The sequence below is a fragment of the Lineus longissimus genome, chromosome 8 (assembly GCF_910592395.1).
Source record: "Lineus longissimus chromosome 8, tnLinLong1.2, whole genome shotgun sequence".
In the NCBI taxonomy this organism is placed as follows: Eukaryota; Metazoa; Nemertea; class Pilidiophora; order Heteronemertea; family Lineidae; genus Lineus; species Lineus longissimus.
In genome coordinates this window covers 16833857-17122214 of record NC_088315.1, presented here as the reverse complement: position 1 = coordinate 17122214, position 288358 = coordinate 16833857, and the positions used below count along the sequence as shown (strand labels likewise).

Sequence of the window (288358 nt, the reverse complement as noted above, 5' to 3'; positions counted from 1 at the left end):
TACGATGGCAGGCTCTGGAGCCACTGCAGTGGATTGGCTTTCCCCTCCCTCCCCGCCCTAGTATCCGGATTGCTTTAGAGCCGTGTATGTATCTTCGCGCCATTACATTTTCACACCCCAACACTTAAATGTGAAGATCATACACAAGCCTGGAGACACTTTGGGTATGTGCACATCAGTGATCAAACGTTTCAGTCTTTTTGCACTGCTTTCAGCTTCGCTGTCTAATTCAAATACCTTGACACGTTCTCTATTCAGTTTCTCTTTCACTTTCTCAATTTCTATTCTTAGATCTTCCTTTTCTATTCTTAGATCTTCCTTTTCTATTCTCAGGTCTTCATTTTCGTTCAAATGTTCTTCTACATAGTTAACATGTTCTCTTTTTATATTTCTATGTGTTTCTTCTAGGTTAACATAGTCTCTTGTTAGATTGCTAAGTTCTTCTTCTAGATTATCTATTTTCATATCTTTCTCCCTCTTAACTGCTGCAAGATCATCCCCAGCTTGTTTTAACCCTCTAAGTTCTCTCAAAGCGTTATCTGTAAAACCTAATGCACTTAATTCTTGGTCAGTCGCATCTATCAACTTATCTATGGGTTTAGATGAAGTGTTAACCTCATTAATTACTGTCTGTGTTTCAGTGGTTACATATTGAGTTTCCCTTCTTGTTGAATGACCTTCCATGTTAGGCATTGCAGTTGCCTCTGTTGGCCTTGATTCTGGGCCAGGTTCAATCATACCTTTTAAATAATTAACAGAATTAGTACCAAACTTACTCTTTAAAACTGATTCAGCAAAGAAAGCATCATTCTCTTTAGTTAAAGGAATTAACTTGATAACGGTTCCGTCCTTATTATGATGGTTAAAAAAATTTTTGTTTTCAAATTTGTTAATTATCAAATTAACTTCATAATTTGTTGTCGGATTGTAATAAAGTTTGTTTTCATCGTACACAATGTGTGGTGCAAGATTACTCAATTTGTTCTTGTCATAATTCCATTTTGTTACTCTCAATGCATCTTTACCTAGTTTATTTGCTTTAGTCAATGCTTTATCAAGTTTATCCTCTACTTCAGTGTAATTTAACTCCTTTCCCATCAATTCAGGGACAATACTTCTTGGTCTATCTGGTGTCGAAAACGAAGTTTCATCAGTTAAGTTACTAGTACCTGTGTTGTAAGTTACTCCTTCATCAAATTCTGACATACTTATTGGTGGTTCAGCAGTTCTACTGTTTGCTTCTAAAAACTGATGATCCGGCACCTCATCCATTTGGAGTATTTCTCCTCCTTCATCCATTTACTTTACAGTAATAAGAATTAAACTGCCAACAACAGCATAGAGTAAAAACTTGATTGTTTCATGGGTATCATCAGTCTTATTGGGCACAGCAGTCTTATTGGACAGATCAGGCCTACTGGACACATCAGGTCTACCGGTTGCGTCAGTCTTACTTGTTACAGCAGTCTTTTTAATCTCATCATGTTTAACAGTGCTTAGCTCTTTGGGTGCGGTAGTAGTTGTAGTCTTAACCCTTATCTTCTTAGAAGTTTGACCTTGCATCAATGGAGGAGGGATAGTCTTTTCATTGTTAATGTCATTCTTACCAGGCTTCAAGTGTTTAGTTGCTACCAGAATATCGTTATTGTAATTCTCGATCTTACCGATCTTGAGTATCATGTCAGACCCTATGATGTACAGGCCTGGGGCAATTACATAGTCTAACCGTGTGTGAGTGTCCGACAGTGCTTTCTGGTATCTAACAATTGAGGTAGGGATATCCACATGCTGTTCAATTGAAACACTTAGCAGCTTGATGAATTCCTTATGTGCGTCTAACTCTGTTCCTGGCTGTCCAGTAATCGGGGTTCTAGTGAGGGCCTGTGATCCCAGTATACAGTAAACATATGTTCTGATGGAATCATTCAATCTTTCTATCCCTGTATTCGAGAAACCTGAGGACTTAAGAGTCATGAATTGTTGGTATGTTTGACATGGTTTCTGTGTAATGACATCAAATACATTCTTGTGTCTCCTGACATGATCCTTGATGAAGATATCTGGGTACTTAAAATTAGACATACCAGCGTCCCAATCAGATTTAAACATCGAGGGCATTCTATTCTCGTGAACTTGCATTAAAAAGAAATTGATTTTCGAATTATCGATGTAATAGCCAGGATCAGTTATGTTTGGATTGTAATCCGGTACACTCCAGGAAGTCCATCCGTAATTGTTTGCAAACACTGAAAAATCAAATTCGTCTTTTAAGCCAAACTCACTTAGTAACTCGCCTAGTTTCCTACGGTTTATGTTATTTTTTGATTCGTTGAAATTGCTTTCTCCCAAAATGGGGATATCAAGTTTCTGCTGGAGAGCATGGCCACATCATCACTCCTTGATCCGTTGACCCTTTTTAAGTGGGCTGATGAAAACATAGCAGGGATAAAAATGCTGTATGTTTCAAAGAAGGATATTGCAGCACATGGACTGTTGCTGGAGACAAGGATGACATCAGCTAAAACTGTGGCCGGCACTAGGAGCCATCACAGATTTGTCCCTGTGTCACACTACGAATTAAAGATGTCACGATTATCTGAGGATAGTTCTAGTCTTAGCACCCGTGTGAAAGTTGGGTCAAGTACTGAACGCAGTAGCAATCCAGATCCGAATGATTTGACACCAGGGCAATATGTTGCATCTGTGTTTGATGACAAGTGGTTTGTTGGGTGCATTTTGGCTAGGTCAGATGAATACTGTGATGTAAGAGTTAATTTCATGCATAAACGGAAAGGTTCCAATAGTATTATGTATTGGCCACGTGCCTTGTATGAAGTTGACGTTCCAGTTGTGAATACACTTTGTGTTGTTCCTGATCCAACCCCAACCACAGCGGCTAAACTGTGGTACAGACTGAGTGATGAAACACTTTCAAAGATTGGTCAGTGTTTTAATGAGTTCGTCGAGAGGAATCTGAACTGAACAGGCAAAATGCAAACCTCTTATGCCTAGTTATTTTCCATGCATTTCACATCTAGAAATACTGTAGACACCTGTAAATTAGGGCTTCTAACTTGAATTGTTAGCATCTGGAGTACAGGTTGAGGTTTCTGTGGCTCGCTCTTTATATTCTCTGTCAGGCAGAATGTGTAATCGAACTTATACATACCGGTATGTATATGTAGGTGATTAGTACATGTATATGCACTACGATATACAAGACTCTACAAATGACGTAATATCTCAGAAATAAAGAAAAACACCTAGCCTATTTTTTGATGTGATTAAGTCTATGCAAAAAGACATCTACACCCCAAAAATGAAAAATAAATATTTTGACCCTCATTGACTTCAAAGGGTCTTAAAAAGGGCCTAAAATAAAGGGTTACTGACAGATAATTCCGAAAATATTAATGACAGAAAAATTCTGTTTGCAGATTTAGAATCTGCATGAAAAAATACTCCAGGACACCAATTTGGGATGTTGTAGCGTTTCTAGTTGCGGAGTAATAACGATTTTTGTGTTTTTCAAGGTGGGCGTGGCACTTTCGTTGCCATTGGCAACAAGGGGCCATAACTCCCTTCGTAGTAGGAGTTGGCAAGAAATATTTGGGCTTTTTGAGTTTCACATGGAAGCCTACCTACAGCATAAGTACGCTTAAAATCTGAGTCGGACAGGTGGCACGACTGGTTGAGATGAGATGGAATATGCCACATGCGTTTCCCTATTACTAACCGAGACTTGACAAAATAGCGACATTTTGTTCGAGACACTGTAGTGTATTGCGTATTGATACATCATTATAATAAAGTAGTTCCGGGGTCAGTCGCAACTCGTGTTTTATGTTGGCCAATATTTATCGTCGTCCTAACTTCAGAGGTCGTTACATGGTGTCCTAGAAGTGGGATTCGCAAATCAAGGACATGAAAAGAAAGGCAGAGTATCGGTGAATCAATAGAAGTCAGAAACTCGATTTCCCCTATTGACATTTATGCGTGCCGCCTGATTTTAGTCGAGGCAAGATCAGTGCCCGAGAACATCGTTGTACATTCGTAGTGCATTTGAACATTCACCACAGCAGAATCCAAAATGGCCGTTCAGGGAATACTTCCCCCTAAGTTCATCCCCGCCTCTCACGACATGGGAGTGCTCGCCACTTCATGGAGAGAATACAAGGACGAACTAGATCTATATTTCCTTGCTAGTGGGCAAGGAACAGCAGCACAGAAACAGAAGGTGTCCCTCTTGCTGTATCAAATTGGGAAGCAGTACATGAAAGTGTTTCAAAATGAACTGGTGTTCGAAGCAGACGCTGACAAGGACAAGTACGACAAGGTCTGCTCAGCGTTTGATAAGTACTTTGAACCAAAGAAACTGGTTAAAAGCCACATTACCAAGTTTCAAAAGCGGATGCAGGCCAGCAATGAGACAATTTCAGATTATATCACTGACCTGCGTCGCCTAGCGAAATTGTGTGAATTCGGTGACAAAGAGGACCGAATGATGTCTGTTCAGATTTCTAACGGTGTCAAAGACGAAGTATTAAGGAAGAAGCTGTGGGACAAGGATCTGACGTTGCAGCAAACGATTGAAAAGTGCCAGACATTCGAACTACGTGCTGAAAGTGCAGGGTTGTTTAAAAAGCATAACAACACTGCTGGTGATAAGGAAGTGAACGCAGCCTATCGTGGGCGTGGTGGTAGTCGATCTAGATCACCGGGTCGCGGGTACACAAACTATCCCCGTGGAGGTGCCACTGCGAGTCAACATCATGGACGTGGACGCTCAACCCCAAGAGTAGCTCAGCAACGCGGGTATGGTCGTGGACGTCGCAGCCACAGCCAAAATCAGTATCATGGGTCATGCCAAAAGTGTGGTCGTCAACATGCCCCTAGACAGTGTCCAGCCTATGATCAACAGTGTAGACATTGCCACATGTATGGTCATTTCGAGAGAAAGTGCTTGAAAAAGAACGTGTGTTTCATCGATGGTGAATGTGACTATGATGAAGAACAGTCATGGTCATATGATTATGAGCCCACTGAGGAGATGGACTCCCTCCACATATACTCTATCAAGACTAGATCAACTACTAGAGACAGTGCTGGTGATACTTGGACTGTACTGCTGCATACTCCCTATGAAAATGGACGTGGTGCCATTAGAATGAAAATAGATACACAGGCTCATTGCAACACCATGTCCAAAACCTCTTTTGACAGAATGCAACAGCATGGTCACCTGCAGCTCAAGTCCACAGCATCTACCATCACTGCCTTTGGTAACACCACTGTAGTGCCTGTTGGCAAAACAACATTTGATGTCATCATGAAGGGTGAAACACACTCAATTGAGTGTGAGGTTGTACCTGGTAATGTGCCAAATCTTCTTGGTGCAAAGGATAGTGAAAGGTTAGGCCTAGTGAAGCGTGTATTCCATGTCAGAGACCAGCCATTGTTTGATGACAAATTCCTCAAGCGCATTTCAAATGTTGAGAAAGTACCAGAACCTATCTTGAAGGTACTTAGGGACTTTCCAGACGGGTTTCCTGATGAAAGGGTTGGCAAGCTACCTGGTGAGTTTCATCTGTCCATTGATCCAGAGTACAAAGATGGTCCAGTGTCATATGGTAGTAGACCTATACCAGCAGCTCTGAGAGATATGACCAAGAAACAAATAGATTTCCTAGAGAGTAATGACATTATTTCCAAGGTACCACCCGGTGTCCCAACACCCTGGTGTAGTCAACTGCATGTAGTGCATAAGAAGGATGGCAAGTCAGTACGCGTCTGTATAGATCCAAAGTTCTTGAATAAGGCTTAGCTCAGAGAGACCCATCCTATTAGAACACTTGAAGATGTACTCACTCAGGTTCAGGGTAGCAAGTACTTTTCAGTACTTGATGCTAATCAAGGTTTCTTCCAGCTACAGTTGGACTATGAGAGTCAACTGCTTACTTGCTTCTCTACCCCTTGCGGGCGCTACATGTACAAACGTCTTCCTATGGGTGTCAAGTCTGCTCCAGAGATATACCAGCGGGCTATAGAAGAAATGTTCGCTGGGATGGAAAACTTCGCCAATATCTTCGATGATATTTTGTTGCACACAGGTGACATTGAGCACCATTGTAGAGTACTGAGGAAAACACTAGAGACAGCACGTGAAAACGACTTGACGTTCAGGTTGAGTAAGTGCATGTTCGCGCAGCCAGAGGTAGATTACACTGGTCATGTTTTGACTGATGAAGGTGTGACTGTGTCGCCAGAGAAGGTTCGAGCCATTGTTGAACTTCCTGAGCCTACTTGTAAAGAAGAAGTGCGTACATTGTTAGGAATGGCCACATACTTGTCCAAGTATATTCCTAACTTCTCTGATGTGACAAGTGACTTGAGAGAGGTTGTCAAAAAGAGACAAGATGGCAAAGGGTCTGAAGAGCCATTTCACTTTGATGAGCCACAGCGACAAGCTTTTAAGAAGCTCAAAGCGGCTTTGATACAAGCCCCGGTCATGAGTTACTACTCCAAGACTGAGCCGATAGTGGTTTCTTGCGATGCCTCGTTGGGGGGCCTCGGTGCGGTCTTGATGCAACATGACCACCCTATAGCATATGCATCTAAAACCCTGACTCAGACTGAACGAGCATATGCACAGATTGAAAAAGAGCTTCTGGCCATAGTGTTTGCTTGTAGGACATTTCACCACCTACTGTATGGCAGAAATGACATCACAGTAGAGACAGACCATTTGCCTCTTGTCCACATCATTGAGAAACCCTTGGGACAAGTTCCCTTGAGATTACAGAAGATGTTGTTGAAATTGCAACCATACAGTTTCAAACTGATAGGAAAGTCAGGGAAAGATATTCCTGTTGCTGATTGTCTGAGCCGAGCTCCATTGAAAGATTGTCACTACAGAGGCCTAGTTGATGACATGCATGACTACCAAGTCTGTGCTATGGAGATTCCTACTGTACATGCTTTCTCTGATTCCAAACTGAAGTTGTTGAAGACAAATACTGAGAATGATGCTGAGTTGCAGAAGTTGCGAAACCAGGTTGTCAAAGGTTGGCCTGATGACAGAGCCAAGGTAGAAAATGTTCTGAAGCCATACTGGGACTATAGGGCAGAGATCACTGTGTATGATGGTATCCTCTCAAAGGAGAGCGAGTCATTGTACCCAAGCAGATGCATAAGGACATGGTAGAGTTGATACATAGTTCGCATCAAGGGATTGTCAAATCAAAACAGCTGGCTAGAGACGTTCTGTTTTGGGTTGGAATGAACAAGCAGATTGAAGAAGCTGTAAGCAAATGTCCATTGTGCCAAGCCAGTAGAAGTCAACAGCAGAAAGAGCCTATGATGAGCACTCCTGTGCCAACTCTACCATGGCAGTCTGTTTCATCAGACTTGTTTGTACAAGATGATGATTTCTATCTTGTGACTGTAGATCACTATTCTGAGTATTTTGAAGTGGATGAACTGAAACCTGATCATAGTGCACCTGTTGTCATATCCAAACTGAAAAGAGTCTTTGCCACCCATGGCATCCCCAGGACTTTGTATTCTGATCCTGGCTCGGAGTACACTAGTCGTGATATGAAAGATTTCAGTACCCAGTGGGGGTTTGAAATCAAGGCATTCAGTGCTAAGAATCCACAGGCAAATGGCCTAGCAGAAAAGTCAGTTCAGATTGCTAAAAACATGCTGAAGAAGTGTAGGCAAGATGGCACAGATTTTCAGTTGGCTATGTTGGACTATAGGAACACCCCTAGAGACAATGTCTTGAGTTCCCCTGTACAAAGGTGTATGGGACGAAGGACACAGACTAGATTGCCTACAAATCCGTCACTGCTGAAGCCTAAATTGTTGTCCCCAAAGCAAGTGACTGGCAGGTTGCAAGAATGTAAAGCCAGAAACAAGGTACACTATGACAAGCATGTGAAACTACTTCCAAACTTGACTAGAAATAATACTGTGAGGTACAGAACTGGTAAAACCTGGACACCAGCCAAATTTGTGTCTGAGGCTGATGGTCCAAGGTCATACAAGTTGGTCACACCCTCTGGCAAGACCATAGTTAGAAACAGGAGACACATTCTGAGAACGAGAGAATCTGGAATCTATGAGCCCATGAGGCGCCATCTGTTGATGAATGAGGAAACTGAGCTTGCTACTCAGCCCAGGCCACCAGAAACTCCTGCTATTGCAGCTCCAAGGCCTGTTGCTTCTGGTCCTCCAGGTTCAGCTCCAGTCAGGTCAGTTCCTACTCCTGCTTCTAAACCTCCATAACAGTTGAGAACAGGAAGAGTCTCAAGTGCTCCAAACCACCTGAAAGACTATGTCAAGTAAATGTGTACTTGTGTAGAGTGTTGTGCTAACTAGACTGGTTCATGTTGGTATAAGTTTTGAGTCTTCTACTCAATAGTGGTATTGGAAAACTGAGTAATCTGGAATAGTGTGGAAACTAGAGAAACTTACAAAACGCAAAATCAGTAATTTTCTAAATTTTTTTATCACATTTGGTGTTTTTTTTCCCTTCTAAATTTGTTACTTTGTTGTAGTTAAAGTGACTTATTCTTGAATCTACTTTCAGACCTTTGAATCCTCTAATGGTCTTATCTTTATTCCATCTTCATGTATCATTGTTATTGTATGTCTTCTAACTTTTTCTTCTTTTTCGAAGAAAGGGAGATGTAGTGTATTGCGTATTGATACATCATTATAATAAAGTAATTCCGGGGTCAGTCGCAACTCGTGTCTTATGTTGGCCATTATTTATCGTCGTCCTAACTTCAGAGGTCGTTACAGACACACACACACACACACCAGGACAATGTTTTTTGTATTCAGGTTGGTATTTTGAACAGACTTAAAACATCTTCATACAGTTCAGGAAAAATATTGATTATAAATGAAAATATTACAAATTGTAGAAAATCGTATATTTGTGTACCTCTCTTTGCGAGTTGGTTATCACCCTATCGATGAGGTTTCAACGACAACATTTTATGAAAAGTTTTGGGATCTTGTGCATGACGAAACTTTTGGGCAGTCAATGATAATTATGAAATACCTTTTTGTGGACATTCACCGAATATATGTTTTTACATTCAGCGTACTGTATCATAAATTTCCTCATAGACGTTGCCGTTTATGTGTAATATCGAGCGGAAGTGGAGCTACTTTCTACAATCACATGCATGAGTGTCGACCTCAACTCATCAAATAATCGAACAACATTCTTCGCTTTATTCTATGCTTTATGTTTCGGGTTTGAGAACTCCAGGAAAAAATCCAACCACAACCTTTTCTTCCTAGAGCCTTTATACTTCAGGCTTGAAATACGTTTGATGATTGGCTTTTTCGTGTAACTGGTCAATCAAAGAAAATCGAAAGCCCCCACTTCATTATTTTAAAGGATTGACTCAAAATGTAGTGCAGGTATCACTGATTGAAAAAGTGACGACTTCAGCTAACTATGCCCTTTAATTGCCTCACTGCAAATTAATACACAGTCCACAACTAACTGTCATAAAGAAATGACGAAAACCATCCCTTTTTGATAATAACTTCAGAAATTCGATGACAGTTTTCTCAAAATATATTTGAGAGAAATTTCCGAAAATGATGTTTCACCTGAAAATAAGATTGCTGTCTGGCTGCCTTTCTCCATCGAGAAGTTCTGAAATCGTGTAATTTTTAAATTTTCAAGTTCCTGTTCAAAATGTGTGGAAAGTTAGCGGAGAACTCCCCATTTCCACAAAGATTCATTTTGCTAAAACATGTGGATAGACGTTGCAAGGTAAAAAGAATAAAAAGTATCAATTTGTCTAAAAATGTTGCCTACCTTATTGTACGCGCCCATGGTAATTCTAATCTACTTCCGCTCGTGACCTAAGGACCTAAAAATATACCGCGTGTCTTTTGATGTACGTCTTAATCACCGAGTAAGTTCGCAAACAAAACGGCCGAAAATAATCAAACTCCGTCCCTTCGTACTGCCTGCGTTGCAAAGACCTTTTCCTTCTCCCGTTGTTTCGAACGATCTACCAGTTCGGAGGACAAGCAACAATCCACCAGTTTGCCAAATAATATGTTGCTTACACGTGGTTTCTCACACTTCCGGTTTTTTACACCAGCGTTGAAATATTTATAACCGCCCGGGGAGTGACGCGGCATTGACGACAAAACTTATACCGACGCGCGTGACTAGTGATGCCATCTACAAATACTTGGTGGAAGCATTGCAGCTCCTCGGCAATGTTGGTACCCGATCATCTTATATGGGTGAGGCTAGATCAAGAGTGAGTCAATGAGGTGTCATGGCGGCATATGCTAAATTTAGAAAAGAACATGGCTCAGTGTCAGATGGTCATGACCGGCGTACATAAGCTGTGCTGTGCATCGTGTTCACAGTACAGTGCCTTGGTGTGTTGTGTAAACGGAAATATAGTACCTCGAATCGATATACACTCCAGTCTCGCAAGATCCATGACCTCTTGCATACTTTACGGTCATTGCGGTGAGAAATGTGTTTTAAAACTCTTACACAGGCTTTTGTATCGACCCGTTCAATCGCTTAAAATAACAGCGACAAAAAACAAACATGTTCTGCTGATTAAGTTTGGTGTTTAATTGGAATAATGTAACACAATCTTAGAAAGCTCATGGAAGTATTTATATGCAGGGACGTATCGACCACACCCGTGTCGTGTGGCTGCGCCATGCCAACCTAGACAATGAAAACAACATGGAAGCACTCCCAAATTCGCGACTAAAACAAAATCTGAAAAGAAACGTTTTTACCAGAACAATTGCGAGTCTACTTTGCTGGGAGTATAAGGTAGAAAGAACATCATGTTGAGAGTAATATGTAAGCAAATATTTGAGATGCCAGTGGCTAAATACACAAATATTTAACGAACTAAAGCTTTCTTTCAGCTCAACTCAGTTGACGTTACCTTTTGCTGGCTAAGTTCAATAAATCTGCTTAACAAGCTAAAAGACAGATAATGCCTTCCCCAAAATGCATATTCTATGCATCTGGCAAAGAAACGGTCTTCATGAGTTCGGCGTTGGCGGGAGGAGTGACAAAGCGACCGACCACCAGCACCGGAGAATCGATCATGTCTCGGGCCTCTACACACGGCGATTAGGGTATAATGACATATCGACTGCTGAACGTTTTGATCTTGAAAGGCTTGTTATTATCACATTCTTCCTTTATGTCATATTTCATATGACAGCTTGATCCTCTGAAGGTAAATTCCTCGCACGTCTTGGAGTTTCCCCGCTCGCTTTCTCGGCTAATGTGTCCGCATTCAAGTCGTGAACGAGCAAGTTTGATTGTCACCAACTCGGTCAATGTATCACGTAGTCTGCGTTTGGCGAAAATAATGTTTAAGGCTGCTTGAGCTATAGGCCGGGAAGAAAGAAAATAAGAAAAGTTTGAATGATCGCAGAAACGTGATATTGCGTAATGTCATATTGAATTTGAGGCACATTTTTTTTCAGAAGCTGCTGCTGTCGTTTTGAGTTATAAGAAGTTATTGGATGGATTCAGGCCTTGCCCAATACTTGGTATATTGTCACTAAACAAAGTCCGCTCGCACCTCGAACTAAATTCTTATTGTTCTGCTGTCTAAGCAAAGGGTTATCAGGGCAAATATTGATAACATCGCGATCGACCCCCACGAAACAGCTTTCATTGAGATCGATAAGCCTAAACCGGCAAATGCAAATTAACGTATGAGCTTAATGGTGTCCTGCGGATGCTCTTACCATTGCTTGCCCAGTACATGCTCTCGATATGACGAGGACTCAGCGTATAAGAAAACACTCTCAACATTGACAGCGATCCTACGAAATACATGTCGTTTCCTGCCGCGTTGCTCCCCAGTGTTATCGGATGTGAGTGTCCCACATACACAGCATGAGTAGCGATCGTGCCTTCCTTTTTCCCGTTGACAAAAATCCGGAAAATATTGCTCTGACAATCCGCTGTAACTGCTAAAAATATCCAATCTTTACTTCCGAAACTGATGGGGTGGATAGTGACGTGTTTTGTCACAGGGCTAGTTCCTCCTCGCGCAGCAACTATGCAATTTCGATTCCATTTCACTCCTATCTGAGTTTCTCTCAGCCAGACCGCAAAAAAGGAACACTTATGTAAACAATCGAAAATATACGCCGTTTGGTCTGGGCATCGTACACTAAAGAATATCGTAAAGGAGATTTTCGTCAACGGGTCGATGTGTATGGGCGGCATTCCAACCCAGTGTTTGCGTTCGAAAAGTGAGAGGACAGTGCCAAACCGTGAAGACCTAATGTATTCGGCTCCACGTTTTATACTTGAATGTCAAAGATGATAAAAAGATTAATACGCATCAGTGCTGATTGATATGAAACAGGAAAATAGAGAGGGTGACACTTTTTTCATGATTTGCTATTTTTTGGTCCGGAGGCCCGATATAATTAAGCTTTCGGCGGTACCTTTGCCTTAATCATAGGTATGCGAAGGCTGGGAGAAAATGCTTTATCAATATACGTATTTATGGTATTACAATTCAATGAAATAAGGTAAATGCGCATACAGTCGAGCAGATGATAATCCAAACGGCGGCAGGGAAAGCCCTTCACCTCGTTAGATTTTGTTTTCTTCCAAACAGGCCAAACTACGTCCGTCCTCCTTTCGAAATATCGAACTCTAGTTATTTAAGACGTCATTCCGCCCCTGCTTGAATTGGCCACCATTATTTCCAAATGTGCAGGATGATCTCTCTACGGAGGCTTTACTCGGGTCCAGTTGGGATTGAAATCGGAAAAGCGTAATACATGTGATTCAATCATTTTCTTCGTTTTTCCATTGATGTGTTACCAAGGATAGGAGCCACTTCTCCAAAATGGATGGTGACTGGGCAGCCGACCCATTGCTGATAATGCTCTTAATAATGCCATTGGTCCTTTAACGTTACAAATTTAGAACAAGCCTACTACACTTAATTACACATACCTGATTCTTTTATCAGTGCCGTCAAGTCGGTAAATAAAGGCTGAAAAATATCTAAAATGGGCGTCTCCCCGATGCTTGCATTAGAGACAAACTCCCCCCCCCCCCCCGGAATTGGCGGTTTTCATTTGTCAAGCCAAAAGTCACATGACAAGTACACGTTAATATATTCCCATGTGACGTTTGACGTTACAAATCACAAATCGCGTGGTGATTGGTTGATTTGAAAATATGGCAGGCACGAGGCTATCACATATGTATACGTCATTTAATATTTTAGGAGTCCCGTATCACTATTATGGATCTTAATTGACCCCTTGGCGGTCCCGTTTGGGCACCTTGTTTTGTTATTTTAATTCGACTATATGTTTTATTGTTTTCATTTCTGTTGTTATATCCTCTGAATAGTATTGTACATGTATGGGATTGGTGCTCAATAAAGCTTTAAATTGAAATTGAAAATTGAATCACTGTCGAAAAAACAGTGCTGGCCTCGCCGATCCACCCTCCAGGCAGCTATTATCAGAATAGCTCCGCTTACGGGTATTACATTTCAAAATACACTACGAAGGTGTGCTTCCGTCTGCGCAGTTACTCAATTGTGGTCAACTGTATTTAGAGGGTAGGCACAGTGTCAGTGTGTGGTGTAAACTGCGTGTGGGGGTCTGAAATTGTTGGTTTCACTTTGAAATACTTTTCGATGTCAAGATATTGAAACTGCTAAAACGAAAGGTGGCTACTGGAATAAATGTAGTATAGATCTTCAGTAAACAAATTGTACATTTATTTATAGTTATTTATTAATATAAAACACAGTGCATGCCCAGGCAGCAGAATTCCGATGAGATTCGAAAAACATTATCAGGACCTATTTTAATTACACGCAAAATGCACAATCTTTACAAGGTTCTTGCAAGAGTATTTATCATGTTAATAGTTAAGATCAAAGCAGAATTATACGCTAATTCACCCACACCTCGTAGTTAAAAAGAATCAAGGCCAGCCCAGTACGGTCTATTGCCTTTAAACAATGCCCGCTCGCACCTCGACCTAAATTACCATTATTTTACTGTCTTATCAACGGGTTACCATGGAAATTCTTGATAACATCGACCCCACAAAACAGCTGTAATGGTAGTCGATAGACCTCGTCCAGCTGCAGCAAAAATGCCTTCTTCGAGAGACTCCATCAGTAAAGTTTGGAATTGCCTGTCACTTGTGCTCGGAGAAATCTAATTAGCAGGTCAACCATCCTCAATTAATTGTATCAAGGCACCCAGTACTAGCTGTTTTAGATGTCTCATCCTCCAACTTTGCATTAGTTTATCAAAAAATGCACCTGAATGACCCGTTTCTGTATTATGTCTGCGGGCTTCTACATCACTCATGGCACCCTTTATAATAATTCAGGATTACATTGCAATTAACTTTTTAATTTAGATTGGTTAAGATCTTCTAAGATTTGATTCAGTTTTTTGAAAAAATTTTGGTGACGTCATAATTTAACGTCAATTAAGGCTCGATATAGTCATTGGACGTCATTGGGGTTAATTTATGATATTTCAGACTTGATATTATGACTCGCAGAGGTCATTTTTCTATCTGAGTTTGTGTAATACATTTATAGGGTGAAAAATCAATAATAAAAGTGTTATGAGGCTTCAAAGGCATGTTTGCGGCCATTTTGAATTCATGCAAATTAGGCCCTTTCCTTAGCCAAAAAATCTGAGAATTTTAGGTATGTTGGAAGAGGATAATCCCACAAACAAAATGATACAAAGAAAGGTTTGTAGTTCTGGGTTAGACCACATTTTGACTAGACTATGTGGTACTGTGTTATACTGTGAGAATACTGGAAAATATTGCCACATGATAACAAATGGTTACCAATGTTCCGGATCATTTGATACACTGCATTGTACTGACTCATGATACTTGAAGTATCCTACCAATAAATCTCATTCTATATCATAACATGCCCTATATTCTGAAATATATTGTGTCATACAAGTCATGATTTCAACCCATTTCGTGCAGTGCAAATCGGCAGGTGCAACTAAACGTAGTGTACACGAAACTGAAATGTACATGCAGAAGCATGTGAAACTGAACAACATGATCGGTAATAACTTTAGGAATCTAAACGCGATTTTCACCCTGGGTGCGTATTTACGTGCCACATGCTATAACTCACTGGAAGAATTAAGATGTCTTTTATTCTCATCAACATTGGCGGGGACGATTAAACTGTTAGAAACCCCACAGCAGAAAATAAAGTACATGTATCTAGAAGTACTTAGACCAGTCATGCTATATCATTAACACGCCTTTTATTTGACTCATGAGGATAAGATTAGTGGCAAATCAGTGGTAACATTGTCCAAGACTAACGAGCTGATACGGCTGATATTTAGAGTGGCCTAATTTATGACTCACACAACGTAGTGAGTGTAATGGTTACGTATGAATATAAAGTGTAAACAAAATTCATATATCCATCATGTCCATCGAATCTGAAAAAAATTGTGCAGACCCATGACAGTTCCGGTTCCGGTACAGTTTGTTGCATTCCATACGGGCCGCGCTTGCCGATCCTGCTTTCACGACGCACCGCAACCACAGTTACCATGATTCCCATTGTTTCCTTCCTCGTGACGCAATTATTTCATGACGTCATGAGCCATTGACCATTCACGCAAGTAGATTTATTCACACCGGCGCCACTGTAGTGCGGGTGTGGGATATCATGATTTTAAAAATCGTCTGCTAGGACATATGTACAGGACAACGTCGGCGGAGACAGATGTGACATTTTATTGCAGACCAAAGCAAACGTCCTCTTCTTCTCGATTTACGTACTTTACTTCAAAAAAGTCAGTTTTAACACTACTGCACAATTATAGAGTGGTCTTAAAGTTCCATTTGGATAGAGATTTGACGGACTGATTTGGCAATTCATTCCAACCATGCAACTGTTTCAGAAATGAGAAAAAGCTCCTGGGTGTCATGACATGCATTCAATTATTATTTCACCACAAAGAGCTGCTTCTTTCAGCAAATATGAGACAGCTACCGGGGCGGGGACTATTTCTTTATGGGGCCTTATTGTTCAGCGTCTCCAAGGAATTCTATTTTTAGAGTCCAATGGGGGGGGGGGGGGTTGGGGGGGCCTTCCCCCCAATGTACTGACTAAAACCTGTCACTTTCAGAGAACGGGGAGGGGGTTTGGGGGACTCATCCCCCAATGTACTGGCTATATATATCAGAAGGACGGGGGTTTGGGGGCTCCCCCATGTCAAACAGTTGTGTGAGTTCACTAGAGATTGCTCTTTACATATTAGTTGTTGCATTGTCCTTGTCTCTTTTATTGGTGACGCCCAACTGCTCGATCAGGTTTTTGAATGATTGATCAAGGAGGCAAGAGCAAAAATTATGACCATATATTATAGTATTGCCAAAATCCTCTTGATGCATTAAACTTACTATGACGATAAAGTGCATTTTAAATACGTTGCACAGTTCCGGCTGTTTTTATCCTTCGGCCACGGCTAGATTGGAATATGACAAATAACAGATTGAAATAACAACAAGAAGACTAGCAAAATGAGGCCGGCAGTAAAAGTCGTTTGTATAGCAAGAACTGTCTGGTGGGCTACTTTACCAAATAAAAGGTAATTTCTTGCAGTTTTCTGGTTGAACACGCAGAACACGAAGAATTCACCCTATTTCATTGAAGATGGCCAGAAAAAACACTAAAAACGCCGGGTGTCCGTCGTACGTCAGGGTCACTTAGGATATCAGTCATTGTGATAGAAAATCAGAGCAAAGTAAATTCTGATGTACAGCGTAAATCGAGTGAAGTCTTTTCGTTAGCCAGAGCAGACAACCGATCAGAGAGCTATACTTGTAACGCATTGCTCTCAGAGATCAGAGGACTTGGTCGAAGTATTGCATCAAAGCGATATATTGTAATTACGATTTTGAAATGATTACAATGTCTTAAATGCTTTGAATATCGAGTCTTCGTCAAAACGTGAAACAGATCAATGCCTTGCTTGAATCGATTGTTACTTTGGTTGGAAACAGTTCATATAATAAAAAATATACAGGGTGGATCACTAAAAAGGTAATCCTGAAACAAACGTGTTGGAAAAATTAGATTTATGCATGTCAATTTCTAGACAATGGTGTTCAATCCGTGGGCGCATGGGTGATACATATGAAGACATCAATGGAGAGGGTCTAGCTCCTACTTGATTATACATGCAAAGAAATATCCATGGCATTAATATGTATCACATAAAAGCTGTTTGTTTCAGGGTACCTTTTTATTGATCCACCCTGTATTTTCAATTAGATACAGCGTTTACCAAAGAATCATTTATAAGGGACATGAAAATTGATAATTTCCCATCAAAATGCATGGCTGGATTTTGATGAGGGGTGGATTTGAAGTCTAAAAGGTGAACAGTGATTCCAAGGTTGGTGTTCGGTTCGGCCACAAAGTTTCGTAGTCGGGAACAAATTAGTGGTGAATTTTTCCACTTCGTATCGGCTTCCAAACAAACTGGTTTTCGCTCTTTTTTACGTGGTCTATCAATAACCCTAATAGATGTAACTGCAATGTTATGACCCTTGATTTCAGTGCGGAGGCGAACAGAAAGGGTGGATGTTACAGAGTGGCCCAGAAAACCTTTTCCTTGCACAATATAATTCTATTGTGTATGCATTGTGCGAGGGAAAGTTTTCTGGGCCACCCTGTAGACTGGGCTGTTCATTACCTTCTCACGAGCACAATAATCATAATTTTCACAATTTGACACACGTGAATCATCTCAAAAACAAACAATTATCACGTTGTCACTCTAGAGAGAAGCAACAAATTCAGTCACGTTACAATATTTTGCTTTAGTCCTATTTCAACTATTTTTTGGAGCAACAGAACATGTGATGTATATCTTGCCGGTAAAAAGGCAGTGTCAAGCAATAGATAATGAAGTTTAAACTGAAATTACACAGACTGATAACGCTAACAAATTCCGCAGCTTTTACCAGTAGATTCATAAAGTGTGGCGTCGATATTGAGTTTGTCTTAATAACGTAGAGTAACCAAAGAAAAGCACTTGGTGTCATTAGTACGATGTATGTTGTGGAAACGACCAAGAGATTCCACAAAACCTTCGTATCGGATGTTCCCTTATGCGATGGCATTGCTTGGGACGTTGAACGTTTACGCGAACCCTTGAAAATTCCGACGAGAATGGCGATGTTTGCCGCAATAATGACGTGCATGGTAAATAGAAATACAAACCCCAATCTACCTCTGTTAGAACTAATTGCATTGTGGCGCCACCTATACAGTGACATATTGTCATGCCGTAATCGAAATAAATAATCAGTAAAATTGCCCGGTGGTGACTTGTAATGACTGATGTGACGAACAGTACTGCGATGACAGTTAAACGTTTACGTGATGTGATGATAACGTGGAGATTCGCATGATGTCAACTGGCGTATGGTCAACAATGAATTTCAGTCCATGCTGGGGCCAAACTGAGATCATATTCCTCAAAAAATATGCCAAATCCGAGATAGCCAAGCAGCTTAAATTCAGTACTGCGTTCCTTGACGCGCAACCTGTGTAAACTGAACAATAAACAATGATCACGTCGTCACTCTAGAGAGAAACAACAAATACAGTCACGTAACAATATTATGCTTTAGTCTCATTTCAACTATTTTTTGGAGCAACAGAACATGTGATGTATATCTTCCCGGTAAAAAGGTAGTGTCAAGCCATAAATAATGAAGTTTAAACTGAAATTACACAGACTGATAACGCTACCAAATCCCGCAGCTTTTACCAGTAGATTCATAAATTGTGGCGTCGAGTTTGAATTTGCCAAAATAACGTAGAGTAACCAAAGAAAAGCACTTGGTGTCATTAGAACGATGTATGTTGTGGAAACGACCAAGAGATTCAACAAAACCTTCGTATCGGATGTTCCCTTTTGCGATGGCATTGCTTGGGACGTTGAACGTTTTCGCGAACCTTTGAAAATTCCGACGAGAATGGCGATGTTTGCCACAATAATGACGAGGCATGGTATATAGAAATACAAACCCCAATCCACCTGTGTCATAACATAACATAACATAACATAACATAACATAATTTATTTCTCTCCAAAAAACCCTTTCGGGTATAAGAGGTTACATGATTTAACATTTACATATGGTGGACCAAGCTGATGAATTCTTTACAAAAACTATGAATATTGTCTAAGTTTACCCGGGAACATTTAGTCATAATGCGATGGAAAAATTCATGATAAAAAACCTGAGGTAATTCTTTTAAGTTTGGAAACAACCTTACTCGCATGTGACGGAAATACGGACACGTAATAAAATAATGAAGTTCGTCTCTTACACAAACCTGGTCACAAAGACCACAAATATTTTCTGCAGTTTCATTTCTATACATTCTGGTTACTGTTTCTGGGAATTTTATAGATCCAGTACGAAATTTACAAATACTGACCGTTTGATATAATGGTAATTTTTTAACATAGGGCTCCATATTCAGGTTTTGTTTAAACATTCTATAAATTATACATCTGAAATCGTTATTTACCTCGTTTCTCCATAGTTGTTCACACTGGTCTCTCATTATCTGTTCAACTACAATTTTCAGTTCTCGTAGGGACAACACCTCGGGAGTATACCAAATTTGAGTGAGGCCACAGCCGTCTAGAACAGTTTTCACACTTTTACACCAGCCTTGGTTTAAATAACCCTTGTCTAAATGCTCCCTAGTTATGTTATAAAAGATATAAGCCCATTTATCTGTTTTTCCAATTCTGAGTCTGTTCCAAAAAGATAACATTCGCACGGCTATGTGAATCTTCAAAGAGTGTCGCCCAAGTTCTCCCATTACCATTACTGTAGGAGTTCTTAACGGTAATCGTAGCAAATATTTGCAAAATTTAACTTGTACACGGTCCAGCAACTCGGTGTTTTGGTTACCCCACACCTCACTACCGTATAGCAAAACTGGTGTGACTACTTTGTCAAATATGTCTAGACTCAATTCGACCGTAAGAGAAAGTCTTCTACACGCTCTCAGTACACCAAACATGGCTTTCATACCTTTATTATATCTATCTTTTATTGCCCTCGCAAAATTTCCATTATATGAGAATGTTACGCCTAAGTATGTGAAATGGTCTACCAACTCGACCCTACCCCCATTATATCTAAATTCCGGTATATTTACTCTAAGCTTTCCCCGAGAAAAAATCATTGCCTTGGTTTTCTTAATATTTACGATCAGATGCCACTCCTCACAGTAATCGTGCAATAAGTTCAGGGCGTTTTGTAACTCGTTAGGATCATCTGCCATAAGAATCATATCGTCCGCATACAATAATATTGCCAGCTTCAAAAAAATCTCCAAGTTGTCTAAAAACTCACATCGGCTATTGATATGTAAATCAGAAGGACCATTAAAACCATGGTCGTTCAAAAAAATTTCAAAATCGTTTAGATATAACGCAAATAAGAGTGGCGACATATTTTCGCCCTGCCTAACCCCTATGGAACACGGAAAATAATCTGATCTATTATTGTTAATCTGAACACACGATTTCGCTTTATCATACATATTTACCATGACATTCAATATTTTACCGTTTATACCATTTCCAATAAGTTTACGCCAAAGTCCTAACCTCCATATTTTATCGAAAGCTTGTTTGAAATCAATAAATACCACATATAAGCGTTTGCCCTTACTCAAATACAAATCAATCAAACACTTCAGAACAAAAACATTGTCCATGGTAGAGTAACCTGATCTGAAACCTGTTTGTTCTTCACCTAATACCTCGTGTAAATTCACATACTCGTCTAACCTGCTATTTAAAATAGCTGTGAACAATTTACCTAAACAGCTTAATAAAGTAATACCTCTGTAATTCTCACCCTTTGTTCTATCACCCTTTTTCTTATAGATTGGTTTTATAATGCCATTAATCCAATTTGTCGGTATGCATCCACTGTCCAAAATTCTGTTAAACAAATTATAATAAAAATCTATTAAATACTCCCCGGTGTTAATGATAAGTTCGTTTGTAATACCGTCAACTCCACTGGCCTTTCTCCGCTTCAATTTTCTTATTTGGGTCAAAATTTCCCCCCTCTCTATCTGCCTATTCAACACTTCATCTCCCCTGTTTATCTGCTCAGTAGTCATCTCGAAACTTTCGTCGGCCACATTCCCAGCATTTAATTCTTTAAAATGATTTTGTAAAGTGTCGAGCATATTATCAGGTATTCTATCTTGTTCATTTCCCCTAACATTCAACATCTTCCAAAATTTGTGAGACTCGTGGTCTTTCAACTGTTTCAGATCCTCTATTCTACTCAGATTATACCTATGTAAACTGGTCTTTAGTAACTTCTTGTACTGTTTTCTCTTGTTTTTCATTTGGGTCCTATTTGCATGCGACTTAACATTTCTAAAACGCTTCCGGGCACGATTAAAAGCACTTTTCTGTAATCTGCACTCTTCATTATACCAAGGTTTCCTTTTTAAAATGTCAGGTCTATGTCTCCTATTATTCCCTTTTACACCGAATGTTTCAACAGCACTACCAATCAGTACTGACTGATATTTTTCTAGCACATTGTCAATCTGATCAACAGTTAAATCACCAGTACCAACATCCTGGGTCCATTTGGTTATTTCGTCTATCACCCTCCTGTCTAAATGTTGCATAAAGACATCCTTTTTTTCATCACACCATGGTTTTGGAACGACTTCATCACTTTCTATAGCTAAATTTTGCTCATTCCTATAATCGCCACACCAATTACAAACCAAACTTACAGGGCAATGCTTATCAGAAAACATACCGTTAAAATCGCCGACAAAAAAATCTTGTACAAAACTAAATAAATCAGTTGTGAGGAGAAAATAATCTATGACTGAACAATCAGCGCAGGTGGTTTTTCCTACACCTTCATCTTGACCAGAACGACCATTCACTATGTTGATACCCAGACCCGAACAAAGTTCGAGTAACCTATTTCCATAATTGCAAACTCTCTTCACGTCCTGTGACACACGATCTGACAGTGCAAACTCTTCACGTGACAGATCAGTTTCCAAAACAAAGTCCGGGCTTTCGCCCGTGTGGGCATTAAAATCACCCCCTATGCAAAAATAACAATCATACCTGGCGTTCAGATCAACAATGTCACTTTCTAACTTATCAAATAAATCTATGCTTGAATACCTCGAGTTTTCCGGCGGAATATATACGACATCACATAATAGATCTTTATCTAGGGATAGACACTTTTTATCAATTTTACACCACAGAATATGTTGATGTTCACTATTCACAGCTTCACAAAATTCTGTTAACTCATTTTTCACAAAAAGAGCAATTCCCCCAGATGGGTGAGCCGAACACACTTGTCTATTTTTTGCAAACATTTTAAAACCTGGTACCGAAATTTCATCAACATCATTAAGCTTAGTCTCGGTAATAAACAAAAATTGAAAGTCACTTACATACTCCTCAAAATCCTCAGCGATAAGTTTCGATTTTAATCCACATACAATAAGATTTAACAGTTTAAAAAAGTCACGTTCCCGCTGTACTGGTGCTATATCATGCACCTCAGCGTCTCCCTAATGTTCCATGACAGTAGTCTGTTCACGTCCATAGTCACGAATGGGCCTCCCTTCCAACACGTGTTGTGGGTCCTCGCACGGTTTGCCGTCAATATACAGTTTGTCACGATTAATCCAAGCCTTTTTCCCCATATTCTTTGCTTTCTTCACGAATGGTCTTAGTTTCTTTCTCCTCTCTTCGATCAATCTAGGGTATTGCTCGTTGATATATATGTTTGTGCCCTTTAACTTAGGCGCTGCACGCTGTATCCTCCTTCGGTCATCACGGTTCACCAACTTTGCCACTATTGCTCTCGGTCGCTCAGAAGGTTTCCTTGGTCTCCCTATTCGATGAGCCCTTTGTATATCAATTTCGTTTCTCGGTATTTCAAGCCTTTCTTCGATAATTTTAAGCAGCACTTCCTTTGAGTCCTCGGTATCGGTTTGGCCGTCCGGGACACCATCGAAAAGTAAGTTATCCATCATCGAGCGACATTGAACATCCAAAACCTGCTCCTGTAGTGAACCAATCGTGTCATACAATTTGCGATTTTCTACTTCCAATACATCAACCTTCCGCCCAATATCGTCACACTTTTTCGAGGTAGAACTGACATCGGCCTTCAAAGTAGTGATTTCGTTCTCGATCCACTGTACACTGCGTTCTATTGTATCCAGCTTGTTCAATTTGGTGTACATGTCTGCTATTACCTCAGGAAGGGACAATTGCCTTCCGCCCACAAACACACCCTGCACTTGTGTACTGGTAGCCTGCGTCGAGCCTTGCTGTGCTTTATCACCATGTACTTGGCCCTGTACGCCGGTAACATTTTGGCCACGTTGTTTCGAACTAGCAACTTGAGACACTGGTACTGACTTGCCTGCTGTATTAGCACGATTTCTTTTGACCGGTGGTTGCTCCTTAGACGCCATACTTTTCGTGTTCGCGACATAGGGTGATGAAGACGGGTATCAACGACTTAATTTCTTAAAAAGGACGACACGTTCTTCAATCCCCTAACTTGATCCATCGCCATATCTTATTTTTTCAGAACCAATTGCATTGTGGCGCCACCTATATAGTTACATATTTTCATGCCGTAATCGAAATTAATATTTAGTGAAATTAATATTGGCCGATGGAGACTTGTAATGACTGATGTGACGAACAGTACTGCGATGACAGTTACATGTTTACGTGATGTGATGTGGACTCTTTTTAATGGACACCAAACAAGTATTACACGCTCTATCGAGTAGGCCGCAATAAGCCATGAAGACATGCATCCAGCTATCAAGAGGAGGTAATTAGACAATTTGCAGGAGAACGTGGAGATTCTCATGATGTCAACTGGCGTGTAGTTAACAATGAATTGCAGTCCTTGCTGGGGCCACACTAAGATCATATTCCCCAATAAATATGCCGAATCCGAGATAGCCAAGCAGCTTAAATACTGTACGCTGGCATCTCGCCTCTTCCTACAGCGTACGAACACAGTGAGAGAGAGTCCGTTACCGAAAAGTCCTAGAAAAACGATGATAATCGTGACGTAGCTTTGAGCGAATTCTAGTAGTTGGTCCACCAGAGTAAGTGACTTTCTTTGATAAATGTCCGTGTTGTGGACGCTATTGGTGTTTGAAGACATCCTCATGTTTTTTATCCAATATTTTGGTTCATGTTGTGATATTTCAAAGTGCTGATAAATCATTTACACTTAAAAACCAGTTGTCTACTGAATTGGGCTTCTGTTTTTTCGCGCTGCATTTCTAGGCTATATTGTGAACAATGAAATATTAAGCGTACTGCCAAAGAACGATATTTGTCGCTGGAACCTGCAGCAATCACGGAACGGAACAAAAAAGATGTTAGTTCGCGGGTAAAATCCTTGGCCATTGTATCAGTAAGACCACACAAGGGTAGTAGCCTGTGCCTAAAAAGACTCGTAGTTGTTTCCGCTTGGGCCAACAGACTAACGCCTCCAACCAAATATCAACTAACAACTAAATTGCCTACAGTGATGTTAGCTGTTGACCAGTAGTAGTAGACGTAGCTGTTGAATTAACTCTTTAATGTGACTCTGTCAGCTGAATGATGTTCGAACTTGGATGAAATTATTTTCAGAGACGCTAAATAAAACCAAATGACTTTTCAGCGTATGAGACCGAAATAACTTGTTTTATTCTTTGCTGTTTTGATTGTGATGAACATACATGACATTAATCAAACCAAGTCAATAAAAATGAGGGTGTTTGTAGTGGGTATTGGAAAACTATGGATTACAAAACTATGGGTTGGACTAGGAAACACTAGACTGACAGTCATCGCTCTCCACATTTGTGCTGCCAACATTATTATTTCCAAGTGGGAATTGGGAGCTCAGAGCGTGTGCTTATGTTGGTAGCTGGGGAGTGGGTCCTTGGGTAAGGCACTTGGCATGCAGAAGGGTCACTAAGTGTGAGGTGTAGTTCCTTGGGCAAGGCACTTGGCAGAAAAGTTAACGAAATGTGCGATGTTGGTCGGTCTTTGGCTGGACAAGGGACAAGAATGTACTTGTATGTTAAAAGTTATAAAAGAACTTGGGGGGGGGGGGCAAATTGGCAGCTATATTGGATTTTGGCATTACGAAATCATTTCTCAGGCACACTCGATTGTGCTATTAAGGGGGTCCGTATCTTTGTTCACAGAGTTCTTGTTCCCCTAATTGTAAGGGTAGTGTTCTGCATGTATATGTTGCACCCAGCTAGTTACGTGGTCACTCGGTTACTAGAATGTCTTCAAATGATGCACAACGAACGTGTGGCTAGTTCAATCATGCAGCACCTGCCATTCTGATTGGATCCCCTTTGGAGGGAGATTCTGCAACCTTTTCTGGCTCCATGATACTCCTGTTTCAATAATATTGAGAACCGATGGGGTATTGGGAAATGAGCTTGGACAGGGCACCAGTTCATTAGTTCCAGGCGGCGGAGAGTGATGACTGCAGTCCAGACTTTTCCTGTCCAATGCAAAGTTTTCCAATACCTGTTTATAGTGCCAGTATCCACTAAAGTGATCAGTGACACTTTATACCGAGCAAAGAGATTCAAATTCAGTGCGTTCCTTGATGCGCAACCTGTGTGAACTGTTTGACACTGGCGAAATGTGATCTGACCTGCCGACACATGGTGGCCGACAACACCGAATTTTGCCTGTGCAACATACGTCGATCATCTTAACAACAAACAATGATCACGTTGTCGCTCTAGAGAGAAACAGCAAATTCTGTCACGTTACAATATTATGCTTTAGTCCCATTTCAACTATTTCTTGGAGCAACAGAACATGCGATGTATATCTTGCCGGTAAAAAGGCAGTGTCAAGCCATAGATAATGAAGTTTAAACTGAAATTACACATACCGATAATGTCACCAAATCCCGCAGCTTTTACCAGTAGATTCATAAATTGTGGCGTCGAGTTTGAGTTTGCCAAAATAACGTAGAGTAACCAAAGAAAAGCACTTGGTGTCATTAGTACGATGTATGTTGTGGAAACGACCAAGAGATTCCACAAAACCTTCGTATCGAATGTTCCCTTATGCGATGGCAGTGCTTGGGACGTTGAACGTTTACGCGAACCCTTGAAAATTCCGACGAGAATGGCGATGTTTTCCACAACAATGACGATGCATGGTATATAGAAATACAAACCCCAATCCACCTGTGACAGAACTAATTGCATTGTGGCGCCACCTATGTAGTGACATATTTTCATGCCGTAATCGAAATAGATATTCAGTAAAATTGGCCGGTGGAGACTTGTAATGACTGATGTGACGAACAGTACTGCGATGACAGTTACACGTTTACGTGATGCGATGTGGAGTCTTTTTAATAGACACCAAACAACTATTAGACGCTCTTATGAGTAGGCCGCAATTAGCCATGAAGACATGCATCCAGCTATCAGGAAGAGGTAATTAGATAATTTGCATGAGAACGTGGAAATTCTCATGATGTCAACTGGCGTGTAGTCAACAAAGAATTGCAGTCCCTGCTGGGGCCACAGCCTAAGTCATCTGTATACAAGATGTCATGAAAAGAATGGTCCTCGAAGGTCAGGACGAAGAAGGTACACACTAGGCTTATAGAACAAAAAACAAAACGGCGATCGTTGTGGGGGGTGGGGGTGGGGGGGGGGGGGGGGGAGTTATCTTTGCACCGAATATTAAACGGTGAAACCGTCATAAGTTTGAAGTTAAGGTTTGGGGTTTAGGGTTATGTTTTGGCACTAGGCTATTTCGGTCCCATACGCTGAAAAGTCATTTAGTTTTACTTAGCGTCTCTAAAAATAATTTCGAACATCTTTCAGCTGACGGAGTTACATGGAAGAGGCAGGTCAACAGCTACTTCTACTACGTATATATACAACTGGTCAACAGCTAAAATCACTGTAGGCAATTTAGTTGTTAGTTGATATTTGGTTGGAGGCGTTAGTCTATAAGCTCGTGCGTATACAACTTCGAGTCTTTTTATGTACGGGCTACTATCCACCCTTGTGTGCGTGGTCTTACCGTTCCTTTTCCAGTTTAGACGCAAGATACAACTGACCAAGGGATACCAGCTGATTAGCATCTTTTTTGTTCAACACCGTGATAACTGTTGCAGGTTCTAGGTCGCTTGTTGGCAGGTCGCTTGATATTCTATTGCTCACAATAACTATCAGCACATTGGAATATCACAACACGAACAAAAATCTGAGGATGTCTTCAAACACTGATAGCATCCACGTCACGGAAATTTATCCAAGAAAATCTCTTACCCTGCTGGACCAAGCACTAGAATTCGCTCAAAGCTACGTCACGATTATCATCGTTTTTCTAGGACTTTTTGGTAACGGACTCTCTCTCACTGTGTGTGTACGCTGTAGGAAGAGGCGAGATGCCAGCGTACAGTATTTAAGCTGCTTTGCTATCTCAGATTCGGCATATTTATTGGGGAATATGATATTCGTGTGGCCCCAGCAGGGACTGCAATTCATTGTTGACTACACGCCAGTTGACCTCATGAGATTCTCCACGTTCTCATGCAAATTATCTTATTACCTCCTATTGATAGCTGGATGCATGTCTTCATGGCTTATTGCGGCATACTCGATAGAGCGTGTAATAGTTGTTTGGTGCCCATTAAAAAGAGTCCACATCACATCACGTAAACGTGTAACTGTCATCGCAGTACTGTTCGTCACATCAGTCATTACAAGTCTCCATCGGGCAATTTTACTGAATATTTATTTCGATTACGGCATGACAATGTGTCACTACATAGGTGGCGCCACAATGCAATTAGTTCTGTCACAGGTAGATTGGGGTTTGTATTTCTATTTACCATGCATCGTCATTATTGCGGCAAACATCGCCATTCTCGTCGGAATTTTCAAAGGTTCGCGATAACGTTCAACGTCCCAAGCAATGCCATCGCATAAGGGAACATCTGATACGAAGGTTTTGTGGAATCTCTTGGTCGTTTCCACAACATACACCGTTCTAATGACGCCATGTGCTTTTCTTTGGTTACTCTACGTTATTATGGCAAACTCAAACTCGACGTCACAATTTATGAATCTGCTGGTAAAAGCTGCGGGATTTGGTAGCGTTATCAGCTTGTGTAATTTCAGCTCAAACTTCATTATCTATGGCTTGACACTGCCTTTTTACCGGGAAGATATGCATCACATGTTGCTGTTGCTCAAAAAAATAGTTGAAATGGGACTAAAGCATAATATTGTAACGTGACTGAATTTGTTGTTTCTCTCTAGAGTGACGACGTGATAATTGTTTGTTTTTTAAGATGATTCACGTATGTCAAATTGTGAAAATTATGATTATTGTGCTCGTTAGTAGTTAATGAACAGCCCAGTCTACAAGGTGACCCAGAAACATTTTCATACAATGGATACACAATAGAATTCTTTTGTGCAAGGGAAAGGTTTTATTGGCCACTCCGTAACATCCACCCTTTCTGTTCGTTTCCGAACTGAAATCACGGATCACACTATTACAGTTACGTCTAATAGGGTCGTTGATAGACCACGTAAAAAAAGCGAAAACCAATTTGTTTGGATGCTGATACGAAGTGGAAAAATTCACCACTAATTTGTTCCCGACTACGAAACTTCGTGTCCGAACCTGTGACAAAGTGCATCAAGGTTATCGGTACATCCGGGCAAGAATTATAACAAAAGCTGGTTAAAATAAACTGAGTGATTATTTACAAAAATAAACATATGTAACGAATATTAAACCCAAGAAAAATAGTTCAAAGAAGCACGTTACTACTATTTCTAGCGACAGTCCAAAAATTCTTATAGAGATAAGTTCAGTGTTCAGCAAAAGGAATCTTACTCACGGCAATGTTCAACGTTCAGTAGATATCAAAGGGACAGTTCCGGTGGGGGTATGAACAACGAATTATTAGAAAAACGGGATGACATTCGGCCGGCCGATCCTCGACGAGACACAGTGCAGGAATTGGGTCGCTTCGACCCCGTATGCCCTCAGGCAGGAAGATATAGAAAAGGATATCAACGGAAGCAACGCCAGGAACAGTTTCTGACCACGTCCACGACAGTGGTCTAGCCGCGTTTCACGACGACTCGTACGGCACCAACACCATGAACGGTACACTGCAGTCTTGCAGTCACAGCGGCACCAACGCCAGGATATCAGTCGGAGCTCTTTCCGTAAAACAGGTCCTGCACGGTCCTCGGTGACTTCCAAAGTGCCTGCCTCTGCTCACACACCCCACATTAGCTCATATCCCAAAACATTTCATAGCAGGGAGTTCCCAGCACAAATCACAACAGGCCTAGTTGAATCCTTATTCCTCCTGAATCGCCCAACAATGTTCCTACATGTACCAGAGAGTCAACTTTCAAAAGCACAATTTTATAATTTTTATAGGAAAGTCCATTACTGATGTAATAAGCACATAATTCATATTGCCATAAAAACTCTTAACTTCAACCAGCTTACCAATATAGGCCTACCTTAAAATGGGCTACAGGGTGTCCAAAAAGAAAAGAAAAGAGAGTTCCCAGCACAAATCACAACAGGCCTAGTCGAATCCTTATTCCTCCTGAATCACCTAACAATGTTCCTACATGTACCAACTTCTAAAGCACAATTTCCACAGAACCGAACACCAACCTTGGAATCAGTGTTCACCTTTTAGACTTCAAATCCACCCCTCATCAAAATCCAGCCATGCATTTTAATGGGAAATCATCAATTTCCATCTCCCTTACAAATGATTCTATGGTAAACACTGTATCTCATTGAGAATACAGGGTGGATCAATAAAAAGGTAACCTGAAACAAACAGCTTTTATGTGATAAGTATTGATGCCATGGATATTTCGTTGCATGTATGATAAAGTAGGAGCTAAACCCTTTCAATTTATGTCTACATATGTATCACCCATGCGCCCACGGACTGCACACCATTGTCTAGAAAATGACATGCATAAATCTAATTTTTCCAACCTGTTTGTTTCAGGATTACCTTTTTAGTGATCCACCCTGTATATTCTTCATTATATGAACTGTTTCCAACCAAAATAACAATCGATTCAAGGAAGGTATTACTTGTTTCACGTTTTGACAAAGACTCGATATTCCAAGCATTTTAGTCATTGTAATCATTTCAAAAATAAGTAATTCAATAAGTACAATACATCGCCTTGATGCAATACTTCGACCAGGTCGTCTCTGAGAGCAATGCGTTACAATTATAGCTCTCTGATCGGTTGTCTGCTCTTGCCCTAATTCAGGAGATGTGATGTTTTGATTGGCGGATTTAATAATCACCATAATTCGAGTTTACAGCAAGCAATAATTCTGATCTTTCACGACTTTTAACTCTGAAGCTAGCCGCATCTGTGTCTCTGATATCCTTTGTGTTAGCCAAGAACAACGAACCTACTTCTCTCCAACTACGCTGTACATCAAAATTTACTTTGCTCTGCTTTCCTATCACAATGACTGATATCCTAAGTGACCCTGACGTACGACGGACACCCGACGTTTTTAGTGTATTTTGTGGCCATCTTCAATGAGATTGGGTGAATTCTTCGTGTTCTGCGTGTTCAACCAGAAAACTGCAAGAAATTACCTTTTATTTGGTAAAGTAGCCCACCAGACAGTTCTTGCTATACAAACGACTTCTACTGCCGGCCTCATTTTGCTAGTCTTCTTGTTGTTATTTCAATCTGTTATTTGTTATATTCCAATCTAGCCGTGGCCGAAGGATAAAAACAGCCGGAACTGTGCAACGTATTTAAAATGCACTTTATCGTCATAGTAAGTTTAATGCATCAAGAGGATTATGGCAATACTATAATATATGGTCATAATTTTTGCTCTTGCCTCCTTGATCAATCATTCAAAAACCTGATCGAGCAGTTGGGCGTCACCAATGAAAGAGACAAGGACAATGCAACAACTATAAATTAGGCCACTCTAAATATCAGCCGTATCAGCTCGTTAGTCTTGGACAATGTTACCACTGATTTGCCACTAATCTTATCCTCATGAGTCAAATAAAAGGCGTGTTAATAATACAGCATGACTGGTCTAAGTACTTCTAGATACATGTACTTTATTTTCTGCTGTCGGGTTTTTAACAGTTTAATTGTCCCCGCCAATGTTGATGAGAATAAAAGACATCTTAATTCTTCCAGTGAGTAATAGCATGTGGCACGTAAATACGCACCCAGGGTGAAAATCGCGTTTAGATTCCTAAAGTTATTACCGATCATTTTGATCAGTTTCACATGCTTCTGCATGTACATTTCAGTTTCGTGTACACTACGTTTAGTTGCACCTGCCGATTTGCGCACTGCACGAAATGAGTTGAAATGATGACTTGTATGACACAATATATTTCCGAATATAGGGCATGTTATGAGATAGAATGAGATATGTTGGTAGGATACTTCAAGTATCATGAGTCAGTACAATGCAGTGTATCAAATGATCCGGAACATGGGCAACCATTTGTGACCCGTCACAGCAAAACCAGGCGCATGTCGCTCTGAGCTTGGCAGCTTGAGACGGACTGTTTGATCAATTCTCTATTGTCTGCCTTTTGTGAAATATGAGCACATCAATTTCTTCCATTATCTCCTGGTGTCACTTTGGCTCATCTTCTGTGCGACATGCGCCTGGTTTTGCTGTGACCGGTCACATTTGTTATCATGTGGCAATATTTTCCAGTATTCTCACAGTATAACACAGTACCACATAGTCTAGTCAAAATATGGTCCAACCCAGAACTATAAACCTTTCTTTGTATCATTTTGTTTTGTGGGACTATCCTCTTCCAACATACCTAAAATTCTCTGATTTTTTGGCTGGGGAAAGGGCCTAATTTGCATGAATTCAAAATGGCCGCAAACATGCCTTTGAAGCCTCATAACACTTTTATTATTGATTTTTCACCCTATAAATGTATTACACACACTCAGATAGAAAAATGACCTCTGCGAGTCATAATATCTAGTCTGAAATATCATGAATTAACCCCAATGACGTCCAATGACTATATCGAGCCTTAATTGACGTTAAATTATGACGTCACCATAAATTTCTCAAAAAACTGACTCAAATCTTAGAAGATCTTAACCAATCTAAATTAAAAAGTTTATTGCAATGTAATCCTGAATTCTTATGAAGGTGCCATGAGTGATTTAGAAGCCCGCAGACATAATACAGATGCATTTTTGATAAACTAATGCAAAGTTGAAGGATGAGACATCTAAAATAGCTAGTACTGGGTGCCTTGATACAATTATGTGAGGATGGTTGACCTGCTAATTAGATTTCTCCGAGCACAAGTGACAGACAATTCCAAACTTTACTGATGGAGTCTCTCGAAGAAGGCATTTTTACTGCAGCCGGACTAGGTCTATCGACCACCATTACAGCTGTTTTGTGGGGTCGATGATATCAAGAATTTCCATGGTAACCCGTTGATCATGATAAGACAGTAAAATAATGGTAATTTAGGTCGAGGTGCGAGCGAGCCATGTTTAAAGGCAATAGACCGTACTGGGCTGGCCATGATTCTTTTTAACTACGAGGTGTGGGTGAATTAGCGTATAATTCTGCTTTGATCTTAACTATTAACATGATAAATACTCTTGCAAGAACCTTGTAAAGATTGTGCATTTTGCGTGTAATTAAAATAGGTCCTGAGAATCTCTTCGAATCTCATCGGAATTCTGCAACCTGGGCATTCACTGTGTTTTATATTACAAAACTATAAATAAGTGTACAATTTGTTTACTGAAGATCTATACTACATTTATTCCAGAAGCCACCTTTCGTTTGAGCAGTTTCAATATCTTGACATCGAAAAGTATTTCAAAGTGAAACCAACAATTTCAGACCCCCACACGCAGTTTACACCACACACTGACACTGTGCCTACCCTCTAAATACAGTTTACTACAATTGAGTAACTGCGCAGACGGAAACGCACCTTGGTAGTGTATTTTGCAATGTAATACCCGGGCCAGGACCAAAAACTCCCACTGAATGTCACTTTCATTGACTTTAGGAAGGCCTTTGACTCCATCAACAGGACTGCTATGTTTGCCATCCTGCGCAGCTATGAAATCCCGAAGAAGTTAGTGGACGCCATAAAGGTCCTGTACACAGACTCCCAAAGCGCTGTAACAGTCAATGGTGGCATCTCGGAAACCTTTGGTGTCACGACCGGAGTGCTCCAGGGTGATGTTCTTGCTCCATTCCTATTCATCATCTTGGTAGACTACCTGCTGCAAAAGGCCACCTTAGGTGGTGACAGTGGAGTTGTAACTCATCCCCGCGCTTCTAGGCGATATCCTGCAAGGCGGCTCAATGATCTGGACTTCGCAGATGATATCGCACTCTTGGAGTCTATTACACCACACGCACAGCATCAGATCGACAGAACGACGGACAGTGCCAAAGACATCGGATTGATGATAAACGTCCCAAAAACAGAGTATATGACACGCCACTGCGATACAAGTACACCACTAAAAGTATATGGAGAACCCATACAGCATGTGACTGACTTCAAGTATCTGGGCTCCATGATGGACTCAAGTGCAGCTGACCTGAAGAGAAGAAAAGCCCTCGCCTGGTCTGCCTTCTGGAAGCTCGAGAAACTCTGGAGAAGTCAAACCATATCGATCAGTACAAAAGTGCGCATCTTCACTACCACCTGCCTCACCGTACTGTTATACGGATGTGAGTCCTGGGTGATTACCAAACACATGGAAAACAACATCAACACGTTTGCAACATCATGCTACAGGATCATGTTACAAATCAAGCGGACCGACCATGTATCAAGTACAACAGTGTACTCACTGGTGAAGTGCACCCCCCTAATACATTGTGTGCACCTCCACCAATTGACGTTCCTGGGACACATTTTACGGATGCCAAGCAATGAGCCAGCTAGATTGTATGCACTATACCAACCGACGCATGGCAGGAGACGCCCTAGCCGCCAGCGAATGCCTTATCTGACGTATATCAAATCTCTCATAGGACCGCTGGAACCAAAACAAATTGAGGAATTGGCCCAGGATAGGGTTGGTTGGAGGAAGCTTGTGGCCGCCTGCTGCGCAGTCGATCGATGATGATGATGAATACCCGTAAGCGGAGCCATTCTGATAATAGCTGCCTGGAGGGTGGATCGGCGATGCCAGCATTGTTTTTGCGACAGCGATTCACTTTTCAATTTCAATTACAAAGCTTAATTGAGCACCAATCCAATACATGTACAATATTATTCACAGGATATAACAACAGAAATGAAAACAATAAAACATATAGTCGAATTAAAATAACAAAACAAGTGCCCAAAAAGGACCGCCAAGGGGTCAATTAAGACCTATAATAGTGATACGGGACTCCTAAAATATTAAATGACGTATACATATGTGATAGCCTCGTGCATGCCATATTTTCAAATCAACCAATCACCACGCGATTTGTGATTTGTAACGTCAAACGTCACATGGGAATTATTAACGTGTACTTGTCATGTGACCTTTGGCTTGACAAATGAAAACCGCCAATTCCGGGGGGGGGGCAGTTCGTCTCTAATGCAAGCATCGGGGAGACGCCCATTTTAGATATTTTTCAGCATTTATTTACCGACTTGACGGCACTGATAAAAGAATCAGGTATGTGTAATTAAGTGTAGTAGGCTAGTCATTTGTTCCAAATTTGTAACATTAAAGGACCAATGGCATTATTAAGGGCATTATCAGCAATGGATCGGCTGCCCAGTCACCATCCATTTTGGAGAAGTGGCTCCTATCATATATAAGAATGGAAAAATGAAGAAAATGACTGAATCACATGCATTACGCTTTTCCGATTTCAATACCAACTGGACCTACGTAAAGCCTCTGTAGAGAGATCATTCTGCACATTTGGAAATAATGGTGGCCAATTCAAGCAGGGGTGGAATGACGTCTGAAATAACTAGAGTTCGATATTTCGAAAGGAGGACGGACGTAGTTTGGCATGTTTGGAAGAAAACAAAATCTGTCGAGGTGAAGGGCTTTCCCCGCCGTCGTTTGGATTATCATCTGCTCGACTGCATGCGGATTTACCTTATTTCATTGAATTGTAATAACATAAATACGTATATTGATAAAGCATTTTCTCCCAGCCTTCGCATACCTATGATTAAGGCAAAGGTACCGCCGAAAGCTTAATCATATCGGGCCTCCGGAACAAAAAATAGCAAATGATGAAAAAAGTGTCACCCTCTCTATTTTCCTGTTTCATATCAATCAGAACTGATGCGTATTAAAATCGTTTTTATCATCTTTGACATTCAAGTATAAAACGTGGAGCCGAATACATTAGGTCTTTTCGGTTTGGAACTGTCCTTTCACTTTTCGAACGCAAGCACTCGGTTGGAATGCCGCCCATAGACACAGACCCGTTGACGCAAATCGCCTTTACGATATTCTTTCGTGTACGATGCCCAGACCAAAAGGCGTATATTTTCGATTGTTTACATAAGTGTTCCTTTTTTGCGGTCTGGCTGAGACAAACTCAGATAGGAGTGAAATGGAATCGAAATTGCATAGTAGCGCGAGGAGGCTCAAGCCCTGTGACAAAACACGTCACTATCCACCCCATCAGTTTCGGAAGTAAGGATTGGATATTTTTATCAGTTACAGCGGATCGTCAGAGCAATATTTTCCGAATTTTTGTCAACGGGAAAAAGGAAAGCACGATCGCTAGTTATGCTAGGTATCAGAGACACTCATATCCAATAACACTGGGGAGCAACGCGGCAGGAAACGGCGGGTATTTCGTAGGATCGATGTCAATGTTGAGAGTGTTTTCTTATACGCTGAGTCCTTGTCATATCAAGAGCATGTACCGGGCAAGCAATGGTAAGAGCACCCGCAGGAAATCATTAAGCTTATATACGTTTATTTGCACTTGCCGGTTTAGGCTTATCGATCTCAATGAAAGCTGTTTCGTGGGGGTCGATCGCGATGTTATCAAATTTGCCCTGAGAACCCTTTGATTAGACAGCAGAACAATAGGAATTTAGGTCGAGGTGCGAGCGGGATTTGTTTAATGACACTTGTCCAAGTATTGGGCAAGGGCTGAATACAATCAATCACTTCGACAGCAGCATTGGGTATTGCAAATGTGCCTCCAAATTCATTAGGACATACGCAATATCACGATTCTGCGATCATTCAAACTTTTCTTATATTCTTTCTTCCCGGCCTACCTCAAGCAGCCTTAAACATTATTTTCACCAAACGCAGACTACGAGATACATTGACCGAGTTAGTGACAATCAAACTTGCTCGTTCACGACTTGAATGCGGACACATCAGCCGAGAAAGCGACCGGGGAAACTCCAAGACGTGCGAGGAATTTACCTTCAGATTATCAAGCTGTCATATGAAATATGACGTAAAGGAAAAATGTGATAATAACAAGCCTTTCAAGATCAAAACGTTCAGCAGTCGATATGTCATCATACCCTAATCGCCGTGTGCAGAGGCCCGAGACAAGGTCGATTGTCCGGTGCTGGTTGTTGGTCGCTTTGTCACTCCTCCCGCCAACGCCGAACTCATGAAGACCGTTTCTTTGCCAGATGCATAGAATATGTATTTTGCGGAAGGCATTATCTGTCTTTTAGCTTGTTAACCAGATTTATTGACCTTAGCCAGCAAAAGGTAATGTCAACTGAGCTTAACTGAAAGAACGCCTCAGTTCGTTAAATATTTGTGTATTTAGCCACTGCCATCTCAAATATTTGCTTACATATTACTCACAACATAATGTTCTCTCTACCTTTTACTCCCAGCAAAGTAAACTCGCAATTGTTCTGGTAAAAAAGTTTCTTTTCAGATTTTGTTTTAGTCGCGATTTTGGGAGTGCTTCCATGTTGTTTCCATTGTCTAGATTGGCATTGCGCAGCAACACGACACGGGTGTGGTCGATACGTTCTTGCATATAAATAGATCCATGAGCTTTCTAAGATTGTGTTACATTATTCTAATTAAACACCTAACTTAATCAGCAGAACATGTTTTTTTGTTGTCGCTGTCATTTTAAGCGATTGAAAGGCAAAAGCATGTGTTAGAGTTTTAAAACGGGATCTGGAACATTTTTGTCGCCGTGATGACCGTAAAGTATGCAAGAGGTCATGGATCTTGCGAGACTGGAGAATATATCGCAATACGACATGAATGGTCGTTTCATTTTCCCTGCTGCCATACCAGGTGTTTTAACGTGATAACCTGTGCCGAGTCGTAAAATGGTAAAGTTTTCACAAGAGTCGTAAAACGGTAAAGTTTTCACTTTTCTCAGAAATAATTGTAAATAATGATTCGAGGTACTATATTTCCGTTTACACAACATACCCAGGCACTGTACTGTGCACACGATGCACAGCACAGCTTATGTATGCCGGTCATGACCATCTGACACTGAGCCATGTTCTTTTCTAAATTTAGCATATGCCGCCATGACACCTCATTGACTCACTCTTGATCTAGCCTCATCCATATAAGATGATCGGGTACCAACATTGCCGAGGAGCTGCAATGCTTCCACCAAGTATTTGTAGATGGCATCACTAGTCACGCGCGTCGGTATAAGTTTTGTCGTCAATGCCGCGTCACTCCCCGGGCGGTTATAAATATTTGAACGCTGGTGAAAAAACCCGGAAGTGTGAGAAACCACGTGTAAGCAACATATTATTTGACAGCAAACTGGTGGATTGTTGCTTGTCCTCCGAACTGGTAGATCGTTCGAAACAACGGGAGAAGGAACAGGTCTTTGCAACGCAGGCAGTACGAAGGGACGGAGTTTGATTATTTTCGGCCGTTTTGTTTGCGGACTTACTTGGTGATTGAAACGTACTTCAAAAGACACGCGGTAGATTTTTAGGCCCTTAGGTCACGAGCGGAAGTAGATTAGAATTACCATGGGCGTGTACGATAAGGTAGGCAACATTTTTAGACAAATTGATACTTTTTATTATTTTACCTTGCAACGTCTATCCACATGTTTTAGCAAAATGAATCTTTGTGGAAATGGGAACTTCTCCGATAACTTTCCACACATTTGAACAGGAACTCAAAAATTTAAAAAATACACGATTTCAGAACTTCTTGATGGTGAAAGGCAGCCAGGCAGCAATCTAATTTTCAGGTGAAACATCATTTTCTGAAATTTCTCTCAAATATATTTTGAGAAAACTGTCATCGAATTTCTGAAGTCATTATCAAAAAGGAATCGTTTTCGTCATTTCTTTATGACAGTTAGTTGTGAACTGAGTATTAATTTGCAGTGAGGCAATTAAAGGGCATAGTTAGCTGAAGTCGTCACTTTTTCAATCAGTGATACCTGCACTGTATTTTGAGTCAATCCTTGAAGTCAAGTAGGGGCTTTCGATTTTCTTTGATTGACCAGAAACACGAGAATGCCACTCATCAAACGTATTTCAAGCCTGAAGTGTAAAGACTCTAGGAAGAAAAGGTTGTGATTGGATTTTTTCATGGAGTTCTCAAGCCCGAAACATAAAGCATTGAATAAATCGAAGAATGTTGTTCGCTTATTTGATGAGTTGAGATCGACACTCATGCATGTGATTCTAGAAAGTAGCTCCACTTCCGCTCGATATTACACATAAACGGCAACGTCTAAGAGGAAATTTATGACACAGTACGCTGAATGTAAAACATCTATTCGGTGAATGTCCACAAAAAGGTATTTCATAATTATCATTGACTGCCCAAAAGTTTCGTCATGCACAAGATTCCAAAACTTTTCCTAAAATGTTGTCGTTGAAACCTCATCGATATTGTGATAACCAACTCGCAAAGAGAGGAGGTACACAAATATACGATTTTCTAAAATTTGTAATATTTTTATTTATTATCAATATTTTTCCTGAACTGTATGAAGATGCTTTAATTAAGTCTGTTCGAAATACCAACCTGAATACAAAAAACATTGTCCGGGTGTGTGTGCGTGTGTGTCTTGAACAAAATGTCGCTATTTTGTCAAGTCTCGGTTCGGTTTCATTTATACATTTAAAGTTCTATCATTCAAATCGCCTGCGTATTGTCCGAGTCTTGAAAGACTCTGGCATTTTCTAGATCTGCTGTCCCGATTTTATAGATCAACGTGCAGACTTTGCTTCTATATTCTGTGTAGGCGCTATTAAGCCGATTTTATAATGTCCTAACAACTTTCATCGTTGAATAACCAATAAAATAGAAGAACAACTCGTAACATATTTAACTGTCCCGTAGTCATCCAAGCATTTAAGTCATTGTAATCATTTCAAAATCGTAATTACAATATATCGCTTTGATGCAATACTTCGACCAAGTCCTCTGATCTCTGAGAGCAATGCGTTACAAGTAAAGCTCTCTGATCGGTTGTCTGCTCTTGCTTACGAACCCACTTCACTCGATTTACGCTGTACATCAGAATTTACTTTGCTCTGATTTCCTATCACTGAATGACTGATATCCTAAGTGACCCTGACGTATGACGGACACCCGACGTTTTTAGTGTTTTGGCGGCAATCTTAAATGAAATAGGGTGGATTTTTCGTGTTCTGCGTTTTCAACCCGAAAACTGCAAGAAATTACATTTTATTTGGTAAAGTAACCCACCAGACAGTTATTGCTATACAGACGACTTCTACTGGCGGCCTCATTTTGCTCGGCTTTTTGTTGTTATTTTAATCTGTCATTTGTCATATTCCAATCTAGCCGTGGCCGAAGGATAAAAACAGCCGGAACTGTGCAACGTATTTAAAATGCACCGTATCGTTATAGTAAGGATTATGACAATACTATAATATATAGTCATGATTATTGCTTTTGCCTCATTGATCAATCATTTGTAGCAAAAACCTGATCAAGCGGTTGGGCGTCACCAATAAAATAGACAAGGACAACGTAACAACTATAAATTAGGCGACTCTAAATATCAGCCGTATCAGCTCATTAGTCTAGGACAATGTTACCACTGATTTGCCACTAATCTTATCCTCATGAGCCAAATAAAAGGCGTGTTAATGATACAGCATGACTAGTCTAAGTACTTCTAGATACATGTACTTTATTTTCTGCTGTTGGGTTTCTAACAGTTCAATCGTCCCCGCCAATGTTGATGAGAATAAAAGACATCTTAATTCTTCCAGTGAGTAATAGCATGTGGCACGTAAATACGCACCCAGGGTCAAAATCGCGTTTAGATTCCTAAAGTTATTACCGATCATGTTAATCAGTTTCACATGCGTCTGCATGTACACTTCAGATTCGTGTATATTACGTTCAATTGCATTTGCCGAATGGCAATGCACGGAATGGGTTGAAATGATGACTTGTATGACACAATATATTTCCGAATATAGGGCATGTTATGAGATAGAATGAGATATATTGGTAGGATACTTCAAGTATCATGAGTCGGTGCAATGCACTGTATCAAATGATCCGGAACATTGGTAACCGTTTGTTATTATGTGGCAATATTTTCCAGTATTCTCACAGTATAACACAGTACCACATAGTCTAATCAAAATAAGGTCCAACCGCAAAGTTTTTTTTTGGTATCATTTTTTGCGGTATCATCCTCTTCAATATAGACTCTATCTAAAATTCTCTGTTTTTTGGCTGGGGAAAGGGCCTAAGTTGCATAGATTCAAAATGGCCGCAAACATGCCTTTGAAGCCTCATAACACTTTTATTATTGAGTTTTCACCCTATAAATGTATTACACACACTCACATAGAAACATGGTATCTGCGAGTCATTATATCTAGTCAGAAATATCATCAATTAACCCAATGACGTCCAATGACTATATCAAGCCTTATTTTGCCGTCAAATGATGACGTCACCATAATTTTTTCAAAAAACTGACTCAAATCTTAGAAGAAGCTTAACCAATCTAAATTAAAAAAGTTAATTGCAATATAATTCTGAACTTATTATAAAGGTGCAATGAGCGATGTAAAAGCCCGAAGACATAACACAGAAGCCTTGAGAAGTCTTATGGGGTTACATTTGAAACGGGTCATTCAGGGGCATTGTTTGACAAAGTAATGCGAAGTTGGAGGATGAGTCATCTAAAATAGCTAGTACTGGGTGCCTTGATACAATTATGTGAGGATGGTTGACCTGCTAATTAGATTTCTCCGAGCACAAGTGACAGGCAATTCCAAACTTTACTGATGGAGTCTCTCGAAGAAGACATTTTTACTGCAGCCGGACTAGGTCTATCGACCGCCATTACAGCTGTTTTGTGGGGTCGATGTTATCATGAATTTCCATGGTAACCCGTTGATAAGGCAGTTAAAGGATGGTAATTTAGGTCAAGGTGCGAGCGGGCCTTGATTCTTTTTAACTACGAGGTGTGAGTGAATTAGCGTATAATTCTGCTTTGATCTTAACTATCAACATGATAAATACTCTTGCAAGAACCTTGTAAAGATTGTGCATTTTGCGTGTAATTAAAATAGGTCCTGAGAATCTCTTGGAATCTCATCGGAATTCTGCAACCTAGGCATGCATTGTGTTTTATATTAAATTACTAAAAATAAATGTACAATTTGTTTACTGAAGATCTTTACTACATTTATTCCAGAAGCCACCTTTCGTTTTAGCAGTTTCAATATCTTGACATCGAAAAGTATTTCAAAGTGAAACCAACAATTTCAGACCCCCACAAGCAGTTTACACTACACACTGACACTGTGCCTACCCTCTAAATACAGTTGGCCACAATTGAGCAACTGCGCAGACGGAAGCACACCTTGGTAGTGTATTTTGCAATGTAATGCCCGTAAGCGGAGCTATTCTGATAATAGCTGTCTGGAGGGTGGATCGGCGATGCCAACACTGTTTATGCGACAGTGATAGCCCCGTGCATGCCATATTTTCAAATCAACCAATCACCACGCGCATTCTGATTTGTGACGTCAAACGTCACATAGTAGTATTTGAACGTGTACTTGTCATGTGATTTTTGGCTTGACGAATGAAAACCGCCCATTTCGGGGGGGGGGGGCAGTTTGTCTCTAATCTGGGAGACGCCCATTTTAGATATTTTTCAGCATTTGTTTACCGACTTGACGGCACTGATAAAAGAATCAGGTAAGTGTAATTAAGTGTAGTAGGCTAGTCATTTGTTCCAAGTTTGTAACGTTAAAGGACCAATGGCATTAGTAAGGGCATTATTAGCAATGGGTCGGCTGCCCAGTCACCATCCATTATGGAGAAGTGGCTCCTATCCTTGATAACACATAAATGGCAAAAATGACGAAAATGACAGAATCACATGTATTACGCTTTTCCGATTTCAATCCCAACTGGATCCGAGTAAAGCCTCCGTAGAGAGATCATCCTGCACATTCGGAAATAATGGTGGCCAATTCAAGCAGGGGCAGAATAACGTCTTCAATAACTAGAGTTCGATATTGCGAAAGGAGGACGGACGCAGTTTGGCATGTTTGGAAGAAAACAAAATCTATCGAGGTGAAGGGCTTTCCCTGTCGCCGTTTGGATTATCGTCTGCTCAACGACTGTATGCGCATTTACCTTATTTCATTGAATTGTAATATCATAAATACGTATATTGATAAAGCATTTTCTCCCAGCCTTCTCATACCTATTATGAAGGCAAAGGTACCGCCGAAAGCTTATAAATTGTATCGGGCCTCCGGACCAAAAATGGCAAGTCATGAAAAAAGTGTCACCCTCTCTATTTTCCTGTTTCATATCAATCAGCACGGATGCGTATAAATCTTTTTTATCATCTTTGACATTCAAGTATAAAACGTGGAGCCGAATACATTAGGTCTTCACGTTTTGGCACTGTCCTTTCACTTTTCGAACGCAAACACTGGGTTGGAATGCCGCCAATAGACATCGACCCGTTGACGCAAATCTCCTTTACGATATTCTTTCGTGTCCGATGCCCAGACCAAACAGCGTATATTTTCGATTGTTTACATAAGTGTTCCTTTTTTTCGGTCTGGCTGAGACAAACTCAGATAGGAGTGAAATGGAATCGAAATTGCGGAGTAATTTATAATCCGCATTTAAGAGTGAGAGCTAGCCCTGTAACAAAACACGTCACTATCTACACCATCGATTTCGGAAGTCAACACTGGATATTTTTAGCAGTAACAGAGAAATATTTTCCGGATTTTTGTCAACGGGAAAAAGGAAGGCACGATCGCTACTCATGCTGCGTATGGGGGACAATCATATCCAATAACACTGGGGAGCAACGCGGCAGGAAATGACGGGTATTTCGTAGGATCGATGTCAATGTTGAGAGTGTTTTCTTATATGATTAGTCCTCGTCATATCGAGAGCATGTACCGGGCAAGCAATGGTAAGAACATCCGCAGGAGACCATTATGCTTGTACGTTTATTTGCACTTGTCAGTTTAGGCTTATCGACCTCCATGAGAGCTGTTTCCTGAGGGTCGATCGCGATGTTATCAATATTTGCCCTGATAACCCTTTGATAAGACAGCAGAACAATAGGAATTTAGGTCGAGATGCCAGCGGACTTTGTTTAATGACAATAGACCAAGTATTGGGCAAGGGCTGAATACATTAAATAACTTCTTTTAACACAAAACGACAGCAGCAGCTTCTAAAAGTAAATGTGCCTCAAATTCAATAGGACATTACGCAATATCACGATTCTGCGATCATTCAAACTTTTCTTATTTTCTTTCTTACCGGCCTAGCTCAAGCAGCCTTAAACATTATTTTCGCTAAACGCAGACTACGAGATACATTGACCGAGTTGGTGACAATCAAACTTGCGCGTTCACGACTTGAATGCGAACACATTAGCCGAGAAAGTGAGCGGGAAAACTCCAAGACGTGCGAGGAATTTACTTTCAGAGGATCAAGCTGTAATATGAAATATGACATAAAGGAAGAATGTGATAAAAACGAGCCTTTCAAGATCAAAACGTTCAGCAGTCGATATGTCATTATACCCTAAATGCAGTGCGTGGACGCCCGAGACAAGGTCGATTCTCCGGTGCTGGTGGTCGGTCGCTTTGTCACTCCTCCCGCCAACGCCGAACTCATGAAGACCGTTTCTTTGCCAGATGCATAGAAATGCATTTTGCGGAAGGCATTATCTGTCATTCAACTGAGCTTAAGTTCGTTAAATATTTGGGTATTTAGCCACTGGCATCTCAAATATTTGCTTGCATATTACTCTCAGCATAATGTTCTTTCTACCTCATGCTCCATGCAAAGTAGACTCGCAATTGTTCTGGTAAAAAAACTTTCTTTTCAGATTGTTTTCGTCGCGATTTTGGGAGTGCTTCCATGTTGTTTCCATTGTCTAGGTTGGCATGGCCCAGCAACACGACACGGGTGTGGTCGATGCGTCCCTGCATATAAATAGATCCATGAGCTTTCTAAGATTGTGTTACATTATTCTAATTAAACACCAAACTTAATCAGCAGAACATGTTTGTTTGTTGTCGCTGTCATTTTAAGCGATTGAACGGGACGATACAAACGCCTGTGTTAGAGTTTTAAGTGTATACATTATTTACAGTACAAGTGCTATGTGCTGAGGGGTAGATTTGGCAAAACAATCTTAGCAGGGTGGCACAAGGTAAATACAATATCACATGGCACCTGGCAATTGCGTCTCCTTTCCCGCGGGCACTCTTGATGCCTGCAGAGATTACGTACCATCTCATTATAGCGCGGGAAAGGTTTCAAAGGGGCCTTAAAAAGTGCATATGGTACCTAGTTCAAATTGTCGTCAAATAATTTGAACAGTAAAGTTGTCGACACAATATTAAGCTGCTCTTTAACAGGCAAAGCCTTGACGAGTGTGATTGAGGACATTTCGAACGCGTTTCTTTTCATTTTCCATTTCCACGTGTACTTGGTCATTGTCTCTGAAAGGGTAAATATTAGCTAACTTATTCTATATATCAGCCAGGTGTAGATGTTTGAAATGTCCTAGCATAGAATATCCGAGGAACAAAGGATTCGATTGTGAGCTTTTGAAAGTCGTGAAAGTTTTAGGACCATATACCATAATCCGTCAGAATGCAATCGAGAACCAGCTGCATGTAAATTCACAATAGACAGGTGATTTTCGCCGTGCCTTTATACGAGCCCTGAACCTTTGCCGATCCTCAGTAACGTCAGAGGTCACCAGGATATCGGCCACTCCAAAGAAGACGATTCTAATCGGAAGCTGGAATTTTCGTGACTATGTTCATACCTGTTTTCAGCCCTCCACTCCCAGCGCTCCCTGAAGCTGAGTCTTTCGGACTGCTTTGCCAATGCCGCATAGATCCTCTCCTGGATGTCTGCAAGTGTCTGTTTCGTCTCCCCGATGGTATCCTTAGACGCTTGCAGTTTCTCGCCTGTGTGATCCGAGACCCTCCTAACATTTTTTACCTCGTTTTTCGAGACTTCTATCTCTTTATCGTATTTTGTGAAGGCATCATATAACGTTGTGTTCATCTGAGGAGAAATACGTTACTGGGAGGTCAACACTGTGGCGATTCAACGAATTTTTTTCGTACGCCATTCTGCTCCTGCATGACTTATTGCGTTGACTAATTTTGCAGTGGCTCAGGAAATTAGAAGGGGTAGTGACAGCTTATCATGTAATCACCCGCCACCCTTCTTTATAGATCCGTGTCTTGATCAACTGCGAATGCGACACTTAAAGGGATAACTTGGGCATAATATATGTTGGTTTCTTGCACAAAAATTGCTTCCAGCAGTACCGTGACTTCTCCAAAAAAGGGTTGGAGAATCCATTGAACAGTTATAAACAATTCACTAGGGAACAGGGTATAACAATGGGCTGAAACCCACGAGTCATGTCCAAATCTGACTTGCAACAGTGGCAAAATTCATAATAAGAGATCAGCATTAGTTTGATCCTATAAGTGGCGACGCATGGTGTCAAGCAGGGGCATTATCCTCCTTGCTAGGTAAATCCACGTCCAAGTTGCCCCTTTAATGCGTAACACCTGAACTTCTAAGTTCATTTTTGCTATTGATTCGTAGCGAAACTAAACAAGAAATTAAACAACATGCATGGACAAGGCAAGGAGCAAGAGCCAGCCGTTAGCTTAGAAACCAACGTAAATGTAAGCCAAACGTGTGCGCAGCCAGTCAAGATAGCTAAGATTGCTCCAAGACAAGTTTCTGCACAGGCTAAAGTCTACGTGCATGGATCATTGATGGGCTCATGGATGGGTCTATGATAATTGTCTCTAACCATGTTTTACAACGGTATCCCATCATAGATTCTATACTGATCGCCCGTGGACTATCCGCTGATGGCCCGTGGACTATCCGCTGATGGCCCGTGGATTATCCGCTGATGGCCCGTGGACTATCCGCTGATGGCAGTTCCATCATTAGCCCACTGACGTAGGGTCACATAACATTAACGTATGCAACGAATACAAACTCATTTGGGTAACCATTTTGAAAATTCTGGAAAATATGAATAGTTCACCTTCTTTGATGGCCCGTCAAAAACATTTTATGGATGCCATCCATAGATCAATGATGGACCCATCGTAGGTACGACCGTGGGTTCCATCCATCGGTCTATGATGGGGATTTTCCATCATCTATCCTTGGATCGGCCTATGGATGCAACGTTAATGATTAATACACGTCATAGATCCATGCATGGACACTCTTGCCTGTGTATTTGACGGAATAGCCATTCCGAAACATTCATGAATTTTAACAAATATTTGAGCACTGGCTTATTTAGTACGAACAAATATAATTTGTAAACGAAGAGCCGAAGCAGCCGAAGAAAATTATGCAAACTCCATTACATACCATGTTGGCCATTTTATGTAGCTGTTCTTTCCTCCGCCGCAAAGATTCATCCGAGGCAGTCTTGTCAGCAGCACCTGTGATAACGAAACAATTTGTCATGTTGAACAGTTCAGGAGATCATTTCGCTATAAACGCAATAAACCCAGGGGGAAAGCATCAGCAATGTTATTTCTGTGATGATCTAACACCTCACCTTGATTGACACAAATTGTGATGTAGTTGTGCGGGGAAATACACTCATGCCCCGACCCAACCCATCCTGACGTCTCACAACCTTGAAAGGGTAAAGTCGTGTTACAGTTATAGCCCCGGTGCAATTGTAGCCTCTACAGTGAAGAAAGCAGCTGGCAGTACACGCTATTGCACACAGGGGCTATAACTGTACAGGTGTGCAAGGGATAGTAGTCCTAGGGCTGATAGTCCGTGTAACAATAGCCCGCATTGCTAAATGTTTTGGTTAGGGTTAGCGGTACAATAGATCATGCTGCTTAATTGATCAAATACAATGCTACCGGACTATGACTCCAGGGGGACTATATCCGCTGTCACACCGGGGTTATTATAAATTTTACCACCTTATATAATATTGTATATGGTGTGAAGTAAAATCATCGTAATTTCATGATAATTCTATCCATCAATTCAAGTCAGAGATGGAGATATTGTGTAAGGACACCTATTTTCAAATAATTTTGTATTGTACAACATATCTAACAGACCATTAGAAACGATGTCGGGAATGATGTTCATCTAGATTGATGATTTGGTAAAATGTCACAATCGCAGAAAATATAGTTAATTGTCATTTTTCATTTCACTGCAGTACAGTTCCAGCGCAGAAAAGCTACACGAATAAAATTGATATTTCTACTGCGCCATTCCGTGCTATACCACACGCTCAAGGCGCCAAATGCGCCTCATCTCTTTCGCAAGATAAATCATCAAATTCCCATATCCACCAACTAGAGCGTACGAGCATACTGATACCATTTGTATTGCTTTCACAAGACCATGACGATTCCTCTTTCTTCAAAAAGGCATCACGCAACATGTAGATCCGCTTCCAAAAGTGTTCATTCAGCTCGTAGTCGAACCCCTCCAAGGTTTTCAACTCTCGTATTGCTGTGTACATCTCCAAGTAGATCGTCACAATCAGGTTGAAAAGAACGATGTAGCATACAACCATGAATGACACGAATAAAACACGTTTGACGGTCGTCTCTTCCCCCATTGCCTCTGGGAATTTTATAATTCCTATGGTCAGGCGAACGAGAGTCCAGAGCGAGCGCGGTAATGTCCGGAAACTTGCGGCAGTGGTGTGGACAAGAACGACATAGGCGCTCGCCCCGAAAGCCATCCACATAAAGAACAAGAAAATGAAGGCGGAAAGTATGGTGTGAGCGGATCTTTTCATGATATTTTTGAGCAGTGCGAAGAAATAGTTCAGTGTGAGTGGCTTGAGGACTTGCATGATGCAGATGAATGAGATGATGGCTAAGGATGATGTGTATGCTTCATCAATCTGTAGCATCTTCTCGAAGGAGACGTATTCTCCCACGTTGTTCTTGACGTCTTCAATCGCTCCGATGACGAAGGCAACCCGTATGACGTACAGGATTGCTGATGAAAAGGACGTCAGTATGTTCAAGACCTGAACGTAAGACCACGCGTCTAGCACGTATTGCCTTCCGAAGGCTCTCACCAGGTTAACCTCCACATACACTAAATAGAAGAGGACCAGCACCCATAATATCTGCAAGATGAGGAGAACCAGGTCCCAATTGTCCAGGTACGGGTATGGCCTGAAACTTTCAACAGTCGTTGAGATATATATGCCACCAATGACGGGCATCTCAAACGATATCCTCAAACATGAAAACAAGTTGACATTGGCGTTGTAAATCGTCGCTTCGAGAAACACTGCCCTGGTTAGCCGGTCCATCCAGTTCGTTTCGCTTAACTGGTCGAGGATGAGTTGGGCAGTTTTTGAACTGTCGCCGAACTCTGCAACGTATCCCCCGCCGTCGTAGGTTGAGAATGTTCCGGTGAATGTGATGTCGTTTTTGTGAGCAGGGGTGTGGAGGAATGGTGACTTTGCGACCGGGCGTTGGATTGGGTGTCTCCAGTATGTTAGGAAGTCACCCGCTTCTGCTTCGCCCTGGTCATAGTCGTAGACACACTTCCTGATGATGTTCTCCCATTCACAAAAGACTAAAAGGCAAAGACAATACAACTTATGTCTGTCTTTCTTTAAGACTTGAAATACATGTTGCTGTTTTTAGTCACGACTTGCATTCATATCCCAGTTATTACTTCCAACGTATTACATTGGTAAACGATATCGTGAGAATAGAAGGATAGGCTGTCTACTTTTTTGAAGACAACACCAAATTCATTTGTACATAGGTTTAAACTTTGGGGTTTTTTGCTTCACTGCTAAGATGTTCAGTTACACATCAGAAAATACGTACATTTGTATCGACCCTCATGCATATTAACTGCTGGTACCTACCCTCCTTAACCCTTTTCTGCCTCAGTCTTGCAGGGCCAATCCTCAAACCATCTATGGTATTCATAAACGAACGATCATGCGCGTCCATCGCCTTGCCATTGTAATATGTATCCGGATACAACATGGGTATTGCTGCAGTCTTCAGCCAGTTATAAACATACCCAAAGTCTGCATGGCCATTGACGAAAGCTTCGCCCTAGACAACAAAATAGATGAAGAAAGAATAACAAGAAACAAGAAAGGTTTTATGTTTCAGGTCTGCCCACCACGCGAATTATGTCAAGTTATAGTTTAATACACCAAATAGATCGTAACGAAGTCCTGCTTGAAGATGAAAGCTATTTCTAGGCAGGTCTTGAATAGGAATCAAAACTTTAATTATTGAAACAACATGTTCTTCACATGGCTTAATAATAAAACAATTATCAAACTCGAACCATAAATACAGGAGTGATAAGCAAGCAGCCACTTGTGAACGACACGCGGCGAGATAATTGCTACCCAGTTTCTTAACGCGACCTCTAACGGAGGTTTTCGTTGCGTATTCTGTTTGACAGCAATAACAAGAATAACAGGGAGTGAGTCTTGATGAAGGAAAAAGTTCAAAGACTGGTTCAGCCTAGCTAGTGAGAGCGGGTGTTCATGACACAAAGTAACTTCACGTAAGCATTTTTCTCACCTACCCGTGGTCCAAATGCATTCTTGAACGCCTTGTTTTGGTGGTAAAAATTACTCCCTCTGTTGCTGCTACAGATAATCATCAGGAGAACCAAGTACAGAAACTGGACCCCTGTCTGGCGGGCTATTGTAAACAACTTCTTATCTTTCGCCTGTCGTACTTTCCGCTCTGCGTCGGTCTCGTGGCAGTTGTCAAGTTTTTCTGGCAGGTTTGGCACGGGTGGAACTAAAATGAGAGTGACAGAAAGTATACATACATTTGGAAGTAACTCTTGGGCAAGCCCGGCCTACCAAACAACAACTTGTTAAAAGAGCCGAACTAATTCATACAAAAAAATGTACTAAGCTTTCGAGGGGAGCACATTATCATCACAGATGTATACGCTGTTGCTCCTGGATGCATAGCGCCGGACCTTAGCAATGTGCCCAATGTATTTATTACTCTTGTATTTGCACTCGTGACAATCGCAACCAAACTGACGTTGTGTAGGTACACTCAAAAAAGACATGTGTAAAGGCCACAGAAGCTACGTATACACATTCTGGCTTGCTGTCCAGCGAGTGGCTCTCCAAACAGTACAGAAAATGATGCTGTGATTTCCCCAGCTTCATATATTTACTTCAAAAGCCTTCATTGTCATTCGAATGGGACATAAAACCGAGGTTTCTCGTACTCGGTGTCCTTACCAACAAAACACTCCACCAAGTGAAAAAGATGAGTAGCTTGCTGTTTGAGATAAGGCCATCTTGAGGCAAGGTTTCCATTTTTCATTATGGAGACAGCAAAAACTTCAACGTTTTGGCTGCCACTAATAGCGTCCCAAATGGTCTTTTGCGAGATCTATTTTTTTTGTTGGTCTATTTAGCCCTGGAAGGGCTAAATGCATCCTATATACTTGATCGAACTGGCCAAAACGTAACCAGCTGATCGTTCTGAGGCTTCCGAAAGAGAGAAATGACGTTTTACATAAGAGAGTTGTTCTTCTGTTAGGTTGATACTTACTCTCTACGTTACTTTCGCCATCGGCGACATCCGTCAGTAAGAATTCGTCCTCAACAGACTTATCGTCGGCTTCGGAAGGCAACCGCAGAATACAAGTCATAACGAGGGTGAAACAGAGCATCTATATTGGATAAGACAACAAAGGGATGTTACATAATATAAGAGGTTCAGGACACAAGAACGAGAACAAGCTTGGAAAAATTTTGTACCCGTGATATATAAGGGGCATGGCTCGGAAAATGTGTTTACTTATTTTATGAGCAAATTCATTGAAAATTTCAGTGTAGGACCTACTTTCATTCTCATTCTTAGCGTTCGATTTTTTGTTTATATGTGACGATCTACAGATTTCTCTGGTCTAAACATATTGGTTCTAGATCTGGCATGTCGTCTTTTCCGTCACCTCCATTGGCGATGTCTAGATTGCCCCAAGCATAAGTTATAGTCACAGGTTTTTAACTTTGTCCAACTTTGCTTTTGTTTTTGCTGAGTTTGCCCAACAGGCGGATGCATACTTCATAGCAAGTCCTATCGATCTGATATTCAGCTATCATATTTCATCAGATTTCCAACCGATGCACCCCATAAACTGTCAAACATTATATTAGGAGGTAAACAACCTCAGAAGTGTCAGAAAAGCCCGATTAAGTTCAACCAAAAGAAAAGGTCGCTGCCTTTTACAATTGCTTATGTTACTTCATACATGCAACTGACAACTACTGGCAGTAAAATGCGCCTGCTCACGTTTTGACACCAACGGGAAATTGATACGTCTTTTGCAGCAAAAGACACGAACCACAGCATATTTACCTTGGCAATACTTTCCAGTAAAACAATGTTCTGGGTCACTGAGACGAACAAGGATGAAAGCCACTTTATAGACTTCTCACCTCCCCATTCCAGACTGTAGAAAAATGCGAAGAAAGCCCCACCGAGAATGCACGCAATGGCCAGGAGGTAACCTATAATGTCACACCACCACGGCAGAAGGTTGGGTTTGACAACTGGATGCTTTCTTATAACTTCAACCAGAACTGTATTCCGTTTGTATGGTGTTCTTGAAAATATCTGAACCATTGCCAAGGTCGGCGGAAATATTATCAAACTGGACATAAAGCCGATGAACACACTCCGGAAGGTAATCCGCAGTGGACCTATATGAAGTGCGGAACTACTTCCGGTCGGGCCAGTCTCAAACCACATCGCGTTCGTCAGCATGATGAGAGAAAGTGCTGCAGCGCAGCAACACAAACGCTGGACTCGCGTAAAGCGGCTCTTGTACGGGCGGTGAAATATGGAGAACCATAAGTTCGAGTCGAACATAAATCGTTTGGAGTGGTGACTGAGGAGCTGTGAGACGCCGCTGATGTTGCCAGCATGGGTTACCCGGAGGAGCCGGTTCGTGCGATGGTCGCCTTTGGACTTCGTCAGCCAGTGGTTACATAAGAAGTCGTTGCTGGAATGGAAATTGAGCTTACTTCAGCAATACTGACATTTCTCAGTATACTAGTATATAATGTATGGGTAAGTGGTGTTTCAGGGTTGAAGGGTTTTCCCTCGCTAATTCGTGCAAAAAGATAGATGAAATTGATCGGGTGATTTCGAAAGAATCTACACCGAGGATAGCAAAGACAACATTTTCCTACCTTGTCCCCAGGTACATATCTTCTATGACGATATGTGACAAATGCCAATCTGGATGAGAGCTCTTGTTGTCATGCCAAATAAACACGTACTGGAGCCGACCGAGAGATGTGTCGTGCTTGAGGAGGAAGGAGCTGATCGAACCGCGTTGAAAGTTCTGGTAAAACAGACAAATCAGCCCAGTACAAACATACAATTGTAATCGTATTGTATTTGAATGTATTTAACTTTGCATTATTCCTGTTAAGGGACATGTAGGCTCTATGCCGGACCGAAATAGGTACGGGTGAGAGGATTTGATCTGACTGCGGCTTTGCCCGGCGCATTGCGGTACGCTACTGGCCTTATGATCTGATTGGTGGCGTATTGCGCATTGCCCCGGCGCATTGCGGTACGCTTCTGGCCTTATGATCTGATTGGTGGCGTATTGCGCATTGCCCCGGCGCATTGCAGTACGCTGCTGGCCTTATGATTGGTGGCGTATTGCGCATTGCCCGGCGCATTGCAGTACGCTGCTGGCCTTATGATTGGTGACGTATTCGTGCTGCAGTGGCACATTGCAGTTCATTCCCTGTCTCCTGATTGGTGGGTTCCTGGATATAAACTGCCTCTCCCTTGGCAGCAGGAGTGCCACAAGTTTCGACAAGTTTCCGAGAGTTGAGAGTTCCAGATATATCTAGTATACGTTGTTCTGGAATCAGGATTTGAATAAACGAAGAGTATGAATTATCTCGTGTGGATGTTCTTCACTCGATCTCAGAGTTAGTTTCCCAAAGGCCGTACCCCCCCCCCCCCTCCCCCAGCATAGTCGGGAGTATGGAACCCGATAATACAAGGTACACGTATGTCGGAAGAGAGCAGTTTTTGCTGACTCGGAAATCAGGAACACGAGATGCTCGGAACCGCGTATTGCTCGAAGCAAGAAGTTTTTAGCGAGAACTTGAAATCCAAATTAAAGCAATAAAACTCCTTCAAAATGAAGTAAAATGCCATTTCAAACCTGCGAGGCGGTTTTCTGGAAAACAAAGAACGTACTCAAAGAATCAGACTTTTCCGTGAAATTGAGGACGCAAATGACATAAATTTTCAGAATGCTTTGCCAAGTGACAATCTGAAAACTTTACTTGCGAACTCTGGAATCGCCAGACTTGTTGCCAACCACGTTGAATTAATTTACCGCTTGAGAAATGAAGTTTGAACGCTGGGGACTCGCGTGGGTACCGGCGGGGAGCTTATGGAGTCTTCGAAGTAGTAGAGCTAATTGATAAAATAGCTAATAAATGATGGGTGATATTGCCCACCGAATACTCCTGTAATACTCACGTCTGGACCCGCGCGAGTCTACAGCGCTCTGACTCATTATCTAGAAAGTATTTTGTGAACTACACCTAAATGTCTCATAGGTCTATGAAAGGCCGGCTATGTAAATGTAGGTGACAATAAACAATAATATATATATGTATGATTTATATATATACTCTCTCCCTTGAAGTTTGGCATCACTTCGTTTTGAGAGAGTTCCATAAATGCTTTAGGATTTCAAGTTCTAGTCAAAATGGTGGTGCCTATATTATGGTCAACCCTTAAAGGTGAGATCGGACTTTGCATGATGCAGATGATGACATTCAACCTGGTGGCATTTGGTGGTCAACCTATTAAGTTACCTGTCTGTGTCCATCGCTTAGGAACCGCGGTCCCGTCGCCCCGTTCTCCCCTATCAAGATAATGAAGACATTGGCTGAGGTGCCGGCCTTTGGTCGCGAGGACGTGTAGAGATTCATGCGGTACCAGTACTCGTCCCCTGGATGATTATCAACCAGTGGTGAGCATACCCACTAAAACACAAGCAGTAAAAAAATTGTCTTGAAACTGTAAACCGTTAAATTCTGCAATATGACAGTTTATGAAATTATTTTGGGCGACTACTGGAAGTGCCCCCTCGCTAGCTACACCCATGGAATATAGCCAGTGTGTGTCACTTTAGGGTATACCATAACCCATACATTCCGCCTGAATCAGACAAAACATGACCAAGAACGAGAAATTTTAGAGCAAAATATTGACTACTTCTAAAATATTGACTACTTCTCCCAGCCATTTTAGGCTTGTTTTGGGTGCAGCGGCCTTTTTTTCCTTAAATGGAGTATAGTACTGGTATTTCACTGGGTAACTTACCGCTTCAAAATCCTTCTTGTCCATTCGCCTTGTCCAGATGAGAAGGAGACAAAACATCAGCAGAGTAACTAGAATAACGGCAAGAACAATCGGGCTGTTTCGGATCTTCTCGGAGAAGTTCGGAAAGATTTCGGCGAAGCTGACGGTGTTGGGCGGTACGAATATACCAGCCGTGACCGTCCCGAAGAAATTACTCTTGAACTTGATGTCTCTCGGAGTTGTTTCGGGCAGAACCTGGTAATTAATGAGGTAGGTATATGGTTGGATATAACCTACTCCGTTTGTTCAAACCATTTGAAAAATGATCTTGAATTTTGAAAAAGTTAAAATGTGTAAATACGGACCCAGTGCTGGGAATATAAACTTCAACAGTGCCGTTGTAAACTGTCTTTAATTAAGTCACTAACTAAATGGGGGCATAAGTTAAGTATTTTGAATAACTCGCCACATGTTTGAACATCTAATTTACAGTGATGAGTTAAGGAATTGAACCCGAGGCGGAGGACCTTGGTTGAGTTACCAAGACACTCGAGGGTGGAGCTAAAATACAGTCCAAACCCGAGCCGACAGGCGAGGGTTTGGACGAAATTTTAGCTCCACCCGAGAGTGTCTTGGTAACTCAACCAAGGTCCGAAGCCGAGGGTTCAATTTCTATTCTAAAATACCTCAAACTTAAAAAGATAGGCCACGAAATAACTTGAATATGTGCGAATTTGGCAAATTCCATCCATCGCCTGCCCGGAGCGCCGGTAGCGCCGTTGTTTACATTATGTTACGGCAGCCCGTATAGGAAGTCCGGATCGGCTCGCTCAAGTGACGCTAAAATCCGCGCAAATGGGCTATTTGGAGCGTTTTTCTCAGCAAATATGTGTAGTGCTCATTAAAAAACTTAGGGTGGTTGATGCTTCCTTGGCTGATTTGTGTTTGAAGCAGTGTTTTGAGAGCCTCAAACTTCTGAAGTGAGCTGTGTGCATGGTTCCACATTTTAGTGCAACCCGAGGGAACTTTGGTAGAGCATCTTGGTTGCGTGTCCAAAACACTCCACTCTCAGAACGAGGCTTATGCATTTTCCATTTAAAAGTTGACTTTACGGTACCAAGGTATTTTAGAATGGCCATTCAAGTGTATGTGTAGTGGACGGCTCATACCTGAACCCAATCGGTCACCTCCCACGCGTTTGTCGCCGGGTTCCATACCCTTGGCGCGATGGTGACCATGTGCATGGCGTAACTCGCACCGGTGGCCAGCAAGCCTCTCCGAGACCTTGACATAGACACTGAAAATAGCAAGTAGATCGGAAAATGACGCAAATAAACCACATCCTCCAGAGTTAGTCGAGACATTTGTTCATTGCATTGTACATTACATTTCCCCCCCCCCCTCAATCATGTTAATTACTTCGCAGATAAAAGAATTCAGGCCAAGCCAAATACACTGCACTATTGTCTTTTAACAAAGCCCGCTTGCTCCTTCGACTAAATTCCAATTGTTATACTGTCGCGTCAAAGGGTTATCATGGCAAATCTTGATTATATCGACCCCACAAAACAGCTTTCCTGGGGGTCGATAGGCTTAAACGCCAAGGGCAAAAAACGCCATAAACAACTTGGAAGCTGGTGATTAAAGAGAGATTGTATCACCTTGAGCAACTTTGAAGACAACTTTTAATTCTCCGAGCTGTTTGAAACACGAGTTATAGATGAAGAAGGAATACTCTTGATCCGTCTTCTTCGTCACAATCTGACATCCTTCCTTCACGTGCTCGGACATTATGACGTCAGATATGACGTATTTAAAGTCGTAGTCTACGTCACCCGGCTGGTTATGCATCTGGCCTAAAAGCGTCACCACCAAAGGGAACTCTTTGACGAAGCTGAGGCGGAGGAACTCATGTCGGGTGTTGCAGTTAATGACGTAAAGTTGTCCTCTCTCTGGAATATCGGAAATTAGCACTTGATCGTCTTCCTCATACTTCAGTTTCGATTGAATAGTTCCGATCATTCCCGTGGCGCCACTGAAGATAGAGGGCGATGGCGGACTTCTTGAGCTGTCTTGGACGTCCATTCGAAGAACCGGGATGTTGACATATTCGGAATTTTCGCCATAAAGGTACGGATTTTGGGAGAATGAGACCAACTGAAACAAGATGGCTTGAAAGAGTATCGAAATTTTTTATTTCCCCATGCTCCAGATGGAACGAACATTTTTATGTCGCCAAGGTTAAATTCAGCAACTAGAGCGCCGATGCTTCAGGAGATTCGGGTGGCAATGTATGCCAAGAAGCATACGTAGGCTTTGTTTTGACAACTTAAAAGGGATCGTTTCCTAATTTTAAAGGTTGCCATCAAAATCCCATCAAAATCCATGACAATCGGCTGTGAGCCTTTTTTTGTTTCTTCCTAACGTTCGAAAATACCGACAAAATGTTACCTATATTTCTTGCATGCTTCTTAAAAAGCAGATTCTTAGTAAAAAATCGTAACAACTAAAAGAAAGTTGCAAAATTTGGGACGTCAGTTGCTTTGGGAATTCCGCCTTTACTCACCGAAATACTGATGCCTCCTACAGTCTGTAAACTATCACTGAGTACCACTCCAACTTCCCCAACGTCGATGTTCGCCCCCTCCTGAAGGAACGAGGCGGTACGCTTCCCCGTCTTCATGCCGAACGACTTCGTTTCAACTTCAATAAATTCAGTACTCGTGTCAGCTTTTTGGTTTAATTCCTTCATCATTGTGTTGATTAGTGTATCGACCTGTGTCATCAATTTCTTCGACTGAAACAATTCGAGAAAGGAGTCAGTATATTGCTTATCGCAGCTTTACAACTAATAGTGAAACATGACATACATTTCAGATATGGGGGGGGGGGGATCGAAGTCTTCCCAGTGGACCAAAACCATTATTCGTGTTGTTTTTTGGGGATATATTCATCCTGAGTGATACAAGACATTGTGATTGATATCATATTTGGACGTTTCCAACCTAATGAAAGCCACATGAACATTTGGGGACCGATCTTTCTATAAATCTGCTCCACTTCCGTCTCTCATTAGAAGAGCAGAGAATTTTATCACCTTTAAGAAGCACCTTAAAGGGGGACTATAGGCAGGAACAGAGGGGCTTATTTGTCCATCTTCAGGTGGCTAATATACTCAGTAAGGCCCCTGGGTCATGTCAGATTCAGCACTAAACATATTCCTCATACAAGCATGAATCATTTCGATGTTCTGTAAGATGTGAGAGACCCCTATTGGTGACTTCGTGTAACATTATCTTGCCTGGCTAACTGCTGCCTATATTGTCCCTTGAAGGCACACCTTTTCAAACGAGTCCTAGAGTACCTTTTACACATTTGACTCATTGATTGATTATTGATTGATTGATTCGTATTACCAATTCTTTCTTAGCAACATTTGGTTCGCTGTCCGTCAGATTTTCGGCAGAGGGAATAGTTGTCTGGGGATCGTACAAAGCATCGACTACATTGCCAGGACACTTCGATAAAGCTGTAAATAAGTTAAGATTTGGAAGATTTGGAAGATTTGGAAGATTTGGAAGATTTGGAAGATTTGGAAGATTTGGAAGCTTTAGAAGATTTGGAAGATTTGGATGATTTGGATGATTTGGAAGATTTGGAAGATTTGGAAGATTTGGAAGATTTGGAAGATTTGGAAGATTTGGAAGATTTAGAAGATTTGGAAGATTTGGAAGATTTGGAAGATTTGGAAGATTTGGAAGATTTGGAAGATTTTGAAGATTTGGAAGATTTAGAAGATTTAGAAGATTTGGATGATTTGGAAGATTTGGAAGATTTAGAAGATTTGGAAGATTTGGAAGATTTAGAAGATTTAGAAGATTTGGTAATCCGTACAACCCCACAAACGAGCGATTTTTATTGCAAAAACGGGATTTCTATCGCTGCAACCTGCCGGAGCACTTTGATAAAGAAGTTGAAAATTTGGCAGATTTTGAAAATCATAAAGAGCGAACGGGTGATTCCTATCGCTGCCATCTGCGACAATTATCGCTGTGATGAGTGATAAAGATCGCACTTCTTCAGGTAAAACCGGTAATCGATGGGTTAGATAAATGACAGGTCGCAGCGATTACCGATTCTTGTCGAAGATAACTGTAATGTCCACTGCAAACGGAAATATTTTTCGCGTGCGACCCTGATTACTGGTTGCAGCTATTTAATCGCTTTTTGCGGGGCGCATGAACGATAACAGAAGATTTTTGATGGACCGTGGTGCACGCGGGAATTGGTTACACCACAGACATATTTGTACATATGTTTTTGACAATGGACACCACGGTGGGTAAAGGTATTGGTTTACCTTTGCAACGCAAAAGAAGCAAGACCCTCCCTTCACCATGTTTACGGTGTTTGAGGGGTACAATCGGATAAAAATAACAAATGCTGGCCTTACGCCCCTAAAAATTAACTAATCTTTTGTAGGTTTCTTTTGTGTCGTCATTTCCTCTCCAGATAAGCACGTATTTTTCTAAGGCAAACCGATACGTTTAGCCTACGTGGACACGTGTGTAATTCTGCAAAGGCTTGAAAACTCTAATAACTTGACTTGTGATGACGTCAATCCTGACGGGGATAGGGTTTTCAATTGACCGCTGCATCACTAGATAATCATGCATTGCCTTTATTTGCCCTCTTCGGTTAAAGCATGTCGATCTCCACGACAGGTTTCGTGGGGATCGATGTTATCAAAATTTACCCCGATAACCCTTTGATATGACAGTAGATCAATTGGAATTCAAGCCCAGGTACGAGCGGGATCTGATTAAAGACAATGTACCATGGCATCGGCTAGGCCTGAACTTCTAAATGCGAGGTAAGGGCAAAATGACGTTACTTACCGGTTGACAGATCTGTGACATTTGTCAAGGACAGTCCTGACGTCGGTGTTCCATTTAGTACCCGGATGGAGAGAGAAACACACATTTCCTAAAGAGGGCAACAAGTTGAGTGGGTCAAACACAACAGTAATTGTACGGGTATAGAAGTGACCCACCACACGACTGTCGTGTCGTGTCTGGAAATCATGCAATGGGCAGTCCTTGGAGTACTTGGCCGGTTGTCATTGGTCCCATGTTGTAAGAAAATTTATAGGTTTTTCCTAAATTCGGTACTTGTTGAATATTTTGGTACTGCATCTTTTGTGCCCGTTTGAGAGAGAACTTGCTCTGCCTTTGTCAGCAGATGAGAACAAATTCAATGAAAGATAATGGCCAATAATTTTCCCCCAGTAATGAGTTTTAGATTTCCCCCACTAGAGAGAGTATACAAATTTACCAAAAAAGCATAATATACATGTATTTTGATTTTCTGGAATGATATACATGTACGATATATTGTATTGTAAATGATGCAGGTATAATAGGCTTACCATAGTTTTGTGAGAGAGCTCATCCGTCTCATTAGTAGTCTGCCCAAGTGAGTCACCTATCTTTATAGAATCTGCAAAGTTGTTTGTGTAGTTGTCCTTCTTGAGGTATTCTTGAATACCAATCGTGATCTCCTCACGGACTAACTTACTTTCGTTGTTGGATAACTTGTCCTGATTATACATAATGTGATTATAATAATTTTGATGGCGAATTATATATTACTGTATTGTGCTCATAATCCTCATCTATTTTGAAACGAAAGTGATACTGAAAATGCAACAATAGCGAGGCTTCGCAAATTTTACGAATTCTGAATCCCGAATCCCAAATTATCGGTACATTCAAGCGTAGGAAGAGACTTCAACATATTGGTCCTGGATTCACTCAGTGAAGTTTTTGGCCTTAACTCGGAAAGGTGGCAACCCTCAGAGAGATTGTCGGCCTTGACTCGGAATGGTGGGCAACCCTCAGAGAGGTTGTTGGCTTTGACTCAGAAAGGTGGCAAACCTTAGCGATGTTGGTGGTATTGACTTGGAAAGGTGGCAACCCTCAGAGAGATTGTTGGCCTTGACTCGGAAAGGTGAGCGATCCACAAAAAAGTTCTAACTCCTGAAAATGAGCATACTACTACTCACCGTGCCTTTATCAAGTTTCGTCACCATCTCATTAACCTTTGACTTGACTTCGCCGGCAGATTTCGATTCTGGTATGGTTTTTGCGTCATTCATTAATTCCTTCGCTGCATCGGTTAGGTTTCTCTCTAAAAACGAATGAAACAATTGACAAACAATGAAACAATTTACACACTGTAAATGTAAAGGGAAACTTCACAGTTTATAGTCTTATATCCAGAGCTCTTTGCGCCACCAACTGGCTTCAGGAAGAATGTCAACATTTGTAGCCAGGTTTACACGTACGGTAACAGTTGTAGGCTCCCACAGTATTAGTACTCACCTGAGGGTTTGAAAGTCGACCCATTTCCTATAAAGCCTGGTTTACACGTAAAGATGTAGGCTCCCACAGTATTAGTACTCACCTGAGGGTTTGCAAGTCGACCCATTTCCTATAAATCCTGGTTTACACGTAAAAATGTAGGCTCCAACAGTATTAGTACTCACCTGAGGGTTTGCAAGTCGACCCATTTCCAATGAAGCCTGGTTTACACGTAAAGATGTAGGCTCCAACAGTATTAGTACTCACCTGAGGGTTAGCAAGTCTTCCCATTTCCAATGAAGCCTGGTTTACACGTAAAGATGTAGGCTCCAACAGTATTAGTACTCACCTGAGGGTTTGCAAGTCGACCCATTTCCTATAAATCCTGGTTTACACGTAAAGATGTAGGCTCCCACAGTATTAGTACTCACCTGAGGGTTTGCAAGTCGACCCATTTCCTATAAATCCTGGTTTACACGTAAAGATGTAGGCTCCAACAGTATTAGTACTCACCTGAGGGTTTGCAAGTCGACCCATTTCCAATGAAGCCTGGTTTACACGTAAAGATGTAGGCTCCAACAGTATTAGTACTCACCTGAGGGTTAGCAAGTCTTCCCATTTCCAATGAAGCCTGGTTTACACGTAAAGATGTAGGCTCCAACAGTATTAGTACTCACCTGAGGGTTTGCAAGTCGACCCATTTCCTATAAATCCTGGTTTACACGTAAAGATGTAGGCTCCCACAGTATTAGTACTCACCTGAGGGTTTGAAAGTCGACCCATTTCCTATAAAGCCTGGTTTACACGTAAAGATGTAGGCTCCCACAGTATTAGTACTCACCTGAGGGTTTGCAAGTCGACCCATTTCCTATAAATCCTGGTTTACACGTAAAAATGTAGGCTCCAACAGTATTAGTACTCACCTGAGGGTTTGCAAGTCGACCCATTTCCAATGAAGCCTGGTTTACACGTAAAGATGTAGGCTCCAACAGTATTAGTACTCACCTGAGGGTTAGCAAGTCTTCCCATTTCCAATGAAGCCTGGTTTACACGTAAAGATGTAGGCTCCAACAGTATTAGTACTCACCTGAGGGTTTGCAAGTCGACCCATTTCCTATAAATCCTGGTTTACACGTAAAGATGTAGGCTCCCACAGTATTAGTACTCACCTGAGGGTTTGAAAGTCGACCCATTTCCTATAAATCCTGGTTTACACGTAAAGATGTAGGCTCCAACAGTATTAGTACTCACCTGAGGGTTTGCAAGTCGACCCATTTCCAATGAAGCCTGGTTTACACGTAAAGATGTAGGCTCCAACAATATTAGTACTCACCTGAGGGTTAGCAAGTCTTGATCCCATTTCCAATGAAGCCTGGTTTACACGTAAAGATGTAGGCTCCCACAGTATAAGTACTCACCTGAGGGTTTGCAAGTCGACCCATTTCCTATAAATCCTGGTTTACACGTAAAGATGTAGGCTCCAACAGTATTAGTACTCACCTGAGGGTTTGAAAGTCGACCCATTTCCTATAAATCCTGGTTTACACGTAAAGATGTAGGCTCCAACAGTATTAGTACTCACCTGAGGGTTTGCAAGTCGACCCATTTCCAATGAAGCCTGGTTTACACGTAAAGATGTAGGCTCCAACAATATTAGTACTCACCTGAGGGTTAGCAAGTCTTGATCCCATTTCCAATGAAACCTGGTTTACACGTAAAGATGTAGGCTCCAACAGTATTAGTACTCACTTGAGGGTTTGCAAGTCGACCCATTTCCTATAAATCCTGGTTTACACGTAAAGATGTAGGATCCCACAGTATTAGTACTCACCTGAGGGTTTGCAAGTCGACCCATTTCCAATGAAGCCTGGTTTACACGTAAAGATGTAGGATCCCACAGTATTAGTACTCACCTGAGGGTTTGCAAGTCGACCCATTTCCTATAAATCCTTGTTTACACGTAAAGATGTAGGCTCCAACAGTATTAGTACTCACCTGAGGGTTTGCAAGTCGAACCATTTCCAATGAAGCCTGGTTTACACGTAAAGATGTAGGCTCCAACAGTATTAGTACTCACCTGAGGGTTTGCAAGTCCACCCATTTCCAATGAAGCCTGGTTTACACGTACAGTTGTAGGATCCCACAGTATTATTGCAAAATGCATCGGGGGCGCAGTTGTGTTTCATGGTGGCGTTAGTTGTATTGCACTCGTCTACGTCTAAACATAACTTCCTGGCGTCTGCTCCAGTAAAGCCGGGTTCACAGGCACAAATGTACGAACTAACGGTGTTGGTGCATGTAGCATTTGTTGCTGCAAAGGAGTGGATTTCCATGAGCTCATTTGAGGTTCTTACTTTCTATCAGAAAGTACAATAATTCATAAAGACTAATAATTTCGACCATACTACAGCATATTAACTAGCACTAGGACCCACATTTTGACAATAGGGGGCTTTTGCAAGGTTATTCGTCTTCTATTCAATGGCTATCACTACTATTGGCTGGTTGTTTTGGCTTGATTTTTGTCACAAAATACTCGCTCAAATAGTATAACTCGTTTGGCAGCGATTATTAGGCTAATAATGAAATGGTTTTTTAACGAATTTCTAAAACCCCTCTGAGACAAAGAATGCACATTATCACGCCATAGCAAGGGAATTTAAATGATAAATATTGTATTTTAGCCAAAATGCCCTGCATCTCCTTTATCTTAAGGTGTTCTGAGCTGAATAAGGTATGATTTTGTTCTTCTTGGTAATATCTTTTCAATGAATCAATAACATTTAGTTTCCCGGTTCAGGAAACTTTTATCCACCCTTTTGAGTATTTTTTCTGATTTCTGAAGTTCCAAAGTCTTTATGAATTCTTGGTGCTAGCCTTTACTTTCACGGATGATTATCATGTGCTTTCTAGAAATACTTATGTATGTATGCATGTATATGATTCACGTCCTCCACCTTTTTTATACGATTCTCAACAATTTCTAAAAAAAACTTCACTTTTACATGGTGGATAAGGAAAATGCATCAGTTTTGCTAAATCAAAAAAACATTCGTAAGCAATTTTTTTTTCACGAATCAATGTTATTCGCAATATAAAAAAACAAAGCGCCCACAAATGATTTGGAAAAGAAAGAAAACTCAAATTGTTTTTGCTTGCACCTGAATTTCCTAAACGATGGCCCACAATAACTACTTCTTTTGATCAATTAAACAAAATACATACCACAGCTCCTACGAATTGCACACTCGTCTACATCTGAAATTATTGACAAAAGGCATCAACATAAGATAGACATTATTGTCCATGCGTGGAACTAGGATGGACCGATGGCTCAAAATTCTTGAACAACGAAGTATGGCTCATTCTACAGGGGACTAAATTTGCTTCAACGCCAGGTCTCGGCAACAACTGCCAATCTATTTAACCGAATCAAACCTTATTTATTGAAAACATTATTTAGGGTCTGGGTTTTCATCCAGTGCTTTTGCAATAAGTAAGGTTTCGCTATCCTGTTTTGAGAACCACGATTCACCGAGAATGACAAGTTTTGTGTAAGACGTCATCAGTTTTTGGCCAGGTTTTCCTGTGCTCGAAAGCGGATGCCATAAATCAGGCCGTGGATCCGTGGAAACATGTGAAAAATATCAGGGCGACCCAAAATAGGGGTTAATGAGGTGTGAGCCAAACAAGTAGAGTGACCCAAAGTGTGAATACTAATCAAATTACTCAATTAGGTCACCTCATTAACTTCATTCAACAGAGGCCTTTGATCTTTAATGCCATATTTTGGGAAGCCTTAGTTTTTTTCACCAGTTTTCTCGAAATTCGACCTTTCAGGGAAAAGTCGGACAATGTAGGACTTTTGTCGGAAAAATCGGATGGGAAAATGTTGGAGAAACCGTTAAGAGGTCGGAAAACCTCCGATACTCGTGACAGGGCTGATGAGATCACTATTAACTGTTCAGTGGTACCAATGAGAATTTTTAAAAAAGCCCTGTCATTCCGAAATACTGCCTGGAATGTTAGTTATTTGGTTTGCAAACATCATTTTAGGCTTTTATTATTTATGAATGATATCAACTAACACGATTCAGGTCGCTTTTGAAATAGGAACTCCTTTTCTAGATTCTACGGGGTCGGAAAGATATTCTCTCACAGCCAGTAAACACGGCCCCGAATCGTGTCATATTCTGGCATGTATCACGCAAACGCTATTAAAACAATTTAGAAAAATTGGAACTTTCTAAAATTCACTTATGACATTGAAAATATGAAGGACAAAATGTACACGGACCCTATAGCAGATTCAATTGTGTACTGATCCCGACAGTACTTACCCTCACACTTCGAGTTGTTCCAGGTGTAACCTAGCTGTTTGCATTTACAATTATAGGATCCTAGAGTATTTAAACATTCAGCTTCTGCCCCACACACAGGAAGAGGTTCAATTCCCACTTCGGAGAAATTGCTCGGAGAAACTTGAAACAGAAAAGTAACTTATAAGTAAAAGGCCAACGTTTTCATTTGTTCTGTGCATCGCAGTGCAGTTCACCAGAACGATAAACGAGACTACCGAGTTTCCACAAATCTCGCCAATATGAATAACCAATCACGAACTTATAATTACAGAGGAACTCACGTTCCATTTTGCAGTCAGTTGTATCTGGTGTTATGTGTTACACATGTTAGAAATAAATGCTTTCGTCCAGTTCTGATCGATCTTATAGAAAAACGGACGCTGCGACAATGTAAACTAATTCGTAACGACTCGGCCAGTTCATCACCACGAATTCAAAACTTGCTGCTCTATGAAATTACAGTGGATTAGTGAAAGAGCTTTGGATTCCGAGTGACCCTTTCAAGAGTAACAGACGTTGGTCGGCTTAGAAACCATTGATCATGTGGTCTCTTTCAGGTACAGTGATATGCGCCATAATGCCCCTGATGGGCAAAACGTTTTCATGGAAATACAAAATGCTTGAAATGATGGTTGCGATTGGCTGAATTATGTTCTAAAAAAAACCCACACAATTCCTGTTCAGCGACTGGTTGATTAATGATCAAAAACGGAATTCCTGTACTGTGATTGGCTAATTTATGTTCTAGACCATTATTCCTAGTCAGTGATTGGTGAATTTACGGTCTAGAACAGAATTCCTGTACTCTCATTGGCTGATGTATGTTCTAGACCATTATTCCTAGTCAGTTATTGGTTGATTAACGGCCTAGAACAGCATTCGTGTTCTCCTATTGGTCAAATCATGTTCTAGAACATAAATGATGATGTTCTAGAGCATAAATCGGAATTTATGTCCACTACGGCCTAGGCGAAGGATATGCAACCAAGACGTTACCTGAATTACGTAGTGTCACCGTAGTATTAGGAAGGCGAATTTCACAAGGTTGAACAGGACATTGGAATACGGCTTCATTCTTCATAACTGGGCTTTGCACGGTGATCTGCAAGAATACGACCAAGGTGTGTGAGTTATAACAACGTTCAGGGCCCAGCTGTTCAAAATAAACTAGCTTCGTGCTAACTTAATCTTAGAGTTAAGTTCAACAGACTACACTGATGGATAATATTATGCTAGTGATTTAACTTATTTTGAACAATGGATCCAGGGCCTGGTTGTTCAAAGTTAGGCTTAACGTCAATTTAGGTTGACGCCGCGTCAGTTACAACACTTGTTTTGAGCATCCACGCCCGTATAATTCAATAGGGGGACGGTGAGGGGGGGGGGCTGTCCCATTCATGAGTGTAGTTTGCACGCGTTGTCATGACAACAAACAAACTACTCCATGAAAATGTTCAGCACTATCTGGGCACATGTTTGTTTTGGTGACAAATGACACAGTTTGAAGATTCCTTTTTTCAGAATATTATGATCATTTAATGTAAACAGGATGAACAAGTCTACCAGATTAAACATTTTCTCTTTCTAATTGAACTACATCCGTAAAATGTATGGGTTTTTTTTCTTCTTCAACTCGATCCCTGGCGAACACCATCCTTCATGGCACAGAAGAAGGCAATTTCAGACGCGGCTGACTAAGACGATGTAAAATGATAGACGAGAAGAAAGACCGGAGAGCTAAATCCGCCTTGCAGAGGTGCCACTGGCCGCAAGGCTGCGAGACAGATAGATATATAGAACTGGCAAACTCAGTTGCCGTGTTGCCCTCGGGAATTGGGTTCGCTCTTAATCACTGGTACACTCTAGGAAAGAGAGAAGTATGAGCTTTTGAAAAACCATCAAAGGTTTTTTGGTCAACACGAATACAGTATGTACTTCGCAGAGGTATTTTTCAAGAGCTAAAAACCTATATAAGAGTGTAGTAAATGAAGCTTACTCTAAAAAAAGCGTAGCGGGCAGCATTGTCTAGACTTGGCGATGGCCTCTTTAGCGTAATACTCTGTATATAGCCAAGTGGTGTTGGATGAATAACATGGCCTTGTGATACACTGAAAAGAGAATGTGGATGATAAGCTAGAATACGGATATCGTATTGAAAAGAAGAATGCTTATACAGGTACGATGTATCGCTTCGCTTCAAATTATCAGTCACCAGCAGGAATGTATCATTTGCAAGGGATGCTAATTACTTATTTGCCAAATCGCAAGCTCGAAAAAAACCTAATCTCATAGTAATTTTCAATACGCTACAAAAATAGTGAGCATAGAAGCACACACGCACACGCACACTCACACCCACGTCCAGGCTTTATTGTTTTACGTGGAAAAGTTCTGGACAGGAACATAATGGTGCACTTACATCCTATTTTTAAGCAGATGTGGGATACATCTTTATTTTGGCCGAAAACACTTGAGTGTTTTTCAAAGGTCTTTTTTTAAGAGGAGGACGAGACTTACGCAAAGTTGCTCCACTCTTTCCCTAACGACGTAGTTGTCGTGCTTTCAGTTAGTCCGCTAAGTTGGATGAAAAGCTCCCCGTTTCCTGGTGATTGGCCCTCATTTCTCTCTACGATGATGGTGACAGTGTAGTTAACGCCTATGAAAAAAATGAAATAAAGAAGTGTTTTATCCCGTTTGAAAATCGGCGAGAAGAGATTGTTATTAGGTTTGTTGATTGCAGCTCAGCATTCGAGGTACAATATTGGAGTTAACAACCGAATAACTATGCATTGGAGTTGATCAATCTCCAAGCCTCGCTATTGGTAGCGGTTGCATAGTGATACTAGCGTACTGTTGCTCCGCAGCAGCTATCCTCTCATTGGGAAATTTGGAGTCGTCACTCCGTCAATCAAATCGGAATTGGAATGCTCACGACTTAATCTATAACTCGAAATTGAATCTATATGTGATATCGCCAACAGATGAAATGCAACCACTTTGTTAAAATATTATCTTTTAGTGTTTCTACGACCACAACCATAGGTCCTGAAACGTATGCCTTTGAATAGTAACTATAGGGGGCCGACATCGGTAATGTAATCAAACGATCTTTCCGAGAAATAAGATCATTACGTTCTGTGCCCCTTATACCACGAAGTTTAAAGAATTCGGCCCTGAGCCCAATTCACGGTCTAGTCTTCAAACAAAGCCCCCACGCACAAAGGTCTTAATTCCCACTGCTCCACGGATTGTCCAAAGAGTTATTAGGACAAATCTTGATCGCATCGACTCCAACGATACAACATTCATGGGGATCGATGGCCTATACCGGAATGGGCAAAAAAACCAACTAACTTTTGGCTCATTACGCAAAATTGCTGTGGTTATCTAAACCTTAGGCATTACCGTACTGAACCACATGTAGTCTTGACATACCTGAATTGTTCAGTGTAACCCTAAGATTCGGCCATTTGAGGTTGCAAAAAGGAGCAGGACAAAGAAATGTATCACTACGATCCATGCCTGTGCCATTTACCGTTACCTGAAAAAATAAACATCAAGTTGATGAGCTCGGTTCAAACTATGAGATATGTAAAAATGACGTTGAGTTTTAGAAACTAAGGCTGGGTGCGGCGCACTGGCTCATCATGTACAGCCCCCCCCCCCCCCCCGCAAAAAGGGCGAGGACCGGAAGTCCCCTCTCAAAGTGCTGTGAACAGTAATGTTTGCGCCTATTGGAAATTGCTGAAGAAAAAAAACGATTTTCACGAGTTTTTTCGGCTGATTATGTATGTGTTTTTCGATGAAAACAAATCACGATATTCATTTTTTGCAAATTCATATTAATAATCCCGAAATCCGGGAAAATTCAATCTAAAATCTATTATTATGGTGGCCCATACATGCAACGCATTACGTTTCTGCATTACGTGATTTTTTTGTTGTTTTTTTCTTTAATTAACACACTCGGCTTAAAGAAACTTTCGTCTAGATGAAAAAGTTTCCTTCCGGGTGGAAAATACCTGCATACCCGAGTGCAAAACATATCCACCCTACGGGTGTAAAACATATCTATTTGATATATAACAGATTACGCAATTTTTCCCCTTACCTCGCCGTCAAAAGAATTTAGGCCGAGCCAAACACACCGTTGATTATCCTGATTGACTAAAACCCACTCGTACGAAGGCCTGTATTTTTGTGTTACATGTATCAAAAGGGTTATCAGGGCAAATCGTGATAACATCGGCCCAACAAACAGCTTTCCTGGGGGTAGATAGGCCAGATCCGAGAAGAGCAAATAAACGTAATGAATGTTATAGAAACATATTAAACGAGGTCAATATGAACTAGAAACTTCAAATAACATAATACCGATAGATGATGTTGCCGATACTGATAATAATGACGATGATGCTGATGCTGATGATGATGGTGTTGTAGCTTACCTTGACTAAGTCTAGCCCGTCATCGTTGGTAGTACCCGTGTTTGACTTGAACAGGGTAATATTCTGTATGTAGCCAAGAGCTGTCGAAGTGGTTATAGTACGTTGTGAGACCCTGAAACATATGTAAGAATAATAAAAATGTATTTTTTTAAAGGTTGGGCTTTCATATAATTTAAATAGAGTTCACGTTGTCACTTGTAACGTGTCAGTCGATTCAAGAAAGAACAAGTTATTTCCAAAGAGAGGGCTTTAAACATTTTTTGCAAATTTACGTTAATAATCCCGAAATCTGGGAAAATTCAATATAAAATCTATTATTTTGTTGACCCATGTTCATTCAAGAGTCACTTTAAAACGTCATGCCATTACGCGTCGATGGGCTCTACTTCTGAATAGATGTATAAAACCTCAATCAGAAGAGCTATTTATAGACGGTTGTCTTTGCCCAGCCTCCAACCTATAAACTGAGGCTTGGGGACCGGGGAACAAAAAGTCTAGTAAAATGGACCTACCGCGTGGTGTCCCATTGAGTCCCTAATGACCAAGGGGCAGTGATTTCTTTTAATCCGCCAAGTGTCACAGAAATTTCTGCTCTGCTGCCTGATGTTTTGCCATCATGTATATATAGCGTGACCGTATAGTTCACACCTGTCAAGAAAATGTCTGCTGTAATCATATTAGAGTTATCGTACACGGTGCGTCAAAAAACGCCACAAAATCAATTGATATACGAAGTGAACCTGAGGTCCATACCAGTCCTCTCTAGTCACAGTCGATAAAGCATTCTTTTTCTTCCATTTCAGGTAAAATACTTACTGTAACATTTGTAATAATTCATGTTATTTGAAAACTACCGGCACTATACATGTGTATCTGTATCTCGGCTTCGCGGAAGGTTTATCTGCTCGCACACGGCATGCTGATATGGTGTCGTTTGAGCCAATCATATTGCTCTCAGATTAAAATCTGTCACGTGGTTGAATAAATTATTGAAAATTAGCATGAAGGAATTAATGTATTAAGGCTATGAATTTGTGACTTCAGAAATCCTCGTTAAAATACCATTTCCGTATGAGCCTTATAATGACTACTAATCGAGGAGCAAGCGACAACCCGTCAATAGTAGCGATAGCTATTGAATAGAAGTCGAATTATTTTGCGAAAACCCCGATTTTTAAACTTGGTTTCGAGCGCCAGATAAGATGCCGTAGTACTGCTTCCGAATACTTAGTCTTTATAAATTCTTGATGAACATGTAGTATGACTTACTTGGGTCGCATTCATTGATATCATCGCAAGATATTTCACCGTTACCCTTGAATCCGGCCTGACATGTACAGTAATATGATCCAAAAGTGTTCCAACACGTTGCATTTGCCACACACCGGTGTTTGTGATTGGGATTATTTGTAGTGCATTCATCGACATCTGGTGAGACAATAATACGTTTATGTCAGGGGTGGGGGAGGGGGGGGCAAAATTAAACAAGTGAAAATCCGTCAAAAAAAAGTTTGTACCATTAGGTCAGGTTTTTAGTGAGATTGATTGCGAGAACGCACACGCCCCAACTCTGCTCTCTTCTGCTTCATCGTATCCAGCCCGAACCAGTCGTTACTTGAAAAACTATGCCCGAACCAACACAATATTTTGCCTTGCGATCGTATGTGCTGCGCGATTCATCCACAATCGCGTTCAGGGGAAACTTTTCCCATCTGCCCTCAAGATCAGGGTAGATGGGGGGGGGGGGGGGGGGAGGTTCATGTACCGTTTGGGAAGACGATGTGATCAGCAATGGACACTTGCGCATATCTATTTTCTAGAAATGACAAGGGTTATATAGAGAGAGTACGATCAGGAATCCGGACCAAGAGGTATATACAAATTGGCGGGTGTAAAGGGCTCGTTTGGGCAACAAATGTTCGTTCAGGGATCCTTGCAGGACTGGTCACGCAGGTCATGACTTTGGTATTCATGGTTGCGGTTAATTGGTAGACCTTACACCGTGCATAGTTCTTTAACATACAGTTTGGTGGCGCTGGAGAGCTGTGAAATACGAGAAAACCTGAGTTTTAATTTTTTATTTGAGCTTGATACTCCAGCGTCATCTAACTACAGAATTTATAACTATTCTCTCATAGGTCTGCCAAATAACCCGGGCCGATATTTATTCGTTACCTGCGCAAGTCTTTCCATCTCCAGTGAAACCTGGGTTACACGCACACGTGTACGAGGTTTGGTTGTCGATACATACTCCGTTGATCTTGTCACAATCGTGGAGTCCGTTTAAACACTCTTGATGAGGACCTGGAGATGAAATAATGCCTGTGAGTGCATGATCGAACTGAGCCATCAAGACAATACGTTACCCCCCCCCCCCCCTCCAAATATTCCCTAAAGTGCATTTTTGTGGGCTGCGAAAATGTAACAAACTACAAACTTCCTGTTCTTCTAATAAAAGGCCTAGCTGGGCACATGGCAGGTTTTAAATTTGTGCTAAAATAAAGATGTTTTCTTTCTTTTCAATACGCCTTACTACATTGGTATTTCTTCCCCCTTTTACTTCCCAGCACCTTCCCCTGCCTCCCAATCTCCCAATGAGAGGACTAGCTACCATTTGCTGCCTCAAACTCGCCCCAGTGCCGAAATAAAAAATTTCAGACACTGGAATTGATCAATTGCCGCCATCTTGGATGTCGGCATCCTGAAATTCAGGGTTTTGATAATCGTACGTCATCCACTGCATCACCAGTTTGGACTGAAAATCTTATTCAGGCCGAATTAGTGCCACTTTCTCTCATAAAACGCTTTATTTTAATAATAATCAAGAAAATAATATGAACTTTATAAATAAAATCTGACACTTACTGGTGGGTTTTAAGATAATTGTATCGTAGCGTAGTGTAGCAATATTTTTTTGCAGGCTTAGTGGTGATGCGTAGCGTCATTATAATAAGAAAGATTCTTTCCTGTACTATATCCGCGGTACTGCTTTTCAAGATGGTAGCAAGTTACTAGTTCTAGAGGCGTTGTAAGGAACGAAATCAGCGCCTCTAATGACAAGATTGTTGCTGCCTCTTCCGGTTTAAGAGTAAACGGCGCTACTATCACTAAGCAACCGTTACCAATGGCGATGCTAGGAGATTGCTTACCTCCATTTGTTGTTGCGACGACAATAAAACACAGAATGAGGACCTGAAAAGAAATGTGCATCACCAGAAAAAGAAACTGAAAAAATCCTAAAAACGTGATGAAAAATATGTGCACCATCATGTTGATTGTCCAAAATATTATCCTGTCTATTCCTACCTGATAAGGGGCCTAGCTAGCTCTTTTTTCTGAAGGAGGGGAGGGGGGGGGGGGGAAATGACACCTTTTGACCGAAACGCGCCTTTTCCAGTTTTGGTGACTGGCAAGATCCATTTTGTAAGAGGAGAAGTAACGGCTTTGATTTGGTATATTAAAACAAAAGGTGCTAGTATTGCGGTTTTTTTTACACACCCTGTAGTGCCAAATGAGAGAAAAGTATTCACTCATCATACAAACCTTTACGAGATTCATCGTTATTTCAAGAGCTTGTGTACATCTTCCAATAAGCTGCAACTAACGTGATACATTGATGGAATGAAGCCAAAGCACTACTAAGCATCCAGTGACAAAGCCCTATGTTACTTAGGTTTTAGTCAAATTGTTCTTCTGTTCTCAAGTTCACAGTTGAATTTTGTCACCTGTGCGTCGCCCGATTATACCAGCCGCCATTACATGGTCGTCGTGAACAGGTATTAAAGCCGACGACGGTAAAGTAGGATGTCTTATTCAAAAAATGTGTGAAGCCAAGTTTCCTCCTTATCAAAGTTTAATAAAGTCACCCAACGTTTAGTTGATCGTCCTGAACATATACTTGTCAAAATTGACGATTGCAAAGTAACATTTCCCTGTATCAATCGAATAAGCGGTTGTTCTGAAATTACTCCAAATCATAGCTCACGTGATGGTAGATAACTGCAAAGTAGCACGTCCTCGTCTCAATCGAATAATACCAAAATTCCTCGCTATGTAAGTTGGATAATGTCATCCAGTGTGACAGTCGTCATAACAGGTATTTGCCAATGAAAATAGATATTTGTAAAGTAGCTTTTCCATGTCTCGATTGAATAATTGATTAAACTCAGATTCTTCCCTATCCAAGTTGAATAAAGATATCCAATATCAAGTCGTCCAGAACAGATATTTGCCAAAATTGACGATTGCAAAATAGCATTTCCGTATCTCAATCGAATAAGCGGTTGTTATGAATCCCTATCAAGTGAATAAGGTCATGAACCAACATTACGTATAGTCGTCCTAAACACCTGTTTGCCAATATTAACGACTGCAAAGTAGCTGTTCCAGGTCTCGATTGAATACACTTAACTTCCTCTATATCAAAGCTAGATAAAGTCGTCGAACATTGAATCGTCCTGAACAGATATTTGCCAAAGTTGACGAGAATAAAGTAGCTTTCCCAAGTCTCAATCGTATAAGCGTTTGTTCTGAATCCCTACCAAATTGAATAAAGTCAACCAACATTACAGAGTCGTGCAAAATACCTGTTTGCCAAAATCGACGACTGCAAAGTAACTGTTTCACATCTCTATCGAACCTTGCTATCAACGTTGAATAAAGTCGCCCAACATGCAGACGTCCTGCCGTGAGTAGATAAAGTATTGGCCGGGTCTATTTGGCAAGCCGCTCGTCGAACAGGCATCTTTTTTTGTCCTGTTTGGAGAGCCGCTTGCCAAACAGCACTAAAAAGCCACCCTGTTCGGCCAGCCGGGCTTGCCAAACAGGTAAAAAATCTACCCTGTTTGGCGAGCTGGAGACTTTACTTTAATATTAATGAGTTCGGCTCTCCATTCAGGACAAGAAAAAGTCGCTGTTTGGTAAGCCGGGCTTGCCAAGTAGTCACTTCCTAAAGTATTTGTTAAAATTCACAATTTCAACGTAGCACTCGATCGAATAATCGGTTGTTCTCAGATTCCCCCCGACATCCAAGGATACAGAGCCATCCTAAACAGGCATTTTCCATAACCGACGATTGCGAAATAGCATGTCCGTGTCTGAATCGAATAGGAGATCGTACTGCAACACATGTAACTCCTTATCAAAGTTGAATAAAGCCAACTTACATTACAGACAAATGGAAAGTAGCACTTCCATGTCTCGATCATACCAAATTCATTTCTATCAACACTGATCAATGTTTAATAAAGTCATTCCACATCAGTCGTCTTTAACAAATATATTTGTCAACATTGACGATTTCTTGTCTCAATCGAATAAGCGGTTGTGCAAGAATTTCTCCTAATCAAAATGTAGTTAGCACTTTAATAATTTGATCGACTAAGCGGTTGTATTAAAATCCCTCCCTATCAGAGTTTGACAAAGTCATATATTTGAGGATTATTTATCCCTGCATCAAATGTACTCTAGTCCACCGATATAAGACCGGTTATGAAATTGAATTCGAGCTACAAAGCACATGCTCGTTTGATGAGATTCAATATATATGCATTCAATTTGGTTGCGCAGAAATCAAATAGATTGCAATACCAAACCGGTTGCCCTATCGTCCTTTTACAAACTGGTTCGGTACAGAAGTAGATAATCCTTCAATAGGTGTCGGCCCTAATGTATTCTGGCAAATTATGGTAGGCCTATATGGTTCTGTAAGGGACATAGCAGTCAATAACTCGGAAGTAAAAACGCATTGTAGAGTATTTTCTTCCCCGGACATTCTATCCTAGGACGCTTCAAACTTCTACACGGTTTCTTTCTTCAATTTCGTAGTAAGTAATCATATATTGGTCTTAGATCGATGAAATTAGAGTTGGCCTACACTCTAGTGATGGTTATCTATCATTTATAGTTACATGTATCGGTGCATACCTGCACTTAACCATCTGCTTATTTATAATTAAAATAATTTAAAATAGCCTACATAAGTCCATAATGCATACTTTTATGGACGAATTATGTTTGTGTCATGAATATTGAAATTCATGACGTGAGCTTTCTCATTGGGCTGTGCACAACTCTCGACTGTACCCGCACGTATGGTGAAACTGAGTTTTCGCTATCCCGTTCCGAGAACCATTCCACCCAGGGTGACCCGCTTACATGTCAGTGCAGGACGTCATCAATAATGTTGGGCATCTCTTCTCAATCAACAAACTGTAAAAGACTATGGCGTTCGATCGGTTGACTGGGTTCAAATTTACTGGAGATGGTCGACAGTTTCATCATGATTGTCCACTGTCACTAAGTTGCTTCTTCAAGACTGATGTTGTTCGCATCTTCCGGTGAGACGACGTATGGCATTGTCAACAAACTGCCTCCGTGAATCAGTCAATGGTAGGAAATTGCGTTAAATTGCCCTAAATGTACAATTTTACACCGTGAACTGGCTTGAAACAATGCAAACAGATTTGCAAGCCGAGGGGACATGATGAAAAAGCCAAAAGCGAATTTCAAAACATGAAATCCCGCTCTCATTACTGAATCTCAGTCGCGATGCGAAATCCTTTTTGGATCTATTCATGCTAATTGGAGGATTCAGAACGAATCTGAATCTGAATCTGTTCTTCCAGGTGGCGCAATTCTGCAAAAGTACCTAGGCAACCTCCGGTGCTGGTGCTGGCGAAAACTGGGCATTTAGCCAGTGTGGGAAACCAGTGTTCCGAACTTCCCCGGAATCAAGTGTATTAATTCAAACTAATAATTGCACGGGAGGTGTCAGGGCGCAAATATAACAACTGATGGTTAAGTAGTCTATTTCAATTCCGGGCCTTAAGGCCTTCATACACTACATGACAAAAGTAGAAATCAGGTGCTACAAAAGTGACCTTCGACAAAAGACATTCTGGTGACATTCCACAGAAGTCGAAATTTCTCCACACACTGATAGACATGTGGACGTGCAAAACGCAACTGCGACATATGTTTCCAGGTGACACTCGACAATAGTCAATAATGTAGCGCACATTTGCTACAAAATGATCCCGACAGGCCACAGAAATCACCATTTGCCACAAATATTTTTGTGACTTTCCACAGTTATTGACTGGTCACTACACATTCATGACATTCTACGTCAACAATGACCAAAACTCTTCTACACCAACGTCACACTTAATAACCATGGCAGACACCGAACTGGTCGCATCGGTATGTCTGTCTCTCATTGTCATCTTTCGGCGAAGACGAACCAGACGAATGCGATTTTCTTGATTGCGTCATCTGCTGTTAGCATAAACAACGGCGGGTATTAAAACAGTACAAGCACTCAAGTATAATCAACATGAATGAGATTTACATTTTGCCTCAGAATCTTTGGACTATAGGACTATAGCCTGTGTACCACGCAAAGGGAAGTGGCTCCGCGTGCGATTTGCTCTGTTCTCATTCTAATTTAAACGACCAACATAGATTCATAAGTAGTAGATGAATTGCAATCCAAATCACAGGGTTTACATCCAATGTTCTTGTATTGTCTTCCAAGCAAATAATATTAAACTGGATATTAATATATTTTGTTCATTTATTTCTTGGGTAAACGTGTATTGAAATTGGTCGATGCATATTTACCAACATTACCAATGTGAACTTTGCCGGTGACGTCCAATTCAGTAGCGATTTCGGCTGTCTTTTTCCTCTTTTCCTTCCTATCGTGGTACAGAGGGGACTTGACGTTGAAAAGACATTCTTGCACCCCCCAAAGATCACAAAATCTTGATGTTTTTTCTAAATACCACGTAGCCATCTTCCTGTCCCATGAGCAACAGGTCTCCAAAAATTGAACATATTCAACTCAGCTGTCCACAGCTTTCCACAGGCTTTCCACAGGGGTAAACATGCCCACAAAGGTCACTGAGTGAATACACACTGAATGACTTTTGTAAAAGATGTAACAAAAGTTCCAATCGTATACACATTGCAACATTTTTTTGGAAACAAGCCACGAAATGACTTTTGTCATGCAGTGTATGGAGGCCTAGTTAGGTTTCGAGTCATCTCATGTTCCTGGACGCAAGGGCCCAACGCGCCGCGTAGCGGCAAAAAAGCGAAGCTGGCGAAACATTTATAACGGGTCACCCGCCACTTATTATTGGACTTATAGCGCATTTACGGGGTTGCAACTATTTTGCTTTATAGTGTCACCAGGAAAGAAAAGCATGCGACCTAACGCCGATCTATTTGTATAAAGTGATAATTGGAAGGTATATAGTAGGAAATATCAATAAAATAATCATTCCATGTCGTCTTTTGAGGGCATTTTTGATTGTAAAAAATATATGTGTACGTCACCGTAGTCTCTGCAATGATAATTTTATCAGAGCAGTCTCGCGCAAGTAGAAGTTCTTTACCTATTAGTTCTTCACTTATTAGTCTCAACGTCTGGCGCAAAGCCAGACGTTTTCCATTACGATTTCACTACGATGTTTGACAAGAAGGAGCAGTGCGCGAGATATGCTAATGAGCAGACTTCCCTCGCTTGAGTTTCTGAAGAATGTTCCATATCGCGCCAAGCTCATCACTACTGATTATGACAGGCGTGCAACGGTAGGTATCTGCTCCCCGACTTCCACCCTAATACGGTACAATAAGTTACCATTTGATGGGAATGGGACAATGCCCTCACTGTGTATGGAGTCATAGGGATAAGAAGACATTATTCATTAGTGTTGGTACAAGTGATTTTGCCCAAAAAGCATGCGCATTCAAAAAACAATGCAAGGTTACGGTATCACGTACATGACCATGACGACGTGCAGAAAGTGCACTGGCCAGTGCATACCCTATGGCTATGTACTAGTAAACATGGTAAACATGAACAGCATCATTATTCATCGGCAGTTCATTTTACTCCGCGCTTTTCCTGAAACATATAGCCATGATGATTAGGCCTACCATGTACCATGACCAATAACAGCACTAGATCATGTAGATGTCAACAAGTTCACATGAACCGTATAATCCCGCATGGCGCATGTGGGGCATGCGTCTAAACCAAAGCCCCAAAATCACTTGTTTTGGTCTATTTCACTTGTGTTTCCCCCGTCTCCCAGTCCATAATACATTTACAGTTTACAATCCCCGATCATGGCCCAACAAAAGGTCATCGGTTGACTAAAGGAACACAACTGTTCAATGGATTTATAGTTGAATGCGATCAAACTACGTCTTTTCAATCGTGGATTGTAAATTTAACCCCATGGGCCTAGGGAAGGCCCTATAACAATACTTTCGACACAGTTATTATCTCCGCTGCCTCCACCATGTTACACACAGTGCTCACTGCTGATTCTAAAATGCGCCACCTAGTCAAAACAGGACATATGTTCTTCTAGGAATAGATCTCTTTCCAATATTTCGTCATTCCACTATCGTCATCACCTCATCATACTTTCATTGACATTACAGGCACACATCCACAGAGCACTCTTCAAATCATCTACACAGTGGTTATCCAACTAGGATTATAAAGGTAATTTCTTAGCCCCACACAGTGGGTTTCAGTCTTGATAAAGGGGCACTATTGCTAGCAGCTAGGTAGGCAAGATAAAGTTAGACGAAGTAGCCGATAGGGGTCTCTCACCCCTCAAAGTCCGTCACAACTATTCAAGCTTGTACAAGGAATACATGCAGCGCTGACTCTAACAAGACCCAATGGGAATGTCGCACAGTCATCTGTCAAAAACAAGACCTATGTTGCAGTATGATCTCTTGCCAATATTTAATAATTGCACTATCGTCATCACCTCATCATACTTCATTGACATTACAGGTACACATTGACATAGACCACTGTTGCAGTCAACGACACAGTCGCTATCCAAGTAGCATTTATAGAGGTAATTATCATTATCATACCTCATTAGCATGTGAACCAATCACGTCGCGTCCTTTGCGATCACGTCAAAGCCTCATGGAATAATGTCTTTCACCGTTGAATAATTTTTCATATTCCATGCCTACAACTTCAATTTCTTCATATTCCATGGCTAGAAGTTCAATACTAATATAATATCCAAGATAAAGTTACAGGAAGTAGTCAATAGGGGTCTCTCACCTCTCACTGTATGTCCACACTATTCACGCTTGTACGAGGAATACATTCAATGCTGAATCTAACAACACCCAGGGCCCTTACTCTGTATATTAGTCACTGGAAGATGGCCCATTTCACTCCTTGCTTCTACTTCACCTATAGTCTCATTGCAAACGCCTCAGTTCTATGATATCACATTCACTTTCAGCTGTCATGCAACGCAACAACTGTGCTATCTGCCATCGCACATCAACGAAGAAGTGCAGCCGCCCACATTCCACCTCACGTCTGTCCGACCAGCTGCAATCCTCGAGGACGCCCCACTGTACCACGATTTCACTACGATGTTTGACAAGAAGGAGCAGTGCGCGAGATAGGCAAATGAGCAGACTTCCCTCGCTTGAGTTTCGGAAGAATGTTCCATATCGCGCTAAGCTGACCACTGCTGACCATGACAGGCGTGCATTGGACTGGTACAGGTTGGAACTGAACATTGAATATGCTGGTGGTGACGCTTTCTGATGAGAAGTTGGTCGTGACTGATGCAGTATCCTTGGACTTGTCCACAGCATCGTTCAATCATTGCTCTCTGTGCTGCCTTGATTCTGTACTTACCCAAATACTAAGACCAAATGCCTGTTGACTGTGCTTTAAGAGAGACTAGCGCCATGCCTAGAGATATGACTGACCCTATTGGCAAATTTGTATGATTTTATCTTGCCTACCTAGCTGCTGCCTATAGTCTCCCTTTAACTGCGGAGCACTTCAAAGTCGATAAAATGCCATGTTCCACCTTTTAATGTGTTCAGACCGCCATTTTCAAAATAATCAAGTCAGGACACTGCCTTCTAGTCTCATAATAAATTTTGCTTTCCTCAATAATAACATTTCTTCTTCTTCAATGCTTTCATCATTCCAAACTTCTCCTCCTCTGACTTTTACAGGGGTACAGTCATGGCAATCAAAACCCAAATACTGAGACCAAATGCCTGTTGACTGTGCTTTAAGAGAGACTGGCGCCATGCCTAGTCTCTCTTAAAGCACAGTCAACAGACACCAACCCCCTCAGACTCAGAAACCACAAACGCCCAACCCTTCCTGCTACCTTAATACTTCTGGATAACATATGTGACCCGTCACAGCAAAATCAGGCGCATGTCGCTCTGAGCTTGGCAGGTTGAGAGAGACTGGTTGTTCATTTCTCTATTGTCTGCCTTTTGTGAAATATGAGCACATCAATTTCTTCCATTATCTCCTGGTGTCATTTAGGCTCATCTTCTGTGCGACGTGCGCCTGGTTTTGCTGTGAAGGGTCACATATTTCCTCACATAAACGCCCATCCCATGGCTTATCTGACTGATTCGTGGATTTGGATCCAGAGATACTACTTGGCCTACGATGGATTGATTTCAAGCATCATATATCAGTTTTTTGGCGGTGTGTTCAATTGAGGCAAAGCATCGTATAAACAAGCATGGTCAACAAACGTGGTCTGCTTATTTCAGCCTATCGGACGGAGATTTTAACTGCCGGTTCCCCAAGATTTCAAGATCCGAATGCACACTTTAAGATTTTTAGGAAATTTATCGCGTTTTTAGCAGTAAGGAGCGCTTTTTAACTAGACGCACGATCGAGGAGCTCGGAATTAAAAAAAAAACGAGATGACTCGGAGCCTGGATCGGGCCCGTAAAGCCCGGAGGTCAGGAATTTATATCCCTCCATGATGGGGCGGTGGCTTAGAGAGTTGGCACGGATTCAACGGAAATATACAATTCAAAAGCCAATTCCATGTACTAAGCACATTTATTAATGAATGTTTTGAACATGTGAATGTGAATAACAACTAAATGACACATCAACAAAATATGTATTGAATAGAAAAGCTCATCGAAAAGGCTCAATTGTGTTTGAGAAGCAGATCAACATTTTGCTTGATAAGATGCATCACATCGAAAATTAAATTATTTTTTCATTGCGCCTTGAGACAATACCACCAATGAATATTCATAGGTTGGAGGGTCCAAACCTATCAATTAGACGCGAGTATGTTTTTAACTATCAAGTACATATTTGGAGAGTTATTGAAGAAATATTTGCTGCAGCAAGTCTACAGATATAATTTTGAATTTTGCTAATTCGGCAATTGAGATTTTTCTACCAGTTGGCTGAAAAGAGAGGAAATATCGATGTCTGTCTAATTTGTCGATTGTCAAAAAATTTCCGTGGTCAACTACCAGTTTACTTTTCATCATTTACTTTTCCGACTGTCCGGAACATCATATCAAAATTTCAGATTCACAACCCCACGCAGTATTTGATGCGTCGCGGTCAACCATTGACAATTTAACTGCTAAAAGGCTTGAAAAATCAATGGTGTGGTGTAATAAGGCCACATATAGAACAACTGATGATTTTCACTCAGCTACAGGCGTTGTATATGAAAAGAATGGGCTGTTCCATAAAAGTGAAATTATGACAGAATACTTGAAAAGCTACTTAATACTTGTAACCAATTTAAAAGGATGGACATCACAAGATGATGATGATGCTTGACGGACCCTCTCGTTTCTGCTTCAGTTTTGGTCTAAATTCTAGTTCGCGGTTTTGGCGAGACGACCAATACCTCCAGTTCGGTATCAATTCCTTAAACACAACTGCTTTTTTTGTACGTGCAATCACAATTAATAAGCGTGATAATCTACATAGAGTACATCACAGTAAATTTGATTTAGAGTTGACAGAGTCATACCTCTGTATGTGCACTTGGTAAAACACAAAGTGGTCAGACGAAATATAAACAATTGTGAAATGATTAACCCCAAAAGTCGGTCATCTGTCTGATTAAGTTATTGCCACATGCTCGGATCGACATATTCATGAATAACACAGAGTCGCTGCAGTCACATCATGAAATACTGGATCCAATCACCAATAAGATCCCAAGCCCGACAATACCCGATTTTTACTCCCGCCTCGATGGGTCGCAGCCATCAAAGGGGTGGGGGGTGGGGGGTGGGATAGCTTGTCTTCGTTTCTTCCAATTGGTCTTTAATTGTAATATGAAAAGTTCCGCTGTAGAGTCATGACCAAGGAGGATACCGCGGTGACGTCACGGCTTTTACAAGATGAAGCTGCATATTGTAAACAAACCCGATCCACGGCCAAGGGAAAATCAAGTCATCAAATAAAGTTAGATTTTTCGCATCAAATCAGAGTTATTGGTACTTTTCTGCTATGAAATAAGTCTTCAGACAATAAGTTATCATTTGAATAATGATAAGTGCTGTTTTGATGGGGAAAAATAGGGTTTTTAAAACCAAATAGCCGGGCACCGATCTTCCAAAATTAGGATGGTTTCAAAACAGTCTCCCAGATATGGGGCGATCTCTTCATTATCATAATGGGATTTGGAGGCATGTTTACAGATTTTACACGTTCGAGACCTGCAGGACCTAAAACTCTCATAGATCTCCATAGATCCCCTCTATTTGTCGAGTTAGCGCCCCTGTAAGATCATGCATTTTCGGACACTATAACGAAATCTTCCTGCGGATATCGCGGTTTCGGTGATGATTTAAGGAGAAATTAACTGTTCTTAGAGTTGTATGGGACAGAAATGAGTTCATACTTCATGAATACATGAATATATTATGATATGGGCGGGCTTCTAAGTCAAAACAATTACAAACTCAACTGCATCTCTACCGTGTATCGCGTAGTGCATTGCCTAGAGTATTTCGTAGTGTATTTTAGCGGAGACTTTATTTCCGCACTTTGGCCACGTCAAACGTCTTTTTTATTCGTGGAAGTTAATCTGCTCTGTAAATTTTATTTTACACAGGAAGAATCCATACTAGGTATTGCAATATTTCATGTCTATTGGTGTTTTTGTGTACAGGAGTGCACCAGACAGTGAGCCGTGGAGATGTGTTCAGTGCTGGTGCTGTCAGTAGACTGAATCTGTTTGGCCATAGCGATCAGTAATATGGGTCGTGATCACGTGATGTGACGTCACCATGGTATCCTCCTTGAGTCATGACTAGTCATGACGATTACGTTGTTAACTCTTGAATAGATAGCCCACCCCTTTTATGGCTGCGAAAGGCCTATTATTGTGTTCGGCTGTTTAGATTCTACCCATCGTGGCGGTGGTACAAATCAGGTATTGTCGGATTTGGGATCTTATTGGTGAGTGGATCCAGTAGAATATAAATCACAAAGATCTCTCAGTGGTTCGATTGAATTATAAAGTAATAGGCAGGTTTCGCAAGCCTTTACGAAGTGTTATGAACAACGAAGTGCGAAGTTTGATGCATGACATCGACAAATTGTTGTTGAAATTTTCCCCAATTCCTCGTATCAAGCATAAAAGACGATTTATTAGTGTCGTCCCGTAAATAAATTAGCACAGGACACCATAGACTTCGTACGTCGACGTTCGTTCGGGTCTCGCGAAATCTGGTTAATATGATTGAGTTCTCCTACGGCACCACTGCCTAATGGACATACTAATCACAATTCGTTCAAGCTAACTTTTATACAAACAAGTATGGATTGATCTACATTGTATACTTGATAGAAACCATACAAATTACCACTAACTACAGTATGTACGTATTGGTTCAGTTGTAAAAAAAAGACCGGGTCTATTTGGCAAGCCGCTCGCCGAACAGGCATTTTTTTTGTCCTGTTTGGAGAGCCGCTTGCCAAACAGCACTAAAAAGCCACCCTGTTCGGCCAGCCGGGCTTAATGCCAAACAGGTAAAAAATCTACCCTGTTTGGCGAGCTGGAGACTTTACTTTAATATTAATGAGTTCGGCTCTCCATTCAGGACAAGAAAAAGTCGCTGTTTGGTAAGCCGGGCTTGCCAAATAGTCACTTCCAAAAAAAAAATTAGCTCTAAATTTGGCGCTAGATTTAATTATAGTACTGGTTGTAAACGTTGTTTCTGTGAGCTAGTTCTTGTTGCACATTATCATGTATAACCATACTAATATAGACTAAGCTAGAAGACTGAATTGCTGCTCCTTCTTTAAACACATCTGCTGGTCAGAACCATCACCATCAATACCTTTATTATTATATATTCATCCGGCAAAACCTTTCCAGCTATCGATTTGACTATTTATACTCTCAAGAACAAACAGCTAACTATAATTTTTAAACATTGTTACTTAGTAATAAGCAAGTCAAAATATAACAGAAATAACAATTTACAGTTACAGTACTCTGCAAATGTTTTTAGGACAACCTAAATTCCTCTCATTTCCAATTAACCTTTTTCCCTCCTAAATAATGGAATAATATTGTATTACTTTTGCCCTTGTTTTCTGGGAAGATACAATGTTACCAAGTTTTGCGCAATGTGGAATTAGCGGAACGAGCGGATTCTGGGCTTCAATCACCTGGAAAAGCCAGTATTTGTCGCGATGCTCGTCACCATGCCTGAACTCTGAATACGAAAGGAGGTACGGTAATACAGCGCTGCGCACGGCTACCGGCTGAACTAAACTGTCCCTACATACCAGTTTTCATGCCCTCATTGCGAGTCATGGCTTAACGACTGTAAAAAAACGATTTTTAAATAATCTCTGTGGCGTATCGAACGAATTAAAATGTAATGAATTCATTAAGTTCCATTTTGTATGAAATTATATTACATGTATATTCTGTACAGCATCCGCTCATTCCGCTAATTCGACACGGCCCAAGTTTTGATGAAGGTCGATGCAGTATTGAAATTAGGCGTCTGATGATATTACTATCAGAAAATGACTAGAAACACCAGGCGCCTACATGTAATTACTGCATAATTACTTAAATAGCATCAAGCTTTCATCAAAAATTGATGAAATGAGGCACTATTATTGTATCTTTCTGGAGAACAAGGGCAAACGTACTTCCATATTGTTATAATAATTAGGAAGGAAACAGGTTAATTGGACATGAGAGGAATTTTGGGGTCATCGCAAAAACTTTTCACCGCAGTGTATAATACAAATTAATAACATTCATACTCGATTATGGCTTACTAAGAAAGTAGTTAAAGAGAGGACATACATGTAGTATAGTGTCTACTCAAATGTGTATTATCATTAAAACGAGGCAAGTAATTAAATGCTGTGGATCCTACTCCTCAAAAACCCGCTGCACTCTTTAAATTTATTCGTAAAAACTACTACTTTTGTAGTTCCTGTAGCACCAACTGTGAAATTAGTAAAAACTAATCATTAATTATTTGTTCCAACTAAAAAGGTAGTAAAAATTGCCATTAAAATGGTTACCAATAAACAATGTAGTTAAAACAACTACTTAACTTCACTGTCGGTGCTACGGCAACTGTCAGGGCCCGCTTGTTCAAAAGCACAAAAGTCACGTTATCCCTAACAGTTACGTTAAGTATACTTATAGGACGTTATCTCTTTCAGTTGAACTCATTACAATTTTAAGACTTAACTTCTTCGTCATATAGCTAATGTGATTTTGAACAACTCAGGCCTGATCGAGTAGCAAAAAAATAGTTATTTTTACTATTTTAAGAGTGTGGTGGATTGCAAAACCTGCTCTTACGCTTCTAGAAATAAACGTTTTTTAGCTTTGTAAAAATCTTTAAAGGTTTAAACCTTTTAATCTTTAAATGTTTTTCAGCAAATATGCCCTTCTGTAGAGGTTTTTCAGCGAAAAACTATTGGCAGGATATTTGTGGCAGGCCGCTCTCCGAACAGGCATCATTTTTTGCCCTGTTTGGTGAGCCGATTGCCCAACAGCACTGAAAATCAACCAAGTTTGGCAATCCCGGTGTAAAAGGAATGGACGTCCTAGGAATGCATAACCCAATACAATAGCTGTGTATTGTCAACAAATGTGGTTAATGGTTTGTTAGGGTTAGCTACATAATCTTCAACAAAGGAACTCAGCGACTCTATTCACTTTAACAAAAGGACCGGACTTAAATTCCAGGGGGACTTGCATTTCTTTTACACCGGCTTGCCAAATAGGTAAACTATTCTACCCTGTTTTGTGAGGCGGAGACTTTACAACACATTAGCCAATCGAAGAGCAGACACGTAATATTTGAATAAATATTCGCATAATTAACAGTGGCCGATTTCACGCTCTCGTTTTTTTTTCTTTTCCAAACGCGTGTTCTTGTCATAAAAGGCAGGAGAGGAATATACAAGAGTATGTGATTAACTGATAGGCGTTCTAAATGCATTGGGTACATTGCTAAGGCCTTTCGCTATAACTCCAGTAGTGTTGAACACCGCTTTTCCATTGAATGATAATCAGATCTTCTAGAACTATGAATATTAATGAGTTCGGCTCTCCATTCAGGGCAAAACAAGTCACTTCCAAAACGATTAGAGGTTTTTCAGAATATCTTTTTTTTCAGTTTAAACCTCTTTCAGTTTACCGAAATACCTCTTTGGTGTGCATACATGTATTTGTGTTGCCCGAAAACGTTTAGAGTGTACTTTGCCTTCACTGGGATAGCTTTGCCAACCCTCGAATATCAATCAGAACACAAACACTGATATAATTATATTAAAGAAATTCTGAGAAAATTTCATCTCATCGGAAATACATTTTAATGATGATAAAGAACAGTTTTCGAAATTTGTTCCAAAGTCTGTTCGGTTTAAAAGTACGAATTTTTCACATTTTGCCACTTTTTTACGAGATGTTTTACACAAATTATAGGTCGGCAAAGTTAGCACAATTTTGGCAGAGTAAGCACGATTTTGCCAAGGTTAGCATGTTTTAGGATATAGTGCGTGTCACAACGGTTTCCCATGTTTATAATTGACATTATTGTGAACACGATAACCAACTTGGTGAAATCTGACTTGTGTTGGTGTTATAAAAACCAAAATGGGCCACACGAATTTTATTGAATATAACCCAAACCAAGTGAATGTATTGTTGATTAACCATTATGAGATTTCACCTCAATTTTTTGGCGATTCGCAAATTCTTTTAAAGATTCATCCATTTCTTGACAGGTTGCAAAATTTCTTTTGGCCTTTCTAAAAAATGTTTTGCGCTTGTTATTAGCAAATTGTTGTTATTCGTGAAATTCGCGCAAATAAAACTCCCGTGCAAATTTGGCATTTTGTTAATTTACCTTTGTTAAAGGGTGACTGTAGGCAGTAGCCAGGTAGGCAAGATAAAGTTACACAAAGTTACACAAAGTAGTATAGGGGTCTCTCCAATCTCACCGTGCATCAAAACTATTCAGGCATGTACGAAGAAGATATTAATAACTGAATCATGCGAACTGTGCATATAATTCACCTGAAGACCAGCAATTTGACCCCCTAGCTGAGGCCTATAGTCGCCCTTTAATGTCTACACGTCTTAGCAAATACAATAAAAATGTAAAATATCGTGTTGCTATGGCAATCTTCATTAAGATGGCCTGTTGCTATATGATCTTGATAAAGATGACAATGGCAACACTTCATTCACAACGATATCGTTTAAATAGCATTCCGCGAAGATGACGTCACTGCAGCTGCTGCACTCTATTTCCCTAACGCTGAATTACAGGCACTATCGGACAAACATGCGGTTTCGTAATGGCTTCAGGCTTTCTAACTAGGGCAGTTAGATTCAATCGGGCACATGTCCGAGTGTTGGAAATACTACATAATTGTTCTGAATATTTCTCTCTCTGACTCTATGTATGGTATCATTCATGCTAAAAACAATGTGCCTAGGGTCAAAGATAATTGACTTTGAAATAAGCTCAAATGCGTAGAAATAAGTGTCGATGTCCGACTGTCACGTGACTAAAACGTCATCAATATCTTATGCAAATGACCTTGTGAGCTATAAATAGTAACTTCGCGGGATGCTATTGAGAAATAAGCTTTCAACCATGTAAACCGATTGACTGGAGCAGAAAAGGCAATGAAACTTCATTTTGCACTTCACACGGGGGGATTCCATAGCTTTTGTTGAGATTAAATCAAATGGTTTTGGTGTACAGTGTAAAATTTGAATCGACGAATAGTGTATAAGGCATTCCCTGCATACAATACTATTGCAGCACATTTTTTAATGAAAGCCAAATTAGCTCTTACGGCAATTTATTGAGTCATAGTTAAGGCACCAGCACCGCCGCCGTATCCATAGCCCTTGGGTCCATACAGGCGTCCATAGCAACCTGAAAAAAGGAATATCACAGAATGATGTCAAGTCACGGAATTTACCTCTTGGTTAGAGTAATTAGTTTAATTGTTGCTTTTCATGACTTTCTTCAACGTTACCTGTATGGGGAATCTGTAATAAACGATTCTCGAAAATGACCTCGTGCAATCTTCAATAAAGATTTGTAGATTTCGAAAAACCATTTAAAATAATTTTAAGCGGGCACAAGCATCATACATGTACATCCCAGGCCTCAAGGCACTTATTCTGGGAAATGAAAACCATTGAGGGCTTTTGAGCGTCCGAAAAAAAACCTCGAGTCAAGGGGTTTTTTGATTCCCTTTAAAAAGCCTTTTAATGAGTTTAAGGACATTTAGAAACTTTAAGTGTCAACCGAGTAAAGAGACATTGGTACGAGCAATACAATTCGCTCATCGCGCCTCAGTCGGTTTCAATACATTTCATCGGATACATCAGCAAGTCATACGAAAGATTCTGAATGGCTGCCTATTGCAGGCACTTTTGTCCACATGTTCATCGGGCCGAGTCTAGCTTACTGATCTGCGCTGGACTTATCAACAGGAAATGAGAGGTTCATTTTCACCGCCCGAAAAATGTAAAGTGTAGGCCGAAACGTTGGTACTGTGAAATACACTCTAATTACATTATTTCATTATTACATAGCTGTGGCCTACCGATTTACTTTCTGCCCTACAGTAAAGTTTCCATTATTGAACTCCACTAGGAAAGGCTCATGACGTCAATGAGTCTTTCTCGACTGCTCCTGTCCTACGGCGATATTTCCTAGCGAAACAGGACAATAACAAGATGATCTGCCCAGACCTTTAACACCGTGTTATTGTTAAGAATTGGTCTGATTAACTGACATGATGATTGTAAAGATATCTAATGGTACTCACTTTTACAAAAGACTTCGCCTTCTTTCTCGGCGAAAGTTCCAGCCTCTAACATCTTGTTGCACTCCTTACATTTCAAACAAGATTTATGGTAAACCTATAAACGACAAAACAACAGGAACTTAGACATATGATTGATTGGTTGACAGTTGTATCCATTACGTTATTCTGCCCCCCCCCCCCCCTTCCAGTTACCTCGGACAACAGCTGGAAGAATATAGGCCTTGCCAAATATACGCTTTCTGTCTTTAAACAATGCCCATTCGCACATAGCCTATGCCAAACGTCCCCCTTTTTTACAGTCTTAAATAGTCTTCAGGCCAAATCTTGATAACATTAACCCCAACAAACTCCTTTATGAGTGGTTGACAGACCTAAACTGACAATGCGATAGATTATTGAAATGAATAATCAGATACTTAAATAAAGTCAGAATATTGTTTTTTTGTCTTGATTGAACCAGACTAACTTCTTTCTCGTCCTAATTAGAACAACGAATCGGAGGAGGGGGTACAATGGGGAAACTGATCATGAACAATCGGAAAATTGGGCGTAGGGGCCTACACGTTCTAAATGAACAGTCCCCCATTGACGCAGCAAAAGGGGAAGTCTAGCTTCTTTTTAATTCACCCTCACCTCGCCGGCACCTTGGGCTTTCTCCGCATGGTAAACGCTGTTTCCACATCTGAAACACTTCTCGATCGCGCCACCCCACTTTGGTTTCACCCCGTCGCTGGCAGACGAGTTTTTCACGCCATCTTTCATTGGAGCGCAGAACGTTTCTGCTGAGATGCTGAAAATCAAAATCAATAATTTAATTGTTGTTTTTCTAAAGTATTCTCTGTGACAGTTATTGATTATCGTAACGGTAGTGAATAAGTGAAGACTCTCGCCGCATCAGTTAATACCCTGGCAGGTAAAACAATCTCATTTACGCTAGAAAAGAATGGCAAGGGCTATTTGGTAGCGGAACACACACAAATATCTCAGATTTTGTAGCCAGGGCAGATAATGAAAGCAACTACCAGTCTGGCAAGGACACCAAAATGATTCGACCAGATATCGCCCATTTCGTATGTGCAAAATGCTGTAAATTCTGCCACGTGCGGGCACAGCTGGATCAGCTGGATCAGCTGGATTAGCTTCTTTCATAAACATCTCCGATCTAGCTACGCCTTGGTATATCCATGGCAGAGCCGAATCGGCGAGTTTCAATGTCGAGGTTAAGTTATCGCCCATCTTGGCGACAACTCGCCCCTCGGACCCTTGCTTCCCATGACTAGGCACTCACTCTCTCGAACCGGCAGCCCCTTCCATGGACAGTCCTGCTCCACCCCCACCATACCCATAGCCATGAGGTCCGAAGTCTTTCGCGTAGCAAGTAGCGCAGTAGAGCTCATCATCATGTTCCCTCGCGGTACGAGAATCGACCGCATGGCTGCACTTCACTGTAAGACAAAGAAAGAATTTTAATGACCCAATATAGCCACAGACAATGGTCAACCATAACCGCTTGTGGGTTGGTGCAAAATGTTGAAGCAGTCAAAAATCATTAAAAAACACATTATTCGTTATTTGATTTGAGATGTTTTCCAATAGAAGTTGATCCCTCACTTTCGGTATTGATTGTCTTACCAAGACCACTCGGCTGAGCTAAAGTGTTGGCCAAAACCTTGTCTCCGCCTCGACCTCGGTCAACATTTTAGCTTTACCATTGCGGTTTTGAAGAGAGAACCAATACCTCCAGTACGGCATCAATTCCTTAAGCATATCTGTTGAACCGATTTGAACGAATTTTACAAGGAGCACATGCAAGGTGCACTGATCCTGAGTAAAATGTGCTTCGTAAAAATCTCATCTGCTAAATTTGTGAGACTCACCACAGCAGAGACAACCCTTGTGCCACTTCTTATTCAGGCAATCCACTTTCTCGGCATAGTAGACCGGCTTCTTACACCTCGGGCAATCGTCCTCACTTCCACCGAACTTGGCAGCGTGGGCATTAGGGCTGGATGGCCTATAGTTCCTAGGAGACAGAAGAGAAGAAGACCTTGATACGCATTTAGGATGGCATTGTTTAATGCCACATTTTGGCCAGGCTAGCTAGACTCAGACTGTCAACGTCTAGTTTCGGGGCTAAATGAGGCTTTTGAAAGGTACTGCATATTCCCGGAGATAAGGGGATATACAGCTGGCTACACAAAAAAAATTGCCCCAAAATGTGTGAGCACTATGCACATTGGTTGAGTGCCTCCGGGTATTGGCGTGCGAAAACTATTCGAAGGAGAGAAATCATTTGCTCATGTGATACAGCCGAATTTGTACCAAGATTGCTACCGGTCAGAAACCCTTGAGATACAAGTGGATTGGCAAACTCCGTTTTGCCAATCCACTTGTAAGTGAAATCTCAAAGTGCATCATGTGGACGCATATATTGCCAATGCGTCAATCTTTAATTGCATGTGTTTTCCATTAAGTCTCCGATAGGGCCAGGGAAAGGCCGATTTTATTTTTGTTGTAAAAAAGGGTGAGGTCCAACTGAAACAAAGATAATTTGAGTATGGGGGGGGGGGGGTCTTCTAGAGGTGGTAAAATTAGAAGAAAATTGAATTAAGAGGGGTGCTGCGCTAGCTGGGAGAACTCTGAAGTGAAAAAACTATGGTTTTTCGGGGGCAATTGCTGCGCACGTTAAACAGCGGCCTTCTAGTAGTTCTGCAATATACACCTGGAAATCAGTGGATATTCTGAGTGTAAAGCGTTTATGGTTATTGAAAAAGACACCATCAATTCAATGCTACTTATTTTGATTGGCAATATGTTTTCTTCTTACAATTGGATCAATTTCTTAATATTGCAATAACAAAGTATGACATTTCCTTTTTCAACTATTTCAGAAGATTAGACAAATCTCGCATACACCAGTTGAATTACTTTAATGTCGTGGTAATTATACGTGTGACATCTAAGACAACATCACCATGCTGATGCAATTAATTAACTTAACAAAACTAAGATGTAAATCAACGAAATTGACAACATCACCATGCAACATACTCACACTCTAAATAATATAAATTACCTACGACTTAAAACATGTAAAAAGTTGAAATAGAAATTAGGCTGAAAATGTACATAACTCACATAACCACCGAGTTATAAGTTGGAAAGATAAGTTGGTCATGGTGTGGACCGACATGTCTATGCTCTGTAGAACAAGGTCATGGACCATGTTTCTTTTAGAAAGGATGAAATGAATCTAACGAAAATCACATAATGCAGGTGTAGAAGTTTTAAATGTCCTCGGAAATATTGTCAGAGGGAAAAAGGATTCTATCATGTGCTTTAAATCTCTATACAAGCGGTTGACTGTCTTGGCCTCTACAGAATGACATACCATTATCCGTCGTAAAATTCAACAGGGCTGGACAGATGGAAATTGTCTACTTCTACGCCATCATGCATAATACGAATAAAATGCTGATTAACATGCCTCGAAACAACCCTGATAAAAAGAGTTGTGTTTTTTTTACATGTTAAAAGAAATGTTGCGACAGAGGCTAATAATTTAAAACCATTCGCTGAAACATTTAGAAAACAACATGCCTACTCTGTCCCTTGGCCTTCTCTGTGAAGGGGAATTGGGTCGAGGGGATGTTGTTTTGACGACCCATGGTTATAAAAGAGGACCTTTCCTGAATAGCAAACACAGCCAAATCCTGGTGAAATTCATCGCGCATCTCAAATTCCGCCAAAACACTGCCCTTCCCATTTATTCAACAGCCATATTTGGGGTTGATCAAGGTTGACCGTTGTTCCTTTTGCGGTTTGTTTTAAGACAGGTTAGGCGTACTTCAAAGCGTGGACGTCTCTTTATGTGATTTGCAACCTTATGGGTTACCTAAACTTGCCTTTTATTATAGACACGGTATTTTCCTTTAGAAATAAAACAACAATTGAGTAAGTCCCCTGGCCAATTGGTCATCAGGATTAGATCAGCCAAAGGGCATTTTGAACCATCAGAAGTGCCCCGTCCGCAACAACCTGTCTTTCCTAGAGACGGAGTCCGGGTCGGTGGGGAGCGGATCCAAAACTTGATGGTAAAGATGAAACAGGTCCTACCTTTCTTCATCATCATCACCGTTTTCCCCTTCGTGATTGCCATGGCCATTGTTTGCTCCATCCATCGACAACGTACCAGCGCCACCACCATATCCATAGCCTTTTGGGCCGAATTCCCGCCCATAGCAGGAATGGCAAAACAACTCTTTGTCGTGTTCCCTCACAGTCCGCGAATCTACGGAGTGGTTGCAGATAGCTGGAAGAAAAATAAACTGTCTTTCATCCACTTGAAAAAGCTGAATGAGGTTGGCAATACCAATTCAGGCTGTAATTCAATTACTTTGTGTAGAGCAATTTCATTGGCGACCGTTTATGAGTGTGCGTCTGACGGATTTCCCGCCCTATAGGTCGGCGGTGAAAGGATTGACATTCACGATTCACTGCTGGAGAGCTGGTAAGTCGGCATGACACATGTACATCTCCCTGCAAACGTGAAGGGATACCCAAAACATTTCCTAAGGAATTCGTGCGCAAGAGCCATTTTGATGCAGATTTTTTAATTATATCATATATCATATTATATAGGAAGTGGCTATTTGGTAAGCACATGCTTGCTACTCAGCAATTATTTTTAACTTGGGTGGAAAGTGAAGACCTAATCACAAGGTAGCAAGCAGAATACGCCCCTCTAATGTTTATTAATTGGCATTTTCCACCGACCTTGTGTATTTCTGGACAAAAATACACAAAGTCCTCTCCTTATACTCTTTTAGAGCTATGTTAAAGTCGTCGTACGATCAATAAGTGGAACCTAACTGCAGTTTTGAGCCGACATTCACCGCTTCCACAGCCTCAGTACCCGCCATTGTTTACTCGGTGTGGCGCATAAATTAGGAGAGTCATGAATATTTATATAATTAATGATCCAGTGACAAAAATAACGGACTGCGTAGCAAGCATGTGCTTGCCAAATAACCACTTCCAATAAATATAAATTAGAGGGGCGTATTCTGCTTGCTTCCTTGTGATTAGATCTTCACTTTAGACGGCAAGCATGCTTGCCACCCAAGTTAAAAATAATTACTGCATAGCAAGCATGCTCGCCAAATATCCCTTGCCTACTATATATGCATCTTCTTATATTATCAAACAAACGTTTTGAAGTTTATTTGGAAGAATGTATGTTTTGGATTGTTATCAATACTAAAATCATTATATTGAATTCGAACCACAACCGGTGATGGCTGTCACCTGCTACGATAGATCGATACCAAGATTTCGATGCGACCTCTAGCAGTTATGTGCGGATGCTTTGGGATGTATATACTGTTTTTGACAGACATGTAAGTTATAAACCATTTTCTACATGTATACATGAGCTGACATCCCAATGATTACTGGTTACACTATATTTTACAATCCAGGGCCCGGTTGATCAAAAGCACAAAAGTCACGTTATCCTTTAATAACAGTTACGTTAAGTATCCTTGAGGATGTTAATTATCTCTTTCAGTTAAACGTATTAAAATTTTCACGTTGAGACCTAACGTCTCCGTTAAAGCTAATGTTGTTATGAATAACTCCGCCCTGGCCTGTGAAAACATTAATGCTTTTCTGTTGCCTCTTCAACTTACCACATTTAAGGCAGTGCCTGTGCCACTTTTGATCCAGAAGGTCCATCGCCTCAGCATGGTAGACCTTCTTCTCACATCTGGGACAGATGCTCCCACCTCCTCCAAACATGGAAGCCAGAGGGTTTGGGGTACTGGAAGATTTGGGATTGCTGCAAGACAGAATAGCTTGATAAAGCGTCCTCCCGATATTTATTTCTCCTCCCCATTTTTGTCAATACCTTTATCAGCAATGTATGATGAAATATGATGCCCCTTTTTAAACATCCGATCAACTAAAATATAAAGTAGGTGATTATCCAATACTCTATATAAAACACAGCAGCCCATTTCCCATTGAAAACGTATGTCATGTTTTAAAACCAGAACTACGAGGTCAGTGTCACATTCATAACGTCCGGCTTTTTTCTACTTTATCATCGCTTTGTGAATCCATTCGTGAGGTATCTATCTTTCAGTAGCTGCTACTGAAAAACTTTCTTAATATTGCATTCAAATGATGACGTCCTTCACGGTAGAAAAAGGGTGGAACTTAAGATGCGAAAGTCCAGGATAGACACTAAAGTACATACAAGTACAAACAAAAAAGGGATTTTTCTAAAATTTGTGATTAGAAAAAAAGGATGGTTAGCAATGATGAAATTAAACCGTACCTATCATTTCCTTCGCCACCACCTTCTGTTGACAATATTCCTGCACCAGATCCGAATCCGTAACCCTTTGGACCGAATTCGCGCGCGTGACAGGTAGCACAGAAGAGTTCGCCGGCATGTTCCCGCACAGTGCGCGAATCCACATGATGCCCACAATCAACTTGAAGGAAAGGAAATTGAAGTACATTGATAGTTAACATAACCATTGCTTGTGATTTTAGAGTTAAATGAAGACTCTGATGACTCTACCAACTAATTTTATTCCATCTTTATGACATTTACGAAGGCAAGAGCATTAAGATTCGGTATCATGTGTTATGCTTACCACAGTTAAGGCAATGTTTATGCCACTTTTTATTGAGACATTCAACTTTTTCTGCATGGTACACAGGTTTATTGCATCTCGGACACGTATCGCTTGCACCGCCAAACTTCGCGGCAAGTGGGTTCGGGGCTGTTGAGCGGTGTTGAGCTTTCGGGGACCTGAAGAGACAATGGGTGATCACGTCAAGTCAGTGCAAGTTAGAGTTTCTCCATGTAAAAGGTGCCCAAGTGCTCGTTAGCTGAACATGGCGGCTTATTATAAACAGCGAGATGAGAAATCGCGAAATCGTGAGATGAGTAATCATTATTTTCTGCCACAAGAATTTCTACTTCCCTGCCATGACAATCACCATTTCTAACGCTGCTGTCAACTTCTCCATTCAATGATAGTAGGGCCGACGACAACACAAAGGTTACATGTAACTGCATGTTCATCTTGACCACAAAGGTTTTTGCAACTTATCATGATATACTGTGAGTAAAATACCGTGAGGTTCAGGATGCTGCATGTATCAAGATTATTTTCACTTTATGCCTGGCGGCACAAGTCACCATACACAAGATTGACCGATAACACAGGGCATGCGCCTGGTGAACGTCTGGACATCCCTAAAATAGCGCGGTCTGGCAATCGAAACTAGGCTATAAATAAGGTTAAATTCCACACATCGCACAGCGGAGTCTATTTCAATGGGTCAATCAAAACAAGGATTGCTCCCTACTACAGCCTCGGTCTCATTAATGTTCGTCTTTTCAGATTTCATATCCTGTGGCGCATGGTACATGTACTCTCTGATCACCGAGGTTGGCGTCTCGTGATTTCGCATTCCGCATATTGCGGTTTATAATAAGCCGAACATGGCTTCATACAGTCGGATTCGGGTAAAAACGTAAATCTGTGTTATTTCGGAAGTTTTACGAGATATTTGGAACAAGTTAGCTATTTCTGTAACCGATTTAGAAGACGGGCGAATGAGGCTTGGGTCTCTTTAGCCAGACGTCAACGTTATTCATTTGTCTGGGGACGTCACCTAGTTGTCTGAGGAGGATAACTCAGACTTCTCTCGGTTCCAAGATCACACCGTTAGTGCTCTCTGGGTGGAGCTGCCTCCCCCGACCTTCTCCTCTCAAAGATCTGGACCAAATAACAGCAGTCCAAATTGACTAAATTTCTCAAAAATTTGCTTTCGCCGACAAGAAATTTAAAGATGGCATGAAAAACAAACTATGTCATTATGTCCTGACTTACGTTGATTCCTGTTCTACCGAGAGGACACCACCACCCATACGCTGGCCGTAGCCCTTCGCACCAAACTCTCGACTATGGCAGGAAGCACAGTATAGTTCATCATCGTGGTCCCTGATGGTTCGGGAATTTAACGCATTATTACACGAAACTGAAAGACAGAAGGACTCAATTTCGAATGACGATTATGAAAAACAAAGTATAGTACGACCTCTCTTCAGGAGAGGCTCGGTGATTGACAAGTGCTGTCTTAAATAGAGAAGTGTCCTGATCAGAGAGATCAAAGTGAATGAAAATACGGGTCCAAACCGGTGTCCTTGATGAAGGAGGTTTTATTGGATATATAGGGACGGGAAGACTTTTTCAAGACGCAGGGGTTGCACAAATATGACTATCGTGATACGGGATGGAGGAATAATCTTCGGGAAAAATCAAGCTACATATACAGAACCATCCCGGAGAATCAAAATCCTAAACTACGGGAAATTCGTGCCAAGCCCACTGGTATTGCCGAGTTCCGAGTTCTTTGGTATATTCCTTGCAAAAATGGCCCCCGCATGGCTTACCTAGTTATAATAGTATTTAACTGTTGCGTACATTCGGATCTGGAGATACTTGGCCTGCTATGGACTGATTCAAAGCACCATATCTCTACTTGGGCGGCGTGACGAAGCAAAATATCGTAAAACATGCATTAACATTAAAAAGCGTTACACTTATTGCAGCCCATCGGACGGAACCTTTAATGTGAAACGTCAACGATCTTGTTCCCCCAAGACACCCAGATCCGAATGCATAAGTTAAATCAGAACATTATCGCGTCTTTAGCAGCAAGGGGACGCTGTTTTCCTGGACGCACGATCGAGAGACTCGGAAATCAGGAATACGAGATAAAACCTGGATTTGGCACGTAATGCCCGGAGTTCAGGATTTTGTTTCCCTGGCGTGATCAGAAATGCTTTGGGTTATCTGGCAAATTGCTCATGACAAAGTTATACCTAAAATATATAGTTTATTTATCGTACTCTTGTACATTTTACAGTATTGTGCATTGTGCGCTTACAAGAAAAGGTGCATTGAACAAAACAAGAACGTAAAAACAAAATACATGTATCAAAGTCTATTTATGAAAGAAAAATTCTCATGGATCCTCTGCCGCGGGGGGGGGGGCAAAGGTCAACTTATCATTCGCATGCTAGATGCGTAATAGCATCTGACAGCTCATCTCTATCAAAGAGGTGATAGTCACCCCTGTCTCTTATCAGTATAAGATCCCTGATCACGCTGCCTATGTCATTCGTTTCGATATCACCAAAGCCACAGGAGTATATATAGTTTCTCGAGTATCGAGTCACATTTATAGAGGCAGTATATTCAGAGACCAAACACGACTGGGTAAATGTCGGTCCTATTCCTTTTTAGGGTCTCTCGTTAATTGACAGGCATACAATTAACAAATAAGACATATATACTTACTACACTTAAGGCAATGTTTGTGCCACTTCTTATTGAGACATTCCACTTTTTCTGCATGGTAAACTGCTTTATTGCATCGGGGACACGTATCTGTTGTGCCCTGAAACCTCGCAGCAAGAGGGTTTGGGGAAGTCGCCCCTTTGTGTTTCGGCGACCCTCTGCAATGAACGCAAGAAATTCTAGTGATAAACAAATTTTAACCGTCTGGAATTGCTCACACGATGTCAGTTAGTCATGGTTTGATGCCACGATTCTATAACGCCTAGGTTGCAGTCTGATAGTGTTTTATGTGAAGTATGTTTGATCTCGTTTTGGCCGCATCAGTTTGGTGTCACAACACTAAACCTATTGGGTTTGTACAAAGTATGGAAAGCAGTAAAAAATCAGTTGGGATCACATTTCAACTTTTGAGGTGTTCTATAATAGAAATCGATCCTGTTGATATTGGTTATGCACAAAACACCCCTCAGGTAGAGCTGTCATTTCGCCTGAGACCTCGGCTACAGGCGCATCTATATGATCCACGCCGTCATGGCCTTTGGTGAGACAATCAATACCTCCAGTTCGGTATCAATTCCTTAATGAGTAAAAACACAGACAATGGGCATGTAATCTTGTCGCTGGTAAAACTGAATATCCAACCGATGTCACGATCTTCCTTTCTAAATCTTTTTCTCAAAACTGTTCATCTATCATAGAACGAAGCAACTTGTATAACTCTAACGTACTGTTATGAAATATGTACCACAGGATTGATTTAGCAACTTACTCCGGGAGTCCATCATGTATAGCTGATGTAACGGTGGCGACACTGCATCCCAAACCCTTCGTTCCAAAATCTCGACTATGACATGAAGCACAGTAGAGTTCGCCGTCATGGTCCCGTACTGTCCGCGAGTCTAATGCACGGCCACATGAAACTGAAAAAAAGGAAACGGACTGAAAGTGCGACCCCATTGATAAAAGTGCCAGTCAGACTCACTTTACTTACAGTCCAAAACAATTGTCATCCATACAGTCGTTACAGTTAGGTGGTGCGTCATTGACGCGCTGTGTTGGTCGAGCATAAAATACGCGATAGCTAAATTGCGAGATAAGCGCGTCACTGGGGACCGTGGACCGTGAGGGCGTCGCGTTAATGGTCAGAGTGACAGTTCCCGACCAAGCGGTAGTGGGATCGAATCCCTTCCGAGCCACTCGTTTTATTCTCGTTGGAGTTTGAAGATTAAGTAAGGGTTGAATAAGTACTTTCTTTTCACAATCTCCTAAAATACCATAATATTGCATGTCTTTGACGAATTGCTTTGAGCAAAGGAGTGGCCATGGAATGACGCTATTTATACAGTTTTGAGTTTTAACTTGATGAAAAATTCGTTGATAATTGATATCCAATAATACATGTACCAATGAGGTAGTCTGTCTGACTGTTTTTGCAACAACCCTTGCTTTAAAATGACAACATCATGTTGACGCAACGAAATATTACCAGAGTCTTTCGAACGACTCTTATAATACTAATGCTACTTACGACATTTAACGCATGTTTTGTGCCATTTTTGATTTAGAATATCCTTTTTCTCGGCAAGGTAAACAGCCTTTCCGCAACGTGGGCAGTAATCTGTCGTCCCACCGAACTTCGCCGCTAGAGGGTTAACTTTCTTGTCCTGTTGGTCCTCTTTCCTTTCACTGGAAGCAAATTTTAATGATTATGTGAAAAATCTACGCGCCTTAAATTTCTTAGATTCGCAAAAATGTCTCTGAATTTTTTTCTTCAATAATTATAAATAAGGTAGATTACGGATTTCGATTTTTGCAACAACATTTTTTTTGATGTTTTTATTTTCGAGAATCGAGATAACAAGAATAACACATGCAAAAATTTGGCGGTTAAATCGTTTTTAAGACCGTGCATTTAGTACGTAGGCAAAGGAAATGGCCTTCGAAAATTGTTGGTCTATTTTAGGTACGATTTACGCGTTCGTGCAGTTAAAGGGAGGGAGATTGTTGAAAAGATGATTTGAAAATGTTTATTTCGCCGTAACATGTCTCTAGGTATGAGAGAAGATGTGACGCAATGTTTGCTAGGTCTGGGTCCTCCAAACTATGAATTATCAACAAGATCAATGGTGGTCTTGTAACAGTTTCATCTTTTATCCCTTATGCTAGTGTTCCTCATAAAACCTATCAATACCTCGATAGACATTATCATAACTGACAACAACAAGAAACTGTCCTAAAAACTTACTCCGAGCCCCCATCAGTCGCAGCATGTGCCCCGGTCCCGATACTGCATCCTATGCCCTTCGTTCCAAAGTCTCGACTGTGACAAGATGCACAGTAGAGTTCGCCATCATGGTCCCGTACAGTCCGAGAGTCCAATGCACGGCCACATGAAACTGAAAAAAAGGAAACGGACTGAAAGTCTGTTTATTTCAGTGTGACCCCACTGATGAAAGTGCCATTTAGATTTGGTTGATGGGACTCTATTTACCTCTGTCTGTCTCTAATGCCAGGCACCTGGCGAGAAGGAAGGTTGCACCCTATATTTAACAAGCCATAGGCTGACGAATCGGTTGCATTGGACATGACAGAACGGGCGGGCTATCAGCGTGGCTCGAACCACTGGTACTCTATTTATGATGAGGATGCCTAAAACATGTTCAACAACTCGGCTATTCGGGGGATGTCGGGTAAATTTAATATTATTCGATCCTGAATAAAACTAACTATGGAAAATTTGTAAGATTTTTTTTCACAACAATCTTCTTTAAAAGACGACATAAATTATATTGTCGCAGAAAATACTGATACCGTATGACAAAAATGGGACTAAGATGACTTTAATATTACCAATAAATGTATACTAGATATTACTTACGACATTTCACACATGTTTTGTGCCACTTTTGGTTTAGAATTTCCTTTTTCTCAGCATGGTAAACAGCCTTTCCGCAACGTGGACAATAGTCCGTCGTTCCACCGAACTTCGCCGCTAGAGGGTTAACTTTTTTCTCCTGTACTTCTTCTCTCGGTTCCCTAAAAGAAATGTTGACAATAAAAAAACAAGATCAAAATATTAAAGGTGTATAGGCCGTTGTGTCCATGATAATTGTGTTTTCTTGTGGGTCAATTAAACATAAATGAACATTGAAGACCAGTTAACGTGATGGAGGAGGCCTGCTGGTCATGAAAATCAGCAAAATTTAGTTTAAAAGTTCGGTGTAGATGGCAGTTGTGAGGAAACCTGCAGTCCAGCTGCAACATCGTAACATTATCGCGTTTTCAAATAATGTCATTGTCAAGCTATCTTCTCACCAAACTCGCTGTTGCTCCTGAAATTGGCGTTGGTGCTAAGTCCTTACATTAGCTCCGGACAATTCCAGTAATTCTAACTGGTCCAACTCACCCATCCGGCCCAGTAGTACCACTGAACTGTGCCCCCTTCGGTCCGAATTCCTTCGCATAGCAGTTCTGGCAGAACAGGTCATTATCGTGCTCTCTCGCAGTGCGCGAGTCGACAACGTGTTCACAAAGGGCTGAAAAAAACCTCCGGTACTTTGACACATGTTAACTCACACTGATCCAGTGCTCGGAGTTCTCCACAGTTTCTCAAGGTAGGTGGTACCATTGATACTCAAGAAGTTTTGCCAGTATGCAACACAAGGTAGGGTTCCCCTATAGAAACCCTTTACAAAATTCGAAAGCATGGTATTGGGAGGGTGGTTCTTCCAAGGTAGGGTAGTAAGCTGCCAGGGTTGGGTGAGCCACCCTGAAAATGGCCTTGTGGAGAACACTACATTTCACTAAGTATAAATTGCCAAATTTGAAATTATTCGGCGAACATGCTGAAAAAGCTATAGCGCCAAAATGTTATTTATTCCTTGCCATTAACAACTTTTTGTTCATTGTATTTTCTCGTGCCGCATCTACATCTAGTGCCCTTACTTTACACCAGACGGCGCTAAAAGTCATTTGCATTGATAGTCCATGCAGGCATTGTGCGTTAGAATACGGCAATGTGTGTATCAAATTTCTGATAGCTGCATGTTCAATAATAGAGAATGTGACCGGAGAACGTAGCATCGTACTAAATAGGTTTACTATATATTCCTCGAAAATGCCAAAAATTGCCAGTTTGCTCTGGTGCCGTTACGGCAATGACGTGAGGCTTTTTGTCGGAAACAACCACCAAACAGCGAAATAATGCTAATTTACTGTCAACAGTACCTACCCGTCATTTACTAACAGTTAGCATCAATATTTTGAAACTCGAGGCACGTTCATTCCTCTTTTTGTAACCATGGCAACATAGCACAACTAGAGCACTGTGATGTGCATGATCACACTGTAGAATGAGATGTGACAGAGCTATCATAAATACAGTCCAAATCACAATTGACATCCCTGAAGTGGCGTCAGTTGCGTGCAACTGACGCGGGTGACGCCTGACGCGAAGCAGACGGGTTGTCATCATTTGTGATTTAGACTGTAGCTCGCGATACGACATGGCCAAAGTCCATTTTACCAGAGTCTTTTATTTGAAAGACGCTGATTTTACGAAGAAATGACACTCCAATATTCGGGGTTTTCTTACAGAAGTTGCCGTTGAACAAAATGCTCTTATTCAACTGAACAGTATAGAATATCAACTTTGCCGCAATCGAGCAATATATTAACCAAGAATGAGCCATCTACCATGTCTACAACAATATAATGTGCCGAGCACTTTTCCCCAGCTAGTTTAGGCTATATTTTTTAGTGCAGTGCCATTTTCTCGTGAAATTGACGACATATGATCACCCAAAGAATTACTGGGCCATTTGGCACCGAACGCAAAGCGCCAGCGACGAGCATAAGGAGATTGCGGGTAGATTTCGCAATGTAGGGTGCGTGCTTTATTACTATTCATCATAGGTGTCAGAGTAAGGCATCATCGTCAAGCACTTACAATAGCCTATCCGTGGAAACCATGTCAAGAACTACATGTGTAGTTCGATACGTTTTCCAATACATTTATAACCTTTATGGCTTGCCAAGTTGCTTGTGCACAGCGACTGAGAAGCAATGCGAATGAAGCCTCGGGTAGTTCGTTGTTATGAGACACTTGATCGAGTTTGTTAATGGTGAATTTGATCCATACTTTCGCTTGTTTAGAAAGGAGCGGTCGAGTTTAACTTACCACATCTTAAACAGCTCTTGTGCCAAACTTTGTTCATGCAGTTGACTTTCTCCGCGTGGTAAACAGTCTTTTCGCATCTCGGACACTTCTCACCCCCACCTCCATACATAGCTGACCTCGGGTTTGCAGACGATGATCGCTTTTTTCTAAGAGAGGCAATTTGTTATAAAAGAACACGCAATCTTAATTATCTGAAATTAGAAGTATCGAGAACTGTTCTCTGGATGTGTTGTAATGTACCGTGGATTAAACGTCACGAAGCGCTACTGCCGCTAGAGAAAATGATTTCATCACGTTGTTTGCAAACAATAGATACTTGGACACCTTTGACATTTCTTAACACCTTGCAGATATCTCTGACCTATATAGTTGGCGCTGGAAGCTAACTTGTTAAGGCGGGGCAGTTATTTAATTCACAGGTGGCAGAAAGTGGTCCCTTCTGCCTGCCACCTAGGAGGCAACTGATAAACTAAATATATCCATCTGTCACGAGCATTTGAAATTAATTTCTAGTTAGTGTAAATGTAAATACATGGTTTAGGAGCAACTATTTTTGTTGGAACCTTAGCTTTTAATGAAGTAAGCACCTTTCCTTATCTCGTCAAGAGCATTTTTCCTCTGCCCACAAGATGTTTTTTTAAGATTATAAGAAGTAAAAAACTAAGCACATTTTGAGACTAGACCCACGGCCTAGAGAGAGTTCCTGAAGTAAAATTATGAATCTGGATACATGGAACAATTGTTTGAGGCTGATGAAAACTTCGAACCAAATCCCTTCGCCGGTAGGCTTATCCCCAAAGGTTAACAATTTATTAGCACCTACTCCCCAAAGCTAACCACACCCTTAATCATAAATCCTTAGAACTATGCCCACCACCCTAAAATCAATCAGCGAGAAATTACTACAGTTAATCACATATCAGAACGATAGTCTTACCCAGAGAGGAATTATAGCTTTGGTAGCTAGTGAGAAATTTAAAGTGGTCAGTTGGGTTCAAAAGTGTATTTTTCGCATTTGGCCAAAATCGTGTAATTCTCTGGGGTATTGACAGTCATGGCTTCTATAGACCCACATACATTACATGTGCCATATTCCGCCAGATTACAAGGACCGCACATCTTTTCCGGGGGACATTTTCTACTTCTTCACTGGCTCAGGCTGTTTCCCCTCTCCAATGGCCTTCCTATACAGATAGTTGTTTGTTGTAGAGTCAGGTGTTACATTATAGTGCAATGATTAACAGTTAATGACACGATCTTTGTTTTGTGTCTGCTTAAAACAAGACTAAGCTAAACGATTTGATATCTCCCTGCATCTCTATCTATGTATGCAGATATCTGATTGGAAAATCAATGCCAATGGAATTGATCTGACTTATTGAATCTTTATTGATTTCGAATCTAATTATTTCACAGGTTAACGCTTCTATCCGTGTAGTTCGATTGATTAATTTCTTTGAAATGTTATCAGCGTATAGCTAATCAACACATCCCAGGCCCTTAATACTCTGCTGCACATCGTCACCAAAGGAAGCTATCAGGCAATATATAGTTAGTAGGCTTTTTTTGACTTCGTTACAGTTTTTCTAACTTTTCCTTATTTATCCGACAAAAGACCGATGTTTCTCTGAAAGGTCAGATTTCTGAAACACCTGTGAAAAATGCCAGGGCTTCCCAAAATAGGGCAATAAGGATCAACGGTCTATGTTGAATGGGGTCAACACTTTAAGTGTGAATACCAATTAAGCACATTCAGCCTTACACATAGGCCTTTGACCTTTAGTTCCCTTTTTGGGAAACCCTAGTATTTTTCACAGGTTATCTAGAAATCCGACCTTTCAGTGAAAAGTCGGACAATGTCGGACTTCTGTCGGATAAATCAGGAAAAAAAATAGAGAAATCGTTAAATAGTCGGGAAAAGCATTCCACTAGTGAAGGGGAGGGATTCATGGTCGTCACACCTTCAAGTTCCAGTATTCTCATTAGTGCAAGCCATAGCGGACACATCTTACACATGAGAAAGGACACACTCTCTATTAAGGACGCTATTTTTGGGCCCAGGTACCTTCTTTCCATTTAATTTGACCTCTCTAATCAGGCCATCTCTCTATTAAGGACAGTACTGGTCAGCCCCGAGTCTGTCCCTAATGTAGAGGTTCTACTGTATGAGGTAAGGCTAAATGCATCGTCGTGTAGATCTTGTTCTAAACATGTTTAAGATTAAAATAAAACTCATAAATAGATGCTGTTAGTGTTACACCTCAAATAACCCAATGTCGGATTGACTTAAACTCGAGACAATTATACCCCGGCCATGCAGCACCAATATGCTGCATTCATATCACTGAAGGACATCGCCATCAATAGGTATTACACTCTCAATAGCAAATGGATGGCTGCATGTTGGTCAGCTTACAATGCAACATGCTACACATTCAAAAATTGAAGATATTTGAATGGCCCGAGGCTGAAAAGACTGATGCTGTTACTGTACAGGGATGCTGATGAGGAACATCGGCTGGTTGCAAGATAAATCACAGCACGTACATGTATAACTACAGTTAGAGGACAGCGGCATACGTTCAGTTAAATCGATTATTGGTTGAATTATATAATGACACATAAGACTGAGCCGAAGCAGGGCAGCTACGTCATATGGTCAATACACTTGAATTCACCTTGAAGTGTGTATATTTTTTTAATGTGTCTCTAAAAAAGTAGAGATACATGAATAAAGATTATGATTAGTGTGCCTGTTGTGTAAGACCATAGTCCCACGTTCAAACTGTGGTCAGCAATAGTGGGCCTCCTGAAACGAATTGTGATAAATTTGAAGTCAAACTTTTTCAACGAAAACCAGTCAACACATTTAAATTAGCAGCCATTTCGACTACTCATTAGCTTTGTAACCCATGATCTTTTATTTGGTATTTCATGTATGTGCTAATTAGGCCTACTGATCTTCCTGAGTCCTGAGTACCGTGGCATAACATACCGTTTTCTACAGATGGTTTGCCTTCCACGGCCATCTGGAGCTTATTATGACATATCTTTGGTATTTTGTCTCATCAATTGATGATCAATATCATCTAAAATATCTTTGATTTTGGAAGACGCGAACAGCTTCTGGGAGAATGATTGAATAAGTATGCTTAATGGTCACTTTCATGTCATGGTGAATTCAAGTTGCCTCTGAAAAGGTCACGATAACAAAGTGGCAGTAGGTATCAAAACAAACCATGTATTATAAAGGGCATCGAAAGGCTGTCACAGGATTACATTTTAGCATGTGTTATGTTCAACATGTTTTAGACGAATGCTCCGACATTCGTAATTTGATTGTAGTATCACTATCAGATATCTAAACTAAGCGAATGCAAAAACAACTCCTCATGTTACACAGATATCAAATTTTGAAAACTATTCAGTCTGTTGATGAACAGTTGTTTTTTTTCGTTTTCTTAAAAAAGCTTAATTCCCAAAATTGCAAATGGAAGAGAAGAACTCACCACTTAAAAATTCACTTCGTTTTCTGTATTTTAGCCACTGGCGACCATTTGAATCATTTACTGACAGTCAAATATCCTAAGTTAGTCCAGCAAAATCTACGAGATGCTCTTCTTTAGATCATCAACTGTCATCTGACAATTTCTATTCACAGAGCAGTCAAAAACTAAATAGGGAATTTAGAATTTCAGACCAGGCAGGGAACCATTGAATAGGAGAGCCCGGAAATTTGCTATTGAATTTAACTCTGAATTTAACCCGGAATGAATAGTTGACGGGGTTAAAGTAGGCCATGAACATGGGATAATAACGAAAGCTGATATTAAAAATAAAATGCCCCTGACCCAGTCAAAATACCTCTGGCGTTATTTAAAAAAGCCTTATGATACCTTACCAGAGAATGAAGTACCCGGTATGGAAAACCTGCGTATCTATATTGATAAGAATAAAGTATGGAAAACCGGCCTATACTTATGAGAGGATTAGTTGTGCTGACAAACATAAATCTATAAATTGTGCAGACAACATCCTGATAGGTCACACAAACAAGGTTTACTATAATTTTTACATTGATTTATATATAAATCTAATTTGTATATACATGTACATTTACATACTGTGAAGACAACATTGTTGTATTCACTCCAATCCGAAGGTTTCCATATATTTTGAGGTTACAACATTTGAAGCCAAAAAGTGAAACATTTTCGTAAATATATCGATGAAGTCTCATTTATAGAAATAGGTTGTGTCGACAACAGACCACCTACACAGCATGATCCATAAATAGCGTGATTTTATAGCAGGATCGCTTTTCAAGACTTACGATGTATCCCAAAAGCTTCACGAGCCAATTCAAGGACGATAAAAAACGTTAATCGATGGAAGAAAAGCAATATATTATACACGCATCATTATCTTTACACTACACGATCACATTAGTTGATGTCGGCACATGTGAACACAAGCAATGATAATATACTGGTAAGTATTTAAATATTTCAGCCAGGATTTCAAAAAGGCAGGGCAACTTCGGACACTGCAGGAGCAATTTTCGGCAAAGAAGGGCATTTTTAATCGCGGCAATTTCTGCTTTCAATTGAAAATATGTTTTTGAATAGTTTTATGGTACAGAAGAGATTTTATGGAGCCATGGCCGATCGGCATTTTAAAACACAAATGCCTTTTATTAGGTGTCAGACCACTTCTACTAATCATAAAAACTAAACAAATATTTTTTGTTTCGAAATTATTTTTTGAAATATTTATTCCTTTTGAAAAAAGGGCGACAAAGCGCCGCGCCTGGCAATTCTGCATTAGCTGAAACACAGATTTTCACCATTACCCTCACCCAGGAGAATCAAAATCCTGACGCCGATGTCTAAGCATCTCGTGGTCGTTCCGAGTCCTCCGATACCGTGTATTGGTGAAAACCTGTTGGTTTTTAAGGGGCTGTAGCAAGATTAAAGTGAAGCTTATCGAAACAAAATGTTTTAGTCTCTCCCCAACCCCCTCCCCCATCAGAAACTAAAAAATGATGATTTTTGGCTTCACTTTCCATAGCTCTGTGTTGCACCTCCTTTGACTTTTGGCACTGTGGCACATACTTCAAGGTGGGATCCTAATCTGCTTGAGGGCAAGTGGCTAGAGAGGGGGTTTGAAAGTTCTGGTAGTAACAGGCTACCAGTTTTGAGGGCCAGAAAACGCTTCAGGAAGGGGTCCTGACCCCTCCCTTCCAAATGAAAATTTTTCGTTTCTAATGGCTTCACTATATTTTGCTATTCAGCCTCTAAAATAAAAAGACCAAATTCACATGATTCAGTCATCATTTGGGCATTCGGATCTTGAAAATTATCATCTTGAGCTTGAAACTGAATGGCAAAGTTTCATATGACTTCAAATCAAACCTCCATCCACTTGTGACTGAACTCAGTAACAAAAAAACGCAACTTTCGATTGTGTGTCTTCATTTTCGACCTCGTGCTTAGGCCTAGCAGATGTTTGGAGCCTGAACGCTGTCCGCAGCAGACCCAGATCATCAGTTTAATGTGATATATAATAAGAATGAAAATATGCTGGGAAAGCTGTTTTTGTGAAGGAACGATAAAGAGGCCGAAACACGAGAGGAGACGCTCAGAACCGCGTAAAAAAATAATGGTCAAATGATATGCAAAAACGAATTGGAGAAATTTTTTTTGGACACACCCTGTTGGAGCCAGCTTTCAACAGAGATAATGTCAAGTGCGCCATCATTTGCACATAGCCTAAAGTCAATTTATCACTTTTCTCAGGGCCGACATTTAGTTTACAGGGAAATTAAAATTCTACACATCTTGTGAGAAAATTAAACTAAGGAAACTTGTAACTGAGCCAAAGCACATAGTTTACAGCTCAAACGAATTTGTCAATACATCGGCCTGGAGCTGTATCAGATTAATACACATGTTAATAATGAAACAAACATTATAAACATGCACTCCATTTTAAAACGAACACAGTAGCCGACGAATTTAGATAAAATCAGTATGTATCATATTATAAGCATTTGAATGTTAAACTATAGGGGCCTCCACTCGTTTAGAAACCTAGGCCAAAAGGACTACTCTCTAAACTCATGATCGACGTGACCGAAAAGGGCATCCCTGGTTTGTATATATTGGTCCACAAAGTGTTGGGGTTGGAAGATGACGCCTTCTTCCTTTCATTGGATACCGGCTTTAGTTTAAAACACTCTGAGTCTGAAATTACGTGCTTGCGTTTTCCATGTTGTCAAGTTATGTATACATGTACACTGTACAGTACGTGACGGGACCCGTGACGGGAACGGGACAGGCCGAGAATATGGATCACCACCATTGCCAGGCATTGGGTACCTCAGACAGACGTTTTTTCCGAATCTCAAAAACCAGGCCTAGTGGTTTAGCAAATCACTATAAAACCTCTACCACCATGTCCACGTGGCGGCTGGCGCATTGTGTCGGCCAAAAAATATTCAAAATGCATTTCAAATGCTCAAAAACATATTTTCAAGAGTGAGGTACCGCACCAGTAGGCCTAGGCCTATGTTTAAAATGTAGGAAATTACCACTGTCCATTCCGAACATTGAAAGGGTCCACGTTTGGGTTTCAGCTTTTGGCAACTGACAGCGAGAATGGGCCTAGGCCTACACAGTCTGAGTCTACATCAGTGCTGAGGTCCTAGGTTCTCGGTTCAGGTTTCACTGAGGTCTCCAGTCTCCCCCTACTTTTATCACAAATCGCCCAATATTGTGTCCAGAGAGTTATTGAAATGTCCTACTACCGTTCCGTGGAAGCTCAGCTCTCATCTCAAAATTTTCTATAAACTCATCATTTCCTTTTATAAATAACATATTGGGGTTTTAAAGTTAATACTCACTCAGATTGTCCGCTGTCCGTGCACAAATTGGCGCCGAATCCAAATCCCTTTGGTCCAAATTTCTTCCTATGGCAAGTCTTGCAGTAGAGCTCGTCTTGGTGCTCAGCTACCGTGGTACTGTCCAAAGTTTTGAGGCATTCGGCTGGAGACGGAAAGGACAGAACTTCTTTAGTAAGTTTAACAATCACACGAAAAGGAGAGGAAATATTGTGGAAATCCATGCCAACTATACGTGTCCCCATGCAGTCAACCGATGCAGACCCCGTTGTCAATGCTGAATAAAATGTTATTTCGAAAATGAAATTTCCTGGGGAAAGCGGAAAAACAAAGGCATTGCAGTTCTTACAATGTAGTAATTTGTACTGCCCCACGAACAAGGTAACGTCAGTCTCGACGTAACGTCATTTCCGAGGGATTTAGCGTCACTAATGACGTAGAGACCACACAGGGAAAGAGGAACCGGCGAGTGGCGGCGCCACAATCGATCGTACCTTCTGACGCCATGACGTCATTTTCTGGTCTGTTGACGTCGCATGAGGTCAATCACGGGAAACCATTGCGTACATTTTTGCACAGGATTTTAACAACAGAAAACGTGCCCAATAACTGGCATCGCGCATATTTTCCGCAAAATTATCTTAAGAAACTGATAGCTCAATAGATTTAAAACAGGAAGATGCAAACGTCGCCGAAATCGGTCGAAAATAAGCGATCGTTTTCGGGCTCAGAAATAACATGATAATGCATTGGCAATGGAGAGTTTTGGTATGATCGATTGCAGCGCCACGCGGCGGATAAATCGCGCCGGTTCCTCAATGAAAAGCCATTTATTTTTTGAGCAAAAATCGAAAACAATCAGTCGGGGCAGTTTTTGATATTCCTACATCAGGATGGGTCGGGGGGGGGGGGGGGGGGGGGGTCAAATATATGTTCGCTAAATAACCCTGGAAGGTTTTCAAAAGCTTCTCTTTTTTAAAGATAGTTGGCAAGCACCTGCAATTCAGCAACTATAAAGACAGAAAACAAACGGCTAAGGGCCATTGTGCTCACCGTATAGATAGCTGGTGGATAGGAATTCATCATGGTTAAGAAACATGCTACATGTATAGTATGCATGTTTAGTATATAGGTTAAACCAAAGTCGGTATGACATGTGATGTATATTTGCTTGGAATACCTACCATAAAAGATATCATCGAAAATTAGTCACTAATAAGCGAGATATTGCACTTTTTACCGTTTCTACTTTTGCCTCCTGGTGGCCAAGTCGAGAATCAAATCGAATCAAAATTCGGTTTCCGAAGTAACCTAACGTAGGGAGTCCTGTGTAAAGTTTCAAGTTGATAGCTCTATTGGTTAAGAAACGTGCCACTGTTTTTGAAACAGGATACAGACGACGACGGACGACGATGACTACGGACGACGGACACAGCGGTGTTGTATAGACTCCCCTACGGTGAGCCAAAAACAATGTTGCCTTCTATAAAGTCATTCGTCAAAAAAGAGTAGGACCTATGTGCTTAGTATTTATATATCTGCAAGTTTATTGATGAAAACTGCAGCAATTAATCACACGTTCTCACCAAAATAATGGTTTCACGTGACGTCATCACCTGCCATGTTGGAAGGGCAGACAAAAGAAAGCAAGTCCAAAATTAATGACCATGACAGCATTTGATTCAGTTAAGTCGGGCGAGACAAATCATTGTTCTGCCCCCCCCCCCCCCCCCCCCCCCCCCCGAGAAAACACTCTATAAAGAAATGAGATCCTCCGATTAAAACACGAATTCTATCTGTACATGTATATCCAAGAGAGAAAATTGTAAAATTCACATTCACATGATATCCTCCGTTAGTTATCCCATAACATCCATTCAGTTGAGGTTAGTATCCAGACGCGCAACACTGCGGCCTGAAGAATCCCATCTCCTTTCCATGCATTGCAAACTGGAAATGGTCTCTCGAGACATGCATCGATGACACGAACAATAACAGATTCAGTAACGACAAAGCGCTCGCAAAAGCCATTACTGATACCTTTAGTCTATACATAGATCCAATACACGATATCTGTAATCAATTCTGACGTCACATGAGTACACAAATTGATTTTCCCAGACTCGCACTGGGAGGAGAGGAATGTCACCAACAGGACATCAGTAATGAGGAACCTGCACAACAAAACCTGTCAATAGGGGGCTCTGCAGGCAAGTTGACCATGATTATAATGAGAAAGCCATTTCCCGAGTCAATGATTATTGAATATTTCATCCCTTATTACTCTACATTTAGAAATAGCACCAAAAATGTTTTGTTTTATCGGTCCTTAATTCAATTTCGATGAGATTTAGGGAGAAAATCAACAAAAAGTAATTTTAATGGAAAATGCACTGGGAGTGTACCTTTTAGTACTGGTGCTGCCATCTTGATTTATAGTTCTGCAGGTTCCTCATCGCCAGTTATTGCCCCCGAGGTCTCAACAGAAGCACAGCGACTGACTGGGTAGCGGCGTTCTGTCGAAGTAGCCATATTGTATCATGTCACGTCATAAGCGCCCCGTGAAGGAGTATTTTTGGCGCTGAAACCTGCGATAGTGATCACCGCATGCGACCATTGCGTTATTTGCCTCTTTTCTCGCATACCTGATACACGGTCTGTTGTCTTTAAACAAAGCCTGATCGGCCCTAGCCCTAAATTCACGGCACTGTTTAACTGCCATATCAAAGGATTATGATAACAAATATTGATAACATCGCCCCCCTATAAGCAGCTTTCCTGGGGATCGACAGCCCTAGACCGGCGAAGAGAAAAAACGTAATGTTTAAAGATTCCGCATTGTTATCCTGTCAAACTCAACATATGCCGCCATGTCATGTCATTAAAGCGCCCCTTTAAGGAGCGCTTTCCTTCGCTATGACCTGCATCAATGATCGCCGCATGCGACAGAAATTTCTCGTTTGCCGTAAACATCACTGCAATTAACATTAAACCCAGCAATTACATGTTAATACCCGCAGACGACAGATCTTTTCTCGATATTTTGTCGCACATTGCAGCGATTATAAGGTTGGAGCGACAAAAATCTCTTGTTTGTGATGTGTTTTAGTGAACACGGTCAAAGGAGGCAATTAACAGGCCTCCTAATCCAGGCAACAAGGCGTTGGTACTACATTTTCCCATAATGATACTTTGGTATTTTGCAGTAAAGCCATCTACCACCTCATATCAAATTGAATTGAATTATTTCGTCTCTCCTTGATTCATTGAAAGAGTTAACACGGCGAACCATTTCTTAGCTACAAATTAAATAAAAACTACAGTGACCATGACTTTATTCTTAATCAAAATGCTGTATGCTTTACAAAAAAAATGAATTCACAATCATTCATACAGCTCATGCACTTCTGTGTGCTATACTTTTCATTATGAAAATTGGCCAATTAGTTGTAGTGGAATAACTTCCCTAAATTGGACATAATTACAGCATGTTTTATGGTATATCTTGTGTACCAAGGACATCATATAAGCGAGTGCATAATATCTACAATGTCCAGAAAGTTAACAGATATCTTAAGTCACAAATAGTCAGATTGATATAAAAAAATATATCAAAATTTGAGGGCATCCTTAATGGTGCCAATCCAGCCTGGTCTAGCATGCGCCCCCTGCGAGAGCTATTTTGGTGCATGGTCGATCGCTCCGGTCAATTGAAAACGTAGTTGTATACTATCGAACCTTGCGTCAGAAATTGAATTGGGAGGAGGCTGTGTTTATTATAGCCGACAACCGGAAGCGCAGAAAGAGAATACATTCATGGCAAGTTTTTTTAGTGTCTGAGATAAGCACCGGTCGGAATATCAAATCTGAATTCGCCCCAACTCCTGCATGACCAGTTGATAGGGAGATTTTGCAAAGGCCCCTAAACGGGAACGCGAACGCCTATCCATTGTTTGACTACCTCATAATTGGTCATGCAGGGCCAGAGCGAATTCAGATTTGGTTCCAAGGCTCCTGTGAACGAAATGGCCACGGTATAGCTTGATGGGGTGTTTCACACAAATAGATAGCTGTGCCTAGTGGCCGAATATCCAATATGTAAGGCATCTTACACATAAAATGTACCATAACATCTTTGTAAATAGTTCATATGATAATAGGCATCCGTTCATAACAGGATGTCAGGACTAGTTTACATAGTAAATGAGGGGAAAAACGTCGGAAATGGTTCGTTGAAGAAAATCCATCATACAAAAGTCTCCAATTGTGATGTTTCTGTGGCAAGATAGTGATGATTAAAAAAACAACCAATGCCTAAATTGGAATTAAGACTTTTTACTGAATGCCTTCATTCCGTCTCATCGTATTGTGAAGGACGGATAATACGCACAACGACGGTATAGATCGGCATGATTTAAGACATGTACTTCCTAGTTCACCATTTCTGCTATTCTGGTGCCATAAACCCACTTTAATTTTGCAAACTAAGGCATCTCCATCATCGAAATAGCTGGTTAAAAAGAATAGAATAAAACGATGGTAGTTCGATCCTAATATGATTACAGTTTGTAAAATTGGTACTTACCAAGTTATACAATCTCAGGAACAAAACTTATCGTACTGATACTGGTATAAGGTGTAATCTTAAAATAATTTGTCGGATACATCTTTCTGGAGCTTATCCTTAAGAAAGAGCACTTGCTTAACGAAACGCAAAACAAGAAATCTGTCTTAAAAATAACATATCACCCAGCTCTGAGTTCACACTTCCAAAGCTGTGTGATGATTATCTTTGGGTGCGGCAATCCTCCTCGCCAGTGCTGCTCTCGGTTAGAGATGCCGAGAACTAATACTATTGTCCTCAGTTTGTACGGTATTCCGATTTAAATTTGCATTCAGGCGCATGATCTAAAACTGACTTAGCGTTGTGTTTTTTTAAACCTCATGCAGGGGAGACTGATCTTGACCTACCATAGTCAGGGAGGGGATTATTGAGAGGACCTTGACGAGGCAGATAAGATCACGAGAAGACTGTTATCCTTTTTGGGGAGAGGATGTTGGGCTGACGGCGGAAAGGTAGACGACGGGTATATGCATTCGGAGGGAAGTAAACGGGCTGCGAGTGATTTAAGATTAAACAAATGAAAACAAAAAAAGTGTATACCACCTTTATAGAATAACCAAACATATGATGTTTGTATTTTTAATTTACACCCGAAAACTAGTCAAACTAAATGAATAATCTATACATATACTTACTACATTTGAAGCAAGTAGTATGATAGCTAGCGCCTTTAAGTTTCCGCTCCTCGTTGAAGAATACAGGTTTCTCGCAGACCTCACATAGAGGACCCCCGCCAAACTGCTGCGGCATTACTGGTTAGCAATCTGAAAATATAAAAAAATTTACTTGGTTTTAGCTTATGATCGATCTGTCTGAAATTTGTGACCTCGAACAGCAAACTCTGACCTCTGTGACCTTAAACATGTTGAAAAGCCAAACTCCCGAATGATATCTAGTGCAGCCTTATTAGATGCGCATACCATCATTTCTCTAGCTCAATACCCAACTGTTGCTAAAATGGTAACTCCATTATTTCCAAGATGGCCGCCTGAAATGTAACCCATATAGCCAAAAAAGGAAAATTACACCTGCGTGTAGGCATCTGCTGCTCTGAATACTTTGAATCAATACCACGGTCGGCTGAATAGTCGGAAAAAATTGTACTGTTACATAAGTGGTGAGAACCATGCTGCAGAGTCTGCAAGTAAGAGACATTCAACTTTTGAGAAAAAAGGTCGGTTCTGGGTTATCAACTTCTGATTTTTTATGGAAAAGGGAACGTGGAGTGTGGCCATCTAGAGTACACGGATCAAGCTACATTAATGAGCCTCTACTACATGCACTTAACAAATCTTTGACCAAATTGTCACTCAGTAGATTCGTAGATGCGTAACATCAGGACACCAACATCAGGACATGTTGTTTTCGAATCTCTATCGATTGATTCAAAGTCTTGTACGCCGCCAATGCACCACCACACCAAGTTCCAGCCATCTAACACACGCGGTTACAGAGCGTGCTCCGCTGACGAAAGTATTAAAATAAACTCTTCAAACGTTTAATTGTCAAGTAGACAGTTAAAAACCATTCTACAACATTAAAATGGTTGACTTCCATTAATATTGATGCCGAACCAAATATCTCTTAACAAAAACTATATAAACGGAATGTCTAGTTTTTGGATTTAGCATGCAGAGATCTAGACCAGAGGCAGGCTAAACATTGCAAATGGAATTCACCCTATACATCTCATAAAGTAAAGTGGTACAACTATTGTCCCTGTACAATTATTCAACTTCCTGAACACGATACCGAACAAGTAACAGGCCTTCGCGTTGGCGCAAGTTTCGGGGGCTTTGCGAAAACTTCGTATTATCTCTCTTATAAAACACCAGCAGGCGTTCGGCAGAATATAATCAAAGTAGATGAATCCTTCACTGTAGAACAAGCTGGTAGTGCACACGAATGCCCACAGAGGCTATAATTGTACCGAGACAATAATTGTATCACCTTATCTTACAGGTTTTTGAAGTGTGATACGTTCACTGTTTGCTGTAGTGTTAGTAATCATTGTGCTAATCTATTATCTACAGGTGTGATATCGGTGAAGTACCACACCCATCGAGGCTGTTAGCAATGTGTATGCACTGAAGTCATAATCACCTGTAGAGAATGCTGGCAATGCTGGTTGGTCCTTGAATGATTTTATGGGCTCGATCATGTCGGAAGCTAAAGATAGTGCTCTTTATTTTTTTATAACAATATCGTCATCTTACTCAGTTTCAGGTGCCGTTGAACGTGTCATAGCTATATGGATCTACTCTACCCTCGTCTGTTTATGGGTACCTCATTAAAAATCAGTAGTACCTCCCACATTACTACATGGATTTTGTTTGACAAAGAGGCCCATTTGTGATTGCTGGTTCGCCGGGCTTGGTAAACGTTTGCGGTTTGCGGCGTACCGTGGTTATGAAACAGTATTTAGTCCACGAAAAAGGGGCCATTCGGGAATCCAGGCACACGTGGTTCTATTAAAAGTCAGACTGGAAGTGTGCTTTCATACAGGGTGTGTCAAAAATCATGTACCGCAGTCAACGATAGGTGAGGGAACTGTTTACCGCTCAATTTTGAACCGCGTCACTTCTGCACTTCTTTTGAACAGTCAAAATTGGCACAAGACCGCACAGGAGCGTAGTTAGCGGGGGGGGGGGGGGGGGGGGGGGGTGGCAAATGCCCCTCAAAAGTGTTTTTCATTCAAGTCTTGGCAAGAAAGTGGCAAAAGATTTTCCCCCCGGGCGATAGCTACGTCCCTGCTCTGCAGTTACTCGAAGGCTGAAGTCACAATCCCAGTTGATGAAGGCCTACTCCATAATGTCTATTTCCGCAATGCTCTTCTTTGCACCGCAGACGATCGCCTCATCTTGGATGCTCAGCGGTCGGCAGGACCATGCAGGACCCTTCGGAAGCTACCGAATAAAATTAGGTCTTTAAAGTCCTCTTCATTGTTGAAGAATACTGATGAATTTGACTATAGAGCCCCAAGTTCACAGTACAATGATTCATTATTTCTGGCGCACGCTGTATAAGAAATCGCGAATGATGACAGGGCCAGCGCTTGCCACAAATGCCTTGGTCAGCGCCAGTTGAATGCACATCAATGGCCGAGAATAGTTCCATACCTGAATGACACCGGCAGGGGCTGGGCCTGGAGGCCTACCTGCATAATTTGAAAGTACCCATAAACAGACGAGGGTAGAGTATATATACAACGTAAATCGCGAATAATCTCGTTTCGCGGTCGATAAAAATGGCGAAAATATTTCTATGAGATTGCGCTGGAGAATAAAAAAACACGAAATAAGAATATTCCAAACATGCCAATTTGTAAAAGTAATGGTAGCAAACACAAATCGCGGGCATTTTACTTTCGTGGATGTCGAAAGTAAATGATTTTTTGGAATAACCGCAAGAATTTTCCTAGAAATTAAAAATCATGAAATGTTAATGTTTTCAAAAAATGTTGGCTTTTACAGGGCGTTGTAAAATAGTGCAAATGGTACTTTAACTCCGTTTACAGTATATTCACTTGACAGTCTGCACCATTTCGGTTTTCATACATGTTGGTCGGAGCAAAACGTTTTGAAAACATAACTCTTTCGCCATGTACATCATCTACGTCATGTACATCATGTACATGATGTACAGGCACCATAATGCTTTAATGATTCTCAAAAAAAGGGATGGTGCATACTGCTAACCTTATTCTTTTCAAACAATAAAGGAAGTTTTCAGACCATTGACAATGCAAATGACATCATATAAAAGATAATTAGGCATTGACACATTATATCAGACCGATTTACGGAGCAATTAACAGTTGAAAATTTGCATGTGCTAGATGATGCAAAGACATCAGTAGAAACACATTGCTGTACTGTATACGTATACAGTCTATTCAAGCTTAGCGTGGTGCATCTCGAAGGGAAAGCATCAAATATGGCAATGTCGTGTCACGGCAGCATTTTAATGTACATGTTTATATCCTAATATGCGTATAATATTATAATCAATTGTCAATATTGTCTGAAGTAAGGGTGTGTGATTTTTGACCCACGAATCAGCTTTTTGACCACGACGGGTTCATTTGAGCCCCAAAGTCACGAAAGTAAGCCACTTGGACTGAAACCTCATCATTTTTTTATTCTCAATTTAAGAAAAACTATATATTCTAAATTGAAAATACCTTTCAACTGATATGGTGAAATCACGCATTGATCTCAAACTGAACTATTTTCGTGTGCAATCGCAAGCCGATTGGTTTAATACAAGTGCTTGACCTATCATGGTGCTAAATTGCCCCAAGTGGATCTTGGATTCCATTACAGCCGCCATTTTGAACTGATGCATATTAGTCACCTGGAGATCACTAATTATTTTAACCTTCAGGTCCCTGCTTTTAGCCCCAACCAATTAAAGGGATCGGTAGTGGAATAGTTTCATTGTGGATCATAATGGCCAGAGACCCGAGCTCATAATCATGAGCTTGTGGGTTCGACTCTCGAAATTATCAGTTGTGAGTGCTGTTTGCCTTTGTGTCCTTTGGTAAGGCACTTGACCCTACTTGTTTCTCTTCCACCCAAGGGCAGATCGTCGGCCTGGCAGAGATATCAAAATGTCAATGTCAGTGATGAGCGCTGAGTACATGTAGCTCGGTAATACGTGTATGCTCCCCAGGGAGTAGAGCTCGAATCTCAATATACAGTGCACATGCCAATAGCTGGGGTATGACAAACTGCAGCTGAGAAGACAAGCGCTGTACACAATCTAAAATATTAGTACGTGTTCAAAATTCAAGATTACGATGTTCTTCAACACAGCCAAAATCACAACCCTTCAAAGAATCAATGGTCGCATATAGTCTACAAATTCTACCGTAAGCGTCCGTTGCCAGCATCTCGAGAGCTGGTCATGAATCAGGAGACCTACATCAGCGGCGCTATCGATCCATCCAGTGGAGTCTGGCTGGAGGGATTTAGGACCTTTACATCATTTATGGAAACAGGATGGGATCCATCATACATCTGTATAGTGTCATGTGTGATAAAGATGTGGTGTACGCTGTGCTGTGAAATGGATATCTCAGAAAATCAACTGCAAAGTCAATAACCTATTTTGGTACGATGACACGTTGGCTCTACTACTGGTGCTTTTTGTGCCGACATGTTCTGTCCCTCGAAAGGCAAATTGAATTGCCCGCTTTATTCAATTTAGCTAACTCGTGTCTCACATTTTCTGTATTTTTGACTGATTCTTAATGCACATGTACCATCTTTAACTCTTCAAGAACCACCAAATGGCCATGAGAAAGCTATATTTAAGCGGACAAGAAAAAATTACGCACTGTCAAAGCGTTTGAAACAAGGCCATACAGTCAATATTCAGAACGAGAGTCATTTTCTAAAGCAGCGATAATTTTCAAAGCGATAAGCATATTCTCTGTAGTATTGGCTTCCATTGAACGTGTATTGCATTTGTAATGTACACAAATGTACACGGCAAAAATAGTCGAACAAAATGCTGTAAATGTGGCGATTTACTTAAAGATCTTCGAGTCTGCTGTAATGTAACCCTGTTTAATACGACTAAAGTGAATCTTTATTCCAATTTCAGCCGATTAAATCTGTTTCACATTGTTTAAGGGCCAAAACTAACCTCGCTTCAATTCATCGTCTACAAACCTGATCACAGTCCACAGAGCAATTTTCTTTACGCTATCAAAATAGTGCGCATAAAACCTCTCAAAATCATTTTCTTTCAGGAAGAATTGTTGTCGGACAAAGACTTGTAATGCAATATGACAATCTGTTTTAAAGTTTTGGAATAAAAAAAGCCACAAAAAGTCTTGTAGTTTCGTGGATGAGCGATTTCCGCACATTCAGACTGCAATGGCGGCCAGTTTAAGCAGTGAGAGTTGTACCACTTCATCACACTAATATCACTGCGCAAGGAGTATGGACGGTTAATAAGACATTATTTCAATATCTTTACAACAGGAATATCTTCATGCATTTGCAATGTTGGTGTATCCCTTTTGGTTAATTTTGATTTGAACCGGATATTTTTATCCGCAGCGTAACATGTCACGGCTTGTAGAATGGAAAAGATGAGATTTCAAGGTTAGAGTATTACACTGTATTGATTATGAACGCTATTGATTTTCATTTGCACGAAACATGTTATTGTTTCATTATTCGAAATAAAAAGTGTATATATAAGCCTATACACATTGGAATCAATGCAATTACAAAAAGGCTTTGTCAAAGGGTTATTTCCAGCAGCGCATCTTTTGTGAGAGTAGTGATCCCCACTTGCATTTCGACTCACGCACTCCAGCAACTTGACATTTCTATGTCAACTGTGCCACCACATCCCGCCAAGCAATACGGTCGTGAGCCATCTGTGTCAACACCACTCGTGCAGGCCAAAGCTCTCTGCATCGCGGGCTACAACATTACATCCTTTCAGCGTGCCCAGCATCATCCTCTTCGCCGTTATTATCTGTTTGCCACTTCAACAATATTTTGGGAAGTCATTCTGGATCCATTCGACACAAGCGTCGAAACCAACGTAGTCCTTTTCGCCAACAGCGAGACTGGGTATAGACATGTCCTCGGCCTACTGTATTTGGCGCAATCATTGCGCTTCGTGCAATGAATAGGGGAAACCCCGAAAGCGGTTTCTATGCCTATTCAGAAACACGATGAAATGCACTGGCATGCAATTGGACAACGGGAATGTGGTCTGCTACTTCCGGCCAGGGAGTGCTCATTATTTTGCTAAAACGCTTACATCACTTGCGATACAAGTAACTCTCGCGACGAATGACGTCATAACTTCTTTCCTTATTAAAGAGTGATACAACCACACCCTTGATTACATTACAGAGAGAGTGCCGGAACTGGCCAATAGTGGTTACGTTACACACTGTCGACATGGCGGGAGCGTAGGGACAGCGTGTATAACAGAAGTTGGTCATCGATTTTCAAAGGTGGAATATTTTATCGATTTAAATCTGCTTGTCCATACTAACAATCAATGTGTAGTTATTGACTGAAACAGACGAATGAAAAACAAACAAATGAAAAACCAACTGTAAGAAATATGTTTGCGTCATTAAAACACTAAAAATTATTCCTAGCCGAAGATTCGTATTTTTCAAAATTCTGGGCAAGGATTGCGATAATAATATCGTTTAGAATTAAGCCTCCGGCAGAGGCTACGCGGAGCCTAATGGTATTAGGCTCTCCTTGCTGTGGCAGCTTCGACGTGGTTCTCTCTTCGTCTTTGTTTTCCCGCCCCCCCCCCCCCCCCCCCAGTTTTGGCGTTTGGAATTTACCCGTTTCAGGTTCTTGTGTCAACAGTTGTGGTGAGTTGATCAAATCTTCAAGTGATGAAATTAATTTGAACATCCATTGAAGCATGGTGGATAAAAGATTGCATTGTCCAAACGTTTGAAAAACGGGAAAATTAATATTCATGACGGAGATAAGACTTTATGATATATATAATATATCAATTTCTTTATATAACGTAGGTCTAACATTTCAATATTGCAGTCTGCGGACAAGGTTCTTGTGTGTCATATGTTGGCTGCCTTTTGTGCGTATCGTTGAAGCTGCAATGGCGTAACAACATAACAAATAGATTCTTTAAAGAGCGTATTACGTCTATTTTGACGACGATTAAGGAATTTCAATCATCGTAATCCATGAAAACATCATAATTTGTGGTGTTTTATACACCAACATGTGTTTTAAAAGGCGATTTTAATTACTCATCGCACTATAATATAGGTATACCTCTGTCATATGGGCCGAGTTCGGGCACGATCGAGAGTTGGACGCGAGCGGGTTAATTTGGAATTCCAGAAAGTTAATTTGAAATAAAATTTCAGCATTGAATTAAACCTCGACCTGCTATACATTTGCTAATGTAGTATGTTTTGATGTGTTCCTAGTCGAAATTGAGTGATTCTGTTATTGCATATTTAGCGGTTTAGTATTATAGTAAAGGATTGCATACTGAATTTTCAATTTTTAATACATGCCATGTTCCGCTCTCGTTTGAAGTACTGCTCCTCACTACTCTTTTTGACCCCTGATCACACAATAAAAGCTTTGTGATTAGCTCATGACAGTTTACATACATGCATATTCTATGCTTGATAATATTGATGACTTCACTCGCTATCACATGTCATGAGCATCTGCATTCAATTAGTGATTAACATGATGATTTTAATTTTCCTCTGGTAATCATATGAACAGCAATCTCAGCCGTTTATAGGTTGAATTCTCGCTCTTGGCCTTTTGGTATAATATTGCTGTGATCAAAAATATCAATTTCCCTAACGTGGCCAAAAAACAATAAGCATTAAAATGTTCTATACGACATTTATCAATGGCAAAGATTTACGATTTGTTGCATGATTATTGACTGCAATTAAAAATTGCCATCAGGATTAAACGACAGCCACGTGGAATTCTTTATAGTGGTGCTATCGATAGCAGGTGGCAAAATATCACATTGAAATTAGCGACAAAGAATTTATTTTTGTATGTTCGTGTCAGTTATCTCTGTATCCATGTTTACGATCAGACGTGATATCAAGTTAGAAGTTATTTGGTTGGCTACTCAAAGTGTTTCTCGTGCTATACATGCTGCGTCATCGCCTGAATCAGCTCTGGTATTACATTTTTGCGTGTATGCGTTTACTTTTGCATGGAAGGGATAACTGCATCTATGATAGATTTTGTGAGCAGCTTTGCAAGAATGGAGACAACCCCCTAGTGACCCTTTAAGAAACTCAAAGCTTGAAAATCACGTGAGGGATTGAAGTACTCAACTGTAATGGCGTTGACATTGGCAACGATTTCACTTGAAATAGTATCTGGGGCGAGCTCCAGTTTGTGGTATTGGCCATTCGACAGGTTTAACGTTGATGATAATATAGTTGGAGATCGACATTCTTGGACAGGAATAGCCCGTTTGGTGGACGGTCCCGGCGGCATACAAGATGCCAAAGAATTAACATGTAAGGCGAAAAAGGGTCATTGCCTATCAGTATACCTACGCATGCCCTCCCCTACACTGACCCTTGCATTCCTTGCTTTCTTTCTTTTCAATGATACGCCAAGAATCTATTCAATTGTCGAATTCAGGTTGTGGAAATCAGGCTACATAGCACTTAACATTTGTATGAAGATAACAAAGATAAAGCAGGGTAGAGTTCGATGTGAACTGACTCTGTACAAGGGGGGAGATTCATTCGATTCGAATGGGCATGAAAAACCTGGCGAAAATATCATGTTACAAAAATGTCTCATCAATCAGTGGGTACGGATTCACGTAGGCCTACTTCTAGACCCTTTGGCCCCGTGTCTACATTTCCGATTAGGCAAAACAATAAATATCGTTCAAAACGTGAGACTGGAATATGCTCAACTACTGAAAGACCTCTATTTACGTTTTGGAAGCAGACTACCATTTTGCCATGTGTTCGGAACTCATTACGTTACCAAGGTCTTGGTATCGAATAGGATACTCACTGCAGCCAATATTGCATCCTACTGGCAGTGGATTTCAGGTTGGTTTGAACAATATTGGAGACAAGGATCAGTCACTCCTCCTTGCATATCCCACTACACACGCGGCGCACAGTGGAATTCTAGTCAAAGCTGACATGCATGCATAAAAAAGGACCGCCTTGTTTTAAACGCCCGGCCGCGCAATGCTCAAATTTAGAACGACCATCAGCCATGTTTCAAACGACATCAAATATGATGGACTAAGGGCAGTCCAATGTGGGCTACTGTATTTTCTATAAGAGACAACGGAAGTAATATCGATCAAAACTGATATGAACACCAGTCCACACAATATGTTCAGCAAGATGACTCCCTTGCGTATATTTGCGCGATCACGTTTCCGTGAAAACGGTACAAAAGGCATACTGACACAAAATCATCTTGAGGAAATCAGGGGTTGCTGTAAGTTCGCTTCTAACAGCCACACAAACCCCTGAGACATGTACATTCGCCCACAAATTTTGGTGAAGTGCCAGCACAGTAAGAATTGCGCCCAATCGGAGCATCGCTTGCATTGAATCTCAACGAATTTCAACAACGTTGCAGCAACGAATTCGAAATCGAAACTCGCTTTTTCATTGGCTGCCTCCTTCGGGGTGAACACTGAAATTTACATTCAAAACCTCAAGTCTAAGATTTCTGAGTGCGATTTCCATTCATACAACTCCTCAGAAGTACGGTACTGGACAGTTATTTGGTGACTTAAGAGTGAATGTGAAAGTGAATGTGGCCCCTGTTTCCGTCAAGATGTCACAAAATATGCCATTGTGTCAATCTAGTACATGTACATGTTGGGTGCCACCTCTGCGGTCACAGGCGATTTTACACTCTAATCACTTGGTGTCAGATGCATGTGTTTTATGGTAGTATGTATTGCAGGTGTTTTGATATTGATAAGAGATACAACTGTACATATCAATGTGATGCACGTCCAAAATGACGATCAGCAGTGGAATTCAGTTAGCTTTCTTTCTTTTTTGACACCAACATCTTTTTTCAGGTAGAATATTCATGCGAATGATAGTCCAATTGCCCTTGTCGTTACGCGCTGCACAGACTAGAAATATCCCGAGTTCCTCTGCTTGCGCCGTTCGCTGCATCCTAACCAGACAATGCAGATCATTCATTTCGGTTAAGAGACTAAAAAGCCCCTACTGTCAGTTGATAAGGTTCAATCTGGATCAGATCCAAAAAGCAAGGTACAATTCACAATCAAAAGAAGCGGTTTATTTCATTAAAACTTTCAAATCGCTTGACATCAAATAAGAATACTGCTCGAGTGTGTGATCCGAGTCGCCAGATTTCATGAGTTGATATTCTCCGGCCTTTAATAGCTCGAGACCGCAGGTCGAGAGCTTCCGGGCCGGAAAAATCTGAGGACGAATCGGTATTCGTGTATGTTTGACAAGAAAATGTTTGGCGCACACAAATGAAATGTATTTGAGGTCAATGAGCGTTGTAGATACTAACCTCATCATCGCATCAGGGGGGTCACCCCTCACTATAGGTATACTTGTCCTCATCAAATGATGCTCAAAACTTTTTTAAAGTAGTGCTTTGTAGCAGTAGTATTTTGTTGAAAATTAACATCTCTTTTAGTCACTTTATAATTTTAAAATTTTTTATTAGTTGTCTTGCCATGTTATAAACAGTGTACGTAGTTAATTTAGAAAAAAGTGACAGAAAATATCCACATATAAAATATGTAAGGGGGTCTTAGCCTTTGAAATCGACTGTAGTCTATCTCCTCATACATATCATATGTGATAAAATGATCCACAGATGTGATACTCAGATTATTGCCGACACATATTCCAAGGAGTGTCACTTGAAATATTTATGAACGCCTGGCTGTTGATGACTTTTGGCGTACACATTTGTTTGGCTAGATTGTGACTTAACATATGCGTTCCCCACATTGCTCTACTCAGTTACGTTCATTAAGAGACCACTTCACCTGATGAAGGAATATTTCAGGAGCTAAGCTAGAGACTGCAATGAAATCATAGGCAAAGCAGTGCTACCGGCAGCATGACGTCTGTACAGTCCTGATCATATTAATACCAACATCTTCTTCATTCAATATCTCCCCAACTAGTGCACCAATTCCTATCCGGTTTTCAGGATATTATCAGAAATCTTGTTTTTATTCATACATTATGGCAGGAATGCAAATGCATGAGTATATCAGTTATGTTCTCAGCCAATTAAAAAACCCTTACAAAAAACTTAGAAATTAGAACACTCCCAGCATGCCAATTTGCAAAAATAATGGTAGCAAACAAAATTCGCGAGCATTTCCTTTCGCGGATGTCGCAAGTAAATGATTTTTTGAATAACCGAAATAATTTTCATAGAGAAATTAAAAATCATCAAACTTTTACTTTTTCAAAAAAACTGTAGGCGCTTCGCCAAAATGAACAAGCGGGGTAATTTGGATTTTACGAGACGTTTCGACTCACTTATTACATTTTTGCGGGCGGGGGAGGTGTGAAAATGAACCTTCTCATCTCCTGTTCAGAAGTCCGGCACAGATCAGAAAGCTAGTCTCGGCCTGATGAATATACGGAGAATATGCATGTGGTTCCATTCAAAAACTCGATGTTCGTCTTAATTGCTTTGATACAGACTGAAATAAATACTGGAGAATGATCGAGATAGTTGCTAAAACCTTCCGAGTAACACTTTTTTTCATACATGTAGGAAGGAGCAAACGCTTTCCCCATGTACATGTACTTGTTGAACAGGCACCCTAATGCTTCGAAGATCTCTTAAATCGACTGAGATGGTCCAGACTATTGACAACCTTATTCTTTTCAATCAAAAAAGGAAATAATCAGACCATTAACAATGCAAATGGCATTGCATAAAATATAACAAAGTTTGCATGTGCTTGAGGTTGCATACACAGCAGTAGAAACACATTGATGTACTGTATACGTATACAGTCTATTCAAGCAGTTAGCTTAGCATAATGCATCCCAATCTCGAATGGGAAAGCATCAAATAAGGCAAGGTCACATAAATGTCTGTCACGGGCCTTTTAGTAATTAATCGATCAAGATGCTGCTTTGCCCCTAGTGAGGGCCATCTTGTATTCAAATGCAGCCGCCATTTTGAAATGATACTTACTATTAGTGGAGGTTAAAAAAATTTTCCCGTAATTTTGATTTACTCTCTGGCGTCTGCTTATAGCCCCAAGCAATTAAAGGGATTGGTGGTGGAATATACTATCAATGGGGATCATCATTCAAGAGACCCTACCTCAAAATCACGATGTCGTTGGTTGAACTCTCAAATTAATCAGTAGTGAGTGCTGTTTGCCTTTATGTCCTTTGGTAAGGCACTTGACCCTACTTGTTTCACTTCCACCCAAGGGCAGATCGTCGGCTGGGCAGATATATCAAAATGTCAATGCCAGTGATGAGCGCTGAGTGCATGTAGCTCGGTGATACGTGTATGCTCCCCAGGGAGTAGAGCTCGAATCTTAATATACAGTGCACATGCCAATAGCTGGGGTATGACAAACTGCAGTTGAGAAAACAAGCGCTGTACACAATTTGAAATATCAGTACTGTTCAAAATTCAAGATTACGATGTTCTTCAACACTGCCAATATCACAACCCTTCAAAGAATCAATGGTCGCATATAGTCTACAAATCCTACCGCGAGCGTCCGTTGCCAGCATCTCGAGAGCTGAAGTCATGAATCAGGAGACCTAAATCAGCGCTATTGATCCATCCAGTTGAGTCTGGCCGGAGGGTTGGGACATATACATCATTTATGGAAACAGGATGGGTTCCATCATAAAAATGCATAGTGCAATGTGTGATATAGATGTGGTGTACGCTGTGCTGTGACATGAATATCTCAGAAAATGAACTGCAAGGTCAATAAACTATCTTGGTACGGTAACATGTTGGCTCAACTGCTGGTGCTTTTTATGCCGACAGGTTCTGTCCCTCGAAAGACCAATTGGAATCCCCGCTGTATTCAATTCATCTAACTCGTGCCCCTTATTTTCTCTATTTTTGACTGATTTTAATGCACATGTACCATCATCAACTCTTCAAGAAACACCAAAAGGCAATGAGAAAGCTACTATATATTGAAGTGGAAAACACAAAATGATGCATTGTCAAAGCGTTTGAAACAAGGCCATGCAGTCAATATTCAGGACGAGAATCATTCTCCAAAGCAGCGATAATTTTCAAAGCGATAAGCATATTCTCTCTGCAAGTATTGGCTTCCATTGAACATGTATTGCATTTATAATGTACACAAATGTACACGGCAAGAACACTCGAACAAAATGCTGTAAATGTGGCGATTTACTTAAAGATCTTCGAGTCTGCTGTAATGTAACCCTATTTAATTCTACTATAGTGAATATTTATTCCCATTTTGAGCCGATTAAATCTGTTTAACATTGTTTAAGGGTCAAAACTAACGTCGCTTCAAATCATCATCTGCGCGTAGAAACCTGATCACAGTCCACATAACAATTTTCTTTACGCTATCAAAATAGTGCGCATAAAACCCTCAAAATCACTTTCTTTAGGAAAATTTTTTTCGGACAAAGACTTGTAATGCAATGCGACAATCAGTTTTAAAGTTTTGAAATAAAAAAAGCCACAAAAAGTCTTGTTGTTTCGAGGATGAGCGATTTCAACACATTCATATTTCAATGGCGGCCAATTTCAGCAGCGACCACCTCATCACACTAATATCACTGCGCAAGGAGTATGGACGGTTAATAAGACATTATTTCTGATATTTCAATACCATTACAACTGGAATTAAGTTCATACGCATTTGCAGTTTTGGTATATCCCTTTTGATAAATTTTGATTTAAACTGGATATTTTTATCCGCAACGTAACATGTGACGGCATGTACATGTATTGAAAAGATGGGATTTCAAGGTTAGAGTATTACACTGTATTGATTATGAACGCTATTGAATTTCATTTGCACGAAACATGTTATTGTTTCATTATTCGAAATAAAAAGTGAATATATAAGCCTATACACATTGGAATCAATGCAATTACAAAAAGGCTTTGTCAAAGGGTTATTTCCAGCAGCGCATCTTTTGTGAGAGTAGTGATCCCAACTTGCATTTCGGCTCACGCACTCCAGCAACTTGACATTTCTGTGTCAACTGTGCCACCACATCCCTCCAAGCACTACGGTCGTGAGCCATCTGTGTCAACACCTCTCGTGTAGGCCAAAGCTCTCTGCATCGCGGGCTACAACATCACATCCATTCAGCGTGACCAGCATCATCCTCTTCGCCCTTATTATATTTGCCATTTCAAAAATATTTTGGGAAGTCATTCTGGATCCATTCGACACAAGTGTCCTTTTCGCCAACAGCGAGACTGGGTATAGACATGTTCTTGGCCTACTGTATTTAGCGCAATCATTGCGCTTAGTGCAATGAATGGGGGAAACCCCAAAAGCGGTTTCTATGCCTATTCAGAAACACGATGAAATGCACTGGCATGCAATCGGACAACGGTAATGTGGTCTGCTACTTCCGGCTAGGGAGTGCTCATTATTTTGCTAAAACGTTTACATCACCTGCGATTCAAGTAACTCTCGCGACGAATGACTTCACAACTTCTTTCCTTATTATAGAGTGACACAACCACACCCTTGATTACATTACAGAGAGAGTCCCGGAACTGGCCAATAGTGGTTACGTTACACACTGGCCACATGGCGGGAGCGTAGGGACAGCGTGTATAACAGAAGTTGGTCATCGATTTTCAAAGGTGGAATATTTTATCGATTTAAATCTGCTTGTCGATACTAACAATCAAATTTGTGTAGTTATTGACTGAAACAGACAACCTATATGAAAAACCAACTGTAAGAAAAATGTTTGCGTCATTAAAACACTAAAACTTATTCCGAGCCGAAGATTCGTATTTTTCAAAATTCTGGGCAAGGATTGCGATAATAATATCGTTTAGAATTAAGCCTCCGGCAGAGGCTACGCGGGGCCTAATGGTATTAGGCTATCCTGGCTGTGGCAGCTTCGACGTGGTTCTCTCTTCGTCTTTGTTTTCCCGTCCCCCTCCCCCCAGTTTTGGCGTTTGGATTTTACCCGTTTCAGGTTCTTGTGTCAACAGTTGTGGTGAGTTGATCAAATCTTCAAGTGATGAAATTAATTTGAACATCCATTGAAACATGGTGGATAAAATATTGCATTGTCCAAACGTTTGAAAAACGGGAAAATTAATATTCATGACGGAGATAAGACTTTATGATATATATAATATATCAATTTCTTTATACAACGTTGGTCTAACATTTCAATATTGCAGTCTTCGGACAAGGTTTTTGTCTGTCATATGTTGGCTGCCTTTTGTGCGTATCGTTGAAGCTGCAATGGCGTAACAACATAACAAATAGATTCTTTAAAGAGCGTATTACGTCTATTTTGACGACGATTAAGGAATTTCAATCATCGTAATCCATAAAAACATCATAATTTGTGGTGTTTTATACACCAACATGTGTTTTAAAAGGCGATTTTAATTACTCATCGCACTATAATATACTGTAGTTTCATGAAAATAACACCACTTTGGGATATTCAAGGCCCGACCTCTTCTCTCGAGTCTATTCACCAGAGGTAACCAATGAGTGACTTCGCTGGCCCTTGTGATGGCTCAGCCGAGCTGTCACGGTTACGCTAAACCACGTATTACCGCAGCCCTATTGATTCGAAGTGTTGTGGGCCTACTGGTCGATGAATGCGCATGTGGAATGACGTAAATGGTAAGGCCACTCGCCGACCGTTTATACAGGTTGTCTCATAAAACTGAAGCACCTTTTAGATTGATCCAAATCCCCCAAAACAAAAAAGTCCTTATTGAAACTCTGAAGAAAAATCTACGAATGCTTGCATTAGTAAAGCAAAGTAAGATTCAGGGAATGATGGTAGTCACGAAATTCCGAAGAAGGAGCTCATCCTCTGTTTTTCTACAACCCTCTGTTTTGATTTAGACTCCCTAGGCCTACGTGGGAGAAAAAAGAATCGAAGTTTCTAGGATTTGTGGTTTTATTGAGTAATTCTAGGGCCTCTTAGGTCTATAAATGAAGCCCCACTGAGGGTACCCACATTGCAGACAACCTGTGCGACAATGGATGCTGTAGAGCTGCTGAGAAAACGACGCCGGCGCTACACCGTGACAGAAAAACTTGCTTACCTGAGAGACCAGAAGGAGGCACTGGTGAACGGTACGGTGCGTAGTATGAGAGAGTTCGCCGCCCACTATAACATCCCCTGGGAGACGTTTAGAAGGTGGAATCTCGAGGACCTCGAGCAGAAGCAAGAACAAGGGCATGGCCGGAAGAAGACGGTGAATGAGCCCCGTGATCCGTTATGGCCACAGGTTGAGGACCAGCTTTACCAATGGCTGCAGCAGATGAGAGAGCGTCGCCTCGCAGTCTCCGTTTTCGACATTCAAGATAAGGCGTTGGTAGTGTGGCAAAGCTGGTGGAATGAGTTAGCCCAAGATGTCAGAGAAGGGATTCAGCATTGTCGCCCTCAGCTATGGGATTTCAACGCATCCATAGGCTGGGTGGAGTGCTTGATGAAGAGACGCCACGTGTCCCTACGGAAGGTGACTAAGAATACAACGACCGTCCCCGCTGATGCTGCTGCAAGGATCCAGACCTTCCGAGATGTGGTTACTGGGAGCATCGATCGTCTTGATATACAGATGCGGTTCTTCTTTAACATGGACCAAACCTTTGTCCTGTTTAATATGAGAACCATGTACACGGCCAACACCACGGGGGAGAATGCCATAGACGTCCGATCATCCAGGTCCAATACCAAGCTTGGATACACCGTCACCCTCTGCATCGCAGCCTCTGGAGCAAAGTTGCCGGCGCACATCGTTCTTTTTTATTCCTTCACTGATCACTTCGGACAAGACTGTACATTCAGAGGGATGTTCGGTTTTGTCTCCAGATATGTGACGGACAACTTCTCATTCTTACCAATTTCGCACTGCAAAGTATCTTTGAAAGCCCGAAGGGATGATAAGACCCGAAGACATGCTCCATTACCTCCCTGAGCAGTGCCTCACTTTGAAAGGGCAGGTCAGTCCCTAAAACCAGCAGAAGCCAATATGTCAGTTGGACTTTTTTCATGGACACCCTGGACACTATCAGCCATTAGCACTGGGACACCCTTTGCACTACCAATGACGATTAGTTGAAAATGTTCTGGGACACTCAGTACAATGGCCGAAGGCCCGATCCCATTATCCCATTCATAGGAGACCTACGAATTGGTTTCAACAACCCAAACAATAAGGATTGGACTCGAAACTGAAGTATATTGGATATGAGGCCTGGACAACCCTCTCTGGAATCCCAGCCAATGATCGGCCTTCTCAACAGCTCTGTTCGCCGCCTTATGAGTCAGGGGCGGCGACACCGGCTGTTAACGGCTGTTAATGAAGTGGTGTTATTTTCATGAAACTACAGTAGGTATACCTCTGTCACATGGGCCGAGTTCGGGCACGATCGAGAGTTGGACGCGAGCGGGTCAATTTGGAATTCCAGAAAGTTAATTTAAAATCAAATTTCAGCATTGAATTAAACCTCGACCTGCTATACATTTGCTAATGTAGTATGTTTTGATGTGTTCCTAGTCGAAATTGAGTGATGTTGTTATTGCATATTTAGCAGTTTAGTGTTATAGTAAAGGATTGCATACTGAATTTTCAATTTTTAATACATGCCATGTTCCGCTCTCGTTTGAAGTACTGCTCCTCGATCACTACTCTTTTTGACCCCTGATCACACAATAAAAGCTTTGTGATTAGATCATGACAGTTTACATACATGCATATTCTATGCTTGATAATATTGATGACTTCACTCGCTATCACATGTCATGGTCATCTGCATTCAATTAGTGATTAACGTGATGATTTTAATTTTCCTCTGGTAATCATATGAACAGCAATCTCAGCCGTTTATATAGGTTGAATTCTCGCTCTTGACCTTTTGGTATAATATCGCTGTGATCAAAAATATCAATTTCCCCAACGCGGCCAATAAACAATAAGCATCAAAATGTTCTATACGACATTTATCAATGGCAAAGATTTACGATTTGTTGCATGATTATTGACTGCAATTAAAAATTGTCATCAGGATTAAACGACAGCCATGTGGAATTCTTTATAGTGGTGCTATTGATAGCAGGTGGCAAAATATCACATTGAAATTAGCGACAAAGAATTTATTTTTGTATGTTCGTGTCAGTTATCTCTGTATCCATGTTTACCATTAGACGTGTTATCAACTTAGAAATTATTTGGTTGGCTATACATATTGTTTCTCGTGCTATACATGCTGCGTCATCGCCTGAATCAGCTCTGGTATTACATTTTTGCGTGCATGCGTTTACATTTGCATAGAAGGGATAACTGCATCTGTGACAGATTTTGTGAGCAGCTTTGCAAAAATGGAGACAAGCCCCATTAACGACCCTTTAAGAAACTCCAAGCTTGAAAATCACGTGAGGGATTGAAGTACTCAACTGTAATGGCGTTGACATTGGCAACGATTTCACTTGAAATAGTATCTGGGGCGAGCTCCAGTTTGTGGTGTTGGCCATTCGACAGGTTTAACGTTGATGATAATATAGTTGGAGATCGACATTCTTGGAGAAGAGTAACGCGTTTGGTAGTCGGTCCCGGCGGCATACACGATGCCAAAGAATTAACATGTAAAGGTCATATGGTAATATCCCTACGCATTCCATCCCCTACACTGACCCTTGCATTCCTTGCTTTCTTTCTTTTCAATGATACGCGAAGAATCTATTCGATTGTCGAAGTCAGGTTCAGGAAATCAGGCTACATGGTACTTAACATTTGTATGAAGATAACAAAGAAGAAGCGGGGCAGAGTACGATGTGAATTGACTCTGTACATAGGGAAAGAAGCATTTGATCGGAAAGGGCATGAACATCCTGGGAAAAATATCATGCTACCAAAATGTATCATCAATCAGTGGGTACGGATACACATTTTTCTAGACCGTTTGGCTATGTCTCTACATTTCAGTTTAGGCAAAACGAAAAAGATCGTTCAAAACATGAGACTGACACGTGCACAAAACCCGGACCTCATTTTATCCCTCGGAAGCAGACAGCGACTCTGCCATGTGATCGGACCTCATTACGTAACCAAGCTCTTGTTATCGAATAAGAAACTCACTGCAGCCAATATTGCATCCTACTGGCAGTGGATATCAGGTTCGTTTGAGCAATATATGAGAAAAGGATAAGTTACTCCTCCCTGCATATCCCGCTACACACGTGGAGTGCGTGGTATTATTCTAGTCAAAGCTGACATGCATGCATAGAAAAGGACCGCCTTTTTTAAGCGCCCGGCCACGCAGCGCAATGATCAAATTTAGATCGACCATCGGCCATGTTTCAAACGCTATCGGATATGATGGACTAAGGGCAGTCCACTGCGGGGCTACTGTAAAAAACTTCAATTTAAATGCCATGTTGCATTGTATGTACAGCTGTTTTTACAACTGAGCCAAATTTTGAGGCGATGGTCCTGTTGTGTTCTTTTATCCCCCTATGTGCCGCTAGTATAATACACACACATATGAATTAGTAATGAGTGTTGCCATGATAGAGCTTAGGCCAATCCAGCGGGTGGGTAGTAATATGGAAATTAGCAATAATAGCTCACAGTGTCTAAAAATAGAATCTACTTTGATTAGCTACATTTTGTACTTCTCAACAGTAAGGTTACAAGTAATACATGTGAAAACTTTGTAGTGTGTGCATGTAGTATTCGGTGGAGAAGAGACCCCTTTGGTGCAGGTGTGTCAGTTTATAATTGATCATGACCGTGATCTATCTATCATCCCGTATTCATTTCAGGCCAGGTAACCTTTGAAATGTGATGTTGGTTGGAACAGTGACAGAACACTCCTTTCTATTGTATTGTTAGAACTGTCCAAAGTCTATCGAAACCACCTAAAATATGAAATAAAATTAAGAATGCTACTTGCTAACTTATCAAAGATATACCTGGTGTCAGTAACTAATATTGAATAAATGAAACATTCTTTCAGGTTGACAAATCTTCCTAATTGTGAGAAACAAAAGAATATTTTGATGCCAGGATAGCCAACCAATTCGTTTTTCTCTGCACAAAACCTTATCAATGCGTGGATAAGGGTCATTGCTAAGACAAGCTGGCAATTTGCAAAAAAATCACCTACATGTACATGTATGACAAATCTGTGGCCTTTCCAGGAATTTTATCAGATAATCCTGAAGTATGGTGACTTAACAGCCAGCACGGCCACGAACAGCGAAGAGCTTGGTTAAATGACAAACTATTCATATTACATGATTTTTCCCTTCATCGATGGTTTACAAAGCTTTATGCCCCTTGTATAGCTAATCAGGGCTGAACGGGTGGATGTCGTCCTTGGTGCCGACAAATGGTACCCAGGTTCGAGATCGACTGGACAATAAGCACCCTGGGTGACATTACACTAGACAAACAGCACCGAGCTTCCTCTTCTACACTTTTTCTATATCTCCAAAAGAGGTTGGCCCCACGCTCACCATCATTGCAAGGTATTTGCGGGGTATTCGTCTCAAAGGGGAGAGAATAAATCATCCGAAAGTGCTTTCAAAGACCTATAGGCCCTAACACGTTTTTTTCTGTTTATCTGTTCTTTTTATTTCGCGCACTGCTAATGCCGCAAGTACCACGGTGCGAGATAAAACGAGATTGAAAGTCCCTAAGATCCGTAAGCCAGGCAAAAAGAAGCTGGGTGCTGTTTGTCTAGTGTAATGGCACCCAGGGTGCTTATTGTCCAGTCGAGCTCGAACCTGGGTACCATTTGTCGGCACCCAGGACGACATCCACCCTTTCAGCCTAATTAGGCCTACCAGCAATCTCACAGCAAGTTGGTGGGAGGAGTTATGTGGGTTGGTTTTGTGTTGGTATATATGCAAAGGGACTTGAAATCGTTTCGGACCAGTTCACATGTGTCAGTTTCAGACCAATTGAAAAATACGCTCATTGACCATGGTATTCATCGGTATAAGACCAGGAGATCAAAGAGGGCAGGAATTCGTCTAAGTGGATTACGACCACGAGCCATTCAATCGAAAACAAATCCAGCTAACCTTATCCAAGTTCCAATAATGCCAGAAAGGAAATGTGTCCAGGCAAAGGTAATTCTTTTGAATGCCAGATCAGTACGTAACAAAGCCATTCAAATCAGTGAGCATATTATTGAGCAAGGTGCTGATCTTGCATTTTTCTCTGAGACTTGGCTTCAGGAGCAATTAGACAATTCAATCACTAAGCAGCTGACCCCAGAAGGTTTCTCGTTTATCAATAGCCCACGAATCAAAGGGAGAGGTGGTGGTTTCGGACTCTGTTACCGTGACAGTCTGAAAGTGACACAGAGGAAGTTACCGACACCATTCGTGACGTTTGAATGCTCAAAATCATTGATTCGATCGGACCCTACACCACTGCTTTGTGTCGTGATCTATCGTCCTCCATCTCGTAAACACACGGTCAACAACTTCCTTGATGAATTTGAGCAGTTGGTGACTGAGATATCTGTGGCTAAGGAACGGCTATTGATCCTCGGGGACTTTAATATACATGTAGACAAGGACCTTCCCGAGGTGAGACGGTTTAAGGATATTCTTCACTCTCACAATCTTTCACAACTTGTGACGTCGCCAACCCATAAGCATGGGCACACCCTAGACCTGGTGATAGTCAGGGATGAGGACAGAATTGTGAATGATGTCACGGTTTGCAATCACGAGTTGTCAGACCACTTCACCATTGGAATGGTGCTTAGTCTCTCCAAGGTCAATGTCGAACTTGTGAAGTCTTATCGCAAATACCGATCCGTCAGTCCAAAAGAATTGGGAAGTGAGATCTGTGCAGAATTCGCCAAGTGTAAACCAAGGAATTCAGTGAATGAAACGGCAGAAACATTAAACAACGCAATTGTGTCAACTCTTGATCGAAAGGCACCCCTTAAAACGCAACGTATAACAGCAAGACCCAATAATCCTTGGTTCAGTGAGAACATCGCCATAGCACGGAATCTTCGGAGGCAGCTAGAGAGAAAATGGTTTTCATCCAAACTCGAGATTCACAGACAAATGTTTGTGGCACAACGGGAGTGTGTCGTCAATCTTATTCGAAATGCAAAGAAGGACTATTACGAGGAACGACTTAGCACAGGAAACCTCAAGGAGACATTCAATGTGATTAAAGAGCTCACTAATGATAGTGACTGTCACCTTCCATTGGGCGACCCATCTGTTGTGGCAAACGATTTTGCAACCTTCTTTAGTGAAAAGATCATCAAGATCCGTACGAACCTTGACAATGTGGTGCCAACACATGCACCTTCAGAGATTTTTGAACAAGCTTTCTCAGGAATTCCACTTGACTGTTTCACTCCAGCTACTGAAGACGAAATGAAAAAGATCATTTTGTCCATGGCTACTAAGTCATGCGAAATAGATCCTATCCCCACATGGCTCCTAAAAAAGACCATTGGGGACCTTCTTCCGATTTTAACACTTGTAGTCAATGAATCAATGTCAAGTGGGACTTTCCCAGAATGTTACAAAAAGGCTCGTGTGCGCCCGCTTCTGAAGAAACCCTCTCTAGACCCTGAGGTATCGTCAAATTACCGTCCAGTATCAAACCTTCCTTTCATGTCAAAAGTTGTTGAGAAGGTTGTGTCAAAGAGGCTGTCAGATCACTTTGACACAAACAGGTTGTTTGATCCAATGCAGTCAGCATATCGAGCTAAGCATAGCACAGAAACTGCCTTGCTTAAAGTTCACAACGATATTGTCCATGCCATGGATTCTAACAAAGCTGTTCTGTTTGTGGCACTGGATCTGTCTGCTGCTTTTGACACACTGGACCACCCAATTCTCCTCAAACGTCTTGAGAATAGATTCGGGGTTACCGGATCAGCATTGCAGTGGTTCAAATCTTATCTCACGGGGAGGTCACAAGAGGTGACGGTGAAAGACGCTGTATCAGATAAGGTTCCCTTACTTTTTGGAGTTCCCCAGGGTTCTGTAGTGGGCCCTCTCTTGTTCACTGCATACAACAGTCCTCTTGGCGACATTATCCGATCATTCCTCCTGCCATATATACTGTTTGCTGATGACAGTGGTCTCTACATTATCTTTGATCCAACTAACCCAACCGTGGTGCAAAATGTTATTTCGAGCCTTACACTATGGGTTGAGTCAATTAAGGAATGGATGGTGAGAAACAAACTGAAATTGAATGACAGTAAGACCGAATTTTTCCTTGCATGTGTAAATAACCTACAGAAGTATGTGTCTGATCTGAAATTGAAAATTGGCGATACTGAAATTGAGCTGAGTGATACCATCAAGATTCTTGGTGTAACATTTGACAGAGAAATGTCCATGAAAACGCATGTTAACAATGTATGCCGTGCGGCAAATTTCCATCTCTATCGTATAAGCAAGATAAGATCTTTGCTCAGTAAATCAGCAGCAACAAGTGCAGTGCGGACCTTAGTTGTCTCGCGGTTGGACTACGCAAATAGTCTGCTATATAACATCTCTGAGGCCAATGTGCGTAAGCTTCAACTGGTTCAAAACTCGGCAGCTCGTCTCGTCACTAGGGTGTCCAGAGGGGATCATATCACTCCGGTTCTGTGCGCACTCCACTGGCTTCCTTTGAAAGCAAGGCTCGAGTACAAGGTTAATCTAATGGTCTACAAATGTCTACATGATTACGCACCAAAATATCTCGCAGACTGCTTGGAAGTTTACAAACCCTCACGCTCCCTGCGGTCAAGTACAATGGGTCTGTGTAAGGAAATGCGCACAAACCGGGTGATAGGCTCCTCTGCATTCGCAGTGGCGGGACCAAAGCTATGGAATGAGCTTCCAAATAGTGTTCGTGGCCAGAGTACCCTGGGTCGTTTTAAAACTGCACTAAAAACTCATATTTTTAAGAAATTCTTTTGAATCCTTTGCACGTTTTTTTTTTTTTAGTAATGACTTTTATTCTATCATGTATTAATGTTATGTTTTATTATAAATTGTAAAGCGCTTAGAAGTTTTAACAACGTTAAGCGCTATAAAAATGTTTTTAATAATAATAATAATAAAATTAATCTATGCGCGCTCTATTGGAATATTTTGGAACTTTGTACTCCTCATGACCATCACACTCACTCATGACAGGCAGTTTTGGCTGGGGAGTTCAAGATGGATGCATCGTTAAGAAACTGTTCAGTATGCACTGAATCAGAAGGACGCATAAACACTTCGGAACCGTACTTCGGTGACCACATCTCAGTGTCCTTATGTCAAAATGTCAAATGTCCAGTACCGTGTGTATCAAACAGCCTCGTTTTCGTAAGTCAGGCGCCTGAGATTAAAAAGAAGTTCGTCATTGAAAAAAAAATCACCATGTCCTTTCCCAGCCACCGTATCTGGTGATAGAATTTTTTAATTGATGTTTAAATTGCCCAGTTCGGCTGTAAAAGGAGAGCGTTAGCAGCATTTTGAGACTCTTACCATTATAATCCTCCAAAAACTGCGACCGCCAGGTGGGGGTTGAAAAGTGGAAATTTCATTCAAAATTGAGGAAATCAAAGTTAGAGGTTTTTTGAACTAATCCGTCTTTCCAATAAGAGAGAACGGAAGTAGCATCGATCAAAACTGATATGAATACCAGTCCACATAACATGTTCAGCAAGACGTCGATGCGTGTATACTCGCATGGTGCAAATGGCGTACTGACACAAAATCATCCTGATCGAATAAGGGGTTGCTGTAAGTTCGCTTCTAACCTGCACACAAACTCCTGATACATTCGCCCTCATTTGGCTGAAGTGCAAGCGTAGAAGTTATTGCGCCTAATCGGAGCGTTGCTTTCACTCGAGTCGGAGAATTTCAACAACGTTGTAACAGCGAGACCCAAACTCGCATTTTCATTGGCTGTCTCCTTCGGGGTGCGTACTGCAACCCCGATTCGAAACCCCAATTTTAAGATTTTCTGAGTGCGATTTCCGTTCATGCAATTCCTTAGAAGTACGGTACTGGATCGAGGTTGACAGTTATATTTGGTGACTTAAAGGTGACTGACGTGCATCTCTGTATTTCAACAAATGATGGCTAATGTCTCAGGGGTTTGTAAGAAGCGTCGGAGAAGCGAATATTACACCTGTTTACCTTAAGATGGCACGAAATACGCAATTGTGTCAATCTAGTACATGTACATGTTGGGTGCCACCTCTGCGGTATAAGGTGATTTTACACTCTAATCACTTGGGGTCAGATGCATGAGTTTTATGATAGCAGATATTGCACATGAGGTAGGTTTTGATATTGATAAGAGCTAAAATTGTACATATCAATGTGATGCATGTCCAAAATGACAATCAGCAGTGGAAGTGAGTTAGCTTTCTTTCTTTTTTGACACAAAATATCTTTTTTCAGGGCGAATATTCATGCGAATAAGAGTCCCATTGCCTCTGTCCTCACGCGCACCGACGAGACATATCCCGAGTGCCTCTGCTTGCGCCGTTCGCTGCATCCTAACTAGGTCATGCAGATCATTCATTTCGGTTAAGAAACTAAATAGCCACTACTGCCAATTGATCAAATTCAATCTGGATCAGATCCAAACAGCAAGGTACAATTCACAATCAAAAGAAGCGGTTTATTTCATTAAAACTTTCAAATCGCTTGACATCTAGCTCAGCCTTTGTCATCCCCTCAGATAGTATTCCCCATGTTGATAATTGCACCAGAATTTAGTTTTATTATTCTATGCATTATCGAGTCAAGAGTTAACAGGACGGGAAGCATTTGACATAATGTGTGAGGAAGGAATGACCGTCATTTTTAAGTATGATGATCAAGAAGAGAGCGATTTGGAAATGCGAAAAGACTTAGGTCGATGTTGTTATATGAAAAAAAATGTGTTTGTTTCGTTGAACCTGTCTGCAACCACTGTGCCCATTGTTTTCGAGGACAACTCCTTGCAAAACAAACTTGTTTGGCAATGTGGACTCAACGGTAATAATGTCATGCTTGCGTCCCCAGGTATGTTACCAGGACCACTCATTCATGCAGACATAGACTTTTTTTCGCCAATGATATAGATTTATATATCGTTCATTCATCTATGAAAAAAGACATCCAACGTGAAAGAAATTACGTATGTAAAAAATGTACAGAGAAATTTCACACCATGACGGATGTCGTAATGTCGACACCACCTGCGTTCAAAACCGGCTTTTCAGTTTGCCCTTTCTTCATCATAACCAGATGTAAATTCGTCTCTCCATTGCAAATTTGTTCAATTTTACGGTTATATATTGGATGATTTCAACGCCTATCATAGAACTTTGTACTATGTACTTTGTACACTGTATATTGCAAATGTCGACGAATCTGCTGTCAGTCAAAATGATGAAAGTCAACCAAGCCAGTCAATGCAGCCATGGAAGATGAACTTATCGGGAATTTGGGAATTGGAACCAAGTGATCACCAAACGAATTTTATTTACTCAGAAAAGTGCATATATCCTGCATGCGGCTGCGAAGTCATCCAGTTGAGTTAAACTCTAACATTTGAGTAACACATGGCACACGGGTCCGAGAAGCTTATGATCCTGCACACCTGTTGGCGAGTATTGCGCATTGGTAATTGCCATAGTAAATCGCAAGGGGGTTTTGACAGGAGACCAGGCTCCAACTTGCGCAGGTTGCCTCGCTGATCATGTGCTTTTTGATTCGCAGCAGTAATGGTGGCCTCCAGGTAACTTTTAATGCAGAGACAAGACCACTAATGAATATTCATAGGTTGGAGGGTCGAGGCCTATCAATTGGACGAGTGCATGTTTTTAACTCTCAAGTACATATTTGGAGAGGTATTGAAAAAATATTTGTTGTGGCAAGTCTACAGATATAAGGAAATTATTTGATGAAAAAATTAATTTCGAATTTTGCTAATTGTGTAATAGGGGGCGTGTTTTGATTTTTTTCTGCCAGTTGGCTGAAAAGAGTGGAAATATCAAAGTCTGTCTAATTTGTCGATTATCAAAAAATTTCCGTTGTCAACTACCAGTTTATTTTTCACCATTTACTTGCCCGACTGTCCGGAATAACATAATCTAAATTTCAGATTCACAACCCCACGCAGTATTTGATGCGTCGCTGTCAAACATTGACAATTTAACTGCTAAAAGGCTTAAAAAATCAATTGTGGTCTTGCCTCCATTTACACTACATTTTGAGTCAATTTAGTGAAAAATTCGAATGTGTTCAAATCACTCTAATTCATTTAGAATATTGTATTGCTGATGATTTAAGGTCAAAACAAGCCAAAATAATGAGAAAAAAACTTAATTTGACCCCAATATGAGCCAACCTAACCCCGGTCTAAGTTCGGTTTCATTTTTACAAGTCTTGTTGTGTTGCCATTCATTTTGTAATTTCTTTAAAACCACTTAGGCCTTGATTCTGAAAGTTGTGCCCTATGCAGCAAAGATATTCCTAAATCACATCCTAAACTTTCAGCTTCATAGCTTGCTTATTCTGGCCAGGGCTGGTCTTTGAATTTGGTGCTGTTGGCTGCAAAATCATGACTTTTTGTCGATTTTGTCCTCTTTCGTCGCTTTTGGCACAGTTGTACCACTCTTGGAAATGTTTCTCATTTCTCCAAAAATGTCCAGATATGACTTTCCTTTGTTGGAGAATTGTGGGATGTCATGTACATTAGTTTGAAAAAATTCTCAAAATGTTAACCCCTGAAATGTACCTTCATTGAGACAAGACCACTAATGAATATTCATAGGTTGGAGGGTCGTGGCCTATCAATTAGACGAGTGCATGTTTTTAACTCTCAAGTACATATTTGGAGAGGTATTGAAAAAATATTTGTTGTGGCAAGTCTACAGATGTAAAGAAATTATTTGATGAAAAAATTAATTTCGAATTTTGCTAATTGGGTAATAGGGGGCGTGTTTTGGGTTTTTTCTGCCAGTTGGCTGAAAAGAGTGGAAATATCAAAGTCTGTCTTATTTGTCGATTATCAAAAAATTTCCGTTGTCAACTACCAGTTTATTTTTCACCATTACTTGCCCGACTGTCCGGAATAACATAATCTAAATTTCAGATTCACAACCCCACGCAGAATTTGATGCGTCGCTGTCAAACATTGACAATTTAACTGCTAAAAGGCTTAAAATATCAATTGTGGTCTTGTCTCTGCACACTGAACGTTTCGGTGTTAGCAACTCTCAGTCAGTAACGCCAGATTAACACAGTGTTAATCCGGTATTAGCTCGGTGTTTACCAAGACCATGTTTTTTTTCTGGCAGCAGTTCACATTAAAACTGTACTGGTGTTAACTCTGACACCAGTGTTAACTCAGATATTTGACCTCACCAACTGTATTGATCATGTTGATTACGAACACTATTAAATTAAATTTGCACGAAATATGTTATTGTATCACTATTTTGAATAAAACGTGGATATAAGCCTATAGACATTGGAATCAATGAAATTATAAAAAGGCTTTGTCAAAGGGTAATTTCCAGCAGGGCATATTTAGTGAGAGTGGAAATCCCCACTTGCATTTCGACTCATACATTCCAGCAACTCGACATTTCTCTATCAAAAACTGTGCCACCACATCCCTCCAAGCATTACGGTCGTGAGCCATCTGTGTCAACACCTCTCGTGCAGGCCAACGCTCTCTGCATCGCGGGCTACAACATCAGATCCATTCAGCGCGCCCAGCATCGTCCTCTTCGCCGTTATTATCTGTTTCCCAATTCAACACTATTTTGGGAAGTCATTCTGGATCCATTCGACACACGTGTCGAAACCAACGTTGTCATTTTCTCCAACAGCGAGACTGGGGGTTGACCTGTTCTTGCTGGCTTATTATAAACCGAGAGATAAGCAATCGCGAAATAACGAGATGAGTAATCATTATTTTCTGCCCCAATATTTTCTACTTCACTCGACCATGACAATCACCATTTTCAATGCTGCCGTGAGCTTCTCAATTAAATGCCCGTTGGGTCGAAAACAATGCAAAGGCTACATACAACTGCATGTCCAAACACACGATTGCAGGTTGCCATTTTCGAAAGGTCACATTGAGAATCAACTTCTTTCACTCTGCATTCTTACCGCAGGGGGCCATGACATCCAGCAGTCCGAGCTGATTCAAGATCTTGATAACATACAATGTTGGGATAACTCAGTGGGTTATTTTTCCTTTATCGTATGCAACGTTGGAAAAGCCACACTCGCGAGGATTTCCCTACGTTTTGTCAGTGTTGTGACTTCAGAGCGACATGGATTAATCAGTTAGACGAGTTACTTAGTAATAAATGTGACACAATTAAGGGCACGATCGAGAGGGCGCCCACAGAGAGGTATTTCGTGCGACGAAGGACGTCACATCTTCTTTTCTTGCTCTGGCAGCTTCAACGTGGTTCTCTCTTCGTCTTTGTTTTCCCTTTTTTTCCCAGTTTTGGCATTCGGATTTTTTCCGTTTTAAATTTTGTTTCAGCAGTCGTGGCGAGTTGATCGTATCTTGAAGTGATGAAAATCTATTGAAGCAAGGTGGATATAAAACATGGTATTGTCCTAAAGTTTGAAAAGGTGTGCAAATTAATATTCTTAACGGAGATAAGACTTGTGTACCATAAGACGTTATATCAAGTTAAAACTTATTTGTTTAGTCACAAAAAGTGTTTCTCGTGTAAAAGAAATGCAAATTCCTCGGAATCTAAGTCCGGTCCTTTTGTTAAAGTGAATAGAGTTGCCGAGTTCCTTTGTTGAAGATTATGTAGCTTTCCCTAAACAAACCATTAACCACATTCGTTGACAATACACAGCTATTGTTTGGGGTACTGCAGTCCAAGGACGTCCATTCATTTTACACAGGGTCATCGCCTGAATCGAGTAGTTAGTAAAACATGGCGAATGGCGAATGAAAACGGCGGATGGCTGACGGCGGATGGCGAGTTTTAAAATGCGCGAAAACTACAGTTTCCAATATCCACTCTCAGGGACTCGACCAACCTGCACAGAAGACCTAGAATTGATTTTAAAGTACCAACTGTTACACCAGAGTTCTCACTAGGCACTATTATCTGATGTTCCCGATTTAGTTAAACGGCCCATACAAGGGGGGGGGGGGATGAACAGGCCTGCGTATTTGATACAAAAAGCTGACAGTGTCCGCAAGCGACACACTCACTTTTACACACGCATGCATTTATAAAGAATTCAACGTATTATCAAGTTGTGTGCGAACCTTTGCTTTTTTGCCACTACGCGGTAAGGTGAGATTGGTAAGAGTGGGTTTTGGAAAATGTTATTTTCGCACCTTTGAAAAACTTAGAAAACTCGCCAATAAAAGTCACCAATTCAATCCGCCATCAACCATTTATAATTCGCTATTTGCAATGCTTACTTACTACCTGCCTGAATCAGCCCTAGTTTTACATGTTTTCCTGCATGTGGTTACACTCTATGGAAGTGATAACTGCATCTACGATTCATTTGTGATCAGCTTTGCAAAAAGGAGTTGACCCCCATTAACGACCCTTTAAGAAACTCCAAGCTTGAAAATCACGTGAGAGATTGAAGTACTCAACTGTAATGGCGTTGACATTGGCAACGATTTCACGTGAAATAGCATCTGGGGCGAGCTCCAGTTTGTGGTGTTGGCCGTTCGATAGGTTTAACATTGATGATAATATAGTTGGAGATCGACATTCTTGGAGAGGAGTAACGCGTTTGGCGGTCGGTCCCGGCGGCATACACGATGCCAAAGAGTTAACATGTAAAGGTCAACTGTCAATATACCTACGCATTCCATCCCCTACACTGACCCTTGCATTCCTTGCTTTCTTTCTTTTCAATGATACGCGAAGAATCTTTTCGATTGTCGAATTCAGGGTGAGGAAAACAGCCTACATGGTACTTAACATTTGTATGAAGATAACAAAGAAGAAGAGGGGCAGAGTACGATGTGAATTGACTCTGTACATGAGGAAAGAAGCATTTGATTTGAAAGGGCATGAACATCCTGGCAAAAGTATCATGCTACCAAAATGTATCATCAATCAGTGGGTACGGATACACGTTTTCCTAGACCGTTTGGCTAGGTCTCTACATTTTAGTTTCGGCAAAACGAAAAAGATCGTTCAAAACATGAGACTGGAATTTGCACAAGAAGCGGACCTCAATTTTCGCTTCGGAAGCAAACAGCCACTCTGCAATGTGATCGGAACTCATTACGTAACCAAGCTCTTGTTATCGAATAAGAAACTCACTGCAGCCAATATTGCATCCTTCTGGCAGTGGATATCAGGTTGGTTTGAGCAATATATGAGACAAGGATAAGTTATTCCTCCCTGCATTTCCCACTACACACGTGGAGTGCCGTGGTGTTATTCTAGTCAAAGCTGACATGCATGCATAGAAAAGGACCGCCTTTTTTAAGCGCCCGGCCACGCAGCGCAATGATCAAATTTAGACCGACCATCGGCCATGTTTCAAACGCTATCAGATATGATGGACTAAGGGCAGTCAACTGCGGGGCTACTGTATTTACTATCAGCAAAAGACGGATTAGTTTTAAAAAAACTTTAATTTAAATGCCATGTTGCATTGTATGTACATCTGTTTTTACAACTGAGCCCAATTTTGAGGCGATGGTCCTGTTGTGTTCTTTTATCCCCCTATGTGCCGCTAGTTTAATACAAACACATATGAATTAGTAATGAGTGTTGCCATGGGAGAGCTTAGGCCAATGCAGTGGGTGGGTAGTAATATGGAAATTAGCAATTATAGCTCACAGTGTCTAAAAATAGAATCTACTTTGATTAGCTACATGTTGTACTTCTCAACAGTAAGGTTACAAGTAATACATGTGAAAACTTTGTAGTGTGTGCATGTAGTATTCGGTGGAGAAGAGACCCCTTTGATGCAGGTGTGTCAGTTTATAATTGATCATGACCGTGACCTATCTGTCATCCCGTATTCATTTCAGGCGAGGTAACCTTTGAAATGTGATGTTGGTTGGAACAGTGACAGAACACTCCTTTCTATTGTATTGTTAGAACTGTCCAAAGTCTATCGAAACCACCTAAAATGTGAAATAAAATTAAGAATGCTACTTGCTAACTTATCAAAGATATACCTGGTGTCAGTAACGAATATTGAATAAATGAAACATTCTTTCATGTTGACAAATCTTCCTAATTGTGAGAAACAAAAGAATATTTTGGTGCCAGGAATAAACCAACCTATTGGCTTTTCTCTGCACAAAACCTTATCAATGCGTGAATAAGGGTCATTGCTAAGACAAGCTGGCAATTTGCAAAAAAATCACCTGCATGTACATGTATGACAAATCTGTGGCCTTTCCAGGAATTTTATCAGATAATCCTGTAGTATGGTGACCTAACAGCCAGCACGGCCAAGAACAGCGAAGAGCTTGGTGAAAAGACAAATTATTCATATTACATGATTTTCCCTTCATCGATGGTTTACAAAGCTTTATGCCCCTTGTATAGCTAATTAGAGAATGAGAATGAGACATGTACATTCGCTCACAAATTTGGTGATGTGCCAGCGCAGAAAGAATTGCGCCCATTCGGAGCATCACTTGCCTTGAATCTCAACGAAATTCGAAATCCAAACTCGCATTTTCATTGGCTGCCTCCTTCGGGGTGAGCACTGCAATTTCGATTCAAAGCCCCGATTCTGAGATTTCTGAGTGCGATTTCCATTCATACAAATCCTTAGAAGTACGGTACTGGATCGAGGTTGACAGTTAGATTTAGTGACTTAAGGGTGACTGAATAGCATCTCTGTACTTCACCAAATGATGACTAATGTCTCACGGGTTTGTAGGCAGGGCCGGAGACGTGAATATGGCGCCTGTTTCCCTCAAGATGTCACAAAATACGCCATTGTGTCAATCTAGTACATGTACATTTTGGGTGACACCTCTGCGGTCTCAGGCAACTTTACACTCGAATCGCTTAGGGTCAGATGCATGTGTTTTATAATAGCAGGCATTGCAGATGAGGTATGTTTTGATATTGGTAAGAGATAAAGATGTACTTATCAATGTGATGCATGTCCAAAATGACAATCAGCATGGGAATTGAGTTAGCTTTCTTTCTTTTGTGACACCAATATCTTTTTTCAGGTAGAATATTCATGCGAATGAGAGTCAAATTGCCCTTTTCGTTACGCGCTGCACAGACTAGAAATATATCGAGTTCCTCTGCTTGCGCCGTTCGCTGCATCCTAACCAGACAATGCAGATCATTCATTTCGGTTAAGAGACTAAACAGCCCCTACTGTCAGTTGATAAGGTTCAATCTGGATCAGATCCAAACAGCAAGGTACAATTCACAATCAAAAGAAGCGATTTATTTCATTAAAACTTTCAAATCGTTTGACATCAAATAAGAATACTGCTCTAGTGTGTGGTCTGAGTCGCCAGATTTCACGAGTTGATTTTCTCCGACCTTAGAAAGCTCGAAACCGCAGGTCGAGATTCCGGGGCGAAGAAATCTGGTGACGAGTCGGTATTCGTGTATGTTTGACAAGAAAATGTTTTGGCGCACACAAATGAATTTGAGGACAAAGAACGTTATATACTAGTTTACTAACCTCATCATCGCATCAGGGGGGTCACCCCTCACTATAGGTATACATGTCCTCATTAAATGATGTTCAATTTTTTAAAAGTAGTGCTTTGTAGTAGTAGTATTTTGTTGAAAATTAACAGCTCTATAAGTCACTTTATCATTTGCAAATTTTTTACTAGTTGTCTTGCCATCATATAAACAATGTAGTTAATATAGCAAATAGTGACAGAAAATATCAACATATAAAATATGTAAGGGGGTCTTAGCTTTTGAAATCGACTGTAGTCTATCTCCGCATACATATCATTTGTAATAAAATGATCAACAGACACATGAAAGCCAGTTATCATCGTATGTGATACTCAGTTGCCGACACATATTCTAATTAGGAGTGTCACTTGAAATACAATATAAATGAACACCCGGCTGTTGATGACTTTTGGCACACACATATTTTTACTAGATTGTGACTTAACAGATGGGTTCCCCACATTCCTCTACTAAGTTACATCAATAAGAGATCACTTCACTTGATGAATGAATATTTTAGAAGCTCAGCTGGAGACTGCAAGGAAATCATAGACAAAGCAATGCTACCGGCAGCATGACGTCTGTCCAGTCCTGATCATATTAATATCAGCATCTTCTTCATTCAATATCTTCCCAACAAGTGCACCAATTCCAATCCGGTTGTGAGGATGTTATCAGAAATCATGTTTTCTATTCATACATTATGGCAGGAATACAAAGGCATAAGTATTTCAGTTAGGTAATCAGCCAATTAAAAAACCCTTACAAAAAACTTAGAAATTAGAACACTCCCAGCATGCCAATTTGCAAAAATAATGGTAGCAAACAAAAATCGCGGGCATTTCCTTTCGCGGATGTCGCAAGTAAATGATTTTTTTGAATAACCGAAATAATTTTCATATAGAAATTTAAAATCATCAAACTTTCATTGTTTTAAAAAAACTGTAGGCGATTCGCCAAAATGAACAAGCGGGGTAATTTGGATTTTACGAGACGTTGTAAAATAATGCAAGTGGTACTTTAATTCCGTTTACAGACTCACTCCTAAGTCTGCACCATTTCGATTTTCAGCGAGAATTCGATGCTGATGAAAAAATGCCGCATACATTAGTGACCGTTTGTGTACAAAATAAACTTAGTATCGTCATGTAGTTATATATTGTAAAAACCAGTTCAGCCGACAGATTTAAAGGGAACTTCGTACCACCAACGTTTCGGCTCACTTGTTACATTTTCGTGGGAGGGGGGGGGCTGAAAATGAACCTTCTCATTTCCAGTTCATTAGTCCGGCGCAGATCAGAAAGCTAGTCTCGGCCTGATGAATATGCGGAGAATATGTATGTGGTTTCATTCAAAAACTCGATGTTCGTCATAATTGCTTTGATACAGACTGAAATAAATACTGGAGAATGAGATAGTTGCTAAAACCTTCCGAGTAACACTTTTTTTCATACATGTAGGCATGAGTAAATGTCTTTCCCCATGTACTTGTTGAACAGGCACCCTAATGCTTCGAAGATCTCTAAAATCGACTGAGATGGTCCAGACTACTGTCGACCTTATTCTTTTCAATCAAAAAAGGAAATAATCAGACCATTAACAATGCAAATGGCATTGCATAAAATATAACAAAGCATTCACACCATGTATCATACTGCATTACGGAGCAATTAACAGTTGAAATTTGCATGTGCTTGAGGTTGCATACACAGCAGTAGAAACACATTGATGTACTGTATACGTATACAGTCTATTCAAGCAGTTAGCTTAGCATGATGCATCCCAATCTCGAATGGGAAAGCATCAATTAAGGGAAGGTCACATAATTGTCTGTCACGGGCCTTTTAGTAATTTATCGATCAAGATGCTACTTTGCCCCTAGTGACCGCCATCTTGTATTCAAATGCAGCCGCCATTTTGAACTGATACTTACTATTAGTGGAGATTAAACAATCTTTCCCGTAATTTTGATTTACTCTCTGGCGCCTGCTTATAGCCCCAAGCAATTAAAGGGATTGGTGGTGGAATATACTATCAATGGGGATCATCATTGCGGAGACCCGGACTCAAAATTACGATGTCGTTGGTTGGACTCTCAAAATAATCAGTAGTGAGTGCTGTTTGCTTTTATGTCCTTTGGTAAGGCACTTGACCCTACTTGTTTCTCTTCTACCCAAGGGCATATCGTCGGCCTGGCAGAAATATCAAAATGTCAATGCAAGTGATGAGCGCTGAGTACATGTAGCTCGGTGATACGTGTATGCTCCCCAGGGAGTAGAGCTCGAATATCAATATACAGTGCACATGCCAATAGCTGGGGTATGACAAACTGCAGTTGAGAAGACAAGCGCTGTACACAATTTGTAATATCAGTACGTGTTCAAAATTCAAGATTACGATGTTCTTCAACACTCGGCCAATATCACCCTTCAAAGAATCAATGGTCGCATATAGTCTACAAATTCTACCGCGAGCGTCCGTTGCAAGCATCTCGAGAGCTGGTCATGAATCGGGTGACCTAATTAAATCAGTGCTATCGATCATTCCAGTGGAGTCTGGCTGGAGGGATTTAGGACATATACATCATTTATGGAAACAGGATGGGATCCATCATAAAACTGTGTAGTGTCATGTGTGATAAAGATGTGGTGTACGCTGTGCTGTGACGTGGATATCTCAGAAAATCAACTGCAAGGTGAATGAGCTATTTTGGTACGGTGACATGTTGGCTCTACTGCTGGTGCTTTTTGTGCCGACATGTTCTGTCCCTCGAAAGGCCAATTGAATTGCCCGCTTTATTCAATTTATCTAACTCGTGTCTCACATTTTCTGTATTTTTGACTGATTCTTAATGCACCTGTACCATCTTTAACTATTCAAGAATCACCAAATGGCCATGAGAAACCTATATTGAAGCGGACAAGAAAAAAGTATGCATTGTCAAAGCCTTTGAAACAAGGCCATACAGTCAGTATTCAGGACGAGAATCATTCTTCAAAGCAGCGATAATTTTCAAAGCGATAAGCATATTCTCTCTGCAAGTATTGGCTTCCATTGAACGTGTATTGCATGTGTAATGTACAAAAATGTAGACGGCAAGAATAGTCGAACAAAATGCTGTAAATGTGGCGATTTACTTAAAGATCTTCGAGTCTGCTGTAATGTAACTCTGTTTAATACGACTAAAGTGAATATTTATTCCAATTTCAGCCGATTAAATCTGTTTCACATTGTTTAAGGGCCAAAACTAAACTCGCTTCAAATCATCGTCTACAAACCTGATCACAGTCCACACAGCAATTTTCTTTACGCTATTAAAATAGTGCGCATAAAACCTCTTAATATCACTTTCTTTCAGGAAGAATTTTTGTCGGACAAAGACTTGTAATGTAATATGACAATCTGTTTTGGAATAAAAAGAGCCACAAAAAGTCTTGTAGTTTCGTGGATGAGCGATTTCAGCACATTCAGACTGCATTGGCGGCCAATTTAAGCAGGGAGAGTTGGACAACCTCATCACACTAATATCACTGCGCAAGGAGTATGGACGTTTAATAAGACATTATTTCAATATCTATAGAACAGGAATTATCTTCATCCGCATTTGAAATTTTGGTGTATCCGTTTTGGTTAATTTTGATTTGAACCGGATATTTTTATCCGCAGCGTAACTTGCCACGGCATGTATATGTATGGAAAAGATGAGATTTCAAGGTTAGAGTATTATACTGTATTGATTATGACGCTATTGAATTTCATTTTCACGAAACCTGTTGTTGTTTCATTATTCAGAATAAAAAGTTGATATAAGCTACAGACATTGGAATCAATAAAATTATAAAAAGGCTTTGTCAAAGGGTTATTTCCAGCAGCTCATCTTTTGTGAGAGTGGAAAACCACACTTGCATTTCGACTCACGCACTCCAGCAACTTGACATTTCTATGTCAACTGTGCCACCACATCCCTCAAAGCATTACAGTCGTGAGCCATCTGTGTCAATACATCTCGTGCAGGCCAACGCTCTCTGCATCGCGGGCTACAACATTACATCCTTTCAGCGTGCCCAGCATAATCCTCTTCCCAGTTATTATCTGTTGCCACTTCAACACTATTTTGGGAAGTCATTCTGGATCCATTCGACACAAGAGTCGAAGCCAACGCAGTCCTTTTCGCCAACAGCGAGACTGGGTATTGACATGTCCTTGGCCTACTGTATTTAGAGCAATCATTGCGCTTAGTGCAATGAATGGGGGAAACCCCAAAAGCGGTTTCTATGCCTATTCAGAAATACGATGAAATGCACTGGCATGTAATTGGACAACGGGAATGTGGTCTGCTACTTCCGGCTAGGGAGTGCTCATTATTTTGCTAAATACATTTACATCACCTGCGATACAAGTAACTCGCGACGAATGACGTCACAACTTCTTTCCTTATTATAGAGTGACACAACCACACCCTTGATTACATTACAGAGAGAGACCCGGAACTGGCCAATAGTTGTTACGTTACACACTGGCCACATTGTGGGAGCGTAGGGACAGCGTGTATAACAGAAGTTGGTCAGCGATTTTCAAAGGTGGAATATTTTATCGATTTAAATCTGCTTGTCCATACTAACAATCACATTTGTGTAGTTATTGACTGAAACAGACAACCTATATGACAAACCAACTGTAAAAAAATGTTTGCCTAAATAAAACACTAAAACTTATTCCTAGCCGAAGATTCGTATTTTTCAAAATTCTGGGCAAGGATTGCGATAATAATATCGTTTAGAATTAAGCCTCCGGCAGAGGCTACGCGGGGCCTAATGGTATTAGGCTATCCTTGCTGTGGCAGCTTCGACGTGGTTCTCTCTTCGTCTTTGTTTTCCCGTTCCCCCCGGCCCAGTTTTGGCGCTTGGATTTCACCCGTTTTAGGTTCTTGTGTCAACAGTTGTGGTCAGTTGATCAAATCTTCAAGTAATGAAATTAATTTGAACATCCATTGAAACATGGTGGATAAAACATTGCATTGTCCAAACGTTTGAAAAACGGGAAAATTAATATTCATGACGGAGATAAGACTTTATGATACATATAATAATATATCAATTTCTTTATACAACGTAGGTCTAACATTTCAATATTGCAGTCTGCGGACAATGTTCTTGTATGTCATACGGGAAAATCCCACTTACCTCGGCCTCAACCCGTTCGAAATTTTCTAAGTTTTTTGGACCGGTGCCAGGGTCACAGTGATTTCAATGGAATAGCCATTGTCAATAGTCTTATACATGAACGCAGGGTTAAATGGGCCTTTCTCTAGCACAGGGTATTCTTTCCACGGCGTTTCCCATAAACGATGATTACGACATCGCATCGAGAGGCCTTACACAGAATTTTGTCGCATTCACGGCATTGACTGAGCTTCCGAAAGTTGCGTTCAACAGCTTGAAGACTAAAATTTAAAATGCAAGGTGAGATTCTATTTTTCTTTTTATTCGTCGCCTGGCACTGCACATGTACGTGCATGGCGATGGATGTGGATCCTGCGCCTCCAAGGCGCCGACTCCAGGCCTATTCGTTGGAGCAAAAGATCCGGTATATGGACGAGTACTGGCTGGCTCATCTTGAAGGACACGACCAAGGGCGTACTCCAGCTGACTTTGCCAGGTTTCGTAACATTCGAGTTAATACATTCCGCCACTGGATTCGTAACGAGGATGACATCAGGGGTGCGCATGAAGAATGTCAACGGCGAAGACGGATGAGACGGGACCGTCAATTGGGGAACGGTGAGTATCGACCGCCTTTTTATTGAATCTAACGCTCTAGAATTACAGGGATGTCACTGTCACTGCATATAGGCCTACCAAATTCGGCATCAACTCAGTTTGCAGTGGAACCATACTTTGAGCCGAAGCTGGGTTCGAACCGTATGCGCTCGTAATAGACCACTTGCGAAAGTCAGCCGACAGTTAATTCAATGAAATGGTCCCAAGTCATTGTTTACCTTCGATGTATTGTACTCGCCTTGGCCTAGGCCTAATTTTGCTGGCCAGGTGGCTTATGTGGATGCGTACACAGTATACACCATGGATTGAACTCTGAATTTTGTTGGTTTTTTTTTTGGGGGGGGGGGGGTCGGGTAAGGTGAATGTGAACGGTTTGATAAAATGTGTTGTCCTACAGCATTCATGAATGGTGGTACAGAAGCTCTTAATAACACCTTTTATCATTTCAGGTCTTTGGCCAGAAATGGAAGATTGCACAGTTGAATGGTATCGTGGAAGGAGAGACTTTGGGTTGCCAGTCTCTGCACAAGACTTAAAGGACCAAGCCCATAAGGACTTCCGACGATGGGTGGACAATATCCCTGGAGACGAGAGGGCGCAGTTGGAAATGTCTCGACCTCGGCGCTTTGATTTCAGAGCCACTCCGCACTGGCTTGAACGTTTCATGAAAAGGTAAGGGGAAATGTCAAGAAAATGAACATCAAGCACATCACTGACTGAAATGTGAATAAACAGTGCAATGTTACGTTTTACTTCTACGCATGGGTGTAATTGAAAACAACAACCTCACTGATTCATCATATTCTACCGCGTAGCCATACGTTAACCATTAGTATGACTAGTGATGGACAAATCGATAATCAATGGTATTCATTTTTTTGGGGTACCATTATGCGGCTTCTTCTAGAGCACCTACAACTGCTCCCTCATCCGCATTTCATTTCTTCTTTGAAACTGATCATTTCATATTTCAGACATCGTATCAGCTATAGAAGATGTACAAGGGATTCTAAGAAAATTCCTGAAAACGCTGCTCAGCTGGTAGCCGACTTTCGGGATGTTATTCAACGAAGAGTGGAAGAGAGTAACTATTCTAAACGACGTCTATTTAACATGAACCAGACATTTGTGCGATATGATTTCCCCCCTAATTATTCGATGGATAACACAGGTAACCGCGAAGTCGAAATAAAAACATCGAGAGGAAACCCGAAGGAAAGATGCACAGTCACCCTTTTAATTGCGGCTGATGGGAGCAAAGGCCTAGCTGAAGTGAACTTCCCTCGACTGGTTGAACATGGGGCAGTCGTAGCTGAATTAGGGAACATGCACCGGAAAATGTACGGGTGAGTGTGGCTTGGACTACCATGTCAAATGACGAATGCTTTGTGATTAATATCGTATTCCTTACATGGTGTCCAACGAATATCGTGTAAACAATAGCTGACGCATTATTGTTCACAATTGTAACGACCTAGACCCGCGCTGAGCACATAAACTTGTTTTACTTTCTCCCATTCTTCATCACAAGCGTTGGGTTATACAAAGTTTCAATTTCATTCCAGGTAACTTCAAGTCCAAATGGATGGGCACGAATTGCTTCATTGATTCAATGGACAGAAACTGTACTGGTTGAATTTGTTAATGATGAAGAAACATTCATCCTTATTGGGGATAGATACCCGGCCAACCTAAAAGAACGCTTCCAGGAGGCGGTTGGGGACCTTGGTGGACGTATGGACTATGTGCCAGGGGGTTGTACATCGCTCGTGCAACCCCTTGACCTGACAATCATGTATGCATTTAAATGCAGGTTAAGGGCAATATGGAAAGCCTGGAAAGTGGGCAATACAGAAGAGGATGGGACCTGCCCACCAATTTCCCGTCGAGAGATCCTCCGTATGCTAGGCCTTGCTTGGGGTCGAATTACGGAGGAGTTAGCCTTGCCTGGCAAACGAGCAGATTAGTACAAAATAATGATGTAGAAATAGACATCAATGATCTAGTTGTTGAAGAGAAAGAAGAGGGCGAGGGTCTCGAGTTTTTGCCCCTCTCCGATGTTGATGACTAGTTTAGAGTATTAAATATTCTTTTCTTGCGAACTTGCGTCTTTTTCTGTGTTTTGTCAACGGTACTTGTGTCACAATAATAATTGATAATTGTCCTAAGTCTGTTGATGTTGGCGATTTTAACACAATTCCGTGACATTTGACTCGTGTCATGGGACGTGTGCTCTTAACACCTGTCTAATTCTAACCACGAATATTTAGAGTACACCCTAGACCCTGCCAGCCACATTCATGCAGCCAAGCCGGCAAAAAAGCCTACATGAAATTACATAGTTAGACCGCCTCAGCCAGTGTAAAGAGACATTGAAACTGATGAGTTGGTCGACTGACAATGGCAAACGTCCAATACAGTGTCGTCAAAGTAATGCACGGCAATTGCATGACACAATAGGCCTTCACCGGGTGCGACGGCGATCTTCCAATGACACCAAACCACAATACTCGTATGTAATACCGCGAGCTATTCCATTGAAATCACCTACTCCTGGTACTTGTCTAAAACACTTGGGAATTATCGATCGGGTTGAGGCTGAGGTAATAGGGATTTTCCCGTATGTTGGCTGCCTTTTGTGCGTATCGTAAGCTGCAATGGCGGAGCAACATAACAAATAGATTCTTTAAAGAGCGTATTACGTCTATTTTGACGACGATTAAGGAATTTCAATCATCGTAATCCATGAATACATCATATTTGTGGTGTTTTATACACCAACATGTGTTTTAAATGGCGACTTTAATTACTCATCGCACTATAATATAGGTATACCTCTGTCACATGAGCCGAGTTCGGGCACGATCGAGAGTTGGACGCGAGCGGGTCAATTTGGAATTCCAGAAAGTTAATTTAATATCAAATTTCAGCATTGAATTAAACCTCGACCTGCTATACATTTGCTAATGTAGTATGTTTTGATGTGTTCCTAGTCGAAATTGAGTGATTTTGTTATTGCATATTTAGCAGTTTAGTGTTATAGTAAAGGTTTGCATACTGAATTTTCAATTTTTAATACATGCCATGTTCCGCTCTCGTTTGAAGTACTGCTCCTCACTACTCTTTTTGACCCCTGATCACAAAATAAAAGCTTTATGATTAGCTCATGACAGTTTACATACATGCATATTCTATGCTTGATAATATTGATGACTTCACTCGCTATCACATGTCATGGTCATCTGCATTCAATTAGTGATTAACGTGATGATTTTAATATTCTTCTGGTTATCATCTGAACAGCAATCTCAGCCGTTTATAGGTTGAATTCTCGCTCTTGACCTTTTGGTATAATATTGCTGTGATCAAAAATATCAATTTCCCCAACGTGGCCAAAAAACAATAAGCATTAAAATGTTCTATACGACATTTATCAATGGCAAAGATTTACGATTTGTTCCATGATTATTGACTGCAATTAAAAATTGTCATCAGGATTAAACGACAGCCACGTGGAATTCTTTATAGTGGTGCTATCGAAAGCAGGTGGCAAAATATCACATTGAAATTAGCGACAAAGAATTTATTTTTGTATGTTCGTGTCAGATATCTCTGTATCCATGTTTACCATGAGACGTGTTATCAAGTTAGAAGTTATTTGGTTGGCTACACAAAGTGTTTCTCGTGCTATACATGCTGCGTCATCGCCTGAATCAGCTATGGTATTACATTTTTGCGTATATGCGTTTACATTTGCATGGAAGGGATAACTGCATCTATGATAGATTTTGTGAGCAGCTTTGCAAGAATGGAGACAACCCCCTAGTGACCCTTTAAGAAACTCCAAGCTTGAAAATCACGTGAGGAATTAAAGTACTCAACTGTCATGGCTTTGACATTGGCAACGATTTCACTTGAAATAGTATCTGGGGCGAGCTCCAGTTTGTGGTGTTGGCCGTTCGACAGGTTTAACATTGATGATAATACAGTAGGAGATCGACATTCTTGGACAGGAATATCCCGTTTAGTGGTCGGTTCCGCCGGCATGCACGATGCCAAAGAATTAACATGTAAGGCGAAAAAGGGTCGTAACCTATATATATACCTACACATGCCCTCCCCTACACTGACCCTTGCATTCCTTGCTTTCTTTCTTTTCAATGATACGCCAAGAATCTATTCAATTGTCGAATTCAGGTTGAAGAAATCAGGCTACATAGTACTTAACATTTGTATGAAGATAACAAAGACGAAGCGGGGTAGAGTTCGATGTGAACTGACTCTGTACAAGGGGGGAGATGCATTTGATTCGAATGGACATGTAAAACCCGGCGAAAATATCATGTTACAAAAATGTCTCATCAATCAGTGGGTACGGATTCACGTAGGCCTACTCCTAGAAACTTTGGCCCCGTCTCTACATTTTCGATTTGGCAAAACAATAAATATCGTTCAAAACATGAGACTGAAATATGCTAAACGACTGAACAACCTCGATTTACGTTTCGGAAGCAGACTGCCATTTTGCCATGTGTTCGGAACTCATTACGTGACCAAGGTCTTGGTATCGAATAGGATACTCACTGCAGCCAATATTGCATCATACTGGCAGTGGATTTCAGGTTGGTTTGAACAATAGAGGAGACAAGGATCAGTTATTCCTCCCTGCATATCCCACGACACACGTGGCGCACAGTGAAATTCTAGTCAAAGCTGTCATGCATGCATAAAAAAGGACCGCCTTGTTTTAAACGCCCGGCCGCGCAATGCTCAAATTTAGAACGACCATCAGCCATGTTTCAAACGCCATCAAATATGATGGACTAAGGTCAGTCCAATGTGGGGCTACTGTATTTTCTATAAGAGACAACGGAAGTAATATCGATCAAAACTGATATGAACACCAGTCCACACAACATGTTCACCAAGATGACTCCCTTGCGCATATCTGCGCGATCACGTTTCCGTGAAAACGGTACAAAAAGGCATACTGACACAAAATCATCTTGAGGAAATCAGGGGTTGCTGTAAGTTCGCTTCTAACATGCACACAAACCCCTGAGACATGTGCATTCGCCCACACATTTTGGTGAAGTGCCAGCACAGTAAGAATTGCGCCCAATCGGAGTATCGCTTGCATTGAATCTCAACGAATTTCAACAACGTTGCAGCAACGAATTCGAAATTGAAACTCGCTTTTTCATTGGCTGTCTCCTTCGGGGTGAACACTGAAATTTACATTCAAAACCTCAATTCTAAGATTTCTGAGTGCGATTTCCATTCATACAAATCCTTAGAAGTACGGTACTGGATCGAGGTTGACAGTTATTTGGTGACTTAAGAGTGAATGTGTGAGTGAATGTGGCCCCTGTTTCCCTCAAGATGTCACAAAATATGCCATTGTGTCAATCTAGTACATGTACATGTTGGGTGCCACCTATGCGGTCAAAGGCGATTTTACACTCTAATCACTTGGTGTCAGATGCATGTGTTTTATAATAGTATGTATTGCAGATGTTTTGATATTGATAAGAGATACAACTGTACATATCAATGTGATGCACGTCCAAAATGACAATCAGCAGTGGAATTGAGTTAGCTTTCTTTCCTTTTTGACACCAACATCTTTTTTCAGGTAGAATATTCATGCGAATGAGAGTCAAATTGCCCTTGTCGTTACGCGCTGCACAGACTAGAAATATATCGAGTTCCTCTGCTTGCGCCGTTCGCTGCATCCTAACCAGACAATGCAGATCATTCATTTCGGTTAAGAGACTAAAAAGCCCCTACTGTCAGTTGATCAAGTTCAATTTGGACCAGATCCAAAAAGCAAGGTACAATTCACAATCAAAAGAAGCGGTTTATTTCATTAAAACTTTCAAATCGCTTGACATCAAATAAGATTACTGCTCGAGTGTGTGATCCGAGTCGCCAGATTTCATGAGTTGATATTCTCCGGCCTTAGAAAGCTCGAGACCGCAGGTCGAGAGCTTCCGGGCCGGAAAAATCTGAGGACGAGTCGGTACTCGTGTATGTTTGACAAGAAAATGTTTGGCGCACACAAATGAAATGTATTTGAGGTCAATAAACCTTGTAGATACTAACCTCATCATCGCATCAGGTGGGTCATCCCTCACAATAGGTATACTTGTCCTCATCAAATGATGTTCAAAATAGTATTTTGTTGAAAATTAACATCTCTTTTAGTCACTTTATAATTTTCAAAATATTTATTAGTTGTCTTGCCATGTTATAAACAGTGTACGTAGTTAATTTAGAAAAAAGTGACAGAAAATATCAACATATAAAATATGTAAGGGGGTCTTAGCTTTTGAAATCGACTGTAGTCTATCTCCTCATACATATCATATGTGATAAAATGATCCACAGATGCGACATTCAGATTATTGCCGACACATATTCTAAGGAGTGTCACTTGAAATATTTATGAACGCCTGGATGTTGATGACTTTTGGCGTACACATTTGTTTGGCTAGATTGTGACTTAACAGATGGGTTCCCCACATTGCGCTACTCAGAGACTGCAATGAAATCAGAGGGAAAGCAATGCTACCTGCAGCATGACGTTTGTACAGTCCTGATAGTATTAATATCAACACCTTCTTCATTCATTATCTCCCCAACTAGTGCACCAATTCCAAACCGGTTTTCAGGATATTATCAGAAATCATGTTTTCTATTCATCCATTATGGCAGGAATGCAAACGCATGAGTCTTTCGGTTATGTAATCTGCCAAATAATAAAAACTTATAACAAACTTTTTTATTTCAAAGTTTTTATGAAATATTTTTCGCTAGAATGATAGTACACTAAATTCTAAGAGGAGGTTGCGTTGGAGAATAAAAAATCGGGATGAAATTAGAACATTCTTAACATGCCAATTTGCAAAAATGATGGTAGCAAACAATAATTGCGGGCATTTCCTTTCGCGGATGTCGCAAGTAAATTATGTTTTTGAATCACCGAAATAATTTTCATAGAAATTAAAAATCATCAAACTTTTTTTTTCAAAAACTGTAGGCGATTCGCCGAAATGAACTAGCGGGTTAATTTTGATTTTACGAGACGTTGTGAAATAATGCAAATGGTACTTTAACTCGGTTTACAGACTCACTCATCAGTCTACACAATTTCGATTTTCAGCGAGAATTCGATGCTGATGAAAAAATGCTACATACTTTAGTGACCGTTTGTGTACAAAATAAACTTACACATTAGTATCGTCATGTAGTTGTATATTGTAAAAACCAGTTCAGCCGAGAGATTTAAAGGGAGATTCGTATTGCCAACGTTTCGGCTCACTTGTTACATTTTCGCGGGGGGGGGGGGGGCTAAAAATGAACCTTCTAATTTCCAGTTCATAAGTCCGGCGCAGATCAGAAAGCTAGTCGCGGCCTGATGAATATACGGAGAATATGTATGTGGTTCCATTCAAAAACTCGATGTTCGTCATAATTGCTTTGATACAGACTGAAATAAATACTGGAGAATAAGATAGTTGCTAAAACTTTCCGAGTAACACATTTTTTCATACATGTAGGCATGAGAAAATGTCTTTCCCCATGTACTTGTTGAACAGGTACCCTAATGCTTCGAAGACCTCTAAAATCGACTGAGATGGTCCAGACTACGGTCAACCTTATTCTTTTCTATCAAAAAAGGAAATAATCAGACCATTAACAATGCAAATGGCATTGCATAAAATATAACAAAGCATTCACACCATGTATCATACTGCATTACGGAGCAATTAACAGTTGAAAGTTTGCATGTGCTTGAGGTTGCATACACAGTAGAAACAGATTGATGTACTGTATACGTATACAGTCTATTCAAGCAGTTAGCTTAGCATGATGCATCCCAATCTCAAATGGGAAAGCATCAAATAAGGCAAGGTCACATAACTGTCTGTCACGGGCCTTTTAGTAATATACCGATCAAGATGCTACTTTGCCCCTAGTGACCGCCATCTTGTATTCAAATGCAGCCGCCATTTTGAACTGATACTTACTATTAGTGGAGATTAAACAATTTTTCCCGTAATTTTGATTTACTCTCTGGCGCCTGCTTATAGCCCGAAGCAATAGCATTCCGCGAAGTTACTATTTATAGCTCACAAGGTCATTTACATAAGATTTTGATGACGTTTTAGTCACGTGACAGTCGGACATCGACACTTATTTCTACGCATTTGAGCTTATTTCAAAGTCAATTATCTTTGACCCTGCACTGTTTTTAGCATGAATGATACCATAGAGTCAGAGAGAGAAATATTCAGAACAATTATGTAGTATTTCCAACACTCGGACATGTGCCGGATTGAATCTAACTGCCCTAGTTAGAAAGCCTGAATCCATTACGAAACCGCTTGTTTGTCCGACATTGCCTGTAATTCAGCGATGGGGAAATAGAGGGCAGCAGCTGCAGTGATGTCATCTTCGCGGAATGCTATTAAAGGGATTGGTTGTGGAATGCACTATCAATGGGGATCATCATTGCAAGAGACCCGGACTCAAAATCACAATGTCGTTGGTTGGACTCTCGAGATAATCAGTAGTGAGTGCTGTTTGCCTTTATGTCCTTTGGTAAGGCATTCGACCCTACTTGTTTCTCTTCCACCCAAGGGCATATCGTCGGCCTGGCAGAAATATCAAAATGTCAATGCCAGTCATCAGCGCTGAGTACATGTAGCTTGGTGATACGTGTATGCTCCCCAGGGAGTAGAGCTCGAATCTCAATATACAGTGCACATGCCAATAGCTGGGGTAAAACAAACTGCAGTTGAGAAGACGAGCGCTGTACACAATTTGAAATATCAGTACGTGTTCAAAATTCAAGATTACGATGTTCTTCAACACTGCCAATATCACAACCCTTCATAGAATCAATGGTCGCATATAGCCTACAAATTCTACCGCGAGCGTCCGTTGCCAGCATCTCGAGAGCTGAAGTCATGAATCAGGAGACCTAAATCAGCGCTATTGATCCATCCAGTGGAGTCTGGCAGGAGGGTTGGGACATAAACATCATTTATGGAAACAAGATGGGTTCCATCATAAAAATGCATAGTGTCATGTGTGATATAGATGTGGTGTACGCTGTGCTGTGACATGAATATCTCAGAAAATGAACTGCAAGGTCAATAAACTATATTGGTACGGTAACATGTTGGCTCAACTACTGGTGCTTTTTGTGCCGACATGTTCTGTCCCTCGAAAGGCCTATTGGAATCCCCGCTGTATTCAATTTATCTAACTCGTGCCCCTTATTTTATCTATTTTTGACTGATTTTAATGCACATGTACCATCTTCAACTCTTCAAGAAACACCAAAAGGCCATGAGAAAGCTACTATATATTGAAGTGGACAACACAAAATGATGCATTGTCAAAAGGTTTGAAACAAGGCCATACAGTCAATATTCAAGACGAGAATCATTCTCCAAAGCAGCGATAATTTTCAAAGCGATAAGCATATTCTCTCTGCAAGTATTGGCTTCCATTTAACATGTATTGCATTTGTAATGTACACAAATGTACACGGCAAGAACACTCGAACAAAATGCTGTAAATGTGGCGATTTACTTAAAGATCTTCGAGTCTGCTGTAATGTAACCCTGTTTAATACTACCATAGTGAATATTTATTCCCATTTTGAGCCGATTAAATCTGTTTAACATTGTTTAAGGGCCAAAACTAACGTCGCTTCAAATCATCGACTGCGCGTAGAAACATGATCACAGTCAACATAGCAATCTTCTTTACGCTATCAAAATAGTGCGCATAAAACCCTCAAAATCACTTTTTTTAGGAAGAATTTTTATTGACAAAAATTTGTAATGCAATATGACAATCTGTTTTTAAGTTTTGGAATAAAAAAAAGCCACAGAAAGTCTTGTTGTTTCGAGGATGAGCGATTTCCACACATTCAGATTTCAATGGCGGCCAATTTCAGCAATGAGAGTTGGACCACCTCATCAAACTAATATCACTGCGCAAGGAGTATGGACGGTTAATAAGACATTATTTCTGATATTTCAGTATCATTACAACTGGAATTAAATTCATACGCATTTGCAATTTGGTATATCCCTTTTGGTAAATTTTGATTTGATCTGGATATTTTTATCCGCAACGTAACATGTGACGGCATGTATATGTATGGAAAAGATGAGATTTCGCGGTTAGAATATTACACTGTATTGATTATGAACGCTATTGATTTTCATTTTCACGAAACGTGTTATTGTTGATTTAAGCATATAGACATTGGAATCAATGCAATTATAAAAAGGCTTTGTCAAAGGGTTATTTCCAGCAGCGCATATTTAGTGAGAGTGAAAATCCCCACTTGCATTTCGACTCACACACTCCAGCAACTTGACATTTCTTTGTCAACTGTGCCACCACATCCCTCCAAGTATTACGGTCGTGAGTCACCTGTGTCAACACCTCTCGTGCAGGCCAACGCTCTCTGCATCGTGGACTACAACATCACATCCATTCAGCGTGCCCAGCATCGTCCTCTTCGCCGTTATTATCTGTTTGCCACTTCAACACTATTTTGGGAATTCATTCTGGATCCATTCGTCACAAGTGTCAAAACCAACGAAGTCCTTTTCGACAACAACGAGACTGTCGACTGGGGGATTGACCTGTCCTTGGCTTACTGTATTTAGCGCAATCATTACTCATAGCGAAATGAATGGGGAAAACCCAAAAAGTGGTACATGTATATGTACCTATTTCTATGCCTATTGAAAAACACGATGAAATGCACTTGCATGAAATTGGACAACGGGAACGTCGTCTGCAACTTCCGGTTGGGGAGTGCTCATTAATTGGCTGAATACATTTACCCCACACGATTAACTATGGATAAACGCACGAGGACGGACCTTTAGCTCCGATATTTTCTATCTGTATACAAGCGTTAACGCTTACCAGATAAGAAAAAAAAAACAGAAGTACGGGTACTGTTTGGTCGACGTTTTTGGAGAGGCAGAGTTGGTTTTCGGCGTTGGGTGGATGAGTTCCCGGTATTCCCTTGAAATTGATGAGAAACAGAGTTAAATAAATAAAACTACAGAAAATGCTTTCGATGTATACACCTTTTGATAATAATTTGTGTGTTTGTCAGTTGTAGTTATGATATGTGCTTATTGCAGGGAGTATACGCAGTCTCCAAATAATCACCTCTTTATGGTTGAGTATTTGCTGAGATCTACATTATAGGGCCTAGCTGGGTGCATGGCAACAAGCCAACAATGACATGGAGATTTTCGCGGCGAAAGACTTTCGCAAGAAAAACCTCCTAGCGGAATTCGCAAAAATATTCTTTTTCCGTTTTGCGATAATAAAAGGGCATGATCGAGAGAGCACCCAAGATTTATCTCGCGCGACGAATGACGTCACAACTTCTTTCCTTGCTCTGGCAGTTTCGACGTGGTTCTCTCTTCGTCTCCCCCCCCCCCCCCCCCCAGTTTTGGCGTTTGGATTTTACCCGTTTCAGGTTCTTGTGTCAACAGTCGTGGTGAGTTCATCGTATCTTCAAGTGATGAAAACCTATTGAAGCAAGTTGGATAAAACGTCAAGTATCCTTAAATGACCACTGGCATTATTTAGGGCAATATTACCCAGCGGTCGCCTGCCCAGTCACCTCCTATTCTACATAAGTAGTTTCCATCAACAAATTGCACAAAAAAAGGAAACATTTACAAATCTGACTGAACAGCATTCCGCGAAGATGACGTCACTGCAGCTGCTGCCCTCTATTTCCCCATCGCTGAATTACAGGCAATGTCGGACAAAATGCGGTTTCGTAATGGATTCAGGCTTTCTGACTTGGGCAGTTAGATTCAATCTGGCACATGTCCGAGTGTTGGAAATACTACATAATTGTTCTGAATATTTCTCTCTCTGACTCATGGTATCATTCATGCTAAAAACAATGCAGGGTCAAAGATAATTTACTTTGGAATAAGCTCAAATGCGTAGAAATAAGTGTCGATGTACGCCTGTCACGTGACTAAAACGTCATCAATATCTTATGCAAATGATCTTGTGAGCTATAGATAGTAACTTCGCGGCATGATATTATCGCGCTTTTCAAATGTTGACTCCGATTTGACCCGAATTAACTCTCCACGCATCACATCTTTCCACTTGGAACGATGCACTATACATCGATGCACTTGATTGGGAACAACGTTTACGAAGACTTCGCGTCACATCACGTTATACTGATATAAAAATGCACGGTGACGTGATGACGATCAACACCACGTTATGTAAACGTTGTTCCCAATCAAGTGCATGGATCTATAGCCCGGTCCACACTAGCCAACATGAACCAACAAATGTTGGCCAACATCGTGTTGGGCCTTGTTGCAGAGGCATGTTTGCTATTGTTTGCCAGTGTGGACGGGTCCAAAAACAAGTGAAAACATCAGCCAACTTGTTGGCCAATGTTGGCCTATGTTAGGCCATGCTACTTCTGAACAACATGTTGGTTGGTGTTGGGCAATCAGCAGCCAATCAGGGAACAGATTTGGATCATGTGATGGAGCTACTGGGACAAAATGGCAGCCTCAATGAAAGATAGAGAATGGCATTTCAAGAAATTGAACACTTAATTTCGGAATACGAAGAGCTTCATCCATCCGCAGGAAATTCTTGTGGCTTTTGAAGTCTGACGCCATAACTCTTGAAGGAGGCAGTGATAGGCCCCATGCATGATTTTTCCACAAGTATGGCTTTTGTCAGTTGCGGCGACGACGGGGGTTAATCACAACTGAAAGCTGAAGCACCTAGGCATGCTTTCTTCCTGTGGTTCTCCATTGTTTTAAAGAAAAAATGAAGAGAAATGACTGATTTACCCCTTGACGCCATGGTGCTGATATCGATTTTTCCAACGTCACACTGATGACGCTTCATTACTCCACAACGCCGACGATGAATGGAAAAGACGTTGCGTCGTAAAGCCCGCAGCACACTAGCCGCCAACTTCGGCGACAAGAAGCGTTCAGCTGACGCCTCACGACGCCAAAGTTGGCGGCCAGTGGATCCCGGTCAGAGCACACCTGCCCAGAATCGGCGTCCAGTAGCATCTTTTCCGCCACTTTAGGCTGCCATTTTGAAATCAGGTGACATCAAGACGCAAGCTGATTGGCCATACCATCGCCGCCGACTCCAAGTCAGGCGGCCATCCGTAGCACACCTGGCTTCGTCTTGCGTTCAAACGCGGCGACACGCGTCAAAAATCAAACATGTTAGATATTTGGCGTTTAGTTGCGGCAAGTGGCGTCAAGTCGCGTTCGCCGACGCCATTCGTAGCAGACTAGGGATTTTTCAGGAGTTCAGGACTCTTGCGGCAAAAAACGCCTGTGAAAGCCGAAGTTGGCGGCTAGTGTGCTGCGGGCTTAACAGCGGGGTGACGTGAAAGCGTATCTCGGCGTGCCTGTACTCACGTGGCGAGAAAGGTCTTTCGCACCCGAACTTGCGCGTACTGAAAAAAGCGAATAACGCGTTTTTCTACTATCTGAGAGCTAAAACGAAATTGGAAAAGCATCAAACACGTTCAGTAAGAATAATTTACTGATGAACCAGAAGAAGAACAAACATACTGCAATAAAAATGCGACAATTACTATGACGATATATCTTTCAGTTAAAGGCCATGACTCCAGGTATTTTGCCATTTCCTGCTGTAAGACGATTTCAAAAGTATACAATACAGAAAACCCCATGCAATTTGCTCTATCCATTTTGAGGATATAGCCATTTATGCATGCCATACTTATCGGCGGTGAATATCAGTCCTAAAGTCTCTTCCTTTCACCGCCGATAACTCTCGCCAGGTAATCTGTCGGACGCACCATCATAAACGGATGGCCGATCAAATTGCCCGACACAAAGTAAATAAATGACGGCCTACATTGATAGTGCCAACCTCCGGATCAGGTTTCCCTTCTTCTATACATGATGCACTGTGCATTTGGGTCAGGTAAGCATCCCTGGAACCGTACTCATTTGAACGCCTGGTCTTCAATTATAATGGCTTTCAGTGCGTGTCTCGTGCGACAACCACGAGTGAGTGTAATGTTAGTGTTGTCGCGACACAGTTATAACCACATCTACGATAAATTTGTGGGCAACTTTGCAAAAATGGAGTCGACACCCATTAACGACCCTTTAAGAAACTCCCAGCTTGAAAATCACGTGAGGAATTGAAATACTCAACTGTCATGGCGTTGACATTGGCAACAATTTCACTTGAAATAGTATCTGGGGCGAGCTCTGGTTTGTGGTGTTGGCCGTTCGACAGGTTCAACGTTGATGATAATATAGTTGGAGATCGACATTCTTGGAGAGGAGTAACGCGTTTGGTGGTCGGTCCCGGCGCAATACACGATGCCAAAGAGTTAACATGTAAAGGAAAAAAGGGTCAACTGTCAATATACCTACGCATTCCATCCCCTACACTGACCCTTGCATTCCTTGCTTTCTTTCTTTTCAATGATACGCGAAGAATCTATTCGATTGTCGAGGTCAGGTTGAGGATAGGGGCCTACATGGTACTTAACATTTGTATGAAGATAACAAAGAAGAAGCGGGGCAGAGTACGGTGTGAATTGACTCTGCACATAGCGAAAGATGCATTTAATTTGAAAGGGCATGAAAATCCTGGCAAAAATATCATGCTACCAAAATGTATCATCAATCAGTGGGTACGGATACACGTTTTCCTAGACCGTTTGGCTATGTCTCTACATTTCAGTTTAGGCAAAACGAAAAAGATCGTTCAAAACATGAGACTGACATATGCACAAGACCCGGACCTCAATTTACGCTTCGGAAGCAAACAGCCACTCTGCCATGTGATTGGAACTTATTACGTAACCAAGCTCTTGTTATCGAATAAGAAACTCACTGCAGCCAATATTGCATCCTACTGGCAGTGGATATCAGGTTGGTTTGAGCAATATAGGAGACAAGGATCAGTTATTCCTCCTTGCATATCCCGCTACACACGTGGAGTGCCGTGGTATTATTCCAGCCAAAGCTGACATGCATGCATAGAAAAGGACCGCCTTTTTTAAGCGCCCGGCCGCGCAGCGCAATTATCAAATTTAGATCGACCATCGGCCATTATTTCAAACGCTATCAGATATGATGGACTAAGGGCAGTCCACTGCGGGGCTACTGTATTTACCATCAGCAAAGACGGATTAGTTTTAAAAAAACTTCAATTGAAATGCCATGTTGCATTGTATGTACAGCTGTTTTTACAACTGAGCCCAATTTTGAGGCGATGGTCCTGTTGTGTTCTTTTATCCCCCTATGTGCCGATAGTATAATACACACACATATGAATTAGTAATGAGTGATGCCATGGTAGAGCTTAGGCCAGTGCAGTGGGTGGGTAGTAATATGGAAATTAGCAATTATAGCTCACAGTGTCTAAAAATAGAATCTACTTTGATGAGCTACCTTTTGTACTTCTCAACAGTAAGGTTACAAGTAATACATGTGAAAACTTTGTAGTGTGTGGATGTAGTATTCGGTGGAGAAGAGACCCCTTTGATGCAGGTGTGTCAGTTTATAATTGATCATGACCGTGATCTATCTGTCATCCCGTATTCATTTCAGGCCAGGTAACCTTTGAAATGTGATGATGGTTGGAACAGTGACAGAACATTCCTTTCTATTGTATTGTTAGAACTGTCCAAAGTCTATCGAAACCACCTAAAATGTGAAATAAAATAAAGAATGCTACTTGCTATCTTATCAAAGATATACCTGGTTACAGTAACGAATATTGAATAAATGAAACAGTCTTTCAGGTTGACAAATCTTCCTAATTGTGAGAAACAAAAGAATATTTTGGTGCAAGGAATAAGCCAACCTATTCGCTTTTCTCTGCATAAAACCTTATTAATGCGTGAATAAGGGTCATTGCTAAGACAAGCTGACTTAACAGCCAGCACGGCCACGAACAGCGAATGGCTTGGTGAAATGACAAATTATTCATATTACATGATTTTTCCCTTCATCGATGGTTTACAAAGCTTTATGCCCCATGTATAGCTAATTAGGGCTGAAAGGGTGGATGTCGTAACAGCCAGCACGGCCACGAACAGCAAAGAGCTTGGTGAAATGACAAATTATTCATATTACATGATTTTTCCCTTCATCGATGAATTACAAAGCTTTATGCCCCTTGTATAGCTAATTAGGGCTGAAAGGGTGCATGTCGTCCTTGGTGCCGACAAATGGTACCCAGGTTCGAGAGCGACTGGACAATAAGCACCCTGGGTGCCATTACACTAGACAAACAGCACCGAGCCCTCATTTGGCTGAAGTGCAAGCGTAGAAGTTATTGCGCCTAATCGGAGCGTTGCTTTCACTCGAGTCGGAGAATTTCAACAACGTTGTAACAGCGAGACCCAAACTCGTATTTTCATTGGCTGTCTCCTTCGGGGTGCGTACTGCAACCCCGATTCGAAACCCCAATTTTAAGATTTCTGAGTGCGATTTCCGTTCATGCAATTCCTTAGAAGCACGGTACTGGATCGAGGTTGACAGTTATATTTGGTGACTTAAAGGTGACTGACGTGCATCTCTGTATTTCAACAAATGATGGCTAATGTCTCAGGGGTTTGTAAGAAGCGTGGGAGAAGCGAATATTACACCTGTTTACCTTAAGATGGCACGAAATACGCAATTGTGTCAATCTAGTACATGTACATGTTGGGTGCCACCTCTGCGGTATGAGGTGATTTTACACTCTAATCACTTGGGGTCAGATGCATGAGTTTTATGATAGCAGATATTGCACATGAGGTAGGCTTTGATATTAATAAGAGCTAAAATTGTACATATCAATGTGATGCATGTCCAAAATGACAATCAGCAGTGGAAGTGAGTTAGCTTTCTTTCTTTTTTGACACAAAATATCTTTTTTCAGGGCGAATATTCATGCGAATAAGAGTCCCATTGCCTCTGTCCTCACGCGCACCGACTAGACATATCCCGAGTGCCTCTGCTTGCGCCGTTCGCTGCATCCTAACTAGGCCATGCAGATCATTCATTTCGGTTAAGAAACTAAAGAGCCACTACTGCCAATTGATAAAATTCAATCTGGATCAGATCCAAACAGCAAGGTACAATTCACAATCAAAAGAAGCGGTTTATTTCATTAAAACTTTCAAATCGCTTGACATCTAGCTCAGCCTTTGTCATCCCCTCAGATAGTATTCCCCATGTTGATAATTGCACCAGAATTTAGTTTTATTATTCTATGCATTATCGAGTCAAGAGTTAACAGGACGGGAAGCATTTGACATAATGTGTGAGGAAGGAATGACCGTGATTTTTAAGTATGATGATCAAGAAGAGAGCGATTTGGAAATGCGAAAAGACTTAGGTCGATGTTGTTATATGAAAACAAATGTGTTTGTTTCGTTGAACCTGTCTGCAACCACTGTGCACATCGTTTTCGAGGACAACTCCTTGCAAAACAAACTTGTTTGGCAATGTGGACTCAACGGTAATAATGTCATGCTTGCGTCCCCAGGTATGTTACCAGGACCACTCATTCATGCAGACATAGACTTTTTTTCGCCAATGATATAGATTTATATATCGTTCATTCATCTATGAAAAAAGACATCCAACGTGAAAGAAAGTACGTATGTAAAAAATGTACAGAGAAATTTCACACCATGACGGATGTCGTAATGTCGAAAGCTGGTGTGTCGTAGCCGGCGGACACCACCTGTGTTCAAAACCGGCTTTTCAGTTTGCCCTTTCTTCATCATAACCAGATGTAAATTCGTCTCTCCATTGCAAATTTGTTCAATTTTACGGTTATATATTGGATGATTTCAACGCCTATCATAGAACTTTGTACTATGTACTTTGTACACTGTATATTGCAAATGTCGACGAATCTGCTGTCAGTCAAAATGATGAAAGTCAACCAAGCCAGTCAATGCAGCCATGGAAGATGAACTTATCGGTAATTTGGGAATTCGAACCAAGTGCTCACCAAACGAATTTTATTTACTCAGAAAAGTGCATTTTCCCTGCATGCGGCTGCGAAGTCAACCAGTTGAGTTAAATTCTAACATTTGAGTAACACATGGCACACGGGTCCGAGAAGCTTATGATCATGCACACCTGTTGGCGAGTATTGCGCATTGGTAATTGCCATGGTAAATCGCAAGGGGGTTTTGACAGGAGACCAGGCTCCAACTTGCGCAGGTTGCCTCGCTGATCATGTGCTTTTCGATTCGCAGCAGTAATGGTGGCCTCCAGGTAACTTTTAATGCAGAGACAAGACCACTAATGAATATTCATAGTTTGGAGGGTCGAGGCCTATCAATTAGACGAGTGCATGTTTTTAACTCTAAAGTACATATTTGGAGAGGTATTGAAAAAATATTTGTTGTGGCAAGTCTACAGATATAAAGAAATTATTTGATGAAAAAATTAATTTCGAATTTTGCTAATTGGGTAATAGGGGGCGTGTTTTGGGTTTTTTCTGCCAGTTGGCTGAAAAGAGTGGAAATATCAAAGTCTGTCTAATTTGTCGATTATCAATAAATTTCCGTGGTCAACTACCAGTTTATTTTTCACCATTTACTTGCCCGACTGTCCGGAATAACATAATCTAAATTTCAGATTCTCAACCCCACGCAGTATTTGCTGCGTCGCGGTCAAACATTGACAATTTAACTGCTAAAAGGCTTAAAAAATCAATTGTGGTCTTGTCTCCATTCACACTACATTTTGGGTCAATTTAGTGAAAAATTTGAATGTGCTCAAATCACTCTAATTCATTTAGAATATTGTATTGCTGATGATTTAAGGTCAAAACAAGCCAAAATAATGTGAAAAAAACTTAATTTGACCCCAATATGAGCCAACCTAACCCCGGTCTAAGTTCGGTTTCATTTTTACAAGTCTTGTTGTGTTGCCATTCATTTTGTAATTTCTTTGAAACTACTTAGGCCTTGATTCTGAAAGTTGTGCCCTAAGCAGCAAAGATATTTTTAAATCACATCCTAAATTTTCAGCTCCATAGCTTGCTTATTCTGGCCAGGGCTGGTCTTTGAATTTGGTGCTGTTGGCTGCAAAATCATGACTTTTTGTCGATTTTGTCCTCTTTCGTCGCTTTTGGCACAGTTGTACCACTCTTGGAAATGTCTCTCATTTCTCCAAAAATGTTCAGATATGACTTTCCTTTGTTGGAGAATTGTGGGATGTCATATACATTAGTTTGAAAAAATTCTCAAAATGTTAACCCCTGAAATGTACCTTCATTGAGACAAGACCACTAATGAATATTCATAGGTTGGAGGGTCGAGGCCTATCAATTCGACGAGTGCATGTTTTTAACTCTAAAGTACATATTTGGAGAGGTATTGAAAAAATATTTGTTGTGGCAAGTCTACAGATATAAAGAAATTATTTGATGAAAAAATTAATTTCGAATTTTGCTAATTGGGTAATAGGGGGCGTGTTTTGAATTTTTTCTGCCAGTTGGCTGAAAAGAGTGGAAATATCAAAGTCTGTCTAATTTGTCGATTATCAAAAAAGTTCCGTGGTCAACTACCAGTTTATTTTTCACCATTTACTTGCCCGACTGTCCGGAATAACATAATCTAAATTTCAGATTCACAACCCCACGCAGTATTTGATGCGTCGCGGTCAAACATTGACAATTTAACTGCTAAAAGGCTTAAAAAATCAATTGTGGTCTTGTCTCTGCACACTGTACGTTTCGGTGTTAGCAACTCTCAGTCAGTAACGCCAGATTAACACAGTGTTAATCCGGTATTAGCTCGGTGTTTACCAAGACCATGTTTTTTTTCTGGCAGCAGTTCACATTAAAACTGTACTGGTGTTAACTCTGACACCAGTGTTAACTCAGATATTTGACCTCACCAACTGTATTGATCATGTTGATTACGAACACTATTAAATTAAATTTGCACGAAACATGTTATTGTTTCACTATTTTGAATAAAACGTCGATATAAGCCTATAGACATTGGAATCAATGAAATTATAATAAGGCTTTATCAAAGGGTAATTTCCAGCAGGGCATATTTAGTGAGAGTGGAAATCCCCACTGGCATTACGACTCACACATTCGAGCAACTCGACATTTCTATATCATATAAACTGTGCCACCACATCCCTCCAAGCATTACGGTCGTGAGACATCTGTGTCGACACCTCTCGTGCAGGCCAACGCTCTCTGCATCGCGGGCTACAACGTCATATCCATTCGTCGTGCCCAGCATAATTCCCTTCGCCGTTATTATCTGTTTCCCAATTCAACTATTTTGGGAAGTCATTCTGGACACATTCGACACAAGTGTCGAAACCAACGAAGTCCTTTTCGACAACAGCGAAACTGTCGACTGGGGGATTGACCTGTCCTTGGCTTACGGTATTTAGCTCAATCATTACTCATAGCGAAATGAATGGGGAAAACCCAAAAAGTGGTACATGTATATGTACCTGCGATTTATTTTTTCACACCAGGTGCGGCCATTTTGTTTTCCATATATGGCAAATGCGTCATAATTTATTAATTTATTGATACGAATGAATTGACGTTTTTGGTTTTGGAAATCCCCATTGAGTTCGCACGCCGGTCACCGCACTGAATGACCTACTTTTTGTTTTAGCGCGCGATAATTAGTTCGCTTAGCTCTCGCAAGGATCCCAATTTTTTTCTCGAAAAACGTACATTCTACATGCAATGACGATGCTGCATAAATTATGCCATATATATGGAAAACAAAATGGCCGCACCTGGTGTGAAAAAATAAATCGCTATGTACCTATTTCTATGCCTATTGAAAAACACGATGAAATGCACTTGCATGAAATTGGACAACGGGAACGTGGTCTGCAACTTCCGCTAAGGGAGTGCTCATTAATTGGCTGAATACATTTACCCCACACGATTAACTATGGATAAACGCACGAGAACGGACCTTTAGCTCCGATATTTTCTATTTGTATACTAGAGTTAACGCTTACCCGATAAGAAAAAAACAACAGAAGTACGGGTACTGTTTGGTCGACGTTTTTGGAGAGGCAGAGTTGGTTTTCGGCGTTGGATGGATGAGTTCCCGGTATTCCCTTGAAATTGATGAAAAACAGAAAGTAAATAAATAAAACCACAGAAAATGCTTTCAAAGTATACACCTTTTGATAATAATTTGTGTGTTTGTCAGTTGTAATTATGATACGTGCTAATTGCAGGGAGTATACGCAGTCTCCAAATAATCACCTCTTTATGGTTGAGTATTTGCTGAGATCTACATTATAGGGCCTAGCTGGGTGCATGGCAACAAGCCAACAATGACATGGAAAATTTGCTTTTCAGCAAGAGATTTTCGCGGCAAAATACTTTCGCAAGAAAAACCTCCTAGCGGAATTCGCAAAAATATTCTTTTTCCGTTTTGCGATAATAAAAGGGCATGATCGAGAGAGCACCCAAGATTTATCTCGCGCGACGAATGATGTCACAACTTCTTTCCTTGCTCTGGTAGCTTCGACGTGGTTCTCTCTTCGTCTTTGTTTCCCCCTCCCCCAGTTTTTGCGTTTGGATTTTACCTGTTTCAGGTTCTTGTGTCAACAGTCGTGGTGAGTTCATCGTATCTTCAAGTGATGAAAACCTATTGAAGCAAGTTGGATAAAACGTCAAGTATCCTTAAATGACTACTGGCATTATTTAGGGCAATATTACCCAGCGGTCGTCTGCCCAGTCACCTCCTATTCTATATAAGTAGTTTCCATCAACAAATTGTACAAAAAAAGGAAAAAATCCAAATCCGACGGAATTATCTCGCTTTTCCAATGTTGACACCGATTTGACCCGAGTTAACTCTCCACGCATCACCTCTTTCCACTTGGAACGAGTCACTAGTAAAGCGTTTCCTGGAGCTAAGACCTACCCCTTGACGTCATGGTGCTGATATCGATTTTTCCAACGTCACGCTGACGATGCTTCATTACCCCGCAACTGCGACGATAAATGGAAATGACGTTGCGTCGTAATAGCGGGGTGACGTGAACGCGTATCTCGGCGTGCCTGCACTCACTTGTCGAGAAAGGTCTTTCGCACCCGAACTTAGTCAGTTGGCCGCGGCCCCATTTCCGCGTAATTCTCTCTGCGCTATGACCTCACTGCATATCATTACGAGCTCATTATCGCGTACATTTAGGCGTGAAAAATATGAAGTCGGAAATCGATCCTAAACTTGCCAAAATCTTTCTGAATGACATGTAAACGGAAGATATTATTCTAGATGAAACATTAATTAGTAGTTTCATTATGAAAAAAGTGTAAAAAGTCCTGAGGTTTGCTGTTTACGTGACTTTGAACAGCGGTCGTCGCCCGAAAATTTGCAATTTTTTCACGTAATTTTGTTGAATAAATGCACCTAACTCATCAAAAACATCGCGCGTGCTCAGAAGTAATGACTGATATTTATTGTTATATGTATCTTTGACTGAATAACACGATAGTAAAAATGATTATTTCTGCCGCACGGCTAGAAAATACGTTTAAGTTGCCTCTGATTTTTGTCAGAAAATGTTGCAGCCGGATTTAGGTTCCGACCACACCCGAAGTTGAGCCGAAGAGGCCCGAACACTAGGATCGCCACCATCGCTACAAAACGTGTTCTAGAATACTGATTATGAAAACTTGTCCAATAGCCCATCCTGCCGTCCCATCCCTCCTTTCATGAGACCACCATTGCCCAAATTTAATGACAAAATGATGCAAAGAAGAAACTTAACATTAAAGATAACTAATCCTCTCTTCTGCATCTTGAAACTCTTTAACAGTGAAACGCTAACATTGAAACAAGAACACCAATAACAAACAGACAGTCAATTGTTGAAGGGTGTAAAACACAATGCCAAATTCAAATTCTTGCAAGTGGTGCTGTTGAACTTTTCAAGTGGAAGGAATCAAACTTATTTTCATTCGTGACGTTATTTGCTAATGATTGTTTACACCATTCAACAGCTTGACATGTTCATCAAACCCGATTGACTGGAGAAGTGAAAGTATTAGCTGAAAGATAAAGCAGATTTTTCCTGAATGACAACAGCCTGGATGTACAATTACAACAGTCAAATTGATGACAAACTTCAAGTAAACCAATCACAATCTTGCAGGAAGATGTCCTGTAATAGGTTAAGTTTACACCTTTAACACTGGCATTGGTCATGCTGCTCAAATTACATACTTTATCAGCTTTTTGGTATTATCTTTTACTGATACAGCAACTCTAAAAATGAGATGATGGCAAGTTCTGTGCGCGATGTCTGGCACAAAATAACTCTTGTGGGGGTACTGATGAGGCTATTCCCGGCTTTATAAGCATCATTGATGGCTTGGAAGCCCGTTCAGACCCAGGCCAGGGTCAGGGAAAATAAACTATCCATCCAAAGGTCGTCCAAAATTACCAGACAATGCCTATTATTGAGCCATGTCACCTAGTAGGCCCTGGTGTTTTGGACCGTGAAGATCCACATTGTAATGTGTATATGATTTCTTTTCCTGAACTATGGCAGCCTTTTACAGGCAAATCTGGCAAAAAAGTGCCTAAACATAAGATATATCATTATGAGAAAGTTTATTTTCACATAGGATATACAGAGAAATTTCTGAAGAATCAGCCGGATTGCCCAACAGTAGTAGTAGACATCTCAGTCACCTGGATCTTTTCGGAAGTGAAGCATCATGGCTCATGCTTTACTGTTTGAGCACATCCACACAAATCGATAGTATTCCTGGTCAATATCAATGACGATATGGTGGAACACATGACATACCTCCAGTCTCATAACATAACAATAACATAACACTCACTCAGTCACTGTCGCTCTGACATTTCTGACGACTATTCTACCAGTAGCTTTATCAAAAGGCTCAAAATCATCTGGTCATTTGGCCACAAGTTGTAGAAATTATAGTCAGACTAAGCATATTCATCAACAGAACTCAAACAGGCTACCATCATGCCATTCTCACTTTTAACCACAATTTTTTTGAGACACGCTGTGCATTAAAATATTTTTACAATATCGCGTCGTGCACGCAATTGCCGCGAAAAACGGCTTGATTAACATCACGTGATCCAAAACGTCATAAATATTAATGAGATTTCTTCGAAAAATCACCAAATTAAGTGCCAAAAAAGAAATATTTAGGAAACCGGGTGCTCAAATGTTTTAAAAGATATGAATTCATTTAGGATTGGTCAACCACTTCGCAAAAAATCAATTTACCAAATATCGCCGCAAAGCTGGAAAATATCTTTGAGTGAGGTATGTTCAGCGAAGATTGCGAAAATATCATATTTCGAAAAATTGATCAAACTCGGTTGATTTTGCTTGGAATTTGATGAAATAAACACCAATTTTTTCTTTCAATAACTAACAATTTCGCCATCTTTGATCAATCGCTCTCCCCGAACAGTCGTGCATGCTACAGAGGTTTTAGTCTCTGCCACAAATATGGCGCGAATTAGTATCAAATTTGTACCGATAGGTGACAGTAGCAGCGCAACGCAGAGAGAAACGCTCTTTTGGCGCTGCGAACGGGGGCGCGGCCAACTGACTGAACTTGCGTACTGAAAAAAGCGAATAACGCGTTTTTCTACTATCTGAGAGCTGAAACGAAATTGGAAAAGGTAGTAGATAAAGCTTGGAATCAGTGAAACCATGTAACCAGTGATAAACCTTGGAATAGTTAGTACTAAACCGTGGAATCACTGTGCAAGTTCCGCGTGAAATCGGGCGCGTTCCTTCCACGATTTATACTCTCCCAACTGCCAATCTCGTCCCAGCTGACGTTATTGATTGCAATTTGCCAGTAGTTCCAGAATCAACCTTTTGTGGAGGATGACGTCATCATGAATGCAATGGAAATGTGTTGTTGTCGTTTAAAAATAAACTTATATTCATGACGGGCGGCCATTTGCATGTATCTAATTATTGCTCTTCGATGAAAGCAAAAGTAAGCTTTTGTGATTGTTTTGTATTTCATAAACTAAAATAAAACGTGTTAATTAGAAGAATCATTTGTATATATAATGCTCTGATAAAGCTCAGTAGATATTACAAACATGCACACGGGAATCACTAAAATATGTGTCCGCTTAGAACTGGTTACATCACGAAAATATCTCTACATCCCTCGATGTGTACATGAATATGTACGAAATCGCTCACAGCGAAGGAATTTATTCACATTTTTCATATCCAAACCCGGCTAAATCCTTCGGTAATAAACCTTCATCTACGTTTCTACGGATAAGACTGCCAGCCGGTACTACATGGTGTAGTCAATCTTCTCTGTATCACCCTGTATGATCACACCGCTCCGTAGTTCAAATAGGCCCCGTCGGTGGCGTAGTAAGCGGAGCGCTGATTGGTCCATATTATGGGTGTGTGGTGGGCGTGTCGTGACGTGCATGCCTATATTTGGGAGATCAGTAATGTACACTGGAGGCGAAGTATGACTGGGTTGTTCTAAAATATAGATTATTGAATCGGATATGCGACTGATTTCTAAACTACCTTCAAATTCCGATCTGATCATGTAAAAATAAGCTCCAAATATTGATTTGTAACCACCTTAGGTTCAAATGGCATTATTTCATGTTTTTATGCATTTTTAGGACTGATTCCAAGGTTTATCACTGGTTTCAAGGTTTCACTGGTTCCAAGGGTTATCATCTACCATTGGAAAAGCGTCAAACACGTTCAGAAAAAATAGTTCACTGTTGAACCAGAAGAAGAACAAACATACTGCAATAAAAATGCGACAATTACTCTAAGGACGTTATATCTTACAGCTAAAGACCATGACTCCAGGTATTTTGCCATTTCCTGCTGTAAGACGATTTCAAAAGTGCACCTAACAATTTATACAATACAGAAAACCCCATGCAATTTGCTCTATCGATTTTGAAGATATAGCCATTCATGCATGCCAACTTATCGGCGATGAATATCAGTTCTAAAGTCTCCTCCTTTCACCGCCGATAACTTCCGCCAGGTTATCTGTCGGACGCACCATCATAAATGGGTGGCCAATCAAATTGCCCGACACAAAGTAATTGAATGACGGCCTAAAGTGATAGCGCCAACCTCCGGATCAGGACGTTACCCTTCTTCTATACAACATGCACTGTGCATTTTGGTCAGGTCAGCATCTGTGGAACCGTACTCATTGAACACCTGGACTTCAATTATTATGGCTTTCAGTGCATATTTCGTGCGACAACCACGAGTGAGTGTAATTTTAGTGTTGTCGCGACACAGTGATAACTACATCTACGATAAATTTGGGCGCTGCTTTGCAAAAATGGAGCCGACGCCTTTAAGAAACTGCCAGCTTGAAATCACGTGAGGGACTGAAGTACTCAATTGTAATGGCGTTGACATTGGCAACGATTTCACTTGAAATAGTATCTGGGGCGAGCTCTAGTTTGTGGTGTTGGCCATTCGACAGGTTTAACGTTGATGATAATATAGTTGGAGATCGACATTCTTGGAGAGGAGTAACGCGTTTGGCGGTCGATCCCGGCGGCATACACGATGCTAAAGAGTTAACATGTAAAGGTCAACTGGTAATATGCCTGCCACGCATTCCATCCCCTACACTGACCCTTGCATTCCTTGCTTTCTTTCTTTTCAATGATACGCGAAGAATCTATTCGATTGTCGAAGTCAGGTTCAGGAAATCAGGCTACATGGTACTTAACATTTGTATGAAGATAACAAAGAAGAAGAGGGGCAGAGTACGATGCGAATTGACTCTGTACAAGGGGAAAGAAGCATTTGATCGGAAAGGGCATGAACATCCTGGCAAAAATATCATGCTACCAAAATGTATCATCAATCAGTGGGTACGGATACACGTTTTCCTAGACCGTTCGGCTATGTCGCTACATTTCAGTTTAGGAAAAACGAAAAAGATCGTTCAAAACATGAGACTGACACGTGCACAAAAACCAGACCTCAATTTACGCTTCGGAAGCAAACAGCCACTCTGCCATATGATCGGACCTCATTACGTAACCAAGCTCTTGTTATCGAATAAGAAACTCACTGCAGCCAATATTGCATCCTACTGGCAGTGGATATCAGGTTGGTTTGAGCAGTTTGAGACAAGGATAAGTTACTCCTCCCTGCATTTCCCGCTACACACGTGGAGTGCCGTGGTATTATTCTAGCCAAAGCTGACATGCATGCATAGAAAAGACCGTCTTTTTTAAGCACCCGGCCGCGCAGGGCAATGATCAAATTTAGACCGACCATCGGCCATGTTTCAAACGCTATCAGATATGATGGACTAAGGGCAGTCAACTGCGGGGCTACTGTATTTACTATAAGCAAACACGGATTAGTTAAAAAAAACTTTAATTTAAATGCCATGTTGCATTGTATGTAGAGCTGTTTTTACAACTGAGCTCAATTTTGAGGCGATGGTCCTGTTGTGTTCTTTTACCCCCCTATGTGCCGCTAGTATAATACACACACATATGAATGAGTATTGAGTGTTGCCATGATATAGCTTAGGCCAATCCAGTGGATGGGTAGTAATATGGAAATTAGCAATAATAGCTCACAGTGTTTAAAAATAGAATCTACTTTGATTAGCTACATTTTGTACTTCTCAACAGTAAGGTTACAAGTAATACATGTGAAAACTTTGTAGTGTGTGCATGTGGTATTCGGTAGAGAAGAGACACCTTTGATGCAGGTGTGTCAGTTTATAATTGATCATGACCGTGATCTATCTGTCATCCCGTATTCATTTCAGGCCAGGTAACCTTTGAAATGTCATGTTGGTTGGAACAGTGACAGAACACTCCTTTCTATTGTATTGTTAGAACTGTCCAAAGTCTATCGAAACCACCTAAAATATGAAATAAAATAAAGAATGCTACTTGCTAATTTATCAAAGACATACCTGGTGTCTGTAACGAATATTGAATAAATGAAACAGTCTTTCAGGTTGGCAAATCTTCCTAATTATGAGAAGCAAAAGAATATTTTGGTGCCAGGAATAAGCCAACCTATTGGCTTTTCTCTGCACAAAACCTTATCAATGCGTGAATAAGGGTCATTGCTAAGACAAGCTGGCAATTTGCAAAAAAGCACTTACAGGTACATGTAGATAGTTTATGAGTTAATGGTAATTTCATTTGCAACTTTTTCAGTTTTTCCGATAAGCTTTTTATGTGGTTATGAAAGGAAACAATTTTTGACCCACCTTGCACTGAAGGCCAATGTACAGACATGGGCATAGGCCTGCAAAGTTATATGTTAAAGTATATGACAAATCTGTGGCCTTTCCAGGAATTTTATCAGATAATCCTGAAGTATGGTGACTTAACAGCCAGCATGGCCACGAACAGCGATGTAAGAGCTTGGTGAATGACAAATTATTCATATTACATGTTTTTTCCCTTCATCGATGGTTTACAAAGCGTTATGCCCCTTGTATAGCTAATTAGGCCTACCAGTAATCTCACAGCAAGTTGGTGGGAGGAGTTATGTGGGTTAGTTTTGTGGTATATATGCAAATCAATCTATGCGCGCTCTATTGGAATATTTTGGAACTTTGTACTCCTCATGACCATCACACTCACTCATGACAGGCCGTTTTATGCGAAAAACAGATATGAAAAATGTCTTCTGATTACGGTGGCTGGAAAAGGACATGGTCATTTTTTTATTCAATGACGAAGTTTTTTTTTCATCTCAGGCGCCTTTGTAACTCAGACGCCTGACTTACGAAAACGAGGCTTGGGAGTTCAAGATGGATGCCATCGTTAAGAAACTGTTCAGTCTTGCACTGAATCAGAAGGATGCATAAACACTTCGGAACAGTACTTCGGTGCCCACGTCTCAGTGTCCTTATGTCAAAATGTCAAATGTCCAGTACAGCCTCGTTTTCGTAAGTCAGGCGCCTGAGATTAAAAATAACTTCGTCATTGAAAAAAAAATCACCATGTCCTTTCCCAGCCACCGTATCTGGTGATAGAATTTCTTAATTGATGTTGAAATTGCCCTGTTCGGCTGTAAAGGGAGAGCATTGGCATCATTTTGAGACTCTAATCATTACAATCCTCCGAAAACTGCGACCGCCAGGTATGGGTTGAAAAGTGGCAATTTCATTCAAAAAATGAGGAAATCCAAGTTAGAGGTTTTTTTAACTAATCCGTCTTTCCTATAAGAGAGAACGGAAGTAGCATCGATCAAAACTGATATGAATACCAGTCCACACAACATGTTCGGCAAGACGTCAATGCGTATACTCGCATGGTGCAAATGGCGTACTGACAAAAAATCATCCTGATCGAATCAGGGGTTGCTGTAAGTTCGCTTCGAACCTGCACACAAACCCCTGATACATTCGCTCTCATTTGGCTGAAGCGCAATCGCAGAAGTAGTTGCACCTAATCGCAGCGTCGCTTTCATTCGAGTCTGGGAATTTCAACAACGTTGTAGCAGCGAGACCCAAACTCGCATTTTCAATGGCTGTCTCCTTCGGGGTGGGTACCGCAACCCCGATTCCAATCCCCGATTTTAAGATTTCTGAGTGCGATTTCCATTGATGCAAATACTTAGAAGTACGGTACTGGATCGAGGTTGACAGTTATATTTGGTGACTTGAAGGTGACTGACGTGCATCTCTGTATTTCAACAAATGATGGCTAATGTCTCAGGGGTTTGTAAGAAGCGTCGGAGAAGCGAATATTACACCTGTTTACCTTAAGATGGCACGAAATACGCAATTGTGTCAATCTAGTACATGTACATGTTGGGTGCCACCTCTGCGGTATATGGTGATTTTACACTCTAATCACTTGGGGTCAGATGCATGAGTTTTATGATAGCAGATATTGCACATGAGGTAGGTTTTGATATTGATAAGAGCTAAAATTGTACATATCAATGTGATGCATGTCCAAAATGACAATCAGCAGTGGAAGTGAGTCAGCTTTCTTTCTTTTTTGACACAAAATATCTTTTTTCAGGGCGAATATTCATGCGAATAAGAGTCCCATTGCCTCTGTCCTCACGCGCACCGACTAGACATATCCCGAGTGCCTCTGCTTGCGCCATTCGCTGCATCCTAACTAGGCCATGCAGATCATTCATTTCGGTTAAGAAACTAAATGGCAACTACTGCCAATTGATAAAATTCAATCTGGATCAGATCCAAACAGCAAGGTACAATTCACAATCAAAAGAAGCGGTTTATTTCATTAAAACTTTCAAATCGGTTGACATCTAGCTCAGCCTTTGTCATCCCCTCAGATAGTTTTCCCAATGTTGATAATTGCACCAGAATTTAGTTTTATTATTCTATGCATTATCGAGTCAAGAGTTAACAGGACGGGAAGCATTTGACATAATGTGTGAGGAAGGAATGACCGTGATTTTTAAGTATGATGATCAAAAAGAGAGCGATTTGGAAATGCGAAAAGACTTAGGTCGATGTTGTTATATGAAAAAAAAAGTGTTTGTTTCGTTGAACCTGTCTGCAACCACTGTGCACATCGTTTTCGAAGACAACTCCTTGCAAAAACAAACTTGTTTGGCAATGTGGACTCAACGGTAATAATGTCATGCTTGCATACATGTACGTTCGGCTACGTCACGTTTTTTTTCCGTCCCCAGGTATGTTACCAGGACCACTCATTCATGCAGACATAGACTTTTTTTCGCCAATGATATAGATTTATATATCATTTATTCAGCTACGAAAAAAGACATCCAACGTGAAAAAAATTCGTCTGTAAAAAATGTACAGAGAAATTTCGCACCATGACGGATGTCATAATGTCGAAAGCTGGTGTGTCGTAGCCGGCGGACACCACCTACTTTCAAAACCGACTTTTCAGTTTGCCCTTTCTTCATCATAACCAGATGTAAATTCGTCTCTCCATTGCAAATTTGTTCAATTTTACGGTTATATATTGGATGATTTCAACGCCTATCATAGAACTTTGTCCTATGTACTTTGTACACTGTATATTGCAAATGTCGACGAATCTGCTGTCAGTCAAAATGATGAAAGTCAACCACGCCAGTCAATGCAGCCATGGAAGATGAACTTATCGGGAATTTGGGAATTGGACCCAAGTGCTCACCAAACGAATTTATTCTACTCAGAAAAGTGCATTTTCCCTGCATGCGGCTGCGAAGTCAACCAGTTGAGTTAAACTCTAACATTTCAGTAACACATGGCACATGGTCCGAGAAGCTTATGATCCTGCACACCTGTCGGCGAGTATTGCGCATTGGTAATTGCCATAGTAAATCGCAAGAGGGTTTTGACCGGAGACCAGGCTCCAACTTGCGCCGGTTGCCTCGCTGATCATGTGCTTTTCGATTCGCAGCAGTAATGGTGGCCTCCAGGTAACTTTTAATGCACACTGCACGTTTCGGTGTTAGCAACTCTCAGTCAGTAACGCTAGGTTAACACAGTGTTAATCCGGTATTGGCTCGGTGTTTGCCAAGACCATGTTTTTTTTCTGGCAGCAGTTTACATTAAAACTGTACTGGTGTTAACTCTGACACCAGTGTTAACTCAGATATTTGACCTCACCAACTGTATTGATCATGTTGATTACGAACACTATTAAATTAAATTTGCACGAAACATGTTATTGTTTCACTATTTTGAATAAAACGTGGATATAAGCCTATAGACATTGGAATCAATGAAATTATAAAAAGGCTTTGTCAAAGGGTAATATCCAGCAGGGCATATTTAGTAAGAGTGGAAATCCCCACTTGCATTTCGTCTCACACATTCCAGCAACTCGACATTTCTATATCATATCAACTGTGCCACCACATCCCTCCAAGCATTACGGTCGTGAGCCATCTGTGTAATCACCACTCGTGCAGGCCAACGCTCTCTGCATCGCGGGCTACAAAATCACATCCATTCAGCGTGTCCAGCATCATGCTTTTGGCCGTTATTATCTGTTTCCCAATTCAACACTATTTTGGGAAGTCATTCTGGATCCATTCGACACACGTGTCGAAACCAACGTTGTCATTTTCGCAAACAGCGAGACTGGGGAATGACCTGTTCTTGCTGGCTTATTATAAACCGCGAGATGAGCAATCGCGAAATAGCGAGATGAGTAATCATTATTTTCTGCGCCAATATTTTCTACTTCACTCGATCATGACAATCACCATTTTCAATGCTGCCGTGAGCTTCTCAATTAAATGCCCGTTGGGTCGAAGACAATGCAAAGGCTACATGCAACTGTATGTCCAAACACACGATTGCAGGTTGCAATTTTCGAAAAGAACACATTGAAAATCAACTTCTTTCACTCTGCATTCTTACCGCAGGGGCCATGACACCAAGCAGTCCGAGCTGATGCAAGATCTTGATAACATACAATGTTGGGATAACTCATTGGGTTATTTTTCCTTTATCGTATGCAACGTTGGTTCAGCCACACTCGCGAGGATTTCCAACGTTTTGTCAGTGTTGTGACTTCAGAGTGACATGGATTAATCATTTGAGTCGAGTTACTTAGTAATAAAAGTGACACAGGTACGGGCACGATCGAGAGGGCACCCAAAGAGGTATTTCGTGCGACGAATGACGTCACATCTTCTTTTCTTGCTCTGGCAGCTTCAACGTGGTTCTCTCTTCGTCTTTGTTTTCCCTTTTTCCCCAATTTTGGCATTTGGATTTTACCCAGTTCTCAATATTTTTGTGTCAGCAGTCGTGGTGAGTTGATCGTATCTTGAAGTGATGTAAATCTATTGAAGCAAGGTAGGTTTAAAACATGGCATTGTCCAAAAGTTTGAAAAGGCGTGAAAATTAGTATTCATGACGGGTATAAGACTTGTGTACCATAAGACGCTAAATCAAGTTAAAACTTATTTGTTTGGTCACAAAACATGTTTCTCGTGCTGTACAGGCCGGTGTAAAAGAACTGCAAGCCCCCCCCCCCCCCCCCCCCACCCAGAACCTAAGTTCGGTCTTTTTGTTAAAGTGAATAGAGTTGCCGAGTTCCTTTGTTGAAGATTATATAGCTAACCCTAACCAAGCCATTAACCACATTCGTTGACAATACGCAGCTATTGTATGGGTTCCTGGGCCCGTATTCATAAAGCTAAAGTCAAAGTGGGGCACCTAAAATGCATCTTAAGTTTAGGTGGGGCACTTACTTAAAATAAGTCATATTCATAAATATGCTTAAGTCAGGTGGCCAACTCAAGTCGAATCTTAGATTTGAGACACCTCCGGGGCAGTCTTAACTCTAAGTGGACTGGTTCTTTCAGTTCATTTTGAGCACGGCGCTCATCGGAGATGAGTTTGTTGATGTTGGCTTGGCAAAATGAAATTGCACATAGGCGTGCAATTCGCAGGGAAAGGGTTTTTCGTGATCGCCTCCATCCACAGGACTTCTAAAACGACTTATAATTACTAGCATAATACCCGTGGCGCGGGTTGTTTTAGGGTGTTGGCTTACTGTGGGGTCGGGGCAATTTGGGTGAAATGAAATTATATGTCTGGGGGTTGTGATGTTGTCTTGATTTTGATATGCGTAAAATAGGTCGATGTGTGATGTGGAGCACTCCGCGCCGACCCAAGTGTTTACAAATCGAACATGATGATTTGGGGGGATGATTTTCCTCCAAATTACTTACACTAAACGCGTTTTTGGCCAAAACGACCGGACAAATCAAACTCCACCACTCTTCAAAGTGGTCTCGACTTATTTTGACGAACTATTTCGCGAATGGTGAAGAGTTGGCGTGTGTTCGGTTGTTGGTCAAATAGGACCTGAGTTAATTATTTTGTTACAACATGTATGGTGCTGGCTTGTGGTGGACGCCATCAAGAGACTTGTTTACAAACACAGTTTATTTTAGGTCCATGCACTTACCTTCTTACGTAAGTGCATAGGTTCATTTTTCTATCAGTTTTCTTATACTCGCCCCATTCGTATACACAGCTGTGGTGTGAGAAGACCGGGAGGACGTTTGCTCCTGTGTTTTTATTCGTGTTCAAGGATCCGAACTTTGAGTATTTCTATTACGTTCTTTCCACGACTGATGGAAAGAAAGATTTACTGTGTGTCTCGAGCTTTGACAATTCTTTTATTCGTAACTATGCATAGAGCCAAGCACGTGTGTGCATAGACCATACACTTGGCTACATTTCGTAGCACTGCTTACATCGTTCGTAACAAGTGTCTGTGGCGGCCGCAAGGAGCACCTTTACATGTAACCTTTATACGCAACGTTTTACGTGGATATACGTCGGATATCTGTACTTCCTGTTTGCGCAATCGTGACTTGTCTTTTGTCACTCACTTCCGGTACCGGGCTTGCACTTTTTCTGTGACGTCATCGACATGTACATGACTGTGTTTCTACGTTCTACGAGTACATAACTGTGTTTCTACGAGTTTGAGCTTCTTTGGATATGTGTTTCTCAACCAGATTGACTGACTGATGTGTTTGTGCAAGTGTCATTCATAGCAGAGAGCTCTACATTGTCCATATAGACCATTACCTAAGTCGCTTATGTAAATAAAGTGTGTTTGTGTATTTGTGTAAAACAGCTTCAGGGTTTGTGTTTCTTCTGGTAATTTAGTAGTGTTTTTCATGTAGCTATGGTACAGCGTGTTACGAACTTAGTACAACAAATGCCGCGAGCATAGTGGGTGGCAGCACCAGACGGAGGAAATAGTTCGCCTATGGTTTGTTGACACCCTCCGCACGGACTCCACTCGTTCCGGAACACTCACTTACTTGTTAATCTGCAGTGGTTAGCCTGTTTTTATCGCAGTAAAGAAATGTTAATCGGGATTTTATATTATATTTTATATTTGCCCCGGGTATTCATATAGGGAGCTGTGCGCTACTTTTACCCAGAGCTTGGGTCGGGTGAGGCGCTTTTGTTATGATGAGACGTGTATCACGTGATGAATTCTCATACGGTACTTAGAAAAATTAAGAGCGATTAACAACGTAAGGTGAAAACGTACGACCAAATTAAAGGGGGAAAATTGCGGAAATGGATGAATGCTTTAAACATATAGTGGCCCCAATACTTTCCCGGCTTATTTTTGTATAATCCCACACTTTTGATTTAACAGATGGCCCCATATGCAAATCAGACCTGCTGAAAAGGCCCCTTATGTTCATGAGTATGCCCATATATAGAAAGAACAAAAAATGCTATTTCTCCGAGATCGCTGCAAATTTTACCAATTTAACCCGGCGAGGTGCATCTCCATATCAACCACGACTTTCAGGAAAAGTTTCGAGGTCATCCGATCTGAACTGACGGAGGAGATGTGTGACAAACTATTTCAGCTCTACGTCCATTATAGTAGTGATATCAGCGATATCGGTTTGATCGGCAAACATTACTCTTGTGAGGGATGACCACGAATCGGAAACTAGGAGGAATTACGCGCTGCCTCCTGAGTTAAAACTGCTTGCGACTCTCCGGTTTGCATTTTTTGGCTTGCGGATCATTCCAACAGGTTATACCGGTGATACTGTCAACATTTCCCAACCAACCACGAGTCAAGTAATTGCGGAGGTAACAACCTCACTGGACCAAATTTCTAAAACAAGATGACACCCCTCAATTACCTGTTTTTATTATCAGATTCTTCGATTTCACGGTGTCATCGGTGTGGTCGATCGAATGCATACAGTATTTGGATTCTATGACCTTCGTTTCATGAGTGGAGATATTATGAGACATTGGGAAGGGGATGAGGGCATCCATTGCGGCCTCAGCTTGTGACGCCATTTTTGAACCCTAACATTCCCAGGTAACGATGATACAATTGTGTACAGAAATATAATTTGTAATTTGCTCTATTGAATACCCACGATCAAGGAATAATAATATAATTTAAAGGCAGAAATCAACAAGAAATATGACACGGTTACCTGATGTGTCCGTTGAAAAAAGATAAGTGTTACACTCAAACTTAAGCGGTCAACCTGGCTAAGTGGGGCGCTGAGTAGTTTTATGAATCCCATTTTAGGTGTGGAACTTTGGGGAGTTGACCACTTTTATGGCATTTAAGTTTAGAACTTTTATGAACATGGGCCCTGCAATCCTAGGACGTCCATTCCTTTTACACAGGGTCATCGCCTGAATCGAGTAGTTGTAAAACATGGCGAATGGCGAATGAAAACGGCGGATGGCCGACGGCGGATAACGAGTTTTAAAATGCGCGAAAACTACAGTTTCCAATATCCACTCTCAGGGACTCCACCAACCTGCACAGAAGACCTAGAATTGATTTTAAAGTACCAACTGTTACACCAGAGTTCTGACTAGGCACTATTATCTGATGTTCCCGATTTAGTTAAACGGCCCATGCAAGGGGGGGGGATGAACAGGCCTGCGTATTTGATACAAAATCTGACAGTGTCCGCAAGCGACACTCTCACTCACTATTACACACGCATGCACTAAAAAAGAATTCAACGCTCTCATCAAGTTGTGTGCGAACCTTTGCTTTTTTGCCACTACGCGGTAAGGTGAGATTGGTAAGAGTGGGTTTTGGAAAATGTTAATTTCGCATCTTTGAAAAACTTAGAAAACTCGCCAATAAAACTCACCAATTCAATCCGTCATCAACCACTTATAATTCGCCATTCGCAATTTTTAACTACTACCGGCCTGAATCAGCCCTAGTTTTACATTTTTTCCTGTATGTGGTTACACTTGTATGGAAGTGATAACTGCATCAACGATCAATTTGTGCGCAGCTTTGCAAAAATGGAGTCGACCCCCCATTAACGACCCTTTAAGAAACTCCAAGCTTGAAAATCACGTGAGGGATTGAAGTACTCAACCGAAATGGCGTTGACATTGGCAACGATTTCACTTGAAATAGTATCTGGGGCGAGCTATAATTTGTGGTGTTGGCCATTCGACAGGTTTAACGTTGATGATAATATAGTTGGAGATCGACATTCTTGGAGAGGAGTAACGCGTTTGGCGGTCGGTCCCGGCGGCATACACGATGCCAAAGAGTTAACATGTAAAGAGAAAAAGGGTCAACTGTCAAGATACCTACGCATTCCATCGCCTACACTGACCCTTGCATTCCTTGCTTTCTTTCTTTTCAATGATACGCGAAGAATCTATTCGATTGTCGAAGTCAGGGTAAGGATAGTGGCCCACATGGTACTTAACGTTTGTATGAAGATATCAAAGAAGAAGAGGGGCAGAGTACGGTGTGAATTGACTCTGTACAAGGGGAAAGAAGCATTTGATTTGAAAGGGCATGAAAATCCTGGCAAAAATATCATGCTATCAAAATGTATCATCAATCAGTGGGTACGGATACACGTTTTCCTAGACCGTTTGGCTATGTCTCTACATTTCAGTTTAGGCAAAACGAAAAAGATCGTTCAAAACATGAGACTGACATATGCACAAGACCCGGACCTTAATTTACGCTTCGGAAGCAAACAGCCGCTCTGCCATGTGATCGGAACTCATTACGTAACCAAACTCTTGTTATCGAATAAGAAACTCACTGCAGCCAATATTGCATCCTACTGGCAGTGGATTTCACGTTGGTTTGAGCAATATATGAGACAAAGATCAGTTACTCCTCCTTGCATATCCCGCTACACACGTGGAGTGCCGTGGTATTATTTTAGTCAAAGCCTGACATGCATGCATAGAAAGGACCGCCTTTTTAAGCGCTCGGCCACGCAGCGCAATGATCAAATTTAGACCGACCATCGGCCAAGTTTCAAACGCTATCAGATATTATGGACTAAGGGCAGTCAACTGCGGGGCTACTTTACTATAAACAAAGACGGATTAGTTTTAAAAAAACTTCAATTTAAATGCCATGTTGCTATAGCCGCAAGTACACCACCTGAAAATGGACCACCAATCTTGGTTTGCGAACCAATGCCGAAAATCCACCAACCGCGAACATCAGCGCTGCAGCTAGTTATAAAATCCGGCAACAGATGGTACGCAAACAATAAGCAGAAAGCGCCATTTCGAAAGCGCCGCCTGTGGCCGAACCATCTAACTAGCTAATTGCCGATCCATTTGCGCGTACACCACGACAAAGCCGAGCTTTTAACAAGCCGGGCGAATTTGGACCATCAAGCTTGATGGGACAAATTCGCCCGGCAATTTGTACCGGCAATGGATTGCCGAACAAATTTGTCGCGGCAATGTGGTGGCGTACGTGCAATTGGTCCACCAATATTTCGTGGTGTACGCGCAACTATTGTATGTACAGTTGTTTTTACAACTGAGCCCAATTTTGAGGCGATGGTCCTGTTGTGTTCTTTTATTCCCCTATGTGCCGCTAATGTAATACACACACATATGAATTAGTAATTAGTGTTGCCATGGTAGATCTTAGGCCAATCCAGTGGGTGGGTAGTAATATGGAAATTAGCAATAATAGCTCACAGTGTCTAAAAATAGAATCTACTTTGATTAGCTACCTTTTGTACTTCACAACAGTAAGGTTACAAGTAATACATGTGAAAACTTTGTAGTGTGTGCATGTAGTATTCGGTGGAGAAGAGACCCCATTGATGCAGGTGTGTCAGTTTATAATTGATCATGACCGTGATCTATCTGTTACCCCGTATTCATTTCCGGCCAGGTAACATTTGAAATGTGATGTTGGTTGGAACAGTGACAGAACATTCCTTTCTAATGTATTGTAAGAACTGTCCAAAGTCTATCGAAACCACCTAAGATATGAAATTAAAAAGAGAATGCTACTTGCTAACTTATCAAAGATATACCTGTTGTCAGTTACGAATATTGAATAAATGAAACATTCTTTCAGGTTGTCAAATCTTCCTAATTGTGATAAACAAAAGAATATTTTGGTGCCAGGAATAAGCCAACCTATTCGCTTTTCTCACAAAACCTTATCAATGCGAGAATAAGGGTCATTGCTAAGACAAGCTGGCAATTTGCAAAACAATCACCTACTTGTACATGTATGACAAATCTGTGGCCTTTCCAGGAATGTTATCAGAGAATCCTGAAGTATGGTGACTTAACAGCCAGCACGGCCACGAACAGCGAAGAACTTGGTGAAATGACAAATTATTCATATTACATGATTTTTCCCTTCATCGATGGTTTACAAAGCTTTATGCCGCTTGTATAGCTAATTAGGGCTGACAGGGTGGATGTCGTCCTGGGTGCCGCCAAATGGTACCCAGGTTCGAAATCGGACAATAAGCACCCTGGGTGCCATTACACTAGACAAACAGCACCCAGCTTCCTCTTCTACACTTTTTCTATACCTACAACCGAGGTTGGCCCCACGCTCACGGAGGTCACGTCTAACGATAACCATCATTTTGCAAGATGGCGACCGTCCCTGTTTCCAACCGCGCTCTAAAAACATTTCTTTCATCAATTCCAACTGATTCAAACGGGGTATTCGTCTCTAAGGGAAGAGAATAAATCATCCGAAATGTGCTTTCAAAGACCTATAGGCCCTAACACGTTTTTTCTGTTTATCTGTTCTTTTTATTTCGTGCACTGCTAATGCCGCAAGTACCACGGCGCGAGATAAAACGAGATTACAAGAAACGTCCTCGTCACTAAGATCCGTAAGCCAGGCAAAAAGAAGCTGGGTGCTGTTTGTCTAGTGTAATGGCACCCAGGGTGCTTATTGTCCAGTCGATCTCGAACCTGGGTACCATTTGTAGGCACCCAGGACGACATCCACCCTTTCAGCCTAATTAGGCCTACCAGCAATCTCACAGCAGGTTGGTGGGAGGAGATATGTGGGTTGGTTTTGTGTTGGTATTGTCATATCTGACAGTTCTTGCGTTCTGGGTCTGGTCTCTAAAAGATCCACTCTAAACGTTGAATAACTGAATCAAGAAATACAGTTTAAATCTAATCAAAACGTTGTTCACTTTGTACATTAAAACCTACACTGCCTCGGATGCTTCCTGCACCTACGGCGATCCATTCACCACTCCCGCACAACGTACACGTGCCAATATTTACAAACAGAGAGACGTCACCTGCGCCTCGGCCAATCATGACGCGAGGACAACAGATGACATGACGTAACGACAAAAAATGTAAACAGTGATGCGAGACGAAGAAAGGCCGTAGATATGTTTCAGAAAAACGATGTTTAAACTATAAAGACTGGGAATTATAAAGAAATGAACACACAGGTTTGATTCTACATTGCAAGATGAATCAAACCTGAGGCTACGTTTAGAAATAGAATAAGAATGACGGTCGTAATCATCGACGGAAGACGGGGTAAAAAGGCCGAATCTCAGCGAGAATGTACAGTGAAAATATACACGCAGAAACCGCGCTACAATGAAAGCTCTGAATCATAAATACGGCGACAGAAATACATCTACAATATATCAAAACCTAACCAGAGAGTACAAATACATGCCTCCCGCAAGTTTGCATTACCGAACTTATCTTAAACTGAAGTTAGAAGAAAAAATAGAAGTGCGTCTGCACTGTTTACTTACATAAATTAGTTACCGGAAGAATCCCTTCCAAATATGGTCACACGTCGTCATGACGACGGAAACAACTGGTTTTCCCCGATCTCTGGCATTACAGTATATATGCAAATTAATCTATGCGCGCTCTATTGGAATATTTTGGAACTTTGTACTCCTCATGACCATCACACTCACTCATGAAAGGCAGATTTGGCTGGGGAGTTCAAGATGGATGCCATCGTTAAGAAACTGTTCAGTATGCACTGAATCAGAAGGACGCATAAACACTTCGGAACAGTACTTCGGTGACCACGTCTCAGTGTCCTTATGTCAAAATGTCACAATGTCCAGTACCGTGTGCATCAAACAGCCTCGTTTTCGTAAGTCAGGCGCCTGAGATTAAAAAGAACTTCTTCATTGGAAAAATAAAATCACCATGTCCTTTCCCAGCCACCGTATCTGGTGATAGAATTTCTTAATTGATGTTTAAATTGCCCTGTTCGGCTGTAAAAAGAGAGCATTAGCAGCATTTTGAGACTCTAACCATTATAATCCTCCAAAAACTTCGACCGCCAGGTGGGGGTTGAAAAGTGGAAATTTCATTCAAAAATTGAGGAAATCCAAGTTAGAGGTTTTTTGAACTAATCCGTCTTTCCTATAAGAGAGAACGGAAGTAGCATCGATCAAAACTGATATGAATACCAGTCCACACAACATGTTCAGCAAGACGTCAATGCGTATACTCGCATGGAGCAAATGGCGTACTGACACAAAATCATCCTGATCGGATAAGGGGTTGCTGTAAGTTCGCTTCTAACCTGCACACAAACCCCTGATCCATTCGCCCTCATTTGGCTGAAGTGCAAGCGTAGAAGTAATTGCGCCTAATCGGAGCGTCGATTTCACTCGAGTCGGGGAATTTCAACAACGTTGTAGCAGCGAGACCCAAACTCGCATTTTCATTGGCTGTCTCCTTCGGGGTGCGTACTGCAACCCCGATTCGAAACCTCGATTTTAAGATTTCTGAGTGCGATTTCCGTTCATGCAATTCCTTAGAAGCACGGTACTGGATCAAGGTTGACAGTTATATTTGGTGACTTAAAGGTGACTGACGTGCATCTCTGTATTTCAACAAATGATGGCTAATGTCTCAGGGGTTTGTAAGAAGTGTCGGAGAAGCGAATATTACACCTGTTTACCTTAAGATGGCACGAAATACGCAATTGTGTCAATCTAGTACATGTACATGTTGGGTGCCACCTCTGCGGAATAAGGTGATTTGAAGTGAGTTAGCTTTCTTTCTTTTTTGACACAAAATATCTTTTTTCAGGGCGAATATTCATGCGAATAAGAGTCCCATTGCCTCTGTCCTCACGCGCACCGACTAGACATATCCCGAGTGCCTCTGCTTGCGCCGTTCGCTGCATCCTAACTAGGCCATGCAGATCATTCATTTCGGTTAAAAAACTAAATAGCCACTACTGCCAATTAATAAAGTTCAATCTGGATCAGATCCAAACAGCAAGGTACAATTCACAATCAAAAGAAGCGGTTTATTTCATTAAAACTTTCAAATCGCTTGACATCTAGCTCAGCCTTTGCCATCCCCTCAGATAGTTTTCCCCATGTTGATAATTGCACCAGAATTTAGTTTTATTATTGTATGCATTATCGAGTCAAGAGTTAACAGGACGGGAAGCATTTGACATAATGTGTGAGGAAGGAATGGTCGTGATTTTTAAGTATGATGATCAAGAAGAGAGCGATTTGGAAATGCAAAAATACTTAGGTCGATGTTGTTATATGAAAAAAATGCGTTTGTTTGAGCTTGTCTGCAACCACTGTGCACATCGTTTTCGAAGACAACTCATTGCAAAACAAACTTGTTTGGCAATGTGGACTCAACGGTAATAATGTCATGCTTGCATACATGTACGTTCGGCTACGTCACGTTTTTTTTCCGTCCCCAGGTATGTTACCAGGACCACTCATTCATGCCGACATAGACTTTTTTTCGCCAATGATATAGATTTATATATCATTTATTCATCTACGAAAAAAGACATCCAACGTGAAAAAAATTCGTCTGTAAAAAATGTACAGAGAAATTTCGCACCATGACGGATGTCATAATGTCGAAAGCTGGTGTGTCGTAGCCGGCGGACACCACCTACTTTCAAAACCGACTTTTCAGTTTGCCCTTTCTACATCATAACCAGATGTAAATTCGTCTCTCCATTGCAAATTTGTTCAATTTTACGGTTATATATTGGATGATTTCAACGCCTATCATAGAACTTTGTACTATGTACTTTGTACACTGTATATTGCAAATGTCGACGAATCTGCTGTCAGTCAAAATGATGAAAGTCAACCAAGCCAGTCAATGCAGCCATGGAAGATGAACTTATCGGGAATTTGGGAATTGGACCCAAGTGATCACCAAACGAATTTATTCTACTCAGAAAAGTGCATTTTCCCTGCATGCGGCTGCGAAGTCAACCAGTTGAGTTAAACTCTAACATTTCAGTAACACATGGCACACGGGTCCGAGAAGCTTATGATCCTGCACACCTGTTGGCGAGTATTGCGCATTGGTAATTGCCATAGTAAATCGCAAGGGGGTTTTGACAGGAGACCAGGCTCCAACTTGCGCAGGTTGCCTCGCTGATCATGTGCTTTTCGATTCGCAGCAGTAATGGTGTCCTCCAGGTAACCTTTAATGCACACTGAACGTTTCGGTGTTAGCAACTCTCAGTCAGTAACGCTAGGTTAACACAGTGTTGGTAAACACCGAACCAATACTGGATTAACACTGTGTTAAGACCAAGTTTTTTTTCTGGCAGCAGTTCACATTAAAACTGTACTGGTGTTAACTCTGACACAAGTGTTAACTCAGATATTTGACCTCACCAACTGTATTGATCATGTTGATTACGAACACTATTAAATTAAATTTGCACGAAACATGTTTGTTTCACTATTTTGAATAAAACGTGGATATAAGCCTATAGACATTGGAATCAATGAAATTATAAAAAGGCTTTGTCAAAGGGTAATTTCCAGCAGGGCATATTTAGTGAGAGTGGAAATCCCCACTTGCATTTCGACTCACACATTCCAGCAACTCGACATTTCTATATCATATCAACTGTGCCACCACATCCCTCCAAGCATTACGGTCGTGAGCCATCTGTGTCATCACCACTCGTGCAGGCCAACGCGCTCTGCATCGCGGGCTACAAAATCACATCCATTCAGCGTGTCCAGCATCATCCTTTTGGCCGTTATTATCTGTTTCCCAATTCAACACTATTTTGGGAAGTCATTCTGGATCCATTCGACACACGTGTCGAAACCAACGTTGTCATTTTCGCCAACAGCGAGACTGGGGAATGACCTGTTCTTACTGGCTTATTATAAACCGCGAGATGAGCAATCGCGAAATAGCGAGAGGAGTAATCATTATTTTCTGCGCCAATATTTTCTACTTCACTCGATCATGACAATCACCATTTTTATGGGCGGTTATTACCGCAAATAAAGACAAACCAAAGCAAAGACACTTGTGTACATATCAAGGACACGTAGATTGATACTCCTATGGGTGCCACATCAAAGACATCTGGAATGCATGTTTTGTTTTTGTTTGATACAGCATACCTCTCTGGACCATACCCCACGTCAAAGATAACGATGCGAAGTCAACAGGCGGCGCCACCGTCTTGGGAAAAGTAATGGTCCTTCTGATTTACATGTCAATAGCCGATGTGAGTTTTTAGACAACTTGGAGATTTTTTTGGAGCTGGCAATATTATTGTATGCGGACGATATGATTCTTATGGCAGATGATCCTAACGAGTTACAAAACGCCCTGAACTTATTGCACGATTACTGTGAGGAGTGGCATCTGATCGTAAATATTAAGAAACCAAGGAAATGATTTTTTCTCGGGGAAAGCTAAGAGTAAATATACCGGAATTTAGATATAATGGGGGTAGGGTCGAGTTGGTAGATCATTTCACATACTTAGGCGTAACATTCTCATATAATGGAAATTTTGCGAGGGCAATAAAAGATAGATATAATAAAGGTATGAAAGCCATGTTTGGTGTACTGAGAGCGTGTAGAAAGAAGACTTTCTCTTACGGTCGAATTGAGTCTAGACATATTTGACGAAGTAGTCACACCAGTTTTGCTATATGGTAGTGAGGTGTGGGGTAACCAAAACACCGAGTTGCTGGATCGTGTACAAGTTAAATTTTGCAAATATTTGCTACGATTACCGTTAAGAACTCTTACAGTAATGGTAATGGGAGAACTTGGGCGATACTCTTTGAAGATTCACATAGCCGTGCAAATGTTACCTTTTTGGAACAGACTCAGAATTAGAACAAGATGACATTGTAAATGTCTGATGGTTCCCGATGTGCTGAATGTTGAAATAAAGTTCTGTTGACACTAGTTTTAATTCGAATTGAATTTAAACCTTAATTCGTATTAAGTGTTCACACTGAAAACGGTGTGGCACGATGCGGAACTGTTTTATCGACATCAGTTTTTGATTCGAATAGACCATATCAGGGCAATATCACCATGACCCTGATAACTGAGATTGAATTTGATGCACTCATTGAAATCAGGCACATCAATAACCTAGGGTAGACCTTGTTTCCAAACTTCTAACTTGAATAGGGACAGAGATATTCGCATCTGAAAAGTGTGACAGACAAAATCTCACATCTCAAAATGTCAATTTCACCATGATCCCCGTGTCGTAAGTTGACAATGATGGGCTCATTAGATTGCTAGTGTCCACAAACCTAGGGGTAGGAACTGTTTCTAGACCTCTAACCCTCATTTTAACTGAGCTGTGACAGTCATAAGACTGGACAGACACACAGACACACAGACACACAGACACACAGACACACAGACACACAGACACACAGACACACAGACACACAGACACACACACACACACACAGACAGACACCATGACCAAACACAATATGGTTCCTGTTCTGAAAGAACCAGGAACCATAAAAACAGATAAATGGGCTTATATCTTTTATAACATAACTAGGGAGCATTTAGACAAGGGTTATTTGAACCAAGGCTGGTGTAAAAGTGTGAAAACTGTTCTAGACAGCTGTGGCCTCACTCAAATTTGGTATACTCCCGAGGTTTTGTCCCTACGAGAACTGAAAATTGTAGTTGAACAGATAATGAGAGACCAGTGTGAACAACTATCAATGGAGAAACGAGGTAAATAACGATTTCAGATGTACAATTTATAGAATGTTTAAACAAAACCTGAATATGGAGCCCTATGTTAAAAAATTACCATTATATCAAACGGTCAGTATTTGTAAATTTCGTACTGGATCTATAAAATTCCCAGAAACAGTAACCAGAATGTATAGAAATGAGACTGCTGAAAATATTTGTGGTCTTTGTGACCAGGTTTGTGTAAGAGACGAACTTCATTATTTTATTACGTGTCCGTATTTCCGTCACATGCGAGTAAGGTTGTTTCCAAACTTAAAAGAATTACCTCAGGTTTTTTATCATGAATTTTTCCATCGCATTATGACTAAATGTTCCCGGGTAAACTTAGACAATATTCATAGTTTTTGTAAAGAATCAGCTTGGTCCACCATATGTAAATGTTAAATCATGTAACCTCTTATTCCCGAAAGGTTTTTTTTGGAGAGAAATAAATTATGTTATGTTATGTAATGTTATGTTTAAAAACGACATCGACAACTTCAGGTTTTTGTTGATATAAGCGACTAGCGGGAAAATGCACATGTGTTGTTATGTCACTATTGCATCTATTCGTAGTAGACTGTCGTACTTTGAGATCCCCTTTCTTTTCAACATCATCAATCATACTAGTATATCATAACCATGGATAGAGATAAGTTAGAAAACTGTGTCAACCTCCTTCAACAAGTTGTTGGAATAATGGGGAGAGAGGTGGCGAATAACAACAACGTCAACAGGCATACGGCCGCCAGCTATCTACAGTGGCGCCGCCTGTTGACTTCGCATCGTTATCTTTGACGTGGTGTATGGTCCAGATGTCTTTGATGTGGCACACATAGGAGTATCAATCTACGTGTCCTTGATATGCTACACAAGTGTCTTTGCTTTGGTTTGTCTTTATTTGCGGTAATAACCGCCCATACATTTTCAATGCTGCCGTGAGCTTCTCAATTTAATACCCGTTGGGTCGAAGACAATGCAAAGGCTACATGCAACTGTATGTCCAAACACACGATTGCAGGTTGCCATTTTCGAAAAGAACACATTGAGAATCAACTTATTTCACTCTGCATTCTTACCGCAGGGGCCATGACACCCAGCAGTCGGAGATGATGCAAGATCATGATAACATACAGTGTTGGGATAACTCAGTGGGGTTATTTTTCCTTTATCGTATGCAACGTTGGTTAAGCCACACTCGCGAGGATTTCCAATGTTTTGTCAGTGTTGTGGCTTCAGAGTGACATGGATTAATCAATTAGACGAGTTACTTAGTATTAAAAGTGACACAGGTAAGGGTACGATCGAGAGGGCACCCAAAGAGGTATTTCATGCGACGAATGACGTCACATCTTTTTTTTCTTGCTCTGGCAGCTTCAACGTGGTTCTCTCTTCGTCTTTGTTTTCCCTTTTTCCCCAAATTTCGGCATTTGGATTTTACCCAGTTCTCAATATTTTTGTGTCAGCAGTCGTATCATGAAGTGATGAAAATCTATTGAAGCAAGGTGGGTATAAAACATGGCATTGTCCAAAAGTTTGAAAAGGCGTGAAAATTAGTATTCATGACGGATATAAGACTTGTGTACCATAAGACGCTAAATCAAGTTAAAAATTATTTGTTTGGTCACAACAAGTGTTTCTCGTGCTGTACCGGCCGGTGTTAATGAAGCGCAAGCCCCCCCCCCCCCCCCCCCGGAATCTAAGTCCGGTCCTTTTGTTAAAGTGAATAGAGTTGCCGAGTTCCTTTGTTGAAGATTATGTAGCTTTCCCTAACCAAACCATTAACCACATTCGATGACAATACACAGCTATTGTATGGGGTACTGCAGTCCAAGGACGTCCATTCCCTTTACACAGGGTCATCGCCTGAATCGAGTAGTAAAAGAACATGGCGAATGGCGAACGAAAACGGCGGATGGCGAGTTTTAAAATGCGCGAAAACTACAGTTTCCAATATCCACTCTCAGGGACTCGACCAACCTGCACAGAAGACCTAGAATTGATTTTAAAGTACCAACTGTTACACCAGAGTTCTCCCTAGGCACTATTATCGGATGTTCCCGATTAAGTTAAACGGCCCATGCCGGTGAACAGGCCAGCGTATTTGATACAAAAAGCTGACAGTGTCCGCAAGCGACACTCTTACTCACTAATACACACGCTGCACTTATAAATAATTCAACGCTCTCATCAAGTTGTGTGCGAACCTTTGCTCTTTTGCTAATTTCAATAATAATACTTATAGAAATTGGTATCCCCTTTCGAGGGGAAGTCTACTGCCGCCGTGTTATAAGACCTGTCAGACTGTACTCACGCGGTAAGGTGAGATTGGTAAGAGTGGGTTTTGGAAAATGTTATTTTCGCACCTTTGAAAAACTTAGAAAACTCGCCAATAAAAGTCACCAATTCAATCCGCCATCAACCATTAATAATTCGCCATTTGCAATGTTTAACTACTACCGGCCTGAATCAGCCCTAGTTCTACATGTTTTCCTGTGTGTGGTTACACTTGTATGGAAGTGATAACTGCATCTACGATCAATTTGTGCGCAGCTTTGCAAAAATGGAGTCGACCCCCATTAACGACCCTTTAAGAAACTCCAAGCTTGAAAATCACGTGAGGGATTGAAGTACTCAACTGTAAAGGCGTTGACATTGGCAACGATTTCACTTGAAATAGTATCTGGGGCGAGCTCCAGTTTGTGGTGTTGGCCATTCGACAGGTTTAACGTTGATGATAATATAGTTGGAGATCGATATTCGTGGTTAGAATATTACACTGTATTGATTATGAACGCTATTGAGTTTCATTTTCACGAAACGTGTTATTGTTGATATAAGCCTATAGACATTGGAATCAATGCAATTATAAAAAGGCTTTGTCAAAGGGTTATTTCCAGCAGCGCATATTTAGTGAGAGTGAAAATTCCCACTTGCATTTCGACTCACACACTCCAGCAACTTGACATTTCTATGTCAACTGTGCCACCACATCCCTCCAAGTATTACGGTCGTGAGTCACCTGTGTCAACACCTCTCGTGCAGGCCAACGCTCTCTGCATCGTGGACTACAACATCACATCCATTCAGCGTGCCCAGCATGGTCCTCTTCGCCGTTATTATCTGTTTCCCACTTCAACACTATTTTGGGAATTCATTCTGGATCCATTCGTCACAAGTGTCAAAACCAACGAAGTCCTTTTCGACAACAACGAGACTGTCGACTGGGGGATTGACCTGTCCTTGGCTTACTGTATTTAGCGCAATCATTACTCATAGCGAAATTAATGGGGAAAACCCAAAAAGTGGTACATGTATATGTACCTATTTCTATGCCTATTGAAAAACACGATGAAATGCACTTGCATGAAATTGGACAACGGGAACGTCGTCTGCAAATTCCGGTTGGGGAGTGCTCATTAATTGGCTGAATACATTTACCCCACACGATTAACTATGGATAAACGCACGAGGACGGACCTTTAGCTCCGATATTTTCTATCTGTATACAAGCGTTAACTTACCAGATAAGAAAAAAACAACAGAAGTACGGGTACTGTTTGGTCGACGTTTTTGGAGAGGCAGAGTTGGTTTTCGGCGTTGGGTGGATGAGTTCCCGGTATTCCCTTGAAATTGATGAGAAACAGAGTTAAATAAATAAAACCACAGAAAATGCTTTCGATGTATACACCTTTTGATAATAATTTGTGTGTTTGTCAGTTGTAGTTATGATATGTGCTTATTGCAGGGAGTATACGCAGTCTCCAAATAATCACCTCTTTATGGTTGAGTATTTGCTGAGATCTACATTATAGGGCCTAGCTGGGTGCATGGCAACAAGCCAACAATGACATGGAGATTTTCGCGGCGAAAGACTTTCGCAAGAAAAACCTCCTCGCGGAATTGGCAAAAATATTCTTTTTCCGTTTTGCGATAATAAAAGGGCATGTTACCCGTTTCAGGTTCTTGTGTCAACAGTCGTGGTGAGTTCATCGCATTTTCAAGTGATGAAAACCTATTGAAGCAAGTTGGATAAAACGTCAAGTATCTTTAAATGACCACTGGCATTATTTAGGGCAATATTACCCAGCGGTCGCCTGCCCAGTCACCTCCTATTCTACATAAGTAGTTTCCATAAAAAAAATGCACAAAAAAGGAAACATTTACAAATCTGACTGAATAGCAAGATGACGTCACTGCAGCTGCTGCCCTCTATTTCCCCATCGCTGAATTACAGGCAATGTCGGACAAAATGCGGTTTCGTAATGGATTCAGGCTTTCTGACTTGGGCAGTTAGATTCAATCTGGCACATGTCCGAGTGTTGGAAATACTACATAATTGTTCTGAATATTTCTCTCTCTGACTCTATGGTATCATTCATGCTAAAAACAATGCAAGGTCAAAGAACATTTACTTTGGAATGAGCTCAAATGCGTAGAAATAAGTGTCGATGTACGCCTGTCACGTGACTAAAACGTCATCAATATCTTATGCAAATGATCTTGTGAGCTATAAATAGTAACTTCGCGGCATGCTATTATCGCGCTTTTCAAATGTTGACTCCGATTTGACCCGAATTAACTCTCCACGCATCACATCTTTCCACTTGGAACGATGCACTATAAATCGATGCACTTGATTGGGAACAACGTTTACGAAGACTTCGCGTCACATCACGTCATACTAATATAAAAATGCACGGTGACGTGATGACGATCAACACCACGTTATGTAAACGTTGATCCCAATCAAGTGCATGGATCTATAGTAACTAAGACCTACCCCTTGACGCCATGGTGCTGATATCGATTTTTCCAACGTCACACTGATGGCGCTTCATTACTCCACAACGCCGACGATAAATGGAAATGACGTTGCGTCGTAAAGCCCGCAGCACACTAGCCGCCAACTTCGGCGACAAGAAGCGTTCAGCTGACGCCTCACGACGCCAAAGTTGGCGGCCAGTGGATCCCGGTCAGAGCACACCTGCCCAGAATCGGCGTCCAGTAGCATCTTTTCCGCCACTTTAGGCTGCCATTTTGAAATCAGGTGACATCAAGACGCAAGCTAATTGGCCATACCCTCGCCGCCGACGCCAAGTCAGGCGGCCATCCGTAGCACACCTGGCTTCGTCTTGTGTTCAAACGCGGCGACACGCGTCAAAAATCAAACATGTTAGATATTTGGCGTTTAGTTGCGGCAAGTGGCGTCAAGTCGCGTTCGCCGACGCCGTTCGTAGCAGACTAGGGATTTTTCAGGAGTTCAGGGCTCTTGCGGCAAAAAACGCCTGTGAACGCCGAAGTTGGCGGCTAGTGTGCTGCAGGCTTAACAGCGGGGTGACGTGAAAGCGTATCTCGGCGTGCCTGTACTCACGTGGCGTTTTTCTACTATCTGAGAGCTAAAACGAAATTGGAAAATCATCAAACACGTTCAGTAAGAATAATTTTTTTTTACTGATGAACCAGAAGAAGAACAAACATACTGCAATAAAAATGCGACAATAACTATGACGATATATCTTTCAGTTAAAGGCCATGACTCCAGGTATTTTGCCATTTCCTGCTGTAAGACGATTTCAAAAGTACACCTAACAATTTATACAATACAGAAAACCCCATGCAATTTGCTCTATCCATTTTGAGGATATAGCCATTTATGCATGCCATACTTATCGGCGGTGAATATCAGTCCTGATCCTGCACACCTGTTGGCGAGTATTGCGCATTGGTAATTGCCATAGTAAATCGCAAGGGGGTTTTGACAGGAGACCAGGCTCCAACTTGCGCAGGTTGCCTCGCTGATCATGTGCTTTTCGATTCGCAGCAGTAATGGTGGCCTCCAGGTAACTTTTAATGCAGAGACAAGACCACTAATGAATATTCATAGGTTGGAGGGTCGAGGCCTATCAATTGGACGAGTGCATGTTTTTAACTCTCAAGTACATATTTGGAGAGGTATTGAAAAAATATTTGTTGTGGCAAGTCTACAGATATAAGGAAATTATTTGATGAAAAAATTAATTTCGAATTTTGCTAATTGTGTAATAGGGGGCGTGTTTTGATTTTTTTCTGCCAGTTGGCTGAAAAGAGTGGAAATATCAAAGTCTGTCTAATTTGTCGATTATCAAAAAATTTCCGTAGTCAACTACCAGTTTATTTTTCACCATTTACTTGCCCGACTGTCCGGAATAACATAATCTAAATTTCAGATTCACAACCCCACGCAGTATTTGATGCGTCGCTGTCAAACATTGACAATTTAACTGCTAAAAGGCTTAAAAAATCAATTGTGGTCTTGTCTCTGCACACTTAACGTTTCGGTGTTAGCAACTCTCAGTCAGTAACGCCAGATTAACACAGTGTTAATCCGGTATTAGCTCGGTGTTTACCAAGACCATGTTTTTTTTCTGGCAGCAGTTCACATTAAAACTGTACTGGTGTTAACTCTGACACCAGTGTTAACTCAGATATTTGACCCCACCAACTGTATTGATCATGTTGATTACGAACACTATCACATTCAATTTGCACGAAACATGTTATTGTATCACTATTTTGAATAAAACGTGGATATAAGCCTTAGACATTGGAATCAATGAAATTATAAAAAGGCTTTGTCAAAGGGTAATTTCCAGCAGGGCATATTTAGTGAGAGTGGAAATCCCCACTCGCATTTCGACTCACACATTCCAGCAACTCGACATTTCTCTATCATAAACTGTGCCACCACATCCCTCCAAGCATTACGGTCGTGAGCCATCTGTGTCAACACCTCTCGTGCAGGCCAACGCTCTCTGCATCGCGGGCTACAACATCAGATCCATTCAGCGTGCCCAGCATCGTCCTCTTCGCCGTTATTATCTGTTTCCCAATTCAACACTATTTTGGGAAGTCATTCTGGATCCATTCGACACACGTGTCGAAACCAACGTTGTCATTTTCTCCAACAGCGAGACTGGGGGTTGACCTGTTCTTGCTGGCTTATTATAAACCGAGAGATAAGCAATCGCGAAATAACGAGATGAGTAATCATTATTTGCTGCCCCAAGATTTTCTACTTCACTCGACCATGACAATCACCATTTTCAATGCTGCCGTGAGCTTCTCAATTAAATGCCCGTTGGGTCGAAAACAATGCAAAGGCTACATACAACTGCATGTCCAAACACACGATTGCAGGTTGCCATTTTCGAAAGGTCACATTGAGAATCAACTTCTTTCACTCTGCATTCTTACCGCAGGGGGCCATGACATCCAGCAGTCCGAGCTGATGCAAGATCTTGATAACATACAATGTTGGGATAACTCAGTGGGTTATTTTTCCTTTATCGTATGCAACGTTGGAAAAGCCACACTCGCGAGGATTTCCCTACGTTTTGTCAGTGTTGTGACTTCAGAGCGACATGGATTAATCAGTTAGACGAGTTACTTAGTAATAAATGTGACACAATTAAGGGCACGATCGAGAGGGCGCCCACAGAGAGGTATTTCGTGCGACGAAGGACGTCACATCTTCTTTTCTTGCTCTGGCAGCTTCAACGTGGTTCTCTCTTCGTCTTTGTTTTCCCAGTTTTGACATTCGGATTTTTCCCGTTTTAAATTTTGTTTCAGCAGTCGTGGCGAGTTGATCGTATCTTGAAGAGATGAAAATCTATTGAAGCAAGGTGGATATAAAACATGGTATTGTCCTAAAGTTTGAAAAGGTGTGCAAATTAATATTCTTAACGGAGATAAGACTTGTGTACCATAAGACGTTATATCAAGTTAAAACTTATTTGTTTGGTCACAAAAAGTGTTTCTCGTGTAAAAGAAATGCAAATTCCTCGGAATCTAAGTCCGGTCCTTTTGTTAAAGTGAACAGAGTTGCCGAGTTCCTTTGTTGAAGATTATGTAGCTTTCCCTTACCAAACCATTAACCACATTCGTTGACAATACACAGCTATTGTTTGGGGTACTGCAGTCCAAGGACGTCCATTCATTTTACACAGGGTCATCGCCTGAATCGAGTAGTTAGTAAAACTTTGCGAATGGCGAATGAAAACGGCGGATGGCCGACGGCGGATGGCGAGTTTTAAAATGCGCGAAAACTACAGTTTCCAATATCCACTCTCAGGGACTCGACCAACCTGCACAGAAGACCTAGAATTGATTTTAAAGTACCAACTGTTACACCAGAGTTCTCACTAGGCACTATTATCTGATGTTCCCGATTTAGTTAAACGGCCCATGCAAGGGGGGGGGGGGGGATGAACAGGCCTGCGTATTTGATACAAAAATCTGACAGTGTCCGCAAGCGACACTCTCACTCACTTTTACACACGCATGCATTTATAAAGAATTCAACGTTCTCATCAAGTTGTGTGCGAACCTTTGCTTTTTTGCCACTACGCGGTAAGGTGAGATTGGTAAGAGTGGGTTTTGGAAAATGTTATTTTCGCACCTTTGAAAAACTTAGAAAACTCGCCAATAAAAGTCACCAATTCAATCCGCCATCAACCATTTATAATTCGCTATTTGCAATGCTTACTTACTACCTGCCTGAATCAGCCCTAGTTTTACATGTTTTCCTGTATGTGGTTACACTCTATGGAAGTGATAACTGCATCTACGATTTATTTGTGCGCAGCTTTGCATAAAGGAGTTGACCCCCATTAACGACCCTTTAAGAAACTCCAAGCTTGAAAATCACGTGAGAGATTGAAGTACTCAACTGTAATGGCGTTGACATTGGCAACGATTTCACGTGAAATAGCATCTGGGGCGAGCTCCAGTTTGTGGTGTTGGCCGTTCGATAGGTTTAACATTGATGATAATATAGTTGGAGATCGACATTCTTGGAGAGGAGTAACGCGTTTGGCGGTCGGTCCCGGCGGCATACACGATGCCAAAGAGTTAACATGTAAAGGTCAACTGTCAATATGCCTACGCATTCCATCCCCTACACTGACCCTTGCATTCCTTGCTTTCTTTCTTTTCAATGATACGCGAAGAATCTTTTCGATTGTCGAATTCAGGGTGAGGAAAACAGCCCACATTGTACTTAACATTTGTATGAAGATAACAAAGAAGAAGCGGGGCAGAGTACGATGTGAATTGACTATGTACATGAGGAATGAAGCATTTGATTTGAAAGGGCATGAACATCCTGGCAAAAGTATCATGCTACCAAAATGTATCATCAATCAGTGGGTACGGATACACGTTTTCCTAGACCGTTTGGCTAGGTCTCTACATTTTAGTTTCGGCAAAACGAAAAAGATCGTTCAAAACATGAGACTGAAATTTGCACAAGAAGCGGACCTCAATTTTCGCTTCGGAAGCAAACAGCCACTCTGCAATGTGATCGGAACTCATTACGTAACCAAGCTCTTGTTATCGAATAAGAAACTCACTGCAGCCAATATTGCATCCTTCTGGCAGTGGATATCAGGTTGGTTTGAGCAATATATGAGACAAGGATAAGTTATTCCTCCCTGCATTTCCCACTACACACGTGGAGTGCCGTGGTGTTATTCTAGTCAAAGCTGACATGCATGCATAGAAAAGGACCGCCTTTTTAAGCGCCCGGCCACGAAGCGCAATGATCAAATTTAGACCGACCATCGGCCATGTTTCAAACGCTATCAGATATGATGGACTAAGGGCAGTCAACTGCGGGGCTACTGTATTTACTATCAGCAAAAGACGGATTAGTTTTAAAAAAACTTCAATTTAAATGCCATGTTGCATTGTATGTACAGCTGTTTTTACAACTGAGCCCAATTTTGAGGCGATGGTCCTGTTGTGTTCTTTTATCCCCCTATGTGCCGCTAGTATAATACAAACACATATGAATTAGTAATGAGTGTTGCCATGGGAGAGCTTAGGCCAATCCAGTGGGTGGGTAGTAATATGGAAATTAGCAATTATAGCTCACAGTGTCTAAAAATAGAATCTACTTTGATTAGCTACATGTTGTACTTCTCAACAGTAAGGTTACAAGTAATACATGTGAAAACTTTGTAGTGTGTGCATGTAGTATTCGGTGGAGAAGAGACCCCTTTGATGCAGGTGTGTCAGTTTATAATTGATCATGACCGTGACCTATCTGTCATCCCGTATTCATTTCAGGCGAGGTAACCTTTGAAATGTGATGTTGGTTGGAACAGTGACAGAACACTCCTTTCTATTGTATTGTTAGAACTGTCCAAAGTCTATCGAAACCACCTAAAATGTGAAATAAAATTAAGAATGCTACTTGCTAACTTATCAAAGATATACCTGGTGTCAGTAACGAATATTGAATAAATGAAACATTCTTTCATGTTGACAAATCTTCCTAATTGTGAGAAACAAAAGAATATTTTGGTGCCAGGAATAAACCAACCTATTGGCTTTTCTCTGCACAAAACCTTATCAATGCGTGAATAAGGGTCATTGCTAAGACAAGCTGGCAATTTGCAAAAAAATCACCTGCATGTACATGTATGACAAATCTGTGGCCTTTCCAGGAATTTTATCAGATAATCCTGTAGTATGGTGACCTAACAGCCAGCACGGCCAAGAACAGCGAAGAGCTTGGTGAAAAGACAAATTATTCATATTACATGATTTTCCCTTCATCGATGGTTTACAAAGCTTTATGCCCCTTGTATAGCTAATTAGAGAATGAGAATGAGACATGTACATTCGCTCACAAATTTGGTGATGTGCCAGCGCAGAAAGAATTGCGCCCATTCGGAGCATCACTTGCCTTGAATCTCAACGAAATTCGAAATCCAAACTCGCATTTTCATTGGCTGCCTCCTTCGGGGTGAGCACTGCAATTTCGATTCAAAGCCCCGATTCTGAGATTTCTGAGTGCGATTTCCATTCATACAAATCCTTAGAAGTACGGTACTGGATCGAGGTTGACAGTTAGATTTAGTGACTTAAGGGTGACTGAATAGCATCTCTGTACTTCACCAAATGATGACTAATGTCTCACGGGTTTGTAGGCAGGGCCGGAGACGTGAATATGGCGCCTGTTTCCCTCAAGATGTCACAAAATACGCCATTGTGTCAATCTAGTACATGTACATTTTGGGTGACACCTCTGCGGTCTCAGGCAACTTTACACTCGAATCGCTTAGGGTCAGATGCATGTGTTTTATAATAGCAGGCATTGCAGATGAGGTATGTTTTGATATTGGTAAGAGATAAAGATGTACTTATCAATGTGATGCATGTCCAAAATGACAATCAGCATGGGAATTGAGTTAGCTTTCTTTCTTTTGTGACACCAATATCTTTTTTCAGGTAGAATATTCATGCGAATGAGAGTCAAATTGCCCTTGTCGTTACGCGCTGCACAGACTAGAAATATATCGAGTTCCTCTGCTTGCGCCGTTCGCTGCATCCTAACCAGACAATGCAGATCATTCATTTCGGTTAAGAGACTAAACAGCCCCTACTGTCAGTTGATAAGGTTCAATCTGGATCAGATCCAAACAGCAAGGTACAATTCACAATCAAAAGAAGCGATTTATTTCATTAAAACTTTCAAATCGTTTGACATCAAATAAGAATACTGCTCGAGTGTGTGGTCTGAGTCGCCAGATTTCACGAGTTGATTTTCTCCGACCTTCGAAAGCTCGAAACCGCAGGTCGAGATTCCGGGCCGAAGAAATATGGTGACAAGTCGGTATTCGTGTATGTTTGACAGGAAAATGTTTGGCGCACACAAATGAAGTGTATTTGAGGACAAAGAACGTTATAGATACTAACCTCATCATCACATCAGGGGGGGGGGGTCACCCCTCACTATAGGTATACATGTCCTCATTAAATGATGTTCAAAATTTTTAAAAAGTAGTGCTTTATAGTAGTAGTATTTTGTTGAAAAATAACAGCTCTTTAAGTCACTTTATCATTTGCCAATTTTTTACTAGTTGTCTTGCAATCATATAAGGAAAGTACTTAATTTAGAATAAAGTGACAGAAAATATCAACATATAAAATATGTAAGGGGGTCTTAGCTCTTGAAATCGACTGTAGTCTATCTCTGCATACATATCATTTGTAAGAAAATGATCCACAGACACATGAAAGCCAGTTATCATCGTATGTGATACTCAGATTATTGCCGACACATATTCTATGGAGTGTCACTTGAAATACTATATAAATGAACGCCTGGCTGTTGATGACTTTTGGCATACACATTTATTTAAACTAGATTGTGACTTAACAGATCGGTTCCCCACATTCCTCTACTAAGTTACATCATTAAGAGATCACTTCACTTGAAGAATGAATATTTTAGGAGCTCAGCTGGAGACAGCAACGAAATCAGAGGCAAAGCAATGCTACCGGCAGCATGACGTTTGTACAGTCCTGATCATATCAATATCAGCATCTTCTTCATTCAATATCTCCCAAACTAGTGCATCAATTCCTATCCGGTTTTCAGGATATTATCAGAAATCATGTTTTCTATTCATACATTATGGCAAGAATACAAATGCATGAGTATTTCAGTTAAGTAATCAGCCAATTAAAAAACCCTTACAAAAAACTTAGAAATTAGAACACTCCCAGCATGCCAATTTGCAAAAATAATGGTAGCAAACAAAAATCGCGGACATTTCCTTTCGCGGATGTCGCAAGTAAATGATTTTTTTGAATAACCGAAATAATTTTCATATAGAAATTAAAAATCATCAAACTTTTATTTTTAAAAAAAATTGTAGGCGATTCGCGAAAATGAACAAGCGGGGTAATTTGGATTTTACGAGACGTTGTAAAATAATGCAAGTGGTACTTTAATTCCGTTTACAGACTCACTCCTAAGTCTGCACCATTTTGATTTTCAGCGAGAATTCGATGCTGATGAAAAAATGCCACATACATTAGTGACCGTTTGTGTACAAAATAAACTAAGTATCGTCATGTAGTTATTTTTTGTAAAAACCATTCAGCCAACAGATTTAAAGGGAACTTCGTACCACCAACGTTTCGGCTCACTTGTTACATTTTCGCGGGCGGGGAGGTGTGAAAATGAACCTTCTCATCTCCTGTTCATAAGTCCGTCGCATATCAGAAAGCTAGTCTCGGCCTGATGAATATACGGAGAATATGTATGTGGTTCCATTCAAAAACTCGATGTCCGTCATAATTGCTTTGATACAGACTGAAATAAATACTGGAGAATAAGATAGTTGCTAAAACTTTCCGAGTAACACATTTTTTCATACATGTAGGCATGAGAAAATGTCTTTCCCATGTACTTGTTGAACAGGTACCCTAATGCTTCGAAGACCTCTAAAATCGACTGAGATGGTCCAGACTACGGTCAACCTTATTCTTTTCTATCAAAAAAGGAAATAATCAGACCATTAACAATGCAAATGGCATTGCATAAAATATAACAAAGCATTCACACCATGTATCATACTGCATTACGGAGCAATTAACAGTTGAAAGTTTGCATGTGCTTGAGGTTGCATACACAGTAGAAACAGATTGATGTACTGTATACGTATACAGTCTATTCAAGCAGTTAGCTTAGCATGATGCATCCAAATCTCGAATGGGAAAGCATCAAATAAGGCAAGGTCACATAACTGTCTGTCACGGGCCTTTTTTAGTAATTTATCGATCAAGATGCTACTTTGCCCCTAGTGACCGCCATCTTGTATTCAAATGCAGCCGCCATTTTGAACTGATACTTACTATTAGTGGAGATTAAACAATTTTTCCCGTAATTTTGATTTACTCTCTGGCGCCTGCTTATAGCCCGAAGCAATAGCATTCCGCGAAGTTACTATTTATAGCTCACAAGGTCATTTACATAAGATTTTGATGACGTTTTAGTCACGTGACAGTCGGGCATCGACACTTATTTCTACGCATTTGAGCTTATTTCAAAGTCAATTATCTTTGACCCTGCATTGTTTTTAGCATGAATGATACCATAGAGTCAGAGAGAGAAATATTTAGAACAATTATGTAGTATTTCCAACACTCGGACATGTGCCGGATTGAATCTAACTGCCCTAGTTAGAAAGCCTGAATCCATTACGAAACCGCTTGTTTGTCCGACATTGCCTGTAATTCAGCGATGGGGAAATGGAGGGCAGCAGCTGCAGTGATGTCATCTTCGCGGAATGCTATTAAAGGGATTGGTTGTGGAATGCACTATCAATGGGGATCATCATTGCAAGAGACCCGGACTCAAAATCACAATGTCGTTGGTTGGACTCTCGAGATAATCAGTAGTGAGTGCTGTTTGCCTTTATGTCCTTTGGTAAGGCATTCGACCCTACTTGTTTCTCTTCCACCCAAGGGCATATCGTCGGCCTGGCAGAAATATCAAAATGTCAATGCCAGTCATCAGCGCTGAGTACATGTAGCTTGGTGATACGTGTATGCTCCCCAGGGAGTAGAGCTCGAATCTCAATATACAGTGCACATGCAAATAGCTGGGGTATGACAAACTGCAGTTGAGAAGACGAGCGCTGTACACAATTTGAAATATCAGTACGTGTTCAAAATTCAAGATTACGATGTTCTTCAACACTGCCAATATCACAACTCTTCATAGAATCAATGGTCGCATATAGCCTACAAATTCTACCGCGAGCGTCCGTTGCCAGCATCTCGAGAGCTGAAGTCATGAATCAGGAGACCTAAATCAGCGCTATTGATCCATCCAGTGGAGTCTGGCAGGAGGGTTGGGACATAAACATCATTTATGGAAACATGATGGGTTCCATCATAAAAATGCATAGTGTCATGTGTGATATAGATGTGGTGTACGCTGTGCTGTGACATGAATATCTCAGAAAATGAACTGCAAGGTCAATAAACTATATTGGTACGGTAACATGTTGGCTCAACTACTGGTGCTTTTTGTGCCGACATGTTCTGTCCCTCGAAAGGCCTATTGGAATCCCCGCTGTATTCAATTTATCTAACTCGTGCCCCTTATTTTATCTATTTTTGACTGATTTTAATGCACATGTACCATCTTCAACTCTTCAAGAAACACCAAAAGGCCATGAGAAAGCTATTATATATTGAAGTGGACAACACAAAATGATGCATTGTCAAAAAGTTTGAAACAAGGCCATACAGTCAATATTCAGGACGAAAATCATTCTCCAAAGCAGCGATAATTTTCAAAGCGATAAGCATATTCTCTCTGCAAGTATTGGCTTCCATTGAACATGTATTGCATTTATAATGTACACAAATGTACACGGCAAGAACACTCGAACAAAATGCTGTAAATGTGGCGATTTACTTAAAGATCTTCGAGTCTGCTGTAATGTAACCCTATTTAATTCTACTATAGTGAATATTTATTCCCATTTTGAGCCGATTAAATCTGTTTAACATTGTTTAAGGGTCAAAACTAACGTCGCTTCAAATCATCATCTGCGCGTAGAAACCTGATCACAGTCCACATAACAATTTTCTTTACGCTATCAAAATAGTGCGCATAAAACCCTCAAAATCACTTTCTTTTAGGAAAATTGTTTTCGGACAAAGACTTGTAATGCAATGCGACAATCAGTTTTAAAGTTTTGAAATAAAAAAAGCCACAAAAAGTCTTGTTGTTTCGAGGATGAGCGATTTCAACACATTCATATTTCAATGGCGGCCAATTTCAGCAGCGAGATTTGGACCACCTCATCACACTAATATCACTGCGCAAGGAGTATGGACGGTTAATAAGACATTATTTCTGATATTTCAATACCATTACAACTGGAATTAAGTTCATACGCATTTGCTGTTTTGGTATATCCCTTTTGATAAATTTTGATTTGAACTGGATATTTTTATCCGCAACGTAACATGTGACGGCATGTACATGTATTGAAAAGATGAGATTTCAAGGTTAGAGTATTACACTGTATTGATTATGAACGCTATTGAATTTCATTTGCACGAAACATGTTATTGTTTCATTATTCGAAATAAAAAGTGAATATATAAGCCTATACACATTGGAATCAATGCAATTACACAAAGGCTTTGTCAAAGGGTTATTTCCAGCAGCGCATCTTTTGTGAGAGTAGTGATCCCCACTTGCATTTCGGCTCACGCACTCCAGCAACTTGACATTTCTGTGTCAACTGTGCCACCACATCCCTCCAAGCACTACGGTCGTGAGCCATCTGTGTCAACACCTCTCGTGTAGGCCAAAGCTCTCTGCATCGCGGGCTACAACATCACATCCATTCAGCGTGACCAGCATCATCCTCTTCGCCCTTATTATATGTTTGCCATTTCAAAAATATTTTGGGAAGTCATTCTGGATCCATTCGACACAAGTGTCCTTTTCGCCAACAGCGAGACTGGGTATAGACATGTCCTTGGCCTACTGTATTTAGCGCAATCATTGCGCTTAGTGCAATGAATGGGGGAAACCCCAAAAGCGGTTTCTATGCCTATTCAGAAACACGATGAAATGCACTGGCATGCAATCGGACAACGGTAATGTTGTCTGCTACTTCCGGCTAGGGAGTGCTCATTATTTTGCTAAAACGTTTACATCACCTGCGATTCAAGTAACTCTCGCGACGAATGACTTCACAACTTCTTTCCTTATTATAGAGTGACACAACCACACCCTTGATTACATTACAGAGAGAGTCCCGGAACTGGCCAATAGTGGTTACATTACACACTGGCCACATGGCGGGAGCGTAGGGACAGCGTGTATAACAGAAGTTGGTCATCGATTTTCAAAGGTGGAATATTTTATCGATTTAAATCTGCTTGTCGATACTAACAATCAAATTTGTGTAGTTATTGACTGAAACAGACAACCTATATGAAAAACCAACTGTAAGAAAAATGTTTGCGTCATTAAAACACTAAAACTTATTCCGAGCCGAAGATTCGTATTTTTCAAAATTCTGGGCAAGGATTGCGATAATAATATCGTTTAGAATTAAGCCTCCGGCAGAGGCTACGCGGGGCCTAATGGTATTAGGCTATCCTGGCTGTGGCAGCTTTGACGTGGTTCTCTCTTCGTCTTTGTTTTCCCGTCCCCCTCCCCCCAGTTTTGGCGTTTGGATTTTACCCGTTTCAGGTTCTTGTGTCAACAGTTGTGGTGAGTTGATCAAATCTTCAAGTTATGAAATTAATTTGAACATCCATTGAAACATGGTGGATAAAATATTGCATTGTCCAAACGTTTGAAAAACGGGAAAATTAATTCATGACGGAGATAAGACTTTATGATATATATAATATATCAATTTCTTTATACAACGTTGGTCTAACATTTCAATATTGCAGTCTTCGGACAAGGTTTTTGTCTGTCATATGTTGGCTGCCTTTTGTGCGTATCGTTGAAGCTGCAATGGCGTAACAACATAACAAATAGATTCTTTAAAGAGCGTATTACGTCTATTTTGACGACGATTAAGGAATTTCAATCATCGTAATCCATAAAAACATCATAATTTGTGGTGTTTTATACACCAACATGTGTTTTAAAAGGCGATTTTAATTACTCATCGCACTATAATATAGGTATTATACCTCTGTCACATGGGCCGAGTTCGGGCACGATCGAGAGTTGGACGCGAGCGGGTCAATTTGGAATTCCAGAAAGTTAATTTAAAATCAAATTTCAGCATCGAATTAAACCTCGACCTGCTATACATTTGCTAATGTAGTATGTTTTGATGTGTTCCTAGTCGAAATTGAGTGATGTTGTTATTGCATATTTAGCAGTTTAGTGTTATAGTAAAGGATTGCATACTGAATTTTCAATTTTTAATACATGCCATGTTCCGCTCTCGTTTGAAGTACTGCTCCTCGATCACTACTCTTTTTGACCCCTGATCACACAATAAAAGCTTTGTGATTAGATCATGACAGTTTACATACATGCATATTCTATGCTTGATAATATTGATGACTTCACTCGCTATCACATGTCATGGTCATCTGCATTCAATTAGTGATTAACGTGATGATTTTAATTTCTCCTCTGGTAATCATATGAACAGCAATCTCAGCCGTTTATATAGGTTGAATTCTCGCTCTTGACCTTTTGGTATAATATCGCTGTGATCAAAAATATCAATTTCCCCAACGCGGCCAATAAACAATAAGCATCAAAATGTTCTATACGACATTTATCAATGGCAAAGATTTACGATTTGTTGCATGATTATTGACTGCAATTAAAACTTGTCATCAGGATTAAACGACAGCCATGTGGAATTCTTTATAGTGGTGCTATCGATAGCAGGTGGCAAAATATCACATTGAAATTAGCGACAAAGAATTTATTTTTGTATGTTCGTGTCAGTTATCTCTGTATCCATGTTTACCATTAGACGTGTTATCAACTTAGAAATTATTTGGTTGGCTATACATATTGTTTCTCGTGCTATACATGCTGCGTCATCGCCTGAATCAGCTCTGGTATTACATTTTTGCGTGCATGCGTTTACATTTGCATAGAAGGGATAACTGCATCTGTGACAGATTTTGTGAGCAGCTTTGCAAAAATGGAGACAAGCCCCATTAACGACCCTTTAAGAAACTCCAAGCTTGAAAATCACGTGAGGGATTGAAGTACTCAACTGTAATGGCGTTGACATTGGCAACGATTTCACTTGAAATAGTATCTGGGGCGAGCTCCAGTTTGTGGTGTTGGCCATTCGACAGGTTTAACGTTGATGATAATATAGTTGGAGATCGACATTCTTGGAGAAGAGTAACGCGTTTGGTAGTCGGTCCCGGCGGCATACACGATGCCAAAGAATTAACATGTAAAGGTCATATGGTAATATCCCTACGCATTCCATCCCCTACACTGACCCTTGCATTCCTTGCTTTCTTTCTTTTCAATGATACGCGAAGAATCTATTCGATTGTCGAAGTCAGGTTCAGGAAATCAGGCTACATGGTACTTAACATTTGTATGAAGATAACAAAGAAGAAGCGGGGCAGAGTACGATGTGAATTGACTCTGTACATAGGGAAAGAAGCATTTGATCGGAAAGGGCATGAATATCCTGGGAAAAATATCATGCTACCAAAATGTATCATCAATCAGTGGGTACGGATACACATTTTTCTAGACCGTTTGGCTATGTCTCTACATTTCAGTTTAGGCAAAACGAAAAAGATCGTTCAAAACATGAGACTGACACGTGCACAAAACCCGGACCTCACTTTATCCCTCGGAAGCAGACAGCGACTCAGCCATGTGATCGGACCTCATTACGTAACCAAGCTCTTGTTATCGAATAAGAAACTCACTGCAGCCAATATTGCATCCTACTGGCAGTGGATATCAGGTTCGTTTGAGCAATATATGAGAAAAGGATAAGTTACTCCTCCCTGCATATCCCGCTACACACGTGGAGTGCGTGGTATTATTCTAGTCAAAGCTGACATGCATGCATAGAAAAGGACCGCCTTTTTTAAGCGCCCGGCCACGCAGCGCAATGATCAAATTTAGATCGACCATCGGCCATGTTTCAAACGCTATCAGATATGATGGACTAAGGGCAGTCCACTGCGGGGCTACTGTAAAAAACTTCAATTTAAATGCCATGTTGCATTGTATGTACAGCTGTTTTTACAACTGAGCCAAATTTTGAGGCGATGGTCCTGTTGTGTTCTTTTATCCCCCTATGTGCCGCTAGTATAATACACACACATATGAATTAGTAATGAGTGTTGCCATGATAGAGCTTAGGCCAATCCAGTGGGAGGGTAGTAATATGGAAATTAGCAATAATAGCTCACAGTGTCTAAAAATAGAATCTACTTTGATTAGCTACCTTTTGTACTTCTCAACAGTAAGGTTACAAGTAATACATGTGAAAACTTTGTAGTGTGTGCATGTAGTATTCGGTGGAGAAGAGACCCCTTTGATGCAGGTGTGTCAGTTTATAATTGATCATGACCGTGATCTATCTGTCATCCCGTATTCATTTCAGGCCAGGTAACCTTTGAAATGTGATGTTGGTTGGAACAGTGACAGAACACTCCTTTCTATTGTATTGTTAGAACTGTCCAAAGTCTATCGAAACCACCTAAAATATGAAATAAAATTAAGAATGCTACTTGCTAACTTATCAAAGATATACCTGGTGTCAGTAACTAATATTGAATAAATGAAACATTCTTTCAGGTTGACAAATCTTCCTAATTGTGAGAAACAAAAGAATATTTTGATGCCAGGATAGCCAACCTATTCGTTTTTCTCTGCACAAAACCTTATCAATGCGTGGATAAGGGTCATTGCTAAGACAAGCTGGCAATTTGCAAAAAAATCACCTACATGTACATGTATGACAAATCTGTGGCCTTTCCAGGAATTTTATCAGATAATCCTGAAGTATGGTGACTTAACAGCCAGCACGGCCACGAACAGCGAAGAGCTTGGTTAAATGACAAACTATTCATATTACATGATTTTAACCTTCATCGATGGTTTACAAAGCTTTATGCCCCTTGTATAGCTAATCAGGGCTGAACGGGTGGATGTCGTCCTTGGTGCCGACAAATGGTACCCAGGTTCGAGATCGACTGGACAATAAGCACCCTGGGTGACATTACACTAGACAAACAGCACCGAGCTTCCTCTTCTACACTTTTTCTATATCTACAAAAGAGGTTGGCCCCACGCTCACCATCATTGCAAGGTATTTGCGGGGTATTCGTCTCAAAGGGGAGAGAATAAATCATCCGAAAGTGCTTTCAAAGACCTATAGGCCCTAACACGTTTTTTTCTGTTTATCTGTTCTTTTTATTTCGCGCACTGCTAATGCCGCAAGTACCACGGCGCGAGATAAAACGAGATTGAAAGTCCCTAAGATCCGTAAGCCAGGCAAAAAGAAGCTGGGTGCTGTTTGTCTAGTGTAATGGCACCCAGGGTGCTTATTGTCCAGTCGAGCTCGAACCTGGGTACCATTTGTCGGCACCCAGGACGACATCCACCCTTTCAGCCTAATTAGGCCTACCAGCAATCTCACAGCAAGTTGGTGGGAGGAGTTATGTGGGTTGGTTTTGTGTTGGTATATATGCAAAGGGACTTGAAATCGTTTCGGACCAGTTCACATGTGTCAGTTTCAGACCAATTGAAAAAGACGCTCATTGACCATGGTATTCATCGGCATAAGACCAGGAGATCAAAGAGGGCAGGAATTCGTCTAAGTGGATTACGACCACGAGCCATTCAATCGAAACAAATCCAGCTAACCTTATCCAAGTTCCAATAATGCCAGAAAGGAAATGTGTCCAGGCAAAGGTAATTCTTTTGAATGCCAGATCAGTACGTAACAAAGCCATTCAAATCAGTGAGCATATCATTGAGCAAGGTGCTGATCTTGCATTTTTCTCTGAGACTTGGCTTCAGGAGCAATTAGACAATTCAATCACTAAGCAGCTGACCCCAGAAGGTTTCTCGTTTATCAATAGCCCACGAATCAAAGGGAGAGGTGGTGGTTTCGGACTCTGTTACCGTGACAGTCTGAAAGTGACACAGAGGAAGTTACCGACACCATTCGTGACGTTTGAATGCTCAAAATCATTGATTCGATCGGACCCTACACCACTGCTTTGTGTCGTGATCTATCGTCCTCCATCTCGTAAACACACGGTCAACAACTTCCTTGATGAATTTGAGCAGTTGGTGACTGAGATATCTGTGGCTAAGGAACGGCTATTGATCCTCGGGGACTTTAATATACATGTAGACAAGGACCTTCCCGAGGTGAGACGGTTTAAGGATATTCTTCACTCTCACAATCTTTCACAACTTGTGACGTCGCCAACCCATAAGCATGGGCACACCCTAGACCAGGTGATAGTCAGGGATGAGGACAGAATTGTGAATGATGTCACGGTTTGCAATCACGAGTTGTCAGACCACTTCACCATTGGAATGGTGCTTAGTCTCTCCAAGGTCAATGTCGAACTTGTGAAGTCTTATCGCAAATACCGATCCGTCAGTCCAAAAGAATTGGGAAGTGAGATCTGTGCAGAATTCGCCAAGTGTAAACCAAGGAATTCAGTGAATGAAACGGCAGAAACATTAAACAACGCAATTGTGTCAACTCTTGATCGAAAGGCACCCCTTAAAACGCAACGTATAACAGCAAGACCCAATAATCCTTGGTTCAGTGAGAACATCGCCATAGCACGGAATCTTCGGAGGCAGCTAGAGAGAAAATGGTTTTCATCCAAACTCGAGATTCACAGACAAATGTTTGTGGCACAACGGGAGTGTGTCGTCAATCTTATTCGAAATGCAAAGAAGGACTATTACGAGGAACGACTTAGCACAGGAAACCTCAAGGAGACATTCAATGTGATTAAAGAGCTCACTAATGATAGTGACTGTCACCTTCCATTGGGCGACCCATCTGTTGTGGCAAACGATTTTGCAACCTTCTTTAGTGAAAAGATCATCAAGATCCGTACGAACCTTGACAATGTGGTGCCAACACATGCACCTTCAGAGATTTTTGAACAAGCTTTCTCAGGAATTCCACTTGACTGTTTCACTCCAGCTACTGAAGACGAAATGAAAAAGATCATTTTGTCCATGGCTACTAAGTCATGCGAAATATATCCTATCCCCACATGGCTCCTAAAAAAGACCATTGGGGACCTTCTTCCGATTTTAACACTTGTAGTCAATGAATCAATGTCAAGTGGGACTTTCCCAGAATGTTACAAAAAGGCTCGTGTGCGCCCGCTTCTGAAGAAACCCTCTCTAGACCCTGAGGTATCGTCAAATTACCGTCCAGTATCAAACCTTCCTTTCATGTCAAAAGTTGTTGAGAAGGTTGTGTCAAAGAGGCTGTCAGATCACTTTGACACAAACAGGTTGTTTGATCCAATGCAGTCAGCATATCGAGCTAAGCATAGCACAGAAACTGCCTTGCTTAAAGTTCACAACGATATTGTCCATGCCATGGATTCTAACAAAGCTGTTCTGTTTGTGGCACTGGATCTGTCTGCTGCTTTTGACACACTGGACCACCCAATTCTCCTCAAACGTCTTGAGAATAGATTCGGGGTTACCGGATCAGCATTGCAGTGGTTCAAATCTTATCTCACGGGGAGGTCACAAGAGGTGACGGTGAAAGACGCTGTATCAGATAAGGTTCCCTTACTTTTTGGAGTTCCCCAGGGTTCTGTACTGGGCCCTCTCTTGTTCACTGCATACAACAGTCCTCTTGGCGACATTATCCGATCATTTCTCCTGCCATATATACTGTTTGCTGATGACAGTGGTCTCTACATTATCTTTGATCCAACTAACCCAACCGTGGTGCAAAATGTTATTTCGAGCCTTACACTATGTGTTGAGTCAATTAAGGAATGGATGGTGAGAAACAAACTGAAATTGAATGACAGTAAGACCGAATTTTTCCTTGCATGTGTAAAGAACCTACAGAAGTATGTGTCTGATCTGAAATTGAAAATTGGCGATACTGAAATTGAGCTGAGTGATACCATCAAGATTCTTGGTGTAACATTTGAGAGAGAAATGTCCATGAAAACGCATGTTAACAATGTATGCCTTCCTTTTATAGATGGGGGGATCTTCGTTTTATAGTTGACATCAGGGTCTTCCTTTTATAGTTGGGGGATCTTCGTTTTATAGTTGACATTAGGGTCTTCCTTTTATAGATGGGGGGATCTTCGTTTTATAGTTGACATCAGGGTCTTCCTTTTATAGTTGGGGGATCTTCGTTTTATAGTTGACATTAGGGTCTTCCTTTTCTAGTTGGGGGATCTTCGTTTTATAGTTGACATTAGGGTCTTCCTTTTATAGTTGGGGGGATCTTCGTTTTATAGTTGACATTAGGGTCTTCCTTTTATAGTTGGGGGGATCTTCGTTTTATAGTTGACATCAGGGTCTTCCTTTTATAGTTGGGGGGATCTTCGTTTTATAGTTGACATCAGGGTCTTCCTTTTATAGTTGGGGGGATCTTCGTTTTATAGTTTTGGGGGGGTCTTCCATCTTCGATCTTCGGTCTTCGGTCTTTGGTCTTCGGTTTATAGACACCCCAGTAAATCAGCAGCAACAAGTGCAGTGCGGACCTTAGTTGTCTCGCGGTTGGACTACGCAAATAGTCCGCTATATAACATCTCTGAGGCCAATGTGCGTAAGCTTCAACTGGTTCAAAACTCGGCAGCTCGTCTCGTCACTAGGGTGTCCAGAGGGGATCATATCACTCCGGTTCTGTGCGCACTCCACTGGCTTCCTTTGAAAGCAAGGCTCGAGTACAAGGTTAATCTAATGGTCTACAAATGTCTACATGATTACGCACCAAAATATCTCGCAGACTGCTTGGAAGTTTACAAACCCTCACGCTCCCTGCGGTCAAGTACAATGGGTCTGTGTAAGGAAATGCGCACAAACCGGGTGATAGGCTCCTCTGCATTCGCAGTGGCGGGACCAAAGCTATGGAATGAGCTTCCAAATAGTGTTCGTGGCCAGAGTACCCTGGGTCGTTTTAAAACTGCACTAAAAACTCATATTTTTAAGAAATTCTTTTGAATCCCTTGCACGTTTTTTTTTTTTTAGTAATGACTTTTATTCTATCATGTATTAATGTTATGTTTTATTATAAATTGTAAAGCGCTTAGAAGTTTTAACAACGTTAAGCGCTATAAAAATGTTTTTAATAATAATAATAATAAAATTAATCTATGCGCGCTCTATTGGAATATTTTGGAACTTTGTACTCCTCATGACCATCACACTCACTCATGACAGGCAGTTTTGGCTGGGGAGTTCAAGATGGATGCATCGTTAAGAAACTGTTCAGTATGCACTGAATCAGAAGGACGCATAAACACTTCGGAACCGTACTTCGGTGACCACGTCTCAGTGTCCTTATGTCAAAATGTCAAATGTCCAGTACCGTGTGTATCAAACAGCCTCGTTTTCGTAAGTCAGGCGCCTGAGATTAAAAAGAACTTCGTCATTGAAAAAAAAATCACCATGTCCTTTCCCAGCCACCGTATCTGGTGATAGAATTTTTTAATTGATGTTTAAATTGCCCAGTTCGGCTGTAAAAGGAGAGCGTTAGCAGCATTTTGAGACTCTTACCATTATAATCCTCCAAAAACTGCGACCGCCAGGTGGGGGTTGAAAAGTGGAAATTTCATTCAAAATTGAGGAAATCCAAGTTAGAGGTTTTTTGAACTAATCCGTCTTTCCAATAAGAGAGAACGGAAGTAGCATCGATCAAAACTGATATGAATACCAGTCCACACAACATGTTCAGCAAGACGTCGATGCGTGTATACTCGCATGGTGCAAATGGCGTACTGACACAAAATCATCCTGATCGAATAAGGGGTTGCTGTAAGTTCGCTTCTAACCTGCACACAAACTCCTGATACATTCGCCCTCATTTGGCTGAAGTGCAAGCGTAGAAGTTATTGCGCCTAATCGGAGCGTTGCTTTCACTCGAGTCGGAGAATTTCAACAACGTTGTAACAGCGAGACCCAAACTCGCATTTTCATTGGCTGTCTCCTTCGGGGTGCGTACTGCAACCCCGATTCGAAACCCCAATTTTAAGATTTTCTGAGTGCGATTTCCGTTCATGCAATTCCTTAGAAGTACGGTACTGGATCGAGGTTGACAGTTATATTTGGTGACTTAAAGGTGACTGACGTGCATCTCTGTATTTCAACAAATGATGGCTAATGTCTCAGGGGTTTGTAAGAAGCGTCGGAAAAGCGAATATTACACCTGTTTACCTTAAGATGGCACGAAATACGCAATTGTGTCAATCTAGTACATGTACATGTTGGGTGCCACCTCTGCGGTATAAGGTGATTTTACACTCTAATCACTTGGGGTCAGATGCATGAGTTTTATGATAGCAGATATTGCACATGAGGTAGGTTTTGATATTGATAAGAGCTAAAATTGTACATATCAATGTGATGCATGTCCAAAATGACAATCAGCAGTGGAAGTGAGTTAGCTTTCTTTCTTTTTTGACACAAAATATCTTTTTTCAGGGCGAATATTCATGCGAATAAGAGTCCCATTGCCTCTGTCCTCACGCGCACCGACGAGACATATCCCGAGTGCCTCTGCTTGCGCCGTTCGCTGCATCCTAACTAGGTCATGCAGATCATTCATTTCGGTTAAGAAACTAAATAGCCACTACTGCCAATTGATCAAATTCAATCTGGATCAGATCCAAACAGCAAGGTACAATTCACAATCAAAAGAAGCGGTTTATTTCATTAAAACTTTCAAATCGCTTGACATCTAGCTCAGCCTTTGTCATCCCCTCAGATAGTATTCCCCATGTTGATAATTGCACCAGAATTTAGTTTTATTATTCTATGCATTATCGAGTCAAGAGTTAACAGGACGGGAAGCATTTGACATAATGTGTGAGGAAGGAATGACCGTCATTTTTAAGTATGATGATCAAGAAGAGAGCGATTTGGAAATGCGAAAAGACTTAGGTCGATGTTGTTATATGAAAAAAAATGTGTTTGTTTCGTTGAACCTGTCTGCAACCACTGTGCCCATTGTTTTCGAGGACAACTCCTTGCAAAACAAACTTGTTTGGCAATGTGGACTCAACGGTAATAATGTCATGCTTGCGTCCCCAGGTATGTTACCAGGACCGCACATTCATGCAGACATAGACTTTTTTTCGCCAATGATATAGATTTATATATCGTTCATTCATCTATGAAAAAAGACATCCAACGTGAAAGAAATTACGTATGTAAAAAATGTACAGAGAAATTTCACACCATGACGGATGTCGTAATGTCGACACCACCTGCGTTCAAAACCGGCTTTTCAGTTTGCCCTTTCTTCATCATAACCAGATGTAAATTCGTCTCTCCATTGCAAATTTGTTCAATTTTACGGTTATATATTGGATGATTTCAACGCCTATCATAGAACTTTGTACTATGTACTTTGTACACTGTATATTGCAAATGTCGACGAATCTGCTGTCAGTCAAAATGATGAAAATCAACCAAGCCAGTCAATGCAGCCATGGAAGATGAACTTATCGGGAATTTGGGAATTGGAACCAAGTGATCACCAAACGAATTTTATTTACTCAGAAAAGTGCATATATCCTGCATGCGGCTGCGAAGTCATCCAGTTGAGTTAAACTCTAACATTTGAGTAACACATGGCACACGGGTCCGAGAAGCTTATGATCCTGCACACCTGTTGGCGAGTATTGCGCATTGGTAATTGCCATAGTAAATCGCAAGGGGGTTTTGACAGGAGACCAGGCTCCAACTTGCGCAGGTTGCCTCGCTGATCATGTGCTTTTCGATTCGCAGCAGTAATGGTGGCCTCCAGGTAACTTTTAATGCAGAGACAAGACCACTAATGAATATTCATAGGTTGGAGGGTCGAGTCCTATCAATTGGACGAGTGCATGTTTTTAACTCTCAAGTACATATTTGGAGAGGTATTGAAAAAATATTTGTTGTGGCAAGTCTACAGATATAAGGAAATTATTTGATGAAAAAAATAATTTCGAATTTTGCTAATTGTGTAATAGGGGGCGTGTTTTGATTTTTTTCTGCCAGTTGGCTGAAAAGAGTGGAAATATCAAAGTCTGTCTAATTTGTCGATTATCAAAAAATTTCCGTTGTCAACTACCAGTTTATTTTTCACCATTTACTTGCCCGACTGTCCGGAATAACATAATCTAAATTTCAGATTCACAACCCCACGCAGTATTTGATGCGTCGCTGTCAAACATTGACAATTTAACTGCTAAAAGGCTTAAAAAATCAATTGTGGTCTTGCCTCCATTTACACTACATTTTGGGTCAATTTAGTGAAAAATTTGAATGTGTTCAAATCACTCTAATTCATTTAGAATATTGTATTGCTGATGATTTAAGGTCAAAACAAGCCAAAATAATGAGAAAAAAACTTAATTTGACCCCAATATGAGCCAACCTAACCCCGGTCTAAGTTCGGTTTCATTTTTACAAGTCTTGTTGTGTTGCCATTCATTTTGTAATTTCTTTAAAACCACTTAGGCCTTGATTCTGAAAGTTGTGCCCTATGCAGCAAAGATATTCCTAAATCACATCCTAAACTTTCAGCTTCATAGCTTGCTTATTCTGGCCAGGGCTGGTCTTTGAATTTGGTGCTGTTGGCTGCAAAATCATGACTTTTTGTCGATTTTGTCCTCTTTCGTCGCTTTTGGCACAGTTGTACCACTCTTGGAAATGTTTCTCATTTCTCCAAAAATGTCCAGATATGACTTTCCTTTGTTGGAGAATTGTGGGATGTCATGTACATTAGTTTGAAAAAATTCTCAAAATGTTAACCCCTGAAATGTACCTTCATTGAGACAAGACCACTAATGAATATTCATAGGTTGGAGGGTCGTGGCCTATCAATTAGACGAGTGCATGTTTTTAACTCTCAAGTACATATTTGGAGAGGTATTGAAAAAATATTTGTTGTGGCAAGTCTACAGATGTAAAGAAATTATTTGATGAAAAAATTAATTTCGAATTTTGCTAATTGGGTAATAGGGGGCGTGTTTTGATTTTTTTCTGCCAGTTGGCTGAAAAGAGTGGAAATATCAAAGTCTGTCTTATTTGTCGATTATCAAAAAATTTCCGTTGTCAACTACCAGTTTATTTTTCACCATTTACTTGCCCGACTGTCCGGAATAACATAATCTAAATTTCAGATTCACAACCCCACGCAGTATTTGATGCGTCGCTGTCAAACATTGACAATTTAACTGCTAAAAGGCTTAAAATATCAATTGTGGTCTTGTCTCTGCACACTGAACGTTTCGGTGTTAGCAACTCTCAGTCAGTAACGCCAGATTAACACAGTGTTAATCCGGTATTAGCTCGGTGTTTACCAAGACCATGTTTTTTTTCTCGCAGCAGTTCACATTAAAACTGTACTGGTGTTAACTCTGACACCAGTGTTAACTCAGATATTTGACCTCACCAACTGTATTGATCATGTTGATTACGAACACTATTAAATTAAATTTGCACGAAACATGTTATTGTATCACTATTTTGAATAAAACGTGGATATAAGCCTATAGACATTGGAATCAATGAAATTATAAAAAGGCTTTGTCAAAGGGTAATTTCCAGCAGGGCATATTTAGTGAGAGTGGAAATCCCCACTTGCATTTCGACTCACACATTCCAGCAACTCGACATTTCTCTATCAAAAACTGTGCCACCACATCCCTCCAAGCATTACGGTCGTGAGCCATCTGTGTCAACACCTCTCGTGCAGGCCAACGCTCTCTGCATCGCGGGCTACAACATCAGATCCATTCAGCGCGCCCAGCATCGTCCTCTTCGCCGTTATTATCTGTTTCCCAATTCAACACTATTTTGGGAAGTCATTCTGGATCCATTCGACACACGTGTCGAAACCAACGTTGTCATTTTCTCCAACAGCGAGACTGGGGGTTGACCTGTTCTTGCTGGCTTATCATAAACCGAGAGATAAGCAATCGCGAAATAACGAGATGAGTAATCATTATTTGCTGCCCCAATATTTTCTACTTCACTCGACCATGACAATCACCATTTTCAATGCTGCCGTGAGCTTCTCAATTAAATGCCCGTTGGGTCGAAAACAATGCAAAGGCTACATACAACTGCATGTCCAAACACACGATTGCAGGTTGCCATTTTCGAAAGGTCACATTGAGAATCAACTTCTTTCACTCTGCATTCTTACCGCAGGGGGCCATGACATCCAGCAGTCCGAGCTGGATCTTGATAACATACAATGTTGGGATAACTCAGTGGGTTATTTTTCCTTTATCGTATGCAACGTTGGAAAAGCCACACTCGCGAGGATTTCCCTACGTTTTGTCAGTGTTGTGACTTCAGAGCGACATGGATTAATCAGTTAGACGAGTTACTTAGTAATAAATGTGACACAATTAAGGGCACGATCGAGAGGGCGCCCACAGAGAGGTATTTCGTGCGACGAAGGACGTCACATCTTCTTTTCTTGCTCTGGCAGCTTCAACGTGGTTCTCTCTTCGTCTTTGTTTTCCCTTTTTTTCCCAGTTTTGGCATTCGGATTTTTTCCGTTTTAAATTTTGTTTCAGCAGTCGTGGCGAGTTGATCGTATCTTGAAGTGATGAAAATCTATTGAAGCAAGGTGGATATAAAACATGGTATTGTCCTAAAGTTTGAAAAGGTGTGCAAATTAATATTCTTAACGGAGATAAGACTTGTGTACCATAAGACGTTATATCAAGTTAAAACTTATTTGTTTAGTCACAAAAAGTGTTTCTCGTGTAAAAGAAATGCAAATTCCTCGGAATCTAAGTCCGGTCCTTTTGTTAAAGTGAATAGAGTTGCCGAGTTCCTTTGTTGAAGATTATGTAGCTTTCCCTAAACAAACCATTAACCACATTCGTTGACAATACACAGCTATTGTTTGGGGTACTGCAGTCCAAGGACGTCCATTCATTTTACACAGGGTCATCGCCTGAATCGAGTAGTTAGTAAAACATGGCGAATGGCGAATGAAAACGGCGGATGGCCGACGGCGGATGGCGAGTTTTAAAATGCGCGAAAACTACAGTTTCCAATATCCACTCTCAGGGACTCGACCAACCTGCACAGAAGACCTAGAATTGATTTTAAAGTACCAACTGTTACACCAGAGTTCTCACTAGGCACTATTATCTGATGTTCCCGATTTAGTTAAACGGCCCATGCAAGGGGGGGGGGGGATGAACAGGCCTGCGTATTTGATACAAAAAGCTGACAGTGTCCGCAAGCGACACTCTCACTCACTTTTACACACGCATGCATTTATAAAGAATTCAACGTTCTCATCAAGTTGTGTGCGAACCTTTGCTTTTTTGCCACTACGCGGTAAGGTGAGATTGGTAAGAGTGGGTTTTGGAAAATGTTATTTTCGCACCTTTGAATAACTTAGAAAACTCGCCAATAAAAGTCACCAATTCAATCCGCCATCAACCATTTATAATTCGCTATTTGCAATGCTTACTTACTACCTGCCTGGATCAGCCCTAGTTTTACATGTTTTCCTGCATGTGGTTACACTCTATGGAAGTGATAACTGCATCTACGATTCATTTGTGCGCAGCTTTGCAAAAAGGAGTTGACCCCCATTAACGACCCTTTAAGAAACTCCAAGCTTGAAAATCACGTGAGAGATTGAAGTACTCAACTGTAATGGCGTTGACATTGGCAACGATTTCACGTGAAATAGCATCTGGGGCGAGCTCCAGTTTGTGGTGTTGGCCGTTCGATAGGTTTAACATTGATGATAATATAGTTGGAGATCGACATTCTTGGAGAGGAGTAACGCGTTTGGCGGTCGGTCCCGGCGGCATACACGATGCCAAAGAGTTAACATGTAAAGGTCAACTGTCAATATACCTACGCATTCCATCCCCTACACTGACCCTTGCATTCCTTGCTTTCTTTCTTTTCAATGATACGCGAAGAATCTTTTCGATTGTCGAATTCAGGGTGAGGAAAACAGCCTACATGGTACTTAACATTTGTATGAAGATAACAAAGAAGAAGCGGGGCAGAGTACGATGTGAATTGACTCTGTACATGAGGAAAGAAGCATTTGATTTGAAAGGGCATGAACATCCTGGCAAAAGTATCATGCTACCAAAATGTATCATCAATCAGTGGGTACGGATACACGTTTTCCTAGACCGTTTGGCTAGGTCTCTACATTTTAGTTTCGGCAAAACGAAAAAGATCGTTCAAAACATGAGACTGGAATTTGCACAAGAAGCGGACCTCAATTTTCGCTTCGGAAGCAAACAGCCACTCTGCAATGTGATCGGAACTCATTACGTAACCAAGCTCTTGTTATCGAATAAGAAACTCACTGCAGCCAATATTGCATCCTTCTGGCAGTGGATATCAGGTTGGTTTGAGCAATATATGAGACAAGGATAAGTTATTCCTCCCTGCATTTCCCACTACACACGTGGAGTGCCGTGGTGTTATTCTAGTCAAAGCTGACATGCATGCATAGAAAAGGACCGCCTTTTTTAAGCGCCCGGCCACGCAGCGCAATGATCAAATTTAGACCGACCATCGGCCATGTTTCAAACGCTATCAGATATGATGGACTAAGGGAAGTCAACTGCGGGGCTACTGTATTTACTATCAGCAAAAGACGGATTAGTTTTAAAAAAACTTTAATTTAAATGCCATGTTGCATTGTATGTACATCTGTTTTTACAACTGAGCCCAATTTTGAGGCGATGGTCCTGTTGTGTTCTTTTATCCCCCTATGTGCCGCTAGTTTAATACAAACACATATGAATTAGTGATGAGTGTTGCCATGGGAGAGCTTAGGCCAATGCAGTGGGTGGGTAGTAATATGGAAATTAGCAATTATAGCTCACAGTGTCTAAAAATAGAATCTACTTTGATTAGCTACATGTTGTACTTCTCAACAGTAAGGTTACAAGTATACATGTGAAAACTTTGTAGTGTGTGCATGTAGTATTCGGTGGAGAAGAGACCCCTTTGATGCAGGTGTGTCAGTTTATAATTGATCATGACCGTGACCTATCTGTCATCCCGTATTCATTTCAGGCGAGGTAACCTTTGAAATATGATGTTGGTTGGAACAGTGACAGAACACTCCTTTCTATTGTATTGTTAGAACTGTCCAAAGTCTATCGAAACCACCTAAAATGTGAAATAAAATTAAGAATGCTACTTGCTAACTTATCAAAGATATACCTGGTGTCAGTAACGAATATTGAATAAATGAAACATTCTTTCATGTTGACAAATCTTCCTAATTGTGAGAAACAAAAGAATATTTTGGTGCCAGGAATAAACCAACCTATTGGCTTTTCTCTGCACAAAACCTTATCAATGCGTGAATAAGGGTCATTGCTAAGACAAGCTGGCAATTTGCAAAAAAATCACCTGCATGTACATGTATGACAAATCTGTGGCCTTTCCAGGAATTTTATCAGATAATCCTGTAGTATGGTGACCTAACAGCCAGCACGGCCAAGAACAGCGAAGAGCTTGGTGAAAAGACAAATTATTCATATTACATGATTTTCCCTTCATCGATGGTTTACAAAGCTTTATGCCCCTTGTATAGCTAATTAGAGAATGAGAATGAGACATGTACATTCGCTCACAAATTTGGTGATGTGCCAGCGCAGAAAGAATTGCGCCCATTCGGAGCATCACTTGCCTTGAATCTCAACGAAATTCGAAATCCAAACTCGCATTTTCATTGGCTGCCTCCTTCGGGGTGAGCACTGCAATTTCGATTCAAAGCCCCGATTCTGAGATTTCTGAGTGCGATTTCCATTCATACAAATCCTTAGAAGTACGATACTGGATCGAGGTTGACAGTTAGATTTAGTGACTTAAGGGTGACTGAATAGCATCTCTGTACTTCACCAAATGATGACTAATGTCTCACGGGTTTGTAGGCAGGGCCGGAGACGTGAATATGGCGCCTGTTTCCCTCAAGATGTCACAAAATACGCCATTGTGTCAATCTAGTACATGTACATTTTGGGTGACACCTCTGCGGTCTCAGGCAACTTTACACTCGAATCGCTTAGGGTCAGATGCATGTGTTTTATAATAGCAGGCATTGCAGATGAGGTATGTTTTGATATTGGTAAGAGATAAAGATGTACTTATCAATGTGATGCATGTCCAAAATGACAATCAGCATGGGAATTGAGTTAGCTTTCTTTCTTTTGTGACACCAATATCTTTTTTCAGGTAGAATATTCATGCGAATGAGAGTCAAATTGCCCTTTTCGTTACGCGCTGCACAGACTAGAAATATATCGAGTTCCTCTGCTTGCGCCGTTCGCTGCATCCTAACCAGACAATGCAGATCATTCATTTCGGTTAAGAGACTAAACAGCCCCTACTGTCAGTTGATAAGGTTCAATCTGGATCAGATCCAAACAGCAAGGTACAATTCACAATCAAAAGAAGCGATTTATTTCATTAAAACTTTCAAATCGTTTGACATCAAATAAGAATACTGCTCGAGTGTGTGGTCTGAGTCGCCAGATTTCACGAGTTGATTTTCTCCGACCTTCGAAAGCTCGAAACCGCAGGTCGAGATTCCGGGCCGAAAAAATATGGTGACAAGTCGGTATTCGTGTATGTTTGACAAGAAAATGTTTGGCGCACACAAATGAAGTGTATTTGAGGACAAAGAACGTTATAGATACTAACCTCATTATCACATCAGGGGGGGGGGTCACCCCTCACTATAGGTATACATGTCCTCATTAAATGATGTTCAAAATTTTTAAAAAGTAGTGCTTTATAGTAGTAGTATTTTGTTGAAAAATAACAGCTCTTTAAGTCACTTTATCATTTGCCAATTTTTTACTAGTTGTCTTGCAATCATATAAGGAAAGTACTTAATTTAGAATAAAGTGACAGAAAATATCAACATATAAAATATGTAAGGGGGTCTTAGCTCTTGAAATCGACTGTAGTCTATCTCTGCATACATATCATTTGTAAGAAAATGATCCACAGACACATGAAAGCCAGTTATCATCGTATGTGATACTCAGATTATTGCCGACACATATTCTATGGAGTGTCACTTGAAATACTATATAAATGAACGCCTGGCTGTTGATGACTTTTGGCATACACATTTATTTAAACTAGATTGTGACTTAACAGATCGGTTCCCCACATTCCTCTACTAAGTTACATCATTAAGAGATCACTTCACTTGAAGAATGAATATTTTAGGAGCTCAGCTGGAGACAGCAACGAAATCAGAGGCAAAGCAATGCTACCGGCAGCATGACGTTTGTACAGTCCTGATCATATCAATATCAGCATCTTCTTCATTCAATATCTCCCAAACTAGTGCATCAATTCCTATCCGGTTTTCAGGATATTATCAGAAATCATGTTTTCTATTCATCCATTATGGCAGGAATACAAATGCATGAGTATTTCAGTTAAGTAATGAGCCAATTAAAAAACCCTTACAAAAAACTTAGAAATTAGAACACTCCCAGCATGCCAATTTGCAAAAATAATGGTAGCAAACAAAAATCGCGGACATTTCCTTTCGCGGATGTCGCAAGTAAATGATTTTTTTGAATAACCGAAATAATTTTCATATAGAAATTAAAAATCATCAAACTTTTATTTAAAAAAAAAACTGTAGGCGATTCGCGAAAATGAACAAGCGGGGTAATTTGGATTTTACGAGACGTTGTAAAATAATGCAAGTGGTACTTTAATTCCGTTTACAGACTCACTCCTAAGTCTGCACCATTTCGATTTTCAGCGAGAATTCGATGCTGATGAAAAAATGCCACATACATTAGTGACCGTTTGTGTACAAAATAAACTTAGTATCGTCATGTAGTTATTTTTTGTAAAAACCATTCAGCCAACAGATTTAAAGGGAACTTCGTACCACCAACGTTTCGGCTCACTTGTTACATTTTCGCGGGCGGGGAGGTGTGAAAATGAACCTTCTCATCTCCTGTTCATAAGTCCGGCGCAGATCAGAAAGCTAGTCTCGGCCTGATGAATATACGGAGAATATGTATGTGGTTCCATTCAAAAACTCGATGTTCGTCTTAATTGCTTTGATACAGACTTAAATAAATACTGGAGAATAAGATAGTTGCTAAAACTTTCCGAGTAACACATTTTTTCATACATGTAGGCATGAGAAAATGTCTTTCCCCATGTACTTGTTGAACAGGTACCCTAATGCTTCGAAGACCTCTAAAATCGACTGAGATGGTCTAGACTATATGTCGACCTTATTTTTTTCAATCAAAAAAGGAAATAATCAGACCATTAACAATGCAAATGGCATTGCATAAAATATAACAAAGCATTCACACCATGTATCATACTGCATTACGGAACAATTAACAGTTGAAAGTTTGCATGTGCTTGAGGTTGCATACACAGTAGAAACAGATTGATGTACTGTATACGTATACAGTCTATTCAAGCAGTTAGCTTAGCATGATGCATCCCAATCTCAAATGGGAAAGCATCAAATAAGGCAAGGTCACATAACTGTCTGTCACGGGCCTTTTTTAGTAATTTATCGATCAAGATGCTACTTTGCCCCTAGTGACCGCCATCTTGTATTCAAATGCAGCCGCCATTTTGAACTGATACTTACTATTAGTGGAGATTAAACAATCTTTCCAGTAATTTTGATTTACTCTCTGGCAGCTGCTTATAGCCCCAAGCAATTAAAGGGATTGGTGGTGGAATATACTATCAATGGGGATCATCATTGCAAGAGACCCGGACTCAAAATTACGATGTCGTTGGTTGGACTCTCAAAATAATCAGTAGTGAGTGCTGTTTGCTTTTATGTCCTTTGGTAAGGCACTTGACCCTACTTGTTTCTCTTCTACCCAAGGGCATATCGTCGGCCTGGCAGAAATATCAAAATGTCAATGCAAGTGATGAGCGCTGAGTACATGTAGCTCGGTGATACGTGTATGCTCCCCAGGGAGTAGAGCTCGAATATCAATATACAGTGCACATGCCAATAGCTGGGGTATGACAAACTGCAGTTGAGAAGACAAGCGCTGTACACAATTTGTAATATCAGTACGTGTTCAAAATTCAAGATTACGATGTTCTTCAACACTCGGCCAATATCACCCTTCAAAGAATCAATGGTCACATATAGTCTACAAATTCTACCGCGAGCGTCCGTTGCAAGCATCTCGAGAGCTGGTCATGAATCGGGTGACCTATTAAATCAGTGCTATCGATCATTCCAGTGGAGTCTGGCTGGAGGGATTTAGGACATTTACATCATTTATGGAAACAGGATGGGATCCATCATAAAACTGTGTAGTGTCATGTGTGATAAAGATGTGGTGTACGCTGTGCTGTGACGTGGATATCTCAGAAAATCAACTGCAAGGTAAATAAGCTATTTTGGTACGGTGACATGTTGGCTCTACTGCTGGTGCTTTTTGTGCCGACATGTTCTGTCCCTCGAAAGGCCAATTGAATTGCCCGCTTTATTCAATTTATCTAACTCGTGTCTCACATTTTCTGTATTTTTGACTGATTCTTAATGCACCTGTACCATCTTTAACTATTCAAGAATCACCAAATGGCCATGAGAAACCTATATTGAAGCGGACAAGAAAAAAGTATGCATTGTCAAAGCGTTTGAAACAAGGCCATACAGTCAGTATTCAGGACGAGAATCATTCTCCAAAGCAGCGATAATTTTCAAAGCGATAAGCATATTCTCTCTGCAAGTATTGGCTTCCATTGCACGTGTATTGCATGTGTAATGTACACAAATGTACACGGCAAGAATAGTCGAACAAAATGCTGTAAATGTGGCGATTTACTTAAAGATCTTCGAGTCTGCTGTAATGTAACTCTGTTTAATACGACTAAAGTGAATATTTATTTCAATATCAGCCGATTAAATCTGTTTCACATTGTTTAAGGGCCAAAACTAAACTCGCTTCAAATCATCGTCTACAAACCTGATCACAGTCCACACAGCAATTTTCTTTACGCTATTAAAATAGTGCGCATAAAACCTCTCAATATCACTTTCTATCAGGAAGAATTTTTGTCGGACAAAGACTTGTAATGTAATATGACAATCTGTTTTAAAGTTTTGGAATAAAAAGAGCCACAAAAAGTCTTGTAGTTTCGTGGATGAGCGATTTCAGCACATTCAGACTGCATTGGCGGCCAATTTAAGCAGGGAGAGTTGGACAACCTCATCACACTAATATCACTGCGCAAGGAGTATGGACGGTTAATAAGACATTATTTCAATATCCATAGAAAAGGAATTATCTTCATCCGCATTTGAAATTTTGGTGTATCCCTTTTGGTTAATTTTGATTTGAACCGGATATTTTTATCCGCAGCGTAACTTGCCACGGCATGTATATGTATGGAAAAGATGAGATTTCAAGGTTAGAGTATTATACTGTATTGATTATGAACGCTATTGAATTTCATTTTCACGAAACCTGTTGTTGTTTCATTATTCAGAATAAAAAGTTGATATAAGCTACAGACATTGGAATCAATGAAATTATAAAAAGGCTTTGTCAAAGGGTTATTTCCAGCAGCTCATCTTTTGTGAGAGTGGAAAACCACACTTGCATTTCGACTCACGCACTCCAGCAACTTGACATTTCTATGTCAACTGTGCCACCACGTCCCTCAAAGCATTACAGTCGTGAGCCATCTGTGTCAATAAATCTCGTGCAGGCCAACGCTCTCTGCATCGCGGGCTACAACTTTACATCCTTTCAGCGTGCCCAGCATAATCCTCTTCGCAGTTATTATATTTTGCCACTTCAACACTATTTTGGGAAGTCATTCTGGATCCATTCGACACAAGAGTCGAAGCCAACGCAGTCCTTTTCGCCAACAGCGAGACTGGGTATTGACATGTCCTTGGCCTACTGTATTTAGAGCAATCATTGCGCTTAGTGCAATGAATGGGGGAAACCCCAAAAGCGGTTTCTATGCCTATTCAGAAATACGATGAAATGCACTGGCATGCAATTGGACAACGGGAATGTGGTCTGCTACTTCCGGCTAGGGAGTGCTCATTATTTTGCTAAATACATTTACATCACCTGCGATACAAGTAACTCGCGACGAATGACGTCACAACTTCTTTCCTTATTATAGAGTGACACAACCACACCCTTGATTACATTACAGTGAGAGACCCGGAACTGGCCAATAGTTGTTACGTTACACACTGGCCACATTGTGGGAGCGTAGGGACAGCGTGTATAACAGAAGTTGGTCAGCGATTTTCAAAGGTGGAATGTTTTATCGATTTAAATCTGCTTGTCCATACTAACAATCACATTTGTGTAGTTATTGACTGAAACAGACAACCTATATGACAAACCAACTGTAAGAAAATGTTTGTCTCAATAAAACACTAAAACTTATTCCTAGCCGAAGATTCGTATTTTTCAAAATTCTGGGCAAGGATTGCGATAATAATATCGTTTAGAATTAAGCCTCCGGCAGAGGCTACGCGGGGCCTAATGGTATTAGGCTATCCTTGCTGTGGCAGCTTCGACGTGGTTCTCTCTTCGTCTTTGTTTTCCCGTTCCCCCGGCCCAGTTTTGGCGCTTGGATTTCACCCGTTTTAGGTTCTTGTGTCAACAGTTGTGGTCAGTTGATCAAATCTTCAAGTAATGAAATTAATTTGAACATCCATTGAAACATGGTGGATAAAACATTGCATTGTCCAAACGTTTGAAAAACGGGAAAATTAATATTCATGACGGAGATAAGACTTTATGAAACATATAATAATATATCAATTTCTTTATACAACGTAGGTCTAACATTTCAATATTGCAGTCTGCGGACAATGTTCTTGTATGTCATACGGGAAAATCCCACTTACCTCGGCCTCAACCCGTTCGAAATTTTCTAAGTTTTTTGGACCGGTGCCAGGGTCACAGTGATTTCAATGGAATAGCCATTGTCAATAGTCTTACATGAACGCAGGGTTAAATGGGCCTTTCTCTAGCACAGGGTATTCTTTCCACGGCGTTTCCCATAAACGATGATTACGACATCGCATCGAGAGGCCTTACACAGAATTTTGTCGCATTCACGGCATTGACTGAGCTTCCGAAAGTTGCGTTCAACAGCTTGAAGACTAAAATTTAAAATGCAAGGTGAGATTCTATTTTTCTTTTTATTCGTCGCCTGGCATTGCACATGTACGTGCATGGCGATGGATGTGGATCCTGCGCCTCCAAGGCGCCGACTCCAGGCCTATTCGTTGGAGCAAAAGATCCGGTATATGGACGAGTACTGGCTGGCTCATCTTGAAGGACACGACCAAGGGCGTACTCCAGCTGACTTTGCCAGGTTTCGTAACATTCGAGTTAATACATTCCGCCACTGGATTCGTAACGAGGATGACATCAGGGGTGCGCATGAAGAATGTCAACGGCGAAGACGGATGAGACGGGACCGTCAATTGGGGAACGGTGAGTATCGACCGCCTTTTTATTGAATCTAACGCTCTAGAATTACAGGGATGTCACTGTCACTGCATATAGGCCTACCAAATTCGGCATCAACTCAGTTTGCAGTGGAACCATACTTTGAGCCGAAGCTGGGTTCGAACCGTATGCACTCGTAATAGACCACTTGCGAAAGTCAGCCGACAGTTAATTCAATGAAATGGTCCCAAGTCATTGTTTACCTTCGATGTATTGTACTCGCCTTGGCCTAGGCCTAATTTTGCTGGCCAGGTGGCTATGTGGATGCGTACACAGTATACAACATGGATTGAACTCTGAATTTTGTTGTTTTTTTTGGGGGGGGGTCGGGTAAGGTGAATGTGAAGGGTTTGATAAAATGTGTTGTCCTACAGCATTCATGAATGGTGGTACAGAAGCTCTTAATAACACCTTTTATCATTTCAGGTCTTTGGCCAGAAATGGAAGATTGCACAGTTGAATGGTATCGTGGAAGGAGAGACTTTGGGTTGCCAGTCTCTGCACAAGACTTAAAGGACCAAGCCCATAAGGATTTCCGACGATGGGTGGACAATATCCCTGGAGACAAGAGGGCGCAGTTGGAAATGTCTCGACCTCGGTGTTTTGATTTCAGAGCCACTCCGCACTGGCTTGAACGTTTCATGAAAAGGTAAGGGGAAATGTCAAGAAAATGAACATCAAGCACATCACTGACTGAAATGTGAATAAACAGTGCAATGTTACATTTTACTTCTACGCATGGGTGTAATTGAAAACAACAACCTCACTGATTCATCATATTCTACCGCGTAGCCATACGTTAACCATTAGTATGACTAGTGATGGACAAATCGATAATCAATGGTATTCATTTTTTTGGGGTACCATTATGCGGCTTCTTCTAGAGCACCTACAACTGCTCCCTCATCCGCATTTCATTTCTTCTTTGAAACTGATCATTTCATATTTCAGACATCGTATCAGCTATAGAAGATGTACAAGGGATTCTAAGAAAATTCCTGAAAACGCTGCTCAGCTGGTAGCCGACTTTCGGGATGTTATTCAACGAAGAGTGGAAGAGAGTAACTATTCTAAACGACGTCTATTTAACATGAACCAGACATTTGTGCGATATGATTTCCCCCCTAATTATTCGATGGATAACACAGGTAACCGCGAAGTCGAAATAAAAACATCGAGAGGAAACCCGAAGGAAGGATGCACAGTCACCCTTTTAATTGCGGCTGATGGGAGCAAAGGCCCAGCTGAAGTGAACTTCCCTCGACTGGTTGAACATGGGGCAGTCGTAGCTGAATTAGGGAACATGCACCGGAAAATGTACGGGTGAGTGTGGCTTGGACTACCATGTCAAATGACGAATGCTTTGTGATTAATATCGTATTCCTTACATGGTGTCCAACGAATATCGTGTAAACAATAGCTGACGCATTATTGTTCACAATTGTAACGACCTAGACCCGCGCTGAGCACATAAACTTGTTTTACTTTCTCCCATTCTTCATCACAAGCGTTGGGTTATACAAAGTTTCAATTTCATTCCAGGTAACTTCAAGTCCAAATGGATGGGCACGAATTGCTTCATTGATTCAATGGACAGAAACTGTACTGGTTGAATTTGTTAATGATGAAGAAACATTCATCCTTATTGTGGATAGATACCCGGCCAACCTAAAAGAACGCTTCCAGGAGGCGGTTGGGGACCTTGGTGGACGTATGGACTATGTGCCAGGGGGTTGTACATCGCTCGTGCAACCCCTTGACCTGACAATCATGTATGCATTTAAATGCAGGTTAAGGGCAATATGGAAAGCCTGGAAAGTGGGCAATACAGAAGAGGATGGGACCTGCCCACCAATTTCCCGTCGAGAGATCCTCCGTATGCTAGGCCTTGCTTGGGGTCGAATTACGGAGGAGTTAGCCTTGCCTGGCAAACGAGCAGATTAGTACAAAATAATGATGTAGAAATATACATCAATGATCTAGTTGTTGAAGAGAAAGAAGAGGGCGAGGGTCTCGAGTTTTTGCCCCTCTCCGATGTTGATGACTAGTTTAGAGTATTAAATATTCTTTTCTTGCGAACTTGCGTCTTTTTCTGTGTTTTGTCAACGGTACTTGTGTCACAATAATAATTGATAATTGTCCTAAGTCTGTTGATGTTGGCGATTTTAACACAATTCCGTGACATTTGACTCGTGTCATGGGACGTGTGCTCTTAACACCTGTCTAATTCTAACCACGAATATTTAGAGTACACCCTAGACCCTGCCAGCCACATTCATGCAGCCAAGCCGGCAAAAAAGCCTACATGAAATTACATAGTTAGACCGCCTCAGCCAGTGTAAAGAGACATTGAAACTGATGAGTTGGTCGACTGACAATGGCAAACGTCCAATACAGTGTCGTCAAAGTAATGCACGGCAATTGCATGACACAATAGGCCTTCACCGGGTGCGACGGCGATCTTCCAATGACACCAAACCACAATACTCGTATGTAATACCGCGAGCTATTCCATTGAAATCACCTACTCCTGGTACTTGTCTAAAACACTTGGGAATTATCGATCGGGTTGAGGCTGAGGTAATAGGGATTTTCCCGTATGTTGGCTGCCTTTTGTGCGTATCGTAAGCTGCAATGGCGGAGCAACATAACAAATAGATTCTTTAAAGAGCGTATTACGTCTATTTTGACGACGATTAAGGAATTTCAATCATCGTAATCCATGAATACATCATATTTGTGGTGTTTTATACACCAACATGTGTTTTAAATGGCGACTTTAATTACTCATCGCACTATAATATAGGTATACCTCTGTCACATGAGCCGAGTTCGGGCACGATCGAGAGTTGGACGCAAGCGGGTCAATTTGGAATTCCAGAAAGTTAATTTAATATCAAATTTCAGCATTGAATTAAACCTCGACCAGCTATACATTTGCTAATGTAGTATGTTTTGATGTGTTCCTAGTCGAAATTGAGTGATTTTGTTATTGCATATTTAGCAGTTTAGTGTTATAGTAAAGGTTTGCATACTGAATTTTCAATTTTTAATACATGCCATGTTCCGCTCTCGTTTGAAGTACTGCTCCTCACTACTCTTTTTGACCCCTGATCACACAATAAAAGCTTTGTGATTAGCTCATGACAGTTTACATACATGCATATTCTATGCTTGATAATATTGATGACTTCACTCGCTATCACATGTCATGGTCATCTGCATTCAATTAGTGATTAACGTGATGATTTTAATATTCTTCTGGTTATCATCTGAACAGCAATCTCAGCCGTTTATAGGTTGAATTCTCGCTCTTGACCTTTTGGTATAATATTGCTGTGATCAAAAATATCAATTTCCCCAACGTGGCCAAAAAACAATAAGCATTAAAATGTTCTATACGACATTTATCAATGGCAAAGATTTACGATTTGTTGCATGATTATTGACTGCAATTAAAAATTGTCATCAGGATTAAACGACAGCCACGTGGAATTCTTTATAGTGGTGCTATCGAAAGCAGGTGGCAAAATATCACATTGAAATTAGCGACAAAGAATTTATTTTTGTATGTTCGTGTCAGATATCTCTGTATCCATGTTTACCATGAGACGTGTTATCAAGTTAGAAGTTATTTGGTTGGCTACACAAAGTGTTTCTCGTGCTATACATGCTGCGTCATCGCCTGAATCAGCTATGGTATTACATTTTTGCGTGTATGCGTTTACATTTGCATGAAAGGGATAACTGCATCTATGATAGATTTTGTGAGCAGCTTTGCAAGAATGGAGACAACCCCCTAGTGACCCTTTAAGAAACTCCAAGCTTGAAAATCACGTGAGGAATTAAAGTACTCAACTGTCATGGCTTTGACATTGGCAACGATTTCACTTGAAATAGTATCTGGGGCGAGCTCCAGTTTGTGGTGTTGGCCGTTCGACAGGTTTAACATTGATGATAATACAGTAGGAGATCGACATTCTTGGACAGGAATATCCCGTTTAGTGGTCGGTCCCGCCGGCATGCACGATGCCAAAGAATTAACATGTAAGGCGAAAAAGGGTCGTAACCTATATATATACCTACACATGCCCTCCCCTACACTGACCCTTGCATTCCTTGCTTTCTTTCTTTTCAATGATACGCCAAGAATCTATTCAATTGTCGAATTCAGGTTGAAGAAATCAGGCTACATAGTACTTAACATTTGTATGAAGATAACAAAGACGAAGCGGGGTAGAGTTCGATGTGAACTGACTCTGTACAAGGGGGGAGATGCATTTGATTCGAATGGGCATGAAAAACCCGGCGAAAATATCATGTTACAAAAATGTCTCATCAATCAGTGGGTACGGATTCACGTAGGCCTACTCCTAGAAACTTTGGCCCCGTCTCTACATTTCCGATTTGGCAAAACAATAAATATCGTTCAAAACATGAGACTGAAATATGCTAAACGACTGAACAACCTCGATTTACGTTTCGGAAGCAGACTGCCATTTTGCCATGTGTTCGGAACTCATTACGTGACCAAGGTCTTGGTATCGAATAGGATACTCACTGCAGCCAATATTGCATCATACTGGCAGTGGATTTCAGGTTGGTTTGAACAATAGAGGAGACAAGGATCAGTTATTCCTCCCTGCATATCCCACGACACACGTGGCGCACAGTGAAATTCTAGTCAAAGCTGTCATGCATGCATAAAAAAGGACCGCCTTGTTTTAAACGCCCGGCCGCGCAATGCTCAAATTTAGAACGACCATCAGCCATGTTTCAAACGCCATCAAATATGACGGACTAAGGTCAGTCCAATGTGGGGCTACTGTATTTTCTATAAGAGACAACGGAAGTAATATCGATCAAAACTGATATGAACACCAGTCCACACAACATGTTCACCAAGATGACTCCCTTGCGCATATCTGCGCGATCACGTTTCCGTGAAAACGGTACAAAAGGCATACTGACACAAAATCATCTTGAGGAAATCAGGGGTTGCTGTAAGTTCGCTTCTAACATGCACACAAACCCCTGAGACATGTGCATTCGCCCACACATTTTGGTGAAGTGCCAGCACAGTAAGAATTGCGCCCAATCGGAGTATCGCTTGCATTGAATCTCAACGAATTTCAACAACGTTGCAGCAACGAATTCGAAATCGAAACTCGCTTTTTCATTGGCTGTCTCCTTCGGGGTGAACACTGAAATTTACATTCAAAACCTCAATTCTAAGATTTCTGAGTGCGATTTCCATTCATACAAATCCTTAGAAGTACGGTACTGGATCAAGGTTGACAGTTATTTGGTGACTTAAGAGTGAATGTGTGAGTGAATGTGGCCCCTGTTTCCCTCAAGATGTCACAAAATATGCCATTGTGTCAATCTAGTACATGTACATGTTGGGTGCCACCTATGCGGTCAAAGGCGATTTTACACTCTAATCACTTGGTGTCAGATGCATGTGTTTTATAATAGTATGTATTGCAGATGTTTTGATATTGATAAGAGATACAACTGTACATATCAATGTGATGCACGTCCAAAATGACAATCAGCAGTGGAATTGAGTTAGCTTTCTTTCTTTTTTGACACCAACATCTTTTTTCAGGTAGAATATTCATGCGAATGAGAGTCCAATTGCCCTTGTCGTTACGCGCTGCACAGACTAGAAATATCCCGAGTTCCTCTGCTTGCGCCGTTCGCTGCATCCTAACCAGACAATGCAGATCATTCATTTCGGCTAAGACACTAAAAAGCCCCTACTGTCAGTTGATAAGGTTCAATCTGGACCAGATCCAAAAAGCAAGGTACAATTCACAATCAAAAGAAGCGGTTTATTTCATTAAAACTTTCAAATCGCTTGACATCAAATAAGATTACTGCTCGAGTGTGTGATCCGAGTCGCCAGATTTCATGAGTTGATATTCTCCGGCCTTATAAAGCTCGAGACCGCAGGTCGAGAGCTTCCGGGCCGGAAAAATCTGAGGACGAGTCGGTACTCGTGTATGTTTGACAAGAAAATGTTTGGCGCACACAAATGAAATGTATTTGAGGTCAATAAACCTTGTAGATACTAACCTCATCATCGCATCAGGTGGGTCATCCCTCACAATAGGTATACTTGTCCTCATCAAATGATGTTCAAAATAGTATTTTGTTGAAAATTAACATCTCTTTTAGTCACTTTATAATTTTCAAAATATTTATTAGTTGTCTTGCCATGTTATAAACAGTGTACGTAGTTAATTTAGAAAAAAGTGACAGAAAATATCAACATATAAAATATGTAAGGGGGTCTTAGCTTTTGAAATCGACTGTAGTCTATCTCCTCATACATATCATATGTGATAAAATGATCCACAGATGCGATATTCAGATTATTGCCGACACATATTCTAAGGAGTGTCACTTGAAATATTTATGAACGCCTGGATGTTGATGACTTTTGGCGTACACATTTGTTTGGCTAGATTGTGACTTAACAGATGGGTTCCCCACATTGCACTACTCAGAGACTGCAATGAAATCAGAGGGAAAGCAATGCTACCTGCAGCATGACGTTTGTACAGTCCTGATAGTATTAATATCAACACCTTCTTCATTCATTATCTCCCCAACTAGTGCACCAATTCCAAACCGGTTTTCAGGATATTATCAGAAATCATGTTTTCTATTCATCCATTATGGCAGGAATGCAAACGCATGAGTCTTTCGGTTATGTAATCTGCCAAATAATAAAAACTTATAACAAACTTTTTTATTTCAAAGTTTTTATGAAATATTTTTCGCTAGAATGATAGTACACTAAATTCTAAGAGGAGGTTGCGTTGGAGAATAAAAAATCGGGATGAAATTAGAACATTCCCAACATGCCAATTTGCAAAAATGATGGTAGCAAACAATAAATGCGGGCATTTCCTTTCGCGGATGTCGCAAGTAAATTATGTTTTTGAATCACCGAAATAATTTTCATAGAAATTAAAAATCATCAAACTTTTTTTTTTCAAAAACTGTAGGCGATTCGCCGAAATGAACTAGCGGGTTAATTTTGATTTTACGAGACGTTGTGAAATAATGCAAATGGTACTTTAACTCGGTTTACAGACTCACTCATCGGTCTACACCATTTCGATTTTCAGCGAGAATTCGATGCTGATGAAAAAATGCCACATACTTTAGTGACCGTTTGTGTACAAAATAAACTTACACATTAGTATCGTCATGTAGTTGTATATTGTAAAAACCAGTTCAGCCGAGAGATTTAAAGGGAGATTCGTATTGCCAACGTTTCGGCTCACTTGTTACATTTTCGCGGGGGGGGGGGGGGGCTAAAAATGAACCTTCTAATTTCCAGTTCATAAGTCCGGCGCAGATCAGAAAGCTAGTCGCGGCCTGATGAATATACGGAGAATATGTATGTGGTTCCATTCAAAAACTCGATGTTCGTCATAATTGCTTTGATACAGACTGAAATAAATACTGGAGAATAAGATAGTTGCTAAAACTTTCCGAGTAACACATTTTTTCATACATGTAGGCATGAGAAAATGTCTTTCCCCATGTACTTGTTGAACAGGTACCCTAATGCTTCGAAGACCTCTAAAATCGACTGAGATGGTCCAGACTACGGTCAACCTTCTTCTTTTCTATCAATAAAAGGAAATAATCAGACCATTAACAATGCAAATGGCATTGCATAAAATATAACAAAGCATTCACACCATGTATCATACTGCATTACGGAGCAATTAACAGTTGAAAGTTTGCATGTGCTTGAGGTTGCATACACAGTAGAAACAGATTGATGTACTGTATACGTATACAGTCTATTCAAGCAGTTAGCTTAGCATGATGCATCCCAATCTCAAATGGGAAAGCATCAAATAAGGCAAAGTCACATAACTGTCTGTCACGGGCCTTTTAGTAATATACCGATCAAGATGCTACTTTGCCCCTAGTGACCGCCATCTTGTATTCAAATGCAGCCGCCATTTTGAACTGATACTGACTATTAGTGGAGATTAAACAATTTTTCCCGTAATTTTGATTTACTCTCTGGCGCCTGCTTATAGCCCGAAGCAATAGCATTCCGCGAAGTTACTATTTATAGCTCACAAGGTCATTTACATAAGATTTTGATGACGTTTTAGTCACGTGACAGTCGGACATCGACACTTATTTCTACGCATTTGAGCTTATTTCAAAGTCAATTATCTTTGACCCTGCACTGTTTTTAGCATGAATGATACCATAGAGTCAGAGAGAGAAATATTCAGAACAATTATGTAGTATTTCCAACACTCGGACATGTGCCGGATTGAATCTAACTGCCCTAGTTAGAAAGCCTGAATCCATTACGAAACCGCTTGTTTGTCCGACATTGCCTGTAATTCAGCGATGGGGAAATAGAGGGCAGCAGCTGCAGTGATGTCATCTTCGCGGAATGCTATTAAAGGGATTGGTTGTGGAATGCACTATCAATGGGGATCATCATTGCAAGAGACCCGGACTCAAAATCACAATGTCGTTGGTTGGACTCTCGAGATAATCAGTAGTGAGTGCTGTTTGCCTTTATGTCCTTTGGTAAGGCATTCGACCCTACTTGTTTCTCTTCCACCCAAGGGCATATCGTCGGCCTGGCAGAAATATCAAAATGTCAATGCCAGTCATCAGCGCTGAGTACATGTAGCTTGGTGATACGTGTATGCTTCCCAGGGAGTAGAGCTCGAATCTCAATATACAGTGCACATGCCAATAGCTGGGGTAAAACAAACTGCAGTTGAGAAGACGAGCGCTGTACACAATTTGAAATATCAGTACGTGTTCAAAATTCAAGATTACGATGTTCTTCAACACTGCCAATATCACAACCCTTCATAGAATCAATGGTCGCATATAGCCTACAAATTCTACCGCGAGCGTCCGTTGCCAGCATCTCGAGAGCTGAAGTCATGAATCAGGAGACCTAAATCAGCGCTATTGATCCATCCAGTGGAGTCTGGCAGGAGGGTTGGGACATAAACATCATTTATGGAAACAAGATGGGTTCCATCATAAAAATGCATAGTGTCATGTGTGATATAGATGTGGTGTACGCTGTGCTGTGACATGAATATCTCAGAAAATGAACTGCAAGGTCAATAAACTATATTGGTACGGTAACATGTTGGCTCAACTACTGGTGCTTTTTGTGCCGACATGTTCTGTCCCTCGAAAGGCCTATTGGAATCCCCGCTGTATTCAATTTATCTAACTCGTGCCCCTTATTTTATCTATTTTTGACTGATTTTAATGCACATGTACCATCTTCAACTCTTCAAGAAACACCAAAAGGCCATGAGAAAGCTACTATATATTGAAGTGGACAACACAAAATGATGCATTGTCAAAAAGTTTGAAACAAGGCCATACAGTCAATATTCAAGACGAGAATCATTCTCCAAAGCAGCGATAATTTTCAAAGCGATAAGCATATTCTCTCTGCAAGTATTGGCTTCCATTTAACATGTATTGCATTTGTAATGTACACAAATGTACACGGCAAGAACACTCGAACAAAATGCTGTAAATGTGGCGATTTACTTAAAGATCTTCGAGTCTGCTGTAATGTAACCCTGTTTAATACTACCATAGTGAATATTTATTCCCATTTTGAGCCGATTAAATCTGTTTAACATTGTTTAAGGGCCAAAACTAACGTCGCTTCAAATCATCGACTGCGCGTAGAAACATGATCACAGTCAACATAGCAATCTTCTTTACGCTATCAAAATAGTGCGCATAAAACCCTCAAAATCACTTTTTTTAGGAAGAATTTGTTTTGACAAAAATTTGTAATGCAATATGACAATCTGTTTTTAAGTTTTGGAATAAAAAAAAGCCACAGAAAGTCTTGTTGTTTCGAGGATGAGCGATTTCCACACATTCAGATTTCAATGGCGGCCAATTTCAGCAATGAGAGTTGGACCACCTCATCAAACTAATATCACTGCGCAAGGAGTATGGACGGTTAATAAGACATTATTTCTGATATTTCAGTATCATTACAACTGGAATTAAATTCATACGCATTTGCAATTTGGTATATCCCTTTTGGTAAATTTTGATTTGATCTGGATATTTTTATCCGCAACGTAACATGTGACGGCATGTATATGTATGGAAAAGATGAGATTTCGCGGTTAGAATATTACACTGTATTGATTATGAACGCTATTGATTTTCATTTTCACGAAACGTGTTATTGTTGATTTAAGCATATAGACATTGGAATCAATGCAATTATAAAAAGGCTTTGTCAAAGGGTTATTTCCAGCAGCGCATATTTAGTGAGAGTGAAAATCCCCACTTGCATTTCGACTCACACACTCCAGCAACTTGACATTTCTTTGTCAACTGTGCCACCACATCCCTCCAAGTATTACGGTCGTGAGTCACCTGTGTCAACACCTCTCGTGCAGGCCAACGCTCTCTGCATCGTGGACTACAACATCACATCCACTCAGCGTGCCCAGCATCGTCCTCTTCGCCGTTATTATCTGTTTGCCACTTCAACACTATTTTGGGAATTCATTCTGGATCCATTCGTCACAAGTGTCAAAACCAACGAAGTCCTTTTCGACAACAACGAGACTGTCGACTGGGGGGGTTGACCTGTCCTTGGCTTACTGTATTTAGCGCAATCATTACTCATAGCGAAATGAATGGGGAAAACCCAAAAAGTGGTACATGTATATGTACCTATTTCTATGCCTATTGAAAAACACGATGAAATGCACTTGCATGAAATTGGACAACGGGAACGTCGTCTGCAACTTCCGGTTGGGGAGTGCTCATTAATTGGCTGAATACATTTACCCCACACGATTAACTATGGATAAACGCACGAGGACGGACCTTTAGCTCCGATATTTTCTATCTGTATACAAGCGTTAACGCTTACCAGATAAGAAAAAAAACCCAGAAGTACGGGTACTGTTTGGTCGACGTTTTTGGAGAGGCAGAGTTGGTTTTCGGCGTTGGGTGGATGAGTTCCCGGTATTCCCTTAAAATTGATGAGAAACAGAGTTAAATAAATAAAACTACAGAAAATGCTTTCGATGTATACACCTTTTGATAATAATTTGTGTGTTTGTCAGTTGTAGTTATGATATGTGCTTATTGCAGGGAGTATACGCAGTCTCCAAATAATCACCTCTTTATGGTTGAGTATTTGCTGAGATCTACATTATAGGGCCTAGCTGGGTGCATGGCAACAAGCCAACAATGACATGGAGATTTTCGCGGCGAAAGACTTTCGCAAGAAAAACCTCCTCGCGGAATTCGCAAAAATATTCTTTTTCCGTTTTGCGATAATAAAAGGGCATGATCGAGAGAGCACCCAAGATTTATCTCGCGCGACGAATGACGTCACAACTTCTTTCCTTGCTCTGGCAGTTTCGACGTGGTTCTCTCTTCGTCTCCCCCCCCCCCCCCCCCCCAGTTTTGGCGTTTGGATTTTACCCGTTTCAGGTTCTTGTGTCAACAGTCGTGGTGAGTTCATCGTATCTTCAAGTGATGAAAACCTATTGAAGCAAGTTGGATAAAACGTCAAGTATCCTTAAATGACCACTGGCATTATTTAGGGCAATATTACCCAGCGGTCGCCTGCCCAGTCACCTCCTATTCTACATAAGTAGTTTCCATCAACAAATTGCACAAAAAAAGGAAACATTTACAAATCTGACTGAACAGCATTCCGCGAAGATGACGTCACTGCAGCTGCTGCCCTCTATTTCCCCATCGCTGAATTACAGGCAATGTCGGACAAAATGCGGTTTCGTAATGGATTCAGGCTTTCTGACTTGGGCAGTTAGATTCAATCTGGCACATGTCCGAGTGTTGGAAATACTACATAATTGTTCTGAATATTTCTCTCTCTGACTCTATGGTATCATTCATGCTAAAAACAATGCAGGGTCAAAGATAATTTACTTTGGAATAAGCTCAAATGCGTAGAAATAAGTGTCGATGTACGCCTGTCACGTGACTAAAACGTCATCAATATCTTATGCAAATGATCTTGTGAGCTATAGATAGTAACTTCGCGGCATGCTATTATCGCGCTTTTCAAATGTTGACTCCGATTTGACCCGAATTAACTCTCCACGCATCACATCTTTCCACTTGGAACGATGCACTATACATTGATGCACTTGATTGGGAACAACGTTTACGAAGACTTCGCGTCACATCACGTTATACTGATATAAAAATGCACGGTGACGTGATGACGATCAACACCACGTTATGTAAACGTTGTTCCCAATCAAGTGCATGGATTTGACGCCATGGTGCTGATATCGATTTTTCCAACGTCACACTGATGACGCTTCATTACTCCACAACGCCGACGATGAATGGAAAAGACGTTGCGTCGTAAAGCCCGCAGCACACTAGCCGCCAACTTCGGCGACAAGAAGCGTTCAGCTGACGCCTCACGACGCCAAAGTTGGCGGCCAGTGGATCCCGGTCAGAGCACACCTGCCCAGAATCGGCGTCCAGTAGCATCTTTTCCGCCACTTTAGGCTGCCATTTTGAAATCAGGTGACATCAAGACGCAAGCTGATTGGCCATACCATCGCCGCCGACTCCAAGTCAGGCGGCCATCCGTAGCACACCTGGCTTCGTCTTGCGTTCAAACGCGGCGACACGCGTCAAAAATCAAACATGTTAGATATTTGGCGTTTAGTTGCGGCAAGTGGCGTCAAGTCGCGTTCGCCGACGCCGTTCGTAGCAGACTAGGGATTTTTCAGGAGTTCAGGACTCTTGCGGCAAAAAACGCCTGTGAAAGCCGAAGTTGGCGGCTAGTGTGCTGCGGGCTTAACAGCGGGGTGACGTGAAAGCGTATCTCGGCGTGCCTGTACTCACGTGGCGAGAAAGGTCTTTCGCACCCGAACTTGCGCGTACTGAAAAAAGCGAATAACGCGTTTTTCTACTATCTGAGAGCTAAAACGAAATTGGAAAAGCATCAAACACGTTCAGTAAGAATAATTTACTGATGAACCAGAAGAAGAACAAACATACTGCAATAAAAATGCGACAATTACTATGACGATATATCTTTCAGTTAAAGGCCATGACTCCAGGTATTTTGCCATTTCCTGCTGTAAGACGATTTCAAAAGTGCACCTAACAATTTATACAATACAGAAAACCCCATGCAATTTGCTCTATCCATTTTGAGGATATAGCCATTTATGCATGCCATACTTATCGGCGGTGAATATCACTCCTAAAGTCTCTTCCTTTCACCGCCGATAACTCTCGCCAGGTAATCTGTCGGACGCACCATCATAAACGGATGGCCAATCAAATTGCCCGACACAAAGTAAATGAATGACGGCCTACATTGATAGTGCCAACCTCCGGATCAGGTTTCCCTTCTTCTATACATGATGCACTGTGCATTTGGGTCAGGTAAGCATCCCTGGAACCGTACTCATTTGAACGCCTGGTCTTCAATTATAATGGCTTTCAGTGCGTGTCTCGTGCGACAACCACGAGTGAGTGTAATGTTAGTGTTGTCGCGACACAGTTATAACCACATCTACGATAAATTTGTGGGCAACTTTGCAAAAATGGAGTCGACACCCATTAACGACCCTTTAAGAAACTCCCAGCTTGAAAATCACGTGAGGAATTGAAATACTCAACTGTCATGGCGTTGACATTGGCAACAATTTCACTTGAAATAGTATCTGGGGCGAGCTCTGGTTTGTGGTGTTGGCCGTTCGACAGGTTCAACGTTGATGATAATATAGTTGGAGATCGACATTCTTGGAGAGGAGTAACGCGTTTGGTGGTCGGTCCCGGCGCAATACACGATGCCAAAGAGTTAACATGTAAAGGAAAAAAGGGTCAACTGTCAATATACCTACGCATTCCATCCCCTACACTGACCCTTGCATTCCTTGCTTTCTTTCTTTTCAATGATACGCGAATAATCTATTCGATTGTCGAGGTCAGGTTGAGGATAGGGGCCTACATGGTACTTAACATTTGTATGAAGATAACAAAGAAGAAGCGGGGCAGAGTACGGTGTGAATTGACTCTGCACATAGCGAAAGATGCATTTGATTTGAAAGGGCATGAAAATCCTGGCAAAAATATCATGCTACCAAAATGTATCATCAATCAGTGGGTACGGATACACGTTTTCCTAGACCGTTTGGCTATGTCTCTACATTTCAGTTTAGGCAAAACGAAAAAGATCGTTCAAAACATGAGACTGACATATGCACAAGACCCGGACCTCAATTTTCGCTTCGGAAGCAAACAGCCACTCTGCCATGTGATTGGAACTTATTACGTAACCAAGCTCTTGTTATCGAATAAGAAACTCACTGCAGCCAATATTGCATCCTACTGGCAGTGGATATCAGGTTGGTTTGAGCAATATAGGAGACAAGGATCAGTTATTCCTCCTTGCATATCCCGCTACACACGTGGAGTGCCGTGGTATTATTCCAGCCAAAGCTGACATGCATGCATAGAAAAGGACCGCCTTTTTTAAGCGCCCGGCCGCGCAGCGCAATGATCAAATTTAGATCGACCATCGGCCATTATTTCAAACGCTATCAGATATGATGGACTAAGGGCAGTCCACTGCGGGGCTACTGTATTTACCATCAGCAAAGACGGATTAGTTTTAAAAAAACTTCAATTGAAATGCCATGTTGCATTGTATGTGCAGCTGTTTTTACAACTGAGCCCAATTTTGAGGCGATGGTCCTGTTGTGTTCTTTTATCCCCCTATGTGCCGATAGTATAATACACACACATATGAATTAGTAATGAGTGATGCCATGGTAGAGCTTAGGCCAATGCAGTGGGTGGGTAGTAATATGGAAATTAGCAATTATAGCTCACAGTGTCTAAAAATAGAATCTACTTTGATGAGCTACCTTTTGTACTTCTCAACAGTAAGGTTACAAGTAATACATGTGAAAACTTTGTAGTGTGTGGATGTAGTATTCGGTGGAGAAGAGACCCCTTTGATGCAGGTGTGTCAGTTTATAACTGATCATGACCGTGATCTATCTGTCATCCCGTATTCATTTCAGGCCAGGTAACCTTTGAAATGTGATGATGGTTGGAACAGTGACAGAACATTCCTTTCTATTGTATTGTTAGAACTGTCCAAAGTCTATCGAAACCACCTAAAATGTGAAATAAAATAAAGAATGCTACTTGCTATCTTATCAAAGATATACCTGGTGTCAGTAACGAATATTGAATAAATGAAACAGTCTTTCAGGTTGACAAATCTTCCTAATTGTGAGAAACAAAAGAATATTTTGGTGCAAGGAATAAGCCAACCTATTCGCTTTTCTCTGCATAAAACCTTATTAATGCGTGAATAAGGGTGATTGCTAAGACAAGCTGACTTAACAGCCAGCACGGCCACGAACAGCGAATGGCTTGGTGAAATGACAAATTATTCATATTACATGATTTTTCCCTTCATCGATGGTTGACAAAGCTTTATGCCCCATGTATAGCTAATTAGGGCTGAAAGGGTGGATGTCGTAACAGCCAGCACGGCCACGAACAGCAAAGAGCTTGGTGAAATGACAAATTATTCATATTACATGATTTTTCCCTTCATCGATGAATTACAAAGCTTTATGCCCCTTGTATAGCTAATTAGGGCTGAAAGGGTGCATGTCGTCCTTGGTGCCGACAAATGGTACCCAGGTTCGAGAGCGACAGGACAATAAGCACCCTGGGTGCCATTACACTAGACAAACAGCACCGAGCCCTCATTTGGCTGAAGTGCAAGCGTAGAAGTTATTGCGCCTAATCGGAGCGTTGCTTTCACTCGAGTCGGAGAATTTCAACAACGTTGTAACAGCGAGACCCAAACTCGTATTTTCATTGGCTGTCTCCTTCGGGGTGCGTACTGCAACCCCGATTCGAAACCCCAATTTTAAGATTTCTGAGTGCGATTTCCGTTCATGCAATTCCTTAGAAGCACGGTACTGGATCGAGGTTGACAGTTATATTTGGTGACTTAAAGGTGACTGACGTGCATCTCTGTATTTCAACAAATGATGGCTAATGTCTCAGGGGTTTGTAAGAAGCGTCGGAGAAGCGAATATTACACCTGTTTACCTTAAGATGGCACGAAATACGCAATTGTGTCAATCTAGTACATGTACATGTTGGGTGCCACCTCTGCGGTATAAGGTGATTTTACACTCTAATCACTTGGGGTCAGATGCATGAGTTTTATGATAGCAGATATTGCACATGAGGTAGGCTTTGATATTGATAAGAGCTAAAATTGTACATATCAATGTGATGCATGTCCAAAATGACAATCAGCAGTGGAAGTGAGTTAGCTTTCTTTCTTTTTTGACACAAAATATCTTTTTTCAGGGCGAATATTCATGCGAATAAGAGTCCCATTGCCTCTGTCCTCACGCGCACCGACTAGACATATCCCGAGTGCCTCTGCTTGCGCCGTTTGCTGCATCCTAACTAGGCCATGCAGATCATTCATTTCGGTTAAGAAACTAAATAGCCACTACTGCCAATTGATAAAATTCAATCTGGATCAGATCCAAACAGCAAGGTACAATTCACAATCAAAAGAAGCGGTTTATTTCATTAAAACTTTCAAATCGCTTGACATCTAGCTCAGCCTTTGTCATCCCCTCAGATAGTATTCCCCATGTTGATAATTGCACCAGAATTTAGTTTTATTATTCTATGCATTATCGAGTCAAGAGTTAACAGGACGGGAAGCATTTGACATAATGTGTGAGGAAGGAATGACCGTGATTTTTAAGTATGATGATCAAGAAGATAGCGATTTGGAAATGCGAAAAGACTTAGGTCGATGTTGTTATATGAAAACAAATGTGTTTGTTTCGTTGAACCTGTCTGCAACCACTGTGCACATCGTTTTCGAGGACAACTCCTTGCAAAACAAACTTGTTTGGCAATGTGGACTCAACGGTAATAATGTCATGCTTGCGTCCCCAGGTATGTTACCAGGACCACTCATTCATGCAGACATAGACTTTTTTTCGCCAATGATATAGATTTATATATCGTTCATTCATCTATGAAAAAAGACATCCAACGTGAAAGAAAGTACGTATGTAAAAAATGTACAGAGAAATTTCACACCATGACGGATGTCGTAATGTCGAAAGCTGGTGTGTCGTAGCCGGCGGACACCACCTGTGTTCAAAACCGGCTTTTCAGTTTGCCCTTTCTTCATCATAACCAGATGTAAATTCGTCTCTCCATTGCAAATTTGTTCAATTTTACGGTTATATATTGGATGATTTCAACGCCTATCATAGAACTTTGTACTATGTACTTTGTACACTGTATATTGCAAATGTCGACGAATCTGCTGTCAGTCAAAATGATGAAAGTCAACCAAGCCAGTCAATGCAGCCATGGAAGATGAACTTATCGGTAATTTGGGAATTGGAACCAAGTGCTCACCAAACGAATTTTATTTACTCAGAAAAGTGCATTTTCCCTGCATGCGGCTGCGAAGTCAACCAGTTGAGTTAAATTCTAACATTTGAGTAACACATGGCACACGGGTCCGAGAAGCTTATGATCCTGCACACCTGTTGGCGAGTATTGTGCATTGGTAATTGCCATGGTAAATCGCAAGGGGGTTTTGACAGGAGACCAGGCTCCAACTTGCGCAGGTTGCTTCGCTGATCATGTGCTTTTCGATTCGCAGCAGTAATGGTGGCCTCCAGGTAACTTTTAATGCAGAGACAAGACCACTAATGAATATTCATAGTTTGGAGGGTCGAGGCCTATCAATTAGACGAGTGCATGTTTTTAACTCTCAAGTACATATTTGGAGAGGTATTGAAAAATTTTTGTTGTGGCAAGTCTACAGATATAAAGAAATTATTTGATGAAAAAATTTATTTCGAATTTTGCTAATTGGGTAATAGGGGGCGTGTTTTGGGTTTTTTCTGCCAGTTGGCTGAAAAGAGTGGAAATATCAAAGTCTGTCTAATTTGTCGAATATCAATAAATTTCCGTGGTCAACTACCAGTTTATTTTTCACCATTTACTTGCCCGACTGTCCGGAATAACATAATCTAAATTTCAGATTCTCAACCCCACGCAGTATTTGATGCGTCGCGGTCAAACATTGACAATTTAACTGCTAAAAGGCTTAAAAAATCAATTGTGGTCTTGTCTCCATTCACACTACATTTTGGGTCAATTTAGTGAAAAATTTGAATATGCTCAAATCACTCTAATTCATTTAGAATATTGTATTGCTGATGATTTAAGGTCAAAACAAGCCAAAATAATGTGAAAAAAACTTAATTTGACCCCAATATGAGCCAACCTAACCCCGGTCTAAGTTCGGTTTCATTTTTACAAGTCTTGTTGTGTTGCCATTCATTTTGTAATTTCTTTGAAACTACTTAGGCCTTGATTCTGAAAGTTGTGCCCTAAGCAGCAAAGATATTCCTAAATCAGATCCTAAACTTTCAGCTCCATAGCTTGCTTATTCTGGCCAGGGCTGGTCTTTGAATTTGGGTTGTTGGCTGCAAAATCATGACTTTTTGTCGATTTTGTCCTCTTTCGTCGCTTTTGGCACAGTTGTACCACTCTTGGAAATGTCTCTCATTTCTCCAAAAATGTCCAGATATGACTTTCCTTTGTTGGAGAATTGTGGGATGTCATATACATTAGTTTGAAAAAATTCTCAAAATGTTAACCCCTGAAATGTACCTTCATTGAGACAAGACCACTAATGAATATTCATAGGTTGGAGGGTCGAGGCCTATCAATTAGACGAGTGCATGTTTTTAACTCTCACGTACATATTTGGAGAGGTATTGAAAAAATATTTGTTGTGGCAAGTCTACAGATATAAAGAAATTATTTGATGAAAAAATTAATTTCGAATTTTGCTAATTGGGTAATAGGGGGCGTGTTTTGAATTTTTCTGCCAGTTGGCTGAAAAGAGTGGAAATATCAAAGTCTGTCTAATTTGTCGATTATCAAAAAAGTTCCGTGGTCAACTACCAGTTTATTTTTCACCATTTACTTGCCCGACTGTCCGGAATAACATAATCTAAATTTCAGATTCACAACCCCACGCAGTATTTGATGCGTCGCGGTCAAACATTGACAATTTAACTGCTAAAAGGCTTAAAAAATCAATTGTGGTCTTGTCTCTGCACACTGTACGTTTCGGTGTTAGCAACTCTCAGTCAGTAACGCCAGATTAACACAGTGTTAATCCGGTATTAGCTCGGTGTTTACCAAGACCATGTTTTTTTTCTGGCAGCAGTTCACATTAAAACTGTACTGGTGTTAACACTGACACCAGTGTTAACTCAGATATTTGACCTCACCAACTGTATTGATCATGTTGATTACGAACACTACGAAATTAAATTTGCACGAAACATGTTATTGTTTCACTATTTTGAATAAAACGTCGATATAAGCCTATAGACATTGGAATCAATGAAATTATAATAAGGCTTTATCAAAGGGTAATTTCCAGCAGGGCATATTTAGTGAGAGTGGAAATCCCCACTGGCATTACGACTCACACATTCGAGCAACTCGACATTTCTATATCATATAAACTGTGCCACCACATCCCTCCAAGCATTACGGTCGTGAGACATCTGTGTCGACACCTCTCGTGCAGGCCAACGCTCTCTGCATCGCGGGCTACAACGTCATATCCATTCGTCGTGCCCAGCATAATTCCCTTCGCCGTTATTATCTGTTTCCCAATTCAACACTATTTTGGGAAGTCATTCTGGACACATTCGACACAAGTGTCGAAACCAACGAAGTCCTTTTCGACAACAGCGAAACTGTCGACTGGGGGATTGACCTGTCCTTGGCTTACGGTATTTAGCTCAATCATTACTCATAGCGAAATGAATGGGGAAAACCCAAAAAGTGGTACATGTATATGTACCTGCGATTTATTTTTTCACACCAGGTGCGGCAATTTTGTTTTCCATATATGGCAAATGCGTCATAATTTATTCATTTATTGATACGAATGAATTGACGTTTTTGGTTTTGGAAATCCCCATTGAGTTCGCACGCCGGTCACCACACTGAATGACCTACTTTTTGTTTTAGCGCGCGATAATTAGTTCGCTTAGCTCTCGCAAGGATCCCAATTTTTTTCTCGAAAAACGTACATTCTACATGCAATGACGATGCTGCATAAATTATGCCATATATATGGAAAACAAAATGGCCGCACCTGGTGTGAAAAAATAAATCGCTATGTACCTATTTCTATGCCTATTGAAAAACACGATGAAATGCACTTGCATGAAATTGGACAACGGGAACGTGGTCTGCAACTTCCGCTTAGGGAGTGCTCATTAATTGGCTGAATACATTTACCCCACACGATTAACTATGGATAAACGCACGAGAACGGACCTTTAGCTCCGATATTTTCTATTTGTATACTAGAGTTAACACTTACCCGATAAGAAAAAAACAACAGAAGTACGGGTACTGTTTGGTCGACGTTTTTGGAGAGGCAGAGTTGGTTTTCGGCGTTGGATGGATGAGTTCCCGGTATTCCCTTGAAATTGATGAAAAACAGAAAGTAAATATAAAACCACAGAAAATGCTTTCAAAGTATACACCTTTTGATAATAATTTGTGTGTTTGTCAGTTGTAATTATGATACGTGCTAATTGCAGGGAGTATACGCAGTCTCCAAATAATCACATCTTTATGGTTGAGTATTTGCTGAGATCTACATTATAGGGCCTAGCTGGGTGCATGGCAACAAGCCAACAATGACATGGAAAATTTGCTTTTCAGCAAGAGATTTTCGCGGCAAAAGACTTTCGCAAGAAAAACCTCCTAGCGGAATTCGCGAATTATTCTTTTTCCGTTTTGCGGTAATAAAAGCGATACAAGTAAGGGCATGATAGAGAGAGCACCCAAGATTTATCTCGCGCGACGAATGATGTCACAACTTCTTTCCTTGCTCTGGTAGCTTCGACGTGGTTCTCTCTTCGTCTTTGTTTCCCCCCTCCCCCAGTTTTTGCGTTTGGATTTTACCTGTTTCAGGTTCTTGTGTCAACAGTCGTGGTGAGTTCATCGTATCTTCAAGTGATGAAAACCTATTGAAGCAAGTTGGATAAAACGTCAAGTATCCTTAAATGACTACTGGCATTATTTAGGGCAATATTACCCAGCGGTCGTCTGCCCAGTCACCTCCTATTCTACATAAGTAGTTTCCATCAACAAATTGTACAAAAAAAGGAAAAAATCCAAATCCGACGGAATTATCTCGCTTTTCCAATGTTGACACCGATTTGACCCGAGTTAACTCTCCACGCATCACCTCTTTCCACTTGGAACGAGTCACTAGTAAAGCGTTTCCTGGAGCTAAGACCTACCCCTTGACGTCATGGTGCTGATATCGATTTTTCCAACGTCACGCTGACGATGCTTCATTACCCCGCAACTGCGACGATAAATGGAAATGACGTTGCGTCGTAATAGCGGGGTGACGTGAACGCGTATCTCGGCGTGCCTGCACTCACTTGTCGAGAAAGGTCTTTCGCACCCGAACTTGCGTACTGAAAAAAGCGAATAACGCGTTTTTCTACTATCTGAGAGCTGAAACGAAATTGGGAAAGGTAGTAGATAAAGCTTGGAATCAGTGAAACCATGTAACCAGTGATAAACCTTGGAATAGTTAGTACTAAACCGTGGAATCACTGTGCAAGTTCCGCGTGAAATCGGGCGCGTTCCTTCCACGATTTATACCCTCCCAACTGCCAATCTCGTCCCAGCTGACGTTATTGATTGCAATTTGCCAGTAGTTCCAGAATCAACCTTTTGTGGAGGATGACGTCATCATGAATGCAATGGAAATGTGTTGTTGTCGTTTAAAAATAAACTTATATTCATGACGGGCGGCCATTTGCATGTATCTAATTATTGCTCTTCGATGAAAGCAAAAGTAAGCTTTTGTGATTGTTTTGTATTTCATAAACTAAAATAAATCGCAGGTACATATACATGTACCACTTTTTGGGTTTTCCCCATTCATTTCGCTATGAGTAATGATTGAGCTAAATACCGTAAGCCAAGGACAGGTCAATCCCCCAGTCGACAGTTTCGCTGTTGTCGAAAAGGACTTCGTTGGTTTCGACACTTGTGTCGAATGTGTCCAGAATGACTTCCCAAAATAGTGTTGAATTGGGAAACAGATAATAACGGCGAAGGGAATTATGCTGGGCACGACGAATGGATATGACGTTGTAGCCCGCGATGCAGAGAGCGTTGGCCTGCACGAGAGGTGTCGACACAGATGTCTCACGACCGTAATGCTTGGAGGGATGTGGTGGCACAGTTTATATGATATAGAAATGTCGAGTTGCTCGAATGTGTGAGTCGTAATGCCAGTGGGGATTTCCACTCTCACTAAATATGCCCTGCTGGAAATTACCCTTTGATAAAGCCTTATTATAATTTCATTGATTCCAATGTCTATAGGCTTATATCGACGTTTTATTCAAAATAGTGAAACAATAACATGTTTCGTGCAAATTTAATTTCGTAGTGTTCGTAATCAACATGATCAATACAGTTGGTGAGGTCAAATATCTGAGTTAACACTGGTGTCAGTGTTAACACCAGTACAGTTTTAATGTGAACTGCTGCCAGAAAAAAAACATGGTCTTGGTAAACACCGAGCTAATACCGGATTAACACTGTGTTAATCTGGCGTTACTGACTGAGAGTTGCTAACACCGAAACGTACAGTGTGCAGAGACAAGACCACAATTGATTTTTTAAGCCTTTTAGCAGTTAAATTGTCAATGTTTGACCGCGACGCATCAAATACTGCGTGGGGTTGTGAATCTGAAATTTAGATTATGTTATTCCGGACAGTCGGGCAAGTAAATGGTGAAAAATAAACTGGTAGTTGACCACGGAACTTTTTTGATAATCGACAAATTAGACAGACTTTGATATTTCCACTCTTTTCAGCCAACTGGCAGAAAAATTCAAAACACGCCCCCTATTACCCAATTAGCAAAATTCGAAATTAATTTTTTCATCAAATAATTTCTTTATATCTGTAGACTTGCCACAACAAATATTTTTTCAATACCTCTCCAAATATGTACGTGAGAGTTAAAAACATGCACTCGTCTAATTGATAGGCCTCGACCCTCCAACCTATGAATATTCATTAGTGGTCTTGTCTCAATGAAGGTACATTTCAGGGGTTAACATTTTGAGAATTTTTTCAAACTAATGTATATGACATCCCACAATTCTCCAACAAAGGAAAGTCATATCTGGACATTTTTGGAGAAATGAGAGACATTTCCAAGAGTGGTACAACTGTGCCAAAAGCGACGAAAGAGGACAAAATCGACAAAAAGTCATGATTTTGCAGCCAACAACCCAAATTCAAAGACCAGCCCTGGCCAGAATAAGCAAGCTATGGAGCTGAAAGTTTAGGATCTGATTTAGGAATATCTTTGCTGCTTAGGGCACAACTTTCAGAATCAAGGCCTAAGTAGTTTCAAAGAAATTACAAAATGAATGGCAACACAACAAGACTTGTAAAAATGAAACCGAACTTAGACCGGGGTTAGGTTGGCTCATATTGGGGTCAAATTAAGTTTTTTTCACATTATTTTGGCTTGTTTTGACCTTAAATCATCAGCAATACAATATTCTAAATGAATTAGAGTGATTTGAGCATATTCAAATTTTTCACTAAATTGACCCAAAATGTAGTGTGAATGGAGACAAGACCACAATTGATTTTTTAAGCCTTTTAGCAGTTAAATTGTCAATGTTTGACCGCGACGCATCAAATACTGCGTGGGGTTGAGAATCTGAAATTTAGATTATGTTATTCCGGACAGTCGGGCAAGTAAATGGTGAAAAATAAACTGGTAGTTGACCACGGAAATTTATTGATATTCGACAAATTAGACAGACTTTGATATTTCCACTCTTTTCAGCCAACTGGCAGAAAAAACCCAAAACACGCCCCCTATTACCCAATTAGCAAAATTCAAAATAAATTTTTTCATCAAATACTTTCTTTATATCTGTAGACTTGCCACAACAAAAATTTTTCAATACCTCTCCAAATATGTACTTGAGAGTTAAAAACATGCACTCGTCTAATTGATAGGCCTCGACCCTCCAAACTATGAATATTCATTAGTGGTCTTGTCTCTGCATTAAAAGTTACCTGGAGGCCACCATTACTGCTGCGAATCGAAAAGCACATGATCAGCGAAGCAACCTGCGCAAGTTGGAGCCTGGTCTCCTGTCAAAACCCCCTTGCGATTTACCATGGCAATTACCAATGCACAATACTCGCCAACAGGTGTGCAGGATCATAAGCTTCTCGGACCCGTGTGCCATGTGTTACTCAAATGTTAGAATTTAACTCAACTGGTTGACTTCGCAGCCGCATGCAGGGAAAATGCACTTTTCTGAGTAAATAAAATTCGTTTGGTGAGCACTTGGTTCCAATTCCCAAATTACCGATAAGTTCATCTTCCATGGCTGCATTGACTGGCTTGGTTGACTTTCATCATTTTGACTGACAGCAGATTCGTCGACATTTGCAATATACAGTGTACAAAGTACATAGTACAAAGTTCTATGATAGGCGTTGAAATCATCCAATATATAACCGTAAAATTGAACAAATTTGCAATGGAGAGACGAATTTACATCTGGTTATGATGAAGAAAGGGCAAACTGAAAAGCCGGTTTTGAACACAGGTGGTGTCCGCCGGCTACGACACACCAGCTTTCGACATTACGACATCCGTCATGGTGTGAAATTTCTCTGTACATTTTTTACATACGTACTTTCTTTCACGTTGGATGTCTTTTTTCATAGATGAATGAACGATATATAAATCTATATCATTGGCGAAAAAAAGTCTATGTCTGCATGAATGAGTGGTCCTGGTAACATACCTGGGGACGCAAGCATGACATTATTACCGTTGAGTCCACATTGCCAAACAAGTTTGTTTTGCAAGGAGTTGTCCTCGAAAACGATGTGCACAGTGGTTGCAGACAGGTTCAACGAAACAAACACATTTGTTTTCATATAACAACATCGACCTAAGTCTTTTCGCATTTCCAAATCGCTATCTTCTTGATCATCATACTTAAAAATCACGGTCATTCCTTCCTCACACATTATGTCAAATGCTTCCCGTCCTGTTAACTCTTGACTCGATAATGCATAGAATAATAAAACTAAATTCTGGTGCAATTATCAACATGGGGAATACTATCTGAGGGGATGACAAAGGCTGAGCTAGATGTCAAGCGATTTGAAAGTTTTAATGAAATAAACCGCTTCTTTTGATTGTGAATTGTACCTTGCTGTTTGGATCTGATCCAGATTGAATTTTATCAATTGGCAGTAGTGGCTATTTAGTTTCTTAACCGAAATGAATGATCTGCATGGCCTAGTTAGGATGCAGCAAACGGCGCAAGCAGAGGCACTCGGGATATGTCTAGTCGGTGCGCGTGAGGACAGAGGCAATGGGACTCTTATTCGCATGAATATTCGCCCTGAAAAAAGATATTTTGTGTCAAAAAAGAAAGAAAGCTAACTCACTTCCACTGCTGATTGTCATTTTGGACATGCATCACATTGATATGTACAATTTTAGCTCTTATCAATATCAAAGCCTACCTCATGTGCAATATCTGCTATCATAAAACTCATGCATCTGACCCCAAGTGATTAGAGTGTAAAATCACCTTATACCGCAGAGGTGGCACCCAACATGTACATGTACTAGATTGACACAATTGCGTATTTCGTGCCATCTTAAGGTAAACAGGTGTAATATTCGCTTCTCCGACGCTTCTTACAAACCCCTGAGACATTAGCCATCATTTGTTGAAATACAGAGATGCACGTCAGTCACCTTTAAGTCACCAAATATAACTGTCAACCTCGATCCAGTACCGTGCTTCTAAGGAATTGCATGAACGGAAATCGCACTCAGAAATCTTAAAATTGGGGTTTCGAATCGGGGTTGCAGTACGCACCCCGAAGGAGACAGCCAATGAAAATACGAGTTTGGGTCTCGCTGTTACAACGTTGTTGAAATTCTCCGACTCGAGTGAAAGCAACGCTCCGATTAGGCGCAATAACTTCTACGCTTGCACTTCAGCCAAATGAGGGCTCGGTGCTGTTTGTCTAGTGTAATGGCACCCAGGGTGCTTATTGTCCTGTCGCTCTCGAACCTGGGTACCATTTGTCGGCACCAAGGACGACATGCACCCTTTCAGCCCTAATTAGCTATACAAGGGGCATAAAGCTTTGTAATTCATCGATGAAGGGAAAAATCATGTAATATGAATAATTTGTCATTTCACCAAGCTCTTTGCTGTTCGTGGCCGTGCTGGCTGTTACGACATCCACCCTTTCAGCCCTAATTAGCTATACATGGGGCATAAAGCTTTGTCAACCATCGATGAAGGGAAAAATCATGTAATATGAATAATTTGTCATTTCACCAAGCCATTCGCTGTTCGTGGCCGTGCTGGCTGTTAAGTCAGCTTGTCTTAGCAATCACCCTTATTCACGCATTAATAAGGTTTTATGCAGAGAAAAGCGAATAGGTTGGCTTATTCCTTGCACCAAAATATTCTTTTGTTTCTCACAATTAGGAAGATTTGTCAACCTGAAAGACTGTTTCATTTATTCAATATTCGTTACTGACACCAGGTATATCTTTGATAAGATAGCAAGTAGCATTCTTTATTTTATTTCACATTTTAGGTGGTTTCGATAGACTTTGGACAGTTCTAACAATACAATAGAAAGGAATGTTCTGTCACTGTTCCAACCATCATCACATTTCAAAGGTTACCTGGCCTGAAATGAATACGGGATGACAGATAGATCACGGTCATGATCAGTTATAAACTGACACACCTGCATCAAAGGGGTCTCTTCTCCACCGAATACTACATCCACACACTACAAAGTTTTCACATGTATTACTTGTAACCTTACTGTTGAGAAGTACAAAAGGTAGCTCATCAAAGTAGATTCTATTTTTAGACACTGTGAGCTATAATTGCTAATTTCCATATTACTACCCACCCACTGCATTGGCCTAAGCTCTACCATGGCATCACTCATTACTAATTCATATGTGTGTGTATTATACTATCGGCACATAGGGGGATAAAAGAACACAACAGGACCATCGCCTCAAAATTGGGCTCAGTTGTAAAAACAGCTGCACATACAATGCAACATGGCATTTCAATTGAAGTTTTTTTAAAACTAATCCGTCTTTGCTGATGGTAAATACAGTAGCCCCGCAGTGGACTGCCCTTAGTCCATCATATCTGATAGCGTTTGAAATAATGGCCGATGGTCGATCTAAATTTGATCATTGCGCTGCGCGGCCGGGCGCTTAAAAAAGGCGGTCCTTTTCTATGCATGCATGTCAGCTTTGGCTGGAATAATACCACGGCACTCCACGTGTGTAGCGGGATATGCAAGGAGGAATAACTGATCCTTGTCTCCTATATTGCTCAAACCAACCTGATATCCACTGCCAGTAGGATGCAATATTGGCTGCAGTGAGTTTCTTATTCGATAACAAGAGCTTGGTTACGTAATAAGTTCCAATCACATGGCAGAGTGGCTGTTTGCTTCCGAAGCGAAAATTGAGGTCCGGGTCTTGTGCATATGTCAGTCTCATGTTTTGAACGATCTTTTTCGTTTTGCCTAAACTGAAATGTAGAGACATAGCCAAACGGTCTAGGAAAACGTGTATCCGTACCCACTGATTGATGATACATTTTGGTAGCATGATATTTTTGCCAGGATTTTCATGCCCTTTCAAATCAAATGCATCTTTCGCTATGTGCAGAGTCAATTCACACCGTACTCTGCCCCGCTTCTTCTTTGTTATCTTCATACAAATGTTAAGTACCATGTAGGCCCCTATCCTCAACCTGACCTCGACAATCGAATAGATTATTCGCGTATCATTGAAAAGAAAGAAAGCAAGGAATGCAAGGGTCAGTGTAGGGGATGGAATGCGTAGGTATATTGACAGTTGACCCTTTTTTCCTTTACATGTTAACTCTTTGGCATCGTGTATTGCGCCGGGACCGACCACCAAACGCGTTACTCCTCTCCAAGAATGTCGATCTCCAACTATATTATCATCAACGTTGAACCTGTCGAACGGCCAACACCACAAACCAGAGCTCGCCCCAGATACTATTTCAAGTGAAATTGTTGCCAATGTCAACGCCATGACAGTTGAGTATTTCAATTCCTCACGTGATTTTCAAGCTGGGAGTTTCTTAAAGGGTCGTTAATGGGTGTCGACTCCATTTTTGCAAAGTTGCCCACAAATTTATCGTAGATGTGGTTATAACTGTGTCGCGACAACACTAACATTACACTCACTCGTGGTTGTCGCACGAGACACGCACTGAAAACCATTATAATTGAAGACCAGGCGTTCAAATGAGTACGGTTCCAGGGATGCTTACCTGACCCAAATGCACAGTGCATCATGTATAGAAGAAGGGAAACCTGATCCGGAGGTTGGCACTATCAATGTAGGCCGTCATTCATTTACTTTGTGTCGGGCAATTTGATTGGCCATCCGTTTATGATGGTGCGTCCGACAGATTACCTGGCGAGAGTTATCGGCGGTGAAAGGAAGAGACTTTAGGAGTGATATTCACCGCCGATAAGTATGGCATGCATAAATGGCTATATCCTCAAAATGGATAGAGCAAATTGCATGGGGTTTTCTGTATTGTATAAATTGTTAGGTGCACTTTTGAAATCGTCTTACAGCAGGAAATGGCAAAATACCTGGAGTCATGGCCTTTAACTGAAAGATATATCGTCATAGTAATTGTCGCATTTTTATTGCAGTATGTTTGTTCTTCTTCTGGTTCATCAGTAAATTATTCTTACTGAACGTGTTTGATGCTTTTCCAATTTCGTTTTAGCTCTCAGATAGTAGAAAAACGCGTTATTCGCTTTTTTCAGTACGCGCAAGTTCGGGTGCGAAAGACCTTTCTCGCCACGTGAGTACAGGCACGCCGAGATACGCTTTCACGTCACCCCGCTGTTAAGCCCGCAGCACACTAGCCGCCAACTTCGGCTTTCACAGGCGTTTTTTGCCGCAAGAGTCCTGAACTCCTGAAAAATCCCTAGTCTGCTACGAACGGCGTCGGCGAACGCGACTTGACGCCACTTGCCGCAACTAAACGCCAAATATCTAACATGTTTGATTTTTGACGCGTGTCGCCGCGTTTGAACGCAAGACGAAGCCAGGTGTGCTACGGATGGCCGCCTGACTTGGAGTCGGCGGCGATGGTATGGCCAATCAGCTTGCGTCTTGATGTCACCTGATTTCAAAATGGCAGCCTAAAGTGGCGGAAAAGATGCTACTGGACGCCGATTCTGGGCAGGTGTGCTCTGACCGGGATCCACTGGCCGCCAACTTTGGCGTCGTGAGGCGTCAGCTGAACGCTTCTTGTCGCCGAAGTTGGCGGCTAGTGTGCTGCGGGCTTTACGACGCAACGTCTTTTCCATTCATCGTCGGCGTTGTGGAGTAATGAAGCGTCATCAGTGTGACGTTGGAAAAATCGATATCAGCACCATGGCGTCAAATCCATGCACTTGATTGGGAACAACGTTTACATAACGTGGTGTTGATCGTCATCACGTCACCGTGCATTTTTATATCAGTATAACGTGATGTGACGCGAAGTCTTCGTAAACGTTGTTCCCAATCAAGTGCATCGATGTATAGTGCATCGTTCCAAGTGGAAAGATGTGATGCGTGGAGAGTTAATTCGGGTCAAATCGGAGTCAACATTTGAAAAGCGCGATAATAGCATGCCGCGAAGTTACTATCTATAGCTCACAAGATCATTTGCATAAGATATTGATGACGTTTTAGTCACGTGACAGGCGTACATCGACACTTATTTCTACGCATTTGAGCTTATTCCAAAGTAAATTATCTTTGACCCTGCATTGTTTTTAGCATGAATGATACCATAGAGTCAGAGAGAGAAATATTCAGAACAATTATGTAGTATTTCCAACACTCGGACATGTGCCAGATTGAATCTAACTGCCCAAGTCAGAAAGCCTGAATCCATTACGAAACCGCATTTTGTCCGACATTGCCTGTAATTCAGCGATGGGGAAATAGAGGGCAGCAGCTGCAGTGACGTCATCTTCGCGGAATGCTGTTCAGTCAGATTTGTAAATGTTTCCTTTTTTTGTGCAATTTGTTGATGGAAACTACTTATGTAGAATAGGAGGTGACTGGGCAGGCGACCGCTGGGTAATATTGCCCTAAATAATGCCAGTGGTCATTTAAGGATACTTGACGTTTTATCCAACTTGCTTCAATAGGTTTTCATCACTTGAAGATACGATGAACTCACCACGACTGTTGACACAAGAACCTGAAACGGGTAAAATCCAAACGCCAAAACTGGGGGGGGGGGGGGAAGACGAAGAGAGAACCACGTCGAAACTGCCAGAGCAAGGAAAGAAGTTGTGACGTCATTCGTCGCGCGAGATAAATCTTGGGTGCTCTCTCGATCATGCCCTTTTATTATCGCAAAACGGAAAAAGAATATTTTTGCGAATTCCGCGAGGAGGTTTTTCTTGCGAAAGTCTTTCGCCGCGAAAATCTCCATGTCATTGTTGGCTTGTTGCCATGCACCCAGCTAGGCCCTATAATGTAGATCTCAGCAAATACTCAACCATAAAGAGGTGATTATTTGGAGACTGCGTATACTCCCTGCAATAAGCACATATCATAACTACAACTGACAAACACACAAATTATTATCAAAAGGTGTATACATCGAAAGCATTTTCTGTAGTTTTATTTATTTAACTCTGTTTCTCATCAATTTCAAGGGAATACCGGGAACTCATCCACCCAACGCCGAAAACCAACTCTGCCTCTCCAAAAACGTCGACCAAACAGTACCCGTACTTCTGGGTTTTTTTTCTTATCTGGTAAGCGTTAACGCTTGTATACAGATAGAAAATATCGGAGCTAAAGGTCCGTCCTCGTGCGTTTATCCATAGTTAATCGTGTGGGGTAAATGTATTCAGCCAATTAATGAGCACTCCCCAACCGGAAGTTGCAGACGACGTTCCCGTTGTCCAATTTCATGCAAGTGCATTTCATCGTGTTTTTCAATAGGCATAGAAATAGGTACATATACATGTACCACTTTTTGGGTTTTCCCCATTCATTTCGCTATGAGTAATGATTGCGCTAAATACAGTAAGCCAAGGACAGGTCAACCCCCCAGTCGACAGTCTCGTTGTTGTCGAAAAGGACTTCGTTGGTTTTGACACTTGTGACGAATGGATCCAGAATGAATTCCCAAAATAGTGTTGAAGTGGCAAACAGATAATAACGGCGAAGAGGACGATGCTGGGCACGCTGAATGGATGTGATGTTGTAGTCCACGATGCAGAGAGCGTTGGCCTGCACGAGAGGTGTTGACACAGGTGACTCACGACCGTAATACTTGGAGGGATGTGGTGGCACAGTTGACAAAGAAATGTCAAGTTGCTGGAGTGTGTGAGTCGAAATGCAAGTGGGGATTTTCACTCTCACTAAATATGCGCTGCTGGAAATAACCCTTTGACAAAGCCTTTTTATAATTGCATTGATTCCAATGTCTATATGCTTAAATCAACAATAACACGTTTCGTGAAAATGAAAATCAATAGCGTTCATAATCAATACAGTGTAATATTCTAACCGCGAAATCTCATCTTTTCCATACATATACATGCCGTCACATGTTACGTTGCGGATAAAAATATCCAGATCAAATCAAAATTTACCAAAAGGGATATACCAAATTGCAAATGCGTATGAATTTAATTCCAGTTGTAATGATACTGAAATATCAGAAATAATGTCTTATTAACCGTCCATACTCCTTGCGCAGTGATATTAGTTTGATGAGGTGGTCCAACTCTCATTGCTGAAATTGGCCGCCATTGAAATCTGAATGTGTGGAAATCGCTCATCCTCGAAACAACAAGACTTTCTGTGGCTTTTTTTTATTCCAAAACTTAAAAACAGATTGTCATATTGCATTACAAATTTTTGTCAAAACAAATTCTTCCTAAAAAAAGTGATTTTGAGGGTTTTATGCGCACTATTTTGATAGCGTAAAGAAGATTGCTATGTTGACTGTGATCATGTTTCTACGCGCAGTCGATGATTTGAAGCGACGTTAGTTTTGGCCCTTAAACAATGTTAAACAGATTTAATCGGCTCAAAATGGGAATAAATATTCACTATGGTAGTATTAAACAGGGTTACATTACAGCAGACTCGAAGATCTTTAAGTAAATCGCCACATTTACAGCATTTTGTTCGAGTGTTCTTGCCGTGTACATTTGTGTACATTACAAATGCAATACATGTTAAATGGAAGCCAATACTTGCAGAGAGAATATGCTTATCGCTTTGAAAATTATCGCTGCTTTGGAGAATGATTCTCGTCTTGAATATTGACTGTATGGCCTTGTTTCAAACTTTTTGACAATGCATCATTTTGTGTTGTCCACTTCAATATATAGTAGCTTTCTCATGGCCTTTTGGTGTTTCTTGAAGAGTTGAAGATGGTACATGTGCATTAAAATCAGTCAAAAATAGATAAAATAAGGGGCACGAGTTAGATAAATTGAATACAGCGGGGATTCCAATAGGCCTTTCGAGGGACAGAACATGTCGGCACAAAAAGCACCAGTAGTTGAGCCAACATGTTACCGTACCAATATAGTTTATTGACCTTGCAGTTCATTTTCTGAGATATTCATGTCACAGCACAGCGTACACCACATCTATATCACACATGACACTATGCATTTTTATGATGGAACCCATCTTGTTTCCATAAATGATGTTTATGTCCCAACCCTCCTGCCAGACTCCACTGGATGGATCAATAGCGCTGATTTAGGTCTCCTGATTCATGACTTCAGCTCTCGAGATGCTGGCAACGGACGCTCGCGGTAGAATTTGTAGGCTATATGCGACCATTGATTCTATGAAGGGTTGTGATATTGGCAGTGTTGAAGAACATCGTAATCTTGAATTTTGAACACGTACTGATATTTCAAATTGTGTACAGCGCTCGTCTTCTCAACTGCAGTTTGTTTTACCCCAGCTATTGGCATGTGCACTGTATATTGAGATTCGAGCTCTACTCCCTGGGAAGCATACACGTATCACCAAGCTACATGTACTCAGCGCTGATGACTGGCATTGACATTTTGATATTTCTGCCAGGCCGACGATATGCCCTTGGGTGGAAGAGAAACAAGTAGGGTCGAATGCCTTACCAAAGGACATAAAGGCAAACAGCACTCACTACTGATTATCTCGAGAGTCCAACCAACGACATTGTGATTTTGAGTCCGGGTCTCTTGCAATGATGATCCCCATTGATAGTGCATTCCACAACCAATCCCTTTAATAGCATTCCGCGAAGATGACATCACTGCAGCTGCTGCCCTCTATTTCCCCATCGCTGAATTACAGGCAATGTCGGACAAACAAGCGGTTTCGTAATGGATTCAGGCTTTCTAACTAGGGCAGTTAGATTCAATCCGGCACATGTCCGAGTGTTGGAAATACTACATAATTGTTCTGAATATTTCTCTCTCTGACTCTATGGTATCGGGCGTTTCCAGTGATATACGACACAAAGTGGTTGTCTTCATGCAATCACATTGGAAACGCATTTTAAAATAGATGTTACGGGGCACGTCATCATCGTGTACATTCGGGAAAAACTCCCTAACGAGACCTTACTCAAACAAAGCCTATTTATCATCATACACGATCCCCTACTCGTCTTGTTGAGTGTACTTGAAAAATATTGCTTCAAATGGCTCGTTAAGTTTTTTAGATATTGGTACTTTTGAGGTTCTGATCAAATGCAGAGTCTTTCAAAATAAATGTAACTACGTGTATTTCTATATTTCAGCGCGCATTTGACCACGAGGTATTTTGAATGTGATTGGTTAAGAAGCCGATTCCAGATAAGGATTTCTGGCGAAAATACGTTGAATTCAGATGTTACTTAGTGCGGAGTGAGGACCAATGGAAGAAAGTATACGAACTGGACGAACATGACGAACAACGTGTTCAAGGGGCAATCATGCGACAACAAATAAGGATCAAAACTGATCTTCAATAAAACAAACTTATATTGTATAAGTTGTTTTTCTTCACAAAATAAGGTGATAGTTCGATGCTGTGTCTGCTTATTATTTGGCTATCAGCTTTTTTTTCAGAAAATGAAGTGACAGTTTGATGCTGTGTTTGATGCTGTGTCTGACTATTACTTAGCGATAAGCTTTTTTCAGAAAATAAGGTGACAGTTTGACAGTTTTATACTGTGTCTGAATATTACCTAGCTACCCCCCCCCCCCCCCCACACACACACACGTGTCCTCAAATGATGATACAAATTTTAAAAAGTAGTGCTAAGTGTTTTGTTGAAAATCAGCAGCTCTTTAAGTCACTTTTTCATTAGTTAAAAATTTCATTAGTTTTGCCGTCATACAAATAGCGTTAGTTCAGAAATAAAACGACAGAAGATATCAACATATCAGAATACTATAAAATATGTAAGGGGTCTAATCTTTTTGCAAACAACTGTAGTCTATCTCCTCACATAAGTGCTTATTGATGAATTGCGATGAAATGATCCACAGACACATGAAAACCAGTAATTATCGTATGCGATACTCAGATTATTGGCGTCAGCACATGTAAGAGGCCATGTAACTTGCAGTAACTTGAATAAATGCCTTAGGATTTCTAAGGAGTGTCATTATACTTGAATTACTAATGAACGCGAGGCTCTTAACGACTTTTGGCATACAAATTTGTTTGATTAGATTGTGGCTCAACAGATGGGTTCCCTACATTGTTCTACTCAGTAACTTCATCAAGATATCACTGCGCCGGACGAATGAATATTTTATGAGCTCAGAGACAGTAATGAAATCAGAGGCAAAGCATTGCTGACCAGCATCACGTTTGTACATGTATCCTATATGTATTACTGCATATTTTTGAATGGAATAACTCCAGTCCGTGTGCATAGTTATAACATCTGTGAATTGGCAAGTTGGAACGAAATTTCCACAGACGAAGTAAGAAGAAGCATTTCAACCTGGACGGTACGCAGAAGAAGAAGGTAAATTGGGCACCTGCTCAAAAATAAGGCATTTTCATATATCAAGTGATATCGAAATTTTGGACTTGCATTCTTGACTTAGGTATAGGGCCAAGCAAATTGAAATTTGCAGAAGCTAGATCATGAGGGCCGAATATAAAAAATATCGATGTAAAACTGACTTTGTTATCGGACTTTCAAAACGGTTCTTTTTTCAGATCACCCGATATATAAACTAGTACATGCATTCATTTAGAAGAGTTAGAGGCAGAGCAATTCACAATGGGAAGTTGTAATTTACTGTCACGTGGTGCGGTTCGGACTAGAATTTTCGATGATTACCTAAGCAATTGACCAATGAGAGGGTTTGTTTTCATTTACATCTAGCACGTGGCCTAGAAATCACGTGATAGGGAAACAAGTTGTCCATAATTGAAAGCGAGATCAAGCAGCAGGTTGCCCCCCTTGCCCCCCTTGCCCCCCCAAAAAAAAAACAACCTGTGCCTGAATTGAGATCCCGGATAATAAGACAGTTGAAGATACTTGCCCCTAATGCAGTAATAAAGAGATAATAAAGCTGTAATTATAGGACAGTGATTGCACACCCCATCCCCATCCCCACCCTACCCCATCCTTAGCACGGATGCTAACCAGGTCGGTGAACTTCACTCTCTCATTCATGACCACATCTTGCGCAGTACAAATTATCCCCGCCAATAAATTTCTCGCCCAGGAGCCAGGTTTGTCTCAGCACCAATAGTGGCGCTCCTCGCTTCCGAAGTTGCATTACGATAGTGATCCGCACCACGCGACGGTAAATTAGAACTTCCCATTCACAATACACAAGAAATCAATGGAAATCATGATATTAATGTAACAAAAACTACTCCACAATATCTGATAAAAGAGAGGAGTCAACATTGATTTATCCCTCCAATCTCTGGTCGATAAAATCAATTTGTTAACACACCAGAACCATGTGAAGTCACAACGGAACATTGATTCGGAAATGGGGATTGTAGATGGTGTCAGGCTCGTGTATTCAGGCACGAGTGTGGATTGCAGGCGCCCTACGCTTGATTGATGGTTTCAAACTCATGCTTACACGAGTCTGCGTTAGTCGGATGCATAACTCATGTACCCCGTTCCATTTAAGGTTCGGAATGGGGGGTACACTTTTTCGTCCAAAATCACTGTCAAAAACACGTTTTTTTGGGCGGGATCGCTGGGGGAGTGGGATTTGTCCCTTCAGACCCTCGGTGGCTAGGCCAATGGCCTCATGTCTCTCAAGATATCTTCTCACAATCATACCAGGTTGTGCCCGTCGGTTACGTCATGCACTTCGCAGGCCTAGGCTACAATGCTCGAATATACGCAAGCAAAAAATTAAAAAAACACTCATGCAAGCTATACGGAATCTGTTTTGCGCCAATCCTAAATTTTATGTAGCATTCATTCATCGCTGAAAAATTCACACTAAATGGCTCCAGCAGAAAAGGTTTAAACCCCCCGACAATAAAATTATGCATGCATAAATGTCGGGAATTTGTGCCGGAGCGGAGACCCATTACGTCAAAGGCCGGCGTGGCGTACATGTAACCGATGGTTAACACATGAAATTATGCACTTTCCTAATTTTGGATTTAAGTGTTTCTTGGCCTCGCGATGAGAGTTTCCAAGCTATGATAGATGTAAAAAATTACGTTTATCGGCATGTTACAGAAGTGAGACTTTTGGTATACATGTGCGTACGGAAACGCCTAAGAAACGTTTTCCAACGTCTTACTGGTAAGTCTGTAAAAGCAAAATAAGTGACTTTTAAAGGGACAACCCGGGGTGGGAGTTTACCTGTCAGGAGAATCTGCCACCCCATGCGCCCCACGTGTCAATGGGATCTCTTATTATTTCCTCTCAATGCTTATTTCGCAAAGCGATTTCACAAGAGTGGCCAGGCAGTTTTGGACATATGGCTTGTGAATGTCAGTCAGGCCTACGGTTTTATCCCGTTAGTGCAATGTCTATTGCAGTTTAACGATTTTCAATTACATGTATCCTGTTTTTGGAGATGTCACGGTCTTGCTGGAAGTCATCTTTTGCAAACCAATGTATCTCCTGCCAAAGTTGTCCCTTTAAGTACAACGACTTCACTTCATGAACGCATGTAGCACATTTTGCCCGTGTATATATTGTGTAGTAAAGATCTAGGCAAATGACAGACTGGGGAACTTAAGTGGCGATCAATAAAATCGCAAATTCTTCTGTGAATCACAGGTGGCCGTCAATTGGCTAAATGAAGCCCCAAGTGGATGCTTATTTTCGGAACTTAGTAACATGTCCTATTACCACGGGAATATCCAATGGGATTCTATCGCATTCCCTGAACGCAAATTGCACTTCTTGGCCTGGACCCGGTATTTCGGGTCTCAGTACAACCAGATAGCTGCAGCAGTGCAGGTAACGATCATTACGTTTACAAGCCCCTTAGACAGATTGGGCCTATTGTTCCGTGAGCCTTCCCTGAACAGATAGTCGAGCATAATTGGGTATCAGCTCTCGGAAAATGGGCGGGTTAGAACAAACGATGGACAGCGCGCGATAGGCCTATGACCAACACTGGTCAAACTAAATAGTAATAAAGTCGTTATTTTTCAGTCAATTTTAAATTTAAAAGAAGCTTTTTAGCTCGAAAAATTCATTAATAGGCGAACTGTCTTCCAAAAGCATTGCAGCAAAATATTGTACCATTTTCATTCGTGACTAGACGATCCCACAACTGATTTGCTTATCAGAGGAAGGCAAAGTCTTTGTAACTTGTACCACTCCAAAAGGCGTTTTAGAGCAGTACGAATGGTTTTATCTTCAGAGGGCTGTAAAACGTAATGATAGTGATATAAAAATCGGCAGAATACTAGTATTTCCGAACCAGACTGTCTTGCTTGTCTTGACCCTTTCAATCAATTGTTCATGTATTGAGGCAGCGGAGCTCCAGACATACCAAACTTCCAGCGGTATTGCCTCCGTATCCTTCGCCCCTACGCGCGTTGTCTGAAAGCTCAGCAATGTCAATATATTGAGGGTCAAGATGAGCTACAGATAGCGGCAACTCTGGTATTTCTCGACTTCATGTACTTAACGCAACTGCACTCTGGACCGGATGATTCCTTCACTGAAAGATGTCTCAATGGCAGTGCTATTGTATTAGCAACATTGGATGTTTTGAAAGTTTTGGGTATTATTTTTTTTAAACCTGCAAAATTGATGTATTTGAATTCTCCTGAAGGGCGTGGCTCGTTCGAGTACCTCTTTCATGTGTTCCGAAGGTTAAACACACACCATTTTAGTTAGTTTTTTGCTCGAGGTTTCTAAAAGAAATTTGCCGAGAGCTTGTCTTTGTCCCGAAGTCAAAGACCTCGTAATCATGTTGATAAGCGAAAAACTAATCAAAATCTGATAAAATTACCAGTATTCAAATTCAACATTATGTGCCTTTGCCTATCCTAACAAAGTGAACAAAAAAAGGCTACAGGAAATGTGTACTTACGCGACTGTCCAAATGAGAAATCCGATTTCGATATAGATACCCAGTTGATATTACTGAGCATTCAATAATACAGTTTTCTAAACTAATGCACCACTCATAAATCACACACGCACTACCTTATATCATGAACATACCACAGTTTGAAGTATCCTCAAGTTTATATATGCTCTGAAAGATGACTTCTGTGTGTATATGGCTCATTCTCCAAGCAGAGCGAAGAATATTGTCTCTCTGCCAACACAACTCTCCATTATACCATATGGCCACAGGCGCGCGAAAATGCCAGAATTAATCAACCATCAAGCGATCGATCAGCCTCCACTCAACATACAGAAAACAAATATGCAACCTGGGTATAAAAGAGTACCATTTATACTGTTTTGTAGGTTATGTGAATCAAATCAACTGAGTTGAACTACGATTACGGCAATTATGGTATCGGTACGTGCCTGTGATTATACCAAATACACTGGAGTCGATTTTCAGTAATGGCCGCCTATGTACGCGGACGCAGGGAGCGATTGTCTACTGAGACTAAATATGCCTCGAACATGAACGAGTCAACGTCGGGTGTGGTCACTGGGGATTTGTTTTGAATTACTATAGATTGATCAATTTTCATGCTTCTGTGATGTCATTCCTGTGATATTTATGCTGCATTGGTTTGAAATCATGCACTGTACTACATGGTGTTTATCAACACTAGTGTATCCCAGTTCGTTGGGTGTTATGATAGCAAAAGAATACTATTATTCCTTCGAATCCGCGACATATTGATTGATATGAATAAGGTAAAGACTGCTACAGCTTTAACTTTTGATTTGTACAGAAATGACTCATCCTGTGATGAAATTTTCAGTGTGGTATCCAGGGGTCAGCCCAACAGACCAACGCAAAACGCAGTGCTATAGGAAACGGTTTACCGATGGAAATATATCAGAATCACAAAATAAACATTGTTACCAAAATACACACAAAGGAAAACACAATCAAAACAAAAAAAACGACAACAACGACGATTCTAAGAAAACTAGGCTCTTTTGCATGTCCCTTAGCCAAATGCCTAAATTGAGCACAATAAACTACCACAAGACTAATGAAATGACAGAGCCAACTGGAGCCGAATGCTCAAAGAGACAACAGGAGAGACAAGATAGTCCATCCTGCTCCCTCCTCTCCATGGTCCTAATTAAGACTCTTGTCTACAGGAATGGAAGCCCCAATTAAGCAATAAGAAACACATGAAGTGGAACATGTATAGACATAAACAAAATTTTTTTGAAGGGAATGGCCTCGACATTCAGTGACAGCATCAACTAGTAAGTCCAGACTCGGGTGGAGCTAAAATGTTGGCCAAAACCTCGGCTCTACCTCGGTTTTGGTCAACATTTTAGCTCTATCAGGCCTCTTTTTCCAGAAAGCAACCAATTGAGCTAAAGGAACAGCATTCATCAGATAAATTGAGAGCACGGCCAATATTATATGAGCCAGTTCCAGTTTCCATGGCAACGCAGAGAAAACGGGGTGATATCTGGATGAGGAGAGCTTGCTATGTAGAAGTACGGATACAGATACGGCGTTGCTGTCTCGGACAGCAACCGATTTTAGAGCACAAGAACCGCGAACAGCTTCAAGGACTGATTTCGCAAAGAGCATTCTTTTGATTAAAAGCGCATCGGTTTCCCGCCCTAGTTTGCTACTTTTGCGTCAAGAATTTTGCCGCAGTCGAACAGAGCGGTTCCCGGCAGAAGTGGAATCAAATCTTGGAATTTAAAATCACCCGACCACATGACTGTAGCAACAGGTGCTGATCTGAACGTTCTCGGTATAAAAGCACTTCAGTTTATCAAAAGGGTTCGTGGATTAAAGGGTACCAACGTTCGGCCTACATTTTACCTTTACACGGGTGGTGACAATGAACTTTCTCATTCCCTGTTTATAAGTCCAGCGCAGATCAGCAAGCTGGACTCGATGAAGTTGTAGACAATAGGGCCTGCAGTTGGAGTCCTATTCAGAAAGTCACGACTTGATAATGAATCCATTGCTTTGGTACCGACTAAGGCGGGGTAGAGACATTGTATTGTTCGTAATAAGTACGCTTTAAGATGTGCCATGTATGTCAATAATGTGATGTAATGCAAAAAGCTATTTGTTACATTTACTTGTAAAGTCTTACGTATTCGCGTCAAACTTGTATATATATCTGGTGGTGAATGATACGCAATTCTTATTATAGGAGGATCATGTTTGCCCCGGCGTGATAAAATACAAAACGGTAGAAATAATATTTTACCATTTTGAGTCTCAATTTTCTATAAAGAAGCAAAAACACTGGCATTGGCGGATCGCAACAAGTGGACAAGAATATTTGGTTGAGAACAGAGCGTCAACTAGGACAGGACATCGTTCGTTCTACAAAAAATACTAGACGATTTGAAATGTAGGACCGGAGACCCGGAGAAAACCTATGATGTCCAAGCGAGTCGAAGGTGACAGGCGCCGATGTTACCACTCCCGGAATCCTCCAATTCCTAACTATGGATAAGGTACAATAATGAACAATCCGAAGTTAAATGATCTCCCATACTCCTAGACAGAAGAAAGGCAATAATCATGCATCGCCTCAGAACTTGCCACTTTAAGGCCTGGGCGGGAGTACCTGTCCAAAGGTCCGAGTATAAAGAAGGACTCAACCCGATTCCCGGCAGACAACTCCAGCGAATCGTGATGGCAAATTTTCTATGTCTCCCGAACAAAATATCCCAAATCCCGCTAAAATGATGGATTTCCCGATATTCTTGGCCATATTCGGTCCATTCTATGTCAACCCATAAATACTCATACCTTTAGGGACATTTTTAAAAATCATTACAATATCTTGGCACTTACCTCGCAAATAAAGGAGTTCAGGCCTACCCACATATAAAGTCCACTCACACCAGGGCCTAATTTCCCATAGTTCGACTGTTTTATCAAAGGGTTATCGGAGCACACCTCTTGATGAAATCGACCATTACAAAACAGCTTCAATTGGGGATGCCGATAGACCTGAACCTGCTGGGGCAAACGAACAAATGATTCTTTACCCATCACTGCCCCAAGATTCCGTGGCCTGTATTTATGGTATTTTATGGCAGAAGCTAGCCAAGAACACACAGGGCGTTGTTCTTGAATACGCAGGATTGCGTATAATGTCATCCTTACCCCGCGTTCTGCAGGTTGTTTGGGTGAACATTTAACTGTGCAACATCTTAACCTTCAAAAAATATATCGAACTTACCTTTTTGCTGCCAGAAACCTGTCCTTTAGGTAGCCAGTGAAACACAAAATTCGCCTGCCAAGTGGCTGATAAGTCCTGTTGCACAATTAGGGATGCCGACAAAGACTGCACTGGATACATTCCTGGCACTGCCTGGCGGCACCCTTGGAGGAAACGGTCGCGCCATCTGAAATCTAAATCAGACATCTGCTACCAAGGAAATAAACCGTTGCGCTCCTCGGTACGCGCTTCTTCTTTGGGAAAGCCTCTCATCTCGTTCTAGCCAAAGGTCCTTTGTCAAATTCAGGAATTTGACCAAACCATATTTACCAAAAGATAGCGTTGCAGAACACCAAATTATCCTTAGGTAAGTTGAGTAGGCTTAACGAATGCTCTTTTACTGTGTCAATTAAATCCCGTCAACTACGACACCGCCGACTGCCCAGGCAGTGTAACGTTATTAATTTTGATCACACACTACTACAGTTCAGTGACAGCAGGTCGCAACCAAGTATGTTTGGTCAGACCTATCTGAAAAGCACTTTAGAAGAGGTTGAAAGAATCCGCCCATCGAGGAGTTTGCAACCTCTGCGGATATCTTTTCCCTTGGTGTTTATTGTAAAGGAAGGGGCTTAGTCAACTCTCCGCTTCGGCTAGCCTCAAACGTCCACAGGTGGTGCGACTGCTCACCAGGAAGTGACTATCATCAAGCCTGGGCCAAGGCATTCGCATAGTTGTGATCTGTAGTGATGTAATAGATATCAATCAGGGCGTGTACGAAGGGAGCTTTCTCGAGTAGGAGGCTTTCCCGATTTCTTGATAACGGTTTCTCTCACTTTTCCTGATTTATCCGACAAAAGTTCGACATTGCCCGACTTTTCTCTGAAGGGTAGAATTTATAGAAAACATGTGAAAATTCGAGGGCTTCCTAAAATATGGCATTAAAGATCAAATGTCTATGCTGGATCAAAAAGTCGGACAATGCCGGACTTCTGTCGGATAAATCAGGAAAAGTTAGAGAAGCCGTTAGTAAGTCGGAAAAAGCCTGCTGGCAGTGTTTCTTGATCGAACTATCGTCTCACGAGATTATTGATAATAACAACAAAGTAATGATCACGAGACTATTTATTTTGACCTAAGGTTTTCTTTATGTTCTTTATTATTTTTCTCTAGATCTTCTATTTTCCTATCCTTCTCCAACCTTATTGCAGCAAGATCATCACCAGCCTCTTTTAACCCTCTAATTTCCCTCATTGCATTATCCGTGAAGCCCAATGATTTAAGTGTTTGTTCATCAGCATCTTTCAATTTATCAATTGGTTGGTTTAAACTGATTACATCATCAATTAATGTCTGTGTTTCAGTAGTTACTAATTGCAGTTGATTTACTGGGGTGGAGCCTTCCATATGTCCTGGTAGGTTAGCTGCTGTTGTCTCAGGTGCAATAAGACCTTCTATTTGTGTAGCAAAAATAGTACCATACTTTTCACTTAATGTTGACTCAGCCAAGAATCTACCATCATTTTTAGTTAAAGAAATGGCAACCCCCTCTGTGTCAGGGTATGAAAACTTGGTCATATTTTCTTTTTGTTTTGATTGAAAGTCATTGAGTTCTTGAGGTGTTGGTCTGAAGAATTGATTGTGTCCTTTAACATAGACACCTGGTGCGAGTTTATTCAGATTTTTATTTTTATTTCCCCAATCTGTTCCTTTCATTGCATTATTAAGTTTATATCTATAATATAAATGTATTCTAAATCCCTTCCCATCAATTCAGCGACAACACCTCTTGGTCTTTTTGGAGTTGAAAAGGTAGTTTCAGCAGTTAAATTACCACAACCTGTGTTGTAATCTGCTATTCAATCAGTTACATTAGCATGATTTGTGTTGTATTGTGCTGTTGTGTCATCCTCAGAAACTGGATTGTAATCACTTATTCCATCAATAGTATTACCAGTATCAAAACATCCATTTCGATTGGTTGATCTTCTGGTATTATGTCCATATTTAATTAACAAGTAAAACAGCCAAACTACCAAACACTGTGTACAAAATGAATTTAATTGTATCATGTGTGTCATCTGGTTTACCCGGTTTATCAGTAACAGAAGGCTCACCAAGCTCAGTACTATGATCAACAACGACATAACTGTGGTCAACACGAGTGTGAACAGGTTTATTCTTAATCTTACTAACGCTGAAAGGGTGGATGTTGTCCTGGGTGCCGACAAATGGTACCCAGGTTCGAGATCGACTGGACAATAAGCACCCTGGGTACCATTACACTAGACAAACAGCACCCAGCTTCTTTTTGCCTGGCTTACGGATCTTAGGGACGAGGACGTTTCTTGCAATTTCGTTTTATCTCGCGCCGTGGTACTTGCGGCATTAGCAGTGCCCGAAATAAAAAAGAACAGATAAACAGAAAAAAACGCGTTTAGGCCTAAATGTCTTTGAAAGCACATTTCGGATGATTTATTCAGAAAAGGTATATAGGAGGGATATATCCGAAATGTGCTTTCAAAGAACTATAGGCCTAAACGCGTTTTTTCTGTTTATCTGTATTTTTATAACCAGGAACAATTAAAGTCCGAAATCATACACAGAGAAAGTCTCGATAAGCATGATAAGTACATACTGCAATCATCGACAGTCAACTCACATTCCGAAAACGGTTGCTGGTGTATATTTATACGAAGGTTGTTAGTGGTTAGACCAAAACATATGATATTATATTTTTTCAATACTTTGCGCACTACTTTACATGTACAGTACATGATCGTGTACGCAACAGTTACTCGGGTCTAGCGCGAGAGCGAAAGGGCTCAATTCATACTGGGCATGCGCTTCAAGGTGCGAGAACTAACAATTGAAAAGGACTCTGCCGACAGCGCCGTGCATATCCCCGCTCTTGACCAACCTTTTACGGTTGATGAGATCAAGGCTGAGATAAAAACGCTAAAACATGATAAAGCGTGTGGAATTGACGGCATCTCAAATGAACACATAAAATACGGAGGCCATGCATTGCATACACTTCTTGCTTCCTTGTTTATTTCAATTCGTAAAACGTCTCACGTTCCAAAACCCGCCAAACAAGGAGTCATTCATACCCTATATAAAGGCAAAGGAAAAGACAAAAATGCCCCGCAAAGTTACCGCCCAATTACCTTGCTGCCGTCAGTGTACAAGTTACTCGAATGCGTGATACTTTCGCGAATAAATGCGTGGGTAGCTGAAAATGACATGAACTTTCCAAATAAACAGCAAAGTGCCTACCAAGTAGGAAGAAGCTGCGTTTCAACATCCTTCGTTTTGCAAGAGACTGTGGCCAACATGCTAGAAAGACACTCGAAAGTTTATGCCTGTTTCTTAGATACCGCCAAAGCATTTGACACGGTTTGGCATGGTGGCCTGCTTTATAAACTGCATACGTTCGGTATACAAGGTCCTCTATGGAGCCTTATCAAAGCGTGCTACACGGATATACAAAGCTGTGTAGTCGAAAACAATGTGCGATCTGATTGGTTTAACGTTCGACAGGGCGTAAGGCAAGGTGGCGTACTTTCAACATGGCTTTACCTACTGTACATCAACGAACTGCTAGACAATCTAGACAACCTTGGT

The 288358-nt window shown here is 40.9% G+C and overlaps 3 protein-coding genes across 8 annotated transcripts; 1 reads left to right on the top strand and 2 right to left on the bottom strand.

Annotated features, from left to right (window-relative positions):
- Nucleotides 1-42532: 42532 nt before the first annotated feature.
- LOC135492219 (uncharacterized) lies at nt 42533-75580 on the bottom strand. 3 transcript variants are annotated; one of them, XR_010448042.1, is made up of 33 exons: nt 75448-75580; nt 73826-74964; nt 73432-73474; nt 72458-72586; nt 71552-71710; nt 70795-70930; nt 70283-70394; nt 69270-69375; nt 68352-68490; nt 67831-67942; nt 66831-66936; nt 65814-65954; nt 64699-64731; nt 63551-63784; nt 61176-61300; nt 60540-60710; nt 60010-60097; nt 58528-58640; nt 57678-57908; nt 56773-57268; nt 56281-56408; nt 55133-55366; nt 54622-54792; nt 52960-53114; nt 52124-52769; nt 51314-51434; nt 50316-50536; nt 49633-49828; nt 48108-49331; nt 47121-47194; nt 45526-45770; nt 45039-45193; nt 42533-44671 (listed from the first exon to the last, which is right to left on the bottom strand). XR_010448042.1 is itself a non-coding variant. In XM_064778516.1 (32 exons), the coding sequence occupies exons 2-32, from the start codon at nt 73838-73840 to the stop codon at nt 45103-45105; spliced, it is 6195 nt and encodes a 2064-aa protein (XP_064634586.1). In that variant the 5' UTR covers nt 73841-74964; nt 75448-75580; the 3' UTR covers nt 42533-45102. The 3 variants fall into 3 exon arrangements, 2 of the variants coding, with proteins under 2 accessions (XP_064634586.1, XP_064634587.1); XM_064778516.1 differs by having other exon boundaries at nt 42533-45193; XM_064778517.1 differs by lacking the exon at nt 48108-49331 and having other exon boundaries at nt 42533-45193.
- Nucleotides 75581-82153: 6573 nt separating this feature from the next.
- LOC135492108 (muscle LIM protein Mlp84B-like) lies at nt 82154-284843 on the bottom strand. 4 transcript variants are annotated; one of them, XM_064778291.1, is made up of 20 exons: nt 284753-284843; nt 117169-117297; nt 111913-112054; nt 105009-105154; nt 103236-103365; nt 102708-102865; nt 102075-102225; nt 101358-101515; nt 100599-100749; nt 99830-99987; nt 98357-98504; nt 97109-97266; nt 96784-96943; nt 96134-96282; nt 94560-94755; nt 92321-92466; nt 91732-91888; nt 91077-91233; nt 90444-90537; nt 82154-89539 (listed from the first exon to the last, which is right to left on the bottom strand). In XM_064778291.1, exons 2-20 carry the CDS (start codon nt 117281-117283, stop codon nt 89463-89465), a joined length of 2751 nt encoding a protein of 916 aa, XP_064634361.1. In that variant the 5' UTR covers nt 117284-117297; nt 284753-284843; the 3' UTR covers nt 82154-89462. The 4 variants fall into 4 exon arrangements, with proteins under 4 accessions (XP_064634361.1, XP_064634362.1, XP_064634364.1 ...); XM_064778292.1 differs by lacking the exon at nt 284753-284843 and adding an exon at nt 281473-281617; XM_064778294.1 differs by lacking the exon at nt 284753-284843 and adding an exon at nt 206099-206137.
- LOC135492842 (tigger transposable element-derived protein 7-like) lies at nt 156219-158755 on the top strand. The gene is made up of 4 exons (XM_064779518.1): nt 156219-156702; nt 157152-157374; nt 157677-158048; nt 158268-158755. Exons 1-4 carry the CDS (start codon nt 156378-156380, stop codon nt 158269-158271), a joined length of 924 nt encoding a protein of 307 aa, XP_064635588.1. The 5' UTR covers nt 156219-156377; the 3' UTR covers nt 158272-158755.
- Nucleotides 284844-288358: the final 3515 nt, after the last annotated feature.

Excerpts from the sequence above, each read along its gene's own strand:
- LOC135492108 (XM_064778291.1), bottom strand. The coding sequence starts at position 117,283 with ATGCCGCAGCAGTTTGGCGGGGGTCCTCTATGTGAGGTCTGCGAGAAA. Across the intron at positions 99,988-100,598 it reads ATACATGATGGACTCCCGGA|AGGGTCGCCGAAACACAAAG; the intron begins GTAAGTTGCTAA and ends CGTTCATTGCAG. Across the intron at positions 92,467-94,559 it reads GGTGATGATGATGAAGAAAG|GAACTATAGGCCATCCAGCC; the intron begins GTAGGACCTGTT and ends TCTGTCTCCTAG.
- LOC135492219 (XM_064778516.1), bottom strand. Across the intron at positions 68,491-69,269 it reads GGTTACACTGAACAATTCAG|GCGTTAACTACACTGTCACC; the intron begins GTATGTCAAGAC and ends TTTTTTTCATAG. Across the intron at positions 60,711-61,175 it reads CGAAACTTGATAAAGGCACG|GACAAGTTATCCAACAACGA; the intron begins GTGAGTAGTAGT and ends ATGTATAATCAG.
- LOC135492842 (XM_064779518.1), top strand. The coding sequence starts at position 156,378 with ATGCAAGGTGAGATTCTATTTTTCTTTTTATTCGTCGCCTGGCACTGC. Across the intron at positions 156,703-157,151 it reads GGACCGTCAATTGGGGAACG|GTCTTTGGCCAGAAATGGAA; the intron begins GTGAGTATCGAC and ends TTATCATTTCAG. Across the intron at positions 157,375-157,676 it reads CTTGAACGTTTCATGAAAAG|ACATCGTATCAGCTATAGAA; the intron begins GTAAGGGGAAAT and ends TTCATATTTCAG.